This window comes from Rhinolophus ferrumequinum, chromosome 4 (assembly GCF_004115265.2).
Source record: "Rhinolophus ferrumequinum isolate MPI-CBG mRhiFer1 chromosome 4, mRhiFer1_v1.p, whole genome shotgun sequence".
Lineage (NCBI taxonomy): Eukaryota > Metazoa > Chordata > Mammalia > Chiroptera > Rhinolophidae > Rhinolophus > Rhinolophus ferrumequinum.
The window spans coordinates 104,437,830-104,681,622 of record NC_046287.1 but is presented as its reverse complement, the minus strand read 5'-3'; the positions used below and the strand labels follow the sequence as shown (position 1 = coordinate 104,681,622).

Sequence of the window (243,793 nt, the reverse complement as noted above, 5' to 3'; positions counted from 1 at the left end):
CAGGCAACACTCTAGCTACTCACTCAAAGTAGCTCAGCTTCAGCATTAGATCATACCACATTCTCTGTGAAGACACAGATTTTTGCAAAGCTGGATTCTGTGGGTGTTGAGGTAAAAAGCAAGTAAGCACCGTGCGTATTTTCATTTCAAAAGTATTAAGAGTCCATAACCTCCAAGTTCTCTTCTAGTTTTAAAATATTATCTGTGATCCACAATTGGCTTTTTCTTTGCACCAGTGGAGATAGTCAGTAACTATACTTTTGCTTAACGAATATTCCTCGAGAGCCACTAACTTAGGAAAGACACAAAATTTAGTAAAGTTGGCTATAAAACAGACCCCACCAAAAAAAAAATCAGAAAGCACCCAGAAAAAAAAACTTTGTGTCCAAGAAAAAGTACATTACATAGTCAGTCACTTTTGGTGAAGGATGAGTAGGAATAATTTTGAATCCCACGACATTGTTAAATAAAAACCTTCACAGCCCAAAGCTTTTCCCAAAGGAAGCATTTATGGAGCCATGTGCTAGCCTGGGGTGTGCAGTCTAAGCCACCAGCCACAGGGCTGGATGGAAAAGACCCATACGTCTGCAGTCCTGGGCGCTTTTATATATTATGTTTCAGGGAAGAAAAGTGTTAGTTTTGTTGAAAGAATTTACATTGGCTACAGACAAGGAGGGTGGGAATAGGTGAAGGGGCGGGTGGCAGTTGTGGGGACAGAGCCAGGAGTGCAGTTTCCAGGCTCTCGGCCTCACATGGAAAGGTGCTCACTCGGGTAGTAAATGACCATCAACTGTGATTGGATGGCCGTCAGCTGTGGCTAGTTGGCCGTCAGCTGTAACTAGTGAGCCACTGGCCACTAATATAACTGCCGTGGCTGAGCTAGCAGAAAACGAGGGCTAGCAAGAAGATGGGGGCTGAGCCTGCACGCGGCGCAGTGAGGGTTGAGAATTGTGTGGCTCCTGCTTCCTGTGTCTCCAACCCAGCCGCCAGAGAGACTATAGTGGTATGACTCCCCTACCTATGGCTCCGTGGGTGTTCCTTTTTGGCCTCACCATGTCCTGCGTTCTTATGTGGGGAGCGGGACCAGAGACCCCGCAGGACACCCTGCATGACAGCAGTTCTATAATAAGTGGGCAGTCTGAAAGGGAGAAACATTTACTACTTTTGACTGGTTACAGGCAACAGTCCTGCAAGTTCCTGCACAAGCGGGATGAGGTGGCCTGTGGTAGTCTTTAACGGAAGCTCCAGCAGGCATCCAGGAAGTGTGAGCGGCCTATTGTCAATTGGCCCCCAGCTATTAACTGGTTAGTTACTCTTCTCTTTCTCTCACTCTCTGGAGGCAGGCTGTAATTTCATTTAGGACATGTCAGACTTTTTCTCCTGTCAACATCACATGCGTTAAAGGAGGACCCTAAAAGCGTGGCGGGGGCGGGGGGGGGCTGGTATTTTAACCAGGCATCTACCCTCTCCTAGACCATGAACCTTAGTCTCTTCTGCCTTGTGAGAAATTATTGGTATTTGCAAAACTTTCTTCCCTTCTCCTATTTTAGGGTTCTCCTATTTTCCTATTAAAGAGCAGATGTGTAGGCTGGAATAATGCTCCTTACCCCTCCCCAGGAGCGTGTTATTGTTAAATAGTAAATCAAGAAATAACAAGAGTCAGGCATTTGGAGGAGAAGTTAAACTAGTAGGTAAATTCTAGTGTCTTCCAACATTGAGGTTGACAACTTCAAGGTTTGCCCTAAAATTCATGGCTCCGTTATGTTTGATGTCTGTAACCCACTTTATAAAGCATCTAAATTAAAATATACTCTGTGAATTTGAAAGGAAGCATACTCATCCTCACATTTGGTAAAATACTTTTCCTTCTTCCTGTTTCTTAAAGAGTGTCTAGATGCAAAGTTCTTATCTAATTTCACAAAAATGCTTTGGAACACAAGACCCAATCTGAACCATTATAATTCTCAAACATTTAATGTCACAAACTATTCATTTGTCCACACTTTTGCAGCTATATCATTGATTTGCAGTAATTACTCTTTGTGGCAGCTAGAGACATTTTGTCATCTTTTTGCAGATTGCTATACTTAGGCAAATATTTATCGTCAGGCATTCTGTTACTACTTAGTTTCACACAGTTCTTTAAAAAGGCCATTCACTTCATTTTGGCTCACTTTACCCTTTTGTAGTGAAATAAAAGTTATTTCATTTGTTTCTTGAGCAATAAAAAACTTAATTCATTTTCTCAACTTCAAGTTGAGAGATACCAAATGAAATGTGTTTTTCAGTGGAGCTAATAATGTGATTCTGTTGCAGTGACATAAAAAAAATAATAAAACCTCAAAAGTGTGACTTATTTATAACCAGGAAGAGGAAATGAATATAAAGATTTCAACAGAGGAAACTTAAAAACACTGAAATGCATTTGACTTTCTGTTGTTAAGCAAACTCAAAAAGTCTGGGAGCTTTGCTAGAAATAAATGACAAGGATTTATTCAAGGGTCCTAGGGTTTGCAAACCCGGTACACAGCTAGGCAAAAAACCAGAACCGTTTCAAAGAAAAAACTTTTGAGTTCTGATAGTACAAAGTCATTGTTGAGAATTATCTGTCCTGCTTTCTTAGCCCTAGGATTGGTCTAGGATGGTTATCAGTCGGATGTCAGGTGGCCTGGATGATGGGCAACAGGAGGTCCGGTCAGGTCTAGTGGTCTGGATGATGGATGTCAGGTAGGCTGGATATGAGTCCTTCAGGGGAGTAATCAGAGGGTTATCTGGCGGTCTGGTTATGTTCAGGTATTGACACAGGGCGGGAAAGTTCAAAAAGTTTAAGTTCCCAGAATACTTAAGAGCAACAGGGTCTTTCCTCATGCCACAACCTTCATGTTAATGTTGATAATTTTAAGCGTTAAATGATAAAAATGTTAATGATTTTAGCAGCCTGGTTAAAGGGACTCCATTTTATACACTCTCTTCACTTTCCTCACTGTGTGGCCCCAAGGAAACTGAGTAACACCAAAAGGTAGACGTTATAGGAGTGGATGTCGGCTCAAAACGAAACACACCTCTCATCCAAACAAATGTGTCCAGTTAGAGCTGGTGTGAGTACTGTAACGATGCTGTACAGGACCACCTGCCCGAACGGCGAGTTACTAGGTACTCCGGCGAGTTACTAGGTACTCCGACGGCCTTTCAACACGGGCCCATAATGACCAAGCTACACCTCCCAGCCCGCAGCCTTGGGTTCTCGCTGGGTTGGAGAAGCAGGGAGTCAAGGGAAGTCCCTGTTCCCCGGTGTGAGGCAGCCTTGGCAAGAGAACGTGGGCCTTCCCGCTGGGGTCGCAGCGGCCTGCTGTCCCAGTCCACCTGGATACCTCTCGCAGGAAAAGGAGCGCTCCATTCGGAATGCGCTCTTTTGTGGCCAAGAGAGACGGAGGCTGGGACGCAAGACGCAAGCCTTCTGGAAGGGCGATCCGAGGACTCGCTCGCAAGGCTGACCCCCACGCGGGGCGGAGCGTGGATCCGAGAACGGAGAAGTGAGCGCCGGCTTCCAGGCGGGGCCGGAGCACATGGTCACCAACCCCCGAAAACGCCAGGCCGGCAGCACGCAAGTGCTGTCCTCACCGCCAACCCGCCCCACTCCCTCCCGGTCCCGCACCACGCTGCCCAGTGCCCCTCCCCGGCCCCGCCCCCACGCTGCCAACCAGAGCCGCTTGGGAGCGCGTTGGCCTTCCAGGCGCGCTGATTGGTCGGCCGCCGCGCCGCTCCCAGAATGCAGCGCATGGCGCGTCATTGAAGAGAGACCATGATGGCGGCGGCGCTGGGCCCCCCAGAAGTGATCGCTCAGCTGGAGAACGCGGCCAAAGTTCTGATGGTGAGCGCGCCGCGCCCCGCGCCTGCCTCCGCGGCCTCCCGGCCCCGCCGTGCCCACCTCGCCGCCCGCTGGGCCTCCCGGGAGCCGCCGAGGGGAGGTGGCGATGTGGCGCGGGGGTCTCCATCCTGCTCTCTTGCCCCGTACCCTTCCTGAGGCTGCGCCTTCCGTGCTTGTGCGGCTGGGGGAACAGGGTCTCCTGGGCCGCCGTGTCCACCCGCATCTGCCCGCAGCCTGGGTATAGAGCCGGGGGCGGGCGCGGGGCCCTGCGCGTGCCGCTGGACTAGGTGCCCGGAGCGAGGGCCGGCTCGGCCGGAGCTGTGAGCAGCCTTCGGGTCCCCAAGCTCTTTCACCGGCTTCGGGGTAACCGCGGCGGAGGCACGTGGAGGGACGGCAGCCGGAGGGAGGGGAGTCTTTGGGACCAAGGTCATTGGGGCCACACTTTGTCCGGTACTCTCCGTGGTCTCGCGTTCACTTCATTCCTACAGGACGCGTTGAACAGCTCTGAGAGGAGGTTCTTTACGCAGGGAGTTCGGGAAGGACGGAGGATAAAAGGCTTCCTCGCAGGGACTGCCCTCAGGATAGGCTGGACTCAGCTACTTGTGAACTATGTGTATGTTTGCTGGATCGGTTTTGCAGTTTGAATTTACTTCCGTATTTGTAGATTCTTTTTTTTGGGATTTAGAGGCTCATTTGATTCCTTGAATTGATCCAGTCTTCGTAAGAATTGAATGCAGCCAGGTTTGTTACCTTTTTGGACTTTTTTCTTTTCCTTTTGGTTTGAACATCACGCTTGAAAATATTTGAACTAATTCTAGCACAGCTTGTAGTTCATTTATCAGGTGTTGTTTTTACACACAACACCAGACAGGCCATGAATTTAGCTCATGGAATTGACATGTCTAATAAAAAGGATTTAGGGGGATCTGGATGGCTCTGTTAGAGCAGGAGCTCGGAACAACAGGGTTGCCAGTGCGATTACCACATGGGCCAGTGAGCTGCGCCCTCCACAACTAAATTGAAGACAACAAGCTGGATGGCACAGTTGGTTAGAGCGTGAGCTCTCAGCGACAAGGTTTCGGGTTCAATTCCTGAATGGGATGGTGGGCTGCGCCCCCTGCAACTAAGATTGAAACCTGTGATTGGACTTGGGGCTGAACTGGCCCTCCACAACTAGATTGAGGGACAAGGACTTGAAGTTGATGGGTCCTGGAGAAACACAGTTTCCCAATATTCCCCAATTTTTTTTTTTTAAAAGGGGGCATTAAAAAAAAAAAGGATTTACTTGCTTCATTATAACCAAAGTTAAGTGAAACATTTTGTCACAAAACTGAGTAGATAGCATTTTCAGACTCTTGCAAATTGAGTCTACAAAAAACTATGTAGCTAGTATCCCCCTTAATATAAAGTTCTTAAGATCCCTGGCAGGGCATTTCCTGAAATACCTGAAAATTTTCTCGGAGCCCCATTTTCATTAGACTCTGGAAGGAGTATGTGACCCAAACCGCACTGCTTTAGTTATTACGCTGATAAGAGAAAATTAGTGTCTATTATTGGCCTGAATATTACGATTTATGCTAGCCAGTGCCTCCTTCTTCCCTGGGAAAGCTAATTTTATCATCTGTAAGGGAATAGCTGAGAGGAATAGGAGTAATTACTGTTTATTGAGTGCGTACTGCACGCCAGACCTTGTGCTTGGTGCTTTGCATACTTCAGTACTCCTTGCAACAGCTTACAAGTTTGAGAGAGTTTAAATCACCTGAGTGGCTGAATTAGGTCTAGAACTCAGATCTGCCTGGGTTTTTAAAGCTGGATCACTTTCCACTTCGCCTCACCACCGCTCGAATATATTGTGTAGGTATCTGTTTACAACTTTCAAATCTTTCCAGAGGAGAAGAGTATTGGGAAAGATGTGATGTTATTAAACATAGAAAATTCTTTTTTTTTTAGAAATTTCTACTTAATATTTAAAAATGTTTACCAAAAATGTGTAAGAGGAGCAGTTACTGCATCATTTCCCAGTATGAAAGCTGCATTCCAATTTATTAGTGATGATCGCTGACACTGATTAAGTGCTGACTTTGTGAGAGGCACTGTACCTCTCCAATCCTCTGACTAAGGCCTCTATTCTCATTGATAGGCTAAAGGATGGAGAGGCTAAGTAATTACCCGAAATTTTCCAGGAAACTGGTAGAGTGGGGTGTCCAAGTCAGGTCTGTGTGTTACCAGTCTGTCATTCCTAATCTATAGAGTAGGGGACTACGAAGCAGGAAAACGAATTCATTGGGGGTAGCTACGATTGTTAAATCTCCTTTACTTATGAAGCATTAAAACATTTTTTTAAAAATGGGTGATTTTATCATAAATCCATCTGTGGGTCATATGGCTGTCCATCTGATGGAAATTTTGTTTATAGAAACTTGCTATATATTTTAACTGTTAATATGTTTTGGGATTCGGAGTAATTAGTGATGTCGTTCAGAATTATTTTTGCTTATATTTCCATTTGGTAGTCCATATAGTTCATGAAACTAAGCACAAGAGTTTTAGTGTATACAACAATCTCAGACATCTTTTAGTACAGATTTTAGGGAGTCCATGATGGATGTCAGTGGGAAATTGAAAGCAAATTTTGGGGTGCAAACATACATTTTTTGGTAATGGGGCCTATAGCTTTTTATCAGGTTCTCTCAGGAAATAGCCTGAAAAATAAGAACCTAGTCTAAGCATTCTCCCTTCCATTCTACGGATGGGGAAGCTGAAGTTTAGAAAGGTAGAAGTGACTTGCCGAAGGTAGGTCACAGGACAGGTTAGAGATAAGACTGGTCCAGAACCCGGAGCACCAGACTTCCGTTTCTGAATCATGTTGCTTCTCAGAGTCCACATATTATAATACTGTAAGTGTTACATTTTTTACACTGATAGGAAGTTTTGAAATGTGTTTTCGGATGTTGCAGTTGCTTCACTGTGAACATCTATATTTAATGTTATTTAGGTTATTGGATGAGCTGTGAAATAAAGTAGCATGTCAGCCCTTTAGGATATTTATGGGTTTATAGGTCTCCGCATAGTGACCCCCTCCCCCAAGTAGTAAGGGAATATTTTCTGTAGGTGTTTGTAACTACTGCTTCACTTTCTGATTCAAGACAGTGAGGTTACTTGCTAGAAAATAAATTTGAAGGAGAACAGACTAGAATGAAGAAGGACTTTTATAAATTAGTAATGTATGCAGTGAAATGATCTAGTCTGAAAACATTGTGAAAATAGAGCATTTTTAAAATGCAGCCTGAAAATTTTGTTTCCAAAAAGATTCAGTTGTTGGCTTTTGCTTAAGTTACCTCACCCTACATTTTTGAGAGGATGTTACACATACCAGAGTCAGTCAAGCTGGCCGCACATCTGTGCTAACGTTCTCAACAGTGAGACCCTCTGACTGTAAGAACTTAGCAGGTTACATTTACAGACCTGACAATTTGTAGATACATTTTATGCTATTTAAAAAATCATAACAGCGATACTGGAACATGTTATTTTTTTATTTTTATTTTTTAAATTTATTGGGGTGACAATTGTTAGTAAAATTACATAGATTTCAGGTGTACAGTTCTATAATACATCATGTATAAATCCCATTGTGTGTTCACCACCCAGAGTCAGTTCTCCTTCCATCACCATATATTTGATCCCCCTTACCCTCATCTCCCACCCCCCACCCCGGAACACGTTATTTTAAAGCATATCAATAACACACAAATATACAGAATAAAAAGTGAGTCTCCCCTGTCTCCCTTTCCCTTCTTCCTCAGTAATTCATACTGAATTTGAATATACTTCAACCTTTTTTCCTATGCTTTTACAACATACATGATTTCCTTTTTGCATAAATGATATACTATAAATATTATCCTTGATTTAAGAAAAACAATCTTAGAGATTCTTTTCTGAATAGTAAGAAATTTACTGTGCAGAAAGGTGTATAGGGGAATGTAAAAGTTTCCTGAGCTCCGACTCCCTCTTCAGAGGTTACTTTGTTCCGTATCCATATTAAGAATCTCTAAGCATCCATACATGATGTTTTCAGATGTACTTTTTTACATAAATGAGGTTTATGTAAAAGATCCATATCGTCCTGTACTTTTCTTTGCTCACCTTATTGTGGGTGAATTTTGAAGGAAGCTTGTTTTCATTGGCTTTTTTGGGTGACTAGAATGTAGGATGTGTTTTGATTTTAGAGACACCATGATGGCAAAGTTTGGTATTCCTCCAGTATTAATACTGCATCCATTTGAACTATAAACCCAAAAGGTGCTCTATTTCTTTATTGTCTTGAGTTTCCTTGGTTTTGTTTCCCTGGTACCCTTGGGCTGTTCGAGATTGCCCTCAGTGAGTGCTGATAGAAGATAGTGCAGAGCACATATGTTAACTAATACTTTGTAGGCAAGTAACTGCATGTATTGGTTTTAAAACTGGAATGGACTGGTTTTCATGGTTTTTACTGTAGTGGAATTTGGTTAATGTTTTGAAAGCACCTGCAAAGCTGTAGTGCTGTACAAAAATTCTTACCGTGTTTTTTGATTCTCACACCAGTCCTGTGAATTAAGTAGGAGAAATATTCTTAAACTTTGTAAATGAGAAAATCTGAAAGTCAGAGATGGTTAGAGATTTGTGTGTGGTTATGTAGCTGGTTTGGATCTGGAATTCAGTCTTTGGCCATTCCGTCATTCTAGAGCATTTCTTCTGTATGTATATGGGAGGTACAGTGCTGTGTATGCTGAGACAAGAGAAAGACCTTGTTTGCAAGGAAGGAAAAAGGTGAAACTGTATGCAATTGTTAGGTAAAGTTTAGAACAGAAGTATATCTTGGTGTACTGTGAGACTGCAGAGGTTGGACATCTATCTCAGGATGAGGTGGGCAATTAGAAAGGGCTTCTCAAAACAGGTGAGCCTTGAGCTGAGCCAGGAAGGACAAATTGGAGCTTTCTAATTGGATGGGGTATCGTGGCAAAGGGCCCTGTTGGTACGAACACCTAGGAGAGCCAGTGTGTTTGGGAACATTGGAGCATTTACTTAGTAGGTATTTACTGAGCCCCTCTATGTATGAGGTGCAATGCTTTTATTTTTTTGTAATCAGCATTGCACATGTCATAAAATTAAGAGTTTTGATTATAGCATTTACTTATTGGAAAAATGCATTATATTCAGTAAGCATTTTTATTTATTTCAACGTTGTCTTTTAGTCTCTGCTGTAGCACTAGATATTAGAAACCTGGCACTAACAGAATTCTTTTTCTCAAAAAACTAATTAGCGGGAAGTTTCTATTTAAAATTCAATTACATGTGTGTTCTGCAGTTGATCTTGTGTCAAACTCAGCTAATTGGAACATAGCCAGTGGTCCAAAGAAGAAATGTGAAAAGACCTTTGAAATCATCCATAGTTACCTAAAAGGCAGTTCATAAAATTTAATAGCACTTTGTGATTAAAAATTCAATAAACTAGGAAGTGATAAAAATACGAAAAAAACCCTAAAAAACACCAGTTCTTCGAAACCACTAGTAAGTGGTGATATTCTTGAGTAAACAGGAAGTCCTAATGTAAGGATTATTTAACACCTCTGGAGGGCCTAGCTGATAACAGCAAGAAAAGAAAAAGGAGTAAGTGCAAATATTGGAAAGAAAAGTAAAAAAAGATGTTTCTTTTCAGGTGATATTCAGAAAAAAAGTTAAAGGAAATTAACAAAAACTTTTAGAACCAACAGTTGTTTGGTGGCTGGATAAACCATTTGCAAAATTTCCTTTATTCCAATAATGATCAGCTTAAGAATGGAAAAAAATCTCTCAACATTAGGAATAGAATCTGTTAGGAATAAATTATAGGACACTATTGAATAAAGAACATCTTTTTTTTTAAAGAAAACTAGCCAGTTAACAAAGAAAAACAACAAATAAAAAGCAAAAGAGAAAAAAAAAACAACAGTCCAGCTTATTTGAAGAATATAGAAGATCAGAATTAAATGAAGTCCACGTTTCTTTGTCCAAAGATTCAGTCTAGTTAAGATGGCAGTTCCACCCTCGTTAATGTAGAGATTGAATGTGACATCATTCAGAATTCCTCTTACCTTCTCACCCCGTTTTGAGGTGGGAGGAAAAACTTGACTAATTAATTAGAAAATATATCTGGAAGAATAATTGGATGAGAATAACAAAATTGAAAAAGAAAAATGAAGGGTTTGGAGGACTTGGTGTACCAATTATTGAAATGTACTCAAAGGCTACAGTAGTTGAAACATTGTTGTACTGTCATTGGAAAAGAATAGAAAGCTGGAACAGAATAATTCAGAAACTATGATTAAAATGATGTTTCAAACTGTAAAGGTGTGGAGAAACAGACAGTGCTAGTGGAAGTATAAAAAGGTGCAAGTTTTTATTCGGTAGTTTGGCACTAAATTACTAAAGCCTTAAAAATCTCCATGTCTTTGGTCCCATCTGTTTGTTTCACCTCTCGCCATTACTCAACCTCTGGAAATACTTGCACACACTAAAATGTTTACTGTAGTATATATGCCTTGCAGTAGCAAAGAACTGAAACAATGTGAATGTCTAGTTGGAAGAAATTTTTAAATTGTGGTATTATGAAATTTTATGGAACGCTCAAGAAGTGTGGATCAAATATGTAGTAGTTTTTTTTTTTTCTAACAGAAAGATCTGAATGGACATACAAAGATGCTCAAAATAAATGAGGAAGAAGTACAGGATGCACGATCTATTGTTTTCCAAATTAAAACAAAAATCCCTGTATATATTTGTATATGCATAGAAACAAAATTGGAAGATATAGTATACTAAACTTTTAATAATAGCTGTATAGGGATTGGAAGTGGCAAGAGTCATCAGTTTTGAAGTTTTAATATAGTTTGAATTTTCACAATACAAAGCATTGAATCACAAATAACAAAATTTTGATAAAAGTGAATGTTACATATGTTTTTAAAATCTACGGCTACTTTCTTGAATGTGCTATAATTTTTATCTCAAAGAAAATGAAAAGCTGTATTATAGCTCAGGCTGAGTAAAGACTAGATTTGTGGTTTTGCATTTGAGTTAGGTTGTTCTTTTATCTACAAATTGTTTCATCACTGCTAGTTAGGCATAACCTTGCTAGCAAAGAAAGGGAAAAAAATGTCTTTTGAGAAGGAGCTACTATGTTTCCCTGAAAGTAAGACCTAGCTGGACAATTAGCTCTAATGCATCTTTTGGAGCAAAAATTAATATAAGACCTGGTCTTATTTTACTATAAGACCCGGTCTTATATAATATAATATAAGACCGGGTCTTATGTAATATAATATAATATAATACAATATAATATAATATAATACCGGATCTTATGTTAGTTTTTGCTCCAAAAGATGCATTAGAGCTGATTGTCTGGCCAATTCTTATTTTTGGGGAAACAGGGATTAGAAAACCAGTAAACTTTATTCTGAAGAAGAGATGGCCAAGCTTTATTCACTCTTTGGCCAAGCTTTATTCACTTATAATTGTGGGAAAAATTAGGCCCACTATAAAGTGACAAAGAGAGTATTAGAGAGTAGGGGCATAATTGTTCTTGGTGGTTGTTATAACTGCAGACTCCTCTGTCCTAACTAATGGTTCTGATTTACTAGGCCGAGTCTCACCCCATCCCCTCTGACAGCTTTCTGATTTTCTAGGGAGGTTCTGAGAACTCAGCAGAGTTCCTGGCTGCGCCCCAAAGTCCAGCCCGCGGGGTTCTTGTTGCTGTCTCTGTGTCCCAGCCAGGCTGGCCACATAATTTGCAGTGCCCCTTGTTCAAAAAGCAGGAAAAGTGCCATTAGAGGTTTTAAAGTAGAAAGCTTTTTCCTTAAAAATTTCCTTAAAAATATTTTATTACTTACAAAATTAATAGGAGTAATATGCTTTCTAAGTAACAAACTTACCAATTTCAAGAGTAATATTTTGGTATCATAATTTTGTACAACACAAAAATAATGCCTTGTGTGATATCTTGATTGGTCGGAAGATATTTTTGGCTTGCTTTTGTACAAATGCATTAGGCCATGAAAATTTTTACTTGTAGCAAGTTTATTCTCAGTGTAATTGGAAGTGATGTCAGTTGCTCTTGGCAAACGCAAGACTACACATCGTTTTTGGTACTTTTTTATTTGGAGGAGGGTCTTCCTCGGATGCAGCTGTTACTAACTAAAGCAGCTGTATTTTATAGGCTGGGACGATGTTGGGATATATTTCTGATCAATTAGTCACAAGTAGAAATTTTAGTACATTTAGAGCTGATGATTCTTTCAGAACATTTTTTCCTAAAAAGATGTAACTCTTTTATCGGTTTTATATGAGTTTGAATTTAATTTTAGATGTATATTTATTGCTTCTGAGAACTCTTGTTACTTGGAGAGGTCGTACAGGAAACCCAAAGTAGCTTAAATGATTTCCATGTCATTAGAAATGGCTGCTTATGTTGCTGACGTCCTGCCATTGTATCAATTATAGGAAAAAAGGAAAATTGTCTTCCTTGTTAATAAATGGCACATCCAGAGCTTTATATTAAAATAACATTCTTTTTCAGAGAATGTAACGACCTTTCAATTTAATTTCTATTTCTAAGCCTGTAGATATTTGCTTTGCTGTAGCAGTTTTGTAAACCAGAGACTCTAAACTCCTTGAAGAATTCTAACTCCCTGAAACGCTTTATCGCGCTGCCCGGGGTACTTCTTGTTCTTAATTTTCTGACAGAGTTGACTGCTTGAGTTCCTGTCAGGCTGTACTTAAGTCCTTGTTCAGGAACCTCGGAGCGACTGCAGGGGGACACGCCAGCTGCTCCCACTGTGAGTCCTGGCGGCTGCCAGTGCGGCCCCGCTGCCACCTTGGAGGCCAGTGTACCTGCGCCTGGCCACCAGCCTGTCTTCACGGCTTCCACAGGCTCCATTGTTCCATTGGGCTTCACTTACAAATCACAAGTGCAAGGGTAAAATCATTAAGAATTTCAGGGTGGCGACAGCAGAGTGTGAGACCAAGCACGGGCCCTTTTAAGAGCTGGGCCCGACGCAACTGCACAGGCCACACTGATGAACGGCCGGCCGTGGGCTCTGGTCCGTCGCATTTGATCCCCCCTGCAGAACCTTACAGGCAGGGACTCCCGTGGCTCGGAACACACTGCTCCCTGTTTTGCTTAGTTAACATTTAAGTCTTCAGATCACAATGCTGTGGTTCACTTCGTCAAAAAAAAAAAAAAAGCCCGACGACTGTGAACTAGGTGATTCTTTTTCATAGCACCATTGGCTTGGTACCATTCATTACACCTGCACTTTTGTGCTGTTGGTTTGATTCTGTGATTGACTCCTCTGCTGGGTTGTAAGCCCTGAGGGCAGGGCTTCTGTTTGTTTCTGCTTGTTGTTGACTCACTGTGTGTCTGCAGCGGCTAGCACGTGCCGGCACACTAGCATGTGCCGGCACACGGGGAGCCTTTGATAATAATTTGTGGGCCCCAGTGTCTGAGCAGACTGCTGTGGGGGACGCATATAGTGCCGTGGTGGGTTCAGAGACCCATCCCCAGGTCTGAGTCGAAGTTCTGGTACTGCTTCTTGTGGTGAGGCTTTGGATAAGTGTTTATCTTTCCAGTGTGTTAGAACCCTTCTGCGGTCACCTTTTCTCTGCGTCAGCTGCGCGTCTCTCATCCCTTCCCTGTGCTGTCACAGGACCCTGCACGTGCTAGTCCCTCTGCCTGCAATGCCCTTCTTCACGGTCACCTAACCCTCTGGGTCTCCTCACAGGCACAGTCTCAGGGAAGCCCGCACATGTGCCCTGAAAGGTGAAACTCACCTGTCCTGCACTTAGAGGACTATGTGGCTGTCACCTACCACATTTGGAATTTTACGTTTATTTGTGTGATTAATTAATGGGTCCTGGTCTCCCTTGCTAGAGTCTAATGTGTATTAGTTAAGGATCTTGTTTGCACGTAGTAGTTCCTCAGTAATATTTGTTGACTGAAAAAAATGAATAAATGAGGAAGGCAGGAGTATGAGATGAGCCTAGGGAGATAGGCAGGCTGCCTTATCCTAAGGCCTCAGGTGCTGTGATAATCAGCCAGATTCCCCCAGTAGTGGGACTGGTCAGACCGGTGCTTTCCGCGTGTGACAGCAGCAGGGTGAAAATCTGATCCAGGGGAAGCTAGATCAGTTAGGAGGCTCTTGACCTGGTTCAAAAAGAGATAATGAGGTTCTGAACAAAACCAGGGTAGGAGGGCATATCTTAATATTCTCAAACAATTTTTAATGCCAAAGTGACTCTTATAGTAGAGGGAATACATATATGTGGGGAAAGCTGGGGAGTACCCCAAAACAGCTTGTATAAGCTCAGAATTTCTCAACTTTTATCATAAAAAAATAATAGAAATTTCATTCTAATCCATAATGTATCCATGTTTTAATATAAGATTATTTGGCCCCAATCCAAATAAGATTAATAATTTTAGAAAGCTGGTCTGTCTTATTTTGTGGTTTTGGGGGAGGGGTTAGAGAACAAGTCAGTGGAATGACAGTGACCTAATCAGATGTGATACTAGAACACTCACCCTGTTGGCTGTACTAGGAAGCGCACGCACATGGAGAGTGAGTAAATGTCAGGCCTGAAAGGCAGTGCTCCATGGAGGGTCTGGAGCCAGACAGCCTGCGACCGACCGTGTAGCATTTGGCAAGTCATTTAACCTGCGTGTCTGTTTCTTCATCTCTAAAATAGGAAGATACAGTTAATGTGAAGATTAAATGATTTCATTTACGTTGAAAGGGAAGTGTTTAGTATAATGCCTGGCACACAGTAAGTGCTCTATAAATGCTGTTATTTTGTACTTTAATGTATCTGGGAACATTGCATCAAAGCCTATAAATCAAGATAACCTTATAGTAAGCGCTCACCAAATACTTGTTGTGTTAAGCAGATGTCTCCTAGAGGAGTAGCTGACAGAGCTTCTGCGGAGAGGGAGCTTTCTGTGTCTTCACTCTCCATCGTGGCGGCCAGGAGCCACATCTGACTGTGGGGCATTGGGGATGTGGTGTGAGCACTGGAGGAGCTCCCCACTGCAGCCATAGGTGGGGAGTGGCGGCCACACTGGGCAGCACGGCTCAGACTGTGAGTGCCTGTCTCTGCGTTCATCTTTAGGTTTGTAAATAATGATTCCAGATTTCAAGTCATCCTCATAGCTTCTGTCATTATTCTGCTTGGTGCTTTCCCACTGTCAAAATGAAGACTGATCTGAGATAGCAGATGCACTTTTAGGAGCTTCTTGCTTATTGTTCCGATTCCTTTTCTTGCATTAGAATCATCACAAGACAATACTTTTGAAAACATTGATGACACATATATTGATGAAAATAGCCATATTCTTTGCTTCATAATTATGTCGTTTTTATTTTTAGATTTATAAATGCTAAATAGAATGATCAAAACAATGAATTTTTCATCACCTTCATATATACACCTACCTTTAACATTTGTCCACTTATGAACTGTATCATCAAAGTGTTTTACAGACATAAAGGAATACAGAATACTGTCACATGTCCTTTTAGCAAAACAAGTTGGCTCAGGCTCTTGTCACAGAATACAGTAGTACCTCGGTTTTCGAACGTCTCCGTTTTGGTTTACGAAGGCAGTAAATCCGGAAGTAAATGCTTCGGTTTTCGAACACGCCTCGGAAGTCAAACGTGTCACACAGCTCCGGCAGAGTGCAAGATCCTGAGGCTTAGGCTGTTTTCGACTGTTTCAGATCTCCAAAGGTTTTCCGAATGGATTATGTTCGAAAACCGAGGTACCAATGTAGTGGGTAATGAAGTAATTCTTTCCCCCTGCCCCTCCCCTCCCCTCCCCTCCTCCCCTCCCCTCCCCTCCTCCCCTCCCCTCCTCCTCCTCCCTCCCTCCTCCCCTCCCCCCCTCCCCTCCTCCCCCCTCTCCTCCCCTCCCCCCTCTCCCCCCCTCTCCTCCCCTCCCCCACTCTCCCTCCCCCTCCCCTCCCCCTCTCCCCCCTCCCCTCCTCCCCCCTCTCCCCTCCCCCCTCCCCTCCCCTCCCTCCCCCTCTCCCCTCCCCATCCCCTACCCCCTCTCCCCTCCCCCTCCCCTCCCCTCTCCTCCCCCCTATCCCCTCCCCCTCCCCTCCTCCCCTCCCCCCTCCCTCCCTCTCCCCTTCCCTCCCTCCACCCTCCCCCTCCCTACCTCCTCCCCCTCCTCCTCCCCCACCCCTCCCCGTTCCTCTGCCCTCTCCCTCCACTCCCCCTCCACTCCACCCCCTGAACCTCCAGTTCAAGCCGTTGTTTCTCAGTTTGGTTGTGTAGGACCCAGCTCCCTGACTCATGCTGGTATTATGATTATGAGCCTTGCACTCCCCCCTGGCTGAGGCTGTCCGTTGCCTGTCATCTGCTCACAGCAGCACAAGGCATCTCTCCCCAGCTGCCAGCTGTTCATGGCAGCACATCGCAGCCCACAGCAGCCCACAGCAGCCCACGGCAGCTCAGCTCAGAGCTCACACCAACCTCCGGCTGCTCACGGCAGCCCAGCTCCAGGGAGAGCTGTTGTTCACAATCTTAGCTGTAGAGGGCGCAGCTCACTGGCCCATGTGGGAATCGAACCGCGACCTTGGCGTTAGGAGCACGGTGCTCCAAAGACCTGAGCCACCGGGCCGGACCCATGAAGTAATTCTTCTGTAATGATCCCAATCTGTTTTTTTCGTAGTTCACCCTTACACTGAGGGTCCCAGATTTATGTGGAGGGATGTCCTGTTAGAGCCCCACCTTAGGGCCCCAGCTGTATCTCCTGTCTTCTGCACTGTGGGCAGCTGTCACAATGGAGACCCCAGGTCACTCAGAGTTGACACGTGTCTCTAGGGTGTATGCATGTGTGCTTGCTTTCATCTTGGGATCCCTTCTTTTGCTTCCCTTTTAGGTTCTAAGGATTCCTTAATTTCTTGTAAGCTCAGCAATGCATTAACTTTTTTTGAAATAGTCACCATTTTTATTTGGTTTTAGCAGAAAAGTTGTTCAAAGTGTCTAGTCAGCAGTACCACTGGCATTGGAAGGGTCATTCATTTAAAAAGTAACACAGTGCATCCTTCAGCATTTACATTTAGATAGGAGCTCCAAAGGTTTCAGGAGTGGTTATAGACAGAAAACTGAAAATTGAGCAAAATCTTATTATTAACTTAAAATCTTTCATGAATGAATCAGACTATCAGTAAACATGTTTTTGGCTGGTACAAGTTTCCTCATCTGTAAAATGGGTATTATAGAAGTCTCTACCCCATAGGGTTGTTGTGAGGGGTAGTGAGATCCTTTCTTTTCTTTCTATGTATCTGTCTTTTACATTATACCTCATTGTTTATGAAATCTGATGTTTTATAAATGGAATACCATTCTTTGTTATATCAAAATTATGTTCAGAGCTATACTTTATTAAGTGTGTGCATATCAGGATATCCAAAGACAGTTAGCTTTAGGAACTATTTTTTTGTATAAGTAGCATATTAGTTTGCAAAATTCTGCCTGTGTAGTGCTTTTCACTGGTGGTGAGAGGAAAGAATGTGTAAGTCAGAAATTCCTTGGGTAGCCAGGGGCTGATGTTCATTCTCAGCAGTGGTACCTGAGGCAGTGTTTAGTAGCATGTGGTGTGTTCAGGTATAGTCAACAGGTATTTGTGACAAAATATCTTGTAGAAACACAAACGTGAGTTGTTGAATTAGGGGAAATGATGGGAATGAAGAATTTGCATGGAAGGATAAGTATATTTATATTTAGCACAGTTAGCTGTTCACAGTATGTTATTAATAAAGCCTTTATTTAAAAAAAGCATTCAGTAACACAATTCTTTATTGGAAATGTTTGCATTTTTATCTAGAGAGCTGTAGAGGGCGCTCTATCATTAAGAATAGTACTGTGAACTGGCGTTAACTAATTATAAGAATTCCTTTAGGCCAGAGCATCAAAGTTAGTTAATTTCTCTTGGATGCACATCTTTCTTTTGCTATTTTAAAAGAAATTAGAATGACAAATGTTGCATAATTGACATAGTTTATAATGAATATTGATCTAATGTACTAAAACTCAAATGTTTTTCATCTTCTAGATTCTTCAAATATAGTTGAAATTACGATTTTCCTGCTTTATTTTGGTTACAATCACAAAGGTTTATTTTCCTCCCATCTGTCTTCTCTCGCCCCTCCCAAACTGAGAATTTTGCTATTTTGATTGGTAGGCTTTACCAGCAGCCTCTGCTCTTCAGGTAGGTCAAAGACAGCCGAGCCACGTAAGGGGACTGTGTACAAAGGTAGGTCTAGTTCGGAGGCTGTTCTCTCCAGAAGGAAGATCGTTAGAACAGAATGGAATTTAAAAACCTGAGCAGACTTTAGAAGTTGTTTTGTTAAGACATGTCTGGCTTTTTTGGCTGATTATTATTCAGAGAGGAGTTCTGTAAATTCCAGGCTTTACTGTTCACTAAGTTTTCTAGTTTAGTGGTGATTTAAGAAAACTTGAGTAGAATTATCTGATAATACTTCTATCTTAAAAGGACTGCTTTTAGAAATCAATTTTTAGTGACTTTGGATTCACCAGTGCTAAGTAATTTCAAAATTATTTGAACCAGTCAAGTTAGATGGAGTGGTATATTTTAGAATAAAAGGCAGTAAATTAGCTGTGTTTTTTAAAAGTACAAAAAATAGTTAGGGAAGTATCATTTCTAAAATGCAGGCAACTGTAGAGGATTCTGACCCAAACCTTGCCAGGAATTTCTTCCTTTTTCCTGAAACTGTTTTTATATTTGTGATGAAGTTTTATATTATAGTTCCTAAAAAAATGTAAGTAAGAATTTCTCCTGTTGCCCCCCAAAAGTGCCGGTATTTTCTCTTGTGGATAGAAGGATTGCTGCTGTTCATGCTTTCTTATTAAACAAGTGTGCTCTGTTCTTTTGTTTGTTTTGTTTTAACTGTCAAGGCACCACCTTCCATGGTCAACAATGAGCAGCGTCAACACGCAGAGCACATATTCTTATCGTTTAGGAAATCAAAATCGCCATTTGCCGTTTGCAAGCATATTTTGGGTAAGTATTCACTTTACAGACATTTCTGTGTAATCAAACCTAGTTTTTCTGTCTTTAAAGTTAGATATTTTAAATTTCTTTTAAAGTAAGCAGGTTTGTATAGTTATAAGTTTTCATTAATGATCATTCTCCTGAAGTGGCTTTTAAGCTATTCCATATAGCCAGACAGAAAACTTTTCCTTTGGATTTTCCTCCCCTAAATATAGTATCCAATAGCTTGTTTTATTATTAACTGTAACATGAAAGCGGTTAAGAATGGAGAAAAAAAATCTGATGTTTTTACAATTGTTTTCAAGTGTGATATCATTTATTATAGGAAATGTACTGTATCTTATCCCACTATTTTAAAATTAAGATTGTTTTTGGAGATTTCTACATTTTCTTTTTTTTTCCAACTGCTTTTCCCCCCATAGTTTTTCTTTTTTTAACCATACAGTTTGTACTCAACTTGCTCAGTAAATATTCGTTTTATGTAGGTTATCACTGTATATCCTAAAATGAAGCATTGCTTTTTACTCTTGTAAAAAATGTTTTATGAGTACCTTATATGTGACATATGTACAGAAATGATCTCTTTCCAAAGATGGCATTTTCTAAGATACACACATATATATAGTCTCCTACCTCTTAGATATTTTTCAATAATAGCGAGAGAGATTCCATTGGTTATTGTTGTTTTATTATCATCGATTATCATTGGATGTTTTTCTTAATTGGAGCCATTTTTTTGTAACCCTATTTAAGGCTCTGAAAGGCTGAGGTCTCCATGACCACAGAATTGGTTAGTTGAGTGTTAGGAACTAAAATATCTGCCCTTTTATTCTTGTGCTTTTAGTAAGACTTACCCGTTAGCCACCAGTACTTGGTTTGGTCTCCAGGTTGAGATCACCTACAGTGCAGGTTGTCTGTTACAAATGCTCTGTGGGAGGGCTTGTCAGTGAGAGTTCTCAGGTGGAGTGGCAGGAGCTGGTGTAGGGACTGTGACATTGGCTTAGGTGCCTCTTCTCACCTGTGAGGTGCGAATAATGATGCCATTGTCCTTAATGGCTTCAGTTGTTGTGAGGTGCAAATGTAGGAACGAATAAACCACTTTGTAAACAGGTGAATGCCATGACCCCATTACCTCATTTCTCATGGTCTTTTAAAACTATGATAAGCTTCAAATCATGCTGTTTTCTGTTATCAAGAAGCTAGCAGTGGTGCAGGCAGGTCTGCCTCACTCAGGAGTTAGATCTCACCTTTAGAGGAACAGTTTGAATAACCACCTTTTAAATTCTAAATGAGGAATTTAAAAAAATTTTTTTTGAGTGGTCAATTTTTATACTTGGGTGAATTTGTTTCTGGCATTAAGAAAATTTGTTACATTGTGGAAAATACTTAACTTAGCATTAAATTAAGAGAAGCAAAACTAAAACATCAGGAACCTCAGTGTTACGGATTTAGGGAGGCTTGCTTCATCCTTACTGCCTGGAAATTGCTCAGCAAATAGATTTAGAAAACCATTGTGTTAAACTAGTCACCTAGTCTGGTTTTCATGGTGTTTGTAAGTCCATCAGCTAGGGCTCCCGTCCGACTGTCTATTGTAATTCAGTTGTCACCCTGTACTAGTTGGGAAGTAGTTGACCTAAGTTATAAATACTGTATCAGAGTGTATTTGTTTATGCCATTCTTTCCTTTTTTGAGTATATACATTTTATGAAGTACTGTTGCTTTGTTATGATTTGAGCTTGTTTGGAAAACTTGTTTTCTTGATAAAATTTCAAAAACCAGTATTGCTAGTTCCAGCCATGTGTTTGAAATTAGTTGGGTTTCTAAACCCTAACTGTGTAAGAGGTTGAGGGCATGTGTTATGAGCATAATGGTTGATGTACTGCCCAGCCTGTGTTATGCTGATGCTGACTCTGAACTTCACAGACAATCTCTTACCTCCGTGCTCAGTTGCCACCAGCACAGAAGGTTGATTCCTCTAAGAAGACTTCTCATGCAGGTGGCAGTCAATCGCAATTCGGAATTTTCACATTCTTAGCTAGGGATTATATGTCATTTTCTAGAACGTCTGGGTAATGCATTCTAGCAAAGGGGAGACTTTCTCTCTGATGCTTTCCTTTTCTGGTCACTTACATGTCTTCCTCCCTCACTTCTTTCTCTTCTTATCCTTTTGTTTTCCTTCTGGCTTTACTCTTTCCTGTGTGCACTTTGTCACCAGAGCACTTTTGGACCCTTCACTTTGACGTCGTTGGCACTTGCGGAAATTCTCAGTTGGCAGGGTCAGCTGCGTCCCCCTCTTGTTAAGGAGCTGCTGCCCTGCCATGAGGGCCGGTTTGGCTTTCAAAACTAGCTTCATGGCATTCTTTTGCCTTTCTCTCCGGGAGAGACAGGTTTCTTTCACTTCCTGTCTCAGAAGTAGACCACGCAGATGAAACAGGAGCTCCCCTGGAGGTTGGTGTGACTGCAGCCGTCACTCGGCGGCTCTGGGGCTTCTGGTACCTGTGTTTAAGGCAGAGGGGGGATTCCTAGCTCACAGGGGGGCTTGCCTGCGGGGGCTTTGTTTTTCTATTAAAAGTGTTTTCTGATCAGAACGCATTGAGTGCTTTTCCTTTCTTACTTCACTTTAACTCTTGTCTTCATGGCTCTGTGTAGTTTCAGATGGCTGACAAGATAGAAATGAATTTTATTTACATGATTATTAAAGAAGTCGCTGTGGTAGGAAGTGAAAGCATCCTGCTAAAGTGGTCATCTAGACAGTGCCCCAGTCCGTGGAAAATCATCCTGAAAGCATTAGAAATTCTGCATGAGTGGCGTCCTCTGAAGACCTGACCGTTCCTAGCACCCCTACCGCTGAGAGCGAGAGCAAGTCTCACATGTACTGCCAGGCCTGTCTCCTGCTGGCGGGCTGCTCGACTTCCTTCAAGCATCTTTTGCACATTCGTATTATGTGTGCATGCAGTTGAAGGATAAGAGCAGTTTTCGTGAAGCAGTGTAATTTATTAGATTAGGAAAATCCCTTGTTTTAAATTTGGAATTTGGCTTTCTTTTTTCCAGATTCCTCCATTTGTAGAGACAGGTTGTTATGGGAGCAGTAGTATAGACATCTTCATTTGACACCAAACAGAGGAAGAGAGTTACCTTGAAAACTATGGCATGTCATTCACCTTCTGTAATTCCCCTCTTAGCACAGATAGAAGTCAGCGTGTCCCATTGGTCCTGAAAGCCCGAAGGTACTTGTTTGGTCTTCCTGACTTTGCTGGCATATGCACTTGGGGGTAGATCAGTACTTCTCAAGGGGCATAGTCAAGCGACACGGCAGCCATGGGAGCTTGACTTTCCTCTCTTACTCTCTTGCTGCACCAGTTCCTTCAACTGTAAAATGCAGGAATTGAATTACATGATCTTTGGAGTTCTGTTTCTAAAATTCTTTGAGTCCCTAAGATTTTGTTTCCTTGTTAAAAAACCATGGTTAAAGATTTCAGGTTTCTTGTCCTGGAAATTTTTACTGTTATAATAGAATATGAAGATAGGCAAACAGCCATCATTTTCTTTCAAAAAGATTTCTAATAAGAGATTATTTGCATTACCTTTATGATTCAGGACCATATTTCTCCTTAAGTGATCTAAATAGATAAAGCTGGTTTCTGTTTCAAATTCTCTTTGAATAAAACACTTATTTGTTTTTCTCCTGGAACTTTAATTAATAAGTTCACATTTTTGGAAGCTGTTGCTTTATTTACTGGTTATATTTTAAAGTTTCTAAATTTTTGTGAGTTTTGATGATCATCTCAATTAGAATTCATGTTAAGTTAGCATGGAATAATAAAACTTAAGAAAGGTCCAAATTGGTTCCTCTTACTTGTTTTTGGTATTTTCAAAACTCCTAGGTAGCAGTCTAATGTAATAGGAATTTATGTAGGGTGTACCTTTTATGTAGGGTATAGCTAATTGTGTCAGGAGTAAGATTTTTAAATGACCCGAGCTTGATTAGGAGAGAGAATGATGTGCCTGAGTGTCTTCACGCTCTTCTGATAAATTCTTGAAGGTGCCATTCTGTGCCCAGAGTGAGTCTCATGGCTTTCAGATGCCCCAGTCTAGTGATCTTGGCAAATAACCGGCAGTGTGATCATACATTTTTCATGGGTTTCACATGATGGTTATTTTTAGAGCTTCAGAAAATTCCCACTTTTTCTTGACTTCATTTTGACTGTCTCTCCCTTCTGATAATGCTGTTTGGAAACCGATTGGTTTTGGTGAACAAAAGAAAAATAGAAAATTAATATCAAATAGTTTTAGGTATGTTAATTTTCTATTTTTTCCCCCCTCCTGATTCAGTTTTTAGTTTCAGATACTATAACTTGCAAGTTAAGGCCGGATCTTTCTAAGTGTAGTTTTGGGATTTACTCAGTTTAATCAGTACTGCAATCAGAAAATTCACGAGAACTTCTCACCTTGTGTAAATGTGACTCTTTTTTAAAAACATTTTGAGGAAGATAACCTAGATGTGATTGTGTTGATTTCTGAACTTGCTATTGGAGATGGGTCATCCTGTTGAAAGCTTCAGCCCTCGACAGACTGCAGCGTTTTAACAGCACGGCTCATCACACGTAGCAACGTTCCAGCGCAGGTTTAGCAAGGTGTCCTGAGGGCGCCACGTTGTTTTGCACAGGGTGAGGAACTCTCAGACATTTTCTGATTGCTTTATATTTTTATTTTTATTTTTTTTAAAGCTGTGTTATTTTTTAGTTCTTCATGCTTTGGAAGTAACAGTTGAAGAGAGGTGAGGAAAGTTTGTGAAAATTGTGATCGGTGATTAGCTGCCACCTGCCTGAGGTGTCTCCTGAGAGGAACTAACCTTTTTGTGGTGCTAGAGCGAGGTCACTGGATAAAAAGAGCAGGTAACCACCTTCCTCCTTGTCCGCGGAGTTCTGTTTCAAAATTAATAAGTGCGGAGTGCTCAGGGGACGGTGAGCCGCAGTCTAAAGAACGTGTCCCCTTCCGTCCGCAGAGACCAGCAAGGTGGACTACGTCCTGTTCCAGGCAGCCACAGCCATCATGGAGGCCGTGGTGCGTGAGTGGGTCCTCCTGGAGAAGGGCAGCATCGAGTCCCTGCGCACGTTCCTGCTGACCTACGTCCTGCAGAGGCCCAAGTGAGTCCGCTGGCGCCGGGCGCGCGCGTGCCGGGCGCCTCCTGCTGGATGGAGCTTGCTCCTGCCTGCTCCAGTTTTAATGGGCAGCCTTCATGGCCAAGCCCTCTGTGGGCTCGTGTTTGAAAATCCCATACATGCACGATGGCTGGCTTGCTGCTTCGTGAAATGATGCTTTTTATTTGAGCTGGTGGTCTGGGTTTTGTTTCGTTGAAGAGACTGCTAGAGGTTAGGTCTTTTGTCATCGTGGTTTCCTTCCGAGGATTGGGCTTGTAAATAAAAGGTGATCTGGGACTCATTTGAGAGCTTTTCTCCTCGTCCTTCCTTGTGCTTGGTAAGTATCAGGAGACGTTGGTGAATGTCCCAAAAAGCAGTGTGGACAAACCGAGTGTCACAGAAGTGCATGTGAAGTCAGAGGTTATAGAGAAAAAGCACCAAACTGTTCAGCAGGCTCCTCTGGCTTGAAGAGCCAAAGGGTGGGAGTGAAGGTCTTTGTATGTCATACACACTGTGATAGTCAAACATTTTGCAGGTTGTATACATTTATTGCTTTATGATTTTTTTATAAATGTGAGGAAAATTATCAGCCACACAACTTTTGGGAGAGATTCATTTCCTGTTTTTCATTTTTAAGCCCCTCCCTCACCCCCCAAATTCCAGGTGTTCTCCTAGGAGGAGGCAGCACGCATTCCACGTGTTCTGTTTGTCTAGGTGGATACTTTTCACAATTTGTTCCTTTCCACACTCAACGAAGGAAGTGGAGTGAATCTGAAATGCTGGTGCTTAAGAATGGTGGTTCATAAACACGCATAAAGCTTTAAAACGATTTGGAGCATACTGTCATACCTTGTTCCTACTGACTGTTCATCACAGTCTCTGAATTTCTGACATTTAACAATGACCAGCCTGACTCTGGCACTCAGTGAAGTCCAACTGCTTTCCCTTCAGGAAACACTGTAGGTTAGCACAGCAGGGGTGATGGGTAATGAGCTCTAGATGAGTGCGTGTCGTGTGTGAGCAGAGGGAAGTCTCTTTTATTCTGGGTGTAACAGAAGGAGAAAAAATTGCCCCAGTTTCCAACCTTTCTCTTCTCTTCATTCTGATTTTCTTTCTTTCTTTTTTTTATTCAAGTTTATTGGGGTGACAATTGTTAGTAAAGTTACATAGATTTCAGGTGTACAATTCTGTGATACAATACTGGTTTTCTTCCTTTATTTAAACTTTGTTGTTTGACGAGACCTTTGGGTGTGATACTCACTTGCCCTGAGCTGCTCATTTATCACAGGTTCCCCCAAACTGTCCCTGACCCCCATCACGGAAACCACTGTACTCTGGAGATCTTGGTGGACACAAGTGTGTGGCAGATTTTGCCATGCGTGTGCATGTGTGTGTGTGATCACTTGTATTCTCCAAAATACTCTCAACCCTTCCACCCTTAAATGCTTCTTATTTTGAACAAAATATTAGGTTGGTGCAAGAGTAATTGGTTTTTGCAATTATTTTTAACCTTTTAAACCACAATTACTTTTGCACCAACCTAATAAAAAGCTTTCAGCGAGGTTGAAAGAATAGAACAGTCAATACGCACATGACCTTTTCCTGGTAAAGTCTCAGTTAATGTTTGTCACATTCGATTTCCCTCGTGTGTCTGTGTGTCCGTGTGTATGTGTTTGTGTGTGTGTGTGCATGTGCATGTGTTTGTGTGCGTGTGCGTATGTGTGAGTACATGTGTGTGGATGTTTTGTGCGTGTGTGTATGTGTATGTGTGTGCATGTAGATGTGGGTGTGAGTGTGTGTGGTTGTGTTTGTGTGTGCATGTGTGTGCACGTGTGTGTGTGTACGCACGCATGTGCATTTGCCCCCACCACCTGAAAATGTGCAGCGGAGACCATGAGCATGTCTCCTAAAGGTGTAGTCTCAGTACTCCTGATAGACTTGGCCTGTTTATATTACCTAATGTAAGTCTGGTTCCAGTTGTGTGAGTAATGTTGTTTATATCCTTTTCCTCGTAGGTTATTTTTTTGATCCAGGATTTAACCACAGGTTACGCGTTGTATTTAGTTGTCATTCTCTTCGGTCTCCTTAATCTAGAATAGTCTTTTTTGTTTTCACAACACAGACATTTTTATCTTGTAGAATGTCCTACAGTGTGAATTAGAGTAAAGTGACAGTTTTTGGTGTATCGCGTAGGTCAAATGCTACAGTTACATAGTCTAGAACACGCCACATGTAATGTTGTGTACTCCCATTTTGTTTCTTTTCTGAGTTTTCCTCCTAAAGAGGGCAGAATTTGCACACATACTGTTGTAAAGAGGCAGGCCGTATAGCAGCGGGAAACGGACGGTGAGCCCCACCTGTGCCATTACTGTGACCTTGGGCAAATTATTTAACCGCTTTATGAATTAATTTGCTAATTGGTAGAGTGAGTAATATTACTTTACTCCAAAGATTGTTGTGAGGATTAAATGTATTCATTTTTGTGAAGTTAGTTTACGTAAAGTCTTAGGTAGCATAAGCACTCAATAAATGTTTGCCCTTATTATTTATTTTCCTAGTAATTTATAATCCTTGTCAGGAGAGAGATTCAAAACTAGCCTTCTGTACATGCCTGGTGGTAGTGTTCAGCTTTCTATGTGTTTTCTGGTCATCAGTGTGTCCCCAAAGTACAGGAATCCCCTCTGGCCAGCCCCTGCTGCCTGTAGCAGGTCCTCTGTATTTGTTTGCTTAGTGTATGCTTCAGATCTGTGTGGTGAAACAGTGCTTTTCGCTTCAGCTTGACACGGGACATGTGTGCGTTCTGCATAAATGTCTGATAAACGCCTGTTAGGTGGCCTGCAGTGTCCTTGACCTTGGTACTGCTGTGTCGGCCAGTCTGGGAGATAAAGTGTAACCCAGGTGACAGATACCTATGCTCTACCTGTGAGGTGGTGACTAGCTGTGTGTCAGGGGCCGTTCAGGGCCTGCTGTCTGGACAGAGTGGCAGCACAGTCTTGGCAGAGGGCACAGCAGTTCAGGGGCCTGGAAGTGCGTGAGCATTGTGCCAGCAACTGAAGGAAGGTCAGGGTATCTGCAGTTTTGAGTGTACGTGGGAGGGGTGAGGTCAGAGAGGGGGCCTTAGAAGTGGGTCACCATATCATTTATGTCCAGATGTGTCTGGACACTTTTCAGAGTAAAAGAAAGCACTGTTAATAATTATGTTGGACGGCAGTGTCCCAGGAAAGCTGGGATGGGTCCCACTGCTTCTAAGGCATGTGGAGGAATGTGGGTTTTACCCAAGGGCCCGTGCTGGTTGTATCCTTGCAGTATTCTAGAGGCTGGGTTGGAAGTTCAGAGCTCTGTTTTCTAAACCTTCCCTCTGAGAAGTGGTGTGAACAGGTAGTGTGGTCTCTGTGCCCTGTGGTTGAATGGGCTTCGTAGAATGCCTCCGCTTAGGACCACGCTTTTGCCACCGCACTGAGAAACAGAGCTTCAATGCGACATTTTAGACGGATGTTTTAGAATTTGCGTGTTTCCGTAATGTTGTACGTTGGATGGCTCGCATGTTGTCTTTCCACATTAAAGGGAATGGGTTTAAGATTATATTGCTGGCTGGAGGTGGATAGTAGATCAGAATTTTTCTCTCAGTTGATCGAACCTTGGTCTGCTTCATAGTGAGCTAACTTTCATCTACTGAACACTGCCCAGAGCAGCTAACGTTTATACAGCATGTAGTGTGCACTGGGCACAGCTTTAAGAACATTTAATCCTTGTAACAACCCTGCCACCCCATTTCACAGGCAAGAAAACTGAGGTTCTGAGTGTTAACTCTCTCAGAACCTCAGTTTTCTCAGAGCCCAGTACATAACAGGGTGTGGGTTTGCACCCAGCTCTCTCAGCCTTGAGTCTGTGCGTAACCATGGGGCCACACTGCCCTCAGAAGTAAGTGGTGTTATTAGGAGAGGCAGGCATAGTGAGAAATTCAGGAGTGCTTTTATATTAGATTTCTATAAAAATTTTTACTCTGATTTTTGTGTTTTACAGCCTCCAAAAGTATGTCCGGGAACAGATTCTATTAGCAGTAGCAGTAATTGTAAAACGGGGATCACTAGATAAATCGATTGACTGCAAGAGCATATTTCATGAAGTCAGCCAGCTGATCAGCAGTGGCAACCCCGCGGTGGTAAGTGCGCTCACGTTTGTGTTTGTAAGTCCTTCCTGTTGTTCGGTCAGACACAAGGGCCATTGCAGCAGCAGGAATGGGGGTGTACACGAGAGGGAGGGCCGTGTCCTCTCGTCCTTGTCACATGTGCACACACTGTACACGTAGTGTCCTCTGCTTTTCCTGTGCTTCTTGTTTCCCATGTTGCCATGGTGTTCATAATCATCATTTTCAGGGTGTAAAATATTAGGAGCTAATAAGCCGCAATATTCTTAGCCATTTCCCATCTGATGCACATTTTCCTCATTTTCAATAAGCTTTTGACAGCTACTAGTGATGATAGAAATGTGTGGATCAAATATAAAATGCTATTTGACGTAACATATTATTAAATGTTGCTGTGCCAACAGATGTGCTGTGTATAGTACACTGTGACTTCCAGGTGTTCCTGTCACCTGCCCAAATTGGAGAGCCTTGTTCTTGGCTGAATTACTCTGAGGAGCCGATTGTTTTCTCCCCTCTCAGTCTCCCTCCGGGAACTCTTTGTGCCTGCAGAGTGACTGTTGGGTTGTCACGACTCTGTCACAAGCAGGAGGAATGGGAGTTGGTGTCAGTGAGCAGCTGTGAAGCTGGGTTAGAACTGTTGACTTATCAGCTGTGTCTAACTCATGTGGAATTAGGATGGGTAATAATCCCAATGATTGAAATGTGAACCGTTAGAAAGCTGCCTGGGTGAGGCTTGCAGCTCATAGCCCTTTGGTGGTTACTGACGTGGTTAGTCGCCCCACGACTGAGCGAGATTTAGTCGTTGTGCCTGTGGCCTGAGGGAAGTGGCAGTTCCCCCCAGGTGGGCCGCACACTGTCCCTCCCTTCCCAGTGTCCTGGGTCTCTTCTCCCCGCCCCCGACTGTGCCCAGGTGGGGGCTCACCCCTCTGCCCCACCATGTCCTCTGCGGGGTCTTGGCTGAAGGAGGATTGAAGCACGTGTCAGGATAGGGAGCGCCCTGTACACACCGGAGGAATTTGGGTTTTCCTTTGGAGCCCACTAGAGGTCCTGGGTTTGGTGTTTGGAAGTGAAGGCAGGCGTTACTGCACCCATTTGCAGTGTGCGCTTGGCTAAGTTGTGACGCTCATGTGCACCCGTGAACTGCCACCAGTCGGGACTCACAGCACTTGTCCTTGTGTCCTGATTTCTGTGCCATGTGGATGGCATGTTCTCGAGGTGCAGACTCACGTGTCGTGTGTCTGGGCTCCTGTGCGGCCACAGGTGGCTACTGAGCATTTGAGATGTGGCTGGGTGTGCCTGAGGAACTCAGTTTTCAGTTTGAGTTAATCGTAGTTAATTTACATTTAGATGGCCACATGTAGCGAGCTAGTGACAGCCGTATTGAACAGTGTAGTTCTAGAGACTTTGATGATCCAAAGGTCTAATGATATGTCCTCTCGCTTAATCTTAGTATTATAAAATGTATTTGTTTATGTAAAACCAGTAACTTCAAAAATGTGCATGTTTGAATCACTATATTCTGTGAGTCATTTGGCTTATTTTATGTGGTGAGACGCTTTCTTGCGAGTAGTCCCCAGCGAAGGTTCCATTTACTGTTTCTGAGGTAAAAGAACTGGTCATGGCACTGTGGGGGCTTCTCCCGGACGTGGGCCCCACTCTGAGAAGGGCTGTGCTCTGGGTTGCCGCTGCAGTCCCTCAGGGTTGCCCCCTTCGTTGTGTAGCCGGGATCTTGTTACTTGGCGGAGAGCTCGTTCTGATGGCCTGTGTGCAGTCCAGGGGTGGCCATCCCTGAGGGTCTCGGGAAAAACCAGGGATGGAGCTAACTAGCCAGAGCTCCCAGGGGACAGGTTTGGAACTGAGGCTGCTGCTTGGGAATGTTATCCTAGCCGCCCCCCGCTCTGCGTCCTGCACCTCCACGTTGCAGATTCTACTTGAGGACGTGTTGTTTCTTGGGACAGTCACAGTGAAGGAGTCCAGCTAATGGAGACTGACCAGGATTTAAACTTGAGGAGCGTAGCCACTAACCCTGGCGCCCGGATGCTTATGACTATAATGCCTGTCCCTTGTTAGGTTGGCCATCACGTCGGCTGGAATTGCAGTGTGAAGGTTGAATTTCTGTGCCCGTTTTCACCCCCCACATATCTTCTAGGCACCTTGTGTCTCTGCGGAATGAGCACACGCCAGGAGTTGTGCCCCCACTTCCTCTCCCCTGGGGCCGTCTGACCCACCACAGGAAGTCCCAGTGCAGCCAGCAATTGGCCTTTTTTGAGTCCCGGAAATAACCAATCTTCCGAGAAGGATTGGAACACATGTAGCCATTAGGGAAAATTTAGCTGTATTCACAGTGCACATGCTGTGACAATAGTGGATAAATTTAATATCCTCTTGAAATACTCCAAAACAAAGCTTTTTTTTTTTTTTAAAGTTGAATTTCTGCTAACAGAGTTAAGAAATTTTTACAGCAGTGGAAGTCAATGGTGGGAGGTAGAATTTAATCTCAAGATTGCAGGGTGAATTTATTCTGGCGACCACACTGAAAACATTAATTAAGCTTAAAATGTCCTACATTTATGTGCAAGGTCAGTGGCCACCGCAGGGCCGTCCCTGTTGGCCCTTGCCTGGCAGGTCAGAAACATGAGCTTGCAGACCAGTAAAGCATTTCAGTACATCTTCCTTTCTCTCCCTCTCGGACTGTTAAGAGTTTGTGAGAACGGTTTAAGAACTTACTTAAGGATTTCTTAGTCTCAGAGGTGTGATCAGCAGCGGAAGAGAGGTTTAAACTTTGATAAGAAAGTAGAGTGATAAAAGGAGAACATTGGTACAGAGGCTAGCAACTGCCTTTGTAAGGTTGAGTGTAAGAGCTATTTGAAAAGAAGAGATAATTGATGGTTTTCTGTGGATGGAAGAAAGCGTTGACCTCGTAGGTTAAGTTAGGTGACTAAGCTCCATGGGCCGGAGCTGCGTGGAGTCTGGCTTTCCCTCTTCCCTGTCTGTGGTGGCCTTTCCCTTGGTATTAGTCTAATGCCCATGCTTAGATGAATTTCGGGGCAGTAGGATCGTACAGTGCGGGTTTTGGTCGTGGAGTCACACGTAGGGCTGCCTGGCAGAAGACGGCAGCTCTCAGAGCCTTCACTGGGCCTCAGCACATGTCCTGCCCGGCGGGCCCCACCCCTCGTCCAAGCTGGGGCATGAGCGCTTTTAAATCATCCCCTTTTCTATCCAGTAATATTTTAAGTATTGAAAGCAGGAAGGAAGTATTTATGCTATTATCCATGAGTGAAAACTGGTTGTGTATTAAGGAAAAGAAAACAGGAGACTAACATATCAGCTCTCCTTTAAATGCCTTAAAGGCTTATTTTATAGTCCTGGTTCTCTGCAGATGGTCCTTTGGGAAAATGTCTAGTTCATACATATTTCCTAAGGAGATGATGTTTCTTAGACACAGTACAGTTGCCCATGTACTGTAACAGACTCTTAGAGTAGTTAATCTCATACAGTCAACGAATGCTGTGCTGCTTCGTGTCAGTTTTTGTGGGTGGGCTGTTTTCCTCCTGTGGCTACAAAGGTTGCTGATGTAACTTCATCCCAGTTTGCAAGTATCAGAAGTACTGTCTGCTCACTCGGAAGACATAGATATGGAGACATTACCTCCTACAGAGAGCAGCTCCATTTTTCAGATTATAAATTAACGTTTAAGCTCACTTTTTCATCCATGTTTGTTTTACTTCCTCTGGAAGTGGTAGATATACATGAAATTGCTTTTAAAGCTGCTTCGTTTAGCATTTACGCCTTCTTCCTTCCTTTCTGCTGCTTGAGAGAGAGAAGTGGGTGAGAAGTTCGCCGTCCACAGCAGTGCCACGCTGGGCCTGCTGGCCAGCTTAATCTCTCTTCTCACAGGTCTCATTGATGTTTGCTGAGGGGCAGCTGGGCGTCTGCTTTATATACAGCGACCTTTCATAAAGTTTATTCTTGGTAATAAATCTCCCGGGGTAAGAGCCAGGCTATTATGAGACAAGCCTCTCTTTGGACAAGAGTGTTTTATTTTGTCAGCTGGAGTTAGTGCTTCAGTATCTCGTGCTTGTGACAGTGAGCTTGTGAGTAGGGCAGGCTATTTCTGAGGGGTTTTCACTGTCATGAAATCAATGGCTTTTACTAGAAGTGAGAATGCTGCCATAAGACTTGAATGCAAAGACACCAGTTACTTGGTTGTTAGAGGGTTACCTTGTGAATTTTCAATACTTCAGTGAAAGAACAGATTAGATGATTTCATAACCTTGAGGCCTCATTGAATTTCTTCTGCTTGTTTCACACGTTTACGTTTTCTTTTTGAAATTTATCAGCTGTGAAGAACATAGGAAGTGCATTGTGTGTTCATTTTCCACTTGCCCTTGTGTTGCTACAATGTTAGGTGTAGAAGTAACGTTGACCCATTAATCTAGGTAACATTTACCGAGCATCTGCTCTGTACGTTAGTGATGTTTCGCTTCTGGCTTTCTTTTATTAACTGATAACTTACCTTGTGATTTTAATTTGGTGGAATGTAGATAACAATCAAGAACCAGGAAAGCCAAAGTGGGTGGTAAATTTTTGTGATGCTCATGAAAAGTACTGCTGCCACGTTACCTTAGGGGGGCCTGCCACATCTGCAGGGTACTTTACCTGTGTGTTGTAATTGGAACATTCACACAGTCATGGGCACTAGGCAGGGCAAAGGGTGGTAACCCTTTTTGTAGATGAGAAAACTGAGGCCAAGACAGCTGAAAGGATTTGCCCTCCATTACTTGAAGTTGTGAATCTTGGACTGTTAGAACCCAGAATTTTCTGACTTCTTTGTCTAAACAGTGAGATTCTTGTACTGGACTCTGGAAAGAGTCCCATAGTGTTTTTATTTAGAATTTATTTTGGTTACAGTTTTAATACATTTTATTATTTGGTCTCTAACTTGTTGGAAATGAAAATGATGATGACTTTAGAACGGCTCATTAGTACTGGCCACGTAGCCAAGCGGAGTGTGACACCGACCAAGGATGCCTGAGGACAGTTGGAGCAGCTCAGATCAGAGCGCTCAAGGTGTGTCCAGCCCGCGCGCTGCGTGGGGTCCAGGCGCTCACGTCGCACGGCCCACGGCAACTGCTGTAGAAACTTTTCCTGGGGAAACACTTACATAAAGGTAGTTTCATGAAAACTGTCTCCTGTACATGGGCAGGTATTCACTTAGTTCTTCATGACCGTGGACAATGAAGCACTGCTGTGAGTCTCAGACTCAGACTTTACTGATGGTGCTTTACACCAGTCGTCCCTTCCACCAGTGTGGCGGTCCCTCCGTCTCCTGCCTGCAGTCCGTCAGCTTTGATGTGGTTTCACTGAAACTCACCACTGACTTACGCACAGCAGCACTTGTTTCTGACCCTCTCGAATATCAGTCACTACCTCTAGTAGGGAAACGAAACCTGCCCTGACTGTCATAGGCACAGAGTCAGCGCCTGAAGGTACTGGTCGTGAGGGTCAGAGGGCAGCACTTGGGGTGACCATCGAGACCTGAAAGTCTGCAGCAAGCCCCCAGGAGCCTTGTATGGGGTCAGAAAAGCAGGAACTTGAGCTCTCTCAGAGGCAGACCTGGGTCCTCCCCCTGCTCTTCTTCTGTCCCGAGAAGGAGCTGTCCTCTTGTCTCTCAGCATTGCAATTTTGGCTCGCTGCCCAGCTGCCTGCCGTGTAAGCAGGCACTTCCCAGGAGAGGAATCTGATTTTAGTGAGGTTTAATTGATAATTAGATACTGAACATGAGTGAGCACATTGGGAAATGGGGCCTAGATGCATTGCTATGTGTTGAACTCTTTTATGGAGAGAAAGAGAGACTCTAGATATATGCAGAGGTGCTTGTCTCTCTTAATGTACAATCGTTAAATTATTCATTATTCTCCAGGAGTTCTATGAATTTGGCACCTTGGAGCCATCGCAATGTGTGGAGTGTAGTTAATGCTTACGGTGCTCTTCTCAGGTCCGCCGCACACGGCTTCCACCGTAAGGAGCAGCTAAACCAGGTGGCATCTTTTAGTGATGAAAATATCACACTGACTTTGTTCTTTGAGAGCTGGTAATTCTAGGTACGTTAAAACCAGGTTATTTCTGGTACTACCTCTAACCATGCTGCATAATTTATTTTTATGTATCTTTGAAGTCTTTGAGTGCTAAATTTGAAAAGAATACACTTACTTTAAAAAGTTTGTGGTTTTATTTCATGTTAAGTGTAAAGTGGAAAAAGGACAATACAAAGCAGTACCGTGTTTCCCCAAAAATAAGACCTCGCCATACAATCAGCTCTAATGCGTCTTTTGGAGCAAAAATTAATATAAGACCTGGTATTATATCGTATCATATCGTATCATATCATACCATACTATATAAGACCAGGTGTTATTTTACTGTAAGTAAAATAAGACCCGGTCTTTACTTATAGTAAAATAAAACTGGGTCTTATATTAATTTTTGCTCCAAAAGACGCATTAGAGTGATGGTCCGGTGAGGTCAGGTCTTATTTTCGGGGAAACGGTACATTTGGGTTGATGGTAACGGTGTGTAAATAATGACACCTGTGTGCTAACAAATTGGGAAGCTGGGAACAAATGTTACAGTAATAGCCTCTGGATGGTAGGACAATGCAGTTTGATTTCCTTTGTGCTTTTCTGTACCTACTAGTTTTTTTTAAGATAAAGATGTTATTTTTGTAAGAAGAAAACGTTTTTAAAAGCAAGATATTCTTACATTCAAAGAGCTTCATCTATAATGAGAATGTATTCTGTTTCAGTGTCCTGTGCTAGGAATGTACTTTCTTTTCTGGGTGAATTAGCACTTCCTTAGTGTGAAAGGCTGCTGTTCTGCAGGGATGTCTTTACTGCTGCATCTCAAAAGCAATCCCATTCCACTGAGGGCTCCTTGTGTGTCTGATGAAGCTTTGGTGCAAGGAGACACTTCCTGTAAAGTCCTTCCCTTTTCTGGGCAGTCTTAAACTCAGAACAGTTCTTGCTCTCATTGCTCCTGCCTCTTCCCTTCACTCATCTTTTAGGGTCTTGACCACAAACACATGCATGTAATCTTAGGAAATGTTTATTTCACACAAAAGTAAAGGTTTATTGTGAATACTTGTTTCCATCATTAGAATTGTGTTACTAAAAGTTTGAATATGGTCATAGTTTAAAAATCATGCCATTTTGTGGTGAATATAGTTTGGCACTGTTTGTGCAAGTTGTAAATTACTTGTGCAAAACTATAATTTCATTTGTAAGAGTGATACGTTTGTGTTTAATGGGTACTTCTGGGTTCATAATGTTCCATTCAGTGAGGTCTTACTTATAAAGAATAGGAGAAAAGCTAAGGCTAAAAGATGTAAAAATGGAGGATACTGAAAATTGTTTTCAGAATCATAGGATCTTTTGTTAGATCCTTGTGAGTTAACTTTTCCCTTTGAATTTTATTAATTTGAATGTAATGCCTACTTTCCCCACCAAAGCCTAGCTGTATTTAAAAACTATGTTCCTACTTGATCCCAGTGTTACTTAAATAGATTTGTGAAGTTTTGGTTGCTGGCACTTTGACCATAAAAGTAAGCCATTTTTAACTACATTTTTGTTAACTGAGAAAATGAAGGCATTGAACTTGATGAGTTTCCCGGACCCCTTTCAACTGTGAAACGGAGGTAGCTGTGTCCTCCAGAAGAGGCTTGTCTGCGCCTGCATCCTTACACCAGTGTCTTCCTTGGGTCGTGAAAGGCAGTTGAACTTTTACACTTTTCTGGACGATTTGGGGAAGGGGACAGTTTTTTAAAAAAATGTATATTTTGAGTTAGATTGCAAAGTGTGTGTGTATTTAAGCTAGCCCCAGCACAGTCAGAGAACTTTCATCCTTGTTGAAGCAGCTGGTCTGAACCCCAGGTTCCTGTATCCTCTGCTGTTGGGGCTTCTTGTGGAGGGAAAGGCCCAGAAACCGCTCTAATGCACGTTCTTGTGTGCTGGCTATAAATATCAGCTATACAGCATGCTTGCTTTAGTTGAGATGAAGAGGCAAGTAGGAATTTAATTCTTTTTTTATATTTTTTAGAGGAAAATTTCAGACATATGCAAAAATAGACAAATAGCATATTGGTCCCCCATGTGATCAGCATTCAGCTTCAACAAATGCCGACAACTCATGCCAATCTTTAGGAATTTAATTTTATGTATATTGGCTAAGATTTGCCAAGATAAGCATCTGTAAGGTCAAGGTACTGACATCAGAAGCATTTCTGAACAAAGATGTGGCAGTTGGTGGGTGGGATGACTGTTCAGCTGTTGTATAAGCTTGCATAAATAGTATCGTCTTGACTTTAATCTTTGGTTGTGCAGAGGTGGTGAGCAGATTTCTGTTTAACCCCTGGAAAGGGGCCAGAATAATTTGTAACCCTCCATCTTGGCACCTTGACTCTAAATGATCTCTGAATAAAGCAGGGGGTTGGTGTTAGGAGCCTGCTGGCGAGAGCCATTGAAAAGGAAACTTCCTTTTCAATTGAAAAAACTTTTGTGTATTACCTGCATAGTATTTTAGAGACTATAAACTCTTTCACTTTTCTTCTGTTTGGAAATACATTTTACAGTCATCGAAACATAGAGTCGGGCAAACTGGGTTCATCTCTGCTGGCCTTAAGTACTTAAGGTCTCTGACTCTCTCCTCTTTCAGTCAGGTGGGGGTGTGAATTATTAATAAATGAGATGATACATTCAACACTGATTACCTTAAAATATCACTTGCACTCCGCAATCATGTTAGGAGTATATCCTGAGTTCAAGGCTTACACGGATTTGGGTAACTGGAGTGGAGGAAGTGCTATAAGCAATTACTGGGCTGCTTAGAAAGGAGAGCCAATCGTTATTTTGTCATAGTTGAGTTTTTGACTGATAGGTACCAGATCTAAAAACATACTGGAGGATCTAAAGATTGAAACTGTTTCATTATGTTAGAAACAAATGTGGTATTGAAACAAAGCATTGGAAAAAAATAATGCCTCACTATTATTTCTTCTCCAATAATTACAGCAAACTCTGGCCTGTTCTATTCTAACTGCATTATTGAGTGAATTCTCAAGTTCAAGTAAAACTAGCAACATTGGACTGAGTATGGAATTCCATGGTAACTGCAAAAGAGTTTTTCAGGTATTGGCATTTTTGTTCTTAAGTTTTAAGTATTAGATGGTTCACTTTTTATACAATCTGTCCCTAAGGCAATGAGGACATTTAGTTTATCTGGTTGAATGATAGTGCGCCTGAAGATCTATGCTGTGATTTCGTAGGAAATAACAAAGTGACAGGTTTTGTGAACATAGTTGACGATTTAAAATTACTTGTTTAATTCTAGTCTTCAAGCAAAACAAAAAGGAAATACCACTCTAAAGATCCTTAGTTTATTTATTTTGTTCTTACCGTGTTTAGATGTAACACTTCAATTGGTGGGACTCTGCTGTCCTTAAAAATAGGCCTGGCAGCGTGCCCACAAGGGCTGTGTATTTCAGTGTTATTGCAGATGGTGTGGGCTCTTTGTCTTGTATGTATTGTTTGGCTCTGAAGTGAAGTTATGTGAAGGCACTGGCTTAAATCCGAGGGCCCTGCACTAAAGCAACTGAGCCCTCCGGCTCTGCGTAGTCGTCAGTCTTCTCCACGAGTGGCGTTTCTGTGACAGTGAGTGTATCCAAAGCGACGCCTCTCGGAAGCTCCCTGTGATGTCATTATGAGCAGGCCTGAAAATGGAAAACATTCCTGAAGAAATAGTGTTTTCCATTGGAAGTGTTAAGGTGCTTATTGTTTTGTTTTATGGTTCTCAAAGGGAACACATTTTTAATAAGCTTTTGACCCAGAAGTCTCTGTGGTCCACTTCCTGCAGGAGGAAGACCTTCGCCAGATCTTCGTGCTCACGGTCGGGGTCCTGCAGGAGTTCAGCAGGCGGGACAACCTCAGCGCTCATATGTCGTCGGTATTTCAGCGTTACCTCGCGCTTGCCAACCAGGTCCTCAGCTGGAACTTTCTTCCTCCAAATTATATCCTTTGACAACTGAATAGTGTCTGTGGTAATTTTCATAATGACTTAATTATAGCTGAAAGTACTTTATCTCTGAGGTTTGTAAAACACTGTTGAAAGAAAATAAGTCTCTTGGAAATGGCATTTAACTTCTATTATAAGACAGCACCGTAGACTACTTAGAAGATTTAAAATTGTGCAGAACTTTGTAGGGGCGGGCTAGGTGAATGGAAACAGAAAGGGTTGTGGGGTGGGTGGTCCTGGGACTGGCTCACGGAGGAGCAGCCACAATCCTTAGGAAGGAGGAGGACAGGTGGGAAGTGCACTCCCATCCGCTGCTGGATTGCATTCTCCTGGTGGTGGAAATAATTGGATTTCTGGGCTGCTTTTCCTCAAGGCCGCTTTGGCGTCCTCTGACTCTCTTGCTCTTCATGGATGACGATATGTTCAAGTGTCGGTAACTAGGTAGTACGAAATAAAAAAGTATGAAATAAAAATATGAAAATTGCATTTCTAGCAGATTGTTTATTAGTAATACAGAAGAATTTAAATGGATTATACTATAGCTACAAATACCTGCTTTTCTAGCATTGGCTACAGTGCAGAAACTTTGTTTTAGAGAGCAGCTCCTTCAAGTTCCTCATTTACTCTCCTATGCCCTTGGCTGCCTGTAATAGACTGAATGCAGCACCCCGTCTGACGGCCCGTGTGTCACGTTGTGCCCCACTTGTCTGGGTTGGGGTCTCAGGATCCTGGGCACACCACTTCACCTCTCTGGGTTGCACTTTTCCAAATGGAGAATGGGGTGTGGATTGTTACATGGGTTACATAAATGAAACAATAATTCGGAACTCTCAGGAGTTACCTTCTATTTGTTGAGCTCTTACTAGTCTCCTTGAGTAAAGAAATAGATCAGCTAGCTACCTGCGTATGCTCTTGTTCTTGATCTGACATACTCCTCACGGCACAGGAAGTTACAGGGAATTTATCCTCTCCTGGATGTTTTTAATCAGCCCTTCCTTGGGGGTCTGGTGTGGGGGAGTCTATTTAGGTTTAGAAAAAGACAGATGATAAGCAAACAGGAAGTAGCTCTTCAGCCGTCCCAGAGATTTAGGAGGGACTCACCTTTATTCCAGCAGGGCCAAGAGTTGCTGTGTTAGGTGTGTAGAAATGAGTGAATCATTTGTGGCTGGTACAATTGTAGGATTTTAAGGGGCGGCATGTAATGTTTTCTTCTGTCTTCAAGTTAATGCATTCATGTAATAGAAACTTAACTGTAAAATATTGGATCGTTGGTGAGTCTCTTACTCAAACCCCAAGTTCTCTGGTCATGGTGAGCTGCTGCTTTGTGGGGCAAAGCTTTCCGGAGGCCAATCACTCTCTCCTTTTATCCCTATTCTCTAAGCTTTCCTCTAACAATCAGTTCTGTATCATATATATATCTATATGTATATCTGTATATATATATATATAGATATATATATATAGTTGTTAAGAAACGCATATTTTCTTAGGTGTGCTTTAAAAAAAAATTTCCCCTTTAAGTGTTGCAATATAATTTTTGCTCTAGTTTTTGTTAGTTAAAAAAAAATATGTTGAAAAACTTTGAGACAGATTTAAAAAGTAGCAGGCCATATGGAGCTATCAAAATGAATTATATATGTAAAGGAAGTCAAAAGCCACACTGCATATATATTGTAGCCAATTTTAAAGTCTGTTTTAGGGGAAAATGTACTTGGCTGAAGTGACTATTTTGTAAATGGAAGCAGTGCTCTGGGAGTGTGGAAACAAAGTTTGTTTAAAGATACACACTCATAAAATATTTTTACAAAGTATTTAGATAAGCTTTGGAAAACTTGGCATCTCAGAATGATGAGCACGGCTACAATGTTGCCAAAGGAAATAACTGGGTGTTTAAAGAAAAGTAGCTCTTGACCTTGACTTGTGGATATTCTGCTTCATGGCAGACACGTGAGTTCCTGTGTGACTGTAGGGTTGTGTAGGGTTGTATAGCAGCTGTTTATTGGGTCACCAAACTATACTTCCTTAAGTGGAAAGAACATGGCAGTGGAATTAAACTAAGCCTCATTTTCAGGGCCAATTAAGGAAATTACTCTCAAAAATCCCAGTTTTGACATTTCTGATTTTGGCAATTACTTGAGATCTAGTCAATCAGTGGGGAGATAATTGAATAATTATTTAGCTTTATGGCTTGTAAAGGGTCTAATGATGAAATTTAACTTAGTTAAGATATATTAAGGTGATGGCTTTTTAAAAAATGATTTGCCTTTTAGGATAGATGAATAGCAAGTAGACCTTATAAAATGTGTTGTATGTTTCGTATCAATTACATATGTATGTATGTATGCATTTTTTTAAAAAATAAATTTAGTTAAAAAAATTTTTTTATTGGGGATTATTTGGGAACAGTGTGTTTCTCCAGGGCTGGTCAGCTCCAAGTCACTGTCCGTCAGTCTAATGGAGGGTGCAGCTCAGCTCCAAATCCAGTTGCCGTTTTCAGTCTTTAGTTGCAGGGGCGCAGCCCACCATCCCATGCGGGAATTGAACCATCAACTTTATTGTTGAGAGCTTGCGCTCTAACCAACTGAGCCATCCGGCCGCCCCTTGTATCAAATATATTTCATCATTTAGAATGGCATCATGTTAAATTAATATCAATCCTTATTCATAGTTTTTGTAATTTGTTTTATATCTTTTTATTTTGATGTCATTTTAAACACACAGAAATACAAGAGTAGTTCATAGAATTGCCATATACCCTTACCAAGATTCATCAATATTTTACATTTTGTCCCCTTTATTTTTCTTCCCCTATATACGGGCACACACATATGTACATGTGTCATTTGCATACTTGTAAGTATTTAATTGCATTCTTCTTGCTGAACCATTTGAGAGCAGTTGCAGACATTATACCCATTTACTTCCTAATATTTCCCTGTATGTTTTCCTGTGATCAAGAATTTTGAAATGGCGCTGTGGTTCTTATATGAGAATGTCTTACAAAACTATAGTACAGAAATTTAATGTTGACATAGTATTATCTGATCTGTAGTCCGTATTCAAGTGTTGTCAGTTGACCCAATAATAGCCTGTGTAGCTCCTTTCAGTTCGTTGTACTTTGTCGTCCTAAGTCGTCTTTGATCTGGAGCAGCTCCTCAGCTTTTCTTTGTCTTTCATGAATTTGACATATTTGAAGTGTATAAGTTAATACCTTTTAAAATGTTCCCAAATTTGGGTCTGTGTGGTGTTTCCTCATGATTAGATTTACGACTCACGTTTTATAGGAATACCCTAGTGGTGACATGTGCTGTACAACAGGGGGCACATGGTTTCAGCCTGTCCCACGGGGGAGCCTTCACGCTGACCATGCGGTTAAGGTGGGGTCTACTGAGTGTTTCCAGTTAAAGTTGCTGTTTCTTTTTATAATTGTAAGGAATTATACTTTAAGAGCATGGAAATATCCTGATCCTCCTAAAAGTTTCAGCCATTAGTTTAGCATCCCTTGGTGGTTGTTGCTCGAGTCAGTTATTACTATGATAGTTGCAAAGTGGTGACTTTTAATGCAGCGTTTCCTTTTGTTATTTTGCTGCACTCTGCCATAGGAAGAGCTTCTCCCCTTCCGCTCTGTTACTTATTTATTCATTTGTATCAATAGTGGCCAAGGGTCTCTCCTTCTGTTGAATGGATTAGTCTCTGTTGCTTTATTTCCTTTGATGCCCAAATTGTTCCCACTTTGGCTCCTGCCACCTGACTTCCGTGCCCTTTGATTGTCCCACTGTTCTAAGTTTTACCTGAAATAACTTAATTTTAAGTTCTTAGGAATGAGTGATTTTAGATGTTCTATGAAGGATCCATTCCAATTATTTAAAAGTTTTCTTTTAAATATTTAAAAATTGAGCTCCTTAAAGAAAGTTTTCTCTGCGTAAAGCCCTTTCTTTGCACCCTTGCTTGGAGCAGCTTGCACTGCAGGGTGTTGTAACAGTGTTGTTGGGGTGTATTTCACACACTGTCATGCAGACACTATCAATGCAGCGACCGGAGTTGTGCAGCCGTCACTATCACTGATTTTAGAACATTTCCATCACCCAGTAAAGCAGCCCTGTATCTCTCAGCAGTGCTGGACATCTCACGTGGATAGAGCCACGTACTGTGGGGTCATCCTGTGGGGTCGTCTGTGCCCGGCTTCTTTCACGGAGCCTCAGGGATGTGCATGTGGTAGCGCACACCAGCACTTCATCCCTGTCCTGGCCACATAATACTCTGGTAAGGATGCACCACCTCCTGAGGTGTCCATTCATCTCTTGATTGACAGTTGGGTTGTTTCAAGTTTTTGGCTCTTATGACAACACTGCAATGAGCACTCGTGTGTGTTTGTGTGGACTCACATTTTCATTTCTCTTGGGTATACCCAGGAGTGCAGTTGCTGGACCATAAGGAAACTCTGTGTGTAACCTTTCGAGGACCTGCCAGGCTTTTTTCTGGACTGGCTGACCCATTTCACATCCCCCCAGCAGTGCGTGGGGCTCCAGCTCTTCACATCCTGGCCAGCACTTCTGTCTGTCTTTTTGTGTGTGGCCAGCCCATTTCACATGAATTCGTATTGCACTGGTTCTGATTTACATCACCCTCATGTTAACCTAGTAAACCTCTTTTTATGGGGTTATGGGCCATTTGCATATCTTCTTTGGAGAAGTGTCTGTTAAAATGCTTTGCCCATTGAGTTGTTTTTCTTTATAAAATTTTTGCACTGTAAGACTTCTTTATGCATTATAGATATGTGAAGGAAACCCCTGAACAGATACATGACTTTCAAATACTTTTTCCCATCTTGTGGGATGTGTTTTTACTTTCTTGATGATGTCCTTTGAAATAGAAACTTTTAATTTTGATGTCCAATTTGTTTTTTCTTTTATTGCTTGTCGTTTTGAGATATTTAAAATGGCTTCACATAATCCAAGGTCACATTGATTTTTTAAAAAATAGTCTTTATTTTTTAGAGCATTTTTATGTTCCTAGCAATGTTTCAGCGGAAGGTACAGAGATTTCCTAGATGTCCCCTTCGCCGACACACGCACCGTCTCCCCTCATTGTTAACATCCCCAACCCGAAGGTACATTGGTTACAATTGATGAACCTATGTTGACACGTCGTCATCACTGAAAGTCCATAGTTTACACGAGGGTTCACTCTGGGTGTCGTATATTCTGTGGGTTTGGACAAATGTATAATGACGTGTCCACCTTTTCAGTGTCACACAGAGTAGTTTCACTGAAAATCCTGTGCTCTGCCTATTTATCTGGTCCTCTCTCCAAATCGTCAACCACTGATCGTTTTATTGTCTCCATAGTTTTGCGTTTTCCAGAATGTCTAAGAGTTGAAATCAGACAGTATGTAGCCCTTTCAGGTTGGCTTCTTCCACTTAGTCACATGCGTTTAAGGTTCCTCCGTGTCTTTTCATGGCTGATAGCTCATTTCTTTTTCGCACTGAGTAATACTCCACTGTCAGGACGACAGTTTACTTATTCATCACCTACTGAAGGATATCTGGATGCTTCCAAGTTTTGGCAATTATGAAGAAATGTTCATGTGTAGGATTTTGTGTGGATGTAAATGTTCAGTACCTTCAGGTAAATAAATACCAAGGAGCATAGTTGCTGGTAAGAGTATGTTAGTGTTTGAGAAACTGCCAGACTGTCCTCCAGAGTGGCCTGCACACCCACCAGCAGTGACTGAGAGTTCCTGTGGCTCCAGGTCCTCGCCAGCATTTGTTGCTGTTGGTGTTCGGATTGTGATGAGTCTAGTAGGAGTGTACTTATATCTCACTGTTGATTTGATTTGCATTTTCCTGATGATATATGACAAGGAGCATCTTTTCATGTGCTTATTTGCATCTCTGTGTCTTCTTTGGTGAGGTGTATGTTAAGGCCTTTGGCCCATTTTTTAATTGGTTGTTTTCTTATTGTTGAATTTTTTAAGAATTCTTTGCATATTTTGGGTAATAGTCTTTTCTCAGAAATATCTTCTGCTAACATTTTCTCCCAGTCTGTAACTTATCTCATTCTCTTGACACTGTCTTTCACAGAGCAGAAATTTTTCATTTTAATGCAGTTCATCTTACTGATGCTTTCTTTCATGGATCATACCTTTTGTACTATATCTGAAAAGTCGTTGCCAAACAGTGGGACAGCTAGATTTTGTCCTGTGTTATCTTCTAGGAGTTCTGTAGTTTTGAGTTAATTTCTGTTAAGGCTGTGAGGTCTGCGTCTGCGTCATTCTTTTGCATGTGGATGTCCTATTATTGCAGCTCCGTTTGTTGAAAAGACCGTCTTTCCTCCATTGTGTGACCTTTGCTTCTTTGTCAAAGGTCACTTGAATGTGTTTATTTCGGGTCTCTTTCTGGGCTCTCTCTGTTCCATGGGTCTGTGTGTCCTTCCACCAGTGCCACACTTTCTTGGTCACTGAAACTTTGTGGTAAGTTTTGAAATCCGCAAGTGTGAGTCCTCTTACTTTGTACTTTTTAAAGTTATTGTGTTTTCTCTATGTCCTTTGCATTTCCACATGAAATTTAGGATCAGCTTATCTATTTCTGCAAAAAAGGCAGCTGGTATTTGAACAGGGATTGTATTGAGTGTGTAGGTCAACCTGGGGTTGTTGCCATGTTAACCGTGCTGTTTTCCGATCCATGAACATGGGATGTCTTTCCATTATTTAGATGTTTAATTTCTTTGAACACTGTTTTATAGTTTTTGGAGTAGAAGTTTTGAATTTTCTTTGTTAAATTTATTCCTATTCAGTTGTAGGTAGAGTTGATTTTTAAGTTATTTTCATATTATTCATTGCTAGTGTATAGAAATAAAAATAGTTGAATGTTGATCTTGTACTATGTCGCCTTGCCAAACTTGTTTATTAGCTCGAATAGTACTTTTAATAGATTTAAAAGTTTTTCTAGAACAGGATGCCATCTTCAAACCATTTTGTTGAAGATTATTATATGTAGGTTTTATATGTGTAAAAGGTGATTTATGGAAGTGCCCTTCCCTCCAGGCCTGAGTAGTACAAAGTCTGCAGCTCCTAGGATTTCGGGCATGTCGAAAAGCACCCGGTCCAGCAAGCTGAGTCCTCAGCTACGGTGCCCAGTCTCAGAGTCCACCCGCTTTTCATGCTGTTTTCCATCACTGCTGTCCTGAGACAGGGTCCTGGCCGTATAGTCTCTGTTGTCCGGCATCCCCATTTAAACATGGGCTCTGGGATCCTGGGTGGTCTGACCTCTGCCTCCCTCTGAGAACCGTCCTTCGTGCTCTTCTTGTTGGAAGGGCACTGGCAGCCCAGGTTTCTGTGCCCGGGCGCCTTGGTTCCTGGACCGTCTCTGCCGGTCACCACCTGATGGCGCCTCACTGGTACTCTGGACCAGGTTTGTTTCTTTTTGTCATGGTCTCTCATATGCGTGTTACATACAATTTACTCCCACTTGGCTCACTTCTCTGGTAAATTTTCATTTTTAGCTTACGTGAGTAATACCTATTCACCCACTGGTTTGGAAGCTCACGAACGCTTGGGCCATGCTTTTGTTCACCGTGCTGTTAGCACCTGCACTGTCTGGCATGTCATCAGAAGTGCTTAACAAACATGCATTATTTCACTAATGAGGCTCGGAGGCTCGGAAGGATTACTTCAGGTATGGACGTTTGTTTGTGCTACTGATACTGCTTATCCATAGTTCGCCTGGCGTCCATAAATGCCTGCGAGTCTGGCAGAGCTCATCATAAAGGACAGTGTCATTTTGTGATCAGAACATGCGCCAAGTGTGTTTGGCATGCCGCCTTCGTAATGCATCCTTCTTCAGTTGGGTTACACTGCCCTTTATTGTTACTCTGTTTTTGTGGATCTAATTTGGTTTTGGTAAAAAAAAAAAACAAAAATTAACTCAGTCTCTTGAAGAAAGCTAACTGGATCATAAAATAGTAATTGCCTTCACCTAAGTGAAGATTTCCAGTAAAGCCAGCATTACTGTTTGGAGGTAGGGCTTGGGAAGACATCCAGGTAAGGTCAGTTCTCCTTTGTTTCCCAGGACTTCTGCTTACTAAGTGCTATCTGTAAGGCTGGGCTCAGGGCATTTGTGTTACCCTGGAAGAGGCATAGCAGCTTCCCTTGGTTCGGAAACTTTGTTTTTTCTAATGAGGTGGCATAAAAAGAATAGGGGAAGATGGAGAAATTATTTGTTACTTGTGTAAAATGTCCATTGTGGCTATAAGCCTACATTGTAAAGTGCTTCCTATAAGGAGAGGTGATGGAAAATTTCAGACTCTGCATATTTGCTTGAGGATAATTTGTAGCTATTGTGTGGCTCATTTCTGTCTTTTTACTGTCGGTTACCAGCACAGAGTGGTACCCTGACTGAAGGTGTTAGTGGAGGAAGAGGAGCTTGTTGCATATGTAAGAACACCTGTACTTCCAAAGATGATGTTTCCCTTTGTGCGAAGAGTTGTGTACTTGTGATACTATGGTTCGTGTTCCAGACCTCACAACTTGTTTGAGACAGACTTGGTGTGGCTTAGCTGGTGCAGTCAGTAGCAGCCTGCGGCCGAGCCCTGCTCTCCTGGCTCTCAGCCTGGGTGTGTAGTGTCTCAATCTCTCTCTCTCTCTCTCTCTCTCTCTCTCTCTCAGCCTGGTGTGTGTGTGTGTGTGTGTGTGTGTGTGTGTGTGTGTGTGGCTTGTCTTTGGTACAGTGACAGAAAATCGCCATCTGTAATGTTTTTGAATTTGGTGCAAATGTGTGAAGGTAAAGTAAGATTAGATGTGTATGGACGACAAGTTTTGAAATAGACATGGATTATTAAAAGGCAGAAAGCAGCTCTCTATGGCTGTCTTGTTGATTGAGTTTTATTTTATTTGGTTGCAAGTGAATTATTCTGATATAATATATAAATTACCTGAGTTCAGTATTCATTTTAGAAAAATGTAAAGCCATAGCCCAAGAAAATTCTTGATTTAAAATCTGATTTGAATTTTGATAAATGACAGCTATTTAACTAGTTTTGATCTGTTGTGACTCATACGTGTCCTAAAATCTGACAAACATATAATACGTATAATAAATGATTAATTAGTAAGTAATTACTTCACTTTAGACTTCTCTTATTGGTGACATATTTGGATAAAAAAGATAAAATTACAACGTCCAGATATTGTGACATGTGAAAGTAATAATAATGAAACTTTTGAAAACTTTGAAAAAGAAACTATTGTTTTATTTAAAACTTGTTTTTAAAAGAAACTTGGCTTTATTCAAACTCTAAATCATTTTTTAAAATATTGTCTTAAAAATAGAAGTGTTAGATTCCTGAGTTGTAGTGATAGTCTTTTTGTTTTGTTTTTCAAGTATTCTACATTAAGAATGCTCTGGGCGGGTGGGTGTGGGGGGATGCTGAGTGGTATTTTGGGCTCTCTTACACACACACAAATAGTCAATTAATTGGTAACACCACCTGAAAATTTGAATTACCCTAATTCTTTTCGTTATTTTGAATGTATAGCTATGGTCCAGATCTGTATGTGAGTATTCTGTTCACGGTGTGACTTTCTTCTAACTAGTTTTTAACATTGAAAAGTAATACATGCACATTCATAATGACAACATTTCGGTAACAGAAGCCTCTTCCTAGTCTTTTGTTCAAAGGCAACCTCCACAGTCTCGCTGTGTAATCTGCTAACTAGACATGTCTTATTGGAATAGCACTGTTCTTGGTCTGTTCCGTTCATTATTATACTCTTCTTTTTGTTGTTTTTATGTTTAAGTTTTTATTAAAATGCTTTTGGGATATTTACATGTTCTTTTAGTAGAGAGATATTTGTAATCAAGTTATATGGTTGCATCTCATACGAACTAGTGTCTATGTGCATTTTTATTATGAAAAACTGGTATTGGTGGTTCTCATGCTAGGCTGACTGGTAAAGGGAAGGTAAGTCTGCGGAGTTGCAGATGAATTCTTCACAAACAGTCTTCATGAGCTTTCTTGAGAGAAGGCAAACATTGTGTCCAGATGAAAATCCCTTGCAGGTTTCGGTTGGAAATCAAAACCACATGAAGAGGCATGGGGTTCAATCGGGGTATTACGTGGTATCCTGTACGTGAGTGAGGGTTGGGCACTAACAGCCTGAGACCACCGAGGTGCCCAGTGAGAACACAACCACTTCTGGAGCTCACGCACACTGACAACAAAGCTCAGTATTCACCGATTTCTTTCCTCTTTCTACTCCTAAGTTCAGGCTCCCTTTCCTTTGGCCTTAGACTCTTTCCCTGCACCTCCACGAGGGGGCAGACCAGGCCCGGGAAAGGGAAACCTAGGTGAACCTGATCTGAGCCTCACTTTCATTCATCCATCACGTGGACTGGCTTTTCAGAAACCAGCGAGCCCACTTCTCTTCTAAAACAACTGGCAGTGCCTCTCCCTGCTCTTCAGACACAGAATAAAGTTAGATATTTAAAAAGGGGGTTAAGCACCAACCTTTAAACACTGGTTTCCAAAGCAATGTCACAGCCTTTCACTTTCTCTGTTAATGATTTGGCCTTTAATGGAAATACAGCATGTGAACTTAATACTATCTAGGTTTTACAAGCTGTAGTTTTGGATCCTTGTTACTCAGTTTCTCTTGGAGTGAGGGGATGTAGCCTGGCGCTTGGCTGTGTTTCGGCCGGGCTTTTGGTAACCACTGGGAGAGCGCAGTTCCTGTCTGGATGCCCCAGAGCTTCCCCAGTTCATAAAGACCCCAGTTATTATGTCAGTGTTTCTGCGTGATCTGTGCTCTTAATTGCCGGCAAATGTGTGGCAGGGACAGTACCCTGTGAGAAGCGTGTTTGCTGTGGAACACCTGAGCACCACGAAAGTGGACTTTTAGTCTGCGGGAATTTTAAATGAGCACCCATAGACTTTTATGTAAACCGATCATTTCTATGCGTGGAATTGGTCTTTGGTGACTGCTCTGTGGGCGTTTTTCTTTTTTAGTGTGATACACATTTGCTCTTGAATATATATCTTTTGGGAAAATGCCATTTTTTAATTAGACTGTATGAGACTCACGTTTTGTATATGTGGTTTTAGCTGTTGTATAGGGGAGAAATGATGGAATACTCTTGCAGAAACTTGATTTTTCTTTTTTTTTGTACCTGTATATATTTTGGCAATCTGTTTTGCATTAGTGTTTTTCCTTCTGTTGCCAGCGTTAAGATCTCTGATCACCCAGGTTTCTAGAGTCCTGCAGCAAGCCATATCATTGTGATGAAACTGTTATCTTACATTCCTGTAGCATTCTTTTTCTCAGCACTTAATGCCTTTTATTCCTTCGCTTCACGCATGAATTATGTAGCATATGTGAAGAGGCTTAAACTGTTTCCATTCCATTCTTTCGGATGGCTCCTGTTATATTTAGGGTATACTTACACTTTAGCCACAGTAAGAATGTTATTGTTGTTGACCTTGACACCAGATCACTGGGCAGACATTATATAGCCATGTTTGAATCCTCACAAAATGTGCTGCTGAAGCCGACGGAGTCCTGGCGGGAGACCCTTCTGGACAGGAGAGTCATGGAGCTTTTCTTCACAGTGAGTGTCGCCTTCCTCTCTGGTGGGAGGGCCTGGAAGGCCCGGGAAGGGGCGCGTGCTTTCGTGGTTTTCTTAGTAAAAGTGGACAGATGGCCTGTCTTCCTCTAAAGCCTTCTCTTCTGATCAATGTTTGTGCTTAAACAAATTATATAGAAATGTTTTGTTAATTTATAAAAAACATAAAATTATGAAGGACTTAATATCCTAGAGCTGAAGTTCTCCAACTTTGTGTTCTCAGGACCCCTTTACACTCTTAAAAATTATTGGGGACCCCAAGAGCTTTTGTTCATGGGGGTTATGGCTGTTAATATTTGCCATATTAAAAATTCAAACTGAGAACCTAGAAAGTAACTTATTTATTCTTTTAAAAATAGCAGCACCAAACTATGACATATTAACATAACTAACATTATAATGAACAAATAGCTATATTTTTGAAAACAGAAAAAGCAGTGGAGCGAGGAGAGTGGCGTTGTACATTTTGTGGCACTCTAACATCAGGCCTCGTAGCAGGCAGCCAACCTCATGTGCTGCTGCGTTCGGCCAGCTGCGGTACACACATATACACACCCCGTAGCCTTGGGCACCCCTGCACACGTGTGTGACAGTAAGAAGGGAGAAGGCAAAGACTAGCTTAGTGTTATCTGGAAAAGTTTTGCCTCTAGAGACAGCCTGGCCAGGCCCTAGGAACCTTTAGGGACCCCTGGACCACACTTTGAGAACTGCCATTCTCTAGGTAACTGGAACAGGTTATTTTCATCGTCGGGTGTGTACTGTACATAAGGGTTTTTCTGTGGATGTGTCCAGACTGAGCATTACCTTCATTTTTTTCTTCAAATCAGAGAAATGGTGACTAAACACACTGTTTAGTATCAGAGAGGTAATTGTAATGAAATTGAAAAATTCTGTTCTGCCTCATCTGGCCGACATTGTTTTGCTATGTGTCCAAGTTCAGGTGTCTGTGCTACTCACTGGGTGAAAGCAGACCCCGCTCCAGCAGTGTGTGAGAAGGTGGGGAACAAGCCGGTGGTGTTGGAGACAGCTGTCCAGACGGACGAGGCAGCTGCGCCTGTCAGCTGGGACTGCCACATGCAAATAGCTTTGGATTTGAAAGTGAACCCCTTTCACTTTGTTATTTTAACAGTTTTGTGTTTGTGGCCTGTGACTTTCATTGAAGCAGTTTATAAGCAATTTTAAGTTTATTTGTTACAACAATGCCAGTCACTAATCTTATTTCATTCTGTTTATTTGTTAAATTTATTTCCAGTTAAATGAATTTGTTACCTAATGTCCAGCAGTTTTCCACGTGTGGTAACTGTTTCTCCAGATTTGAGTAGATAAGCTTGAGTACACCACTGCGTGGACTGAAGGCTTGAAATATGCTGACACATCTGAACTTAGGAATGCTTCGGGTTGCGTTCTGCCCAGACTTCTCACTGTCTCCCTCTTCCATAAGGAAAAACCAGTCTCATTAGTGTTTCCTCCTACCTGTCGACAGAGTGTTCTTCCTCTCCTTTATGGTCCCTGTTTCTCCACTGTTGGCATAAATAGTCGTGTTCCTGTGTCAGTGCTCAACTGTGCCGAGTGCGTGTGCTTTCCGTGAGCTGTATCGCCACAGAGGAGCGCGGGCGCCGCCCTGCACCGATGGCCCCAGCTCTGTATTCAGCGCGCGCGCTGCTCAGAGCCGCGAGCCTGCAATCCCGGCGCTTACGGGGGTTTCACTGGGAAGGCCGCGGACAGCTCTGATTCAGCATGGCCTAAGAGCCATCACCTCCCTGCTGCCCTCTCCCCTCATCTTCATCCTTGTCCTGCCTCCCCACCTGCCTCCCCAGGTGGCCACCAGGTCGGCCTTTGCCCACCTCTCTGCCTCTTTCCCTATTCAGGGGATCAGTTCAATTTTTAATTTATGTGGTACAATTCACATATGGTCTAACTCCTTTGTAATTCTGACATTGGAAGAAGGGCAGGAATCTACTATACCATAAGAATTAATCATTGATTTATCATGAATTTTATGTGGCTCATATTTCAGAGAACAAATTAAATTTGAACAGTACAGGCAGGCCCAGAGCACAGTTTTTTATTTTTATTTTATTACATAATCAATGTTAGTTACTTAATTGAAAGAATTCTGTCTTTTGATTTATTACTCCTAGACCAGAACCAAACAACCATATGTTTTTGTGGGCAGCGAAGAAACCTTCTGTTGTCCTAGATTGCATCGCTTCCATTGGTAGAATGCATCCATGGGTGGCGTGCTTAAATGCTGATTAAAGGGCACAATGACAAATTTAGTCCTCGTTTTTGGAAAAGGAACTTCAAAATGAGTTGTGTTCAGCAGTTCATGGATTAGACAATGTGGACATAGGAATTTGTGTATTGTCCTTTAAATTTACTACATCTGACTTAAAATATAGTAGAATGTATTTTGCAAACCATTTGTGTGTTAGACCAGGGATTGGCAGGCTGTCTCTGTAAAGGCCAGGCAGTAAACGTTAGGCAGTGCAGTCTCGTCTTCCCCGAGGCTCTCCTTAAGCTCTGCCGTGTACACCCCCTCTGTCGGCCGCTCCCAGTCAGACTTGATCAACTGCTGTAAAAAGGCAGATACTTTTCACATGGCTTGAAACTGTCTTTGATTTTTCCCCCCAGCCATATAAATATGTAAAAACCATTCTGCAGGCCATACAAAACAGACGGGAGGCCTCTGTGGCTCGTGGGCCATGGTTTGCCAACCTGTTCTAGATCAAAGAGGGTGACATATTTTAAGCATGTCAGTAGATCAGTTAACTTGTGACTTTTTTTTTTCCTTTTATTAAAGTTTATTGGGGTGACAACTGTTAGTAAAGTTACACAGATTTCAGCTGTATAATTCTGTATTACATCGTCTCTATATTCCATTATGTGTTCACCACCCAAAGTCAGTTCTCCTTCCATCACCATATATTTGATCCCCCTTTACCCTCATCTACCACCCCTTTCGCCCCTTACCCTCTGGTAGCCACTAAACTATTGTCTGTGTCTATGAAGTTTTGTTTCTCATTTGTTTGTCTTGTTCTAACTTGGTGACTTTTTAGTATTTTAAATTTCTTAGAACGTTAAGAAGTGAAGGGATTGAAGATCAGTGGAATCAGTTGGTGAATAGGATTTATGGGTGTCCGTTCACTGTCTCAGCACTGTAGCAGTGACACCCTAAAAGACACATTCTACCATCAAGTAATTTATTAGTTGTTTGCAGAGTCAAAGTGAACGTAACCTGAAACAAATAGAGAATAAATATTTAAAATTGTGTGACATTCAGAAAGCAGAGAGATTTGTGTAGGAAAAGAAGAGCTAAAGAAGTCAAATGCTTGTGGTAGTAGAAAATGGTCACAGTAAACGCTGTAGAATTATTTAACTAAGATAAATAATTACCTATAATTTTTTTACTATTTCCTCTGGCTGTTTTCATTATGTCAGATCACAGAAATGAAGTCTGTAAAACTCGAGACTCTCAATGACACTGTAAGGCTCGGGGCGGTACTGTGGGGGCACCTCCTTCCTACAGAGCACTGTCAGACAGGTGTTTCCCATCAGTAGTGCACCAGTGAAGTAAAATCTACATGTGGTTTAAAGTGCATTTAAGTACAATTTTTATTTGACAAATGTCAGCATTGATTAATAACAATGTGGGATACGCTGAGACTCAGACAAACCGTAGGCGTCTCAGTTACCGAGAGAGGTGCCTGTACGGTGGTGGGTGAGCGTGGAGGCACTGAGCCCTTCTTGATTTTCTCCATGTGCAACTGTTTCCTTCCAGCAAGGCCGCATCTGCATGCTCCTGAGGGACTCGCCTGCTAACTTTAGCCAGGAGCTGCAGCGAGGCATAGCTAGCATAGTGCGGATGACTGTCGTCGTTGCTGTTTTTAGAAGAGGCAGTATGTCTGACTGGCTGGCATCTGTTTCTCTCTTTGTCATAACATGCTGGAGACAGTTCAGTTTTCAAAATGTAGGTAGTGCTCAGTTAAAAATCAATTGATATGTTTAAAATCATGGCCTACCATGTAAAGTGGACTGAGGGACAATTTTCAAATTTAGTTTAATCCAGGAATTAATTTTCTAGAAACAACCAGTGAATTTTTCCTCTTACCTCATTCGGCATTATAGACACGTGACCCTTACAAAAGGAGAATTTATATTTATGGATTAGTGATTCTTTCTCACAGGTACACCGAAAAATCCGAGAAGATTCGGACATGGCCCAGGACTCGCTGCAGTGCCTCGCCCAGCTGGCTTGTCTGCATGGGCCCGTCTTCCCCGATGAGGGGGCGCAGGTCGACTACCTGGCACACTTCATCGAGGGGCTCCTGAGCACCATTAACGGGTAGGCACTGGAGAGGGCATGTCCAGGTTTTCCTTCCTGTTTAACAATGGAGGGAAAGAAGTGAGTGGGGCTGCTTTCCTTGCCTATATTTTGAAGTGTAATTATATGGGTAACTTGAAACTAAGACGGAGACATGTCTTTGAAAATGAATGAATAGGTTGTCATTTTCGTGTGTTTGGAGATGAGTCATTGTAACTTGTCTTCCACTACCACCTCGTAACACTCGTTACCTGATTTGTAGAATTGAAATAGAAGATTCTGAAGCGGTGGGGATCTCCAGCATTATCAGCAACCTGATAACTGTGTTCCCTCGAACCGTCTTAACCGCCATTCCCAGTGAGCTGTTCTCGTCCTTCGTGAACTGCCTCACACACCTCACTTGTTCCTTCGGGCGGAGTGCTGCGCTGGAGGAAGTGGTGAGTGACTGTTCTGAAGCCAGTGGTGTCCGCAGGTCACCGCGGACCTCTGCCTCGGGCTCTCACGCAGGGAGTAACTTTAAGTGAGTGCTTGCAGTGGTCACACTGCGTTTTTGTTTGTGTGAATTACTTGGCAACCTGTGTTGGGAAACATGGCTTTTAAAAATTTGTGGATTAAAATCACTGTAGTAGATTAAATTTATTGGTCTCAAGTTTTTAATTTCAAGATTAGTACCTAAATGCAGGAAATGGAATGAAACATTTACATTAACAATTATGTTGAAAGCCCATTTTAATGCTTGAAGGGTGCTGCTAACTTTGTGGTGTGGCTGTGATTATGTATAAATATATGTTTTTTGAGATTTTTCTACATTTTGGACTTACCTGGGAATTATGTAAATAAATGTGGTTCAAGTAGTTGTAACCATGCTTATTTTGATTAGACTGTGCTCTTTAAATTTTTTTGGTGCTGTGGTTTAATAGTATATCTCGGTAGAATTTAATCTACATTAAAGTTAAGACCAATAATAGTACTGAAGATATTTTGGCAGATTTTCAGTTTCAAATGTATATTTTCCAAATTTTATATTTAATTTAGGAAGCGTACTGAAAGCCCTTGACAACGCAGCTCTGTTTGTAATAGCTCTGTGAATAACTGCATTAATCATGGGAAGTAATTGGTTACTTTCCTACCAAGTAGTTACTAAATTGTGGAACTAACTTTTCTCTATGAATCAAAATGTGGATCGTTTGCAAAGATTGTAAGGGTAAGAAGAATATAGATATCTGTTAGAATTTCCTGCTAAATCTTCACTGAGTTGTGGTGTTGGGAGCGTGGCCATGTGTTTGTGAGTTTTGCGTGCCCCTTTGGAGGGCTTCCGAGGGCAGCAAGCTCGGGAGTGGCTGTGTGTGTGGACAGGCACTGGAGTGCTTTCACGAGGACGGAGTCAGGTGACGCAGATACGAGTTCGGTGGAAACAATGGAGGTAGTGGAAGAAGGGAAGCTTAAAGGCGTCATATGTGAGAGTTGAATTTCTCCGGGGGAAAAATTATGTTCTAAGCATGGAAATACAGGAAATTTTCAGTATTTAAGCTTTGTTGAAACCCCTTTGAGATGATCACAAATCCTGAGTCCGTCAAGTCTCATGTAACACGATCTCGTTGTACTTGGTTCTCCTTCTGAGTTTGTGTGCTCTCTCTTCTAAGCCGGGTGGATTAAATAGCACGTCAGTCTCCTGTTTAGAAACACAGCTACCTTTTGGTTTCTGTTTGTGGGTTAAAGATGTTCCTAAACATTTTACAGAAGAATTGCTGAAAGATGTATAACATTCTTGGTTCGAAGAGTGTAAGATTAGAGTTTATTTATTTTGACGAGGAGACTGACAGCTTGGCAAACACATTTTCTCTAAAGGGCCGACACAGAAATACAGGAATCCAGAAAGCTGGACCTTGTCAGAGAAGCCTTCTTGTCTCGTGAGGAGGCGTGCTCTGGTCATGGCGTACCCGAAAGGTTTCACTGAAGAAAAGTATTGTTTCTTTCCATTAGTTAATTTCTTTTACTTGATCTATTTACGATATTTAAAAAATGTTTTAACAATAATTGGTTACCTGTTGAACAAGGCAGAGGGAAAAGACTTGTGTAAAGCTTTGCATGACTCGCAGTTGCCAATGGGTGAGGTTTGGTGAAATGGAGGGCTAAGAGGGAGCCTCTGCACCATGAACTGCCACGAGACTGAAGGACACCTTGTCTCCCCCTAGTCATCTCAGCCTCCTGTGGTTTTTACTGGATCTCGGTGTTCTGGGGGTGTGGGGCGGAGGCCTGGGACCTGCAGCCAACCAGAGTACACAGATAGATGGAGCCAAACCTGAGTGGACTCTGGGGCCCAGGGCACGCCATCTGTAGTCCCCGAGTCCTCATGATTGTGGTGCTAACACATAATACACAGTTGTTGAACTGAGGTGGAAAAATATATAAAGAAATTATCTTTGAAGTTAAAATCGAAAAGTTGAGGGCTATAAAAAAGGTCAGCGTAGAACAGAATGATGATGAACTTTGGAGGGAGACAGCATAGTCACAAGCCAAGTAACCCCAACTGCCAGGACCTGGGCAGTCACTAACTTCTGGGAGCGTGTTACCTTGTCGGTGTAGTTAGGAGAGTCATTTCTTCTGATGGATTAACTGTATGCAAGTGCCTGTACAGTGTGCCCAATTAAATGGAGAATAATAATAACTCTGTATTATGTGTACTGTCTTACCAAGTAAGACCAACTCTTGAGTTTTGTTTTGTGCAAACCAATAATTTTAATACTAGTTTTCTTTATCATTCTAATTTTATGAAACATTTACTGTTTTTCTGTTTGTTTGTTTTTTCACTATTGAAGGAGTTTCTTTTCCCAATAGGAAAACAGATTCAGCATGTGCACTTGTTTTATTGTGATACTATTTTTCAGAACTGTATTTAGGAACACATATAGATTGTCTCCCTTTTTAGAAATGCATGTGCTGAGGGTGATTATGTTGCTTTAGCAAGAAAAAAAGGCATCTTGATGGGAAGAGAGCTTCTTGATGCTCATGCGTGTCCATTGAATGTGTCCTGGCTTGGTGGCCCCAACCTGTGTGTGAAGAGACCCTCACCTTGCAGTAAACTTCAAAAGAGTGGTCCCAGCCTGCAGCCATGTTGTTCCTGACTGTTAAAATTCCTTGCTATTACTTATTACTTGAGGCTTGCGAAAGCAAATAATTTTTTCACTGCACCCCAGAAATCAGAGTCTTGTCTGTCGCCGGACTGAAGAGGTGAGAATGATCGTACAAATGAAAATACTGCCTTAAAGTCCTAACAAAGTAATTGTTCCTATTATTATTTCAAGTATATATAAAATGTTTATACTATGAACACATGCATTTGAATTGATTCGGTGAAACTTTAAGAGAATAGGACTTGACAGTGCTTCTTGGTTTCCTTGTCAGTAGAGAATTTTAAGTTCAGCCCACAGTAGCTTCATCAGACAGAAGCCATGTAATGTATTGAGTTAATGGAACAGAGCAGCCACCGCTCAGCTTCAACGTGGAAGTTTGTGCGTGCGTGAGTGTGCCCCGTTGCGCGTGGGTGTGCATGGCTGTGTAAGGGAGGTGGCGGCTGATAAGCTTTATAAAGGAAGAACTTGATATTTAGTTTTATAGTACTTTGTAGCCCAGTCTCAAGACCAGCAGGAGAAGATGGTGAAAAAGAAACTCGATGAAGTTGTTAGAAGTTCATTACTGAGTATAACGCAGGAAAATCATTTTGCAGTTTGGTGGGTGATGGGTCCATTTCAAGTTGAGCGTTCTTAATGGGAAGCCACCCAACGCTCCAGTAGCCGGCAAAGAAGAAATGGGTGGCCCTGGAGAGTAGATGGTGGTCCAGCCCCGCTGTGGGCCTCATTCCCTCACCTTGAAAGGTCAGAGCATTAAGTGAGGTGCACGAGTATTTTTACGCCTCGCACATAAGCATGGACTTCTTTTTCCTGCTAACAGTAGCTTTAGCTTTGGTAGGATATTTGGAAGAAAAGTGCAGAATTTGATCCGTGCCGACTTGTCTACGAGTCGGCTCTGATTTTTCAATCTCCTGTGCCAGTCCTAGCATAGAAGCAGGGCTTATGTTGCCCAGAATTCTGGCACGTGAGACACAGTGTAGTGGAGTCAGAGTAACGCTCACGTACTGTCATAACCCTTGTTCTGTGTGGTATCCTTCATATTGTTTATAAGAACAACCTTAGAAACAACCAGATCTAATGGGCCCGGAGTTCAAACGAAATGCGGGATTTGAGGTGGGGGAAAGGGGTTGCCTTTCTACCTGTGTAAACGGGGCGCGTCCCTGAGATGTCAGCTCCATGGGAGTGCCACTGGATTGATTCACTTCCATAAACACTCACTGAACACCCACTGTGTGTGAGGCACATTCTTCAGTGTTAAGAATTTGGAAATTCATATGCATTTCCAAAAGCAAAAAAGTATGTTAATCTAGGAGTGTACCATTAACAAGTTTCTGTCAATCACACTTGGACTCTCGGTGTTCGGTGGAGTAGGTTTTTGCATGCTCTATCTATAGGACTCGCCTAACAGCTGCCCTGCGTGTGCACTGCGGCAGTTCCTCAGGGGTACTGTCGGCACAGGTACTCTGAAGGGAAGTAAAAGGAACACGAGAATGAATTATTTTATATTGCGCCTGACATTCAAGTCTTCTAAATTCTTACTTTTTTTTAAATGGGGAGTTCATAAAGTTTTATATGTGATATTTCTGTGGTTTTTCTCTATTTATATTTGAATTGATACAGCCCCAGGGAAAGAGTCTGAATGCTTACTGCAGATGAGTGCCAGTGAACACTGAGACAGCTCTTCTGGTCTTGTCGCCTTGTCCTGTCTTGTGAACGTTTTGTGCTGAGCAGGACACGTGTTATTCGATCTGTCATTGGGCTTGGGGGTTGTGCCAGTGCCCGTAAATTATCACCTGGCTGTGAAATGTTTCATTCTTATAAAGTAAAAATGTTACATAAAATTAATAACTGTGTATAACTATCTAGATTAAGAAATAGTATATTGAAGGGTGGCCAGTTAGCTCAGTTGATTAGAGCGTGGTGCTGGTATCACCAAGGTTGCTGGTTTGATCCCCGTATGGGCCACTGTGAGCTGCGACCTCCTTAAAAAAAAAAAAAAAGAAAGAAAGAAAAGAAATAGTATATTGATAGAACCTATTCTTCCCTTACATTCACCTGGAATTTTTCCCCCCTTCTGTTACTGCAAGCACGGTTTTTGTCACATTATTAAAGTTATTTCTGTCATACGGTTTTTTCATCGTGTTTTGCAAATGAACGCTGCGAGTGAACTTTCTACCAGTGTTCTTGGCACTTCTTTTCCAGCCGCTATGATGTGTGATTTGTTTTCATCCCCAAATCCTTGGAAGAGCTGTGCAGTATGTCAGCACAGCTGGAAACATGGAACGAACACAGAGGAGGTCTTGGAATTTCTTAAAGGTTATTCCTTAGAATAAACTTTTCCAAGTGAGAATTAATCACCCACTCCCATCTCACTGCATTTTTTATGTCCATGAATCATAGGCTTTTTAAAAGTAGCTCATGTAACGTATGTTTATATATGAAGATAATACTGATGGTCAAAGAAAGAGTTTTCCAACTTCACGGAAAAATTTGGAGTTGTTGTGTGGTTACTTGCTGTGTGTAGAAGAAACTGCTGTGGTGGGATCCTATACCACACGAGTAGGAATCGAGTGCCGTGGGGAGAGACGGTGGGAGCAAGACTGTGCTGCTGTGCTGCGCGAGCTTTGTGTCTGTGCACCACTTACCTGGTGCCGTCTACAGAATCTGACGTTAGGTACACACACACACACACACACACACACACACAATATTTTTGAGAGCAGTTTGAGATTCACAGCAAAGTGAAATCTTTGAGTGGAAACACAGAGTTCCCTTACATCTGCCCCCCCAGCACACATACACAGCCCCCCACTAGGACCTCCCCCTTCAGATACTATATTTAGTACAATTGATGAACCAGCATCTATATATCCATGTCATTCCGAGTCCATAGGCTACATCAGGTCCGCTCTGGGTGTCGTGCATTCTGTGGGTCTGGACAATGCATAACGACACATATCTCTGTTACAGTGTCACACAGAGTAGCTCGCTGCCCCGACTGTCCTCTGCGCTCCACCCAGTCATGCCTCCCCCGCCCCCCTTACAACCACAGACCTTTTTAGTGTCTCCGTACTTTTGCCTTTTCCAGAAGGTCATACAGTTGGAATCATACAGTAGTGTTAGATTTTAATTTCTGAAGTTTAATTCAGTGTCAAAAAGGGAATTAGATTTCCATAATGAAACTTGTCTTTCCAAAGCTTCCTTTGGCAGCTTCGGCCTGAAATCACCGTGTTTTGCCGTGTGTAATGCCCACCTTTTTGCCCAAATTGGTGAGGGAAAAAGAAGGGTGCGCATTATACATGGGCAGTACTAATTCTGTCTCTGTATAAATGTTTTTAATTCTTCTGTTTATGCTTATGAGTTAACAGTTAACTCTAGCAATCAATAATGATGTCCGTATGCAAAATAATACCTTGGAATACGATAATCAGTTTGCTTGAATTTACGACAAACTTGCAACGACGATGAGTTCTTGACTTTCTGTGATGCATAAATATTGTCAATTTATTACCGGTACATAAAATTCCTTGCACCTTGTATCTGTTCTTGTGTTTTATAATTGTTACGTAAACTTTCTTGTACCATAATATGTTAAAAAAAAAAGTGCTCAAATTCCTTTATAATACATACAAAAAATAAGTACCTAAATGTAAACAAATAAAAATTTGAATTAAAAAATTAAATCAAAAGAGTTTTTTCCCTGAAAGTTTGGGCCAAAAACGTGGGTGCTCATTATACATGGCAAAATAGAGGACCCGCTGTTTTTCGGATCCACATAGTTAACACAGAGGCGGGCTTCTTCCTGTGGCTTATGAGCACATTCACTCCTGCTCCTTCCGAGTTAATTATGGGCGGGTGCTGAGATGTAAGTGTTCTGCTTGCTTCTCACCCTCCAGTGCCCACGCGGAGTAAAGTGGGGTCAAGTAGTCTGACGCGCTCTAAGCCCCTCTGCAAAGCCGTGCTGGCAGCAGGCCTGACCGCACTGGGCGTGAGCACATGCTGCCAGCTCGGCCTCTCCGTCATCGCTGTGCACGTGCTCTGGCTGGGTTCCTGGGCCTTGGCCAGAGCAGCCATGGAGCGGGGCCAAGGTTTCATGAAAAAGCACTCGGTCAGGTTTCAGGCCTCCGCGATGACACTGAAAGATCTAGTTGCCAATTGTCATCAACCAAATCTCTCATACTTTGCCTGATGAGTTACTTGTGTGGGTGTCCAAAAGGAGGCAGAAGGTTCTTGAGGAGTTTTTCGTTCCTATTTTATTTACATCGCCATCCAGTGAATGGGGGCTCTTGCAGTCTTCTGGGATCTGCTGTTTCGTTTAATTTCAGGGCTTTCTAAAGGATTGGTGAACGCTCTGTCGATCATAGAAAGGCTACTGAGAGTTTCACTTTTTTTTTGAACTTTTCCGTGTGTGAATAAGTGAAATCCGACAGTGTTCATTATACACTCGTGGGTACTAAAGAACACGAAGGGGGCCCTGATGAACTGTCCTACAAAGGATGTTTCTCCCAGGTCGCCCCGAGATATGTTGGCAGCCTATTTATTTTGGCAAAATAGACTGTGAAGACTTAACAAATGACATCTGCAGAGCACGTGCTTTGTTAGTATGTAAACAGGCTACAGATGTTTCTATTGGAAGAAACTCTTACTCGTCTCCGTACTGCAGTGCTTAGCTCTTAGCATTCAGTGATGTTTATTTGTTGAAGGAGTAAAACCACCTTCTGCTGCTGCTGCTAATAACAAATTGAGCAGCATGTTTGATGGTTTTATGATGCCTGTAGTGCATCATATTTGATAAGAGACCACCAGTGAAACAGGTGTGCTGCTCTGACACACAGTGAACCCACGACCTGCCATAGCAGTGTCGCCAGTGCTCCCCCCGTTGCTCCCAGTCTCCATCCTCGTGGCTTTTGCCAAACACGTGCTATAAACATGGCTTGAGTGTGCTTTCCCAAGCACGGTGCCTTGACCGTCTTCATATATGTAAGTGCATAACTCCATGGTTAAAACACTTGTGGAATGCTCGTTCCGTCCAGTGCCCATTTTCCTTTCAGGTTATTTTCTTACCGATTGGTAGAAATTATATACTCTGTACAATAATTTTTTATTGGTTATTGGTGTTGCGAATCTATTCTCCCAGTTTTGTGGCTCCTCTTTTCACTTTATGGTCTCTCTCTCTGTCTCTCTCACTATTAATTTGGAATCATTTTAGATCTACAGAAAAGTTCCAAAGATAGTACAGTTTCCATATACCTTTCATCTGGCTTCCTCTAATAGTGTGTTTCCCCAAAAATAAGACCTAGCCGGACAATCAGCTCTAATGCGTCTTTTGGAGCAAAAATTAATATAAGACCCAGTCTTATGTTAGATGAGACCCTATACTGTAGTAAAATAAGACTGGGATAGTAAAATAAGACCCGGTCTTACATTATTTTTTGCTCCAAAAATGCATTAGAGCTGATTGTCCGGCTAGGTCTTATTTTCGGGGAAACACGGTACTACCATGTGATATAACCATGGTGTATTTGTCAAACCTAACAAATGAACAGCTTTACATTATAATGAAGTAAACTGCAGGCCTTATTTGGGCTTCATCAGCTTCCTCCACGTCCTTTTCCAGCCCAGGACCCAGTCCCAGGTACCATACTGCATTTAGACTTTACAGAATCTTGGCATGAATATGTTCTTCATCTTAGTTGGACTTACTGTCATTGCTTTTATGATTTACACTATTAGCTCCTTATTTCAGGTTCCTAGCCTTCCTGTGTTTACTTCTAAATGCTTTCAAAGTTTGCCTTTTATGACTTTGCCACCTTAGAATTTAATTTTGAATATGGTACCAAGATCTAATTTCATTGTTTTACATGTGGCTAACCGATTTTTCCAGCAACATTCATTCATGCATTCATTTACATCTATAATTCCTTTTTTTCTCAGTTATATTGAGAAATAATTGACATACACCATTGTGTAAGTTTAAGGCATAAAGCATGATGGTTTGACTTACATACACGAGTATTGTGAAATGATAACCGCGGTAGGTTTAATTAATATCCATTATCTCATACAGATACAATCAAAGGGAAAAAAAAAATTCTCCTTGTGATGGGAACTCTTAGGATCTACTCTGAACAACTTTCCTACATACCATACAGCAGTGTTAGCTGTAGTCATGTTGTGTGATGTGTGTACAGCCCCCGTCCTTATTATCTTAACTGGAAGTTTGTACCTCTGACCACCTTTTGCCTGTTCTCTCACACCCCTTTGCCTCTGGTGACCACGAATTCAAAAGTCTGATGATCTCTTTTTCTATGAATTTGGTGGTGGTGTTTTTTTTTTAAGATTTCACATGTAAGTGAGATCATATAGTATTTGTCTTTCTCTGATTTATTTCATGTAACATAATGCCTTCAAGATCTGTCCATGATATCGCAAATGGTAGAATTTCCTCATATTTTGATAGCTGAATAATATCCCATTTTGTGTGTGTGTGTGTGTGTGTGTGTGTGTGTGTGTGTGTGTGCTACATCTGCTTTATCCATTCACCTATTGATGGACACTTAGGTTATTTCCATATCTTGGCTGTTGTAAATAATGCTGCAGTGAACATGGGGATGCAGGTATCTTTTCAAGTTGTTTTTGTTTTCTTCAGATCATACCCACAAATGGAATTGCTGGATCATAGGTGGCTCTGTGTTTAATTTTTTGAGGAACCTCCACACTGTGTTACATTCCCACCAACAGTGCACGAGGGGTCCCTTTTCTCCAAGTCCTCACCAACACTTGTTGCTACATTGATGACAGCCATTCTGATAGATGTGAGATGATATCTCATTGTGGTTTTGATTTGTATTTCTCTGATGATTAGTGATGTTGAGCATATTTTCATGTACTTGTTGGCCATCTGTATCCTCTTGGACAAATGTCTGTTCAGGTCCTTTGCCCCTTTTCCTACATTTTAATTGGATTACCTTATTTGCTACTGAGTTGTATGAGTTCTTTATATACTTTGGATATTAACCCCTTGTCTGATGGATGGTTTGCACATGTTTTCTCCCATTCCATAGGTTGTCGTTTCACTTGGCTGCTGCTTTCTTTCGCTGCCAGCAACATTTATTGAATAGCCCTTCATTTCTCAATAATATGCAGGACTCTTGCTGTCATATATCTAGTTTTCACATATAAATGGATCTTTCCTGAACTCTTAATCACTTCCACTGGTCAATATGTCTATTTCTGCACCTATATTTACTTTGTTCTAAAGGGATATCTAGATATGTGATAAGACAAATATCCCCCCCCCGACCCCCCAATTCTTCAGAAGGGTCTTAGATGTATTTGCTTTTTATTCTTCCACATAAACATTCTGTTTGTCAATTTGGATTGTGGTTGGGATCATAGGGAAGCTTTGGTGAAGAATGGACTCACTACTATACCAACTCTATCCATAAATGTGCTATTTCTCTATATTAATTTAGGTCTAATTCATTGTCTTTCAATAAAGGAATAAGTTTAGTACTGTATATTTTTGTTGTTATTGTAAGTAGTATCTTTTTTAAACGTCATTTTTCAGATTGCTGCTGGCATAGAAAAATGTAGTTGGTGTTTGTATGTTGATCTGATACATATTAACCTTTCAAAATTATTATTGATTGTAATAATTTGACTTTAGAATCTTTTTAATCTCCTGTGGATAATTATATCATCTGCGAATAATGGCAATTTTGCTTCTTTTCAGTCTTCACAATTTTTATTTTTCTTATTGTACAGTGTTGAATGCTGATTGTGAAATATTTCATTCATACAACGTAAAATTAATTCAGACAGCACAAAAAGTTAAAATTCTCCAAAAATCCCATTACTTGTCACTTTTTTTGTCATCTCTTTATTCACACATAGAGCTATATAATACCTTTTTCCCCCAACTATGGACATTTTATACTTACTGGTTTTTTTGTTTTGTTTTGTTTTGAAAAAGCAAAAAATTAGCAGTAAACCAAATCACTTGTAGTTTTACCTTCTGAAACCTGTTCCTATTAATGTTTTGATGTATTTTTTTCCCAGATTTTAAGGCATACCAATTAGACTTAAATAAAAGCAAAGCCATTACTTTTTATTTATGTTGTATTTTCTGAAGTCATCAATTGTTGCTAGAAATCAGTTTTTAATGTAAAAGATTAGGGGAATGGTTCAATAAATTATCTGCACTTTTTAAATAATGCTGCAGCAAACATTCTTATAGATAAATCACCATGTGATTCCTGTTAGTAGATATTCTTAAGTTAGTTTCATTTTCAGTTAGCCCTTCGAATGGTGTTTTATTACATGTAAGGCCACTCTTCATAGCTGCTCTTCGTGAACCAGGCAGGTTTTAGAAGTGTGGGCATGTCCTAGAGAGAAAGAGGAAAGGTAATGAGTGTAGCAGTTGAAACTGAAACTGTTTAGGGATTATTTTATTTTTTCATAATCCTCTTTGTTTCATACAAGATTTCTGGTGACTTATAAAAACATTTAAAATGAAATAATTGTTTAAAACTTGGAAAAGAATCAGAATTAAATAAGAGTAGAAAGTCAAAACTAGAGAAAAAGAACAATCTTGGCATGCAAGCTATAAGCTTATCTGTCTAAAAGACTTTGTAAATTCACATTTGAAGGTCTTGGGGTGGGGTGGGAGATGCAGTTCCTTAAGAAGATCTGGTGCAAAAAGAGGGAGCACACCTGCTCCTCAGGAGTTTTTCCTTAGTAAGTAAAAATAAAACCAAAATAGAATGAAATAGAAAAAACAATCTGTTGCAAAGCTTCATGTAGGAGACAGAATGATAGGGAATCCTGACTCCCGTGAGGACAGATGCTGCTTGACCAGATTTCATTTGACTGTTCGTCACAATATTCTTGCCCCTGAGTATACCTCCAGGGGGGCTTGCTTTTGAATTTCTCTTTTGAACAGTTCTGTTTTAAACATTGATTTTTCATGACTTTTATTCTTTCTTGAAGACCTTAGAACAAAAAGAGTATTTACTATCTTGTTACCTGATGGATACATCAGACTCTTCTGTAAGTCTGAAATACATTATGGGCCTTGGAGATCTGATTTCTTCTGTATCTTGAAACGTTTTGCTATTTCATGACCTCATGAGATATTTCTCATCAAATCCCACGTGTAATAATAATTTTTAGAAAGGCTAGAATAATAAGAAAATGGAGGAATGATGGAATCACCTACAAGGATGACATAATAGTGAAATGCATCTTTACAAATAAACAGCTACTATTCATTATTTTTCAGCTTTCATGCACTTTCCAGTAGGGCACGATCTTTTAAGAAGCTATAAAAGAAATCTGGAGATACCATCTTTTAAGTCTTTTTCTTTTTTTTTTTAAGTTTCATTAGATACTGTTTGGAATTCAGAATTTTGCATTTTCTGCCCATAGTAATAAGAGAAGGAAATTGCCAGAATAAGACATTTCACAGTGAGAAAGCAAATTTGAAGGTGACTGTAAAGAGACAGCAGCACTCTACGCTTTAATACTGATGGTGAAATTGATAATATAAGTGAAATTGGAGACTGAGTTGTAGCTGACGATATCCTAGATAAATTTTCTCAAACAATACACAAGCAAACATTGTATTGCCAAAGACAAAGAGAAAATATGGCATTCTCATTGCCCGGGGAAACCTCAGCCAATATTTTGTGACAAGTTTGGACCATCATCACATTCTGCTAACAGATGTTGACAGTGTTCATCTTCTTTGATGTTCGTGCAACAAAGTCTACTTCATGTGGTTTGTAATTGCATTAATGCTGAAAGCAGTGTGTATATAGGTGGTTGGAAGGAAATAAATGATGTAGAAATGAAAAACTTGGTTGATGTGCTCGTTTTCATTGTTATTTATAAAGTAAGTGAGCATATTACTGCATTTATGGAGCCAAGAACATGGCTGTCCTTCAATAAAATCACGAGCCGTCGAAGTTTTCAAAGTGTAGTGAATTTCTGATACACGAGCAGGAAGAGCCGGCGTTAGTGAGTCGGAACCTGTTAGGGACCGATTGGGCAAGTACAGCCAGTGCTCCTCCTTCGCGAATTCCATATTTGCAAGTCCGCCCCTCACTGAAATCTATTTGTAACCCCATTATCAGCACTCGCGGCACATTGAGTCATTCCCGACAGGTGCCTGCAAAGTGTGACAACAATCTGCCTCTCCCTGCATGCTCATTTCCAGCTGAGGTCCAACAAGCAGACACACTGCCTTCGTACTGTAAACAGGCATCCCTTTCCCATCTCCACGGCGACCTTTTCTGCATTTTTGTGAAATGGGATATTCCAAACTTTTGTCACGGAATGCTAAAGTTGTTCTTGTGCAGTGACCGACTGGGTGACGTCGCTGTTTGAAATGCCCCTGAGCGTTGGGCTGCGTGCCTGCTGTCTGGTGGTGCTCCTGCCATGGCAGTGATGTCCCCTGAGGAGCAAATGGCGTGAGTGCTGGTGGCCGTAGGTTCCTCGACGACCAATCACAAATGTACATTGAACAAGGTGTCTGTGAACAAACACGTAAAACACGGTCATGTATTGATGTGGTCATCTGTCCATGGTGACCAAACAAGGAACCTGACCCCACAGTCGTGAATTGGGAAAATAAATACTACACATGACAAGAACTGACTGTTTACAAGATGCCTGTGTCCCAGGCACTTAACCTTTAAATAAAGATCACCCGTTTTCAGTGCACAGCAGGCCCTCCAGTGACATGGTTTCCTTGCAATTGTTGGTGAGATAGTAAGAATGTAACTTGTTTCTATCAATTCACCTTGTTTGTAACACTGGTTTCTTTAAACCTGGTTTGGCTTAAAATTCCAGAATCTACTAATGACATTATGTGAAGACTTACTGTATATACTTTCAAGGCCAGGACAATACGGAATAGAAGTTGGGTTTGCTGTCTTTAAATTCTTATTAAAATTACCTAATGAAGTTCCTTTAAGTTTTCCTTCATTCTCCGTAAGTTTTTCACAAAAGGACTTAAAAATTTTAAAAAGGTCTTGTAAGGTTTGACCCAGAAAGTGACTATTTGCATTCGTATTTCGTGGGTTTATAATAGCTGAAGGAAGGCCTAAGAAAACGAGCCACTGGAAGCAGTCCACGCAGGTACTTAGGTGTCATGAGCTGTGGCCCCGTTGAATCTGGAACACCTGCCATAGCTTTTCCTGTGCCTTTCTTTTATGTTCTTGATAAATTGCTAGAATACCAGTTTGACATGGCACTCTGAGGACAGCCCCCGAGTTCTTCATTTGTAGGTGAGAGCTGTCTGTCTGCCAGTTACAGATTAGACCTGCACACCTTCCTTGTGCCTGGGTCACTGCCTAGTGACTAAGTGTCAGAAACCGTGGGTTGTACCACCACCGTTGTAAGAGTGAAGACATAATTCAGAGACTCTGCTACCTTGTTTGTAACAAAGTATTTATGAGAGATGCGCTAGTTAAAAACCGACCCTGAAGTGTATGTCTATAGCCTTTAGTGTAATTTTTTGTTGGCTTCCCATTCTTCCCCACTGGACTGAGCTCGAAAGTATGAATGGTACATTATTGTGTTTTTGCACTAAGCATAGTGCTTGACACTAAGCATTCTGAGTTCCATTGAATAGTGTAGTGAATTTGTGAATGAAGAAATTGATACACAGATGAAATGATCTGTCCAGGTTACCAATTAATGGCAGAATTAGGATATAGATTCTTATTAGAGGGTGAGAAAGTTAAGTGACATGAGGAACACTTTGAGCCCTTAGCGTGTCCTTTAACCCCTGTGCGGGGCCCTTCCCTTCAGTGGGCAGAATGCTGGGAAGTGAGGTTTGGATGCAGCCTGCATGTGGTAAGACCCATACTGTCCAGACCTGCGCAGCTGGTAGTTTCCTTGTGTTGTTGGCTGGCTCCTGGTATCCTCCTGCTGTCCTCAGACTCCTGTGTAGGCCCTGTTCCTGCTTCTTCAAAACGTGATCAAATGATAAGGAGTGCATTCTTAAATAATGCTGGTCAGGCTAGTCTATTTTCACCATTCTCTCGTCTTTCGAAAGTCATTAAAAGTGTATAGTAAGTACACATTTTTTTCATTCTAACAGTTCTCTTTTTGACTACAGAAAAAAATGTGAATATTGTTTTTATTTGAAAAATACATGTTCCACAAAGCACTGAACAGCTAGTTTTCTTAAAAAATGAACATTAATTCCTGTTTGCCTACGCATTACTTAGATGAAGTTAGAAAGGTTTTAGAAAGTTTAATAAAAAGCCTACCCATTTTTATTGCAATGTTTGAATTGATCAGTTAATTTTACAACAAACTCAGCTCAATTATTGAATAACTGGGGACATTTGTTAATGGAAAAACTTATAAAATGTATGTGTAGCTATGTGACTCTTGTCACGCCCATCTTCTATGTCCATCGCTTTATGAATCTTCCTTTCTCTTAGCTTGATAAAGATGACATGGTGTACATGGAAGCATATGACAAGTTGCTGGAGTCCTGGCTCACTTTGGTCCAAGATGACAAACATTTCCATAAAGGCTTTTTTACCCAGCATGCAGTTCAAGTCTTCAACTCCTACATTCAGTGCCACCTGGCTGCTCCAGATGGCACAAGGAATTTGGTAAGTTTTAAGCCGGATTGTAAGGATGTCTGTCTCGTCATAGACTCTGTCTTGTCTATTTTACCCTGTTGTACATTGTATAATGCTGGAAATTTGGGATGAGCTTCCTGAGAGGATTTGCTGAGAGCATTGGACGGACAGCAGAAGTCGTCCCCTTGTCTAAATGCACCCTATTTGTGGGATGTAACTGGTAGTTGCCTCCTTTCTCTTTCGTTTTCAATTACTACCTGTGTCTTCCTAGTCGTCAAGTGGTATGAGTGACTTCTTGTGCCCAAGGGTCATGGATCTTAACAATGTCAGCTCTTTTCAGTGACAGAAGTTCAGTTGTCCGGGGTGTGTGTGTGTGTGTGTTTAACTGGTTTATCATGTGTGCTGTGGGGTTATATCCTTCACTTCTTTCTCTTCTGTTTTCCCCTTTTCTGGTGCCTCCAGGGCTATTCGGCATAGTTAGAGAGGGGGCCTAGAGAGCTGCCCTGAAGGTTGGCTCTGTCCAGCTCCTTTCTCATGTGGAGTGCCCGGGTTAGTTCACAGTGGAAAGGCTGTGGGACAAAAGAGCACAGCTCCTCACTCTGTCTCTCTCATCTGTAACAGACTGCAAATGGTGTGGCCTCTCGTGAGGAAGAAGAAATTAGTGAGCTTCAAGAGGATGATCGAGACCAGTTTTCAGATCAACTCGCCAGTGTGGGGATGCTGGGAAGAATCGCTGCTGAGCACTGCATGCCTCTTCTGACAAGGTACACACCGCCACAGAGACCACGGAGCAAACACTGTCCACTCTCCCAGGAGAGCACTTATGTGCTAAAGACTTTAAATACCCCCCCCAACCCCCCAGCACACTGGAGCAGACGGACAGACACACTCATGGTTGCATTTCTTGGCTTGTACATTGGAGCCCAGGCACTACAGCATAGATGGCAGACAGATTATGGAAAACATGGCATGACACATGATTTGACCCGTGAAATAAACACTTGGAACAACCAGTTTTCAAATGCCTGTTGTAAGCCTTGATTATTTATAAAGCACTGTTTTATTTCTGTGTCAAACGATAAATGACAGTTCCTGTAGTGCTTTGAGAAGAGTTGTGAACTATAATAAAGACTCGTATTTGTGTGTTCGCTAACATCTTAACTTACGTGGTCTAACACATGGAAGTTATAGGTCGTTCTAGTGTTGCTTACTGAACATTCTGACGCTGTTGCTTTTGTCCTCCTCTAGTTTATTAGAAGAAAGGGTGACAAGGCTCCATGGCCAATTGCAGCGCCATCAGCAGCACCTACTGGCTTCCCCTGGCTCCGGCACCATTGATAACAAAATGCTTGATGATCTGTATGAAGACATTCACTGGCTTATTTTAGTTACAGGTTGGTTGGTTATTTCTTTTTAAAATGTGATTGCCAGCTGAGCAGTTTAAACGTTAAGAGAAGCTTCATGTATCAAAAACAATAGTCCATACCTAGTATTGGAGGAAATATGGAGTCAGCTACAGGAAATATGTATGTTACAGCTACAGATGTGTTCTTTTAAAAATAGTGGCTAACATGTAATCAGTGCCTGTTGCATACGAAGTGTTTTATGTGGAGCTCCTGATAGTCCACGGAGCTAGTACTGTTATTAGGTATTATTGTTGTCATTGTTACTGTCCCATCTTACAAATGGAGAGGCTGAGACTTAGTTGTAAGTAACCAGCCCGTGGTGTCCCATGGTGAGGGGGGACCAGACGTGCATCTCGGCAGTCTGGGTTTAGAGTTTTCTTCTGTAGCCATGCTGCCCGGGGTTTCTGTATTGTAAGTAATCAGGAAAGAAGTACGAAGTTTTGAAAAAGCATTCCCAAATACTGACTTTTCATATAGATAATAATAGAATTCCTACTAACGTTACAGAATATATTACTGAAAATTATTAAAAGGTAGTATATGAAAAAGCCTACATGTCAGTATGAATTATAAAGTTGTTGACTAAAACATTTGTCCTTTGTTCTTTCCTGTTTTTTGAGAGTTAATTATCTAAGAAATAGAACGTCTTCTCATCAAACTTGGAATAAATATATTAAATTTATAATTTACTTCTACATCAATTTGTATGATGTATATAAATCAAGTAAGACTGAAAACATTTATAGTGCAATTTGATAACTGTAGATTTGTTAAGTGTTCGTTTTTAATTTTTTTTAAACTGAAGGCTACCTCTTAGCTGATGATACTCAGGGAGAGACTCCGCTAATACCTCCAGAAATAATGGAATATTCCATTAAGCACTCATCTGAAGTTGACATTAATACAACACTTCAAATTTTGGGATCTCCAGGAGAAAAAGCTTCTTCCATCCCAGGGTACAACAGAACAGATTCTGTGATTAGGTAATATGACCTCTATAGCTGTGCTCTTATAATTTATACTGTTTTATAAATTCTGAGTTGATGGGTAGTTGACTTGAGTGATAGGCACGTTGTCAGTCTCATTCGTGAAAGAAGAGAAAACTTGGAGAAGCCTTGACGTAAACAAGGACGGCCAGGACCCAGTGTATGTAAGCAGCACCTCTCTGGTGAGCCTGACAGCCATGCCAGTCTTGAGGGGGCAGACGTCCGGGATTCTGAACACAGTGAGCCTCTGAGGGAACATCCACCCCAATGGACTGTGCTCTGACCTTCTCCCTCCTCTGTCCGTCAGCAGGCCGTGCTAAGGTGGGCCGGGCACCCTGAGTGCGAGAAACAACATGGGTGGGTCTCAGCCGCCGGACGCATGCTGACAAGCCTGTGGTTCACAAAGCTGAAGCTGTATGTCAGTGTCTTACTTAAGGAAAACTGTGATCCTGTCTTACACAGTGGAAATATTTACCCTGGTGAATATGTGAAACTGAGAGCCTGTCAGTAAAGTTATGAGACTGTGTGCCTCAAATGCGAGAATGCCCTGGATCTTCCTAATGGCAACGGCCACTTTCTTACTAATTCCTAATGGGGACGTGAAGGAGAGGTTAACCCCGACTGAACATCCTCCTAAAAGTAAATTTGAAAACAGTACTTTAAATTTCAGTGCTCTAACTTTAGGTTGCAGGCAGAGATGTCAGTAATGAAATACCACTGGTTGTTGTCAATTGCAAAATTAGTAACTCAAGCAGGGTGGGTGCTGTCCCTGTCACTCTTTTTATTTTAATGCCAAAATACATGAGTGTCATTTAAACCTGTGCAGTAGAAAATACAATTTTCACAACAACTGAACTGTTAAGCTAATAGCAAGGCAATGTTGGGGGATTCATTCCTTTATTGCTGCATTCTCTCGTTTGACATAAAATACCAGTGCTGTTGGAACAGTCTCCTCCCTTCCTTGGGAGACGGTAGCCATTAGATTGAGTGTCTGGAAACTGTCGCTCTGCTTTGCTTTGATTCGTGGTGAATGGTGGTTCTGGGTTTTGTCACATGATGCTGTGTTATAGTTCTTGCTGGGCGGTGTCATCAGCAGTGCTTTCCTTGTATTTTTGGTGTGTTTTCAATTTTTGCCAGTCCCAGGTATGACTGCGGGAGCAAAATATTCTGGTCTGTGGGAACAGAGACTATGGAAGGCTGAGGTGAACACCCACCAAGAACATCGCCCCTTGTTTTTGTTTTGTTTGTTTTAGTCCAAAGAATTAATGTGAAGCTGAATGGGATGTGGGAGAAAAGTTCCTTGTTCGAGCTAAAAGTAGCTCACGTTGCAGCAGTGGTGGTTTAACAGATAGCAATTGAGCACGTCCTATGGAGTGGGCTCTGTCCCAGGATTTGTGATATACCAGTGACACAACAGACCCAAATCGCTCTCCTTTGCAGTTCGTTGTAGGAGAGAGATGCTAAATAAGTTCATTATGTAGCATGTTAGGGGACTGTGTGTGGGAAGAAGGTGAGTGGGGTGTCAGGAGTGTGACTTTACAGGGTGATCAGGTCTGGTGAGCAAAGGCCGGAGGGGAGCGAGGGCCCTGGAGGCCAGGGAATAGCTGTGCCAAGGCCGCTGTGGGTGCAGCAGTGTGAGGCGGGCTGGGTAGGTGGTGGGGATGGCGGGATGTTTGCCGGCTCGCTCCGGTCTTCGTAGTCTCTGCTCTGAATATGTGGGGTGTGAGCTGGGAAGCTTACTCTGATGCATTGAGAGAGAAGTATTGGGCAGAGGGGGGAGCAGGGGCTGGATGCAGTCAACCAGAGAAGATGCTGGCCCAGCCGGAGTGATGGCGAGCCTGTGAGAGTTAGGGGAAGCTGGTGCACTGGACTGAGTGGGGGGCTGTGAAACGCAAGGGGATCCAGGGTTTCCCATAAAGCCAAGATGGGATGTGGGACCCTGACTGCTGTCTAGGATACAGAATACGTTCACATAGCAGCTGAAGAAACTGAATAGGTGTTCATCTTGGGACAGCAACCACTAACACAGTAGTGTGCCGTCGTCATCGCCTCATTCTTCAGCCGCCCGAGGTGCCAGGATCTGAGGGTACTGCAGAAGTGTGGTGAGGGTGCTGGAGAAGCGTCGGGGCATCTTGGCTGTGGCAGGGCTCCTGGAAGAGATGGCAGGAGGCGGAGGGTGCCTGGGCACTGACAGGAGGGTGGGGGAAGGCTTGGGGGGAGTGTCTGATGGGCATGGAGAAGTAGGAGGGGCGCTGTGGAGCTGCTAACCGAGGGGCGAGAAGGGTGAAAGGCTGAGATGGGAGGGAACTGGTCAGATTGCTCTGGGAGGGTGACAGTGTCGAGGATGGATTAGAGGATGACAGACCAGGTAAGTGAGGGAGCGTCCTCCTTAGTGGCAGAGTGAAGGTGGAAGGGCAGATGGCTGTGTGGGGGCAGCTCGAGGACACTGCTGCTTGCGAGTGTGGTGACCAGGACAGGGAGGAGTGAACACAGGCTCCCGGGGAGGGAGCTGCAGGTTTACCTGCCTGAGGGGCTTGTCCTCTTACCTTGCTTCCACTGTACACAGAAGGCCACAGCTCTTCCTCATGCGGAATCTCCCTGTGGTGGCTTGGCGGGTGTGTACAACCTGCAGTGTGCCTACTAAGAGGACAGTTCCCAGTAGGGAGTGGGGAGGGACTGAGGAAGGAGAGCCAGGCACTTTGGAAGTCAGGGGGTTTTCAGTCCTTTGCAGTAAATAACACTGCAGAGGGACCTAATCCTGTTGTCAGCTACCAGGTTATTACAGCTTATTTCTGATGGTAGATCTCTGTGACTTTTGACATATAACTTGGAAGTTCAAATAATTGAGGGACCCTGCTGTTTTAAAAATGCTTTCCACTTAGTTATGTGAGCAAGTTTTCTCGGTGCATATAGTTATCAAAATATGAAAACAGGAGTCAAGTTATATTCAGCTACCTCCTTTTAGCAGTAAGTAATATTTTTTCACAGATACATGAGCTAATTTGGAAAAAATAAAACCTTGCTACATTAATCTCATTCAGAGCTGCATAAAATTTTATACTTATGTTTAATTATTTAAATTTCTTATATTTTGCTCAGTTGTACACTAATATGTATTATAGTGATAGCTGAATCCAGAAGACATTTTAAAAAATCTTATGATCATTGGAAATTTTTAAAAATCATATTTCAGTATCTGGACATTTATTTCAGAGAAGTATGTGGTGTGATCAATAAAATGTGTATAAAAATTTATTACATTAGGATAATATTCTATGGGGGAATGAAATTGAATTAAAAATGTAAGGAAACAAGGTAAACTTTCCAACTTGTTTACTTTTCATATGGATGATGGTGGGTATCACAACACTATGCTAATTATATCCCAGTGCATAAATTTAAATGGTGACTGTAACTATTTATTTCAAATTCTGTTAGGCTGCAAATTGTGTCATTTAAAACTATTCTCATGGTAAAAAATCTGATACATCAACTTAAATGTATTGTGAGGCTGTTAGGGTATTTTTGTTCACATACACCCTAAAATAATTTTTTAAAGTGAGCACTAGTGGTATAGGGAGTATGTATAGTGAAAAAAGGCGTTCGCGAGCAGAACCTTACAAACCACCTGTGTGAAGAGGTCAGAGGAGGAGGAGGAAGATGTCAGACTGGGAGAGAGTGAGAAACAGAGTGGGGACTCGGGAGTACGGTGCCAGGGGCCGTCTCAGAAGGGCAGCGTGGTCAGCAGGCTCTGGCTGTGTGACATGTCCAGGTAGATAAAAGCTGAATCCTGCCCGAGAGATTCCATCCCAAGAAGACCATGTCAATCACCTTGAGGGCAGCAGACCTCAGGGGATGACAGACCCTGTCTTGGGTCTGATACTCACAGTAATCATGTGATAATGGTTCTTTCCAATCAGTCCTTGCTGCTGGGCCTTTTAGCTGGTCAAGTTAAATGTGCCCCACTTCTGCTATGCACTCCCCTACTCCCATCCCAGACCAGAGACTGACTTATCTGTGCATCGTGCTGTTATTAACACCACACAGCCATGAGTTATGCGACTTAGGGCAGGACGTTGTGTGCAAGATTTTTATTTTTAAATTAACCCTTAAGAATCAAGTTTGTTAGGAAATAAATGGGAATATCAGATTTAGAGACAAGACTCCGTATATAGAACATTGTGTGGCGTTCAGTTACCAGAGCCTGCACCTTAAAACCAATCTATGATACAGACAGTGCCAGCCATGGCAGAGGGAGGTAGTGTGGTGGGCTGAGGGCTTTAGTGTTTGCTCTGAACTTTTGATTTTCTGTACTTCTCCGTCTTAAACCTGAAAAATCTCCTAAGATGGTAATGCAGCTACAGCTTCAACAGATGTAAGTCTGGCCATGACTCCTCTCTCTTGCTTTGTTTCATTTCCTACTTCCCAAAGGGTCAGCAATAGTGGGGCATTTGTCTACAACCTTATTGATGAAAATGTCAACTATAGCCTGGCCTGAATCCAGGGAGTTGAGATACAAAAAGGAACTTTTATGAAGACAGTATGGTTAGACAGCCAACAAATAGATCAGAGAATGAATGACTTTTCTTTTATACCTGCAGGCTGTTATCTGCCATTCTGAGAGTTTCAGAAGTTGAGTCTCGGGCAATAAGAGCAGACCTCACTCACCTGCTGAGCCCTCAGATGGGGAAAGACATTGTCTGGTTCCTGAAACGCTGGGCCAAGACTTACCTGCTGGTGGATGAGAAGCTGTATGATCAGGTCAGAATGCGAAGCTGTTGAACTTCGCTTGCATTCGTGATGATGGCAGATGTAGAAATGAGGACATTTTTCTTGGTGATTTTCTCCCCAAAGTGTGACTGAGTTTTGAATGGACATTCTCCCCGTTGAAGAGAGCTGTATGCTACTTTAATAACTCCTCTTAGAGCATATCGTTTGAGCTTATTTTAACCAATTTTCAGTTATACACTGCTATTTGAGAATGGGTCAGTTTATGCTCTTTGTATGTGGTATAAAAACCATGTTAACGTGTTAATAACAGAATGGTTAAAGCTGACAGGAAAATCACGTTGGAAAATGTAAGTGGATCGAGGGTGTCTCTTTTGGACTTAATGGAAATCAATTCATTTCTGAAATTGATGTGAAGTAAGCAGTAGTTCATATTTAGATGCTCATTTTAGTCTGATTTTCCTATGGGTTTTTTTTTTTTCAGTTGATCTTTTTTTCTGGCTTTAAAAAAACTTGTTTTCTCTCTTAAGATAAGTCTGCCATTTAGCACAGCATTCGGAGCAGACACCGAGGGTTCTCAGTGGATTATTGGCTACCTCTTACAGAAAGTCATCAGCAACCTCTCGGTGTGGAGCAGCGAGCAGGACCTCGCAAACGACACCGTGCAGCTGCTTGTCACGCTGGTGGAAAGAAGAGAGAGGTAAGCTGACTGGTTGCAAGAGGCAGCCTCTGTGTGTGTGTGCGTGTGTGTGTGTGTGACTTCAGTTTGCTTTTTTGTGTAGTATTTTCAGGTGGCAAACAATTAGAAGTTCCTAAGGTCCAGGTAGACCCTGCATGTTTGGAGCAGTGTGCTTAACAAACAATGTCATATTGCTACAAATGCAGGTAGGGCCCTCCCCTGTTACAAGTGAGGATGGCCTCAACTGTTCAGGATTTGGCATCAGAGTATCTTATGAGTAACGTATGTTTAGTTTAGTAATTTATTTAGAAATTAAAAGTGTTAAAAGCACTTTAATATAGAATAGTCTCATTTGATTTTTCACGTATCCTAATAGTATTACCGTATTTTAAAGATGAGAAAAACTGATACTTTAATAATTACATTTAATTTAATTTTGCAAAGTAAAATTTTTAGTGGCTTCTTCAGCAAATTCTGGAAATGTTTTTATTTTTCTTACTGCATAGGCATATGATTACTGTTATTACTATTGTCATTGGCTACTGTTTATTAAATTCTTATAATTTACTGGGTTCTGTTCTAAGCATTTCCTGTAGAGTATCTTATTTAATCACGTCAATCTCCGCCATGAGATTTGGGGCTGTCGTTGCTATCGTTATCCCTACTTTACAGATCAGAGAGATTAAGTACATTTTACATTGTCAGATTACCAGCGGGATTTGAGTGCAAGCTATGAGATTCCAAAGTCTATGCCAAGTTTACTGCACTTTAAAAATATTTAAATCTAACCACTCCCATTTTGGTTTACTTAGTCTACGTACAGTGTAAGTAGCGCATCTTATATTTTGTTTCTTCTCACAGGGCCAACTTGGTAATTCAGTGTGAAAACTGGTGGAATTTAGCTAAGCAGTTTGCCAGCCGAAGTCCACCTCTGAATTTCCTATCCAGTCCTGTGCAGAGGTCGCTGATGAAGGCTCTTGTCTTGGGAGGTTTCGCACATATGGACACAGAGACCAAACAGCAGTACTGGACTGAGGTGACAGTCCCTGTTTACGTTGCCCCTTCATGTGTAATTACTTGTTTTGTGTATGTGTTGCCAGAAAATGGTCTGTGGAGACATAACCGTGTTAGTCATGGCTGTTCTGACATTTTTCCCTCCTAATGAGTAGGCTGGAGCTTATTATTTCACAAATATCTTCTTATGACTTGTCCACATCTGCTGATATGATGACATTGACTATTATTAAGTGTTCCGTAGTTTAGGCACATTTTCCCCAACTCAGATGAAAGCCTAAACTAGTGTATTAACTCTTCATCAATCATCAGTGAGATGCAGCTTGTCTTGAACAAGAAGATATGAATTAACCACTGTATTAGTTTGCCAGGCTGCTCTGACAGAATACCGCCAATGCGTGGCTTAAACAACAGAAGTGTGTCGTCTCCCAGGTCTGGAGGCTGGACGTCTGAGGTCCAGGTCTCGGCTGCTGGTTCTCCCTGAGGCTGCGAGGGAGCCTTGCCAGCCTCCGGCCAGCTTCTGGTGGTCTGTGGGCGGCTTCCATGTTCCTTGGCTTGTCATCATCCCATCTCTGCCTTCATCTTGACGGGACATTCTCCACGTCTGCATGTCTGTGTCCAAATGTCCCCTTTGTAAGGACACCAGTCACACTGGATTATGGGCCACCCTAATGACCCCATCTTAATTTAACCAATTACATCTGAAACAACCCTATTTTCACATTAGGGCATGTTCTGAGGTACTAGGCGTTTGGACTTCATATACCAACTTTGGGGTGACCATAATTCAACCCCTGACAACCAGCAGGGGTGTTGTCTCATATAATAAGCTTTAAATTGGGAACCAGCCATTACCAATATATGCAGCTTGCCACCCTTAGTCCTTGCTTGAGAAGGGGCAGACATTAGGCAGGTGTGACCTCGGGAGCAGATGGAAAATCAGGCTGACCATGTATTTCTAGTTTAAATCATTGTAGTATGATAGTACAGCTTCATGAATATGCTTGTTCACTCATACTCAGTGCAGCACTGGTTATCTGAAGTTATGTTCTCTGTAAGAGGAGTTGGAAAGGGAAAAAACTGGCAAAAGCTTATGTTGGGCTTGACCTTGTAGAACAGAGGTTGGCAAACTATAGCCCAAAGACCAAATCCGACCTGCTGTCTGCTTTTATAAATAAAGTTTTATTGAAACCTGTTCACGTTCAATTGTTATATCTTGTCTGTGGCTGCTTTTGCACTACAGTGCAGTCGTAACTGAGTAGTTGGGCCAGAGGTAGTGTGTCCTGCCAAGTCTAAAGTAGGTACCCTCTGGCCCATTACAGAAAATAGTTTGCCAGTCTCTACTGTGGAGGCTTATTTTATTGGAAAGAGATGAGGATAGTGGCAGAATTCTGTGAATGGTGTTGAGGAAGTTGTATTCTGTGATTTGTGGTTTCTTCTCTCTCTCTCTCCCTCTCTCTCTCTCTCAACTAAATTACTTAAGGAAATGAGATAAAAGCATGCACTTGTGCTTTTCCATAAATAATTTTTTAATTGAGATGTAATTGACATGCAGGATAAGGGTTTGACTTACACATATTCTGAAATGATTACTCAATAAGTTATCATCCATCATGTCATGTTGACACAATAAAAATAAAAGGCAAAAAATGAAAAAAATTTTTTTCCTTGTGATGATGACTCTTAGGATTTCCTCTCTTAACTTTTCTATACACCATACAGCAGTATTAGCTGTCATCACCATGTTGTGTAACACATCCCTAGTGTGTGCGTGTTTTATAACTGGAAGTTTGTACCTTTTGACCATCTTTCTCCAATTCCCCCTCTCCCTACTTCCACCTCTGAAACCAAAACTTTTTCTATGAGTTTGTTGTGTTTTTTTTTTAATGGATTCCACATATAAGTGAGGTCATATGGCATTTGTCTTTCTCTGTCTTATTTCACTGAGCACAATATCCTCTAGATCCATCCATGTTGTCTCAACAGCAGGATGTCCTTGTTTTTTTTTTATGGCTGAATTAGTATTTCTGTGTGTGTGTGTGCACGCGCGCCTGCATTTAAAATATATAGACATATACACCACAACTTCTGTCTCCAGTCATCCATCGACGAGCACTCAGGTTGTTTCCATGTCTTGGCCACCATGAATAGCGCTGCTGTGGACACGGGGTGCAGGTATCTTCTAATTAGCGTTTTCATTTCCTCAGAATATATTCCAAGTGGAATTACTGGGTCATAAGGTACTTCTAGTTTTAAATTTTTGAGGAACCGCTTGCTATTCTGTTTTCCATAGAAGCTGCACCCTTTTACCTCCTCACCAGCAGCGCACAAGTTTCCCTTTTCTCCACAGCCTCGCCAGCACGGTTATCTCATTTTTTTGATCATGGCCATTCTGACAGGTGTGAGGTGATATCTCATGGTAGCTTTGATTTTTGAGCATCTTTTTATGTATTTTGTGTTGTTTCTCTTTCTGCCAGAAAGTTTGATGACTCTCAAAATGGGGAATATAATGTATGGTTCAAATATTCTTTGTTTTCTATGCTTTTTCTACCTCCAGCAATTAGAACTATTTTGGAAAGTGACCATCCAAGTTGAGGACGTGAAGTTGAAGAGATCAATGAAGTATGTAAATCGACCTTTTAAGAAAATTCATCTTTCATTTTTGTAGGTTCTTCAGCCACTTCAGCAGCGATTCTTAAGAGTGATAAATCAAGAGAACTTCCAGCAGATGTGTCAGCAGGAGGAAGTCAAGCAGGAAATCACTACGACGCTCGAGGCCCTGTGTGGCATTGCAGAGGCCACCCAGATTGACAACGTAGCAATCCTTTTTAATTTTTTAATGGACTTTCTTACCAACTGCATTGGGCTGATGGAAGTTTACAAAAACACCCCAGAGACTGTCAATCTCATCATAGAAGTTTTTGTTGAAGTTGCTCATAAACAGATATGCTATCTTGGAGAGGTGAGCACTTCCTACTTTATCCTCAGGATGAAGACGCCCTAAAGCTGTAACACAATAGGAAATGCTTTACTTCAGATTTAATGAACATTATCTGAAGTATTTTCACGCTTCCAAAAGATTTTTCAAAAAGACTATTTTCAAAAGAACTCATTATTCAGAGGAAGGCATATTGAATGAATATAAATTCTTGCCCTAAAAATATGTTAATGTCTTTGGGCTAATATGTTATTAAATCAGATTCATCCAAATGAGGAATATTTGATAAAACAAATGGATTATGGTAGAAAATTTTAACCAGTTTCTCTGGTAGAACCCTAAGGCTTAAAATTTCAAATGGCAATTTGTATCTTGTGTTTTGTAAATCAGATGCGTGTTGAGACACACTAACTTCTTCTATATTCAATAAACAAAATGTGTTTTTTGTCCCATTAAGTTATTTAGAAAGCTATTTTAAAACAGTCTTAAAAATATATTTGTATTTATTAGCAGATTAGTGTAAATCTTGTCCCAAATCATTTAATATGGGCTCCTGATTTGTAATTGTTGTTGTCAGGTCAAAAGTGAGGTTATATTTTAATTAGTATATATGTAATCACAGATGCATTACTGAGAGAGCAGGCCAGTTCCATTTATTCTAATGTTTGTGACTCCTGTTTGGTGCTCTGTGCTTTTGAAAGTCATAAGTTTTAAATCTTAAAATTATCAGTGTTATGTAAGAAGTAAAAGCAGTTCTGTTGCTTAAATCTTACTATCTAGTATTACCTTTTTAGTCAAATGAACAAAAACATGGATGTCAAATTTTATTGTTTGAAAATGGCTAGTATTTTAAACATAACTAATCTTCAGTAGATGCTTTTTTGTTTTTGTTTTAGTATAGTTTGAAGCAAGGATCTAGTAGAATTTGGAGTCAATTTACTAGATTATATTTTTAAATGTCTGTAGTGTTTAGATTAGGTCCTACCCAGGAGCATAACCTGTGTGTGCTTTCTTGCAGTCCAAAGCCATGAACCTGTACGAGGCCTGCCTTACTCTGTTACAAGTATACTCTAAGAATAACCTGGGGCGCCAGCGGATAGACGTCACGGCGGAGGAGGAGCAGTACCAAGACCTCCTGCTCATCATGGAGCTGCTCACCAACCTTCTGAGCAAGGAGTTCATAGACTTCAGCGACACGGGTAGGGGGCCTGCCGCGAGGGCAGACCTTGTTGTTTCTACTAAAGCAAAGGAGGATTTTCTTTCCGTGAAATCCTTTGAGAAAGTTCCGTCCGTGTACAGAGCAGATGCAGGTGTCATCTGTGCGGGTAAAGTGAGGCTGGGCCCCCCTCTGATAATAATAGTATCTCTGTTGATTAGGTCTTTCCTAAACGCCAGGCACTGCTCATAGCACCGTGGCGTGAAGTCGGCGCCACTGTCACACGAATTTGACAGATGAGCAGAGGGGCACAGGAGGTTGTCACGTCACTGGCACACAGACACCAGGAAGTTGCAGGGCCCCTGCGCCAATGCCCTGGGAAACCCCGGCGCTCCCAGCGTGCAGCGTGGGGGCCGTTGTCGGGGTGGGACGCACTGGACTCGAGCTCTTATCCCCCCCCCCCCCCCCCCGCAGAGATCTCGCAGGGGCGCCCTGACAGCACAGCTCTGGGCACTTGGCCAGCCTTCCATGCCAGTGCTGTGGGGATGCCTTCCACAGTGCCATCCGTATCAGCTGTGAAGCCTGCCTGGTGCCTGGCTCTGTGGCCAGCAGCCAGCAGGCAAGAGGGGACTGTTGCTTCCAGTGAGGATGTCACCGGTGGTGGAGACCTCGTTTACTTGCAGTGCCCTCACTGCGGTCTCACCCTGCCACCCACCTTGCCTTAACACGAGATGCTGCTTTGTAAGAGAAGAACGAATTCTGTCTGGACTCTCCTGGCACATGTTGTGCAGACATTGGCCGTTGTGGCCACCCCTTCCTTATGAGAGACCTTCCACTTTCCCGTGTCTTCTGGGCTTGACGTGGTTCTTTCTCTGTCTCCTTACTCACTGCACAAGGTCCTTTTCCAGGGTCTGCACTGTGCCAGGCTCTGCGCACTGCAGTCTAGAAGGTTGACTCCTTCGCAGTCAGCTGGGGTGCCCATGTGAAATGGCTTGTCCCACACCCGCAGTGAGTCCTCTCTGTACCAAAGCGCAGCTGCCACTCAGCCAGGCCCATCTCTCACCCAGGTGCCACCCTTGTGTTTCCTGATTCCTTCGGGTTGGTGTTTCTTAATCCAGGAGTTCTTGACCTTTTCTAGGTCAAGTGCCTTCAAAACCTGGAATGGTTACTGAGCCCTTCCCTGGAAAGGTGCGTGTTGCACCAGCCAGCAGTTTCATACCTTGTCAGTTGCCTCTGGGGGTGTAGGCACCCAGGCCAGAGCCGGGCCCCTGAGGGACCTGACTCAGAGTCAAGAGCTAATACTGAAAGGCATTTAGAGGGAGATGCCCCGCAGCCTCCCAGGTTGCACGCCCTGCCCATGTTCTGAGGATAAATGGTAGAGCACATACGGGTGATGGGAGGTGTTCACAATAAAAGAGCAAAAAGATTAAAATCACAATAAAACATTAAGAAAAGAAGTTGGGGCTAAAACACTCAGGATTAAAAGTACGAAATATGGGTAAAAAGAATAAGGGTAGATAGAGTTGAAGTTTAGAAGAAAGAAAAACAAAGACTTAAAATACAAAATGATAAACAGTATTAGCTGATAAAATACATGGTAAAGGGAAGATAATATTTTTAAGTAATTATTTTTAAAATAATAGGTAAGATAAAATATTTCAAATATTGTAAAGTAAAATGAACATCCTAGGCAGCCTATTAATAGGAGAGGGAGCTGGCAGCCAGAGCAGGGTCCCCTAAGAGGGAAAGCGGGTGTTACTGTGGAAATTATCTAACTCACAGTATGGCCAGCATGCAGTGGAGTAGATGCTACTTTTCAAAATACTAATTGAGCATTAGTAGAATAATGTGTAATGTAGAACACAGAATGTCTTCTGTATCGAGTACTCAGAGACCCTAAAAAGTGAAATTCAAAAGGGTGACCCTGGGCCACTTACCAGCTATGTCACCGTGCGCTTTGCGGGTCCCTGTGCTTGGGGGTCGAGTGTATTTCACTACCGTGAGGGCGGAATGTGTCCAGCTTTGTGGACGTTGCACTGCTCCAGCTGTCAGACTGCATGCACTCTTTCTGTCTCACCAGATGAAGTGTTCAGAGGACATGAGCCGGGACAAGCGGCGGGCAGGTCCGTGTCGGCAGCCGACGTGGTTCTGTATGGGGTGAACCTCATCCTGCCCTTGATGTCACAAGACCTCTTGAAGGTAATTGAGGAGGGTGGATGTGACCATTGAAATGCGTGAGCTCCAGGCCCCAGGAGTTTAGACGAAAACGTGCCTCCAATTTAACTGGGTGTCTGCATTCCCGCTTATCTAAGTACATGTGAACGTGGAGCGTCTGCATCCCTGCTCTGTGTCGTTCACACTCGTACCTGCAGCTCAGGACACAGACTCCCACTCAGTCCTGCCCAGAGTCCCGCGTTCATGAGGTACTAGTGAAGGAACAGTGCTTCCTCTCGAGGCTGCGTCCTCACGTCAGCAGTCTCGACTCCCTCAGCGCTTGTTATTAAGCAGATGAAGTAAGTTAGGCATGTAGGTGCACACCTGCCTCTGATCCTTCTGAGCACCATTCTCAGGGTGAGGGATTAAGCAGGGAAGGAATTACAGGTCACTCCATGTGGAAATCGGGTGGTAGGGACTCACGATCACAACAGCTTTTCCTTTCTGTACCTTCTGACTACGTTGTGCCGCAGTCTCACCGCTGAGACTGGTGGTTGAGGGGCTGGTGGTGAGGTGCCCTTTCTTACAAGTCTTCTCGCCAGCTGTCGCAGGATGGTGAGGGTGGGGACAGGGACATGGGTGCGTGCACAGTGATGGGACACAGGCAGGCAGGACGGAGAGACTGAGGTGCACTTGGAAGGTGAGTGTCCGAGTGGGAGGGCTGCAGACTTCCAGCCTGGTGGGCGGTCACCACGTGCTCTCGTGGTAGATGTCTCTGTTGGGAAGGATTCTGGTGACCCATGAGCCACGTTCATACACAGCCTATAGGATGGAGCAGTTTAGTCAGCTTGGGTAGTGATTGGCTTGTAGGGCTTTTTGATTTTTTCAAATAAAGCATTAAACATTTAGACTTGTATTTTCTTAAGTGACGTTAAATTAGATCGCCTACTGTTTACCTCAGTTCTGCAGGTCTGTCTGATCAGAAATTAGATTTGGGGAGTGTGAAGGGCTGACTACTCTGTTCTACGAATACTTGAAACAGTTGGTGTTACCTTCTCATGTTTTCCAACACGTTTGAATGCAGATAAACACATTTGTGGAACAGTTTATTTCCTGGGCGTTTAATAATTTGAGATGTGGCTGCTTTGTTTACTTTTTCCAGGTAAACACATAGAATTATCTGGAATTGGTTGTAGCTTTTATTATTCAGAAGATAATTGTTTCTACTATGCATTATTTTCCTATTAGTTACAAAAATATTCCCTTTAACTTATTTTTACATTTAATTAGGTCTTTGTGTTTTCTATATCTTGTATGTGTTTTAAAGAAATCATTATACTTAGAGGCTTATCTGTTATTACTTTACTTTTTAATGAAAATAGAAAAGATACCATTAAGCATCTAAATATTTACCTTTTGTTTTTCAGTTTCCAACCCTTTGTAATCAATACTACAAATTAATCACATTTATCTGTGAGATTTTTCCTGAAAAAATACCACAGCTTCCTGAAGATCTTTTTAAAAGTCTGATGTACTCCCTAGAACTAGGAATGACGTCATATCCTTTAAATGAACATCATTGTCACTTGTCACTTGAGGGAGAGAGCCTACCTGAAGAAAAGTTTTTAAAATTCGTGTTTTTCTTTTTTCTTCTGTGGTTCAGTTTTAATTCTTTAAAAAGTCGCTATCTCTATAACTGCCCTAATTCTTTGGGGTTTTTTGTTAGTTTGTCTCATCTTGTCCTTTCACAGATCCCAGAGGCATTGGGCCCCTGGTCCCTAAATCACTTTTTTATTGAGTGCCCCAGTTAATAATGTCATACACTGTTGCTGAGCATCTGATCTTAGCTCCCTGACAGAAGGGAATGTCAGGGCTTTTTATCAGTTGTGTGCCTCACGATCAGAAACATGCTGTGAGTCTCCAGCCTCAGACCCCAGATACTCAGGGATCAGCTCCACACCTTGGGGGTCTTCTCTTCTCGCATAGCTCAGTGAAGACATCATACTGATATACTTAATCCCTGTATTCACGTCTGGAAACACAGCCATCTGATAGTAGCTCTAAGTCAGGTGTGTCCGCTCTGGTTTGTTCTTTGACCTTCATGATCAGGATGAGTTCAGAGGTTTGCCAGCTGTGCCTGGAGGCTCTGACACCGCTGGCTGAGCAGTGTGCCAAGGCCCAGGAGACAGACTCCCCACTGTTCCTCGCCACACGGCACTTCCTGAAGGTAAGGCACTTGGGTGGTATGTGGACCACCTGCTTGGATGGCTACGTCAGTGCCCATAAATCTCTCAAATGAGGACGCGCTCACCTTCTCTCGTGGCCAAGGAGATAATTACTCTGACACACAACCCTCCACTTCTGTTCTGTGTTCTTGAAAACAGATGTGAATACCACAGGGAGTTTGATAACTTGATTGTTATATCACAGCGAGTAATTGCATCTGTATCCTCTCCTTGGCTTTAAAACACCATTTTTTCTAATTTTCAGATTTATTTGATAATAAGTATGGAATGGGGAAGGGTCTTACTTAGAGGTCCCCTGTGTCCTTTCAGCTGGCGTTTGATATGCTGGTTCTGCAAAAGCACAACACGGAGATGACGACGGCGGCTGGCGAGGCCTTCTACACGCTGGTGTGCTTGCATCAGGTACCGCTCAGAGGAGCGCTCCCTCGCCGGGCGGCCTGTGGCTCAGGCTGCAGTGCTGGCCCGGGAGGCCCTGCTTCCTCACACCCCGTCTGTAGCCTGCACTGCTGTGAGCCATCCTTTGCATGGTCACAGCCCTAAGTATGTCCTGCCACGGCGGTGCTAGGAACCAGGCATCAACGTCAGGGAATGACGGGGACGTGCTTTCTGTCCCTGAGGAACTCAGTTTTGTTAGGAAAACAAGATGAGTGAGCCTGGGGCCGCAGAGGACACTGCCTTCAAAGAGTCTGGAGAGCACAGTGTGGTACTGCCGATTACAGTGTGGGGAACAGTGTCTTTTCTTTCCTCTTTTTTTTTGAGCTTTTAGAGACTCAAACACTCCCTGATACTGGGTTAAGGTTATCCTGGGTCACTTGTGTCCCTTCCCTGTCCCAGTAGAGTAAGGACCCATCAACTGTACGGGAAGAATCATATTTGGTCATCAGCTGCCTCAGTTTCCCAGAACCCTCCCTGCCTCCCACATGTCCCAGCATGACTAAGTGATTGGCTAGAGAAGCCTTGACATTAGTTTTTAAGTGTAGAGACCATAGCATTTGCTGTGACTGGTGCTCAGGGTTTCATTTTATTTCCCCTTTTAAAAAGATAGGATTTCGGGGTGGTCTTCATACCACTTGAAGACCCCTGCCCAGCGGGCTTTCTGGACCATCTGCCCCAAGCTGCAGGTACTTGGGATTTCAGAGAAAGGGACTCAGGTCCTTTCTCTGTCACTGATTTCCAGTTGCTTCCTAGGAAGAGGGGCTTCTAGTCCCCACATATATAAGCCGTACATTGTGGTTACCTTATAAAAGCTTCACACCTTGTAGGAGAGAGAGCAGGCCTGGGGTGGGTGAGGGCAGTGTCCTGCTGGTCTGGCCCACAGGCTCAGCTGTTTCTGGCCCTTTCTGTTTTCTCGCCCGTGAGCAGGCCTGTCCCTTGGGGGCAGTTAGGGCAGCTGCTCTGGCTCCAGGCTGTGGGTGGGGGTGGGGTGCAGCGCCTTGCTCGTCTCTTTCCCAAATGTAGTTGACATTTGGTTTCACCACAAGAAGCAAATGAAAAATGGTGGCCGACCAGCCTTTTTTCAAGAGAGTTTATCTTGGAAAGCTGTGCTGGTTGAATCTACCTTAGCCCTAGCCCCGCCCTCTGTTTAAGGCTTTATTATGGGGGCACTGAAAACAAAGGCTCCGCGCACAGCCTGTGCCCCAGTGTGGCCCGAGCTACTGCGCCCTCCCAGAGCCACTGGCACAGTGCTGGCTGGCAGCTGCATGCGCAGTCATTCAGGCATTGTCCTTCCACTTGGAGAGCGGAGCGACGTACACCTTCCCGCTCTGCCACCGGCTCCCAATAGCTCCTGCCATATTTGTGTGCAGCCTCTGGGAAATGAAGTCAGGCTGCAGACTTAGGTTCCCTATAAAATGTAAAACACGGGTCATGTGGTTTGAAAACAGGTGGTAACACAACAAAATTGGTGATCACATGGCTTCTGCAGCCAGACAGCCTGGATTCTCACTCAGGGGCCTGACTAATGTTACTGTGTGAGAACTGCCACCTGTGAAAGCAGGAGCGTCCACAGAGCCTGGTACCTCGTAGGGTTGTTTTGACAGGTGAGCAGTCTGTTGTGTGTGGCAAGCTTTCAGTAAGTGCTGACCTGTAGGAAGAGCTGCCGACCTGGCCTCTGAGAGGTGCCCGGGGCATGACGCAGGAGCTACCCGTGTTTGAGGAAGGCTGTTCTTACGTGCTCTTTCTCTCTTCAATAGGCTGAGTATTCTGAATTGGTCGAAACATTACTGTCAAGTCAACAAGACCCCATCATTTACCAGAGACTGGCAGATGCCTTCAACAAGCTCACCGCAAGCAGCACGCCCCCCACGCTGGACCGGAAGCAAAAGATGGCCTTCCTGAAGAGTTTAGAGGAGTTTATGGCAAATGTTGGTGGGCTCCTGTGTGTAAAATAAAGAACAAAACTATGCCTAATTCAGACCCTTTCTGCAAAGTGCCCTGACTTGCTAACAGGTGACTGAGTCTTGTCCTGCCCCCAATTCCTTGGCCACTTGGGATTTCGGAGAGCCTGGCGGTGTGATCGTAATGTGGTGACATGGGAGAGGTCAGCCTCAAGCTAGTGTCGCTGTTAGGGGCCAGCCATCGCTCATACGTGTCTTGTAGGTTTTGAAGGGTGACTTAACATTTTCAAAATGAGATTCCATACATGTGCAGACGGGTGGGCAGCAGGAGAACCCAGTCAGTGCCTCGTGCCTTCGTCAAGTGTTAGGTGGCTAGCCAAAGCCTAGAGCTTCTGCCATGAAGTGTTAGGTGGCCGCATGCTCGGCAGGTTCTCAGACATTGTCCGTGGACCACCCGCGTCACTGGGGAGCTGGGCCAACGGACACCTGCGGAGTCAGAGCTCCCGTTGGCGGGCCCTGGCGGTCTCAGCGGCAAAAGCTCCTCCCGTGCCACCCCACAAGTTTTGAATCGAGGCAGAGGACGTTGAAACTGCAAGAGGTTTTGTGCTTTTGTGCTTTTTCTTCCCTTTGACGGTTCGAAGGAACTGTCAGCAGGTGTCTGTGGTCTCCACAGGGACGCTCGCAACCACTCTTTTGTAACGTCTGCTGGTGTTGCAGGTTTTGTGTTAACAGGTCTCTGAGCATTCTTGGATGCCTGACCTTGAGGAAAATACATGTATATTTTTGTTCCATAAAAAGAACTTTAGGAACTATAGTTATTTCATTGCCTTAATTTTAAGAAGAAAGTACACAAAAAGAGCAGACTTGTTTTAGTAAGAAATCCAGTCTTGCTGCTTCCAAGTTGGTGAGGCTGTGATGCGGTGAACCTGGTGCCCTGTTGATGGTGTGTCCTGTGGGTCTGTGCCACGAGAGGTTTGCGCGTGTGGTCTGACTGAGTGTGTTTCTGCCCAGCCTCGCAGCTCTGCTCTGAACAGCTTGTTGAGCAATAACCACTTTAAAGGATGGAAATGACTGCTTCCTGCCGACTGTTATACATAAAAGCATTAGGGGCAGTAATGATGCCAGGGTGGGTGTTTCCTCACTTCACAGGAGCCATGTAAACTTAATTTAAGAGGTAAACGCATCCTCTAGTTTGCTTTTCTAATCAGGAGTTTTGTACTGTTGCCACGCTCCCCTTGGATTATGGGAATGAAAGCTAGTGTGTAAACTGTAAGCATATGGAACTGCCTGCTGCCACGCGGCACTGCTGGGAGGGCGGGTATCCTGCTGTGTCCTTGGCGCTCACGTGCTCAGCTGGCATGGAGCATGGGGTTGCTGCCTGATGGCAGAGTGTGCTCCTTCATACGTGACGCTGTGCATGTGTGTGTAACTGCCCCTGACAGCTCCAGCTGCCAGAACTGGAGTGTGTGAGCTAGCCCCAACCTGCACGTGTGACGCCAGACATGCGCGGGTGCAAAGCCTGGAACCCTAACTTTGAGGAACATTTCTTTTAATTTGATTACCATTGGGTAACAACTGAGGTAGAGCAAAAACGTCTTAAAAGACAGCTAGGAAACAACTAGTATCATGTCATGAAATACACGTATTTTAAAAACACTTTGAACACTGAGGTTTCTTCTCTTTCCTGTAAAGAACTTGAAGTCATGAGCACCAGGAATCACTTTGATTGGCACTGTCTCGCTGTCTGTGTCCCAGCTCCCGCGGGTAGTGTGAGCCTTGTGTGTCTGTGTGATAAGTGCAACCCCTTTGCCTGCCCTGAAACTGGGCAGGTCCGCTGGCCATGGCAACCGTAACCAGGTTACTGAGGACACAAACGAGTAGGAAAGAAATGCCTTGGTACATGGAAAGGCATCTGTATTTAACAACTTTTATCTAGATGGAAATGTATTTACTAAATTTGCCCAGATGCTATTATAATATTGCAGTTTCATTAGACTGCTTTTAATTAACTGCTTTTAATTAAAACAAGATTTACTTCAGATTGGACCAAACAATACTTAAGATATCACCAGAATGTTGATTAGTGGCAAACTGGAAAACAATGCCACCACCATTTTCAGGTAATGGGGATGCCACTTAATTGCAACAGCTAGACTCCTCAAGTGTTTGTGTGTGTGTGTGTGTGTGTGTGTGTGTGTGTGTGTGTTCCTAATTGGATATTTGTTTACTTTGGGTCTTGTGTTTTATTTTGTCCAGTTTTGTCTTTAGCTATGTTTATTGGCTTTTCAGATTTTTGGATTTTGTTTCAATGCTCTTGGCCCAGTGGGTGTCAAGAATACTGGCTGAATTCTGACAAATTGCTTTTTTTTTTTTTTAAATTAAACTGACTGTTGTCAAAAGAGTTTTAAAAACAAAAACATTATTTGTGCCTCCTTTTTATATATGTATGTTAAAGGGACACTGTCGAGTATTTGATTTTTAAAAAATTTTATGTTATATGAAATTTCTAGTTTTCAGTTCATTTTTTGATTTTATTTTCCTTGGCGCATTTGTTTCCCAAGGCACAATCACAATTTGTATTCATGTTACAGCACCTGTAACTATATTCTTGTAGCCTTGTTAAAAGGATTGGCTTCTTTTTATTGTCCTTCTGGATGGGTGGCTGCCTGGGTAGCTAAATTGCTAGACAGTACTTGACAGTGTCCTTTTCAGCACCATCATGTGGGTCTTTCTGCCTCACTGTCTTTTAATTGATGGAAGGCAGGAGTGACATGTTAACATCACTGCATTGAGTTTTTGTCTGGTATAAAGTGTGACATTTTATGTAAAACAAACAAAAACTGCAGTCTTTCAAACTAATTTTAAGAATTTAGTCTTATTTCATTTTCATTGTAAGCCATGTATCTAATTTGATTACATTATTCTGTTCAGATGAGATGGTCACTACCTTTTTTTCACAATTTTTGTTTCAAAACGCAGCATCTCTAATTCCCCCCTCAATCTGACACTCTCCTTACTGTCTTTGATTGAACTTTCTCTTTTAGCAAAAATGTTGACTCTGTATTTCTAATGTCACCATGTTTCCCATTTCTGTTAATACTTGTGTGAACCCCTCAAGTATTGAAGGGAATGAACTCTTGATTTCAAGGATTTCAAGTCTGAGTACCCTAGTATATAGTGTTGATTGAATCCTTAAAATATGATTTTTGTCTGTTACAGTTTACTTGTTTCTGTTTGCCACCTCTCTCATTACAGGTGGTTGTAATTAGACCTTACTAAGTTAGCTGTCTGTGACAGATAGTTATCATTATTGGTTCCTGAATAAAATATTAAATGTTATGACAGAAGGAACCTCAATACTTCTTAGGGTTTGTTTGTTTGTTTTTTAAACCAGAGAATAAGGAACTGATTTGGATATGAGTTTTTAACATTATAATTTCCTGGAAATGCTTCTACAAGACAACATAGCTGATTTGAGGATATTATAATGTTTAAATTATTTTAAAATGTAAGTGGATATTCTCTGACTTGGTAACTATGTCCTGAAAACACTGCATTTAAGAATTCTTTAAAAATAGATTTCTTAAACTTAAAAATGTCCATGTTAGGTATATTGCTGAGCTCAAATTGAAGTGCCATGGTTCAAGTTGAACTAAAACATTTAATTTAGATGTAGAAATGTAAAGTCATCCTAATGGTTATGATGGGAGCCCATGACATATTTAGTCAAAGAGTAGATTTGGTTCAGGTAAAGATAGGAGCTGAACAACAGGGCATCCCTTCTGTCCTGAGAGGACGGATAGCGTGACCAGTCTCTGCCCCTGGCTCCCAGTCCAAGTCTTTGTGAAGACTGAACCGTCTGAGACGCTTGGGTGCTGATGGGAGGCTGGCCTGCACATCTGCGTCCCAGGGTCTATGCCCTCCTTCCCCACGGGGGTTTGCTCCAACCTGTCCCCAGGCCTTCCCAGCAGTGGAGAGGTTTTTTCCTCCTTTTCTGTCTATATTCTTAGGCCTCAGCTATTAGGAGCTGTCAGGTATGTACTAGTAGCTAACCTTCTGAGCCTGAAATTAAATATTGCACCTGTCCTATGTACCTAACGGATCTCAAGTGTGTTCTGAGTCCAGGCTTCCGGTGTGGTGTCTTCTACCACATAAAATTATGACATTGCAAAGACTGGGGGTGTGGTTTGCTGTCTGCACACTGAAGCTCCATGCAGTGACTTTGGTTTCATCATCACAAAATGTTACCACTGCTACAATTGAGCACATGTAAAATTTTTTAAATTTATAAATATTAAAACTTTAAACTTACACTAAGACTTTTCAGTTTTTTGAAGAGACCCTGGGATAAGTTTACTGTTTTAACTATTTACCTCTATTAACATTACTAATGAAGTTATATAGTTACATTTAATTTTTCAAAAGATGCTACAATACAGTTTTAGGAAATAAATCAAGGTTATGTATTGAGCCAGTTATAAGATGAATATCAAGTTGATAAAATTTTATTTGTATTTTTTAAATCCATAAATGGGAGTTAAAATCTGTTTTTTCACTAAATATTTTTATTACATTTTTGTTTTGACCGTGTGTGATTTGTCCATGGGTATTTAGCTAGACTGTTTTATGAAACTGATTGAAATGGTGCTAGTTCATTTACCATCATAGGATGATTGACACTGGGGTCATTACACAGTCATAAAATAATTAAAAATAAAAAACATGATGACATATCTGTATAGATAAAGACTTGCATTACCTTCTGGGAGAACACCCAACCTTAATAAAATATCCAGGATTCAGAAAGAAAATGTTTTGTTTAATTCTGTAATACTGAGCATATTTATTTTTATCTCAGTCCACAGTCTTAGAAACAATTTTAGAGTTAGTCATTAAATCATTGGATTTGGGGCATATTTGTAGTAAATGTTTTTAGTGGTTTCGGTCATTGTTTTTGGCCTTTCAGGTAAAGTGGAAAATTACATTCTCTGTGTTAGATTGTCCCCCTTTATCTAATCTTAAATCTTGTAAACATATGCAGTGAAAAGTTAATTTGTTAAGAAAAAATATATTTATTTTAAACTTGATTTTGCTTTGAATATTCATTGATTTATAATGGTATTTCTTAGATTACATTGAGATTTGAGTCCACTCCGAGGGTGGATAAAGAAAATTCAGGTTTAAGAGGACAAAGCAGAGTAAGTGTTTGACTTTTTGTTTTCCCTCTTTAATAAGGATGGTACCCTGGGCAAAGGCTAATTATCTGTCATTGGGGAGAGCCATAGGTGATTTTAAAGGTCCCAAATATAGAAATCTGATACTGTTTCTTAAAAGACATCTCTAAAAATACAGTTGATTTATATTGAGTGGTTTATATTGAGTGGTTTATGAATGATGCCTTCTGTATGTTAGATTATGAATTTTTTTTTTTTTTTGAACATGGGATCCCAGATTGGGTCTTTGTAATCTCAAATGGCATTTCAATTTTAGTCTTTTAAAACTAAGTGGAAGTAGGGGGCATATTTGGTGATGTTAATGAGAAAATCTTTTGCTCAGAAACTCCATACAGCACTGATGTCAGCATACTGTCAAAATTCTAGCACATATATCAGAACCCTGCTGAACGCTTTCAATATAAATTACTCTTCCCAAAGAAAAAATTGAAGACACACTGATGGATAAAATATAGTAATAGATGCTCGATAAATTCCATTACATTTAAAGTCTAAGAACACGTTTTGCTCCATTATTAGATAACTGCCCTAACACAAAGTCTAATGCCTGATGGTCATTATTTTTAAATACCGTGATGTCTTCACACCAGTACAGTGTGCCCTTAGAGCCCCAGTCACAAACACCATGATGCTATTGTGATCGAGTTCACTATAGTTACTGTATGTTTTTTAAACAAAATTTATTTGAGCATTTCAGTTTCTGCTGAATATGCTCATTATTCCTACAACAATCAAAATCCTGATTTCCGAAGTGAGTTTCATGCATCACTAATTCTTTATCACTTAGCTGTTACCACATAAATTGGAGAAATAACACAAGTTTCTTTGCTCTGTGAAGTTAAAGGCTTTATCACACTAATGCCCATTGTGAAGATCTTAATTAGATTTTCCTCATCTTACCGTGTTTCCCTGAAAATAAGCCCTAGTTAAGATCATCAGCCAGATGGACGCATTTAATGTTATGACAATGTTCCAGAAGAAGATGACATGACTGTATTCGAATAAATGTAGATTGTTGTACATGAAAAAATAAGACATCCCCTGAAAATAAGCCCTAATGGAGTAAAAATTAATATAAGACCCGGTCTTATTTTGGGGGAAACACGGTATTTGTCTCTTCTCAACGCATATGATGGGACTAGAATTCTAGGGAGCATCCTTTACAACATGCTTAGGTTAATTTGAGTAATTTGATGATAAAACACTTAAAGAAAGGAAGAAAAACACCTTAATCTGTGTTCTCGTAATTATAGATCATTGGTTATTTTTATAAAGAAAAACAGTCTAGCTTCATCTTAAGAGATCTTTCCAGAGTAGTCTCCATTTCTTTTATGCACCGTTTCTGAAGAGTAGCAAGATGAACAAAAATCATTTCTGAGTACACAAAAGGAATAATTCCTGAATTGAAATTGATTTGAAATGTTCATTCAAGTCCAGTTTAACTTGACAAGTACTTTTCCCTTTAGATCAACACCAATCAAATTGCCTTTAATATTTTTAATATTTTATGATTTGTAAACACTATTAAATTACAATGCAAATGTTTCACCAGGAAAATGTTAATTTCATGTATTACTGGCAAGCTGAGCAGTCAGCACTGTTGGTGGAGGTATAACTGTTTGAACTTCCTGACGTCTATGATCACTTCAATTATAAAAATAGTAGTACACATTACATAAAAGATAACTATTGTGTCTCACATGCTATGACAGCAACTGAAACTTTGAAAGCTTAAAAAGATCTGTTGCAAACCAAAAATAATTTGCTTTAACATTAACTTGTTAAGTTTTAAGCCAAGGCAGTCTCTTGTATGTATGAAACACTACCTCTGTAAAAATACACTACCATAAAAGTTGGTTCTTGTTTCTTGGTTCATGTTATTGATTTTAGTTTGTTTTATATATTTTCTTTCCTACTCCTTTGTTGAGTTAGACCTGGTTTTGAAATATTTGGTTTAATAGATTTATCATCGGTTCATAGCCACCCAAGTAAAAATAAAACATGAGTTACTACTATAGACCTAGAAACAGTATTTTAAATAGAAATTATGGTTAACTCCCAAAGTTGTAAACCTTTTTTTATGAACTGTTGAATGATGGTATTTGGCAGCTGAGCCATTCATTCATATCCTCATCTTATGCTAGAAAGGATTTAAAGCAATTCAGCAGAATATGTAGAATTGAGCACGATAATGAAATTGGTAAAGGAAATGAAGGTAGGAACGTAATATAGGTTGACTGCCTTGGGGAATGGAAAATAAATACATCCCTTACGAGTTGGTAACTGCCAGAGTGGAAGGGAACCTTTTTAGTAAGTGCCCGTTTGCTAGATGTTTAATACATGTTTAATACATATTGAAGGATGCACTCAAAAAGTGAAACACTAACAGCTTTGAAGAGTCAGCACAGCAAGCCAGCGCACCAAAAAGTGACCTATATTTGGAATCATTTTAATAAACAATGTTGTTGGCTGACATTATTTGGCAAATCAGTAGCTGGTCTTATTTCAGGCTGACGACGGTTTCACCAACCAGATCTCGCATTCTTCGCAGCCAACCCCGAAATATGAAGTGCGGGTGGCTGGACTTCCAGTAGCCACGTTTAAGTTTGGGAAGGCAAAGTGTACCGACGAGAAATGTGATTATAGTGCAGGGTTTAAAGGGTTCTTTTCTAATCATCATAATTGATGTCCTTATTTAATGTCTTGATTTCTCGATTATAAGAGGACAAATGAAGCCTTGATGGATGTTTGTGAAATGTACATCCCTCAAGTGCAAAATAGGTTTCCTGGAATACATTGAGTTTGAAGGGGATCTAATTAAATCCTTAAGTTTTTGTACTGCCGCCTTTCTCTAAGGCACTAACGAGAAAGGAGCTCGAGTGACCCCCTTCCCAGCCAGAGGCAGCGCCTGCGGGCTGCTACCAGGGCTGTGACGCACGCGCGCCCGGATCGGGCCGGCGGGTTGCGCATGCGCGGCTCAGCGGGCCCCGCCCATACTCCCGGCTGTCCCAGCGCACGCGTGGCGGTGAGTGGACGGGCGGCGCGGCTGTGGGGTGGGCAGGGGGCGGCTTCGTTTCTCACCGCTATCCTGTGTAGTCGGGAAGGACGGTGAACAGTCAATGGTGTCTGGGCGCGGCCAGCGAGCTGTGGGAGCTCAGAGGGGGCCTGGACCTTCCCCGAGATGGTGGGGGTCCGCGTGGCCGCTGGGCCGTCCCGGCGCCAAGGACAGCGGGGACGGGGACGGCGTCTGAGGGTCACGGGAGGGCTTGGGCGGGGACCCCTGCGCCGCAGGGACGTGAAGACCGGCCGGCTTCCTGGACAGGGGTTGTGGTTACACGGGATCCAGAGGACGGGACTGGACGTAACTTGTTACTCGATTTCTTCAAGTTAGTTTAAAAACAACAGCGTACGTCGTGTGGAAAGCGGGGTAGCTGCACACGCGGAGACGAGGACACGGTGACAGGTCATGGCCCTTCCCGGACCGCGGACGAGCGGGAATGCGCGGAGGGCCGGGCCGCTCCCGCCGTCCGTCGCGCGGAGGTTCGCGGAGGAGCCGGGGAGCGCACTGCTGACGCGGGCGGGGGGTCCGGGGAATCGGGGTTAGTGGCGTTAGTGCGATTCCCATGCACCGCACTGCCTTCTCGGAGTACCTGCAGAGAGCGCGCGGTGACCCGTGCGACATGAGGTGGGGGCGGTCTTGTGAAATGGGTACGTGGGAATCCCAGGTTCTGGACGTTCTGTTTAGGTTACGTTAGCTGTACTGAGTTGAGCGCAAAGAAATACAAAGGAACCGCACAGCGCGTTAGGAGTCCACTCTCGCCTGCTGAGGCTGCGCGTTGACGAGCCCACATCTTTGCTCGTGCTGTTCCTCTGTCATCCTCATGCTCCATCCTGCCTTCTCCCTCAAGGCCAACTTAAGCCACCAGCGATTTCACTTAGGTCCTCTACCTGCACGTGCTCTTTAGTGATCTGCAGCAGGAAATGCAGCTCCTGCAGCAGAGGGCTCACCACATGGTCACAATTGTGCCTTTCTGCCTAGAGCAGGGTTCCTCAACGCTAGCACTGCTGACGTTTTGGGTCCCATAGTTCTGTGGTGGAGGGTTGTCCTTGTAAAGTTTACCAGCTTCCCTGGCCTCTACCCACTACGGTAGAGGCCATTAACACCCTCTCCAGTTGTGACAAACAAAAATGCCTCCAGACTTTCCCAGATGATCCCCTAGGGGGGGAGGGAGGGCAAATCTTACCTGGTTCTCCTTTGAGAGCTGTTGTCTACAGTGTTGACCAGGTAATAAGGCTCAACGTCGTAATAACAACACAGCACCTCCCAACTCTTCTGGACTTGAAAATCTCCCACAGCGATTTCACAAACCCACTTAGAAAATTATTAAATAATGACTTATGCAAAACAAAATTAGTATATTAAAACTAAGGTTCATTTAATTTAGTCTTTAGTAATGTCTATTATGTCAGCATTTCACTTTTTCCCACTTAGGTGATGTGCTCCTGAACTCCGCCTTAGTAATGTATGAAAGGCAGGATGCTGAAATCGCAGCCCCGAGACTCCACAGGTGCCTCCATTGATCTTGTCATGTTCAACATACATTTTTATTTCTACTGTTTGTAGCCTATTCCTGCCTAAGCTCCCAGGCGACAGGGACTTTGACTCCCATCACCCAGAATGGTGCTTAGTCCAAAGTAGTGCCTCAGCGAATGATTATCAAGTGAATGCATTTCATCAGCTTTAAAATAAACTTTCTTTAAAATAATTTTTGAAATAAATTTTAAATTAACATTTTTATTTCTTTTAAAATAAAATTCTACCAAAATAGAGATTGAAATTTATTTCTTTTCAGAGCCGTGAGAGTTTTCTTAAACTGCTCTTTAGAATTCTTTGTTTTGTACTTAAAGTCACCTGGTTTGTTTTTATGGTTTTCATGTTTTATTTCTAAATGATTTGCTAACAGGTTTTAAGCTACAATTTGAAGCACTTCTCCCCGGATGCAGCTATGGAAAGTGCTTCGTATTAATAAATAAAAATTCAAATATTCCTGTCTATAGCAAGGATATACGTATGTGAGTTTGGACACACACGCTTTGCTTTGTCCATCAACTCTTCTAGACATGGTCACGCACCTTTGATCAGCACTGGATGTACACTTCACCTCTGCCAAGAGACATGGATTGTAATAGTTGTCCGATTTTTTTCGAGTGAAAGGAACTTTCAATCCTGAATACCCAACCAAAATGGAACCTCCTGGTAGTTTGCAGAGCAGTTTGCTGTGTGTTCTCAGCCGTGCAGCATGCACACACTCATCTTTGGACTTTCTGCCTGGAAACTCGGCCTGATAGCTCCTGGTATGCCTTCCTGAAGATTTATTCTTTGTGCAGTAAACTAAAATGATACTCTGGCGAGGCATCAAGCTGCTGGAAGCCATTTCAGGCACTTTTTACTACAGAATCAAATGCACAGGTCTGCTGATATGTAATAGACTTTTAAGAAATTATGTGTATTCCTCTCCAAGCCTATCTCACTCCCAGAGGGAACCACTGACTTTAATCTTGTGATTTTCTTTCACTTGCTTTCATCTGCGTTTTCCTGAGCTTCATTTAACTGGAATCATCTGCATTTTCCTTCTTTTGTGACTTCGTGACTTACCTGTTCTTGAGATTCCTGAAAGTACACTGGTATGTTAGTAGTTGGTACATTCAAGGTTTTGTTTTTGTTACGAGGTTCTCCGGTGGAATGGCTGGCTCTTTGACTTTGAAAAGGAGAACAAAGCATCTGGGTGCATTTCTCATTCAAGTGGTGACTCCCGGTGTTTTGAACATTACCATTACTGCGGCCTGCAGAACTAGTGTTAGTTTTGCTATTCCAGCTGCCCTTGGTGGCCCTGGCCTGAGGCTAAGGCTTTGGAGCTGATAAACCCACACAGGCCTTGCAGTAGAAAGAGAGCAAGTTCCGAAGCTCTTGAGTAATTTCTGCTTTCAGCACATCACTTGCTGTAAAATTGAGACATATTTCAAAAAGCAAGTATAGTGTTTCCCCAAAAATAAGACCTAGCCGGCCAATCAGCTCTAATATGTCTTTTGGAGCAAAAATTAATCTAAGACCTGGTCTTATAACATTAAGGGTAGGAGCTGTTTTTGTGCTCTTAGATAATGATTTAGAAATGTGTTTGGTTCCTGTGTAGTAAGGAATCGGGCTTCACCCAAGAGAGGTTGACGTTTGACAGGTAACCTGTGAACACTTTCCCAAGTAATAGGAATGTCTGTTATTCATGGAGGATCCTCAGGCCATATCAGCCCTCGTCAGGGACCTAGAGCTAGAGACGGACTTCATCCAGGTGGGTAGTGATGGAGGCAGTCATGCCAATGCCACGGAGGCTCAATACAGACTAGACACTGACGCTCAGCCGAGCCTCCAGCTGGCAGGACTCTATGCATATTGTCACCTGCCAGGAGGGTGATGCTTCCTGAGGCCATGGAAGCTTCCTGTTTGGAACTCTTCTACACTCTGCCCTATGTATCTCTTCCTTGGCTGGTTCTCCTTTGTACCCTTTCCGTGTAACAAATGTGAGTATAATTGCTTTCAGTGAGTCCCATGAGTCTTTCTAGCAAATTATTGAACATAAGGGTGGTTTGGGGAAGCCCCTGAACTTGCAGTTGTCTGGGGTCTTGGGCCGACTTGGCTGAAGGAGGGCTATGCCTTAATCTTGCAGTTTGGCTGACTCTGGTACCCCAAGAAGTAACTGTGCCTGGCCATCAGTTCTACAGAAGCACCTTCCTTTTCTCTCTGTTTTACTTTTTCTCCTTGTCACCCCTTTTATTTTTCACATCTTTAAATGCTCCTCTTTAATCCTTGTTCTTTCAGTAACACCCAGGAGCCTTAGATCACCTGGACAGTGACTGTCAAGTATAAAAAGATCTCTGATTCAGAGACTCTACTGTGAAATTTCTGCATATGGCCATTGGGGTACTAGGAGAAATCAAAATATATTTATGGTGAAAATTTTGTTCAGCAAGGAATCAAAATGAAAATCTTATTTGTGAAAGCTGAGTGCACATGTTAAACCTGACAAGCTCAGGAGACTGAAAAGAACCACATAGGGTGGCGTGAGCATAAAAACTTCCTAACTAAGGTGGGCCATGGTGGCAAGTCACATCCTTGGTCTATAGCTTCCTTGACAAAGATCAGTCAGTACCTTAAGTGAGCCTCTCTGTTGTCTTTTTGCGTCTAAGATAACAGACCCTTGGAATGTCAGAGTAATCCCTTTCCGGACCCCCCTCTACCCCCAGGAGGCACAAACCACCACACCAGAGCAGAAAACTACAAAATCCCTCATTGTTCTCTTGTTCCCCAAATGCCATCTCTATGTGCTGTAAAATGCTATTAACTGTCCTGTACCCACCAATGTAAAAGAAGTGTGTGTCTCTCCAATTTTCTTTTTATTCAATCCTAGAGATTTCCCGCTTTGCTTTCTCCCACCCCCTTAATCTACAACCAATGGATTTCATGTAACCTTCCTCCTTTGAGTCTATTGTATAAAATACTGTGTTTCCCCCAAAATAAGACCTAGCCAGACAATCAGCTCTAATGCGTCTTTTGGAGCAAAAATTAATATAAGACCCGGTATTATACTATGCTATATTATATTAGACCTGGTCTTACAATAAAATAAGATTGGGTCTTATATAAATTTTTGCTCCAAAAGACACATTAGGGCTGATTGTGTCTGGCTAGGTCTTATTTTCGGGGAAACAGGGTAAGTTGCAAAATGGCCATTTGCTGGAGCATTTTCTGAATCCGTTGAGACTGTTTCCCGGCAATTGTCGTCAGTTTGGCTCAAATAATCTTACAAGCTTTCTCTTAGGCTGAATGTATTTTTCGTTCACAAGGAATACTGGAAAACTCTGCATTTGTTAAACTGTAGTTCTGTGGACAACCTCTGTAGATATTTAATCTCATTGAAATATGTATGTTTCCCTTAGAAAACACACCTTCAGTTTAGATCCTTGCTGTGAGATAAAATTGTTTTGTTATTTGATGGGAAGGAAAAAAACTCACAGCTCTTCATCTGCAGGTCACAATTTGTGAGATGAGTGACTCAGACGATGACGACGTCCCCCAGCTTTCTTCCCACACCGTAGCAGCTCTCCAGGAATTTTATGCCGAGCAGAAGCAACACCCTGACCCAAGTGGGGATGACAAATACATCATTGGAGTAATAGAAGAGAACTGGGTATGTGAATGCGTCCGGGTCTCTCAGGAAGCACTGCTGTGGAACCTGTTCCGGAGCCAGTCCAGTGTGTGTCTGTGCCCTGCAAACACCCAAATCTATGTCACCTGTCCTTCGGGACCCGATAACCTATTTGGGGAGCTGAATCAGCAAGCAGTGTGTGAATATTTTAAGACGGCATAAATGCAGACTTGCTGGTTCTGCTCTCAGGCTGGTTGATGATCAGAGGAGGGGACTTTTCAACAGGGGATGGCATGTCATTACGTCCAGTGCAAAGGCGTGCCTCCTTCCTGTGTGCAGCTGCAGGCTGCTGTGCTGTGCAGCCCAGCAGCCCTGTGGGAAGGGAAAATGTGTCCCTGCAGCAGTGGGTCACTGGGCTTCCATACGTGATGAAACATTGATGAAAGGGAGTTTTCCAGAAAGTAGGAATAGCATGATGTGTATTTTAACTATATTTTTAGGTACAATTAAAAATAGAAGTTAAAAGAAAAAAAAAGTGAGTTCAGGGAAACTCCTAACCTGAGCTGGAACACAGAAATTTGAATTTTCAAAGGCAATAGTTGAGAAGTTAGATGAGGCTTGAATTGTCTTGACTGTCCTGAGTGATACTATGTCTTTCTCCATCCCTTTGCAACTGAGAGAAAGCTTTCACGTGCTTGTTGGTTTGCTTTTTCTTACAGTCTTTTACATTCTGTCAAGTCTGGATTTCTTAAGTTATGTAAAATTTTCCTATTTACCATCTGTGTGAAATTGAATATGATAAAAATGTTTCTTTCCATTACTCTCAGTGTTACTCCGACCCAGAAGCCTCTTTCTCACTACTCCCCTTCTTTCTGTTTTTCCAGCTTGACTCTTCTGTAGGTGGTTAATATTAGAAACTTGAAGACCTGCATTATTCTTGAGTAGCCCATCTCTTTCTCTTTTCTTTCTGCTTAATTTTTAAAATACTATGTGCTTTGTTCTGATTCTAAAAGTAATCTGTAGAAAGTATATGAAAATATAAAGTAGCCCTAATCCCATTACTTAGAATTAACTATTTTTATAATTTTGACACTTTTTCAATTAAAAAAATTTTAGGTTTTCAATTACAGTTGATATTCATTATTATATTAGTTTCACGGGTACACCATAGTTATTCAACCTTTATACACCTAAAGCAGTGATCACCGTGGTAAGTCCAGCAACCATCTGACACCGTACCGCGTTGTCACAATATTATTGACTGTATTCCTGTGCTGTATTTTACATCCCTGTGACTTTTTATAACTGCAAATTTGTACTTTTAAAAAGTTGTTTTGAATTTTTATAAGAGTTTACTTGAGCCAAACTGATGACATATGCTGGGAAGCAAGATCTCAAATGCTCTTGTGAATTTGTATTTCTTAATTCTTTCCCCTTTTTTCACCCTGCCCCCCAACCTCCTCCCATCAAAATGTTCTGTGTATGTATGAGTCTGCTCCTGTTTTGTTTGTTCATTTTTTAGATTCCACATATAAGTGACATCATATGGCACTTATCTTTCTGACTCCACTCAACAAATACCCTCTAGTTCTATCCATGTTGTCACAAATGGAAAGATATTCATTTTTTATGGCCGAGTAATTTTCCGTTGTATACAATTTATCCAATTGTCTATCACCGGACATGTAGGTTGCTTCCATATCTTGGCTATTGTAAATAATGCTGCAACATGCATATGTCTTTTCGAATTAATGTAATACATACAGAGTAAGATTTTTATTTTTTAAAACATGAGTAGAGCCAAAACCTGTCCTGTGCCCTGACAGTGTGGCACGCCCAGTGAGGGAGGAGGGCAGCTCGCTAGCCATCAGAAAAGGGCCTCCGCCCAAATCTCGTGAAGCAGAAGCCCCTCCATACTACGTCCCCAGGCTTTACTCTAAGCAGAGAGATGGTATCAGCATGCATCTTTCCTATAGCTGAGAATGGTTAGACAGACATGCAGACATAGGTACAGACAGAGACGTGACTTCATATGTACATATATCAAATTAACATCGGTCTTCAGAAATATTTTTTCCTTGGTATTGTCTAGGGAAACAATCATAACATGCAAATACGAACAGTTTCACTTTTTTTCTTAATGATTTTCTTGTTCTAATGCAGTGGCTAGGTCTTGCAGTAAAGTGTTAAATAAGACGTTGAAAGCAGACATTCTTGCATTGTTCCTAACCTCATGGGGGAAAAGATTAAGTTACTATGATATTGGCTGTCATTCTTTTATTTTTTTTTTTATTTTCTTTTTTTTCAAGATTTTATTGGGGAAGGGGAACACAATTGGGGAACAGTGTGTAATTCCAGGCCTTTTTTCCAAGTCAAGTTGTTGCCCTTTCAGTCTTAGTTGTGGAGGGGGCACCTCAGCTCCAGGTCCAGTTGCCATTGCCGTTGCTAGTTGCTGGGGGCGCAGCCCACCATCCCTTGGAGGGAGTCAAACCCGCAACCTTGTGGTTGAGAGGACGTGCTCCAACCAACTGAGCCATCTGGGAGCTCAGCGGCAGCTCAGCTCAAGGTGCTGTGTTCAATCTTAGTTGCAGGGGGCGCTGCCCACTATCCCTTGTGGGAGTCCAGGAATCGAGCTGGCAACCTTGTGTTTGAGAGCCCACTGGCCCATGTGGGAATCGAACCGGCAGCCTTCGGAGTTAGGAGCATGGAGCTCCAACCGCCTGAGCCACTGGGCCGGCCCGGCTGTCATTCCTTTAGATGCCTGTGATCAGTTTAAAGAAGTTCCCTACTATTCCTAATTTGCTAAGAGTTTGTTTTAAATTATGGAGGGGTGTTGAATTTTATCAAATGCTTTCTTCTTGCATGTATTGAAAAATCATATGGTCTTTTGTAAACATTTAAAACCTGCATTTCTGAGCTGTCAGCACACGACTTGCCTCGGTGCTGCCATCCAAGGGAGAAGTGGGCCTAATGCGTTGCCGAGGAATGCACTTTTTCTATTCAAGTCATCCTTAATGTATAAATGTGAGTGGATAATTAAGGGTAACTAGAAATTTAAAAAGAAATCGTCAGCCAGCATGCATAGAAGGAGCAAGATGAAAACCAAACATGTTACTCCTGAGGGGAAAACAGTAATTCAGGAAGCCTTGGTCAGGTGCAGACAGGAGGCCACCTGAGGGGCATCCTGGGTATGGGCTAACACCTGCTCACAGCCTCTGCGCTTGTAAACCTATTAGTTGGTGGTTCAATCTGGAGCTTAATCAGATTCAGGTTCAGTTTTTTTGGCAGGACTCCTACAAAGGGGAATACACTCTTCATCCGGAAAAGCTGTCGTCTCCTTTGGTGGTGTTAGCAGCCCTTGGTGATCCGTGCATACACGCCATTAATTATTAGGTTGGTGCAAAAGTAATCGCGGTTTTCGCATTTTTTTAACCTTTTAAACCGCAATTACTTTTGCACCAACCTAATAGGGCCTGCTATTAATTTAAGGTAATTAAACAATATACAGTAAAAAAAAAAAATTTAAATACACAGATTCAAAACAATATTTATGCCAATTCTAAAATGATTTCAACTCATCCCTTGTCACAGCAATTGAGCCAGTTTTGGTACAGCCAGGAGACAGCTCTGCGACTTGCCAAGGAAGCTATTGCGGCTGCTGGGGAAGGTGGCAGGTGAGCTGGAAACTCCGTTCCTCTTTTGTCTTAATCTACAGTAATGCTTTCAATGTCCTTCCTAGCCGAAATGGTGGCTAAGCAGTCTGGGCTGTCATCTGCAAACACTGTGGATGGCGGTCTGTGATCACGAGGGGGCAGAGGGCTCCCAGGCAGCGATAGACACCTCAGAATCTGTTCAGTGTGGGGCGTCTCATCTCTGTCCTCTGAGGTTTGCTAGGCTACTGCTTTCTTCACTGCCCCTCGAGTTTGTGTTAAAGGAAAAAATCCTAACGTTTGACCTTTCTGAAGTTTTAACAATGTAGGTTTTCTTTTTTGTTAACTTGTTTAGATGTTACATACGTATTATTTTAAAGTCATGGTCCTAAAAGGCTTGTTCAAAAAACTACCCATTGCTTATGTTCCCCTTGTCCTCCTCCGCGTTTTGTCAGCTCCCTTTCAATATTCTTTGGTATTTACACCTATATTTCTACATAACATGTTTATATTGGCACTTCTGGGTTTGTAACTTGTGACATTGCAGCACAGGGAACAAGTAGCCGCATGTCTCCCTGCCCCCAGGCTAGGTGGCCCCTGCCACCCCACACTGGCACGTCAGGTTTCCCACAAGCTAGGAGCCGGGGCCTGGCCTGGTGATGCGCTTCCGGTGTGTTTGGGCTGTCCCACAGCCTGGGCACCTAGCCCGGACTTGTGACGCTGTAGCTGGTGACAAATGCGTCTCACAGGGTTAAATCTGAGTTTAATTTTTAAAGGAAGTATTCTTTTGGACGGTAACATATATGCATGATAAACACCTAAAAGTTACGGAGGATTGAGAAAAGTCAGTGTCCTTCCGCACTGTCCGGTGGGGTGACCGAGACAGTGCACCTGACGTCCTCTTCTGTTCCAGGAGTGTCCTGGGGCGGGCGGCGCCACAGTACCCCGTGACAGGTGGGCCACAGTCAGCTAATTCTATATTGTAGCTCCTTGTAGCTTTTTTGCAGCCGGTTTTACGAGTGAGCTATTGGAACAGCTGTAGCCCGGCCACCCACTCAGAACCTGCAGCTGCCGCTGTTTCCTTGCGCAGAAAGCAGGAAGTCATCGCAGCTTATCTGCACTGGGACCTAGTTTTAATGTATCTTTTTGGAAAGCTGGAGTTACTGAGGCAGTTATTTGGGGTTCTTTCAAGATGATGAATATTACAAAATAACTTCAAAGTGTTTAGTTTGACTAGAAGTGTTTGAAATGTTAAAGGAATGTGAAAATAATAGGTAATGTGTCTCTAATGTTTACATTGTTTTTGTTGTGAAAAGCACGTTTATCCCTTTCATACCTTAAAATTACGAGGTGCAGATTCTAAATACCAGATTCCTTAAGTGAGGGCATGAAGTTTTCTCGGAAACGTCCCGCGCGCCCCCTGCAGGAAGGCCCGCGCCGGGAGCCGTGCGCCGACGCCCCTCCCTGTGCTTCTCGCACTCTCCTCAGGGTGGCGTGCGTGAGCACCCCCAGCGTTTACCAGAAGCTGAGGGAGCTGCGCAGCGAGCTCGTTTCCGTCTGCTTGTTTGAGTTTGACCGGAGATTCGCCGTGTATGGGGAGGACTTCATCTTCTACGATTACAGCCGCCCCCTGGACTTACCTGGGGACGTCGCTGCGCACAGCTTTGACGTCGTGATAGCAGATCCCCCCTACCTCTCTGCGGACTGTCTCAAGAAAACGGCCGAGACCATCCGGTACCTGACTCGGGGCAAGATTCTGCTGTGCACAGGTGAGTGCGGCTCGTAAGCTCGGTGCCAGGAGCTGTGGGAGACCTTCGGCCTCACACCCTGAGCCTCCCGCTCACTGTGGCCTTCGGGGTTCCCAACTCTCTGCCCAGTTCCCTCGCTGCAAACGGGGACTGACGACACTGCCCGCTGACACACACATGGGCCATGAGCACCGTGAGATTCTGTCACGGTGGCCGTGACAGCCTCTGCACTTGGTGGGGCTTGTGGAGTCGGTGACAGCCAAGGGTCAGCTCAGCAAGAGAGTAGGCTTGTTAAAGCACAAGTGTCCTTCCTGGGGACACTCAGGTAGCGGCTGCTTAAGAAGGATGTGCTGAAATTTGACCTGAGAACTAAAACGGTGACTTGTCCTCTGGTCTGGGCAGCCTGGTGTCAGGGCCTTCGGTGCTGTCCCCTGGTCCCCAGGCTGAGCAGTGGGGCCGTCCCTCCGTTGTAGAATTGTGTGACCCGACTCTAATCGTCTTCATTTACGGTTGTTCTTGGATGGCTGAGCCCAGCTTCTCAGCCGGTACCTGATGACCTCGTGCAGCATACACTTGGTGTTAGGGGTTAGGTTAAAATGTGCAACAAAACACATGGAAGAAATGAATTCCTAATCCTGGTAAGTGATGAAGGAATCAGAACAGCGGGCTGTGCTTCAGCTTCCCCGGCTGCTCTGCACGAGCAGCGTGCGGCGGTGACCTCGGGGCCCCGGGGACCCAGGTGCTGCGCGGAGTTCGGATTTTCTCTTAAAGTGCCCTGCCCCAAAGGGACAGGATCCAGTTCGTCTAAAGCACTATGCTTTAGACAAGGGACTGTGGGCAGACGGGATGGCACAGCGTGTGGAGCTGGAAGTGGGGGGAGGGAAGATGCCCTCCGGACGAGGCTGGAAGCAAATGCGCTGGGCTGTGCACACGGGGAGTGGCAGGGAACGTGTCTGGGTCAGTGTGGGCTTCCCGCCCGTGCGTGGTGTCCAGGGCCACGTCCACAGCAGTAGCTGGGGATGGGCTGAGGGACCTGGGATTGGTCAGCCAAGGGCGGGGGTGAATGTGCCCATGGGTTTGCAAGACCTCACATTACTGGAAAGGGTTCTTGATCTAAGTTGGAAAAGAGCAGTTTTTGGTAATTACTTTTGCTGTCGTCATGTTGCTTTGTGGAATAAAATGTGTTTCGAAAGCTCTACAAGCATCAGCTCTTCAGATGTAGGAAAAATTATTAAATAAAAAGGGTACTCTGCAAGTGTGTGGCAGAGAATAAAGGGGACCAGAGATCAACTCCTGTGTTTGCTGAGTGCGGGATCACTGCCTGGCGCCCCAGCAGGCTGCCCATTTCAGCCCATCTGGTGTGTCCTCAGGTGCTGTCATGGAGGAGGAGGCAGCCAGGCTCCTGGGAGTGACGCCCTGCAGCTTCCTCCCGACACACCGCCGGGTGCTGGCCAATGAGTTCCGCTGTTATGCGAACTATGACTCTGGGCTGGGTCATGATGTCTGAGTGTCGGAAAGGATGCCGCGTCATAGCGCCGAGACCTCCGCGCACAGCAGCTCACAAGGTGAGGGCAGGGGCCTCCCCGGGCTTCCCCGACCGCCTCAGACCTCAGGCTTTGTTCAGCTTGAATCTGTCGGATGTAGTTGGAAGAAATCTCAGACCCATCAGGCTGCTGTCCTCACTTAGCGTTGGTGACAGAAGTGTGGACAGCTTGGTGGCTCGGCCAGCACCTGGATTGGAGAGACCTCGGCCTCTGCCTTGGGCCTTCTGTCCCCAGTGGACTCCTTCTGGCTGCCCGCCACCCTCCCGGAGGACCCAGCACCCCTCGGGGACACACGACTCGCCTGGGGCACTGGTGTCCCAGAGCCTGGGGGACTTTTCCTTGAAGGTAGGACAAAGATGTAGCCAGGTGGCCTCCACTCTCACCTCAGTCACAGCAAAGGCTCTGACTCACCTGAAAACATGTAACCACCTTATGCAAACCCAACGCCAAAGCAGAAGGACGTGGGGCGTATGCTGGACCCCAGTACTGTTCGAAACATCCCCCCTCCACCTCAGCAACCCAGGGACCTGCTTCTGGTACCCGCATGTGGGTGGATGGCGGGGCCCAGACTGCGTTTCCATTTACAGAAGAGCATTGTCAGGCGGAGGACAGGTCAGTGGGCGGCAGAGGCTGGGACAGGCTGGGGGGACTTGGTGGTGCTGGGACCGCTGGGACTCTCGGTGCAGTGGTGACACAAGTCTACGCGTGACAGCCCTGCACACTCGTGTGCGTGGACAGCTGGTGGACTGTGTGCAGCCTTGGACGGTGCCCGCGCCCATCTGTTGTGACGTGGTAGTTATGTGAGGTGGCACTGCTGGGGGAGACGGGGTGAAGGATAAACAGACCTCTGGTATTTTTGCAGTTTTCTGTGACATGAGGTTGAAAATCAGAGACTGGGGGATTGTTTTCACCGCAGCAAAACCCAGCATATCCCAAGGCGCGTGTGCTGGGCCTGTATGCGGCCTATGTGGGGCTAGTCCTGTTCTCTCTCAGACCTCGGTTGTCATGCTGTGGGATAGTGTCAAGTATAAGTGCTCTTTAAAAATAATCCCTAGCATATCATTTCCTTATGAAGCAGTTTCTAAAATTTGCCTAACGCAGTAACACATTTTCCTAACAAATCGTGTAGAAATGTAACTTAGGAATTGTGGGCGAGCAGTAGCCTAGGAATAAGAGATTTTAGTCGTTCTGTAGACCTAGCATTTAGATGAGGAGAGAAACCTTATTTCTCAGGGGGTGGGAGAGGAAGGGCAAAGCCTGACACATAAAACTGAAATTACATTTTGTTTAATAAGCAGTCAATATGTGTTTCACTGCTTTGGACACTCTTCCGTGACTCTGGTTCCAAGCTGCCCATATCTGTCTCCACTCTGCTCTGTGCCCAGCAGCCTCCGGCAGTGAGGACAGGCTGGGGGGACTTGGTCCTGGTCACTCCCTGCCTGTCTCGCCCACGGCAGACACAGTGCACAGGGCCACCAGCTTGGGGACCGAGGAGGCTGGGCCATGCCCTCACGTGGGGCTGCCTGCGTGCCAAAGTTCTCTGCAGGTGACCTTGTCGCACCCCTCACACAGGACCATAAAACCCAAGGTATTGTTGTGTGACAGACACCTTTGTAAGCATAGACCAGGTGTGTGTGTGTGAGCACGCACGCAGAGGGCCGTAACTGCAGTTTGGCCAGCAACTCCAAGGTTTCTGGGAAGTGACACTCAGCTGTGTGCCGGGGCGTTGGACAAGAGCAAACGAAATGCCTGGTGACTCCTGAGCCCCGTTTCGGATGGCCCCGTCCTGGCTCCACCGCATCCTCCTCAGTCAGAGCAGGGACCAGTTTCTGAAACCGACCCCTTTCCCTTTGCTGTGATAGAAGAGATGCAATGCAACCAGAAGTGTGGGCCACTTCTCCCGAACGTGGAATGGCTGGCATGTGCCAATGTCTTTGGACGACTACTCCCAAATGATTCTGGTTTTCCAAAACAAGCATACAATAAAAATACTGTCGGTTTGTTGGAAAAAGTTCTGCAATAACCACAGTCCCAGCATTCCGAGGGTTGCCATGAAACCCTCAAGACAGAATTACTTGAAGGAACAGGCCCCATGGCCCTTTGTGAGAAGGAAGAAGGTACAAATTTAAATAGTGAGCTGCTACTCTGCAAAGCCTGGAAACAGCGCCTGCCTGCCTGCATCAGTGACATGAGCCTGGTAATGTGTGTGTGAACTTTGGCTGGTGTGATTTCTCTGGCTGTAAATTTCCCTATTAGTCTGATAGAACACAACCCCTCCATCTCAAAACCAACCTCTAATTTTAACGAGAACAAAATTCTGTCCAATAAACTCATTATTCATTGACACATTCATTATCTCCCCTTACTGGGTCACTGCCCTCTGCGTTCAGCATATTGCATCCAGTCGCTGCTGCTTAGGGACTTCATTTTAAATTTACCTTTTACAGCAAGAAATGCAGGCACTTGGAAGTGACAAACTGCGGGAGCAATAAACAGACCATGGAGGATGAACAGCTTGCTATTTATTGTCACCGTAGCTCATGGATCACTGGGACAGTGCTGGAGCTGTGCCAGGTGCTTGTGGGTGTGTGGGCGTCACGGTGCCAGAGGAGCAGCAATCTATGCGCCGGGGGCAGCACAGCCAGCTGACAGCCATTGCAGGTCCCATTTCCAGCCGAATGCGACGTGTGGTCAGAGCTGGCTGAGGGCAAGTGCTCAACAGAAGTGATTAAGTGGGTGAGGGCGCCATTCAGAGAAAAAACACAAATAGTGGTACGTCTTAAGAGTTCAGGCCGGTTTCTTCCATTGGGAATGTGCTACCTTTTAAACAAACTAAGTTTAAACTAATAATACATTTAATAAAAGCGACATTTTTCTCCATGCAAACAGTGTGCTCTCCTGATGTTTGCACTATGTATATTTGAGGAGTGGCTAGGAAATGTTACACAATAGTGGTAATTGAAGCCACCACCAAATCACCAGTGTGAAGGACAGTTTTTCTTTGTAATTTACAGATTTGTTGTTGCTGATCTAAACTGCCAACAGAAAGTCGCTCTGACTCTGTTTCTGGGTGAGAATGTATTCCAGATATACCTGCTAGGTATACCTCTTTTTTTAAAGAGCTTGAACAGTTTGGCCAACTTTCCCAAACTGTACACAACTATCCACAGCTATCACCTTCAATGTTAGTTTATCTATTTGGGCAATCCGGATTTGCTCAGCAGTGTGTTTCATGCACAACTTCTGTCAACAGTTAGTACCCTCTTTCCAGGTCACATTAAGGGACAGTAAAGTGGGAGGCCAAAGCTGCATCATGTCTGTGGCAGCTGAAGCTTGGGGTGAAGGATGTAAAGGGCACTTCTCAAGCTTGGTTTGGTGTCACAGGAGCAAAGAGCCAATTCACTTTATGTGACTAGTGGATCTAAGACCAAAGCAAATCTTAAACTTCCACCATGAAATTACGATAATGTGAAGACCTTAATCAACACACACTTCCCCTAACACTCAGTCGGCTCATCAGAGCTGAGCCCAGGGATGCACAAAAGCAGCAGACCTTCACAGTCGTTTTAATGATTTAAAAACAACTCACTTTTACAAATCACCGTGTTCAGGAACAGACTTGGGCCAAAAGAGTCAGGATTCAGCTCACATTGCAATACAGACAAAGTTGGCCCCCTTTCTCCTCGTGGCGATTTCCCAAGTACTTAAAACGAGCCCTGACTTGGGTTCTTCCTAGGTCTAGCAAACACGACACACAACCCACGTCACACGTGGTCTCATTCACAAATTGGCCCCACTGACTTTCAAGTGAAGAAAAAATTGTATAAATCTGTGGCATTGACATACTCGTGAAAACCAAACGAGATTCCTGGGATCTGTGTGGGGTGCTTCCTGCGCTTCCTTTTACGCCGGGAGCAGCTGGTGGAGACTGGGACAGGCTGGGGCAAGTTTAGCCCTGGGCCTCGAGTTGTGCCAGCAGTTGGGGACTGGCTGGCTTCAGGGTCCCAGACAGCAGCGCCAGCTGAAAGACTTTATCTGAGGACTACAAGTGTGCTAAAATCCTAGCAAACGAAGTGAAGACTGAATGTTTACAAAATGTTACAAAATTTTAATGGAATAGCTCAAAATTGCTGATAAAAATAGCTTCTGTCCCGATTGGAAACAAGTAGGTATACATTCTCTTAAATGACTTAAAAAGCATCCGTCTATCACCTCCTCAGGTGTGGAGGCTGTGACCTGCGCATCCCAGCAGCGTGTCCCTCGCGCACAACGCAGTGGGCCTGTCCCCGTGCGCCGGCTTCCGCTAGGAGGAGCCGGGGGCGCGGGCGGGGTCCCGCTGCGGGTCCCGAGGCCGCTCCTTGACGTCGGGGTCGTCGCTGCCGGGCGCGGGCACGCAGGTGCAGCCCACGGGGACGGCCACGTACTCCTCGGCATAGACGGCGCGGCCGCCCGCGCAGCCCGGCGTGCGGCGCAGCACCACGGTGGGCAGCAGCACGGGCGCACTGCGCAGGCGCAGGTCCTCCTCGCCGCGCGGCCCGGTCAGGCAGCCGCGGCACAGGCAGTAGGCCTCCGGCAGCAGGCGCGGGAAGCGGGCGGGGTCGTAGGAGACCCTGCGGGGAGAGGGCGTCAGCGGGAGGGCGGCCGGGGGCGGGCACCCACCAGGTAGGACGGCCCGATCTGCAGGCGAGTCCGACACTGCACATGGCAGGACTGCGCAGCCGTCCCCGGGCCGTTCCCTCCAATGCTTTTCGATCTGCGTTCATGTACACGGCAAAGTCACACCCTCCGCTGTGCCCCCGCAGGTGACCACGCCCGGCAATGTGATGAGACGCCCCTCTGTGCCGAGGCTACACCCGCAGGCCATGCTTGCCAGGGCGCTGCCCACACCGGGCCCCAGGACAGGCGACTGCATGCGGCTAGGTGGCCTGGGTGCCAGACCGTGCACGCACCAGCCACTTGGCCGCTGACAGAGTGAGACACTTGTCCAGGCGGCCACGAGGTGTGCCCTGCTGTCAGGGTCCCTGTACTCTCCTCTGTGAAGGGGCCGAAGCCACACCAGGGGACAGGAGGCCTAACTAGCCTGTGACATTTGAAAAATTAGTCATCTTCCTCCTGTTCTAGGTCTCCCTGTTTGTCAGATGCCAAGAACTACGTGTAAACTCCAAACAGCCTGTGGACACCGTGCGAGGGGTCTGGGCTCACGGGGCCAAACGGCTCCCTGCGGAGAAGAGCAACCTTGGGAAGGCTCTGCCCTCCATCAAAGCAAGGAGGCCATTAACGGGGACCTAAAACTCCTCCCTACTGTCCCCCTACACAGGGAGCGACTGTCCTCATTTCTCATGGGATCGCCATGACTCCCAACTTTTCATTTCCGTTAACCTGCCTGTTTAAAACGTGTATAATCCTCTTACAAATGTTTCTCTTACTCCTGGAGCCGAGTCCTGGGGACCCTAAAACCTCAGAGTCACAGTCCCGCCTTCTCCAACCACTCAAGCAACACACGTGGCAGAGCCAACACGCGCCGCCATCCCGCAAGCCCCGCGGAGCGGTGACACGAGAAAAACGAGATGTCCTATCCCCAGGACTTGAGGGTGTGTGCTGCTCCCCCGACAGGATGGCCACCTAGAAGAGTCTAGAAATGGTGTCTTCACACCACACGTTTCCTCAACGCCAACTGTGTGCCATGTACACAGTGGGAAAGAGCTAAAATGAGAGGAGCTGTGGGTAACATCAGGCGCACATGGAAGGAGAGGGGGCGAGGGAGGCAGGAGCTGGTGGGAATGAAGAGGGTGGGTCACGGCTCAAGTAGGGGACCACGCCCCACTTGCCAAGAAGGACATTTCCAAGTACTTGGTCCCTGTCTAAATGAAGGATGAGGTCAGCAGTGATTCCAAGACTTCTGGTCGGGTGACCAGAAGGATGGGGGCAGTGGAGGGGGTGCTCAGGGAGGCCTCAGGATAGCACTTAGCACGGAGCCCCCATGCCTCACTAAACTACACCACAGGCAGTCAGGTGTGAATGCTGAGAAATCTGCTGTGTGCCAACAGGAGGGCTAACTGGGGGCCATCTGCAAAATCCAACTGTCTGCCACCAACTCCCTTAAATTCACAGACTCCACACATTCCCGTCCCATCCCAACATGTACACAAGTGGCTGAAAACACTAAGCTGCTCACCACTGCTGTCCCCTGGGTTCTGCCACCGGGCTTTTGCAGCACCGAGTTTTAGCCTTGCAAGGACTAACAGAGCTGTCCACCCTCAGCTGTCCCACTTGCGTCTTCTGCAAAGCCTCCTTCCTGTTCCCACAACTGGGCTGTGCCGAGCCACAGGTTCCCCTCCCCCCCGCCCCGCCAAACCCCTCATGCTGTGGCCTCCTGTCAGGAAAAACCCAAACTCCCCTACTTCGCCTTCAGAGGCTCCACGGCATGGTCTTTACCGGGACGATCCCGCATCCCATCACCAGCTTCCCTCAGCATCGCACAGCCATCATCCCGATTGGGCTGCGCCAAGCTTGGCTCAGCGTACCCCCTCCCAAACCAGCAGCAACACAGTGCAGACCCTCCATATTTAAGAGTTGTTGAATTTCGTTGGTCCAATTTCACCTTCTCTTTCCCCATATGCTATAACACTTCTGCCTCTTGGAGGGAAGTGCACGTTTTGTGTGTCTTATCCAGGAAGGAAAAGAAGGGCTGTGTTCTTCTCGTGCCCCAGTAAGCCCTTCCCAGTGCTTTGCTAGAGGAAGAGTTCAGTAGACAGCGCAATGGGGACAGTTTCCTGTCCTTCATAGCTGAAGGTCAACAGAAGACCCTAACTTAACGTTCCAAGGCAAGGGAATTTCTAGTATGTCCAATCACATTTAGTCCACAAATATCTGAGTGGCAGTGACGTTTTAGGTGTGGGGTTCCGATGAAACACACATCTGCTATTCCAGGGTTCACCATGTGGGGATAAATGCTGAGCTGACCCAGTTGTGGCAGCGAGGGGAGGCTTCCTGGCAAAGGTGACTCCCAGGCAGATCAGCCAAATGGACAAAGGAGAACAGGCATTTAGGGCAGAGGACAAAGCCACAGGAGCAACACAGGACAATGACAAGATTGGGCTGGTGCCACCCGTGAAGGCCAGACCACAGAGGGTCTGGATCCATAGCAGGGAACTTGGGTGCACCCCTGAAGGCGACAGGAAGGGTGTTAAAGAGACCAATCAGATGGAATTTTAGTGGATCCTTCAGGCATGGGTAGGAGATGGCCTGGGGCCCAAGAGAGCAGTCTGGCGGAAGGTGGAGACTTTCAAATTATTAGCATATTGTAGAGGGTGGTTAAATAAGACCTTTTAGGGGAGTGTGTGGAGAGATACCAAGTAAAAGGCAGAAAAACCAACTTTTAAGGGAGAAGTCTAACTGTGGAGACTGCCAGAGGCAGGAGTGGCTTCCTGGGGCGGCAGGAAGGGCAGAGGTTTGAGGGGAGGCTGGTGCAAAACCAAACTGGGATGTGACAGCCAGATTACTGGAAATACAGGGGTGGGGAAGGCGCAGTACTGAGGAAAATGTCCAACAACATACAGAATGGGAAACTCAGAGGAGACATTTCACTGCAAGGGGGAAAAGAGGCTGAGGAACCTACACATGAAAGAGTCTTGAGAAAATGTCAGCAAAAGGAAGACAACCTATGCAATGGGATAAAATATTAGCAAATTGTACATCTTGTTAAGGGGCTAATATCCAAACTATATAAAGCGCTCATAACTCAATAGCAAAATACAACGTAATTAAAAAATGGTCAGAAGACCTGAACAGACATTTCTCCAAAGAGGACACACAGATGGGCAGCAGACCTATGAAAAGATGCTCACTGTCACTAACCATCAGAGAAATGCAAAAACCACAATGAGATACCACCTCACTCTTGTCAGAATGGCTATTATCGAAGACAAGAGATAACAAGTGTTGGCAAGGATGTGGAAAAGGAATCCTTGTGCGCTGTTGGTGGGATTGCAAATTGGTGCAGCCACTATGGAAAGCAGTGTGGAGGTGCCTCAAAAAATTTAAAACAGAATGACCTTATGACCCAGCAATTCTACTCCTGGGTATTTATCCCAAGAAATCCAAAACACTAACTTGAAAATATATATGTACCCCTGTCTTTACTGTAGCACTATTCCCACAGCCAAGATATGGAAGTTACATAAGTGTCCACTGATTGGACAAAGAAGAGGTGGTAATATTTATATAATGGAGTATTACCCCCAAAAAAGAATGAAATCTTGCCATCTGCAACAACATGAATGGACCTAGAGAGTATTGTGCTGAGTGACATAAGTCAGACAAAGACAAGCAACGTATGATATACTTGTATGTGAAATCTAAACACACACACATGCACCCAAGCCCATAGATACAGAGAACAGATTGGGGGTAGGGGGCGGGGTGAAATGGGTGAAGGGGGTCAGAAGGTACAAACTTCCAGCTATAAAATAAATGCGTCCTGGGGACGTAATGTACAGCATGGTGACTACAGTTAATGCTGTACTGCACATTTGAAAGTTGCTGAGAGTAGACCTTAAAAGTTCTCATCACAAGGAAAGAAATTGTGTAACTAGGTGAGGTGATGGATGTTAACTAGACTTATTGTGGTCACCATTTCACAATATATACAAACATGGCATCATTACTTTGTACACCTGAAACCACTATGATGCAGGGCAATCACACGTCAGTAATAAAAAGGACCTTGAGCAGAGGGTCAGAACTGGGCATCGCTGCCTGACTTGCTGCAGTTAGGAATCGAGACTCCCAGGCACTTCCATCTGGGTGAAAAATTGTGTGGTTGCTTAAAAACCACATCAGACCAAACCGAAGGACATCCTACAAAGTAACTGACTAGTCTCTTCCAAAGGTCATGGAAGATGAAGAACTGCCATAGACGGAGGGTGACTGAGGGCTCTGGCCCCCAGAGGCTGTGTGTGCGGGGCTGTGTCTGACAGAAAGGGCCTCAGCAGGACACTCAGTAGGGGCCAGAGGTCAGGCGACAGGCCTGTGCCCACTTCCTGACCTTGACAATTTTGCTCAGCTATGATGCTCACCTTTGAACAATCTGGGTAAATGGTACAGGGAATTCCTTGTACTAAATGCACAAGTTTTTTCATTACAGTGGTACCTCGGTTTTCTAATCCGTTCCATAAGTCTGTTCGAGTTCTGAAACGTTTGAAAACCGAGGCATGGTTTCCCCGTAGAAAGTAATGCAAAATGGATTAATCTGTTCCAGCCCTTTAAAACCAACCCCTAAAACTTCAAATTTAGCATGAATTTTACTATCTAATGATACCATAGATCCATAAAATTTATGGCGTTCGTAAACCGAAATATTTGTCAATGGAGACGTTCGAAAACCGAGGTATTACGGTAGTTTGAAAATTCAAAACAAAGAGTTAAATAATAAAACAAAAAAACAAAGCAAAAAAAATTGTAAAGTTTTAAAGAACCACTGATGAGACAGTTGGGAATCTGAACCCGACTAAGTATGTGAAGATGTGCAATATTGCCTTCCGAGTGTGTTAATGGTCTGTGGTCGTTTAGATACACACCAAATGTGTGCGCATGCACGCACACTACCAACAGTGCCGATGCAGGGAAGTGACGAATGCCCTCTGGTCTCACGGGCCATTCACTCAGCAGACTGGCAGCTCCTGAGGTGGGCCCTGGACAGGGGTACGGACTCTGCACAAACGCAGCCAGTGGCTGGAACACACCAGCGCCAAGGGGCACTTGCCAGTGCATGTGGGGTGGCCCCAGGCAAATGCCAGGGAGGTCTGAGGTGATGCCAGAGGACAAGGAGGGCGGAACCTGCAAAGATGGGGTGGGGAGGGCTTGGCAAAGAGGCAGGGAGACTGCCAGGCGTGACTGTAGCTGGTGGGATGTGTGTGCAACGTAACGAGCTGGTGAGGCGTGTGAGCGGCGCACTGGGGCCTGAAGACCAGAGGAAGGCCTGCGTTTCCCTTCACAGGCTGTGCAAAGCCACAGAGGGCTCTCAGCAGTGGCGATGCAATCGTTCTGTGGTGCAGACCCAACTAGAGGACAAATGGGGGGTAGGAAGACCGGTGCAGCCTCTGTAGACTCTGCTTCCTCGTCTGTCACATGGGTTTGACCTATGGGCCAAAGCCCCCAATCTATGCACGTGGGTCCCTCGTCCCCTGTGGTGTGCAGGCACCCACCCACCATCACCTGTTAGCTCTACAGGCACAGCCAGGTGCCTGGATGCTGCCAGTTAGAGGCTCATCTGACTGAAAATATCCACTTGTTCCACCATCACAGTGACACCTCTGGGCTAAGACATCACAACAAAAAGATACCTGCCTGCTCCCGCCTCTGCCTGAGATCTGGGACATAAGAAGAATGCATAAGATTCAGTGGTTTTCAGACTGTGGTTTTATGACCAGGAAGTACTCTTAAAATAGAAAAGTGCTGCCAAGGGCAGGGACACGAGGCACACAGCACACCTGACACCCAGTACGGTGCCACCGGTTCCCACAGAAAACAACACGTGGAAGGACACTGGTTGGGGCGTGGAGAAGAGACCAGGAGAGAAGGTCTGAAGCTTCAGGACAGCCAGGGGACAGACACACGCTAAGGCCCATCAGCCCAGTCTCTGGCCTTGAGATTCTGGGAAAGCGACTGGCTAGGGTGCTTTTTGGTTAAAGAAAGTGGCCACAAAAATGAAACATGAAGAAACTCCAACAGGGGCCCTTCTCTGACCAAACGTGGTGATGGGACCGAGCAGATTCCGGCCCGGCTGTGGCCTCCTCACACGCAATGATTGTTTTGTCCACACATTTTCTGCATGCTGCTCTGTGGAAGCTTGGCACAGGCTGGACTCGAAACACATCAAGTTTCCCCTCTAACGGGATCCCAGAAGTGTCCCTGGGCCCATGTGTGGCGCTTGGCTTGAGTGAGGGACAGCTGGCCAGGCTTAATCCAAGAACAAAGGACAGTCCTCCCGGGATGACTGGAACTGATGGAAACTGAGCGGGGAAAGGAATGTGAGTGACAGCAGTGACAGAAAAAGAGCACGCCCCACCCTGGGCCCTGAACTTGGTAGGAAACAATCCTGAGTGTTCCAGGAGCAGTGCCACTTGGGGAACAATGAGGACACCCGGGCACACGTGTGGCTCCTGTGTGCCCACCTTGTACTCACTTCACGGACTCACGATGTGGCTCACCCTCAAACATCCCCAAAATGAAACGGCAGAGGCTGAGGCTGGCTGTGTCCACAGCAACCCCAGGACCCCAAGCCCAGAATGGGGTTGGGGGGGAGACGCCTCCCCTAACCTGGACTGGAACCCACGAGCACTGAACGTGTAAGTGGGAACAAAGCCACCTCGACAGTCATGGTTCTGAAGGTCGATGAGTTCAACCCACAGACTTTGTCAAAGGGCAGGATGGAGTCACTGAGAACTGAACCTAAAATTCCTGTCCCACTCAGTTACTGACCGGTAACACCAGGCAGTCATTGCCTGGCCTGGTTCTCTGCCAAGTGAAGGGGATGAGGTGATGCCCAGGCTACTTTCCCCAGCTGCTTGGGGGCAGGGCTGATGATGTCACTTTTTTTTTAATCAGTGTTTTCTTCTTAGAAAAGACACCTACAATCCAGAGTGTCCAAGACACTGAAGAGTCCCCCAAACTAATCCATAAACTCAGAGCACATGGAACCAAACCCCAGGAGGTAGCTCTCAGACCCTGGCAAGTGGCCTGTAGGCCCGTAAGCAGAGAAAAGGCCAACAAGTCAAGGCCACTGTGAAGAACGCGGGGCTCGCCCACCAGACACGAAGCTGCTATGGAATTACCGCGAAGGGACATCTGGGAGGCGGAGGGAGCAGGCACCCCTCCCGAGAGGTGAGGGTCCCTGAAAAACGCCTGTCTGGGCGCGGGGTGAGTCACAGACAAGGCCTCCATCATGTGCTTTCCTGCCCCTGCATCGCAGCCATTCTCACTCAGCGAGCCGTCTATCCGACAACTGTCCTCTTGGTTAAACTGGGCACCAGGGGCAGCTGCAGTCACCCCAGACGGGGTGGTCGCTACGAGGTGCGTGGCCCCGCACACTGCAGCTGGTGGGACCCAAAGGGAGGGCTGCATTTTCCCAAACACACCCGACTTCAAGATCCTATCAGCCCAGGACCCTGAGGCCGCGGGGGCTAATTACTGCAGGTCACTGCTCACTCAGCAAGCACCTAGTGTCGCAGGCGAGATGGCCCCGGGGTGTCGGGCCCCTCACTGAGGCACACAAGGGGCCTGCTCCCCGACCCACACGCACGCTCTGGGTGGCCAGGGTGCTGGCACCTCTTAAAAGCTCCCCAGCGATTCTCCGGTAGCACAGGGGCAGGTGGTCGGTGTTAACCGCCGCCTCTCCCCTTGGAACTGGCCCTGCAGGTGGGAAGGGACAGGTCATGAGACCCCCGGAAAAAAAGGGAAGGACGAGATTGGAGCTGCCGGTCAGGGACTCACCGGGGACATGAAGACCACAAACAATTTCCCTCTGTGGCCAGTGTGCCAGCAGCCTGGCCTGACGGGGCCACGGCCTTGGGCACATGCCGCCAGGTGCTCTGGGCCCCACAAAGGGGACATGGACAATCTGTCTGGGAGAGCGGTGAGTGTGACCGGGCACAGCCGCCTGCAGTCAGGCCCCCGCGGGCTCCACTTGGCCCTCTCCGCTGGCCAAGGAGAGTGAGGGGTCAGCCCTACGCCCCTGTGGGGACTAAGGGTGACTTTGCTGTCATCCTGAACTTGGCACCAAGGGTAGCTCTCAGGATCTTGTGCCAATGAGGCCTACTCTGAGCTGCCAGGAGCTGGGAGAGCCCAGGTTGACTGCCTATCCCTGCACTCGGGAGTAAACTGAGGCACTGGGGGGAGGGGCATGTCCAGAGTCTTCCATCAGCTGCTGAACAGCGAGCTGTGCAAACTGGGTATTAGCAGAGGCCCGCTGGTAAAGCCACAGCTGGGAAATGACAGGTTCCACATAAAATCTGGTCACTTGGGAGGTCAGGGGTGAGGAGAGAGACATGACGGCTTGCAAAGCATTTGGAAGAGAATTCAGAGAAGGGCTTTAGAGGGAAAGAGAAGGGCGATGAGGAGAGCCAGAATTCCTCACAGAGCTATGTCCCTTTGTCATGGCAAATGCCATAGTTGCTGTAGCTGGGCACCGTCTCTTCAAAGGAAAAAACAGCAGGGGCTCAGAGCCACCCTCCCTCCATGAGCCTGACCTTGGGACAAGAGGGGACTACCTTGATCCCAGATGAACTAGCCGTGTCGTGCACTCACGAGAAGAGTTAATGCCTGGACTTACCCCAAACCTTATCAGTATTAAGTACACGCATTGTATTCAGGTGAGGACATTTGAAAGAGGCCACGGCGGGATGAAATGTCACCATCCCTGGCTACCACAAGAATGCGAGAGTAAAACCCAGGCAGAGAAACTAACTCTCCAAGTAAAAGGAACGTCCCTACTTTCAGAACGAAGGAGAGGCCCTTACTCCCATGGCAACGCTTGGGACAGTGCTTTTATCTGCGCTCTGTGCGAGTGCTGGCGGCAGGAGAGACTGCTGTATTCTGAGTAGCGGAGGGGAAACAATCTGTGCAGTGCTTTGGCCAATTAAAGGTCACTTACCCATAAAAACATTTTTTGGGGGTAAAGCCCCAACATTTCTTAAACAAGCTGCTTTGGATGGTGAATGTCCTTTCCACCACCACATGTTGTGATGGACAGTCCTGCACTCACCGCATTATAGGCAGTAACTGGGGGTTTCCCTGCCAGGCAGGCGGCCACTGCTGCTGTCTCTCCTCTCTCTTCTTGACCCTGTCCACAACCCTGCCTGTCTTTCGTAACACATCATGAGATGGCACAGACAGGACAGACAGTACCTGTGCCATATGGACACTCCCTGAAGGCACAGCAGCTTTGTTCGTTTATTTTTAAGTCATTAGATTAACCCATAGGTTGGAAGCTGGGACCCAGGAAAACCTAAACTTGCTAAGAAAGGCCTTCCCACCTTCAGAGATGGTCTCTGCGAGCCCGGTCAGGGCGGTGGGTGGCGCAGTGCTGCCTCCTGGGGTCACAGCAGAGGCAGAGTGCAGCCCCTTTCCTGGGAGAGGAGCCACAGGGCCCATCGTGGGGACCTCTGTTCCCGGGGCGCAGACACAAACAGGAAAGTACCCGGGGAATGGGGGGGCACATTTTGAAGAAAGGTAAGTGGGAATATTAAAAGGGGGATCACTGCAGTGGGATGACTTTCTGTAACACCGACCCCAAACTTCTCTAACTTTCTCTAATTAATGTTACAGTCCGTTTACAATTTAAAACAGTATGATGGAGGAACAGTGGTGTCATCTAGGAGAATTGCGTCAGGGTTGGTGCTGGATGGGTGTAACTGTCCCACGTGGTAAACGGAAGAAGTGACAATCGCCTCCAGGGGAAGCAAAATGCTTGTGTTAGAGGAGGGTTAGGCAAAAACAGCCTTTTATTTCAACCACTCCTGATGAAAACCCTTCTCAAATGCACTGTAGCTAAACATCTGCTGAGAGGGACTTACGGGACGGTGAAGGCCAGCATCGGGACTGGGCGCCGCTGGCCTGGGCCAGTGCTGACCTCACCTGACCCGCACGTGGCGGGAAGCTGCTGCTGCGGCCCTGCTTCCACTCACCTGCCCGAAGGTCTGCGCCTAGTGCCCCCACAGGCAGGGATCAGCTTCCTGCTGCCCCTGGCAGGCACTCCCACACCCGGGCAGGTCCGTGTGGCCTCCTGCCGAGACAACCTGGCTGCAGGCACATCTGCTTGGGGACAAGTTGCCCACTGAGGGTCCCACCGCCTCTGCAACTTCCCATTGCCGGTTTTTAAGTCACTCGACCGCCCCCAGCTTGTCCCCCCTCCTCTTCCTGTCCTGTTTCTCTTTTATTCCCCTGCTATTACTGCTATCCGTGGAGTTGTTTACAGCAGAATAAATGGGTGTGGTCTCTTAAATTCTCTGTAGGAAGTTATGTGGAAAAGTAACAGCCTAAAAATAAACGGCTGTGCATGAGAAGAAAGCTTTCTTTAGACTACTCCCCAGAATTGAAACATAGAATTAGGAACTACGTACAGTGCTGGAAGGTGTTTATCTTGGGGGTTTCAACATGAGTGAGTGATGTGTCCTTAAACCCTAACAAACCTCAGTGTTCCCACGATGTATTTCCTACTGTGTCACTGTGGCTTCAAAAAGCTTGTTAAGCAATGACACTGATTTTATTTTTGGCATTTTTGTTTGTAAAGTTCAAGAGAAACAAACAAGATGCCACAAAGTAAATGAGAAAATACTTTTATATCCTGGAAGTTGAATGTCGCTTTTCTAACAGCACACTGGTCTTGTATGGAAGCAGAATCCACCCTTTACTCTCTGTCTCCACCCAGTTCAAGCTCACCAGGCCAGGTCCCTCCCCGCCAACAGCCTGGCAGCCCAGCTCTGGGGTCACAAGGGGCTCTGACACCTCTACCAAGATGCCAGCATGGCCTCTGCTGTCAGCCCTACATCCCCTAAGAGGGCCCGAGCCCTTTGCTTGGTGCTTGTGGGAAATCAGGCCACTGCCAACTGCTGAAGCTTCGTTTCCTTGGCATCCGTTTTGACCTCATGGTTGCTGAAATTCCCTTTCTAATCTCAATTTAAAAGCTAAGATGGTTTTGAAAGGAGTAACACCCGCACAAGGCAGGAAATGCAGACGATACAAGTGTAGGAAGTAAGTCTGCTTCCTGCTCCTGCCCCAGCTTGCCAGGTGCCCTGCAGAGGGACTGGGATAACCGGTTCCAAAGATGCCCTTCAGTGCGTGTGTGTGTGCGTGTGTGCGCACATGTATGATTTAGAACAGCACCCACACACGTCCTACGTGAGCCCTCCTCTCTGAGCGGTGGTGGCAGTGTGCCTGCAGCAAGCATCTTGCTGCATCCCCTGGTGCTGGCGACGGGTTGTGTTCAGCACCTTCACAGCTGCTTCTGGAGCACCGTGACCGCACTAGCCGCATCCCGCTGATGTTCCAATGGCTTCAATCCCCTGCTATGACCACAATGAACACCAGTGGGAAGATGGCAAGTGTGGCGTCCGAGTTACGTCTTTGCTGGGTCAGAGAGCGGATCAATTTAAAATGCTGATGTGCCCAACTGCTCTCCATAAAATTGCACCAATACACAGCCCTCTACTGTACAAGAATGCTTTTCCCTGCATCTTTGCCAAAAAAAAAAAAGGCTTCCCAGTGTAGTTTTAATAAGCTCTTCACTTATTGTCCCTGAAGTCCAACATCTCTTTATGTGCCAGCTGTTTGTCATGTGCCGTCCTGCCTGGGGACTGCCCATGGCCTCTGCTCACCGTTCCATGAGGTCTTTCTCTCACTGGTTTGTAGGAGCTCTTTAGGAAAGGAGCCCTTTGTGACTCAGGCTGCAAGTACTTCTCCCAGTTTGCCCTTGTGTTTCTATTATTTTAAATTTTGCTAAGAAAAAATGGCATATGATGAAGTAACTGAATTGATCAATCTTGTCTTTTATGACTTTGGGGGTCTGTGACCTACTAAGGCCTTTTCCACTCCAAGATTATAAACGGCTGTGTTTGTATCTGTCTTCCAGTTTCATTTTTTACACTTGAATTTATTTGCATATAGGAATGAGATCCAATTGTATTTCTTCCACCTGGTTACTCAGCCATCCCACCACCACCTACCGAGCGCCCCACTGCCTCTGAAGATACGACAAGCCACCTGCCACTCTAGATCTGTATTTTGAAGCGTGTCTTACGCACCGAGAGTGGTCCCTCTGTGCCTTTCAGTATTTCTGACTTGCAGCCCATTTCCATCGTTCTCTGACTTTTGCTTGAAATACACTTTAGATTCCCAGCCTCAGGCCCCCCAGGGGACACCTCCCCACCGGGCACCCCACCTGGCAGAGAGGCAGCCTCCTGGCAGCAAAGAGCAGGACCAGCTTTAGCATCCAGCCACCTGCATCCTGGCCCGGGGCCTGTCCCTAGAAAACTGCCCTTCCTTCAGAGGTGGCAAGCTTCCCAGGGAGCAATTTCATCAATTATCACAAAATAATATAACAATCAACGCAGATGAGACAGTCGGCCGCCTGACACAGATGCAGCCCCCACGCAGCACAGAGGCTCCCCGGCGGGCGGGGCAGCCCAGACTGGGCCACTCAGTGCTGTGTGCTGTTCCTGCCTGGAACGCCCGAGCTGTGCCCGCTAACCCCGCACCCCGCCGCTCTGGGATCGCTCCTGGGGAGGCCCAGGTATCAGTCCCCAGGAAAGGAGGCAAGGGCAGCTCGGTTTAACTTACTATGTGTAGAATTCTAGATAGAATTCTGTGTACCTGTTTGGCACGTGAAACTCAATGGGTCCAGTTCTGAATTCATTTCCTTCCAAAAACGTTGTTCCTTTTTCTATCTCCCCATTGTGCTTAAATACCACCAAAAACCCAAGCCAGAAACAGGGAGACACGGCCAACGGGAGATCTTGAAAAAACTCGGCTTGCTCTCCCTCCTTTTGGCCCCCAGGCCCTCAGCCTAGTCTGGTGGCCATCTGTTTGCCTGGAGAGGTTAGATGTGGTCATAGAAAAATGCAGAAGGGGCAGCTTCTGTCCAGAGAAGCGAAGCTATTGCTCTGAGAGATTTTCCAAGTTTCTATAATGCTGCTGAGCTGATCAAAAGTATAATATGAGGTCGCAGAAAGGATTATCCAACTAACAGTCTACACCTTTGGCCCTGGGATGGTGGGAAGAAGGAAAAGCAAGAGCACGAAGCCACCAGAACGCATGTTTGGACATGGGCATCAGATGAATGACGAGCAGGAGGGCTGGAGGAGGCTGGCCCACAGTGACCTTGGTCCTCTGCAGAGTAGCGGGGAGGAGGGAGGCCCACTGGCCAGGGCACCCAGACTGGCTTGACAAAACTGTTAGGTTTTCTCCGCATAGCTCCACAGCTGTGTGGCCTGAAGCCTTGACCCACCACACATTCTACGTCCCCTCCTCTCCCTCATTCATTCGTATGATCATCGTCCATGAAGTACTGTCACTTCTACCTCTATATACAATCTTTCAAAGGGATCGCGGCCTCACCTCTGTCACTCAGGTCAGGCCCTATGTGCCTTTTGCTAGAAGCACTGCACTGCGTTGGTCCAGGATCTCCCTTCCAACCCGTCCCACATTGGGGATACTTTCCTAAAACACAAAGGGGCTATGTGGCTTCCCTGATCAACAACGTCCAGCAGGATCAATTTCAGGCTTGTCCCGCTCCTGCTTCCTGTGCACTCTCTGCATGCCCTGCGACCACAGACGCTGCTGGGTTCTATGCTGCCAGTCTTCTCCCACCTTCTCCCCTGTGCCAACCGTTGCCCCTTCTCTGTAGGCCACCCCATCCTAGCTCTTTCTCTGGTACCCTTTTAGACACCTGTGGCAGTGTGAGGGCTCCTCCTATGCAGCTAGACTGAGCCCCTCGAGGCGGTGACACTCAGCAGTACAGCACAGGAGGGGACTAAGTGTGTGCTGAGGGCTCTCTAGCTACTGCACACGCCCCATAATGCCCGAGCCTCTCCGTTCTGCATGCTGCTGCTGTTACATAGGACAAGTGTCTCAAGCTATGGGCGGTTCTTACTAAATGCTAATCTTCCTACTGAGTTTCCCTGAAAATAAGAACTAGCCAGACCATCAGGTCTAATGTGTCTTTTGGAGCAAAAATTAATATAAGACTGGGTATTATATTAGATTAGACCTGGTATTGTATATTATATTTTATATATTATACCTGGTATTATATATTTATTATATTACATTATATTACACCCGGTTTTATATTATATTACATAAGACCCAGTCTTCTATTAAAATAAGACTGGGTCTTAGATTAATTTTTGCTCCAAAAGATGCATTAGAGCTGATGGTCCGGTAGGTCTTATTTTCGGGGAAACATACAGTAAATGTTAAAATATAGCACAGCATTTTGCAGCCACAGCTCTAACCAGATGAGCTTGATCAGGAACCCAACCCAGTAACATTAGCCAGGTTCAAAGAAGAAATCAACATGTAATGAACCAAATAGTGTATATAAGCAATGGCTAAGCCTCCCTTCCAGGACACAGAACTTCGGATGTGAATCCCACATCCTCTGTTTGCTGCAGGTAAATAAAATTACCTAACGCCAGTCAGACCTTGTTCTTGAATAGAACTTTCCAAGCGGCAAACCCCGAGTTCAGTAACACCCCTTCCTTCTGAGGTGAGGTCTTTATCAATATTGGAATTACGCTCACTCTCCAAAGTGCATTTCGAGTGCCATTTTGATCCTCCAAAAGCCTCTTCCACCTGCCACTTTAAACTATCACATGGTCACCCTTTCATGTCAAATTGTGTTCTGTCTTGTATTAAGCTGGATTTCCCAGTTAACCCTCCACTCCGCCCTTGCACTGTAAGCTGAAGGGCTCAGAGGGCTTCTGGGGTCCCAGGCACCCGCACCATCACAGGCACTGAAGCAATGTCTGCCGATTCCCACAGTACCCTGTACAAAGGGCGTGGTCCGTTGTGGAACTAGGCTCTGTGCTTGGCAGAGAACAGGTGCTCATGAAACAGCTGTTGCCTATGAAATAACGGGAAGGTAAATACAGTCATGTGTCATTTAATGTCGGGGGACACGTCCTGAGAAGCGTGTCCTTTGGCGATTCCGTCGTGTGAACATCACAGAGGCACTTGCACACACAGCCCACTGCATACCTGGGCTGTGTGGTACAGCCTGGTGCTCCTGGGCTGCCAGCCTGCACAGCCTGTCACTACAAAACACCACGAGATTAAATTAAGAGATGGGTAAACACCACATGTCTGACAGGTCCGAAGCTGCTGCCCGCGTGACACGCATGACACGGCGCACTGGTCTACAGCAAACTCTTCTATGTAAGTAGAAAGTGTACATTCTAAAATAGTGATAAAAAGTATAATCCAGTGAGTAATAAATAGGTAACGTGGTTGTTTATTATCCAGTACCATGCACTGTACGTAACTGTACATGCTGTACTTTTACACAACCAACAGCAAAGTGGGTCCATTTACACCAGCATCACCACAGTGAGGAATGGGTCGAGCTACAGCATTAGAACAGCTGTGATGTCACTAGGCAATAGGACATTTGTAGGCAATACCTCCACTGTCATCTTATAGAACCACCGTCCTACACACAAGGTCCCACCCCGTGGGTCCCACCCAGACGTCATGTGCCACATGGCTGTAAAGGGCTGCAGGCTTCCCTCAAGGGAGGTGATGGGCCGCTGTGGAATTGAACTGCTCCCAACCCCGTCGCCTCCCTTCCCACCTGCCCGAACGCTTCCGTCCTCCCTCCTCCCCCCCATCTCGCTCCGGCGCCCCAGGCGCCCCGCCCCCGCCCCCGCCCCCAACCCCAACCCCCTGCCCGCGCCCTCGTGCCCGGCTCACCTGTAGGCCCAGGGCGACACACTGCGCAGCGGGGTGGGCGGCCGGAAGCGGCGGTCGGGCCGGCCCCCCGGGCAGCTGGCGTTGCGCGCCTGCTCGCGCGGGCCGGGCTGCAGCGTGTGCTGGAAGGCGCCGAGCACGCCGGCCGCCAGCCGCCCGTACAGCTGCTCCAGGAGCTCCTCGGGCCGGTCCGCGCAGCCCCGCGGCCGCGCCGGCCGCCTGCTGGTCCTCGGGGCGCCCGCCCGGCCCGGCGCCAGCGCCAGCGCCAGCAGCACGCCGGCCGCCAGCGCCCAGACCTGCGGAGCCGAACGGAGGATGGGCGCCGACCACGCGGGCCCCCGCGCGCCGCCCCCGCGCGCCCCGCGCCCGCGCCCCGCGCCGCCCCCGCGCGCCCCGCAGCCCGCCCGCGCCGAGGGCCGCGCCAAGCCCGCGTGCGGCGTGCGCGTGCGAGTGTGCGTGTGCCGGCCAGGCTGCTGCGCCGCGGGCTGCGAGTGCCTGTGACGCCCCGCGCGGCCCGGGCCCCGCTCGGCCGACCTGCGGCGCCCGCCGCGGGGGCCCAGGGACGAGCCGGGGCAGGGGAGCTCGCCGCCCACGGCGTGTACTCACGAGTGACCGCATGTCCCCGGAGACGCCGTCCCGTCCGCCACGCAGAGCCGCGCGCCGAGGGCTGGGCCGGGGGCTGGCCGGGCGGAGGAGGGGCCTCGGCCCTGGGCTGGCGCCGCCCCCACCTCCGGGGGCCGCCGGGGCCGGCCGAGTGCCGCCCGCCCTGCCTAGTGAGGGGACAGTGGGCTCAAGGCGAGACTCTTCTTGCAGCGGAAGCTCTGCGACGGCACAACGGGCCACCTGGAGAAAGTGGACTCACCACCTGAAGGGACTGGCTTCTGCAGGACCACTTCCCGTCTGCGATGCCGCGGTTCAAAGCAGCACATCAGATTCTGGTTCAAAGCTCTCCAGCAGGTGACAGGACGCCGCTCTCCTTCCCCTAACGCCCAGAAAATCATCGCGCGTCACTATCGACTCAGAAATCAAAGTGCGAACCCCCAACCGTACTTGCACGGCTGTGCGTGCGCATCGCTTGGTCTATCCTGATGTTGGGTGTCCCTCCATTGTAAATGCAGTCATGTTAAAGAAGCCTGAGCGCCTGTGAACAAATTAGACGAAATATACTTAAATAAAGGAACTATGCGTGTTATACTTCAAGAACACAAGACAACTCGCTCGTTTGTTCATTCTGCAAATTAAGCTCAATTGCCTTTTAGCTGGTAGGCTCATGAATATGGTCATTTTACAGCAGTCATACTTAAAAAAATAAAATCAAAAGATTGATACCCGCTGAAGGGTTTTCGAAAGCGTAGAAAACACCTGCTAAGGCTCCCCGAATGGTCTGCAGCTTTGGTGTTTGATTACTTTGAAAACCATTGGTTAAGCTACCTTTGTTATGGTGAGCAGAAAAGCACACTTTTATACTCCTTAAATATCCTACAGCTGAAGGATTTGGGGTTTATGTTATTTACTGCTGAAAACCGCACTTTAAATCTCCAATTTAAGAGAGTTACAGCTCTTGGTGAGTGAACATTTCTACTAGTCCTTTTTCTGACTAGTAGATAAATTGTTAATGTTCTTTGTTTCCTTTCTGGTGAAATGGAAATAAAGATATCAATACTCAATTCTGCTTACTTTTTATTCGATTAAAAAAAAAGTGTGGGAGCCCTTTAGGAAAGACTGCCATCACGTTTCATAGGAACACTCATAAGTGTCATTACAGCACCCTTTCATGTGTAAGGTGACATAGTGCCTGGCTCTTAATTCTGCATATTATTCAACAAAATGCCTTCCACTGTCTGATGACTTGGTGACTTCTCTCTTCTCCCTTCATGACCTTGAAAGTGGAAAATATTTACTTTCCGATAGTTTTTATTGTAATAAAATCACTACTGAAAATGCTCACCTATTTGATAGAATATAAAATTCATCTTTGTGAGTCTGAACAGAGTTGAGAAAGTGTCTTATACGTAGGTGCCAAGTGTTTTAGTCGTCCAATTCAGTTACCCTCAAATATGAATGTACTTACGAACATGTGAAATCAACATAAAATAATTAAATCCAAATTTGAAATATACAAGTGAGAAAAAGGCAACAAAACACTCAAAACCAAGCTTGTCATTTTCCCTTGGAAACGAATGCCTGTCTAGTGTTCTCAACTGAAGACGTCATCATCCTCGTAGTCACATAAATTTGATTTAAGTCGCCTTCAGTCCCTCCCTCTCACCCTCTGGTCACTCAGCCACCGGAACAGCAGACGCGGCAGTGGAGCATCTGCAAGTCTTAGGAATTTGTTGGGGCGCTTGATGCGCACATCTGCCCACCCTCCCCAGGCCTTTACAGGACTGTCCGATTTCCCCACCGTACTTCCTGTTATTGATGTTACCTTCTTGGTTGACACCTTGGCCGACCACCACTGCTGCCAGCCGTCCTAGCACCTTTACACCCACACTGGCCGCTGAATGACTAGCCGAGCTCCACTTGTCTTTTCTCGCGTCACCTCTCAGCTGTCAGATCATAGGCTCAGACCTCAGACCCCGATCTCCAGAAACCGCAGCACATCCAAACACAGCTTCAGACCTCCCGCTCCGAGTCACTTAGCCTTCATACTCTCTCCCTATCACATCACTCCATTTTATTTTCTTAACTGCACTGAGCAATCCCTAAAGCCCTTGAAAAATGCACTTACTGTCTGCTTCCCACCAGACTTTCAGCGCCTTAAGGACGGGGCCTTGCTCTGTGGCCCCAGAATCTTGCGCATACTGGATGTGAGTGCATTTGTCGACTGCCGACTGCCGACTGCCTCCCCCTGGGCTCCTCACTGCTCCCGGGACCAGGGAAGGTGATCTGATTCTGGTTTTCCGTCTCCTGCACCAAAGCGCGCACGCTGGACAATGTCAGATAAGACGGAGGGGCCGTCCTCCCTAACGAAGCGTTCATGATGAGCCACTTCTGACCGCCCGTCACTGCGATTCCTCTAGTGTCCACCAGCCGGACACAGCGCTAAGAAGAAACGCATTTGGTCCTGGCCCCGTCCCACACCCTAAGTCACATGTGGGAAACGCAGTCTTAGAGTTATCACTGCTCAGTGCTATCGGTACATGCCGCTGGGCTAACCGTAGGAAGGAGCAACAGAAAAGAGCAATGGGGGCATGGTGTCATAGTTTCTCTTACTATATACTTTGTACTGCCTCTAAAACGTGCCATTTTAATATAAATATTATAATCCACTTTAGGCAAAACTTCCAGAGACTTAAAGATTCCAGACTTGAAGTAATTTAACTTGAATAAAGATTCATCAGTGATGTGTCCTAGCATAGTATTTTCTAAGCTGCAAACCATGAAATCAACCTAATGTTCTCATAACACTTTTAAAAATGAAATTATAGAAAATATCAGTACACACTGCGGAAATAGGGGTACATTTTTGTGAATACGCACATGTACTTATACGTACATGTGTGGGTACTAGGTCATGCGACAAAACTTAGTTCTTACTGGGGGACAATGTTTTCAAAGGGTAAGGATGTCACTGGCCTAAAGTATTACTTTCACGTGGTTTTATTCCATTAAAAACAAAACGAAATTTAAACCCATACTCAGAGAATAGAATACACTTATTTAAAGCTTTCACAGTGTACAAAATTAAAGTTTGTACATTTAACCCAAAGTTTAACATGAATATTAACTGTAGGGCAATTCCTTCCCTTTAACACATAACATATAATGTCCATGTTATTCTGGAAGCAAATAATCTCCTAAGTCTTCATCAGCAAAATCCTCCTCCTCGGCTCTTTTTTTGGCCGCAGTTTTTGGTCTTTCTGTTTGGGGGCCAAGTGGGTCCACATAGTAGGCATCTAGGTTTCAAAAGAGATTGTTGTGTTAGAGTAATATAACAAGCAAACCAAACGTGACACCAATTAGTCTTGTAAACAAAACTGAACCACTCAGAGTGAACAGAAATGCTCTCCCAAGTCATCCAAGACGTAGTCCGTCCACACGAAATTCTTATGCCAAGTACACAGTTCTGCCATCTCACCAGTCTTCTTCAGACCTGCTGTGCCTGTGGGGACTGGGTGGGGGCATCGGCACTTGCCTATTTCTTTGTTACTGCTACTTTCATAAGGTTCATTTGTCCCAGGTAAAGCTCTGAGTTTGGCACTTAGTCGTTCACCTTTACTACTGGCACTACAGTTCTGGCCACTATCTGAAAACACAAAAATAAAAATGCATTTGTTTAACACGTTGTGAAAACATAACACTATGTTACGAAGCTAAAGCACACTTATTTGCCAAGAAACAGGTAGGTTGTTTCCTTTGCAAGCCAACTTCCGAGGGATGTAATTCCTGTTTTCTGAAATGTAGAAGAAATATGCTAGGAAACACCACTTAAGAGTAGTGTGTATATGTATTCTTTTTTTGTATGTGCTGGTTACAGCCTTCAGTTTTGTAAGCTCAATTGTGAGAAGAGGCCACTCTGATGAGTATAATGTAGCAAAGAATGAAGAGCCAGTGGAGAAAGAACAAACAGGAAGTGAGAGGGTCAGTCCGAGTGTATCAGCAGCCTCAGGTCAAGGCTGCTGAGCAGCCCTAAAAGCCCAGAGAAGAGGCTGTGTCAGCTCAGCCCAGCTAGGAGGACCCAGGTCACATGATCAGCTTTCTTCAGACAGTAGAAGGATGTCCATGTGGAAGAGGATGAGAGTTGCCCTGGATAGTACAGTGGATTTGGGCTCAGTAAAAAGACAAACTTGAAAAGGACTACAGTGTCCGACATGGAATGGCTGCCGTGGGAAATAATACAGCCCACATCACTGAAAATTTTCACAGAGAGCTGAACACTCACATTAGTAGGAAATATAAGCGGTACTTTTAACCCTAAATTTCTATTATATTTTCTAAAAGAACCACTCCTCTACCCCCCCGTTTTCATTTCTCCCCCTTAAGATTCCTATAATGTTATTTTTTTCTATTATGAAAGCTTCACTTTAATGAGAGTAGTTGGCTGAAATGCACTGATCATTTCTGAGTACACTTTATATTTTAGCTTATTGATAATATCTCTGGGAATAAATAAAAACAAGATGGTTTTTAAAATCCCCACATTTGAAGGTTGGCCAACTGATTCAAAATTAGAAGTACTCTCTAGATTATTATAAAAAAAAATTACTATTTACCCCCATTGTTGATATTATTGCAAATAAAATGCCTTAGTTTAATGCATTTGCATTAAATGTGTCTAAACATTTTGTTATGTTTTTTGTGTTAATTTGTTCCTCTCTAATTTTTTGGTACAATTAAGTCAAATTTTTTCTGTCTAAAAGTATAAATGGGTGCCCGAGTGAGCTCAGGTCAAGAAAGTTTGAAAACTATTGCTCTAGGCAACATTTCTTTACTTCTCTGTTCACAAAGATATAAGTTACCACATGAATGTAACAAAACCCTGACAATCTCCCTCAGCACCCAAGGCCATTCTGAAATCTTCATGTGTAATTCCCAGGCTGAAGGATTCCAGTGCTGTGGGAAAAGCAAACCTTTAAAAAATGAAAACTGCCTCCTCAGAAAACTTCAATAGCCCAATTGAAAAGACATGAATACAATTTTTAACCATTTTCTATTATAAAGACTACTGAGGGTATATTGTGAACAGCCTTGTTTCCTCATTTTCAATCAACTAACACTGCCACACGGGCAGGTGCAAAGGGATCAGTAAGCATTTGTAAGCCTGGGAGGGTTTTATGCCTAAATAATAAAACAAGTTATTATAACCTTTTCATTTTAGCACAAACAACAATTACTATTTTCTAGAAGAAAGTTAAATAACAAATAGGTTCAGAAAATAGAATCGGGAGATCAATTTATCTGAATTATCAACCAATTAACACTTAAACTTCCAAGCGATACTTTTATTTTGTAAGAGAAAAATCTTAAACTCAGAGACTTTAAAGTAAAAAGGAATCTTGAAACTTACCTATAACAGAAAAAAAGAATACCCCTGTAAAATGGACAATGTACACAAAGACATAATTCCCAAAGTAAACATTACGAATGGACAATACACATATAAAAATGATTAATCTTACTTAACCCTAGAAACATATTAAGTGAAAAAAAGCAAGCCAGAACACTATATACGGAATGATACCATTTTTAGAAAGCTTAAACACAACCAAACTTAAATTTATTGTTTGCATACATGATAAAATTGTATATGAAAAGGCAAGAAACTGAAAAATGTAAACCTAAATATATGTAAAATCAGAGTGGTTATGTGTGGGGGAGGCAGGAGACAGAACGGGAAAAGGCACACAGGTAGGTAAGCATAACGGTAATGTTCTGGTTCTCATGCTTTGTGATGGATTCATTCATTTTAATTTATTAATATGCTTCATAACAGCGCTAAATAGATGCTTTTGTAGGTATCAAATATTACATAATTTAAAATTCACATAATTCTAAATGTAAGATTCCACATCACCTATTAAAATGGCCAAGATTTTAACAATATCAGATTAGCAAGTGAATGAACAAATTTTCTGAGATTAATTTGGTAAATATGTCAAAAGACCTAAAATTTTGCAGTCAGCAAGATAGCAGAATAGGAAGCCCCAGACCTTGTTCCCTTACAAAGATACTAACTTAACAACGTGTGGTCCAAAAAGCCTTTATGAGAACTCCAGAAAGCAGTCAGGAAGTAGCAGTCCCCCAGGCAAGCTCAAAGCCAGAACTTCATTGAAAAGGTGAGAGAAGCCATTTCATTTCAACTGTGTTAACCCCTATCCCCAAGCCGGCGTACCTACAATTTGGGAGGAAAAGTCCAACTTGCAGGTTCTCCCGTGGGAGGGAAAGAGAAGAGCTTCACATACATCCAGCGTTTAGGTTTCTCAGAGAACTGCCTGAGAGGCTGGTTTCTGTCTTGCCTGACCTGGAGTGCTCAGAGATACCTGAGAGCTGCTAGGAACAGAAGATGGCTCTGTGGCTGTGGCAGCACCAGAGTACCTCCCACGGCACACAGAAGCCGGTACAGCCTGCTGTGATCAGGAGAATGTGTCCAGCCTGTGGCTTCTTCCTCAGTAGGGAATGATCAGAGTGGAATGTACATCCTACATGCCAGCTTTTTTGGGGGGCTGCCTGAGGGTCTGGTTTCTGTCTCAGAAACCAGCAGGCTCAGAGCACTAATGGGGAATTGCATATCTTGGAAGCCTGGGGGCTGCAGAGAACAAAACAGAGCTCAGTAGCTTGTTGCCAGAGATACTCAGTTCTACCGTGTTTCCCCAAAAATAAGACCTAGCCGGACAATCAGCTCTCATGTGTCTTTTGGGGCAAAAATTAATATAAGACCTCGTCTTATTTTACTATAAAATAAGACTGGGTCTTTAATAATATATAATATAATATAATACAATACAATATAATATAATATAATATATAATACAATACAATATAATATAACATATAATACCAGGTCTTATGTTAATTTTTGCTTCAAAGGACGCATTAGAGCTGATTGTCTGGCTAGGTCTTATTTTCGGGGAAACACAGTAGTATAGACACCAGAGGAACAAAAGATTACAAATCCTGAAAAAGAAACCATCAAACCTCTCTAACCGGGAAGTTACATACATGTAGAAACAGAGAGAAGATGCATTCCATAAAAATTTTGAGAAACTCCCGTAATCTCTAGTGGGGCCGACTGGGTAAGGTCTTGCCCTTATATAGAGCCAGTACAGAAAGACTGGGACAAGTGGCTGTTTTTTCAAATGAAGAAAACACAACAAAAAGTAACAAGACATACAAAGAAACAGAAACATGGCCCAAAGTAACAAGATAAATCTCCATAATTTGACCCTAAAGAAATGGAGATCTATGGCTTACCTGACAAAAAATTCAACATAATTGTCTTAAATGAGCTCAGTGTTCTACAAGAGAACATAGGCAATAAACGAAATCAGAAAAATGAAGCATAAAGAAAATGAGACTATCAACAAAAAACTGTAAAAAATAACCAAATAGAAATTCTGGAGCTGAAGATTACAGTAATACAATAACTGAACTGAAAAATTCACTAGAAGGGTTCAAAAACAGATGTGATCAAACATAATAAAGAATCTATGAACTCAAAAATAGGTCATTTGAAATTACAGAATCAGAGGAACAAAAAGAAAACAAAATGAAGAAAAGTGAAGAAAGCCTGAGACTTATAGGACACTATAAACAGATCACTACAGGTATAATGGGAGTCCCAGAAGAAGAGGTAGGGCAGAGAGATTAATTGAAGAAATAGTGAACAAAAACTTCCCAAATATGAGAAAGGGAATAAACACCCAAGTTTAATAAGCTCAAAGGATTCCAACTAGGACAGACCCAAAAAGACCCACACTGAGACAAATTATAACCAAACTGAAAAGTCGAAGACAGAGAGAATCTTAAAACCAGCAAGAGAAAAGTGACTAATCATGTACAAGGGAACTGGTATGTGACTGTCAGCAGATTCTTAGCAGAAACATTACAAGGCCAGAAGGCAGTGGGGTAATATATTCAAAGTGATGAAAGAAAAAGTTGCCAATCAAGAATACTATATCTGGCAAAACTTTCTTTAAAAAATGAAGAAGTAAAGACCTTCCCAGATAAACAAAAGCTGAGGGAGTTTATCACTGGTCTTGCAAAAACTGCCAAAGACAGTCTTTCAAATTGAAATAAAAGGACACTAAACAGCAACACAAATACGAAAATACGCTCCCTGGTAAAGGTAAACAGACAAGTGCAGCATCCTGTAACACTGTTATGGTGTTGCATAAATCACTTTTAATTCAAGTATAGAATATAAACAATAAAAAACATAAAACTAACTACAAAACCATGTCAATGAATAAAGAATATAAAAAGATGTAATTTGAAACACTGGTAATATAAAGTGGGGAAGAGAGATGGAAAAAGTAGAGATTTTGTATTCAATTGAAGTTGTTATTAGTTTAAAATATATTGTTATGGGGTAGCCAGTTGGCTCAGTTGGTGCTCTTAACAACAAGGTTGCCGGTTGGATCCCCACATGGGCCACTGTGAGCTGCGCCCTCCACAACTAGATTGAAACAACTACTTGACTTGGAGCTGACGGGTCCTGGAAAAACACACTTAAAAAAAAAAGATTGTTACAACTATAGGATGTTTATGTAATCCCCATGGTAACCACAAAGAAAATATCAAAGAAGATGCACAAAAGAAAATGAGAAAGGAAGCAAAGCATGTCACTACAGAAAAAAAAATATAACACAAAGGCAGACAGCAAGAGAGGAACAGGACAAAATAACTATAAGACATACAAAAAAATAACAAAATGGCAATAGTAAGTACTACTCTAGCTGTAATTATTTTAAATGTAAATGGATTAAACTCCCCAATCAAAAGACATAGAGCAGCTGAAAGGTGTTTTAAAAAATATCCAACATTATACTGTAGTTTTCTGACTCCTGCTTTAAACCATCAATTGTTTCTAATTTCAATTATATTTTTCATTTTTCATAAGTTCAATTTGCTTCTTTTCCTAGTCTGCCTAGTAATTTTTATGTTCTTTTACATAAAAGAATACATAAGTATTCCCCACTGTCTGAATCTGATTCCTGAGTTTGCATAGTGAGAATCTGGACTGTGAGAGACACTGTTATCTGACTCCTAAATTTCAGATAGCAAGTGCTCAGATAGCAGAGGGTAACAACCCTGTCTCAAAAAGGTATCTGAATCTATGCAGCTCTAGAGTTCAGAGAACAAGGGATATCTGTAGTCCTGCTTTTAAAATCTAGACTTTATATGATCACAATATTTGTAGTCTTTGAAGATTAGATTCTATAGCTTCTGTTGCAGGAGGCTTATTTCCTCATGCACTCAGGCTTTCTTCAGAGTTGTAGGTTCTTGCTTTTAGGAACTTTATCTGAAGGAATTCTTTGAGACTTATACTCTCAGGGAGAATGAAGCATGTTTCTTCTAGGCCCCTGGGAGCACCACCAACTCAATTCCACTCTAGACCAAATTTCCAGCTTTGGGTTCTTCAAGCCACACAGATAAATCACATGTTCTCGCTCTAAAACCATGTTACTGAGGGCTGATGGTCAGGCATTTTCAAGGGTGCTTTTCCTGCTCATTCCAACAGAGCCAAAGCGGGTGAATCCTTGAGGGTGAATTCTTTTCTAGTTGACCCACTGAGGGGTCCTGGCTTTATGAAGGGGATTCTTTGATCTGACCTCTGACCTTTTGTGGGCTCCCGGCTTTATCTCTCAGTCCCCATGAGAAGACTATAAACCCAGGTTCTAGGCCACTAGGAATTAGGGCTCCTGCTCTTACTTACGTCTTTGCATTTAAATTTTCTGCTCACTTTTGGTCTGCAGAGAATTCCTTCTTTTTCTTTTTCTTTTTTTTTTTTTTAACCACCTCAGCTGTGCATTTAAGAAGTGTTTTTCATTTTCTCGTTTTCTTGTTTTTAATACTCAGCCCTCTGTTTGGGAGTGCTCTACGAAGGGGAGAGTGCTGCATTCAGTCCACCTTACTGCTGGAAACAGAAGTCTGCAATAATTTCACCGTCGGCAGAAACACAAAAACATCACTAAAAAGGCTAAGTCGAACCTCTTTCAGATGAGAAAGCAGGCCTAGGAAGCTGAAGTCACTTGCTTAAGAGTTCAGTGCATGGCAAGGCCGACACCCAAATCCAGGTTTCCTGACTGCCAGCTTGGTTCTTGCCGCTTGTATAATCATGCTTCTTTTGGCAAAGGACCCATGGAAAGGGCGGCACTTTTCATAGAGATGTGGAAAGTTTACATGAATAGTGTGGCCTTCCCACACTCATATTCCTGCCACATGGCTGTCTGAATAACGACAGTAAAACATCCAGACAAGGAAACTCACCATCGCTTTTGCAGTCCTGCACTGGACCCTCCTGCTGTCCCCAGAGCAACCCCGACCCACTTCTGTCTCATGAATCAAGTCTGCAGTCCTGAGACAGGGGGGAGCCAAGGGGAGCCTGCATCCTGCCAGTGCTTTTACAAGGCAACTCATACTCAGAAGGCAACCTATTTGTAACTTTAGAATGTTGCAGTTCTTAAATAGGAGTTCTTTTTTTGTGTGTGAGAAAGTAAGTTTTATAATATAGCCTCTATTCATGGAACAAATTAGGTAAAGAGGCTGACTACACAAACTTCCACCTCATGTTCTCTTCATATAAAAATAAAGTCACTTTCCATGGGAAGACAGTCTTAACTTGTTTACAAAGAATATGGTTTACAGCATGAAAATTATTTATAGTTGTAGATAAACTGAAAGCAGAAAAAAGCTGTAAAGAGGAAATGGAAAGCAATGTACTGTATTTTGCCGTGTATAATGCACAGTTTTTTGCCCAAATTTGTGAGGGAAAAATAAGGAGGCACATTATACATGGGCAGTACTTAGTATCTATATAAATGTTTTTAATTCTTTTATTTATGCTTGTGAGTTAAAAGTGTAACTCTAGAAATCAATAATGATATCTGTATGCAAAATAATACCCTGGAATACGATCATCGGTTTTGTTGCACTTACAACAACCAGTTCTTGGCCTTCTCTGATGTGTAAATACCGTACATTTGTTACCAATACATAAAATTTCTTGTACCTTGTATCTTGTGTTTTGTGATTGTTATATAAAATTTCTTATACCATATGTTAAAAAACAAATGCTAAAACTCCTTTATAGTACAAAAAAAACCAACAAGTACCTAAATGTAAAAAAATAAAATTTGAATTAAAAAATTAAAACGAGATTTTTTCCCCCCCGAAAGTTTGGGCCAAAAGCGTGGGTACGAATTATACACGGCAAAATACAGTACTTCATTTTCTTAATTCTGTAATGGCCAAGATTTTATCAGATTTAAATTCAATGATGTTACTAAACTGAGTACATAATCCATTTACACTAGCAATGAAAATAAGAAAAACGCATAGATTTCTTTATCCTTAATACCATCAATGATGTTTTAAAATTCTGATGAGCACTGATTGTGATCCCATTTGGTACACATGGCCGAGGGAAGGAGACACAGCCACCACCCCCAGCCCTCTACAGTCGATGGGTGACTTTTACCTGAAACATTGACTATGAATAATTTCCACGATGCCATACTTATACCACATTTTAAAAATCCAACAAAAACATGATTTTCCTGTTTGTTTCTCATTTTTTTCATTTCAGTACGCTTTTAAGTGAACATTATTTTGTTTACAGAAAAGCGAGACGGAACCACACTGGATGATTACCATGTTTTCCCGAAAATAAGACCTACCCCCAAAATAAGACCCAGTTAAGATCTCAGCCAGATGGACGCATTTAGTACGTTATGACGATGTTCCAGAAGAAGATGACACGACTGTATTTGAATAAATGTAGATTGTTGTACATGAAAAAATAAGACATCCCCTGAAAATAAGCCCTAATGGAGCAAAAATTAATATAAGACCTGGTCTTATTTTTGGGGAAACATGGTACAATCTGTCACTGCATTCTGGCTGCAAATGAGACTGCTTTTTGGGAGCTGCATCACCTCCTCAGGCTGGGAAGCAGGATGTAGGTCCCAGGCAAGAGATGAGTCTGCAGTACCTGTCCGGGTGACACAACTGTACAGAACACAACTAATCCTGGAATTATTTCCTGCTGGACACTGAGTTTTTTCTGTGTTTTCTGTCATAAAAGTGTGACCAACACGTGTGTGTATAATTGCCAGCCTGAGTCTAAGGTGCGGGCCTTTTAAAGGTCGTGATGAGCATCACCGAGGTACACTTGGTGCACGAAAGGTACACTCGCAGCAGCATTCATTTATAGGGAAAGCCCACCGCGCCTCCTCCCTATGTCCTGGACTGTCCTTCAAAACTCCACCGCCAACATTATAGGTTAACTGCATTTCCTTGATTATTGGTGAGGCTGCATAGTCACAGCCACACCTGACAGAAGAGTTTATCCCCTCCGCCACCTTCCTGCATTCCACGTACCCCTCACGTCATGGAAGTCGGGTTTTTGCCTCCAACCATGTGCTGAGGATGCTACCGTGAGGCTTCCAGCACTGTCTTAGTGGAGAATCCAATAGCCCCCGTTTTAGTCTTCAAGGCTGTTAATCAACACGTCTGATAATTCTTCAACCTCCCCCCATCACTTCCCTAAGTTAGGAAGCCTGTCAACTGTGCCCTATCAATTTCTTAGTTTTTGAAAGTGCTATCCATAATGAAACCTTCTAAAAAACTCTTCTTGGTCCTCTGAGTGTTACCAACACAGCACCCTTAGTCTTTCAACTCTCTTCTTAAATGATTCTCTTTTGGTGAACTATAACCTCTGATCTATCCATTACACATTCAAAGTTGTTTTGGTCTCTCTCTCTCTCTCTGTCTGTCTGTCTCTCTCTCTCTTCCATCCCCAAGATGGTACTCAATTCAGCACCCACTAAGATGCAGTCACTAAGGACACTACCCTCATTCCGTAGGTGAGAGGAAGTTTCGTTTGTAGCTAGAAATACTGGAGACCTTCCTCCTGAACCGACTGTCCAGCTTCCTTCTGAGTACTTTGCAGTCCGACTTGCAGATAGCCTGCCCTTTTGTTATGAGCGAGCTTTTATTCCTTTGCCCCACCCCTTTCGCAAGTTCAGGAGCAGCGAACTTGCACCCCCACCCCCACCATCTATGTAAGAAAGTCCCCACATCCACACAGATGACACGACACTCACATCATCTCACAAGGCGCACTGCTATGGCAGGACCCTGTTCATTTCCATGCTGTCCCAGCTGCCATTCTCGGTCGAATGTCGCTGCTCATGCCATCCCCCCATCTAATTGTGTCATTACCCAGCAGGACAGCTAGTGGGTACGCAGAAGATGCAGGAGGTGGCTCTGACAGCTACTGTGAGGGACCCTGGAGGAGGCGGGGGTGGGGGGGCGGGGGGGTGGGGAGCCTGTGGAGGGACAGTGAGGATGCAAGCACAGCAGGTCGTGAATTACTCCAGTTTAATCATACTTTGCATCTTAAATGCTTAACTCTGTACTTGGCATAGAAAAAGGATATGGGAGGAGGAACTGGAAGGAAATCGGTATTTACTGAGTACCCATGATTGTCAGGAACATGATGAATGCTTATTTGTTGATAAAAAGGCAGGAAAAGGAAGGGAAAGAACAATTGTGTGTATAAAACCTGCACGTGTGTATATGTTTTATAGATATATGTGACATACATATTTTACATATTTTATGAGATTTAAATACATGTATTACACATATCTGTAAAATCTTCAGACTGGATTTCTTGTCCTTTTTGTAGTTAGCCTCTGATGGAAGTTCCAGGAGGAGTTTGACGAATGTATCGATTAACAGCAGCATTCCTGGAATAAATATCCTGCTTTCCAAATAAGTAAACTTCAAAAACCAACACTCATTTGTAGATGTCATTTCTAGTACTCTTGTTAAAACCATCTTTTATAAATAATAAGACAGGGGTCCATTTGCGGACTTTTATCTTCACGCCTAGGTACCCGTGAGCCCGCAAAGTCAGGAAAAACAAAACACGGAGAACAACAAACGCGAAGGTCATGGGTCAAGCAGAGGCAGCTTGTGGCCCCTCGATACAGCCAGATGTGGACACTGGGACCCCGGGCTGGCTCCAAGGGCTGCTGCGCATGGACCCGGCTCTCCCTCTCAACAACCCCTCAGGTGGGTCGCAGGCTCACTCCCATTTGATGGATAAGGAAACTGTGACAAAGCAATTAGGGAACTTGCCCAAGGTTACATATGATGAGGTGACTTGAAAAAGGGGGCCCACGGATGCTGAATGAACACCGGGACCAAGGAACCGATGACAGAGACCTCAAATGCATTTGTAAGAGCTCGTTCTGTAGACACAAAGTCTCAGCACTCTGACAGACGAACTTGGGGTGGCTGAGCTAAAAGGCAGAGACTGTCAAGAGGCAAAGCTCAGTGACAGAGAGTCCCCTGGGCTAGGAAGCTGTAACCAGTGCTCTGACCAAAAGGACATCCCCGGGACCCCCGTCATAACCAAGACCATTCATGGAGACTCTGGTACAGGGCGGGCCCTCCCTGTTTTTGTGCAGCGACTGAGTCAAGAATGGCTCAGACATGTTTAAATGGCTGGGGAAAGCAAAAGAATAATTTTGCGATCCATGAAGTCATAGGACATTTGAACTTCAGTGTCCCCAGATGCAGTGCCACGTGCACGCTGTCCTTGCAGGGGCCTCAAGCCTACACCGTCCACTGTCTGGGCTTGCATGGAAAAAGGAGTCAACACCCGGCTCGTGACTGTGCCAGGGCACAGGTAACAAGCTGCGGATTGACCAGCAGGGCGGCCTGATGCGACTCATTTCTTCAGGACCCACATGCACCACAGATGCTGCCGTCTTCTAACGTTTGTCACTAATAAAGCCCCAGCTATGGGCCTCCTGGCCTCACAGAGCACAGATCCGTGTCCAGCGGCTCCTCTTTAGGTGTCTGGGGGGAAGGGGCTGGTCCTGGGGCCGGAGCGAACTGCACGACACCCAGAACTGAGCCGCCTCGGTCCTGCCGGCTTCTGAAGGCTTCTTCCAGCCGCACAGATTCACTCTCCTTCTCCCAGGAGATCAGCGATCTTCTGCTGATTTGGTTCTTTGAATTTGGCCATATCTACATAGATTTCTATCTACGCTCCTTGGACGGTGATGTTTTGTCTCTGTATATGTGGTGGGCACTAAGCATGAGCTGTCCCCTCTTTGCTGTGACACCACTGGGGCCCCACAGAGCTGTGCAGAGGTATTTTAGTCAAGGAACTTGCTTACCCTGGGACTATAATCTTAAAATAAACCTTCAAATTCTTAAAATTAAAAAAACATATGGTTACAATGTACTTTATAAAAGACATGTTCCTCAGAAAGTGGACCTTAAAGCGAATTTCTGTTCACTGAGTCAGTCATGCTACCCTCTGATTTTCATTATAAAATTTTCAGTGCAAAATTAAGAGATACGTTTTCGTAGGAAAAGTTCACACCAAGACATAAAAAGTATACTAAAAAATGCAGGAGGCCACTAAATATCATATAAACAAAACATAACCTTAAAATGGAACCAGTACTCAAACAACACCTACTCCAAATAAGGCTCGAGTGCCACCATCATTCTAAAGGGAACATGCCACATAGGACAGATGCACGTGCCAAGCAGTGGTATTCTTCGTCTCCTGGCCTTTTAAATGCAGCCTGCGGTCACTTCTAGTTTATCCACATGGGCAAGACTCTGAACTCCCATGATACAGCTATACTGTCCTGTGAGGGACTTAATTTTTCTTTTGAGCTGATAGATGTTTTGGCACTGAGCTGCTAAAACCTTAACACCAAATTTTGCATTTAAAAGAGAAAGACATTTTTACATGGAGTAGTTAAAACAAATTCATTTCAATTCTGTATAAGCAAACGAAGGTACCGAAAAGCTGGGCATGGATATTGGAAATTCCCCAGTTGAAAACACAACTGCTTTTCAATGCAATTCATATCAAGTAATGAGAGTAACAGCCACCAGGCCCTCAGCACCCAGGTGGCCCTCCCGGGGGCTGTGCGCATGACACTCATATCGCCTGTGTGTGACAGCAGGATGGGAGGCCGGAGGCTGGGTGACTACACACGCCACATACTGTGGATTTGAAGTTGGTGGCAATGGTAGCAGTGACCTTCTTACACACCCTGTGTCGCATTTAATCCTGTACTCTTTCACTTGAGATACAGCAGTTCTCCAAGTGTGGCCCCAGGACAAGCTCCATCCGCTGGGACCTTGACAGAAAGGTGCATGCCCCGCCGTCACAACAGACTGGCTCAGGGCACCTTGGCGGTGTGTCACAGGCCTTCCAGGTGATTCTGGTAACACCTGAGAACTGCTGACAAGGGAAGGAGCTGAGGTTCATGAAAAATTAACAGCAAAAATAAGGCTGCGTGAGACTAGTCGGGCCCACAAAAAAAGAACAATTTCCAGAAGCCTTGAGCTTGTCAGAAATAGAATTTATGTAAACTAATGATCTGGAACTCCCCTGGGGTGCTGGCTCCTAGGCAAGCCCTCCAAACCAGCGTGTGGGCACAGCACTCAGACTAGCGGAAAGCTGGCCTCATTTAGATTCATGTAAAGAGGCGTTCCTTTCTCCTAGCCGAACCGTGGATCTAATCTAGACACAAGGGCCGAGTATTTCCATGCTAGAGCACAAAAGTGCATGAGGAGGCTTTACGAGTCAGGGGGGGAATGGGGTGCTGGGAGCGACCTTTACACAGGGCTCGTACTGGGCATTGCCCAACGGGCTATGACGGTGGGTGGGCGGCTGGCCAGGTGACTGCCATGCAGGGTGACCAGTGCTGGTGAAGATAGGGGTGCACCCAGTGTGTGCCCCAGGGTGCGTTGGGGGGCCTCACAAGGCAAAAGGATGGAGGCAGAGAGAGAGGGGTCCACAGCGTGGCTTATGCAGACTTCAAAGCCAGGGACAGCTGTGCCCTGTGGTCTGGGCCAAGTAGAGATAGGAGGCATCAAACACAGCCCTGCCATCCAAAGGGACACCCCAACTGGGGCTGCAGGATGAAGTGAAGAAACAAGGGACAAAAAGGCAAAAGGCAGGGAAAGCTGGCAAGTCCCTGGGAGGAGCTGTTGAGTGCTTTAAACTGCGCCAAGAGAAGCAGGAACATGAGCCTGGCTTGTGAAAACACCTCAGTAACCCCGTTTCTACTCCCAAATGCCCTCGTGTGAGAAGAAAGCGCATTTATGCACTAGAACTATTTGTGCTGGACTGAGATGGACTGGATCAGAGAAACGTATTAAAGAAAAGAAAAAGCAGTAGCCGGAAGGCGGGGACGGGAGGCGGAAGTCTTACAGAAAGGCGCTGTCCTTGCACAGGTGCCAGGTCCGTCAGTGACCTCACCTGAGGCAGGAGGCCCAGCCGTGCTGTTCTGGGCACAGTTCCTGGACTGGGGAAGGTCACCTAGAGAGGCTGAGCAGTTCTTTGCATCAGAGCACCTGGTAGCTGGGGGCCTGAGGCACACCTTGACCCTCTTGGAGTTGGAGTCCTCCTGGAGTTCCTGTGGAGCACTAACCTGGGGCCTGCGCCCAGTCCTGGGGCCTGCCTCAGCATCTCTAGGGGGCCTGGTGTTTCTGAAGCCAATTTCCAGTGAAGCTATCTGGGTCTCTCAGGGGTTAACAGTGGGACGTGTTACATACAGGCTGTCAGCACTTCCTGGAAGCTGGCTGCAGTTGTTTTGCGAGCTGAACTTACGGTGCTTAGAGGACGTGTGGGATCCCTGGAAGCGGTGAGTCCGGTGTGGAGCTGTAGTCAATGACTGGTAGTTCCCTAGGGGCTGCACACGACAGTCACCCCTGGGTGGGACGCAGTTTACATAGGCTTGTACCCGGAGACCCTGGCTGCCAGCCTGCCGACCTGCAGAGTTTGTCTCGCCCTTGTGGGCGCCTTGTCATCCGCCTCCTTGGCCCGTAAGGACGTTTCCGGACCACGCAGGCCCACGACCCCTCCCCTGCCGTTCCAAACCCCAAAGATGTCTGAAAGCCAAGTGTTCAGGCGGCAGTATATAAACTTCTTGGGCTTAAACCTGACTTGCCATGAAGCTGTTGTTAGCCGTTATTTATCTGGAGTGTGACTATTCATGTTTCATGGAATTAATACTTCATTCCATGAAGAGATGCTCCCCATGGGGATTACATGCCATGTGGCTCATGCACCATATTACTTCTCCAGAAAATGCTGACTTCTACAGCACACTTGGCCCCAGAGGCTTGGATAGGGGCAGTGGGCCCGGCTCACATCTCAAACCCAGACCCAGGACGCAGCTCCAGCCAACTCCGGGCAGTCAGCCAATGCATTAGAACAGCAGCTGGGGCAGGGGTGGAAGAAGTAAGGGCCAGCCAAGGGCTGGCAACAGCACTGAGACATCAGTGTCCTTTGTGACCAGGAGGCTGATGAGACAGGAGACGCTGCTCCTTGAGGTGGGAGCCCACCTTTGGCACTCCAGGGACACAGGCTCAGTGCTGCTCCTACGAATCTGTCAGGCTCTGGGCAATGCCTCCCTGACCAGAGGGTCCACGGGTCAGGGCTGTGAGGTTCAGTGGGAGGAGCTGGACCTGTCCTTGGAGAATCGGGCTCAGGCTGTGTCACCAGAACTAGAAGCACAGGTGACTGTCACTGCATCACATGTTGGCAAAGCAGAGCTCTGACTTCTGGAAGAGCCCTTGTCCCAGCTGCAGTTTCTAGCTGCGTGATTCAGCCTTTCCAGTTAGATACTCCTTTCCCGACGTGACACAGGGGCCATGTCCTACTCGTTCCGATGTCCTGAGCACTTAGCATGTGTCTGACACCGAGTATGGTGTCATGGCAGCCAATGACGGTAAGGAATGGATGAGAGAAAGGCCGGCCTAGGCTAAAGGCCATGTCTTCCTTGGTCCAGACTCCTGAACACAGACATGACAGAACACAGCCGGGGTGACATGGACCACATCACATGTGTGAGACAGTGCTAAGTATAGATGGGGGAGAATGGAGCTATGTTTATAGGTTTCCACTCAGCATTTATTTTTCCAATTAATTTCTTTATAACCACCATATTTCTACTAAGTTTAACTTCTACTATCCCCCAAGTCAGAGGAAGAAGGTAGATTTTGTTGATGGGGGGAAAGGGAAGGAAGGCTTAACGGACCTAATTAAGTAATGATGTCATAAGCAGTCACAGAGCCAAGGAATTTAAAGGTGCAGAGAACCTCGGAAACCACCTAGATCCTCCAGCATTTACATGGTTGCTCCAAAGACATGGCTGTCTTGATCAAGACTGGGATGGGAACTGTGCCCCCACCCCTGTTCCCAGACTGGCGCTGCTTCTATACTAATGTGAAACTAAAGGTTGGGTCTGCCACATGCTGTAAGACCATCTTACTTCTCATGGTACTTCCTGAAATTGTGAATGTTACAGTGTAATACTGTAAAAGGTCATTAGTATGGACATCTATGATAACTTATCCAACCTGAACTTGTTTGTAAATCAATTAACAGAAAAGAGTATGTTTATTGAAGAACTAAAATCCGCCAACATTACAAACACTCAATTACATGTCAGACTGACCCCTACAAAATTAATTAGAATGAGTGATGTTTTACTGTGCATAAAAGAAACAAACAAACAGATCGAGGACGTGTCTGGGCTGTTTCAAACTGTTTCCAGAAGCCCATGTATTAACCCAGAATCCTGAGGTGACAGGAAACACTCACCATAGCCAGCGCTCCCCTCTCTCTTGCTGCGGGAACCCCCACTGCCATCTCTGCCAGACTTTATGCGCTGGAACAAGAAGAAGAGGAATTTAAAAGAATGCCTGCTATTCCTTCAAAGTTGAATATAACTTGATTTTTAAGTGAATGTTACTATGTGACGTTGAGGACTTACTGCCCCTACTTTCCTAAACACTGGGTTAGAGTTGGTTCTACAGGAAGGAAGACTGAGCTGTTAGTTCAAAGCCGGGCTCAAGACAAGTGCACCTCATTGCAGCTGCACTCACAATGCACAGTGCAGTGCGACCTCTGCATACGGCCATCCTAAAAACCAAATACTTTTTCAGGCCTACAACAAAGCAGATGTGAAGCTCAGGCCTTCAACGAAGCAGTGTAAGGAGAAGCAGGGAGTGTACAAAGGGCTGTCCTACTCTGTGATGGCTGGACCTGAACTGTTTCGGGGGAGGGGGGCGATGCAAACTGGCTTTTGATTCAGCTTCTCCAATCAAGGCACTATAAAAACCTCACAAAGCACCCAGTCTGCTCAAAGTGTACTTTCTTCAATACAAACTCACCCTTAAAACACAAGAAGTATCTCCAAACTGTGACATTAGTAGGTTTCCTTTTCCATTTTGTTGTTATTTAGTGTTTTGCCTAAGTGTTAAAACTTTTGTATTAACACTGAAACTGCCTCCAGTCACGCATTCTCATACGTAAATGGCAGTTAATGATAAAATGTAGTTAGTGAAGAGATACAGACTGCTTTTGGTAAATATTTACTGTATAAATGAATTGAAACTTCTCAACATAAGTTGATATGTTATTTAGATCTTCAATAATATAAACATAATTTCATAGTTAATTCAAAAGACAAATTATTTACTCCCTCAACCTTGACAACTCCCCAAATATTTATAAATCAATAACCCGGATGAGGTTATTGACATTGTGGTCTGATAGAAAAAAGAAAAATTTCTCTTCAATAATTCAAGGCTCATTTTTATAAAATGAAACACTCTCCTAAAATGTAGGACTTTCAAATATAGGTAAACATGCTCAAAGTTTTTTCTGTTAAAAAGAAACCTCCCTTGAAACCCCATCTCTCCCCTTGTCTTCATAAATGAAGAAAATCTAAAAATTAAGAACAAAACAAAAACTTAAACATCTATAATCAGATTTTATTTCAAAACCTGGTTTCCACCTGTCCAGATTAATCATCACCAGCGTATTGAAAAAACTGCCAAAATACTGACGCTCTTAAACACAAGTGCCCTTACAGGTGGACATTTTTCTGACCCAATGTGAGTACACACTGCTTAAGGAACCAGTTAGGATAAAGCAATGTCGAAAGGCGCACATTCGTGACCACTGCGCTCTTGACCCGGCCCACCTGTTCCTTGCCCTCATCCAGAACATTCCAACATCTTGGGTTTCATCCATCTCCCCCATTAATCCCTCTGAGTCCTTAATTCTTCCAGCCTGGAACCACCCTCCCACTCTGAGTTCACCCACATCAGAACCCCCAAGGCCCTGGCTTGGCTTCCTGTCTTTCTGCTGCACTTGCCAAGAGAAACCTAAAGCCTGGTTGATTCAATGACTTCCCTTCTCCCTCTTGCTCACCCAGGACGCTGTGCCCTCCTGGAGACAAGTCACATCAGCATGTGATGGTGTCACCTCTCAGCTGCTGCCCACAGCTGGCTCGGGGTCCCCTAGCCCCGGCCCCATGCGAGCCAGCCTCACTTCAAGCGCCCGACCGACTCAGACGCCTGCCTGTCCCCAAGCAGGTATGCTGGCCCTCCCTCCAGAAGCTCCCTGCATCTCCTCTCCCAGCGGGGCGCTCCCCACACTGGTGTCCTCGTCCCTCACCCTCTCCTGTGCGCAAAGAAGGTGGTTTTCCATTGTTGTCCCACTGAACACTGTTTGCCTCTGAAAGGCAGTGAATTCCAGCACAATGGGCCTTGTGTAGCGACAGCTACAGGAGCTGTGGCAGGGGTCTCCTGGGGAGCTTACAGAGACAGCCATGCCAAAAGTAAACCCAAAACATTCATTAAAAACATTACTTTAGAAGACTCCTAGTTCAAAGAAGCATGAACTGTCAAGGGTTCAGTTCACTTTCACCCCTCACACCATCTGCACAGTTGAGTTTCTTCCACGGCAGACGCAAAGGCAGACACTAGAGGCGCTGGGGTGCTGGGGCATGGGGCTGGCAGCAGCCTGGGAGCAGGCCTGCCCTGCAGGCCAGTGGTGGGACCTAAGGCAGGCTGAGGTGGGGCCGCTAGGACTAAGGAGACCAGGTGAGAGACGAGCACAGAGCTGCTACTAGGTCAGCAAAGGGAACACGACAGGGCCGTCAATCAAGGAGGCAGCTCAGCCTCATAGAGGGGTTTGAGCTCCACGCATGGAGAGGCAGTGCTGGACTGATGACAAGCGTGCCTGGAGGTGAGGGAAAAGCCAAGAGGTAAGCCAGTGCAGACCTTTAGCAGGGAGGAAAGAGAATGACGGCAGTGGAGTGGACCCCAGATTTTGCAGGGCCCGAGCTTAGTCTGAGAAAGAACATAAAACTATGGAAATAAAACAGGCAAAACAATAAAAAATATTTATAGGGGCCAGTACAAACGGGGGCCTGAAGCTTAAGCTCCACCCTCTACAGTCTGTGCACTGCATGGTGGCTGGTGTCGTCCCCAGGTACGCAGGGCAGACGGCTTGCTGTGGCTCTCCAGTCACTGGACCCCAGGCTCCTGGAGGACCCTGCCTCACATGACACACCTGATACAGGTCCCGCTTCAGACCTAGCACATTCCAGGCATGTTAACTGTTTGTTACACAGTCACACTGCCGTTGTCATGTGGTGGGTGCGGGTGTCAAACAGGAGGGATGCTCATTCATCTTCTCAGAGTCTTAACACTTCATAAAGTTCACGGGAATTCACGCTCATTTTGGAGCGCAGTGCAGCAAGGCCTGAGGGCAGGCGAGACAGACCACACTGATGTAATAAATGACAAAAATGGTTCTCATCACAACTAGACTAAAATGTGAGGGCAGCAGCCACACACGGAACACAGAACAAAAAGTGACAGAGATAGAAAGCTCTCCATGTTATTTTGTTAAATGCGGGGGGAAAGCCGGTTATAAGACAGTACTTTTGTAAAAATTCAATTTTTGAAACAAAGTCCCATTGAAAAATATACGTATCGGTCTACGCTTGTAGATCTTTGAAACGCCTGGGAAGATACATCCAAAACATTGACAGTGACTTCAGAGTATTAGGATGAGAGATTCCACTTCTTTCTTTATACATTTTTGAGTTAAAATATTACTTATGAAAATAATCTATCTGAATTTTTAAAAGAACATTTATTTTTTTAATAATATGGGAAAAAGATGGCATTCCTATTCTGAAAAAAATGATACCATTCCATTTTGAAAAAAAAATGAGAGAGGATACAGAGAGGAGCAAAGTAGGTACAAAGAAAATAATGGGACAAATGAGATAAACAAGTGTTGGTAGCAAGAAACATTTTCCCTTTATACCAGCATCCATGTGAACACATGCCCACAAGTGGTCTGCACTCCTCTACTGTTGGTGTCTCCTCATCCATCACGTAGAGCAGGACCACTCAGTGTGGGCCCAAAACATACGAGCCCACGCACCGTCACCAGCCCTGCCCCAGGGTGAGGGTTGACAGAGCTCTCGCTTTCCAAGTACATGATCATTTTCCTAGTGATGTCAATGACAGATCAGGACAAAAGTTAATGTCACCACAGACAGTTTGAGAAGTACTCATCTAAACACTACCTCCACTTTACAGCTAATGAGAACAAGGCCCACAAAGGATAAATGTCCCTTCCGGGTCACAGAGTGGGGCAGTGATCAAGCTGCTCAAGCTGGGAGAGAAGGCCAGGGTCCCGCCCACCATACTTGCTTTTATTTTGTAAGACAGAGTTTTGTCCAAGAGAATTGGGAGCAGTTACTTGTTATCTAGTTATGGATTCTTAAAAAGATTGGCCCTGACTTCAAATTCAAGAGAAAACAGAATTTAAGACGCTTCTTTGTGACTCCAACTCCAGAGTCCAGGGACATGGCTACAGCTTCCTGCCCGCAGACTTCTAAGCACACCTCTCCCCGCCGTTTCCGTACCAAACTGCGAACGCCAGCGCCTCTGCATTACCTGAGCCCTCGCAGGCCACACGCTGCTGAGCTGCGTGACAGAGATGCTGGTGTTTACCTCAGGCTCCTGTGCTACCAGCCCCGTGAGCACGGGGCCAACTCACAAGTCAGCGTATTCCTTCCACAGCGCACAGCAGACAGTTGTAATGCTTCCTGACAGCAGGAGTGAGGGCTGGTACAAGGCAGTGCAGAATGCAGGACGTCCATGGCCTTGGACAAAGGAAGTGCCTGGGACTCTTACCCTGGGACGTGCACCCAATGCCCAAATCACCATGAATTTCATATTGACAATATATATTTTCTGCAGCATTTTTGTTAAACTTTGTAAATGTGATAGTGCATACAATGTGCAAGACATTCTTGCAACTTTCATTACATACATGAACTTGTAAAATTTTGCATTTTTTCTGTAAGTCAGTTTTAAAGTTATGCCTTTATGCGATCTTATTACTGAATCTTTTCCTTTTAAGAAATACAACCAAAAGGGTTTCTGCTCTAATAGACTGTATACTTATTGTCACTTTTTTTTTTGTAATAACTCGAAGTTTGAGGATAAATACCAACTACACTTTATATTAGTTTTGAATGTCACATATTTTGTGAAATTTGGACAAAAGAAAGCATTTCTTGAAATTGGTTGCTGATTTCTTTTGGGGGGAGAATAGCAAATATAGGACAGAATTTATCTATTTGAATATTTTAGAAATTTGATTTAAAAAATGAATCATTAATATCCTTCCATTGTTGGACTAGCAATTAAAACTTCCTGTATTTTGTAAATTATTTCCTTACCAATTTTTTCCCCCCTAATACTTTTCTTTTGTTCTCTAATCCTCTTTGGAATCTTGGCTGATATTTTTCTCTTTTCATATTTACCATACTCAGTCTTCAATTCCTGCTCTTCTCATTTTGCTCTTCTGCAGACGGTCAAGTTTGACAGAAAGGCAAAACATCTCTTAAAAGCAGCACTGCCCCAGGTCTCCCAGTGTCCACAGTGACTCTTGCCTGGAGTGGCTTCATGCAGCACTGGTGCACACGTACGTGTAGGCTTGCTTGCTTCTCACTCGGAATGTGGTCCCCAAATGTGAAGGAGAGAAGAGTCTTCTGTTCCATCAGAGCTCCAGAAGATGACAGGTTTCCCTGAGAAATCACTCCATATGAACTAACTTGTAGCTTCAACACCTTAAAACAGGGGCTAGACGCAGGGGTGTCCCAATTGCCCCGCGGGCCAACTGCGGCCCATGATCCATTGTTAACTGGCCTGCAGCAAATTCCAAAAATATATTAAGTTTACTTACATAAACCAGGTAAGGCAATACGTACTTCACCTCAAGTGAGTGGCCCGGCTGTTTGTGTATTTTACCGCATTATGGGCTTGGTGAAAAACGTTGAAAAAAGTTTGGACACCCCTGGGTTAGAGGCTCAGAGAGACACATTATCCTGAATCACATTAACCTAAATCAATCTTTCTTTCTTAGGTCTACATAAATCCTTTTCCATTTTTAAACTTTTTTTTTGAAATCCATGGCCTGATTTATTTTATGTCGACTTTCCCCCTAATATCAGATTCCACATCCTGAGCTGGTATTTCTTCATTTGTAAGGTGACACTACGGAACCATTGTGCATTAGCACTTCTCAGACTTGAGTGAATATGAAAATTACCCAGAGAACTCGTTTAAAAAACTCATACACAAGTTCTTGGACTCCACACCCAGAAGTTTAATTCTGGGACAGGGCTTGGGTGGGTCCGGGGTGGGGCCCAAGCGTCTATAATTCTAAGACGTGCCAGGTGATTGTGAAGCTCTGCTGGCCCACAGGCCACACCTGATAGCACTGTTTTGAGACCCTAACTCCTAACCAAATTATGGTGAGCTGATGACAAGGTGCATTTTCACCTAATTCATGGTACGAGTTACCAGCTTGCTGAAATGATTACTCGCACTGCCCTCTGCCTCTACTGCTATTCCTGAGTGTTAGAAGCCTGGGCTTGAATCCAAGTCTGCCCCCACGGGCTGTGTGACCTGCAGAGTTTCTTTGCCACGATGGGGTTCAGTCTTCTCACCTGTAAAAACCAGTACTAACCCCACCACACCACAGCAGAGGACTCCTGCGATAATCACCATGTTTACACACATGAAGTGCTCAGAACAGTGCCTGCACTTACACGCAAGCAGTAATGTCAGCCGTTGTCAGTCACGTCTAGTTAAGCAGGTGCACTAAAGTGGAATTAAAGGGAAAACTAGCCAGAAATATGAAGACTGCTGACCGCATTCCGGAGGTTATCAGGCTCTTTCCTTCTGTCCCTTCCTGCTGCCAAAGTGCTGCCACTGTCAGCACCTTCCAGAGGGAAGAAAGGGGTAACAATGGGGAGTCAACCCTGCGTCCTCTTAGCAGCTCCAGGTAAAGGCTCACTGTGATTACCTGCGACAACCCTGGTTTCACTCACGTGACTGTTTCACAAGACTTCTCATTCAGCCACACGAAAGAGCTCCCCCACAAATAATCACAGAGGCCAGCAGTGCTTCAGCAAGAGACACCCCAAAATTTGATGTATAAAGTTACCAACTATAGAAAAGACACTTGATTGTCTAACAAAGTGGAAATATTTGAAGAAATAAAAATACATCGGTACAGCAAGGATCATGCAAGCATTACCAGTGATTTATGAAGAAATTCTAATTACATAGGAAAAATGTTAAGTCTGTATTGGGACAGATTCTAAACAAGAAACAGCGAAAAGTAACAAGAAATTTGAAGTTCAAATTTAGATAAGGAGAGCATCTTAATTCAGAAGTTCCTTTATTATATCTTGTGTCGTAAATAGCAGAGTTTTCTGCGCCCCACAAGCCAGGAGAGAGTGCCCTGCCTCATGGGCTCACAATCTAAGGAGACAAACGGACAAGGACGTGACAATTACTGAGAACTTGGCTCTCAGATTTATGAGATTCTTTCTCTTTACCCTCTTTTCTTCTTCCTAGGGCCTTTCTTCTCCACTACCTTTCTCCCTCCATTTTGTGTTTATAAGCAAAACATAAGAGATAAAACATCAGGAAAACGTTTCAATGACATAAGATGTAATGAGAAGGACTGAAGAATAATACGAAAATTGATTTCAAGGAAATTGAAAAGACGGTGCTTTGTGGACAAGGACTGTGACTCTAATGCTAAAGATTAAGGAATAACAATGTTGGAAGGAAAGATATTAAGGAGAAGCTACGACGAAAGAAGACACCTAAATGACATCGGGTTTACACAGATTCCAATGAGACCAGTGGTAACATGCCACCCAGAGGCACTGCTCACGCACAGGAGACATTACGAACTCGGGTGAATAGGTAAGATAAACACTGCATAATCTGAATGTGTCAGTTCTTAAGCCATTGGGGAATTATTTGCCTAAGTACAATATAAGGATTAGAGGTCAGGTCTATGAGAGAAATAGGCAAAAGTTGACAATATTCAATGAATATATCAATATTTTGATGGAAGAGGAACCAAGTGGCTGAGTAGTAATTAGAAAGGAAAAGCAGTTTCAATGCCATTCATAGATCCATTTATAATAGTAAATTCAGTAGTCCATATGAATATTAGTCCACAGTAGTCAGTCAGATGAAAAAAAAGAATTTAACACCATAGACAGAAAGCAATAAAGGAAAGTGGAAAGGGGCAGAGGAAGCAAATGTAAAGGTGAGGTCTTGTAATGATCAAAGAGACAGGATGGTATCAATAATAGCCCAACCTAAGACACCACTCTGTAAATGGGAAAATTAAGTGGTAAACTACAAGAAAACTGTGTGTGAGTCATTCTGAATCTCTGTAAAGGGGGAATATTATGGCCTTTGCTGTTCAAGTTCATTTCCCAGGAGTCCCTGGGAAAGCTTGAATTCAGATCCCTGTGAACCAGCTGTGAGGAAATCTCCAAGGATTATTCAGAAAGATCAACAGTGGACGTCTACTAAAGCAGAGGGGGCGATGCTCGTACCAATTTTTCTGTTTACGATTATAAGTCACAATAAGTGTATTACATATAATTCACAATTTCTATTAGTTTTGTGTTCACTGTTGAATAATTTGCTTAGAGTACTGATGCTTAAACTTATGAAGTCTTAAAGAATTTAACTCTTTCCATAGAATCCATGATTCTATACTAGGTAACTTCACATACACATAACAACTAATCTTGAGTTCTAAAGGATGTTTTACATATATATAATACATATATATTACGTTGGTGCAAAAGTAATTGCAGTTTAAAAGGTTAAAAATAATTGCAAAAACCACAACTACTTTGCACCAACCTAATATTTATATATAAATAATACCGTGAGTGCCAAAAAAATGTATACAAGTGGACACTTTAGTCAACATTGCTCAAGCAGTAGTTCGCTGTAATCAGAAGTGTCTGGACACTCATGGTAATCACTTTGAGCACCTCTTGTAATTGCAGAAGTCAAATGTGACTTGTATTCATCTTTTGTTATCAGTATACATTGAGTATTACAATTTTAATACAATTTTTCTTTCTTAAAATGTGTATACATTTTTTTGGCACCCTCTGTATATACTACCTTTCGATTCTTCTTAATGAAACAAAGTTAATAGTGATTATGATAACAATTATGATAATTTGAACTTCCATTTATACCTGTTTACATTTTAAAAGCTTTCTCATGGGTTACATAATTTAATTAGCAATTGGTATATAATATTAAATTGGTCTTAATAGCAGGTTTTAACTATATACCCTAGCATGGCATTTCAATACCAACTTGATAATTAAAGGATTTTTAAGGTAAAAAATCTATGTCATGATACTTTAAAAAAGACTAAACAATTAGGTCACATCTTCAAATCAAAAACAAGATAACCACATTTTGAAAGCAAATATGGAATTTAAATTTAATTACCCAAGATAATTAAATTCTTCAAATAGTCTAAGCTAAAAGAACATATTTTCTATGAAAGGCAGACACTGAAACATAATGCTAAACGTTTAAATATTCTAGGCTCACACTTAGAAGAAATTATTCTTTTAAAGAAATAAAAATAAGAACACTATTATTCCACATACTGTATGGAACACAGAAATAAACTTAAAATGCTTCCATGTATATTAATATGATTCTCAGAGCCATGCTCTACTATAGAATAAAAAAGTACTATGTTGTATACAAGTGATTGCCTTTTAGTTTTCATGGGCCACAGGACTCTCCAATTAAAATTAAGTCTATAAGTTAACCTATTCATTAAGTCTAAAAGTTAAAACTATAACATAATAAATTATTTTGTATTGTGGAAAATTACAATTATTTGTCTATTAGTACTATCCACTAAAGGCTACCCTGAATCTATTGCACTTTCTCCTATTGTTAACTTGCTTTTGACAGAATTTTATCCTAAAACTAGGATGTTGGTTATTCTTTTTCCTTTTATGCCAGATCAGAAAAAGCTTTTCACTTCATTTTACTGACAGAAGTCCTGACATCTCTCAGCTGAGCTACAGGAGGCTGACATTTTGGAAATTAACAGATAGTACGTTTGACCCATATGCGATACCTGTTCCCTTATTTCTTTCATTTTTTCCAATCTCTTGAGTTTTGTTGCATACTCTTGAACTTCTTTTAACCCAATATCTGTGCAGAGACGAACCAAGAAACGCAGACCTAAAGTGTGAAGAATATATTCAGAAAAGTATTTGTGCATAATGTTTCAAGTACAACAAATCAATAATCTCTCTCTTCAGGGACAAAGGTAGGAACGACGCTCACTGATCACTGATAGCGTTTGTTTCTCTCCTGAAAACGACTACGGCTTTTACTCTCCTGCCCAGGGAGGACGGACACCCTAGTAGGCGTTTCAAGGGACTCATCTACTGCCCAGCCCACAGGACAGACCATACCACCTGTAATCAGAGCCCTTCCCATATTCTTTATCTCCGTGTCTGCTTTTCCTCTGACATAGTCAGTATTTGTGTGTTGGGGTTGAATAAGGATTTTCATCTGTTTTGTTTTCTGCTGCATCCAAAGTGCTAAAACAGTGCTGTGTAACAATACAGTAGTCACACCATACAAATTTGTAAATAAATGACCTATTCATGACCATTAAGGTATTGCAAAGTAACAGTAGTAAAATAACTTCAAATGTCACACATTAGCATATAAATTGCCTATGTATACATTAATAATTTATAATAAGAAGGTAACTATAATTTCTACAAACAATACACAACTATTCCTCTTACCTACCCATCTTCAGAAAGAGTGGCTTAGGAATATTTAACGTAAAATAAAAATCATTGTCTTTGCTAGATGTCCTCTGAAATTTAGTATGTCATCTGTAACTCAACAAAGCAGGTCAAGTTTTGATAAATGAAGAATATTTTTAAGACTAAATTCTTCTGTTGGGTTCACCAGAAAAACACCCTGCTAAAAACAAGCCCTTCCATGGGTGCCAATATTTTTCCTAAGACTATAGTGAAGGACTACTGATGACGTTTGTTTAGAAAGGATCCAGGCCAGAGTCATCTTGGACAGTCCCTGTGGCACAGTAATAGTTCATTTCATTTTTAGAATGAATCTTAAACTCTTTAGAAACAAAGAAATTTAGCCTTGCTTGGGTGAGCTACAGCAGCAGTTCTCCCAACAGCAATTCTGCCCCGGGTACACCTGGCAGCGCCTGGGACGTTTCTGTTCTTCAGAACGTAGGATGCTGCTAACACACCTGTAGCCCACAGGCCGGCCTCCTACCGCCGCATGGCCCAGTCCCAGCGTCGGTGGGGCGGGCTTTTGCCTCGCTGACTTTTGGGTTGCTCCATTTTCCCAAAAAGATGTCATTGCTTTATCTCATTTATCTCATTTAATCTCTAAAGCACCAGTTCCCTCATGTGACTGACATTAAGAATCAAATAAAAAGCTTTCAAAGAAGAAATAGGAAAAATTAGATATCTGGGTCTACTGCGAACCTAATGAGAACCTCTGTAGGAAGGGCTAGAAATCTGTGATTTAAAAGGTTGACAGGCTCCCCAAGGAGCCTGTTTCCTGACTGGCACTGGGACACTCCCTGCTCCTAAGCCACCAGCAAGGCCTGGCTCCGAGCCACCTGCTGTGGAGCTTTTACAGAGGAAACAGCCAAGGAGGGAACACGAAGCACCTCCTGCGATGGGCTGGGCCCCTGGGAACTTGGCTCTGGAAAAATCATCTTTGTGGAGCTGCAACGTGCTGCGTTGGGTTCACTGTCACCAAAGGACACCCTACACACAGTTTCTTCACACGTTGTTTTACTTGCTGTAGGGATGCTGTTAAGCAAGCAGCTGCTGCACCTTCCGGTGACCTTCCCTACCACCTCAGCATCGCAACGTGAATGACTCCAAAGCTGAAAAAAATGTTTCGTCTTCTGAAGGCACTGCTTTCATGTCCTCATAAACAGTCAAAACTACACAGCAGACTTTATTTTCTCTTTGCTTTAGCCGCACGGTTATTCAGGGCCAAATATTCTGTTTAGTAGGAATACGTGGCATATGAATATGGCTATGTTGTGTTTCTCTTGATCTTGATTTGTCGTCATTGTTGTAGCATTTCACATTACTACTTTAAGCTGCATCAAATCCACCGTGAGATAGGGAATACAGACTGTTTTCCACTGAATACAGAAGAGAATTCAATAGTATCCTTAAATGCATCAATAGTTAAATTCTATAAAAATTTGACTTGTATAGTCAAATTCTCTGATCCTATAAACTCATATTTAAACACATGTCCCACAAATTACAGGCTGTCATCTATGTATACAATCATTGTAGCAAATGTAATTATTATATATTAGCCATAAAATGTGAGAACCTATACTTTTAAAGTTACAAAGCATAATCTTACTTACATTCGACATTTTCTGGAAATTTTCTGTGAATGTCTTTATAAATATCTAATGCTTTTTGGTAGTTACCTACAAATAAAAGAGAGGGGAAAAAACACACTAGCAGATTATAGCAATTAATAGGATTCAGCAAAATATTAATTTTAATCCAATATACTGGCACCATTTAATTGGTTTAGCAGGAAGATTTTCACGTTTGCCACAAGGATACAACAATTCTTAATTAACTTCTGGAAGAAAATGTAGAGATAAAATAAATCTGAAAAGAGTTAGACTGGAAGGAAATGGTTGGTGGTTAAGATTTAGTTTTCCTTCTTAAATATGTTAGTGGCAAAAAAATTAAGATCCGTCAATAATAATTTTAATGTCATTCACTTAATTGGAAAAGATGAAAAATAACTTTTTTGTAGGTTTTTGAAACATTAAAATGTTTATACAAAATATTTTGTTTTGTAATAAAATAATTTAGTTTCATGCAGCAGCAAAGAATAGGAAAAAAGAATTTGGGGTCAATGAGCTTGGCTAAAATCTCAGTGAACAAGTTATGAATCTGTTGGGGCCTCACTAGGTGTGGCTATGCTAACCTCAGAGTCGCTGTGAGAATTAAGAAATGGAGATAAGAAGCAGCTAGCACACAGCAGGTTCTCCATAGATGTTAGCTTCTCTTCCAACCCAATCTTCAATAACTCAAAACGGTTTATGTGTTTAAATTATTCAGAACACCTCGTACATGTTCACTCTACATGTGACTGACACTAAATGAACAGGCAATTCAGAACTCAGCTAAGAGAAATAATGTATACAGTATAGCTATAGGACATACAGTCACACTAAAGATCACCCCTCTCGATGATTTCAGGACAACACTGAGTGTGTATTCTGACACCATTCTGAGGGGGCTCACAGAGGTCAAGAAAGAACCGCCACTGGGAACACAATTAACACTTTCACATCTGTGCTGCCTTAGATTGAAGAATTGCTTTTCATGTATCTATCATTTGTATGCTCTACAAAAGGGATAACACATTTGTTAACAGTTATCTCCCTGCTTACTCTCTAGTATTTTAACAGCGTTCACTTCCGTTAGACCAAAACTATTAACGACACTACCCTTCAGGACGGGTGTCAGCAGTGCAGGACGTAAGAAAAGCGGTTGCTGAAAACACAAACGAACATGTCTAGTGACAATTAGGTATCAAAACAGCCCCAGCTGTTCCAGTCCTGGACTTTCCTCAGGTTTCACAGGTTGTGACAGGCTCATTAATGTGGCAGAACACACAAGGACATTTAGAATGAGGTGATAGAAAACAGAAATATAAATTGATGTGTACAGGATGCCTATTTTGTGTGGCTAACTTTAAAAATGATTACATGTTAACTTTGAGAAATAATAAATCCGTTTTTAACCGTGGTGTGAGAATACATGACTAAGATTTGCTTTCTAAGCATAACTTTTCCTGTTGTAGTAATTATTATGTTTTTCATATATACTTCAAATATGTATGCATAGTTATCAAGTTAATGTTTTAATAAACAAATACATGAAATTGAAACACATTCTATGCACAATTACCTAAAAGACAGAAAGAAGCGAAATATATTAAAAATTAATAAAATGAAAGTACTTACCACTTCTTCTAAAACAACTAGCTACCATCAGCTGCCATTTCACCTGTGTGGGCCTATAAAAGAAATAAATGACATGAAATTAGAGATTAGACAAATGATCCGTGACAGTGGGTTTCATAAAGTTACAGATCTATACTATCTTCCAACTACTTTTTACCTTTGATTAGGTCATCTGCATTATTGAAAATAGCATTTGTACAATTTCCTTCATTACTACGGTATCTGTCATATTTAGATTAGGAAATTTAAATTTAAAAGTCCTTCAATCCAGTGCATGCCTTCATTGAGATATTTTTATGAGACCACTTAAACTGTTTGTTAAGATGACTGCATCCCATTTTAAACAGCACCATCACCGTAGCCACAATCTTACACGTAGGCTTAGAACCTAAGGCTAGCACTTATCTCCCAGGCGTAGGCTTGCAAATTCAGCTCCCAATTTTTGACCTCGTATTTGAACAACTAGGCTTCAACTAAAGACAGGGTAAAAATAATTCTCTTCATCCTTTTTTTCCCCCTTAAAAATGAATTTATTTTCTAAAATAAATAACCATCCGGCAGGATTTCTAAAGACTGCTATTAAAAATATCTAAGAGGGGCATCCGGATGGCTCAGTTGGTTAGAGCGCAAGCTCTCAACAGCAAGGTTGCCGGTTCAATTCCTGCATGGGATGGTGGGCTGCGTCCCCAGCAAGTAAAGATTGAAAACGGCGACTGGATTTGGAGCTGAGCTGCGCCCTCCACAACTAGATTGAAGGACAATGACTTGGAGCTGATGGGCCCTGGAGAAACACACTTCCCCTAAAATTAAAAAAATATATATATGTAAGAAAAACAATATCTGAAGAAATAAAAGAGTAGGGAATAATTTAATGCTCTTCTCACATCTTTCTAGAATCTCCCATCTATTTACTTGATGGCTTCAAAGACAGGAGTCTTGGTTCCTACTCAGTTTGATGCCAAACTTACCAGCTTCAGAATCTGATAGCTCTGGGTTTAAATCAGAGCCCTGCAACTTGGGCAAGTTACTTAAGCACAAGTGCACTGCCTACCCAGCCATGCGCTGTGACCTACATAACATACGTATTATTTCCCTCCTTAAAAGCCGTCACCTGCCCTCCCACTGCATGACCATCCCAATGCAGCTCATTCACTTTTGGTGGTTTTCTGCCTCTCCCACATGTCTTCCACCATGCCCTGCCTGAAAGTTCCTGCCACCGCAAATACAGACAGGAGCACGGTCCCCCACACGCTGCACATCTAGACCCCAATCTGTACCCGCCACCACCTCCCGTGCAGATGGGCCTATCCATGGGCTGGACGAGCATGGCAGTGTCTCCAGCACTGCACTCTCCATACTGCAGTGTTACTTAGGTTTCTCATGAAACCGTGAATTCCTGAGCAGCACCATCTTTGCACCTGGGCCTGGCGTGATGCCTGGTACACATTGGGTGACCATCACTCACTGACTACCTCTCCTGTGCATATTCAACACATATCGTCATTATTTCCTTCCTTCAGTTTAGGAGTGCGATTTTCAGTTTGGAAATCTATTAATTCTGTGAATGTGAAAGTTATCAAAACTTATGCCTCTATTTCCTCATCTATAAAATGGGGATGATAGTACCTATTCAGAGGGTTGTTGTATGGGTTAATAAACACAATATAGGTAAACAATAAACATCAGTTACTATTATAACCACTTCGTTTTTCTTCTTCCAGAAAGCCTCAATTCATGAATGCCACCTACTGGGAAATTCAGATACTAGCCACTGGAACAGCTGTCAAGTAGTGTGTGCATGTATGTTCACGCAGCCTCCTGGGGAAAACGGATTAATCTTTGTGTCCACTACAGTGGCCCAGTGAATTGATGGTAATAAAAGACTGGGTGACATTCTGGATTATGAATCCCATTGCTCATAAGTACGGATGACCCGTGACACTGCTTACTTCCATTGGCACTGATGTGACCTGTGCCATCATCAACTATTGTATGCGCTAGAACAGCTGATAAGCTTCCATGTCTAATAAAGGTAACACAGGAACAACTGAGGGCACGAGGTAATTGTATTTTATTAATCTTCACAATTAAATTCCTGTGCCTTCTGCTACCCTCAGGAACTGGGGAGAGCTCAGAACAGGAGCGTTCTGCATAAAAGCAGAAAAAAGGCTAACTGTTCTAGCTTGTCTCTTTTATTTTGGGTTTACCATCAGAACCTGGTTTAGAAATAACAAACCAAATTTATTTCTTGGATGAATGCCTACTTTCTCCTCAATCCTCACAGCAAAGGAAAAGACCACTGTTTTACAGATAGCATATGTAAGACATATGATCTAATATAATGCACCGAAACAATCCCAGCCAATTGGTTAGAAGGTGCCGAGCACAGTCTAATGAATATAGAGCTGTACTAAAGGCTTTAAGGGTTTTAAATCCGCAGTGACTTGGATTTAAGTTAGAGAACAATAGAATTTTAGAAACAGACGTGGCCTCAGGTAGCATTTCATTCCACCCATTCACATTAAACGAAAAGGAAACTGAGACCAGGAAAGGTTAAGAGCTATGTCTCTGGTTACTCCCCCATAGAATGTACCAGTACCAGACCCTGTAGAAATCCTTTATTTTACACTTCCACAAAGCAATGAGGATGCAGTTTGAAAACTCTCCCCGGGAAGAATTATCTCTGTATTTGGAATAAGCACCTGAAAGACAAGCAAGCTTGGTTTCAGGATGGCAGAGTCAAGACCTTTTACCTACAATGTCTTTTCTGGAAATGAACCCCCAAAAACAAGGAGGAGAAGAAAAGCAAAATCAAACTCCATCTCAGATGAAACACGAACCGTACAAAACCACATACAAATGACAGGTGATGGAGGAAGCAGATGTGAGCTGCCTTCAGTCAGGCAGGGCAGGTAAGCCTCCAGGGCTCCAGAGGGTATACTGAGGGGCAGCACACCTGTCCCTGAAAATAACCAGGAATGCTCGGGAACTGGAGTCACCAGGGGTGAGGCGGCTTGGCAACAGGACGGCAGACTGGGACCTGAGAAGCAGCTGTGCCCTCGCCCCCAGAGGTCGCCCAGGAGTCCAAGGGGTAAAATGAAACTGCAGGATGAAGTGAGGAGTGGCTTCTGGAACAATTAGGTCCTCACCGCGGCCTGTTCCAGCTACCTGAATGGCATCAGCCAGGCTGGCACTCTTCGCTAAACAGCCTGAGAAAGGACTGCAGAGTTTTCAGATGACATCTCAGTGACAAAACCATACTATTAACATGTTCTAATACAGTGTTTGGTGAAAGGTGCTACCGGCATTTTGGGTGACACCGGTCACTGTGCAAGTCCTTGACACATTACTGAATGTTCCATCCTGGGTGGCTGCCGCCCGGTACCCACAGCGCATTCCTATCCATCGTAACAACCATAAAATGCCCCTGCTCCCACATTTCCAAATGGCTCCCTGGGGCGGGGGGGAGCACTGCCTTTCTTTGCTCATATTGCCTTTTTTCTTTGACTTTGAAATCTTTAATTGTGAAGTATAACACATGGAGAAGTACACAAAACAAAGCTACACAGCTCCATAAATTCTCATGAAGTGAATACTCGGTCACCGCCCTGCAGTCCCAGAAAGGGGACGCCGCCAACCCCAGACGCCTCCTATACACCCCTCGCACCGCTCCCGGCTCACCTGTGGAGGAGACCACCCTCCTCACTATTACCTGTCCACCGAGCCTGTTTCTGAACTGGACATGAGCACAGAGCATGTATCATTTGATAGCATCTTTTGAGATATAATTCATGTAACATAATTCACCCGTTAAAGTATGTGATTCAAAAGTTTATGGGACATGACATTAATAATTTTAAAATCATGATCAAAGTAGGTAGAATAAGAAGTCTTCCACATTAACCACTTCCAGGTATACGAGTCAGTGGCATTAATTCCATCCGTAAAGTTGTATAACCATTGCTACCACCTGTTTCAGAACCTGCTCACGAAGCCAGATGGAGCAAACAACCACCCATAACCCCCACGGAGCTCACACCTCCATCGCGTACGGCTTACACGACAAGCAGAAGTCTTAGCACAGAAAAGAAGAGGAAAGTAGACATTAGGATGTATCGCACAGAAAATAAATGCTCCGGAAGTGAACAGGTAACTGACCCGTACTCAATGTCTCCGTCATTCGGACAGAAGGTGGCAAAGCCAGGTTCATGTGAAAGCAATTTACAAAAAAGCAAGGGCAGGGAGATGTTACAGGAGGTCCTAGAAAAGGCTCCGTCTCCTGGGAAACTGGAGTGAAAAACTGAGGGGATCTGTGAGGGAAATAGAGGAGGTTATCTAGAAATGCTTCAGACTGATGATAAGAGTTCACACAACACACTCATGTCTGTCTCAGACCATCTGCTCACGTCATTTACGCCCAAGGGATCTTCCCAGGCTGAGTACAGGAGCCCAAGGAAGGGTTGGATTAACCCATGACATTTTGGGGGACGGATGGGGCAGCAAAGCAAGAGAAAAAAAAAAAAGCAACCAAGGATGTTGGCAAGAAAGAGCACAGCTGTGATCGATTAAGGAGCCTGAAAGGGACAGGCTCAAAACCAACGCCAGGAGAGACTGCGAGAGAAAAGAAGGTCAAGAGACTGGAGTCTCAGTCTTACGAAAGAGAGGCACACTGCAGAGGAGGGGTGTGGAAGAGGGAAGGTTAGGTTCAGACTGCTGGATGTTACACTGGAAGATTTTACTGGTAAAAATGTGCTGGTGGTAATCAGGGTCAGGTGAGATTTGGGGGCTAACCTGCAGAGGACACAAAAGTCAGTAAAGTTGAGGTGTTCAAGACTTGTGCGGCTAGACTACTGGTGGCACAGAGAGAAAGGGCACCAACTAGACCACACTGCATGTGACATCACACGTAGGAGTTACATTTGGAACAAGCAGATGGCGCCTCAAAGGAGGAAGGGTCTACCTGAGCTAACGGCTAGGCTTAGCATTAGTACCAAGTGTAACAGAAAAGTTCCAGTGTGTTACCTATGTAGCTTTAGTCTCAAGCACATAATTAAACTAAAAACCATCCCCCTATGCTTGTTAGTTTTATAATTCTCAATATATTTATGTGAAGCAACTGTCATAAAAATTAATTGCCTAATACAAATTCTACACAGAGGTCACTCAAATTATTAAGCATTCCTTTACCATTCAAATGACTCAAAGTCATATTTAATGTTAAAATTAAATCTGGCCAAATACAAAACAGAATAGGTTATATTCCAATTATTTTTGAATCATACATGCACAAACCATTCTGATAGGAAATTAAAGACACCTTTAAAAAATTTAATTTTTAATATACAGTGTATATCAATTATAAATTGAAACTTATTTCAGAAATAAAACTTTGTCCTAGGACTGAGATCGTCATTTTCTGATTCATAAAGAAATAATACTTTTTTGCTGAGATGTGAGTAAGAAAAAAAAAAGTACCTTAAAAAAGGTATTTTAAAAACTTTTGAAATGATAAACGTCTAAGTATTACTTTGTCTTGTGCACCTGAAACTAATAAAAAAAATGGAAAAAAACTTTTGCATAAAAAGGAAACATATTTGTCACAATAAGGATCAAGGAAAAAGGAATATAATACAAGAAAATGGAATGTTCACGAATATTTGCTCACAAACATGTGTCTGTCAGATTCTAACAGTATGGATCATAAACCCCGCCAGGACACGTTTAGTTTGACACAGCCCTAACAGCCACTTACTGTATGAGAGAAGCTCTTTCGAAGTACTGAATGGCCTTCTCACAAAACTGGGTGTCAATGTAGTATGCTCCAAGCCACTCAATGACGTCGATGTTAGAAGGGAAATACCTGTACGACTGCAAAACACAGAACGCGACAGTACAATTTCAGTGGCAACGTGTAGTGTACTCCCTGAACATATTACCCATTGAATAGATAAGTTTATCCGATGTGAACTTTCTTAATAAAGAGGCATGAGCTGTCATAAGCACTTTACAAGATTTTTAAACTACACAAGATTTAGAAAACATTAGATTTGACACATTTTTCAACTCCTATAATTATCTTTTGGATGCAGTCTGAATCAAATTAAATATGTAACAGAATCAAAAAGGGATGAAAATCATGCTTCAAGATAAAAATGAGTTTGTACTTTTTATTTCATTTTTATTAAAATTAGTCAAAAATGAACTTTATATTCCACAAATGCTTTACTTTAAATCAATACTTGTTTAAAAGCTCATAAGCATTTCTAAATTTTATAAATTAGAAGGTCTGCTGCCTTTTTTATAACAATTCATAAAAGCTAGAAAGTAGAAGGGAAGTGAGATTGCACACCCACCTCGTAGTAATATTGAAAGGCCTGGGACTTGTCCCCCTCGCTGTCATACAGTTCTCCTAGCTTAGACAGAGCTCGAGAGTCCGTGGGAACAACGCTGATCAGCTGCATTAACCACTCAATAGCTTGATTGGGATCTTCCATTAATTCATATCTTGGACAATTTCAGTTAAGGGTAACACAATTTTTCTGAATTCATTGATCAATAAGCAAACCTAATAAAAACATTCCTTAGCCTATAGTAGTGAGCTATTTAATACTACCTACTCCAGTCTCCCCAGGCTGACGACGAGCAGTACTGTGAACAACTCTCTTGTTCCGTACGTACACTCAGCCTTTCCTTTCACTGCATTACTGTCCACCACGATCAACTTCCAGATTTCCAGTAGGATTATCAGTCTGCCGTTTTGTTCAGAGCACTGTCCAAAATGTGTCCTCAATAAAAGTGACTGAATGTTGTATTCATTATCCTCCCTTCTTAACATGCTCAACATATTCAGGGAATAGTTTGATGTATTTTCCTGTGAGTTTTCCCTAATTCGATTATAAGCCCCAAATAGGGAGTTCTTTTTTTTTTTTTTTTTTTACAGCTTTTGTGCCTTGTAGGTCTTCTGCATACACTCAGAAAACTTGTTCACACCAATACTTATTGACCATTTACTATTTATTTTTATGTTAGATGTCTCAATAAAATAAAAAAATATTCCAATCCAAAGTTTTACTGAAAAAGAATTATGTTTTTATTGGTGAAAAATGATATCATACTAAAAACATAAAAATAAGGAAATGTATTAAATACACTTAAACATATTATTTACTTCACCAGATCCAAACCCATCATGAACTGGGCACTATCATATCAAGACACTGGCAATTTCAGAGAAATTAAATGGACAAAACAAAAAGGCTAACAGGAATAACTATGAAGCCACCTGCTCTAAAACTAAAAATTTTTATAGAAAACTTTTTATCTACTCTACTAAAAGTACCACAGTTAGGACTTAAAAATATTAATGGGACACTTCATAATATCCTTTTGTCCAAACATATTTGTATAAAATATTTATCAAGATAACTTAAAAACCTACATAAGATTTTAATTCCTCCCAATGTTGTCAAAGCTTATTATTTTTAAAATAAGGAGAAAAATTAAAGCATTTTTCAACTAGTGTCAAAGGCATTAAAAACATGAACAGATTTTTGCTCTTCCAACCAAGGGGGTGGGGAAACAACTAAAGAAAACTAAGAGCTGAAGAAGACATGACACAAAAGCAACGCTTTATATCTCAGCAGTCCCCAGAGTCCTAAGCAAAATACAGTCTATGAGCGGCTACTGAGGGGACAGAATGCATGAGTGAGTTCACACAAACTACTGCACAACTACGGAGGGGAAAGGCCTTCGGAGAGTTCTATCCCCTAAATCTGAATGTTAACTGCAACAAATAAAACAAATCATCCAAATTCAATCAGTAGTACTAATCACTAATAAACAATATCTTCCTTTTAATTAATAAGTAACTGCTTCAAAAATACCCTACAAGACTCAGAGTTAATACATTCGAAAGCAACTAATTTACGTTCAATGAATAGCTTATGTGGACCCAACATGTCATACTCAATTACTTCCATGATTATTCCCAAAAATTCATAAGTAGTTTTTACCTTTAAACAATTCCTCTTACAATGCAAATGATCTTTTAAAACAGGATCACTCATCAGCTGTAAAAAAGAATGGAATCTCACCATCTGTGACCACATGGATGGATCTGGAGGGGATTGTGCTGAGTGGAGTATGTCAGACAGAGAAAGACACATGCTATGTGAGTTTGCTTATAGGTGGAATCTAAAGAACAGAATAAGCAAACAAACAAAACAGAAACAAACTCATAGATACAGAGAACAAAGTGATGGTTGCCAGAGGGGACGGGGGTTTGGGGGCTGGGTGAGAAAGTGGAAGGGATTAAGAAGTACAATTGGTAGTTAACAAAATAGTTATGAGGATGTAAAGTACAGCATAGGGAATTATTGTAATACTATGTATGGTGCCAGGTAGGTCCTAGACTTATTAAGGGAATCACTTCCTAAATTATATAAATATCTAACCACTACGCTGTATACCTGAAACTAATATAAAATAATACGGAAAGTCAACTGTAATTGAAAATAAATAATTTTTTTAAAAAAGAAGGAAAACAGGATCACTCAAATATTTTCATCACACGGTAATTAATCTGATAGTTGGGTTTTAAAATGTTAGCCTCATCAATTACTTCATTGGTTAAGCTCACTTAATAATGGCACTCGGCCACCAACTGAGTGAATTAGCAGTGGCCCAAACTTGGCACATAAGATACATGTTGGCTATCTGGTACAGAACTTGGGCACTGTTCCTCAGGATTGCATGGAGCTTTAGGAAGCAGTCCAAAGCATCATCGAGCCGGTTTAGCTTCTTATAGGTAAGGCCTTGAAAAGGAGAGGAAAAAAGAAAAGGAATAAGTATTTTCTTAAAGTAACAGAGTGAACTTTTAAAAGGACATAAATATTCACCCAGAAGAGAAAACAAAGATGAACAGAATTTCTTAAAAGAACAACGAGGTGGGGGCAGGGATGTTCCACTAATATTTGGCAGGCACCAAAATATGCTATAAATATAAAACTTCAGTGATTTTTGAGCATAGTGGGGAGGTGAACAGACAAACAGATTAATATAACAGAATAAACAGTATCAAAATTGACTCAAAGAATTTAGTTAATGGGCATTGGAAATCAGTAAGGACTAAGGGTCTAGTAGTAAATGGTGCTAGGACAACTGTCTATGCATAAACAAAAATGTAGGGGTGGCCTATGGCTCAGTTGGTTAGAGCGCGAGCTCTGAACAACAAGGTTGCCGGTTCAATTCCCACATGGGATGGTGGGCTGTGCCCCCTGCAGCTAAACATTGAAAACGGCGACTGGACTTGGAGCTGAGCTGTGCCCTCCACAACTAGATTGAAGGACAACGACTTGGAGCTGATGGGCCCTGGAGAAATACACTGTCACCCCAATATTCCGCAATTAAAGGAAAGAAAAAAATGTAGATTCCTATTTTGAATTTATTGCTGTTTTGAATAAATTCAAAATTTATTTTAAAACTAAATAAACAAAAAGCTGTAAAACTATGAAAAAATATAGGAAAAATCATGGGTTAGGGAAGGGCTTCATAAAGCAATAAACAAATGAAGCCACAAATTTTCAAAAAGCCAAATTTGATTATATAAAAAATTGAAAAATTCTGTTTGACAAAAGAAATTATAAAGTCAAAAGTCAGGCAATGGACTAGGACAAGTATTTAAAACACATAAAGAGGATAAAGACGTATCTAGGCACCTCCTGCATGAAGGCCTTTTCTGTCCAGTTCTCTCTGTCAGTCATGCTCTTTTCCCAGACACCCAAATGGTCCTGCCCTCCCACCCTTCCACTATGGCGGTAAGGAGGTCCTCAGTGAGGCCCTCCTTGACTGTACCTAAAATCGCTAATCTGTCACCTCTTCTCCCCCGGCCCAGCCAGAGCTTCCTTTTTCCTGCTGGTAGGAGAGGAGAGGTATACCTGCCTGACGGGCAGTTCTCCCAAAGGACAGATCAGATGGCCCTGCGGCCGGGTGCCCGTCCATCAGCCTCACCCATGCATCGGAACCCCAACGCAGCGTTAGCTGCACACTCCTGGATATGAGGACACAACTGGACCACAGATATCAGAGGAAAGGTCATAACACAAAAGAGAATAAAATAAACATGCAAACCAAAATGCAGGGAGAAGAAAACTGGAAAACGAACTTCATTAATAATCCAAGACGAGACACTGCATTGCATCAAGCTGTGTTTGGAACATGGCAAATTCAGGGACAAGGAGGAAAGGCAACATTTCAGGTGGCCTCTGAGAGGCAGGGAAGGCAAAGGGGTACTGAGCCTTCAGGTCTTATGACATTTTGTTTATTAAAACCAATCTGAAGTAAATATGACAAAATGTTAAAATGTGTTAAATATGGGTAGTAGATACACAGGTGTTTATTTTTTCTGTGTGCTTTTTTATGTTTGAAATTGTTCATAATTAAAAAGGAAGAAAATGAGTTTTTCTCCACCCATCAGTTTGGCAAAAGTTCAATTACAATATCCAAATCAGTCAGTCTCACACACACACCATGGCGGAAACAGAAATTGGAAAAGTCTCTTTAGAAGGCAAAACGACAACATCTGTGCAAATTTTACACAGATTAAAAAGTTTAAAAATAATCTATAATCCAAGTCTTCCTTTCCACTTTTCATTACAAGGAAGTCAACTCCTCTTCCTAAGAAGTTAGAGCTCTATAAATCAATTTTTCCCGTTTTACTTACCAATATTATAAAGTGCTTCGGTACAAGAAGAATCATTTCTTAGAGCCTCTTTATAGAATTCAGCTGCCTTCTCATAGTCACCATTTGCAAACACTGTATTCCCTTTGTTAGTGAGAGCTGATGGGTTATATCTATCAGAGTTCACAGCTAAATCTGCATAGCTGCTGGCTTGTGCAAATTCATTTTCCTAAATAAAGTACAAAATATATACATATTCTTTAAAGTTCATCAAATATTTTTTCTGACTGTTCTGAGATTACAGATATGAAAAGCAGAAACAAATATTTCACATATCTTAGTCTTGATTGGCTTATTCTACAAAAGACTTGTACTCATCAAGCGCTTTCAGCAACCCAAGTTTCCTATGACTGACCTCGAGTCTCATAGTTTGTGTCACTACTTACATGTAGGCGGCTCCATTCCGAACGCCCAGACTCCATGTCATTACTTACTGAACACGGTGCTCCCCATGCCCCAGGCACTGAAGTAGCTGCAAAGGCATCACTCTCTGACTATCCCATCAGACTGGCTGCAGCACCCATGATGCCTTGCATTTCCAGCTACCGGTCATCTTTGCCCCGTCTCGCTGCCATCATTCACGTGCAACACACGGACCTCTCCAGTCTCAGGTAGCGGGTCCGCCTGTGCCTTGTCAGCTTGGTTAGGCCAGGACCCGCATTCCCTGTGTGGCTGTCAGAGCCAGTGGAAGGGACGTTATGGGACGTACGGAATGCAGATGTGAAGCAGCGGCCTTGCTTTCCACAGGCCTCGCTGGCCATCAGATGCAGGCCTGATGCAAAATCCCGGGGTCCCAGGCTGTTTTCGCTCACGTCACTCCATACCCGGCTCGTCCTCAGATTGCCCCTGGCCAGGTGCCTGCGACCTGGCGGTGGACCCACAGAGGAGGCAGCTGCTGCGTGAAGTCCCCCTTCTAGTGGCCACAGGACATGCCTGCCACCCAGTCACTGAGTGCTGAGCGCTGCAAAGGTCCTTGAGCCCTGGCACCTTCCCGCCAGCTCCTCTATCACTGTGCACGTGTTATCCCTACACCCTGTCCCATAACACTCAGTGACTGCCTCCGGGCCGAACTTCTAAACCACAGATAAACTTACATATCATGGAACTGACCCTTCAAAAGTGTACTATTTGGTGGCATTTAATGCCTTTCGTCTCCAGTTTCTCTCGGTGGCAAAGAATTCTCAAAGTAAGAAATGGCTGCAGGGTGGGAGTCAAATCAGGGTGTGGCTGGGGCACACTGGAGCCTCTCCTCAGGTGGGAATTTAGCAACAGAAAAATACCATAGTATCAACTCTTACTTGTAAAAAAATAAAACTTACCAAATAATACAGGAATGACAGGTTGGTTGCAGCTGCACTTTTCACTCTACTGTCCTTTTTTTCAAACATTTTTAAGGTCTCTACAGCCTAGAAATAAAACATCTGAAAGTTGTCACCATTGTAATATGACAGTATTCAGGCTTAGCCTGGGAAAAAACTCAGTATCTGAGTGTAAGATGGGGGAGGGCACAAGACAGGTGGATAAATATGTTTAAGAAAACAGATGACAAGGTGAGACTTTCACTTGAGAATTAACAAATTCCTAAAAAGAATAAAATGACACTAAAAGTATAATAACTGACGACCACAGTAGGTGGGCTTAACGGCAGATCAGACACAGCTGAAGAGAGCCTGTCAGCCCTGTGACACGGCATGCTGTTTCCCTGCACAATGGCTGGGCAGTGAGGTTTTACCTCAAAGACAGGATCCAATTTGCCTTTTACAAAGTAATTCTAGAATTTCTGCTTCTGGCAATTAGAGACCAGCCTATAGAAAGAAGACCATTTTCCTACAGAGAACAACCAGAAAAGTCAGGTCAAGCACTAGAAATATATTTTAAAGGTCAAACACTGGAGAGCTACTGAGGAAACCAGGATTTGAAGGTCAAGGTCCTAGGCAATGTTGACTAAATAAGTGTAGCAAAAGAAAAGGTGAAAAGAACGTTCTTCGGAAAGAACATAAGAGACACACGGGAGCATGGTGAGAAGGTCTCACATAAACACAACCAGAATCCCAGAAAGGGAAGAAAGACTCGAGGCTGAGAATTTTCCAAAATCGATGACGGAAAGAAAATAGTCCTGGGAGTATTATAAACATGGTCTGATTATATAATTACATTTTCAAGTCATGAGAAACCAAAGTACGTTTTAGCCACCTGGAGGGCTGAGATAATCCTAACCAAACAGGACATCTGCAGTGGTCAGCCAGCTTGCCTGAAAGGTGAATGAGTACTCAGCCTGGAAATTACTGAGAAATTTCAGGGAAAAAAAAAAAGTACAGAAAGACTGGCTTGCTTTCCTTCCTTTGAAATACATTTACTGAAGAAACTGCTTGGCCTCGTGATGCCTCCTGCTCCTGGAGAAAACCCTACTTCAGCTCTTCCAGTAGTGGCCGTGAGCTGTCGCAGTCGGAAATAGCTGATGAAGTCAAACCTGAGTGCTGTGCTGTGTCTGGCCGAACGGGAAGCACCATTGAACGTGTGGACTCACTTTTTTTTTTTTTTTTTTTTGGACTCACTTTGTTTTAATGGCAGGAGATCCATAAAGTTTGGTGATAATATGAGTAAATAATTACTTTTTCACAGGGTTTTTGAAGAAAACTTTAAAGAAAACTGTTGGGATTTTCTAGGTCAGCAATTTATAATTCCACAAAGTAAACTCTGGAAGAAAAAACCCGAACATTTGAGATTCTCTTTCCCACTTATGTTCTTGGAAGGGTCTTCTCTAAAACTGCCAAAGAAGCTCCTAACTGTGACCTGGGAAGTAACTGTGGCTTGTCCTGCTCACCCTGGGCCAGGGACCTCAATGGCTCCCTGAGCGTCTGCACCACTCACAGAAAAGCCACAGTGAGTATCTACCTCTATCAGCTGCCTTTCACTTTGAATAAGAATTGAGATGTTTCCACCTTCACTTTTGAATGGTGTCTCAAATGTATGTGCTAGTTTAAAACACAAGGCACATGAACAGGAATAACTCACACATCCATTAACCTCTCTGGTGCCAAGTGACACGAAACAAAGCTGCTCTCTAGTATTTATGACAGCCATCAAGCAGAGCACCAAGCAAGCTAACAGACAACACTTTAAAAAGCTCAACAGTAGTCTCTATCATTCCCCTTAGAAACAGCTATTCATATTAGAGTCAAGGAAATGTGTTGGGTTTTATAATTCTGATATTTGCTAATTTGTGGCTCATTAGTAACAACACATTAAGACTGCATTTAACACCAAGTTATTCCCCCAAAAGGTTACTATGAAAAGCAATGCAATACAAAGCTATTACTTAAAAGAAGTACCAAAAGTATTCTGAATTTAAACCATCCATGTAAGAACATCTGACAGAATAAAAACATAGTTCATATTTTAAGTTTCTAAACTATAAACTATTTTTTAAAGTCTATTTAATTATTTTAATAAAAGGAATATTCTCAGCTATTTTTGACTGTGAAATGGGCTATTTTCATAACTGTTTTTTATAAGTTCAATTAATGAGTCTCCAACATTTGTCTCATGTACAAATGAAGCTGATAAAAGTCCACTTAACAAAGTTAAATTTCGTTGTAAATGGCAAAACAAATAATCAAAATAAACATTGTTGGTTTGGGTTGTTGTTTTCAAAACCCATGAGGAAAATAGATAGATCTTCGTGTCGTTTTTCTTTCCTGGCAGATGCCAGCCATCCAGCCACTGCTTCAGCATGCCACCACGTCTGCCCCCACACTACCAGTGACCTTCAGACCACACTGGTACTTCATCCCCCACCTCTGGCTTTTTAGCAAACGTCTTTCTCATTGTAAAGATGACTACACAATAGCTCTATCATCACAAAGAATCCCGCTCTGAGACTTCAGCATCTTTCCTTAAAAAAAGTGTTTAGAGTTAACTATAGAGTTATATCCTTATGTCAGAAAGCATACATTTTTCTCTTTTACTTTGAATTGTAAATAGTCTTTATTAAATGATCATTATGAGTTATGTCAGCCCAATATTTTTTAACCTAATAGTGTTCCTTTCCAACTAAGATTCTATCATACCCATCTCATCATACATACAATATACAAACAAAAGAAAGCAGCAATGTTGAAAAGAAAATAGAAATTACATTTTTAAAACATAGGTAAACTAATTGGTATCAAACTCTTGAAAATGCAAATAAAAAAAGCTATTTTCAATGAGGCTAGCTAGGAAAGCAACAAACAATAAAATGTGGGTTAAAAATGAGATTTAATATGGAAAAATTTGAGTTTATTCCTTAATGGATATAGTTTTAAACATGAACTATAGTAATACAGTGTTACATCTTTCTAAAAAGACCATTTAAAAATAAAGTATCAAGAGAAAATTGGCAAACAGTTTTCCCTGTTTTGTCACCTATAACAATATTTCTTGCACCCACACATTATTTTTTGTTCCACAGGTGACTTCAGAAGGATAACAAGGACCAATTTATCCCACTTACCTGTCACCGAAAAAGCCTGACAGCAGCATCAGAGAGCTGTCAGTGGCACTTTTAATGAGCAAGGGTTTGATGATCAAATGACCGAACAGATATAAACACTCTTTGAAAATTCTTTTTAGTGCTTTACGGATGCTGAGACAATTTTAAGCATCAAAATTCTCTACACAACAGAACCAGACCAGAGGGCTGCACTGCGGCAATAACACAGTCACAGCACGGACACCGGGGCAGCCTTGCCCTACTGTCATGTCTTGGAGTAGAGGCATCTGTCATTTCTAGTGTCCCCTAGACAACAGGCAGGTCCTTCACTGGAAGAAAGGCTGAAAACGCAGACTTGGGATAGGACATTGGAAAGACACAGTGGCTTTCTCTGGCCCTTGCTCTCTGGGTCTAAACCTGGAGGAGCTGAGTTTTCTAGTGGCCAGTACATGTGACACTAACCAATGGTTTTATAAACTAGGATACCTAATTTCATTCTGTTTATTCTCTTTTGTCGCCCCTCCCCTTTATTCTTCTGGTTTTGTCACAACTATGTCTCATCTGTCCCACCTCCACCTGAGGTAACAGGTAGCAAGGCAGCAGTGAGAACTCCTGGCCGGTTCTGAAACTGTGATTGGCAATGGGACCCTTTTACGCCCAGTGGGTGTCAGTGAGTAAACCAAACAGACCAAAGAGACAACAGGACAGCTGCCCTGGTGGAAACGGTGGGTGGAAGCCTCGGGCTGTTATTCAAGCTCCTGGCCTTCCCTCTCCTTTACATCTACCTGATTCTGAAACACTTTAGAGCTTCAGCGAACAGCTAGAAAGCCTCTAAGAGAAAGCTGACCTCTGGACTAGACTATGCTGTAGAAATGTAGCAACCAACCATGCTTTACATGGAAATCATTTATACTTTTAAAGAAACTGGACAAGCAGGTTAAAATTCAAAGTAATACCACACTAATGGAATTAGGTTAAATCACTCAACTTCAGAATAACCAGGTAACATTATTCTAGAGAGGAGTTTCCCATATTATTGCTTTGACCAATTACCATGAAAATTCATCTAATTTTTTAAAACTTACCTCGTTAAAGTCCTTCTGTCTCAGGTACGTAATTGCTTTGTTTATCTCCAGGTCATTTGCTAGCTCTACGTACTGGGAGGCTTTCACAACTTCAACACACCTATAATATAAAGTGGGAAAAAAAAGGTTACTCTGTTTTAGCATACTTATGCTGTTGGTGGTGGTCTTAAATGTGACTTTTCAAAAAAAATTTTAAGTGCCCCTCGTGTTAATGTAAGGCTAAGCATTTGATTTCTTCCAATATAGGCATTAAGTTACTGAATTCTTCTGCTCTAAACTAATTTTCTCATCCAATTTTTCATTAGCCTGATGTCACTTCTAATTATTTATGGTATTTTTAATAAAACTGGATTGATATCTATATTCTGATTTTGGGATTTATTAAAACAATTTCAATTCCTAACAGGTAAAATTGTTTCTATATTTTTTCATCTTAAATGCTCTGATGGTGAGAAAAACCATAGAACTTGTAGAATGTATTTAATTTTTTTGTGTCCAGACTTGAGCAGATTATAATAGATCTGTTCCCCAAAGCACAAAGAATATCTGTTTTTAACTGTATGTCAGGCCCTGGGCCATTTCCTTTATAGTCATGACCACATTTAATCCTTACCACAACCCGAAAGAAAGACAGGCAGTGTGTCTACTTTACAGATAGGAAAATGGAGGACCTGAGATAACACAGGTAGAAAACTGCCAAGTAAGACTCAGAACCCCCGTCATTCTGGTGGCTCAGGCAGTTGGAGCGCCTTACTCCGAACTCCAAAGGTCACTGGTTTGTTTCCCACATGGGCCAGTGAGCTGCGCCCTCTACAGCTAAGATTGTGAACAACAGCTCTTCCTGGAGCTGGGCTGCTATGAGTGGCCAGAGGTGCCATGGCCTGCCGTGCGCTGCTGCGGGCTGCTGTGTGCCGCCAAGGGTGGTCAGCGGCTAGCGTGAGTGAGTGACAGCCGAGGAGAGGTGCTGTGAGTGGCCGTGAGAGGCCCACCTACGACTGGCGACCGACTGCCTGGGGAGGGGGGCAGCCCAAGGCTCCTAACACCAGCATGGGCCTGGGAGCTGTGTCCTACACACCTAGACTGAGAAACAACTGGCTTGGACTGGGGGGGGGGGGGGGCAGGCAGAAGAAAGGGGGAGAAAGAATCAGAACCCAATTTCTGTTGATACCAAAACCCATTGCACCAAGACTAATGTTCTTAAAATTGAGGTCAATTCAAATCAATTTAGGATTAACTGGATTAACAGGATTAATTTTAAATAAGGAGCATGAGCCTTATTTTAAAAAAACAATAGAAAAAAATATCAATGGGCATTGTACACAATAAGGACAAGCACTGTTTTATGACACTTGTTTCAGTAAACAGTGTAAAACACATTTCTTACTGAGGGTCGGGTTAAAAAATGTTTCAAAGCTACTGGCCTAGACCAATAATGTAAGACTATTAAAACTGAAGATCCCTTTCTTCAAGCAGAATCCTTTTTTAACCACGACTTCTAAAAGAGACCCTCTGCTTGCCATGGGAGAGAGGACTCCAAGCCCTGACTGCTCAGTGCCCCTTCAGTGAGCCTCTGTCGACCCCACCAGCAAAGAAGCCTGTAGACACAGTAATGGAACGTCAAGGCTCCAAGAAAAGAATGTGGAAACACTGATTCGGTAATGCATCTAGCAAACGTTCACTGAATGTCTGCAGTATGTCAGACGTTATGTGTGGGAAGGGGCTGTAAGGATAAACGAGATATCGTCCGTGCCCTTGTGGGGGAAGCAGGCTGTGTACTGAGTTCTGTGTGTGAACTGTTAGAAAGGAATGCAAGAATACAAGGGCGGAGACCCTAAAGAGTTCCAGAGATATCTGAGCTCAGTTTGAAGAATGAGAACTGACCTGACACAAAGGGAAATGGCACTCCAGGAAGAGGGACCGCATGTGCACAAATGTGGGGGGCCGGGGAGGCAGAAGCTGGTCAGGAAACGCATCCCTCCACCACAGTGCCGTTAACAAACCAAGGGCTCGAAGACAAATGCACCCTGCTCTCCTCCTGCCTTTCTCAGATGGAGTTCTGAAAGGAATGCAGCCCTACAGAAAAGGATTTGCATCCCTTTCCTCAGTGTTCTTAAGGACAGAACCTTGCACCCACCATTCTAGATGCACAGGACGTCTTAGAACCTCAGGGCTTAATCATCTTGAGGAATCTCTATGAGAAGGGCTGCCAGTACTTGGACCCTTGAGAACTCTACTTAGTTCTCAAGGACTCTCGCTACTTAGAATGGCACCCTCCCCACCTTATCATTACTACTCCTTTACTTTTGGCAAGTTCCACGTACCTCTTGGACATTTGAATGTATTACCCCAGGCCCCCAGGGCACCCAAGCACCAGGCTGGCCCCCACATCCCCGACTAAAGGCCAGCTCCATGGACCTAGGCTCCTGGTGCACCTAAGTGCTATAACGACCCCTGCAGACCCAAAGTCCAAGCCAGCCTGTGAGGCCCCAGACCACAGGCCAGACTCCAGGCTTGCTCCAGTGCCAGGCTGGCTCCCATGGCCCTAAACTCCAGCAAAACCAGGTTCCTGGTCTGTCCCAGTACCACACCAGCCTCTGGGGACCTAGATGTTGAGCCCACCCCAGTAGCCCCCAGTGCCTGATTGGCCCTGAGGACTCAGAATCCTGGTCTGTCCACACAGACTGTGGTCCCAGCCCCATCACCACAGATGCAAACACAGGGCCCACCCCAGGGGACTCAGGCTCCATACTGATCCCTGTGTACCCAGCATTAGGCCTGCCCACATGCTGACCCAGGCACCAGACCTACCCACACAAGTACTCCAGTAGCAAGCCTGCCCATGGACAACACCAGATGGTCCACCCAGAATCTCTGGACAGGCTGACTGGTGAGGGGCTTTGCCCAACAAGCCAGTCTGTAAAGACTGGAAGAGATGCATACTTCCTTAAATGCGCAGACACCAACACAAGGACCAATGATCATATATAATCCATGAAATACATCACCACCAAAAGAAACTAAGGAACCCCAATGCCTAATGCTAAAAAATGGAAATCTTTGAACTAACAAAGAATCCAGAATAATCCTCTTAAAGAAATCCAGTGAGCTATAAGAAAACAGATAGACAACTAAATGAAATTAGGAATACATGAATAAAGAGAGAAATTTAAAAAAGAAATAGAAACCATTAAAAAAACCCCCAGAAATCCTAGAGTTGAAGAATAAATGACTGAACTAAAGAATTCATGCTCTTGCCAGGCATCCTCATGAAAGTGACATCATTTTAACACCCTGCATGGCAATCCCAGACACACCACTGTGATGCCCAGGGAAGACAGGGCAAACTGGAAGTCCAACTACTTCCTTAAGATCACCCAACTTCTGGATGATTATCCAAAATGCTTCCCCGGGGGAGCAGACATGGTAGGGTTCCAAGCAGATGCAGCAGATCCACACATTCCTGCATGGGAAGGCGGTAGTGCTGATGGGTGATGCACAAGGCCATCTGAGGGCATCTGGAAAACAACCCAGCCCTGGATAAACTGTTGCCTCATATCTGGAGAAATGTGGAGTTCACCAAGGAGGACCTCACTGAGGTCAGGGACATGCTGCTGGCCAATATGGTGCCAGCTGCTGCCCACGCTGGTCCCTTGTTCCTTGTGAAGTCACTGTGCCATCCCAGAACACTGGTCTGGGGCCCAAGAAGACCTCCTTCTTCCAGGCTTTAGGCATCACCACTAAAATCTCCAGGGGCACCATTGAAATCCTGAGTGATGTGCAGCTGAGTGATGTGCAGCTGATTAAGACTGGAGACAAAGTTGGAGACAGTGAAGTCACAGTGCTGAACATACTGTACATCTCCCCCTTCTCCTTTGGGCTGATCATCCAGCTGGTGTTTGACCATGACAGCATCTACAACCCAGAAGTGCTTGACATCACAGAGGAAACTGCATTCCCGTTTCCTGGAGGGTGTCCACAATGTTACCAGCGTATGTCTGCAGATTGCTTATCCAACTCTTGCATCAGTACCCCACTCTATCATCAATGGGTGTAAGTGGGTATTGGCTTTGTCTGTGGAGACTGATTGCACCTTCCTACTTGCTGAAAAGGTCAAGGCCTTCTTGGCTAATGGCTCTGCATTTGTGGCTGCTGTCCCTGTGGCCGTTATCACCACTGCTGCTCCTGCTGCTGCTGCTGCAGCCCCAGCCAAGGTTGAAGCAAAGGAAGACTTGGAGGAGTCAGACAAGGATATGGGACTTGGTCTCTTTGACTAATTCCCCAAAAGCAACCAGCACAGCCAACTTTATTTGTGAAACAAGGAAAATGAAGACTTACTTCTCTTAAAAAATAAAAGAATTCATAAAAAGCTTCAACAGAAAACTTGCAGAAAAAGAATTAGTGAACTAGAAGACAGGTCATTTAAATCATCAAATCAGAAGTGCAAAAGAATGAAAAAGTGTAAAGAAAAAGCCTACGTGACTTATGGGATACCATTAAAAGAAACAATCTATGTATTAGTGAAGCCTCGGGAGGAGAAGAGCAGAAAGCTTATCTGAAAAATAATGGTAAGACCTTGCCAAAACTGGGAAGAGATTTGGACATCCAAGTTCATGATGCTAATAGGTAACTCCCAAATTCCAAACCCAAAAAATCTTCTCCAAGACATATAATAAAACTATCTAAAATCAAAGACAAAGAGAGAATTTTAAAATCAGCAAGGGAGAAATATAAGGAAACCATCATAAGGCTATCAGCAAATAACAGAAACCTTGCAGGCCAAGAGACAGTGAAATGATATATCCAAAGTGCTGAAATAAAAAAGATTCCAAACCAAAATACTTTAGCTCGCAAAGTTTTCTTTCAGAAATGAGATAAACTTACACAAATGAACACAAGCTGAGGGAACTCATCACAACTAGACCTGCTTTACAAGAAATGCTGAAAGAAATTCTTCAAGATGAAATAAAAGGATGCTAAGTAATAAAATGAAAACATGAAAATACAAAACGTACTGGAAAAGGTAACTACATAGCTAAATTCAGAATACTCTAATATTGTAAAATGGTGGTGTGTTAATCACTTAACTCTAGAATAAAGATCAAAAGACAAAAGTATTAAAAATAACTATAGCTACAATAATTTATTAATGGATACACAGTATAAAAAGAGGTAAATTGTGACATCAAAAAAAATTTATGAGGGTACAGTTTTTATATCGATCCAAATTGTTATTAGCTTAAAATAGACTGTTATATAGGATCTCTTACATAAGCAAAAACCTACCAAAAAAATACACAAAAAAACAGAAAGGAAGCAAACAATACCACTATGGAAAATTATCAATTCACAAAGAAAGAAGGTAAAAGAGAATGGAGGAAGAAAGAACAAGGCAATTATAAAACAGCCAGAATACAATATGATATATCGCTCAAAAATTACTAATTAATAATTATGCATCAATATCCTTACCTATCAAAAATTACTATAAGTGTAAATGGATTAAATTCTCCAAATAAAAAGCAAATTGTCTAAATGGATTCAAAACCAAGTGCCCAGTATATTTTGCCTGCAAGAGACTCATTTCAGCTTTAAGGACACATGTAGGCTCAAGGTGGAGGGAAAAAAATACTGCATGTAATAGAAAAACCAAAGGAGAGCCAGAATAGCTATACTTGTATCAGGCAAACAGACTTTAAGTCAAAAACAGTAACAGAAAACAAAGGTCAATATAGAACAATAAAAAGGTCTAGTCATCGAAGAAGATATAACAATCATAAGCATACATACATGTATTCAACATCACAATACCAAAATATGTTAAGAAAATTTGAAGACATAGACAACAATACAATAATGGTAGGAAATTTCAATACCCCATTTTCAACAATGGATAGATTATCCAAAGAAAATCAGTAAGGAAACACTGGACTTCAACTATGCCATAGGCCAAATTGACCTAACAGAGATATACAAAACATTCCCTCCAACAACAACAGAACACACATTCTTCTCAAGTGCACACAAAACATTCTCCAGAAAATATCGTATGTTAGGTCATAAAACAAACCTTAGCAAATGTAAGAAGACTCAAATCATATCAAGTACCTTTTCTGACCATAATGGTATGAAACTACTGTGTTTCCCCGAAAATAAGATCTAACCAGAAAACAAGACCTAGCATGATTTTTAATAAGACATCCCCTGAAAATAAGCCCCAAGGCATTTTCTGGAGCAAAACTTAATATAAGACCCAGTCTTATTTTTGGGGAAACACGGTATAAATCAGTAACAAGAGGAAAACTGGCAAATTCATAAATACATAAAATCACACCCCTGAATAATCAGTGAGTAAAAGAAGAAGTCAAAAGGGAAATTAAAAAATATCTTGAAACAAATAAAATGAAAACAAAACATACCAAAACTTATGGGATGCAGTAAAAACAGTTCCAAGAGGTAAGTTTATAGCAATAAATGCCTACATTTAAAAAAAAATTATCTATAAGAGGAGCAACGTCATAGGACTGGCAGCAGCGAGGTTGTCTTCTTGAGTTCTCCTCCGAAACACACCACAAATTGAACATCTATAACCCATCAAAGGACTCTCTGCTTATCACACAGAACAGCTAAGAGAGTCATATGAGGATTACTTGAAGGTGGGCAAACTGGGCGAGCAGGGGAAGAGGGAAGGGAGCGGAGTGGAGACGCGGTCCACATCTGTGTGTGCGGACACTCAGGGTGTTCCAGTACAGAACAGAGACCACAAGAGCCAGGAGGTGGGCTCTTTCCATGCGTCCCACAGCTGATCTCTCCTGTTGAGAGAGCAGCATATCCAGTGTTTAAGGCAGTAATCTCAGCTGAGACCTCCAGCTGGGTGCTAGGTCGGACAAAGGACGTAAACTCCACACCTGGGCCCCTCCCCACACTCTCCCAATCCTACCCTTGCCCTTCCAGAGGCTCAAGCTGGCCCCTGAACTGAGGAGTAGTGTCAGATTACAGAGGAGCAGTAGCGCTCAGGATCTGGGAAGACCTGGTTTACAGCTGCTGTGACCCAGGGAAGAGGCTGGGAAGAGTGTGACACTGCTGGACAGGGAGAGAAAAGACTCCTGCATCCCCAGCCCCCATCCTTTCTGGCCAGCCTAGGGCAGGGAAATCACAATTGCAGAGATACACCCAGGGGTCAGCAGCAGGTGGCAGAGGCAGCTCTGGGCTTTCAGCAGCTCACAAATCTCATGCCCTACACACACACACACACACACACACACACACACACACACACACACACACACACACACTGAAGAAGTGCCCTACGACTCAGGAGACCTGGGCACAGGGCTGGCTGTGTTACTCTCAGTGCCCATATGTGCAGGCAAGAGCAGAAACTGCACTGACTTTGTGAAAACTACCATCCAGACCTCATAGCCCCATTCATCTAGAACTGCAGTCCCAGGGTCACTCTGGGCACTGGGTGGCCGGCTCTGCCTGCACAAGACACAGAAGACTCTTTGGTACAGCAGAGGACAACCTGGAGATTACTTGGTGGGCTTAAGCCAAAACTGGCGCTGCTTTTTTTGTTTTGTTTTGCTTTTGTATTTTTGATATTTTTGCCTGTGATGCGTGTGGGTCATGGGTTGTTTTAACATGAGTGTATTTGGTTTTTCCTTTGTTGTTGTTGCTGTTGTTGTGCTTGGTGATTTACTTTGTTCTGAAATTGCCCTACACCAGGGCCTAGCCCAAGAAGCACAAAATTCAATACACCCAGAGGCCAACTCCAGACCAAACCAGAATATTACCGGGTTTGACCTACAAGTGACACACCCAGAGGGAATTCTCTACAAACAAGAGAATGAGGGGCCAAGCCTCATTTAAGCGGTCAACCCTCACACAGCAGATCATCCACTGTGGGCAGAGCCAAGTCTCACAACTAGTCAGCCTAGGACTCAATCCCACCTACTAACAAGCCAAAAGCAATTGAAGCTCAACTTTAACAGGACAATATACACGACACAAGAGTCACCTTTGGAGCACACGCAGAGAATACGGAAGTGGTGCAAGTCAAATACAAAGGACACATACTACATAAGACAACCAGCAAAAACTAAAAACCCTAGGGGATCTACCTAATACATCGAAGCAAACACAGAGAGTCAGCCAGAATGGGGAAACAAAGAAACATATCCCACCAAAAGAACAGAAGAAACCTCCAGAATTGGAACCAAATGAAACAGAGATAACCAACCTATCAGAGACAGAGTTCGGAACACTGATGATAAGAATGTTTAAGGATCTTAGTGACGACATAAAGAAGGATAGAGAAATCATAATGAACAACCAGTTAGAACTAAAGAACACAATAACTGAAATAAAGAACACACTTGAAGGAATTACCAGCAGGTTAGATGAAGCAGAGGATCGAATCAGCGACTTAGAAGACAAGTTAGCAGAGATCACCCAAACAGAACAACAGAAAGAAAAAAGAATAAAAAACAATGAAGATGGTTTAAGAGACCTCTGGGATAACATCAAGCAAAACAACATGCGTATCATAGGAATACCAGAAGGTGAAGAGAGGAAGCAAGGGATTGAGAACATATTTGAAGTAACAATGGCTGAAAACTTCCTTAACCTGGTGCAGGAAACTGACATACAAGCCCAGGGAGTGCAGAGTTCCAACCAGGATAAACCCAAACACCCAGGTCTACACCAAGACACATTATAGTTAAAATGGCAAAGGTTAAAGACAAAGAGAGAATCCTAAAAGCAGCAAGAGAAAGACAGCGGGTTACAAGGGAATTCCTGTAAGACCATCAAATGACTTTTCTACAGAAACTTTGCAGGCCAGGAGGGAGTGGCAGGAAGTACTCAAAGTGATGAAAAACAAAGGCCTACAACCTAGACTGCTTTATCCAGCAAGGCTATCATTTAAAATTGAAGGAGAGATAAAGTGCTCCCCAGAGGAGAATAAGATAAAGGAATTTATTACCACCAAGCCAGCATTGCAGGAAATATTAAAAGGGTTTCTGTAAGAAGAAGAAAGATGAAAACAATCTAACTACAAATTTAAAAATGGCAATAACTATGTACCTATCAATAATCACTTTAAATGTAAATGGATTAAATGCTCCAATCAAAAGACATAGAGTGACTGAGTGGATAAGAAAGCAGGACCCTTGCATATGATGTATACAAGAGGCTCACCTCAGATCAAAAGACACACACAGGCTGAAAGTGAAGGGTTGGAGTAAGATATTTCATGCAAATGAAAATGAGAAAAAATCTGGAGTTGCAATACTTATATCTGACAAAATAGACTTTAAAATGAAGAATATATTAAAAGACAAAGATGGGCACTATATAATAATAAAGGGATCGATCCAACAAGAGGACATAACCCTAGTAAACATCTATGAACCGAACATAGGAGCACCTAAATATAAAAAACAGATACTAACTGACATAAAGACAGAGATCAACAGTAACACTATCATAGTAGGGGCCTTCAACACATTCTGACAACAAGGGACAGGTCTTCCAGACAGAAAATCAATATGGAAACAATGTGCTTAAATGACACATTGGACCACTTGGATTTAATCGATATTCTCAGAGCATTTCACCCCAAAGCTGCAGAATACACCTTCTTCTCAAGCACACATGGAACATATTCCAACATGGACCACATGTTAGGCCACAAAACAAGTCTTGATAAATTTAAGAAAATTGAAATCATACCAATTGTCTTCTCATAGACCACAGTGCTATGAAATTAGAAATCAACTACAGGAAGAAAACTGGAAGATACACAAATACATGGAGGCTGAATAACATGTTACTAAATAATGAGTGGGTCAACAATGAGATTAAGGAAGAAATCAAAGGATATTTCGAGACAAACGAAAATGTAAACATGACAACCCAAATGCTATGGGATGCAGCAAAAGCTGTCCCAAGAAGGAAATTCATAGCAATGCAGGCCTACGTAAAGAAACAAGAAAAATCACTAAACAACAGTTTATCTTACATGTAAGGGATCTGGAAAAACAGATTTTTCACTACCCAAAGGGAGTACAAGGAAGGAGATAATAAAGATCAGAGCAGATATAAATGAAATAGTGACCAAAAAAACAATACAAAAGATCGATGAATCCAAGAGCTGGTTTTTAGAGAATATAAACAAAATAGACGAACCTTTAGCCAGACTCATCAAAAAAAAGAGAGAGAGGACCCAAATCAATAAAATCAGTAACGAAAGAGGAGAAATGATAACAGACTCCACAGAAATACAAAAAATTTTCAGAAATTACTATAAGCAACCATATACTAACAAATTAGATGCATACAACCCTCCAAGGCTAACTCAAGAAGAAACGGAAAACCTGAATAGACTGATTACCACCAGGGAAATTGAATCACCAATGAACCAGCTCCCAACAAACAAAAGCCCTGGACCAGATGGCTTTACAGGTGAATTTTACAAAACATTCAAAAAAGAATTATCACCTATTCTCCTCAAACTATTCCAAAAAATCCAGATGGAGGGAAGACTTCCAAACACTTTTTATGAGGCCACTATCACCCTGATCCAAAAATCAGACACAGACATCACAAAAAAAGAAAACTACAGGCCGATATCCCTAATGAACATAGATGCAAAAATCCTCAACAGCATACTAGTGAACAGAATTCAGCAATACATTAAAAAGATCATACACCATGATCAAGTGGGATTCATTCCTGGTATGCAAGGGTGGTTCAACATCTGCAAATCAATTAATGTGATACACCACATTAAAAAAATGAAAAATAAAAATCATACGATCATATCAATAGATGCAGAAAAAGCATTTGACAAAATGCAGCAGCCATTTATGATAAAAACTCTTAAGAAAGTGGGAATAGAGGGACCATATATTCAACATAATAAAGGTCATATATGATAAACCCACAACTAACATCATACTCAATGGGGAAAAACTAAAACCATTCCCCTTAAGATCAGGAACAATACATTCTCCACTTCTATTCAGCATAGTGCTGGAAGTTCAGCCACAGCAATCAGACAAGAAAAAGAAAAACAAAGCATCCAAATTGGTTAAGAAGGAAGTTCATTATATGCAGATGACATGATACCATATATATAGAATACTAAAGACTCCACCAAAAACCTATTAGAACTGATAAATGAATTCAGTAAAGTAGCAGGATGCAAAATTAATATTCAGAAATCAGTTGCATTTGTATATACCAATAATAAAATATCAGAAGGAGAAATTAAGAACACAATCCCATTTACAATTGCTTCAAAGACTATAAAATACCTAGGAATAAATTTAACCAAAGAAATAAAAGATCTGTACTTAGAAAATTATAAGACACTGAAGAGAGAAATTAAAGAAGATACAAATAGATGGAAACACATACCATGCTCATGGATAGGAAGAATTAATATCGTTTAAATGCCCATACTGCCTAAGGCAATGTACAGATTCAAGTCAACTCCTATGAAACTACCAAAGACATTTTTCACAGAAATAGAACATATAATCCTAAAATTTATATGGAACCATGAAAGACCCTGGATAGCCTCGGCAATCTTGAGAAATAAGAACAAAGAGGGAGGGACAACAATAGCTGACATCAAATTATACTACAAGGCTACAGTAATCAAAACAGCATGGTACTGGCATAAGAACAGACACATAGATCAATGGAACAGAAGAGAGAGCCCAGAAATAAAGCCAGGCCAATATGGTCATTTAATCTATGACAAAGGAAGAAAGAATTTACAGTGGGGTAAAGAAGGTTTATTCAATAAATGGTGAGGACAGACACATGCAAAAAAATGAAGCTGAACCACCTCCTTATACCATATACAAGAATAAATGCAAAATGGATTAAAGACTTAAATGTAAGATCTGAAATCATAAAACTCTTAGAAGAAAACATAGGAAGAAAGTTTACAGACATTACCCGGCGTAAGATTTTTACTGATATACCCGTCGGGCAAGGGAAGTAAGAGAAAAAATAAACATGTGGATTACATCAAACTAAAAAGTTTTTTCACAGCAAAGGAAACCATCAATAAAAGTAAAAGGGATCCTACTGAATGGGAGAATATATTTGTCAATGAAATATCGGATAAGGGGTTAATATCCCAAATTTATAAAAAACTCACTCAACTCAACTCCAAAAATACAAACAACCCAATTAAAAAATGGGCAGAGGACATGAAGAGACATTTTTATAAAGAGGATATACAGATGGCAGACATATGAAAAAATGTTCAACCTCACTAATCATTAGATAAATGCAAATAAAAACCACAATGAGATACCACCTCACCCCAGTCAAAATGGCTATCATCAATATATCAACAAACAACAAGTGCTGGCGAGGATGTGGAGAAAAGGGAACCCTTGTGCACTGTTGGTGGGATCGCAGATTGGTGCAGCCACTGTGGAAAACAGTATGGAGGTATCTCAAAAATCTGAAAATGGAACTACTCTATGACCCAGCAATTCCGCTCCTAGGTGTCTATTTGGAGAAATCCAAAACTCTAATTCAAAAAAATGTATGCACCCCTATGTTTGTTGCAGCACTATATACAATAGCCAAGACATGGAAACAACCGAAATGTCCATCGGTAGACGACTGGATTAAGAAACTGTGGTCCATTTATATAATGGAGTATTACGCAGCCATAAAGAAGAAAGAAATCTTACCATTTGCAACAACATGGATGGACTTAGAGAACATTATGTTAAGTGAAATAAGTCAGACAGAGAAAGACAAATACCATATGATTTCACTTATATGTGGAATCCAAAGTAAAGAATGAAAGAATGAACTAATCAAAAACAGTCTCAGAGACATAGAGGAGAAACTGAGGGTTGCTAGATGGAAGGAAGGTGGGGATAAGGTGAGGGGATTAGAAAGCACAGTCGATAACCACAAGATTGCCACAGAGATAAGAAAGTCAATTTATGGAATATAATCAATAATGTTGTAAAGATTTTGTATGGTATCCCATGGACACTTGTGCCATTAGGTATACCACCTCAGGGATGATGTAGATGCCTGATCACTGCACTGTACACCTGAAGCCGAAGCTGAACAATAGTGAATGTCAACTACAAGTTTTTATATATATACATATATATGTGTAACTATATATATATACATATGTATATATATATAGCTACAAGAAGGGGAGTACAGCATTAGGAATAGAGACAGTGGAAATGTAATGACTGTATGTGATGTCAGAGGGGTAGTAGATTGGGGAGGGGATTATCACTGTGTGTGGGATATAAATGATAAATGTCTATTACATTGTTTTGTACACCTGAAACTAAGAAAAAAAAATTATAAGAAAACACCTAACTTTTAACCTCAAGGAACTAAACAAACCAAAACACTAACCCAAAGTTAGCAGAAAGAAAAAAAAAGACCAGAGCAGAATTAAATGAAACAGCCAAGATATCCTAAGTGTCCATTGACAGGTAAATGGATAAAAAATGTGGATAAAAAAAATGTAGGTGTGTGTATATATATATATATATATATATATATATATATATATATATATATACCATACCATTTAAAAAATAACACACACACACACACACACACATATATATATACACACACACACACATATATATGTACACACACGCACGCAATGGAATACTATTGAATGAATACTATTCAGCTATAAGTAAGAAGGAAACCCTGCCATTTGTGACAACATGGATGAACCTTGAGGGCATTATGCTGTGTGCAATAAGTCATACAGAAAGACAAACACTGTATATTCTCACTCATATGTGAAATCTAAAGTGGAAACAGAGAATCTTGGTAGCTAGGTGCTGAGAGGTGAGGGAAAAAGGGAGATTTTGATCAATCAAAGGGCACACATTTCTAGCTATAAGATGAGTAAGTTTGGGATCTAATGTACAGCATGGTGACTATAATTAACAATACTGTATTATATATTTTAAAATTGTTAAGAGAGTAAATCTTAAATTTTAGCACACACAAAAAAGGTAATTATGTGAGGGGATTGAGGTGCTAACTAACCTTATTGTGGTAACCATTTTGCAACAAATACATGTATCAAATCATCACATTGGATACCATAAACTTACATATATTATATGCTGGTAATATCTCAATTAACCTGGAAAAAAAATAAATAAAGGGGAAAATGTTGGGCTGGGGTAAAACAATATGTGAGGGTAAATCTGGAACCTCAGTGAAAGAGTGGGTCTCCTACTTAGATTCCTTCTTTCATTTTATCAGCATCCATATAAAAATATCTCCTGAAATCTATTTTTTTAAATAAATGCTAATATGTCAATTTTCATATTTCATGGTGGGTGTTTGTCAACATTTCTTAAGTGACCCTATCATTTTTTTTATGCAATAAAAACATATTCAAGTGAAAACACATGCTTAGGAAAAAAGTGAATGATACATGAGTAGAAACATCTACTCTGGCCTGATCTTAAGTCTAACATGACAAAAGCAATTAATTTTGGTAAGTTAAAATGTTAATTTAGTGAAAGGTGTCAATTAACCTGGTTGGCATTTTGATAAGTGCTCAAAATTTTACTTATATGCCAACTGCTAGGTAGCAATGGCAAGTATAATCATATTTTTAAAAGGTAAAAACATTAAAAAGTTAAGTATGCATGCCATACCAAACATTAAACGGAGCCGGGTTTGAGTCAGTAATAGCAGAACAGATGATACACGCTTTCCAGCGTGACCAAAGACGAGCAGAACTCACGTACTGCGAGGTGCCCTTCCTCACAGCCAAGCAGGTCTGGGGTACAGGCACAGCGTGGTAGCCACAAAACGGGACACAGTGATCCCGGTGTGCTAGGCCTTGCTCAGACCCACGTGGGTACTATGTGCAGACACGGGAACATTAGAAGGGGCTCGTTTATAAATCAGGCAGGCAACCAGTCAGGTAGAAAACACACTGCATCTGAAATGGGTGAAGAAACTGGAATTTTATGTGAAAAGAAAAAACACTTAGAAGGAAGCCATTACATCACTATTACCAATGATTGGCAAAACTTCAGATTCAAAACAGTAGCAGCCATGTGCATTTTTCTCCCATTTCCACCTCCATGAGCAAATACAATTTCCAGAAGAATGAAAGAGTGCTGGCATGTAGAGCAGAGAAAAGGAAGGTACACTGAGAAAGCTGCCACCAAGGAGAGGATTTACTGCCCACAGAACCCAGATGACACCGAGCACTCAGAGATGCAGTGTGAGGGTGGAGGTGTGACGTTGACTGGGTCTGCTACGGGACCACTGGCGGCTCCATGTCTGTGTGCTGTGTAGCCTGCAGGCCTATCCTCACCCCCAACCATGACCAAGGAACCACCAGAGAAAATGACAGTGCACTTGGAAACACAAAGTTACAACGCAAAAATACAATAATTAAGTGGAGGGGTTGGAAGAGAAAGTCTCGAGAAAGCAAAGCAAAACCTGAGATGGAAACTCTAAGAGGAAGATAAGTGACAAAAAAGTCTAAATCCACTGATAAAATTTAAAACTAGAGAAGAAGGAAGTAAATCATCAAACAATAATATAATAATCTTTCCCCAAATTGAAAGGAAACATAAGACTACAAATTGAGAGGCCTAGTGAGTGTACAGGAGGAATATAGAAAAAAGGACAAACTTAAAACACTTCTACATGAAACATCACAATAACAAAACTACAAAGAAAAGCATAAAAATTATCAGAAAGAAAATGCAGATCACCTACAGATAAGGATGAGACTAGCAGTAGGCTTCTAATCAGCAACAATGCTAGTTAACAATAAGGAAATGTTTTTAAAGTTCTAAAAGAAAATAAGTTACAACTTGGAATTTTATACCTGATGAAATAAATGATCAAGAATGAGGATAGAATTAGACATTTACAGATATTCACAGACAAATCTTAGGGAGTTAATTCAGGATGAAATCAAGGGAAAAATAAAGCGTTAAATAAGAAAGAGGATGGAAACTGGGAAAGAAATGAAGGTAAGCCCCAAGATGACATTTAACAGCAGACCAAGACTGTGATCAATTTACAGAAATTAGAGGAGAGAGAGAAATTCTGGGAGGAAAAACTCCAAGAAAAATCTGATTCGATAGTTGAAGCAAAGAATGCAAAAAAAGAAAGATAAGCAACCAGTAAAACCAAAACGTCATGGACCAAGTATGACGCCTCCAGTAAAAATTAAAACCAGAGACACAATGGATCCCAAGGAATAGAGAGAATGCGTAAGACACTGAAGGGTAATAATAATATGGTAAAGAAGGCGTAAGTGACTTCTACCAAGAACAAACATGAAAAGTAATTAGAAAACTGGGAAGAAAAAAAAAACCAACCCCATGCACACAGGTACAGAGAATAGATTGGTGGTTGCCAGAGGTGGGAAGTAGGGGGTGGGGGAAATGGATAAAGTGAGTCAAAAGGTACAAACTTGCAGTTACCGTGTTTCCCTGAAAATAAGACCCAGCCGGACAATCAGCTCTAATGCGTCTTGTGGAGCAAAAATTAAGACCCAGTATTATATTATACATATTACATTATATTATATCATATCATACCTGGTCTTATAGTAAAATAAAACCGGGTCTTATATTAATTTTTGCTCCAAAAGACGCATTAGAGCTGATGGTCCGGCTAGGTCTTATTTTCAGGGAAACATGGTATAAAATAAGTAATTCATGGGGATGCAATGTACAGTATTGTGACCATATAGTTAATGCTGTTTTGCACATTTGAAAGTTGCTGAGAGATCTTAAAAGTTGTCATCACAAGAAAAAGTTTGTAACTACGTATGGTGATGGATGTTAACTAGACTTATCATGATCCTTTTGCAATATATACAAATATCAAATCATTATGTTGTATACCTGAAACAAATACAATATTTAAATTTTATCTCAATAAGAAGGGAGGGAGGGAAAGAGGGAGGGAAGAAAACTAAGGCTGTAATTCTTCTGTACTTACTTGATTTTCTAACCATGAACATGTGTCTTGGGTTTTTAAAATTCTGGTGAGGTACATATAGAAGAGGTCATAGACTCACTCTATGTTTGCTCAAAAGAGCATAGAAAAGTTTCATGAGGGGCAAATTTGGATTCAATATAAAGAATAATTTTCTAACCCTACAGATATTTCGAAGTAAAGCAAATGAATTGAACACCAGAAGAATCCAAGTAGAGACTGAATGACCGCCCAGATGGGATGCTATAAAAGGGATTCTTGTACTGAGTGGAAGTAAGAAACAAATTCAACTATTCATTCAACAAATGAGCTAAGGGGTTTCCAACTTTGATACACCTCTTTACTCCCACGTAGGATCCATTCCATTAGCAGACAATAGTCTCTTTAGGTGTGAGAGATATTACTCACAATAGAAAGTTTAGTACTGGTGACAAACTTAAGGTAGAAAAAGAAGAAAATGAGAAAAGATAAAGTGAAATGAAAGAGGGCAAGGGTTGGAATTTATACAGTGGGAGCGATTATGTATCCTCACGTCAAATGGCCTCAGTACTTAACTGACGTGGCGTAAGCAACAAGAAAAGTATATTGGAATGGCCTATGATAGTTATACTTTAAAATATTCAAATATTTCAGAATGGCCTATATTAATCTTACTTTATACTATTATTTGCTTGGTAAGTAGAAATCAATATTCACAATTAGAATATTTAAAATTTCTAATAGAATTTTAAATCCGTAAAAGTACAAACTATGAAAGAAGAGCAGTGTGCCCACCCAGCTACACTGGATTCCTCTCTTACCAGTCATAACCTACAGCAAAGGACGACTCAATCACAGGAGCAATGAGTTTTGCAGCTGTCATGATGTATTTTTCTGCCATGGCTTTCCTATACCAAACAAACAAAAGAATTATTTAGGGACATGGCATAACATTCTTTTTCTTAAGATTTAAGTGTGAACATTTTCTATCAAATGAAAGCTTACGGCATGGTGGACAGCTCTACTAGAAATCTATTATAAAGTTAGGTTCAAAGCCATGACTGCCATCCAGATCAATGGTTCATTTTCTCCCTACCTTATGATGCATGCTGGCAAACTAAAGATAGAGACACTGGAGAGAAAAAGGCTCTGCAGCTGACGTTACATATGTGCACTGTCTGTGGATGTGAAAGGGAAGGCTGAGAACGGCCACACAAGAAACAGTGTGTGGTAAGTAAAACCGAATACCACATGACTATAGATTCACTTCATTCATTTCATACAAACGGAACCACAGAATACGTATGTGGTCTTTGTGTCTGGCTTTCATTTATCATAATGTTTTCATAGTTAATGTGTATTGTAGCATTGTGTGTCACTACTTCATTCCTTTTCATGGCTAATAAGTATTCCATCAAATAGACCATATATTGCTTATCTATTCATCGGTTGTGGACATTTGGATTGTTTCCACTTTTTGGATATTATAATGCTGTTATGGACATTCGTGTTTAAGTTATTGTGTAGCCATATGCTCTAATTTCTTTTGGATGTATACCTAGGAGAGAAGTTGCTAGGTTATATGGTTAGCCTATGTTGAACCTTCTGACAGACTCCTAGACAGTTTTCCAAAGTGGCTGTACCACTTCACATTCCCACCATCAGCATAAGACTTCAATTTCTCCACACGCTCGCCAACACACTACTACATCTGTCATTTTGACTAGTCACACCAGTGCTGTGAGAAAGGTCCAACTTTACTCTTTTCCCTGAGGATACCCATTGTCCTGGCATTGTTGAAAAGACTGTCCTTTCCCCAGTGAATCATCCTGGCATATTTATTGACTATAAATGTAAGAGTTTATTCTGGACTTTCAATTCCATCCCAATATAGGTTTCAAGATTGTCTTGTCTATTCTGGGTCCTTTACATTTCCATATGAACTTTAGGATCAACTTATCACTTTCCTGCTGGGATTTACATTGGGATTTACAAAAACACTGCTGGGATTTACACTGAATCTATAAAGGGATTACATTGACTCTAAAAAGTAATTTGGGGAGCACTGCCATCTTAACAATATTAAGTGTCTATCCATAAATGTGATGTTTTATAGTTTTCAGAGTATAAGTTTTGCATTTCATTTAAATTTATTCCTGTTTTTATGCCATTGTAAATGTAATTGTTAATTTCATTTTGTATAGTTCATTGTATAGTATATTTCTATAGTATACACATTGACCTCTTACTCTGCAGCCTTGCTGTAATTTTTTAGATTCTAAAATATTATATATGATATTCTACATTCAAGATCATGTGTTCTGTAAACAGGTCGTTTTACTTCTTCCTATCCAGTCTGGGACTCCTACTCCCTTTCTTGATTAATTTTCATAGCTAGAACTTCCAGCACATGGTGAATAGACCTGGTGAGAGTAGATACCCTTATGTTGTTCTCAATCTAAGGGGAAAAGCATTCAGTCTTCCACCATTGAGTGTGATGTCAAACTGTGGGTTTTCATAGATGTCCTACACCAGACTGAGGCACCTCCTTTCTACGCCTAGCTTGTTAAGGTTTTTTGGTTTGTTTAGCATGAAAGCATATTGAATTTTGTACCAATAAAAGTATGTTTGGGTTTATACCAAATGATCATGTTGTTTTTGTCATCATTCTATTGACACCCTGTGTTATATTGATTTTTAGATGGCAAACCAATGTTGCACTCCTAGGAAAATCCCACTTGGTCATAGTGCATAATCCTTTTTATTTTGACAGTACTTCGGTTTGCTAATCTTTTCTTAAGGATTTTGCATCTATATCCATAAAATGTTGATCTATAGTCCCTCCTCCCCTTTTTTTGTACTGTCTTTGTCTTATTTTGGTATTAGTGTAATACTACAGTGTTTCCCCAAAAATAAGACCTAGCAGGACAATCAGCTCTAATGCGTCTTTTGGAGCAAAAATTAATATAAGATCCGGTATTACATTATTTATATTATATTATATTATATCATATTATATTAAAGACCCAGTCTTATAGTATAGTAAAATAAGACAGGGTCTTACATTAATTTTTGCTCCAAAAGATGCATTAGAGCTGATTGTTCAGCTAGGTCTTATTTTCGGGGAAACACAGTAGCGTCATAAAATGAACTATTTTCTGGAAGAGATTGTGTAGAAATGATGTTAATTCTTCTTTAAACATTTACTAGAATTCTCTAGTAAAACCACACGGGCCTAGAGATATCTTTTTTGGGAGTTTTTAAGTTATAAATCCAATTTCTCTAATATTTGTAGGGTTCTTCAAATGAGCTATTTCGCATTAGGTGAGTTGTGGTAGCTTGTTTTCAAAAAAATGGTCTATTTAGTCAAAATTGTCAAATTTATGTGTATAGGGATGTTTGCAGTATTCCCCATTATTCTTGTGATGTCTGCAGGGTCAGCCATGAGAGCCTCTGCATTGTTCCTGAGGTTGGTAATTGTGTCTTCTCTCTTTTTTCTTTGCTAGTTTTATTAGAAGTATTTCACTTATGTTCTCTATTGTTTCTCTCTTCAGTATGAATGATTTCTATTCTTTTCTTTATTATTTCTTCTGCTTCCTTTGGGTTGATTTTGCTCTTCTTTTTCTAGGTTCTTGAGCTGGGAGCCTAGGTTACTGATTTAAAACTTTTCCATTTTCATGCTAATTGCTTTCCCTGTATGTGCTGTTTTTCTCTGCCTCATTTCAAAGCTTTGTCTTTAATTTTCAGAGTTTAATCATCGTATATCTTTACTTGGATTTCCTCGGATTTGTCCTTTTTGGGATTCCCTTAGTTTCTAGTATTGTAGGTTTATTTTTCTTGCCAAATTTGGGGCATAATTAGCCATTCTTCCATTAGCCTAATCTCTTTCTCCTCTCCTTACCAGACAATGATGACACAAATGTTAGATCTTTTGTTAGAGTCCCAGAAGTCCCTGAGGCTCTGTTCATTTTTGTTTTTTCGTCTATTTTCCCTCTGTTGGGTAATTTCCATTTCCTACCTTCCACCTCACTGAACCTTTCCTCTGTCCCCTTCATTCTTCTGTTGAGTCTGTCCATTGAACTTTTTATTTCAGTTATTGTATTTTTCAGTTCTAAAATTTCCATTTGGCCTTTATATCTTCTATTTCTTTGCTGAAACTATTTCTTTTCTGAGGGTTCTTATTTTTTAATTTGTTTTAAGCATGTTCTTAATTGCTTGTTGAAGTCTTTTTATCACAGTTGCTTTCACATTTACCAGATAATTCTAACATGTCTATCATCTCAATGTTGGCATCTATTGATGGTCTTTTTTCATTCATTTGAGATCTTCCTGGTTCTTGGTATGATGAGGGATTTTTGATAAAAACTTGGACATTTCTGCATTATGACACTGAATTTTATTTAGGTCTTCTGTTTTGGCTGGATTTCTTGATATTAATCCAGCAGGGGAAGAAGAGATATTAATCCAGCAGGGGAAGAATTATTGTTAGATAAAAGAAGTCTGTTTCTCCACATGGTCTCCTTTGACACCCAAGGTGGGAGGGTTCCTCATTTCTGCTGGGTGGGGTAGGAGTTCCTGCTTCTGCCACAGTTCCATGGTGGGGTTAACGTTGATGATTCCTAACTCTCTCCAGGAGACAAGGGGAGAAGTGCCTCATTACTGCTGGGTGGGGTGCAATTCAAGGCTCCCCATATGCTGTCACTGACACCACAAGACAGGTGGGACTCATTAAGGGCTTTTGGGGATTAAACGCCTGGCTCCCTATTTGGCCTTTTGGGGTATTGGATGTCTCCTAGCCTTGTGAGGGCGGAAGTCTAGGCTCCCACCTGGCATTTGCTGGCATGCATAGGGGTAGGGCCAGGTTTTTGTTTTTTTTCTGTGTGGTATTTTTCTAAAAGTTTTCTGTCTTGCTAGCTGACCCCTTTCCTTGTCCTTTGGCTATAGAAAACATGCTTTTTGTTAGTTTGTTTGTTTAATGTACCCACCAGAATTTTCTGATAGCCAGCTCTGTCAGCTCCAAGTCTGGAACAAGAGAGGAAATCACTGCCATGTTAATCGTCAGATCCTGAGGTCCCTCGCTGATCTGCCCTCTTCTCTCCACCTTTTTTCTTATATATATTTGTTTTATATACAATTTCCAGGGTTTCTATTTGTACTCACTGGGAAGAACAGCAAAAAGTACATCTACTCCCAGAAATACACGTCTCTTTACTTTATTTTTAATGTTAAACTTATTCCTAAAGACTGAGGGCCACCCACACATATGATGGAACATTATTCAGCCTTAAAAAGGAAGGAACTCCTGTCACGTGTTGTAACATGGAAGAACCTTGAGGACATTGTGCTAAAGGCAGTAAGCCAGTCACTGAAGAACAAACACTGTGATTCCACATATATGAGGCCCAGAGCAGTGAAATGCAGAGAGACAGAAAGGAGAATGGCAGTTGCCAGGGCCTAGGGGAGGGGGCTGGGGAGCTGTTGTTCAGTGGGCACAGAGTTCCGGAGACTGGTTACAAGTCAAGGTGATGTACCTAACACTACCGACCATGAAGAATGATGCACTGTGGCTAAGATGGAAAATTTTATGTTATGTGTATTTTACCACAACTGAAAAGAAATTAAGGGCCCTCTATCACATGATATATTCCTAATATACCTGTTGCATATTCAATAAATATTAGACCTTTTAAAACATACTTGGCAGAGACTAGATACCATACTGGAGAAAGAAAGAAATGAACTAAATAGAAAGAATTTTGTCTTTGGGAGTTAAAATTTAATTAGGAGGCTGGACAAAACTACATAAAGATACACTTTTTTAAAATAAAAGTACCGTGTTTCCCCAAAAATAAGACCTAGCTGGACCATCAACTCTAATGCATCCTTTGGAGCAAAAATTAATGTAAGACCCAGTCTTATTTTACTATAATATAAGGCCAGGTCTTTATCATATCATATCATATCATATCATATCACATATCATATCATATCATATCATATCATATACCAGGTCTTATATTAATTTTTCCTCCAAAAGACGCATTAGAGCGGATAGTTCGGCTAGGTCTTATTTTTGGGGAAACACGGTAATATAAACAAAATTACAACACTGCACTAAATGCAGAGGGAAAGTGAATTACAAAGAAATAGTAAGAGTAACTGAGTATGAATCACTAGGATCAACATGAGGACTGAGATTATTTTGAAGGAGAAAAAGAGAATCCAGTATAGAAATGATGAAACAATAGGACTATTCAAGAAATATACTGCATATAGGAAGTGTCGAAAGAAATAATCAGACAGCACATTCAACTGTTTTTGTAAAAATTTAACCTACATTTAGTTTTAAGTGCCCAAAATATTACCTTTCACGTTCCATTTGCCTTAGATGATCATTTTTTATAGCTTCAATTACTAGATTAGTATGTGTATCATCCTAGGAAAATAAAATTGGGGGAAAAACACGAATAATTCAGAAATAAACACCAAGAACATAGATTTCTAATCGACCTCACAACTAACTAGTTGTACAAACTGAAGAGTAAATTAATCTTTCTATACTATTTTCCCTTAAGTAAAGTAGAACTTTTTCTTATTTCTGATTATCTATCACATTGCCCAGGGAACTGCATAGATTCTGGGCAGCTAATAAAAGGGCAGGCTGGAAAGAATAGGACCAAGTACACAGAAGCTGTGTGATATAAATTCTAAACTCAAATATAAATGCTTTAATGATCATAAGTTACTTGGTCTGAGACATAGCTCTATTTCCTATTAAAAACACAGATGATTTTTTCACAAAATATATTCTTTTTTCTCACTATGACAGTAATACATAACAGTTAATGTTTACCCAGTGCTAACCATATTCCAGGTACTGTTTTAAGCATTTTGCAAGCATTACCTCATTTAGTCCTCACAATCCTGGAAAGTAGGTTACTATAATTAGTCCTATTTTACTTATCAGGGAACGAAGACACAAGGAGAGTGAGTACTAAGTAGTGGAGCCAACCACTGAACTGCAATACCCTGACAGTTTATTTAAAACATCTGTTAAATTCAACTTACGAAATTGAAATTATCGTAACATTTTGATCTATAAATACAGGCAATTTCACATGGTTTGACTTTATATGAAATAATATAGTAGTCTACCAGTAATTTATGTGTAAAAATCTGAAAAGTATTTTAAAAGCATTAAGAATATTAATCTCATTGTCCAGAAACCACTGTTTCTATTTTGGTGTATTTCCTTCCAGTTTATGCTCATGTATGAATGGATATCTGTATTTTTTCACTTAATATTGTATAATATTTCCTCGTGTCTTTGAAAATATGATTTTTGTATTATGCTGCACTCTATTATTAAGGATGAGGAATTACTTCTTTTCATTCTTGATGTAGTTAGTACATATGGTTTTAATTTCCTCTGCTCAACAATGACTAAAGAAAAAAACCTTTGGGGTTCCTTGGTCAAGATACTACTCTTAAAGAATGGCATGTAATCTTATTTTTCCTAAGATTCTCCATTTTTTTCCTCACTAAAATTGTATAGTCAGTCTATACTATAATCTCTGTCAGTTTTAACTATAACCGCTAGCCCTATTTTAATGGCATCCTATTCTCAACCTAATAAATAAATAACAAATGAAAATGATGAAACACATTAATTACATTTATTTAATTAAAACACGTTAATACAAGGCTGGGAGAAATCTAAGTCATCCATTCCAACCTTTTCATTTCTGGAAACAGAAAAGCATAGATCACGAAGAGCTGGCTACATAAGTCTTCCTCATACTCACACTTGGTGAAATATATTTATCATCGTCATCGATTTCTAATGGAACAGCAATCAATTTCTGGAATGCCTTCTTCATTTTTTCTCGATCTCCAACAGCAAAGTAGCTGAGAATGAGGTTGAAGCCTGCCTTCAGATTTGGTGCCATACTCATTATGTGCTCAAATGAATTAATCGCATCAGAATACTGGCCAGTTTTAATAAATGCAACTCCAATATTCTGCATGATTTTAATCCTGAAGAGAGAGAAACATGGATTTGCTTCAAAAGTTTGAACTCTTCAGTATGGCAGTCAAGGAGTTCCACAAATAATTTCCTTCTTTTCTTTCCCACTTTACTTTTTATTTGTTTGGTTTTGTTAAAGCTTTACTGAGGCTTAATTCACATATCATAAAGTGCTCGTTTTATTCAGTCTCTGGCTCCATGGTTATTGCTATATTCGCAGAGCTGTGGAACTGTAACCACGTTCTTACTTTAAGTCATTTCCGTCACCCGAAAAAGAGAACCTGTGCTCATCAGCAGTCACTCCCCACCCCCACCTCCAGTCCCGGGCAACACTGATCTCCGTGCTGTCTGCTTGTGCCTTTTCTAGACACTGCACACAAATGGAGTCATACAATACGTGATGTCTTGTGTGTGCTTATCTCAACCAGCACAATCTTTTGAAGGCTCCCCCACGTTGTAGCACTCCATTCCTTTTATATTGCCAAATAGTATTCCACAGTCTGGATATGCCACACTTTATTCAATCAAACGCCTACATGATGGACATTGTTTCCACTTTTGGCGATTATGAATAATGCTGCTATGTACACTCACATACAATCCTTTGTAACAACATGTTTTCATTTACGTTGGGTATATACCTGGGAATGGAACTGCTGGTCAGATGGTAAGTCTGTTTCACTTTTGAAGAAACTGTCTAAGTAAATAATTCCAAAGTTGTCTGCACCATTTTACATTCCCAGTGTACAAGGGTTCTGACCTCTCTACATCCTCTTCAATACTTGCTATTGTCTGGCTTTCGATTATAGACATTCTAAAGGTTGTGATCCCATCTTATTTTTAACCACTCCTCAACATAATCCCGCAGTTTCAACTAAATGTGTTTCTTCATAATTCTCTGATCAGATCGTGAACACCGATTTGCCTGACTCTTTTCACGGTATCCCCTTCTTTCCTCCTCACTTCAGTAACCCATCTCAAGTACACCTCTTTCATAAAGGCTTTCTTGACCATTCTTGTTCTCAATAATTATTCCTTTGATTACTATAGCACCTATTGTTGATTATCAAGCACTTAACATACACTGTCTAATATTATTAATTTTTCCTAAAATGCTCAAAAATTCTTGGCCTCACCACAGTTAAAAGTACCTCCAGGGCACTGTGTTCTATAAGCCAGATATTTACTGACGATAATAAGATATTGTGCATAATTGAAAAACAAAAGATCACTGAAGGTGGTATTTATAAATAAATTAACTTTCACACAGAAATTGTACTGTATCTAGGGAAAATTATGACCAGTAAATATCCTGGAAACCTTCTGTGTTCCCAAGGTTATTACCTGACCATAAGGTAATTTACTGTGTCTGCTCTTGAAATATTGTAGGAATAGAAAATATCCCAGCTCCTTTCCTTTCCTCCCTTTTCTGAGATTCAGAAGCAATCACTTCTTCTCATGATTTCACTCTCAATTGATAGCAAGAATGTCAGAGGGTCTGAATTTCTATCCTTGCATTCTGGGGTCTGGTATGTTCTAAAGGACTGTTGTTTTGACTTTGTGTTTGCAGTAAGCTGTATTTACTGGTTATTCCCTATATTAGACAATTAGTTTAGTTTTATTTCAACTGATCATACATTATGCCTTTAACCTTTAACTTGTCATTGTATAAATGTGTGCAAGTAGCCGTAAGAGTACAGAACAAAATACAACAGACATCACATAAATCTAACACCTTTCATGTACAAACACCTCAAAATGTTCAGTCTACTGACAACAAGTCAGAAGAGTTATCTTGTTCCTGAAAAACAACACTTACATTTTACAAAGTTATAATTACGTAAACTCACCTCATTTCTTTATGGACACTTGGAATTTGATCTAATGCCATCCGGTAGAATTTAATGGCTTGGAATAATTTCTTTGCTTTAAATAAATATTTCCCATATTCACTTTCAATCTTCCTAATTAAAAAAAAAAGAATGAATGTATAATATTCTATGCTTTTCACTTTTTCTATATTTTAAATCACTTTAATTCACATTATTTGAAGCTTTTCTCAAGTTATGAAGGCTCATACACTACCAAAAATTCTCCCTTTAAAATAATTATATGATTTTCATGTATCCACACACCAGTTCTATGAGGAAATGGAACTTAAGACAGATGGATTTCCAAAAATACCACTAGAAAACATTTATTTACATTATAAAACTGGAGCTGTGTTCTTCTAAGAAAAATACAGGATTTAAAAATTAGACTCCATAATGCCACACTCATTTTAATATGATATTAAAAGAAAATAATATTGATAAACTTTACTATTGCTGCCAAAAAATTACACACTATAAATGCTAGATATAAACTATAGTCTCTTGGTGGTAAATTCTACAAGGGGAAACATGTTCAATGGGGTTGCTATGCGCCATTCTACTTGGATGACAGAGTATCTTTTTGGTTTACCATTAGGTAATATACCTCATACCAACTGTATGTCCTCATCTGTACTTGTGTGGGTTTTCAAATAAATAGTATCTTTAAGCAGGACACCTCTATATAAATACAAATTTATTTAGAACATAAATAATGTCATTGTAAGAAACCAGGAAGTAAGGAAATGTAAATGAACACTACAAAAGAACTACACTTATTACAAAAACAGGTTATATACACCTACCTGCATTGCTAAATATCTTATTTTTCACTATAACTTGATATGTGTTTAGTGCTTCAGCATACATGTCATTAGCTGAATACTGACTGGCCAGGTTGAAAAGAACCTAAAGAAAAAAATATTGCAAAAAGACATGTAATGACCATTTTAGGCCCCTTTTGCCTGAAAGCTTTCTAGAGATTAAAATCCTATAACAAAGTTAGCTGCTTATATCAAGACACCCAACCAATTAGAAAATGAAGTAGACAGAAAATCTCACATTCCAAATGAAGCAGAACATTGAGACAGGTAAGGCTGTCCTCTGAATTTCACCTTAACTTTCTATGTATTCTTTCTGATTTAGATAGCTTTTGCCATCCATTAGTCTCAGGCAGACCCACAAAGAATAAATGTATATTGTTAATGTTGCTGGTGATAAAAGAAATAAGAATGATATTGGGGATATTCTCTCATAAATACCGGGGTGCCAAAAAAATGTATACAAGTGGACACTTAGGTCAATGCTACTCAAACAGTAGTTGCCGTAATCAGAAGTGTCTGGATGCTGATGGTAACCACTCTGAAGTCAAATGTCATCGGTATATAGTGAGTATTACAATTTTAATATAGTTTTCCTTTCTTAAAATGTGTATATATTTTTTTGGCACCCTCTGTATAAATTAAACATGTGGAAATATCTTAAACCTTTATTTGAATAGTATTTCTCCATATGCAAAATTATAATTTAAGTCATTAAGTTATAGCAAATTATATTCCTAGAGGTAAAAAAATTGTCATTATAAATTATTCCCTATTCTAAAGATGCCATAGAACTTAAAAATATTAGCTGTAAGTAGTAAGTATCTAAACATTCTTCTTATTCAAAGTTTCAGAGATCCTTTTTTCCCATCTGTTTGGCATATGAAGTCTTTTCCCACTGACAATGCACCCTTTTATTTTTTTTATTTTTATTTATTTTTTAAAATTTTTTTTATAAATTGTTTAGAAAGTACAGTTTTTTTTTTTTTTGTTTTTTTTTATTGGGGAAGGGTAACAGGACTTTATTGGGGAACAGTGTGTACTTCCAGGACTTTTTTTTTTTCCCCAAGTCAAGTTGTTGTCCTTTCAATCTTAGTTGTGGAAGGTACGCAGCTCCAGGTCCAGTTGCCATTGCTAGTTGTAGGGGGCACAGCCTACCATCCCTTGCGGGAGTTGAACCGGCAACCCTTTGGTTGAGAGGACGCTCTCCAACCAACTGAGCCATCCAGGAGCTCAGCGGCAGCTCAGCTGAAGGTGCCGTGTTCAATCTTAGTTGCAGGGAGCACTGCCCACCATCCCTTGCGGGACTCGAGGAATTGAACTGGCAACCTTGTGGTTGAGAGCCCACTGGCCCATGTGGGAATTGAACCGGCAGCCTTCGGAGTTAGGAGCATGGAGCTCTAACTGCCTAAGCCACTGGGCCGGCCCCGACAATACACCCTTTTAAACAGCAATATAAACATCAAGGAACTGTCTTTTCAGAATTAAAGACATTTTGCTAGAAATTAGCATTGTTTTTACTACCCTTACAGGACATTGTCTTATTAGTCTAGTTTGAAGTCCTCGAAAATCACACACCAAAAAATCCACATTAGAATCTCATCAAAGTAACCGCACTGAATAGAGCATAAATATTAGCAATCTTCAAGAAACAGTCACTGGCTGGTGGGTTTGTGAGTTCTTATTAAGTTATTAAAAATAACTAATTAACTAACTAAATTTAAAAAAGATCTTTGCAAAGACCAAAGATGAGATTGTCTCATAAACTAAATTTAATTCTGGGAATCTGAGTTATTTTAAAAGTAAGAAAAAACAAGAAAGAAAAAAGATAAGAGACTTCTGGAATCTATAAATCCCAGCAAAAATAACTTTGTTCATGTCACACTTACTGAGTAAGTTAAATCCAGGTTGATGTTTTCTGGAGTTGTCACTTGCTCTCGCTGCCTCACCAGCACTCTCTCCTTTCTTCCTGCATCTTTCGCCTTTTCTAAGGCCTGAAATCAAGTTTACACTCTGAGCATTTGTTACAAGCATCTGTGCATTTGGGAAACACCCAAGGGCAGCTGGGCCGGGGCCCAGTGGCACACTGCCACACACTCCCCTTGCAAACAGAAGAACCCAGATAATAACACAGACTGTCTGTTTAAACTGGAGATCACCATCAGAAAAATGTCATGTGCTTTCTCTGGGAAAGAAGAGGAAGTCTGAGGGATAAAATGGAGAGTAGATTTGCCCAAATCGAGTGTCTTTATCACTGCACCTTCCTCCACCACTTTTAGGTTTGACCATGCCAATTATTTCTTTTTCCTCCAACTCCTGAATCTTTGGGTATTTTAGTTCCATCTTGTGAGATAGGGATTTAGGTGGATTTGTTTGGTTTCTGGGCTGCTCAAAATACCAACAAGTCAAAGGATAACTGCACTCAGTATTACGACATGCTTAGCTTGGCTTTATATCTTACTCAGTTTGCCAGGAAACTTCTGTCGATTTCCACTGAGAGAATGACCATAGACGGATTAATTCAACATGAGATTTTTTTCAGAACTAGATAAAAAAGCACCAGTTTTATGAGCAATAAAAATAGTTTTTCATACTGAACAATTCTTTCTAATGGTATTCATTAACTCTATAACTAAGTCACAGAAATTGTATTTATATGGTATAACAATCAAAGAAATGTGAACGAAAGCAAATTAAGAGAAAATACTTAATCACTAAAAAAAAGCAGATGGGATTCCCAAAAAGCAAATCGTGACCTAGTAGTTTCCTTAGGAAGCAACATCCCAGGGTAGCGAGGCTGAAGTCAGAACCCACTGTATGTGGACCATGGTCACTGTGCTGTGCCCTCCAACAGGCTGAGTCAAACCCCACAGCCCACCAGGCCACAGAATTTAATCAATCGATGCCTTGGAACTTTTCTCCCCACCAAAATGACCAGTGTCAGAAACTACAAAATCAACCAAGCTCTGATGTTTTGACATCAGCTTATGAAGCAGAGTTACAATTACAGGATCTCCAAATAATTGCTTCCATGAAAACTCCAAGGTCAGTCAAGAGCAAAACAAAAGTCTTTACTATACATATGCTTGTCTGCATGCATATGTAAAACCAGGTGCACACACACACTTCACAATCCTGAATCCTATTAGTTTATGAACTTACCAACTTTAAGTCTCCACAGCTGTTGGCAATACAGCTTTCTTCTACCAACTCATTTACTTTCTTCTCTAATTGTCTAATCTTTTCTTCTGGACTATTAAAAAAAGAGTAGGTGTACTTTGAGTCAATCAGTCACTAATAATGTATCCTAAAATTTAATTTACTTTTAACATTTCCGTTATAAGTGCTTTTGAAGTTTAAGAATAGGTCATAGGTAAGACACATGAATAAATGGCATTAAAGAGCAAATGTACTACTTTCTTAATAATCACATTATATAATTATTCATAAGAATAGTGAAAATAGCTAACACTTATTTCACACGAGTATAATTTCACATTGTGCTACATGCTTTACCTAATTATGTCATTTATTCCTCATGATAACATTTGATACAAGCACTATCATTCTTTTTACTGGTAGGGAAACTGAGGTTTAGAGACTTCAGTGTTACACCCAAGATCACACAGCTAGTAAGGTAGTATGTCAGGATTTAACCTGGAAGGTAACTCCCTCCAGGACCCACACTATTATATTATCAACCCCAAAAGAAAGCAGATTCTTTTTTCAGATATTATGGCAAATGAAAACTTTATCTTATGGTTGGGAAAACTGAAGCCCCACATGGGGACAGAGCCAGGAGTACAGTTTCCAGGTTCTCGGCCTCACGTGGAAAGGTGCTGGCTCAGGTAGTAAATAGCCATCAACTGTGATTGGATGGCCAGCAGCTGTGGCTAGTTGGCCATCAGCTGTAACCAGTGAGCCATTCGCCACTAATATAACTGCTGTGGCTATGCTGGCAGAAAATGGGGGCTAGCAAGAAGATGGTGGTTGAGCTAGCAAGCGTGGATTGCGAGAGGTGGATGCCGCCAGTGAGAATATAGTGGTATGACTCCCCCATCTATGGCTCCGTGGGTGTTCCTTTTTGGCCTCACCATATCCTGTGTTCTTATGTGGGGAGCGGGAGCTGAGACCCCGCAGGCCGCCCTGCATGACACCCCATAAAAGAGATAATTGTTATTATTTACTACCAGATGGATAGTGAAGAGAAGGTTTCTAACAAGGTGAGAAGTTTAAACCCTGACTCCAATAGTAACAAACATAACACCCTCAAATCAGTCTGTGGGGACAGAGCCAGGAAAGCAGTTTCCAGGCTCTCAGCCTCATGTGAAAAGGTGCTGGCTCGGGCAGTAGATGGCCGTCAGCTGTGACTAGTTGGCCATCAGCTGTAACGGTTAGCCATTGGCCACTGATATAACTAACATGGCTACGCTGGCAAGAGAGAGGTGCGTTGGCAGAGAAGCGGATGGTGGATTGCGGCTAGCAAGTGCGATTAGCAAGTGGACTGTGGATTGCGGATCGTGATGATCCTACTTCCTGTGTCTTGCCCGGCCGCCAGCAAGACTGGGGTGTAGGAAGACCCATTGTTGGGGTACTGGCAGATGTTTGCTATTGTGTCTCAAACAGCCGCCATCGAGAATATAGTGGTATGATTCCTCTATCTATGGCTCCTTTGTTGTTCCTTTGGGGACTCACCATATTCTGTGTCCACCCGCCGAGAGCGGAACCAGAGTTCCTGCATGACACAGTCAGCTTTCAAAAATGGCATTACCGTCACTTTGCTACCATTTTCTTCCAGCAAAATACCACAACACTCTGAACACACATCAGTGCCTAAATAAAATTTTACTACAAGTATTTGGAATTCATCGCAGTTCTCTTAATCCTCCACAAGAGGGACGTTAAAAAAGAACAGACGAATAAATTTAACAGTATAGCTTTGTCTATGGAATCATATTCTTCAGTGGAACCTGACTACAAATTTAGTCAGGTGGGATACAAATTTTATTAGTTTACAAAGATCTACAAAATTCTAACTGAGAAATGGTCATAACAGAGGGTGGTTTTATAAAGGTTACAATGAAATACAGAATTCTATTTCCTAGTTGTCTGAAATACTCTAATAAATTAACAATCCTACACCTGCCTTTGCTCCAGACTTCCTATTTTGTAAGAGAATAAACGTTCTTCTTGTGTGTGTTTCTGATGTGTCTTCTGTTAGTAGCTGAAAGGATCCAGAATGACATAATATTTAAATAAAACAGCACACTTTTATTGGCAGACATGCTGTCATTAACTAGGATACAAAGTAAACTGATCTTCTATAGAGGTTCCTTGTTAGTCAAAAAGGGAAATTATGTAATTTATACTCATACGATAGCCCAAACACTGGCTTCAAAATTACAAATTAAAAACAGCTATTTTATAGAAGCAAAAGAGTATAGTGGTTAATAGCACGAGCTCTGGAAACAGACAGCCTGGGTTCAGATCTCTGTCCTGCCACTTATTAGTGCCACCAAGTCAAGACCTCTGTGCTTTACCTTCTCTCTCCAAGAACTAGTGATACTGACAGCTCAGTCTTCTCCTAGCACAGTGCCTGGTACACGCAGTATGCAGTAATGTTGGCTTCTAAAACTATGTGTGAAGTATACGCTTCAGTGGTACCCAGATAGCAGTAAATGTATACAGCTGAATTTATACCACAGCTTTTTGACTACTCTCTAGCCACTACCACAAAACTGTTATCAATAATTCAATAAAAATCAAATTTCTCAATATTGATATAAAAACTAACTTCTCACATGTTCTCTTAATTTTTTTCTTTGAAATATCCTTTTTGAATAAGCATATCTTATTACCTTTCAGTGCCATTTGGCCTTCAAGACAATCAACACTGGCACGCATAAAAATTAGACATATCTTAAAGTCAAATAATGTTACAATGAAACTGCGCAGAACACACATGGCTATTTTTCTATCTCGAGTCTTTTGCTAGTTCCAAGAACTGGGGATGATGTTTTGATTACAATTCTGCTGACATGAACTTTTAAAATATCTAAGAATTATGTATTTGGAAAATTAAAATTAAAATATGCAGTAAGAACAAAACAACAGGAAAGGACTTACGTACCTATCTTCATTTTTGGTTTCCAAAGGTGGAGCAGGGCCCCTTGACTGACCCAGCGGGTCAAATGCAGAGCCTGAGACACAATGCAAGAGGTCAGATTAGTTTGGACCAGCGTAAGTGAAGAAAATGGGAAACCTTGCATGTTATTTAGTTATTTCTTAAATCGCTTAGATTACCTATTTATTAAGTAGGCAGGACATTTATTATAGCTACATGAACATTTTCTATATTGAGAAACTGGTGGAATTTTTTATATAAAACTATGTAAATAAAATTTGTGTATTAACATATAAAAACAAAAACAAGATACTCTCTCAGTAATCGATGCCTATTATGAACTCTAATCAATCATGTAATAACCTGGTATTGGCTTCTTAATTGTCCATATTGGTAAAATATACATTAATTTTTGTCAAATAATTTTATTTTTAAATTATTTGTTATTATATATTTAAATACTATTTTACCTTTAGTTTTTTAAATTGAGCTCTAACTTATATAAAATAAGATGCACAAATTTTTAATGTACAAGTCAGTATATCCTGACAAATTACATGCCAGTGTAACTACCACCCCAATTGAGATGCAGAATATTTTCATTACCCCTTTTCTTTCTTAATGGTACCTAAAATAATGGCACACTTTATAATCAATGGCATGTTAGATTTTATTTTAAATGATAATATTTGCAAACACAAAAACAGTAAGAAATATTAACAGATCTGAAAACAATAATAGAGATATATGACAAACCTCTGAAAGCTGCTTTGGTGAATCCAGCTGCTCTCACTGCTGTCATGGGTCTAGTAACTCCATCCTTAAAAGAATAAGGATCACTTATAAGTATTCTTAAATCTGATCTAGCTCTTACTTACAGTTCCGCACGCACATGACATATCTCACTGTAGCCCACTTTTAATACTGATTTTTAATCACTATCTGCTTATTCTGTATTTGTGCTTCCTCTGTGTCAAGTCCTGTCTCTACTTCCCCTTTTCCCCTGTACAATTTCAATTCCTTGATATAACTCGGCTTATTCTCAGTTTGTAAAGAAAACAAGTCACGGATTTTTACACAGTGCCTTATACAGCTTATATAGCTGGCTGGCTGGCTACTCCCCTACTTCTGCCTGGTCTCTTCTGTACCCATGAGAGAAACCACAGAAACTGCTGTAAACGACAGCACGGGAAGAATGAGTCCCAGAGGGCACTGAGCAAGCAGTCAGTCCTTGTGTCCACTGCCCAGCGGGCTTTCATCTGAGACCTCAGTGAGTAAATCCAAAGGCTTCAAACAGGCCCACCTTCAGCCACAATGTAAGAATCAGGTCTCCATATCAGTAACATCTTTAACATTTTAGTATAATAAATACAAGAAAACTCAGGTGATAACATTCTAAGTCACAAGAGAGGCCCCAAATGAACAGCCACATGACAGAGATACCTGGATGGCTCCTGTCATTGGTCTTCCCATCGATGATGCCAGGGATGTCTTGGACTAGTAAAGAGAAAACTAAGTTTCAATAACTCCCCCAAAAATCTACATTTAATTTTTATAAACCAAGCTGTAGAAGTTTTTTTCATAACTTTTTTTTCATTTGTTTTCCATTTATCACCTGAGGATATAGGATTAAACAATAAAACTCTAAAGCAGGTGTCAACAAACTATATAGGTTGGTGCAAAAGTAATTGTGGTTTTTGCGATTGTTTTTAACCTTTTAAACTGCAATTACTTTTGCACCAACCTAATTGAAATCTCAGCCTTTGTAAATAAAGTTTTATTGGAACACAGGCATGCCACTTTCTATGATGCTCCTGTGCTACAAACGCAGAGCTGGGTGCCTGCAACAGAGTGTCTGACCCGGGAATCCTAAACTGTCTGGCCCTTCACAGAAAATGTTTGCTGTCTCCTGCTCTGAAACATCACCAAAAACCACATTTATGAGTAATACATGTATAGGCTGATTAATAAAAGCATGTTTCATATGACACACAGTTATATTACGTATAAGGTTACTTTCTTCATTCACATAAAGGGACAGCTCGAAGGCAAGTGCCATGGACTTCTAGGTTCTGAAACCGTCCTTCTGACCCCTAACAAGTATGTTAGAAGGACAAGGAAACACCACCTCATTCTCGCATTTTTCTCCCACTCCTCTATTATTTCACGTAAGCTAAAACATCCAAATTTGGACAAGATTTTCCTGTATGGATTTTTATATGGCACTTTTCCTCCAAAGATCTCAAATCAAAGCAAGATCTAAATATATGCCTTTGAAATTTTTCTTACATTTTACTTTTCCATGTATTAATTAGTACATTTTTTAAAATTATAAACATCATTACATTTATATAACATCTAATTTCACATAAAATGTATGAATGGAATACACATGAGACTTGGTGATGTTATATAGAAAAGGAAATGAAGTCAATCAACAAACACAAGGTTTATGAATAGAAAAAAGTAAGAAAATGTTTTCTGATATATTCACAATCAAAATGACTAGACTATTCAAAGCTATTAATCAAATGAGACTTAATAATGTTCATAACTATCCATAATGGAAAGTATATCTGGCTCATGGATGGAAAGCTAGCCAAAATTATTTAGAACTGCCTACAGTGAACTTATGTATGAGAAATAGCATCTTAATAGTTTCAGCTTAAGAAAACCTACCCCATATCCAGTAGCTACAGGTCTAGTAACTGCTGTGCTTGGTATTTTAGCAGTTATCTTGGAGAGGAAAAAAAAACATAGTTAATAGAATTCAGATTAAGATATGTAATAGAAAACTGGAAAAGAAGTGGAAAATATAGACTCATCAATAGAGAAATGTTTATAAAGTACTTAGAATAACTTCTTTTAAATTGTCCTAAATATTGAGGAGCTTGGGTATTTTAAGTATCGAAAAGGAGACCTATTCTGGAATTCACTTTAAAGGAAAAAAGGGACTTTAGATCTGAGGTACAAACAGGAAAGGTCAGTTTGCACGGCTGCTTCTATCGTTCATCACACTTATTACTGCCAGCCACTAGGTCTAACAATAGATACAGGATCTGAAGTCAGAGAATCTGGGTTTGAATCTCAGCTCTCCCTCCGCTAGCTGAGTTTATTTAATCTCTCTGAACCTAAAGTTTCTCACCTTTGAAATAATGATGCAAGGGATGCCGAATACAAAATTGTAGCTGGACTCAAACAAGACCATGCAGGTAAAACCGACTTAAGTATGTCAGTCAGTCAGCATATTCGTTTGAAATGTTTGGTGAAAACATCATTAGAGACTTCTACTTCTGGCTATGATGGGTTACTGTTTTAAACAACTTTGCCACTAAGAACTAAAAAGCTGGGGACAAAAATATGTTTGAAAAAATCAGTTTGAATACACTAAAGAACAAAGGCTGAAGAATTACAGGTTCTCCAGATAAGGAAAAGGGGAGGCTAGAGAGGTGAGCCTGCAAGCGGCCTGCTTCTCTCCCAGAAGCATCTGTTCATTGCAAAGGCATGGCCGAGAAGCTGAACACGGCATCTGTTCATTGCAAAGGCATGGCCAAGAAGCTGAACACGGCCTTTTGCAGACTCACAGATCTGAGGAGATCCACATTGGAGCTGGGGGCCTGTGGCTACCCTGATAATTTCAAATGTCTGTTGAGCATTTGAAATGTGGCTGATGCAACAAAGACCTGAATTTTAAATATTATTTAATTTTAAATAATTTTAAATAAATAAATGTAAATAGATACATGTGACATACAGAAGGCAAGACTATCTAACCAAAAGCCAAGAGAATGAAAAGAAATCCAGAAGGGATAAATAAAATGAAAATGTCAGACACAGACTTTCACATAACTGTGTTTAGTATGTTCAATTAATTAAAAGACAAGATATGACCATTTCAGCAGAGAAGAGGAAACTATTTAAAAAAAAAAGAATAAATGGAAATTCTGCAACTGAAAATAATGTAAAATTCTAGCATTGTCCAGGAAGTAGAAAATTCTAATACATTCTAGATTTTAATAAGCTAAAGATGAGTATTGTAATCTTTAGGAAAACATGCAAAGAAACTCCCAAGATAACAGAGAGGAGAAATGGAATAATATAAAATAATCAAACAAAAGAATTCAAAAAAGAAAATGAAACATAAAAGAGGCTGGAAAAACAAAAAGCAAATAGACAATAAATTTAAACCAAATCAGTAATTTCATTACATGTAAATAAACCAAATACTTCACTAAAAGAATAGGATAATCAGACTGTATTGAAAAAGTAAAACTCAATTGCTAATGTTGCTAATAAGAAATACATCTTAAATAGATGGATATGGAAAAGTTGGAAGTAAAAAGATGGCAAAAACATATCATGCAAACACTAGCCAAAATAGAGCTGGTATAGCCATATCAATACACTAGTATCTGACAAAAGAGACAAATAGCATTATTAGAGATATAGTAGAAGGACATTTCATAACAACCAAAAGCTCAATTTACCATGAAAATATAACATTTCTAAGTATTTTTGCTCAAAATATATAAAACAAAATACTAAAAAACAAAGAAAGAAATCCACAATCACAGTGTAAAATTGACTATATCTTTCTCATTAATAGTAGAAATAGTAGCCTCCCCCCACCAAATCATTACAAATACAGAACATTTAAAAAAAAATTAACAAACTTGACCTAATTGACAGATAACAGGTCTTAGAAAAACCTGAAAAAGGACACTTTTTCCATGAATACAAACTGAAGGAAAGAAACCATTATTCTTTTTAACTACTTACAATGACTAAATCTGTTTTGTATTGTTTTTTTTTAGCATTGGACAGATCTCTTAGACAAATTGGATTCTACACCATCTCTTCCCTTATTCACCTTACACCCTCACCTATCATACCTTTCCTCCCATATCTCACGGTCAGTCTTAACTGTACATACCCTTTCACATTCAACTGTAAATTTGTGTCCTAAGCAGCCTCTTCTGGTTGTCCCAGCTAGTGATAAATACCCTTTCTTTATGGTCCCCTAACTACTCTTTCCCCACTTATTACATTATGCTTTGTAATATCTGAGCCCATTGTATTTCCCCTCTGAAGATGGTCCTCAGGAGCTAGCATGTTATCTCTCTTAAGTGAGTCCAGTACCTTTCGTATGAAAGTGACACGATTTTCCCATTTAATGTAATAAGCAGGCCATGATGACAGTACTATTCAGCAGGGGTCAGGAGACCGAAGCTCTCCCCAGTTACAGACAGCTGTGAGACCTCTGGCTCTCAGGGCTTCAGTCTCCTCAGCTATAAAATGAGGGTCTCTGAGGTCAAGGTCACGTCCGAAGATTGCTGAAAGGCCAGCCTGGTGAAATTGTCACCTGACATCTGATGCCTGAAACCACTAACCTGAAGACACTGTTCGCTTACGTATGCTAAGTCATGCAATATGATCTATGAAGCACCTCCATATGCAAAGGAAAGACCAATGACTACGGCAGTCTGCCTCTGCAAAAATCTGAGTCTAGTGCTTAGACTAGAGGAAGAACTCACCCTGTGGTCTCTCTGCGTAATGAAGGTAACTCAGAATTAAAGTACAGGTTGTGGAATGTGTAGTCAAGCACTAGCTTTACCCAGAGGCCTGGCTCTGCCCTGTCACTGGGAGGTGATCTCTGGGTCTCCGAAAGTCCTGGGGCTTCGCCCACCAGCCAGTCTGCATGTGATTTGCAATAGCAGCTCTGGGACACACTATCCCAGCTCCAGCTTCCAGAGGCATTCGCCTTAACCGCCAGGAGGGCTGGAAGCTAACAGTCAGCCACGCAGATGCAGACAGTGTGCCATGGGGCCCCACTCAGATCTCCGGATACCAGGGTCGTGGGTGGGCTTCCCTGGTTGGCAATCCATAAATCCTGTCACCACATGCAGTGGCTGGGAGCAGCTAATGCCACCCCGCGTCCACAGGGAAAGGCCATCAGAAGTTCCAGGTTTGAACCCCAAACTCTGCCCTGTGTCTCTCCCCTTGGTGGAGTTTAACCTGCAAACTTCCCCTGTCTAAACCATAAGTGTAATTTTATAGCTTTCAGTGAGTTCTGTTAGCCCTTTCAGAGAATCACGGAAGCAAGGGTGATATGGGGAAGCCCGGCACCTGCCACTGGTGGCAGAAGTGAGAACTGTCGTGGAGGAATTGTCCTCCAGCTGCAGGCACCACACTAAATTCACTTACACAAAGGATATAGGCAAGCGACTCCAAGATCCTCCGTGTCTTACGCGCTTTAACACTGCTCGTTTAGATTTGCTAATACGTGTGACAGAGAGGAAAGGGAGAAGGTGACAAAGTGAGGGACATGGAAGCAGGAGGACACTTCCTGGGAAACACAGGAGTTGCTGTATATCAGTTTCTTAACTTTGGCACCATCGACCTTTTGCCAGATAATTCTTTATGGAGGGTAGGGCTGCCCTGTGCCTGTTTGGTGTTTAGCAGATTCTCTGCCTGCAACCCCGAGATGCCAGTGGCACCTACCCAAGTTGTGACAACTAGAATACCTCCAGGCCAAATGTCCCCGGGGGCAGGTGTAGGGGACTGAGAACCATTGCTGCATAGTAGAGGGCACATGGGAAGAAGCGGTTTAAAAGGAATGTTAGGAACAGAACTGTCTGTACTCTACTGCTGCATTTAGTGCCAATCTTGTTTATTTTCAGCCATGAAAGAATCTTGGCAGAGTCCATGCGCTGTGCAAGTCAGATGTGTGTACAAAAATTCTAATAATACTGAAAAATCACTCCCGCAATTTATGTACTGGTGGAAGATTAATTAATGGAGGGTCATTTATCCAAGGGAGGAGTAATTTGTAAATAAAGCCCCAACGTTTTAAAGTATTTATGTAACTTTAAAAATTAGAAAGGCAGGCGGCAGGATGGCTCAGTTGGTTAGAGCACGAGCTCTCAACAACAAGGCTGCCGGTTCAATTCCCCCATGGGATGGTTGGTAGGCTGCGCCCCCTGCAACTAAGATTGAAAACTGGCGACTGGACTTGGAGCTGTGCTGCGCCCTCCACAACTAGATTGAAGGACAACTACTTCGACCTGATGGGCCCTGGAGAAGTACACTATTCCCCAATATTCCCTAATACAAAAATAAAATAAAAAATTAGTACAGTGGTACCTCAGTTTTCAAACGTCTCCTTTGACGAACATTTTGGAAGGCAGCTATGCTCACCACTATACCACCAACGCTACACTCCTTTGACAAACATTTTGGTTTACGAATGCTGTAAATCTTATGGATTTATGGTATCATTAGATAGTAAAATTCATGCTAAATTTGAAGTTTTAGGGGTTGATTTTAAAGGTCTGGAATGGATTAATCCATTTTGCATACTTTTTATGGGGAAACAGTGCCTCGGTTTTTTAACGTTTCAGATCTCAAACGGTCTTCGGGAACGGATTACTTTTGAAAATCAAGGTACCACTGTAAATGAAAAGATATCCATGTTCAGGGATTGAAAAACTGAATATGACAAGATGTCTATACAACCCAAAGCAATCTATAGATTCAATGCAATCCCTATTAAAATCCCAATGATAGTTTTTGAAGAATTAGAAAAATTCATCCTAAAATTCATTTGGAATTTCAAGGGACCCTGAAAAGCAAAACAATTTTTAAAAAGAAGAGCAAAGTTGGGGAACTTGCACTTTCTGATTTCAAAGCAGGTTACAAAGCTATGGTAATGAAAACTTGTTACTGGCACAAAGACAGAAAAATAGGCCAATGGAACAGAATAAAGAGCCCAGAAATAAACCCTGATATATATGGACAAATGATCTTCAACAAGAGTGCCAATGGGGAAAGGACAATGTTTTGAACAAATGATGTTGGGAAAACTGGATATCCAGATGCAAAAGAATGAAGTTAGACCCTTATCTTACACCATACACAAAAGTTAACTCAAAATGGATTAAAGATCTAAAACTATAAAACTCTTACTAGAAGAAAACACAAGGGAAAAGTTTCATGATATCGGACTTAGCAATGATTTCTTGCATATGACACCAAAAGCTCAGGCAACAGAAAGTAGACAAATGGGATTACATCAAACTTTAAAACTTTTGTGCATCACGAGACACAATCAACAGAGTAAAAAGGCAACCTCCAGAATGGGAAAATACATTTACAAATCATATATCTGATAAGAGGTTAATATCCAGAATATATAAAAAACTCCTAGAATTCAACAATAAAAAATCAAGTAAAACAGTTAAAAAAATGCGCAAAGAACTTGAATAGATATTTCTTCAAAGATAATATACAAACAGCCACCAAGCACATGAAAATATATCACTAATCATCAGAGAAATGCAAATCAAAACCACAATGAGAATCACCTCATATCCATTAAAATTGTTACTTTCAAAAAAAATAGAAAATAATAAGTGTTAGCGAGGATGTGGAGAAATTTGGAACTTCTGTGCACTGCTAGTGGGAGTGTCTCGTGGAGCAGCCACTATGGAAAACAGTATGGAGGTTCCTCAAAAATTTAAAAATAGAATCACCATAGGATGCAGCAATCCCACTTCTGGGCAGGTAAGTGTCCAAAGGATTGAAAACAGGGTCTCGAGATATTTACACCTGTATGTTCATAGCAGCATGGTTCACATAGCAGCATAGCCAAGAGGTGGCAGCAACCCAAGTATCCACAGAACAAACTGTGGTCTATCCAGACAATGGAATATTACTTAGCCTTAAAAAGGAAGGAAATCCTGTCACATGCTACATCATATGTAAACCTTGAGGACATTGTGCTCCGTGAGATAAGCCAGTCACAGGAGGGCAAACACTATGTGATTTCACTCATATGAGGCATAGAAAGTTGTCAAATTCATAGAGACAGAAAGTAGAAAGGGGTCTCCAGGGGCTGGGGGAGAGACTGGGGAGTTGCTGAATGGCTACAGTTTCAGTTTGGGAAGATGAAGAAGTTCTGGAGATCGGTTTCACAACAATGACAAGGATTATATTTAACATTAACTGATCTGTACAGTTAAAAATGGTTAAGATGGTAAATTTTATTTTAAGTATTTTTTACCACAATTAAGAAAAATTCACTTACTGGAGGTCTTCTGCCATGACTAGTTCTCACAGCTTGCTGAAAAGCTGTGTCATTCTCCAATTCCTAAAATGAAAAGACAAATTTAACATTCAACTTGAAGTGAGAATTAAAAAGAAAATGTTGAACCTCTTCTGTTTGCTATTCATGATCCTCTATAATTCATCTTACCCCATCTGCTGACATCTGGTAGGGGCTCAAGGGCCCCTGTCCTCAAATCTCCGCCCTTCACTGCCCAAAACATCAAGGCTCCTTCTTTCCCCAGGAAGAGGAGCACGATAATGTTGTTCAATCCTAAGGACATTTTACTGGCCACTGTTTGAATGGGCGACATCATTGCGCCTGGTTAAAAGAACAGGAACACCAGGGTGCAGCCTTTCCTCCAAGGAGCTAGACAGGAAAAACAGAATCACGTCGTTTTCTCCCTCCTCACACACCTCATCTTCATCCACAGGGTGTGACCATCACTACCAGCCCTGCCTGAGAAAGCCTTGGGATACAAAAGCCATATTCTCTACAAGCAATGGGGCAAACACTTCCTCTTGTTCCATTTCCGTTTGTTTAAGTGAAGATAACTTTTCATCTCCCTGGAGAGGTGATGTCTGAGATTCACACTAGAGTGAACGGGGGCAAACAGAGGGCTCCAAGGCGTCCAGGCTGCAAAGCCACTGGGAATCAAGCCTCAGTTGAAATACACGTAAAATGTTATTATGCTCCGCTGATTCCTGTACTCATATTCACCCACAGGAAATTTGAGAAAAGGAACGTAAGTCAAGGACAAGATAAAAGTGTTCCTGGGTTTCCTGGACAAAATGCCATTTTCAGGCTCTCAAAAGCACCCTGTCTTACCAACTGCCAATTTCTAACCAGCCTGTACTTCCTACTCCTTCACCAACACACACTCTGGCTCTAACCCTCATACACATCTTGTGCACAATTCCCACACTAGCCTCTGATTTATTTCAATATATAGTCCCCCCTTTTCCGAGGTTTTGCTTTCCTCGGTTTCAGTTACGGGAGGTCAACTGTAGTCGGAAAATATGAATCTCCCCTTCGTCCCACATCTTCACGCTATATATGCTCCCTGACGCTAGTCGCTCAGGAGCTGTCTCGGTTATCAGACAGGTTATCAGACTGACTGTTGGGGTATCTAAGTACATGTGTTCAGGTAACACTTATTTTACTTAATAATGTCTCACTCACCTCCCTTCCTCTCATCTCATAGACAATTATCCTCTCACATCATCACAAGAAGGGTGAGCATAGGACAATAAGAGATTTTGAGAGGCCACATTCACATAACTTTTCCTAGAGTATAATGTTAAAATTGTTCTATTTTATTATTAATTGTTAATCTCTTACTGTGCCTAATGTAAAACTTTATCATAGGTGTATATGTATAGGAAAAAACGTATTTATAGGGTTCAGTACTATCCCAGTTTCATGCATCCACTGGGGGTCTGGGAAAATATCCTCCATGGATGGGGGGACTACTGTACTTCCCACAAAAATATACTTGATTATTAAAAAATAAATATAAATAATACATAAAAAGAGTCAATATCAATTAACTTTTTAAAACTCTGCAGACAATTAAAGTAAAATGTTTATATAACCAGGAGATAATACAGCACACTTTAAACATTTTATTATGTGCAAGCATTCTTTTTTAATTTTTACTTTAAATAATCTTTATAACCTTCTATATCAACTACATAAAATTAAATAAATATATAATTCTCGGTAGAAGAATTGCCATAGAAACCAGGCAACTTTCTCATGAAGTATTAAACAAAAGGCAACCTTCAGCATACATAATTAATTATACTACTTCAGCAGATTTTTTAGGACAAGGAAGTCTTCTAATATTCCTAAACTATTAGTAAAATTTGATTAATCAGCTCAACAAATTCTAACTGACAAACTAAAAATTGTCAACAAATTCTCTAATTACAAATATCAACTAACTCAACTTTTGTAATTTTTTCTTTGTTCATTATTTGATTAACCATTTCTATAATCTAGGAACCATCTTAGCAACTGTTTCAAGTAATTCAGTTATATATTAAACTTGTTATTATTCCAATTAATTAAGATACAAGGAAACCATGGGTAAACCAAATGTCATTTTTATTTTACCGTATGATTTATTTTTGTGTCTGATAGTCTAAATATTCACTTGAAATGAAATAAGCCAGACTGTGATGACCTAATGAGTTAGGAAGTTTTCTCCGGTGCTTTAAAAACAATCATATTCATGATTTAATTCCATCTCTGAGACTCTATCCAAGAAAATGTTTGATCAAAATACACAAAGTTATTTATGCATAAAACTGTTCACTGCATTGTTGTCATTTACAACAACAGAAAACTCAAAATAAATATCCTATGATCAGAAAATAGTTGCAATCAACTGTATATATTATGTAGCCATGAAAATCATATTTATTTCAATTTTTAGTGTGAACCTTTGCTTATAAGGTAGCTGAATGTAAAAAAGCAAATAGAAAAATAAATGCTAGTTCAATTCAAATCTCTTAAAACTATTAGTATGCATGAAGAAAAGACAAAGCAATAAAACATTGATAGTAGTTAGTTCTGAGTGATTGAATTATGGGTAATTTTGTTTTCCAACAATGAGCATGTATATTTTTTATACATTTAACTTTTATAACTGGGAGAAATGGGGATGTATGAATGGTTTTCATAATTTATACTAACTTAGGAAAATGCCTAGGCTTTCATACAAATTTTTTTTCCTTCCCCTTTCTTCTGCTCATACAAATTTTTAGAAGAGTTTATACAATCCTACCTATGTGAGTGTGAGTGTGAGTGTGAGTGTGTGTGTGTGTGTGTGTGTGTGTGTGTGTGTGTATGCAGGTAGAGAAACACCTGCGTAATAAAATACAAGAGAATACAACTATATATCTAATGCAGGTAATCTCTAGGTGAAAGGATTTAGGTCATTTTATTTTTTTCTCCAATCTTCTGTATTTTTCAAATTTTCGACAATGATCAGTATCTCCTAGATTTTTATTTCATATAGAGTAAGTGAATGGTTTCCATGTACTTTCCCCGTTTTCTTTCTCGGTCTTAAATTTACAGACCACTATTTTTCTCCAGAGGAAAAATAATTTTAAAATGACTAAAAGCTATATGAAAAACTCTAGAATAGAATGAGATTTCCTAAATTAAATGTTAATATTTGATGTTTATATCCTAGCAAGTAAATTAACTCCCACATCCCTCATTCTCTTTTTTTCATACACTAATTCAAGATGAGTTTATAAAGAGGATTTTTTGTTTTTGCTTATGTACAATTTGGAAACTATAACTCTCACAACAATGTAAAAAGATTTAACATATTCAAATATTTGTCTTAGTAACAATTTTATCTTTTAAATTACTATACCAGTAAATATTAAGCAAATATAGATTTGTTAACATAAATGGATATTAATAAAAGAGAAAAAGCAGGTTACAAACCAGAACATGATACAGTACGACACCATTTTATCCCAAACTATATAGAGATATATATGTATTTGCATAGGGAAATGTTTGGCTAGATAAGCACTGTAAGTTAGCTAATGGTTATCTCTTGGTGTTAACAGTTTCTATGATATTAATTTTTCTTTATATCTATTTCTATCTCCTAATTTTCCTATAATATACTTGTGTAATTTAATTAAAAGAAATAAAATAACCCTACATGACATTTCAAATTTAGAGCCTTAAAAAAACCAACTGATTTTAGGTACTCTGAGTGACCGACATTTTCTAACTTACACGCTCAGATGCCAGTGCTGAAGAATACAAGTGGTGACTGATCCAGTTTTGTCCCCATAACCTTCCTCATAATTTTTTCCTTCTGCTGCTATTATTATAATTGGTGTAAGTTAACAGAGTCTTCAATAATAGCACTTTTCTAGGCTTTTAATCAGCTTACTTAAAGCATAATAAAGCATAACCCTCAAATCCAAGCTTTTCATGAACCAGCTGCAATGTAAAAAGCAACCAGATTTCATTTACCTCGGTGTCATAGGTCGGGTTGTAGTCATTATAACCAGAATAGAGATCGTCTTCATCTGTCTCTGGGGCCAGGTGTACATTTTCCATCATCCGTACCTGTGAAAAATCGGCAGTGTAAATATGTTCTTGGGATGAGAAATAATTCTTAATTGAAATAAAGTATTTAACAACCCCTCTGGTCAAATTTACCTCAACACATTTTTACGGCTTCAATTTTTTTTCACGTCAAATTCTCAAAACTAGGTGTCAAAACGTTCATTTGTTGCCCTCGTTCCACATTTATTCCAAACCTAGTATGAAAGGACAGTGCCAGGCACTAGAGAGGGGTACAGTTTATGGTCCTGGTTTTCAAGGAGCTTAGTGTCAAGTGCAGAAAAAAAGCTATGTAACAGTCAATTACAGTGCAAGGCAGAAACCACTGCACACAGACCAGAATGGCTAAATTAAAAAGTCCCCAAACACAAAACATCAGCAAAGATAGCAAGCAACTGGAATACTCATTTATTGTTGGTGGGAGTGTAAAATGGTACAATTTTGGAAAAAAGTCTGGCAGTTTCATAAAAATAACATATATCTCTTATGACCCCGCAATTTTATTCCAAAGTATTTACCCAAGAGAAATGAAAACATGTGCCTACAAAGAGATTTGTAGAAGAATGTTCATAGGAGCTTTACTCATAATAGCCCCAAATGAGAAACAGACCAGTTGCCCATCAACACAATGGATAAGCAAAATGTGGCATATTTACAAGTGGATACTATTCAGCAATAAAAAGTAATGCATTCAGATGCCACGTAGAGTAATATAGCAGAATCTCACTTATGCTGAGTGAAAGAAGCCTCACGCAAAGCAGTACACTATGTGTTGTTTCACTGATCTGAAGTTCTGGAACATGCATAACTAAGGTAGAAAACACAACAGTGGTTGTTTTTTAGGTAGGGGTGGGATGGAATGGGGCATGATATAATTTTTTGGGATGGTAAATGTTCTACATCTTGACTGGGGTTTGGGTTATACAGGTGTATACATTTGCTTGCGATATCTGCTTTTCATTGTTTGTAAATTCTTTCTTGAAAGAAAAAAACTAACAAAAATGAACCATAATTAATATGCATACTTAAATATTTAAAGGAAAGCAGAATATCTATAATTGAGTTTGAAATGCATAAAAATAATATAGATAAATGAACAGATATGTGAGAAAGCAAGTATAGAAAAATGTTAATGGTAGAATCTATGTAGCAAGCGTGAAGTTCACTGTAAAATTCTTTAAACTCTGCTGTACATTTGAAATTTTTCACAGTAAAATGTTGGGCAAAAATGCAAGACAGAATAAAACAGATGTCGAAGCAAAGTAAAATAGAAGCATGGGAAATATGTAATTATTGTGTGTATACACTGTAAATGTAAAAATTGCTAGAGAATCTGGGGAGACTTTCTAGGAGAAATCATTCAAGTTCAGTCAATATTTTAGGTAATTTGGGGACGGGGAGAGGCTAGCTACCCAGGAAATGTAGCATTGAGCTATGCTGTCCATGTTAAAATACGTATTTTCTTGAAAGATTGTACAATTTTAAGTGCACTAGTAAATTCCTACAAAAATTTTAGCTTAATCTGATTGCTCAGTATAAAGCCATATATATGTGGTTACTCATAACCTTTTAAAAATTATGTTTATGTGAAGTAATAAATTGTTAATTTTTGAGATATAATCCCAATACCATAAAATTTACCCATTTCTGATATACAACCCAGTGATTTTTAGCATATTCACAAGGTTGTGTAATAATCACTACTGTTTCATTTCAGAACTTTTTCATCACCTCATAAAGAAATCTGGGACCCTTTAGCATTCACTCCCCAGTCCGCCCACCGAATCTGCTTCTTTCTCTATGGATTTGCGTGTTCTGGACATTTCACGCAGATGGAATCATACAACACGTTCCCTTTCTCTCACTGAGCATCATTTTTCAAGGTCCATCCATGTTGCAGCCCGTGTCAGAGCTTCATTCCCTTTTATGGGTGAATAACATTGCATCATATGGATAAGCAACATCTTATCTATTCATTAATTAATGGACATTTGGATTGATTGCACTTTGTAGCTATTATGAATAGCTCTGCTATGAACATTCCCGTACAAGTTTTAGCGTGGACATACGTTTTCAATTATACGAGTATATACCTGGGAATGGAACTGCTGGGTCATATGGCAACTCTATGTTTAACTTTTGGAGAAGGTGCTAGACTTTTCCAAAGTGGCTGCACCATATTACATCCCACCAGAATGTATGAAGGCTCCAGTTTCTCCATGTCCTAGCCAACATGTTATTGTCCCTCTTTTTGATTATCCCCATTCCAGTTCCTGTGAAATGGTATTTCATGGTGGTTGATTTGCATCTCCCTGATGACTAGTGATGTAGCACATTTTTTCACGTGTTTATTGACCATTGTAGGTCTCTAAGAAAATGTTTATTCAGATGCTTTGCCCATTTAAAAAAATTAGGTTATCTGTCTTACCTGACTTATAAGAATTCTTTATTTATTCTGGATACTAGATGTTATCAGATATATGATTTGCAAATATTTTTCCCCATTCTTGATAGCATCCTCTGAAGCACAAAAGTTTTTAATTTTGATGATGACAATTTATCCATTTTTCCTTTGGTTTGTTACACTTTGGACATCACATCTAAGAAACTACTGCCTAATCCAAGGTCAAGAAGATTTACACTTCTGTTTTCTTCTAAAACAACTTTAAGAGTTTTATTGTTTTACCTCTTACATTTAGGTCTTTTGAGTTAATTTCTCATTATTTTTTGGAGATGAAAATTCACCACTATGAGTGCAATGTCAATGAAATAGAAACATTCACTCCAAAATACCTCCATAAGGTGTTAAAAGTCACTGACAGAAGATATACAAACTGTTGTAACTTACAAGCTTTAGCTCAGGGAATGCTAAAACAGCAGTTCGCAAACTTGAGCTTGCCTCAGAAACCTAAGGGCTTCTGATACAGATCGCTGCAATGCACATGGCTACTCCCCCAGCACCAGAGCTTCTGGCTCAGAGAGTCGTGGGTGGGAGTCATCCCCACGCCTCCAGCCCCTAGAACGAGTATCTCTAACAATTCCCAAGCACTCATGCTGCTGTCTGGGGACTGACACAAGAACTGCCTGATCACCAGCCCTCTTTAAGTCAGCTTGACTTACAGGGATGCCATAAAAACAAGCAACTTTTACAACTAGAGATCCTTTCCACTGGGTTGCTGCCAGATTGAAAATAGTTTGTATGGGGTGAACATAAGAACTTTAAAGGTGTGGCAAGATAGGTGGGAAAAGGTGAATGCAGTACCCACGCTAATAGCTCGGGTGGCAGAGCAAAGGTAACAACTCAGGTTTGCTGCAGTTTCCAAGCCATGCCAAATGTAGTTTCTGCACATCATGAGCCTGTCATGTTGAAATAATCTGGGGATGATGCCCCCTGAATATCAATGAAATGCCAGTAAAACCTTTCTTGAAACATGAGTTATTTGCTTTTATCATACTCTTCTACTGCCTGTGCTGGACAGCCTCCATCCAAGACGCCTATTGTATGTAGGTCCTCTAATGCTCACAACCAGGATAACCACCGGGTAAAAGAAAAAGTGGAATTTGAGGCCCAGGAGGAATGTCGGCCTGTTTCCGTCCTTGGGAGCGACAGCACACGCTGTCTGCTCTCTGCTGTGTGCTGGCACAGCTCAGGGACTCAACCTGTCAGGAGACAACTCCAAACGCTTTACGTGACACAAACATTAAAGGTCTGCTGTGAAAGGTCTAACTGGGTGCCGACCTTCCTGGTTCCTGAACCGCACGGTCAGCGGAGGCGGGGGGAGGGCCGTGCGCCCGGGCAGGCAGAGGCCCCTCACCGACTTCAAAGCCAGGCCCGAGTCCCCGAGGACAGCGGCGAGCTCGCGCCGGCCCCGAGGCGCCGCCGCCCCCGGGCCCTTCTCCTACCTCGCGGTGAGGGGAGCTGGGCGACCGCGAGTCAAGCCCGGGGCGACCCGGCGTTGTGGAGAATCTAACACCCTGCGAAGGCCGAGAGGCACCAGGCCGTTGCCACACGCGGATCCAAGGAAGCCGCTCCCACAGTGCTCTGCGCCAGGGGCGGGGCCTGGAGGGCGGGGCCAAAAAGGAGGGAGCAGGGCGGGGCTGCGGTGGATGCGGACCGCCGGAGGGTCTTGGCCGGCGTCCTTTATGCGGAGCGGGAAGGAAAGGAAGTCAGGGTCTTATAAATCCTAATAAAATCAGCCAAAAAGCAGATGAACAAAGAATGACACCAGATTACTTTGAACCACCACCCGTAGCCAGTACACTGATCTGTGAGCCTTTCCCCGTTTTCCGTGCAATCACCCACTCCCTTTAAGGTTACTCTCCTGAGAGACCAGTTCCGGAGCCTCAGCTCCTCTTCCCTCTCTTCCCCGCCCGCATTACCCGTTCCCACAGCACCCTGTGCACACCTTTATCAGAGCGCTTCAGGTGTTCTTGTCTGGTAAGTGCCTTAGAGGGCAGGGACTGAAACTTTGTGCCCGAAGCACCTAGAACCAGCTTCATGGTAAAACTTAAGAAATACAATATGGGGGCGGCACGTTGGCTCAGTTGGTTAGAGCCCGGTGCTCTCAATAAGGTTCCCAGTTCCATCCCCACATGGGCCACTGTGAGCTGCGCTCTCCACAACTAGCTTGAAACAACTACTTGGCTTGGAACTGATGGGTCCTGGGAAGAAACACTTAAATAAATAAAAGTTTTAAAAAATGCAATATGGATGAGGAATTAAATTCATAACTGTTTAATAAAGTTTGAATATTTAAAGATAAGTGAACGGGTAGGGGGGTTACGGGGAGTCTAAAGACAGCAGTAATGAATGAGTTTGAGACAATTCTCCATGAATCTCGCTTTTGTTCTGAACTACCGTGTTTCCCCGAAAATAAGACCTAGCTGGACAACCAGCTCAAATGCGTCTTTTGGAGCAAAAATTAATATAAGACCCGGTCTTATTTTAATATGATATAAGACCGGGTCTTATAATATAACACAATATAATATAATACTGGGTATAATATAATATAATATAATACAAGGTCTTATATTAATTTTTGCTCTAAAAGACGCATTGGATTGATGGTCTGGCTAGGTCTTAATTTCAGGGAAACATGAAGTTATGGTGGTTAATTTAATGTGTCAACTGGACTAGCTCATGGTACCTGGTTTTCTGTCAAACACCAGTCTGGATGTTGCTGTAAAGACATTTTTAAAGCTGTGATTAGCAGTTAAAACAGTCAACTCTGAGTAAAGCAGATTACCCTCCATAATGTGGGTGGGCCTCATTCAATCAGTTGAAGGACTTCAGAGCAAAGACTGATGTCCCCCAAGGGGGAGGGCATGCTACTGCTACCTGCAGACTTGAGCTGCAACATCAGCTCTTTCCTGGCCTGCCGTGTCCATTTTGGACTTGCAGCCCCCACAACTGCATGAGCCAATTCCTTAAAATGAATCTCTCTCTCTCTCTCTCTCTCTCTCTCTCTCTCTCTCTCTCTCTCTCTCTATATATATATATATATATATATATATATATATATATATATATACATATATGCATCCTTTAGGTTCTGTATGGAGAACCCTGGCTACTATAACTATTTTTTCAGCGATGTTTGTACAGGAACCAGATCTGGAAGACTGAGATATTGTCTCCTTCCAGTGCGGAAGGCAGGTTTGTGGCTGTCCAGTAGATTAAAGCTAGTCTCTCTCCAGGACAAAGGCTGAGCACTATGGCTTGCCACCCACTATAAAAGATTGAGGTTTTCTAAGTTTATGGTTCCTCAGCTGTGACACAAACCCATTGCATGTGCAGCAGCCCAATGGCACTTGGGAGGCAAGAACTGAAGGGAATATGATACTCATACTGCTGGCTGTGAATAATAAAGTCCTTTGTCTCTGACCCAGTACTTTCTACCATCGTCCATGAAACTGTGTTAGCTTGTTAGCTTGGAAATAGGGTAAAATCATACACAATCCTTGATAGTATCTAGCTACGGTGTCTAGCTCAAAGCAGGTGTTCACTACATATTTGTTGAATTAATTAGTGAACACTGTAGAGTCCTTCCTTCATGTTACTGCACTTCAATATAGATAGACAATTTTCATTATCTCTTTAGGTATTCAGGCTATAAATTGCCAGCTTCCTCAAAAAAATTTTTTTTATTGGAAATAAATTCAATTTCCTTTATGCTTGGTTGTTGTTTAAGCATGATCCACATAATTCCTTGGCCAGGGAGTGATCATCTATCTCCTTCATTTTAAGTATTGTACCCCAGCTGTTATTTATTGAGCCCACTTATATTGCCTGACAAAATGTTAGGGCCACATAGCTTGTATCACTAAAATATAAGTTCCACAGGGAACACAGATTTTTGTCTCTTTCGTTCTAGACTATGTCCCCAGTGCCTAGAAGAGAGCTTGAAATAGTTGGCTCTTGATAATTATTTATTGAATAAATTGTCATGGCTTGTAATGCATCACGTATAAAGGTGGGGGTGAAAAAAAGCAAGGAAGAAGCATGAACTCCAGTTTGGCATAAGCAGTGGGATGAAAGCTAGTGCCATTTATGAGCATAGAGAACACTAGTGGAGAAGCAAGTTGGGGAGAGAAAATTAGTTTAATTTTAAATATGTTGCATTTCAGGGGCCTGTAAAATATGTAAATAGAGATGCCGAGTAGGCAAATGTGTAGAAAGATGTGAAGCTGAGAGAAGCGGTTCCATCTGGAGACAGACACTTGCGGTTCACTGGCTCCTAAAATCAATGGCCTTGAAAGGGGAGGAAGAGGTAAAAGAACCAGAAGAGGCAGCTCAGAACTGAACCTCAGGAGGCCAGGGGTCTTGGGAAGGGTGGGACCAGGGCAGGGCTGCTGACCGAATGATGTGCTCTCTGGGCGGTGGTGACCAAGGAGACAGGGACGTGAGAGGGTGTGGATTCAGACCTGACAGCCTCTGGGATTTGGGCACCTAGTTCTAACAGAATTCTGCTATAGCAGGAGGAGGGACTCAGTGGCTCTGGTAAGAGACACAGTATTTCCTTTCTTCGTGGTCAGCTGTCAGTAGCAGCGGCAGGTAACCGCAGGGGCTGGCAGCCAGGAGCCAGTGCGCACCAGCCTTATGGACATTTATTCTGTGGAAGGTGGTGGAGGGCATGCCCCGTCTGGTTTCCTGCATTGGGATGATGCTCTCATGGTCTCGGGGTCAGTGCTCTTGAAGGTCCCAGGTGTCTATCGTTCATCAGTAATTCCATCAGCCTCTCTCCATCCCCCACCACTCAGAGCATCTAAGCAGCCATCTTCTCCTGCCTGTCTGGTTATCACACTTTCCTAACTTTTCTCACTGCTTCCTCTCTTCGCCTCCATCGTCCATTCCATTTGTTCTCCACACTGTAGCCAAAGTGATCATCCTTAAATGAAAACGTGATGCTTCATTCTCTGCTTAGTCTTTTGTGCCCTCTCTCCCTATTCTGCCTTGACCTCTGGACAGTCTAAACTCTGAAATGTATCTTAGTATCCTTCGCGGTCTCAGTACTCAGCACTTTGTTGCAGCCAAGAAAAACCAAATTCTTGCTAACTTAAGCATAAAAGGAACTTTTTTTGAAAGCTGTCTGGTAACTGAGAATTGTCAGAGAAGCTAAGAAACAAGGCTTGGAGAAACAGATGGTCAGAGCCAAAATCATCCCACAGGAACTATCTGCTTAATGTGTGGGGGCCCACCTTCCCAATTTGCTTGGGACTCAGGGAGTTCCTAGGATGTGGGATGCACTTGTAAAACCAGGACACTCCTGGGTGAACCAGGACAAGTTTGTCACTCTACTTAGCCTGCTGCTGCAGGCACCTGCCATCTTGATACCTTGATGCCTACCATCCACTTGATTGATGCCTGCCATCTTGCCATTGGACACTTTTGTCATACAACAAGTTGTGTGTGGCATTTTCTGCTTTACCACTAGACACTGGGTTCCATCATAGCCACTGTGAACCATTTTCACCATCCTGCCTCCTGAGTCTCCGTCCCAGATGGAAGCATGAGCCAGCTGGGTTTAAGTCAAATGCCATGTTCCGGCTTCAGGGAGCTCGGAGTCGGTGTCTGCTCCCCTAAGCTTCCTCTCACTTCTTTTTTATCCTCCTAAAATGCAAAGGGTGTTCAGATGTTGGGCAGCCAGAAACATTTGTCAATGTCTGGGACCCCTCCCCTCCTTCGCCCTCCTCAGCTGCACCTTCTGCTCCAGCCACACTTCTTTCAAGTTGCTGGAAGGTGTCAGGACCTCGCTCACCCCTCAGCTTTCACATACACTGTTCTCCTTTCCTGAAATGGCCTTTCCTTCGGTTCTCTTACTCCAGCCAGTCTTTTCTCCAGAAGGTCTTCCCTAATTCCTGGTATGTTCGTTTACTAGGGCTGCTGTAACAGACTGGGGGGCTTATACAGCCTCAATTCTAGAGGCTGCGAGTCTGAGATCCGGTGTCGGCGGGTTTGGTTTCTTCTGAGGCTTCTCCCCTTGGCTTGCAGGTAGCAGCTCTCTTGCTGCCTCTTCACATGATCCATCCTCTGTATGTGACACCCCTGGTATCTCTCTGTGTCCTAATCTCTTCTTATAAGGTCACCGGTGAGATTAGGTTGATGCCCACCCTAATAGCCTCATTTTGCCTTACTCACCTCTTTAAAGACTCCACCTCCAAATCCAGTCACATTCTGAGGTTCTGGGGGTTAACCCTAGAACATGTGGGTCTGGGGGGACATGATACAGTCCATAACACCTGGTGTATGTGAGGTCCTGCGTTTATGTTAGGTACAGCATGTGGATCTTCCACTATCAGAGCGCAGCACAGTTTTATGGTTAGTAGCTACACACACGTTTGCCCAAGTAGACCACACGTGGCTGCTCACCTCTGGGTTCCCACTACAGCAGGGCAAAACTTGGCTTATCTATCATCAGGCACTGTGAAAACGTTTCACTTATTCTGCCCAGAAAAATACCACAAAATGCAGTGATTGCCTCGTAAATCTTTAAAATTATCAAGACATTTTGTTACCCTAAACGTTAAAAGCGAACAAGCCTGAAAATGCTGAGTGAAAATATTTTTTCCTTCTCTTTCAAATAACCAAGACCAGTTTTATCCTGGGACTAATGACACGATGGTAAAACTTATCATTTTTTAAAATACTAATTAGGAAGATAATCCCACTCAATGTCGTGAAAACACAATCACTGAAGTTCCAGACCCCTTTTTCCTGTTACTGTTCATGTGACACGGCAGCAACCTGTCATCTTAGCTGAATGTTTAATCAGTGGCTCTCTGTGTGGAAATGTGCAAGAAAAAGAATGAGGCCAATTTTGCATATTCCGAATCAGATGTATGGGACTCTCTCCCTTCACTCATCTGACTGAGATTCAGATTTCTTAACATGAAATGTGCAGCTTTTCCAACTGGCACAAATCAAGTGCAGAGAAACCATCCTCATGGCCGTTGCCGGGGATCCTTATGTCCTGAATTGTGGGTACACGGGGCACTCACAGTTTAACCAAAGTCTCACACTTTGTGGTCAGGCTGGCAAGATTTCTTACTTGCGAGTTACAGATTAACTTTAGCCTGCCAATAATTTCAATCTGTGCTAAAATAAATGGACATTGAACTGTAAATTACCCTAATGCAAGGGTCCTATGTCCATTCACACCACAAAGACCAGTCATTAACAAGTTGAGATTAATATGTAATACAAGAGGAGGCCTGAGGCTCTTCAGGTTGTGCCCACACCACCACCTGCCCCCATGGTAGCATATGAAATAAACAAAGCACAGTTCAACCCGAGGAATTCTAATTTATAACTAGGGAGTACATACTAAAATCCAACCATTAATATAACATACTGTTTGCCAAAAAAGAATTAGCCAAAACACGTGAAGACTAAGCATTATCATTACTTTTAAAGGATGAAAAAGGCAAGCTCTTGGCCTTAAAGTAACCTAACTCAAAGGTAAATATAAAAATAAAATCAACATTATTGGCTACAAAACCACTCTGGGTGCTGGTCACACAGTCAGTACAAAGCGTGCAGTTGCTTTTGCTTCTTCTTTGTCTTTTGGTTCTTTTTTTGTCCTGCATCATTCTCTCCACTTTACACCTAGTTCTAAAATACCACAGTCATCCTCCTAACTTCATTATTACCAAAAATTCTTAATATGTACAACAAGAAGCATCTGATAATTGAATCAATTTGTGTAAATGTCTAGAATTACCTATATGTTTATCACAATTCTTCAATTTTCTTTTTAATATCCATCCCCAAATGATAGTTTTTCAGTAAAAACAAAGAAAAGCCTCAATTAACTGGGGATTTCAGAGGGGTTTCTAATAATTGTGTTGCATTTACCACTTTCCAAGTATAAGGAAAACTTCATTTTCTATTCCTATCACAATGTCCATGACTTTGCAGACATTTAAGCAGCCCGCTTTCAAAGCTGTCTACATGCTGGCTCTTGCCTGCCTTTCAAACTTCATTTTCTGGTAAGGAGAAATAAAGACTCGGGGAACAAAGATAAAGTTCTGAGCAAAGATTCATGCTCAAGCAAGGACCCTGATCCAATCAGGGATGAGACCCTGGGGATCAGGTCCCCGTTGGGAAAGCAGTTCTGGAGCCGCTGGGACTAAGGGGCTGCGTGTCGTGTAAGCATGTTTCTGTGTTTTGTCAGAAGGCAGTGTTTACTATGAAAGGTCGTGCTCATTTCAGGGTAATGGTGCTTTCTCCCAGCTGTGCTTCCTGACTTGGGATCATGGAACCCCAGTGATCCTTTTAGAGGGGAAGCAAGTCTGCGCTGCCTCCGCCTCTCAGGGGACATGGTCATCATCACCACCATCATCGCTAATACCATCACTGTGAGACTCTGGACGTGGGACCATGACTTATATTTTTTGCCATCCTTGATGGATGTGCAGAATACATTTTTTTTTCTTGCCTTTGCTTTTTCAACTATAAAAATAAAATTGGAACTTTTAAAAAATACTCAAATAAAAAATTTTACTTGCAAAGGATTGCAGACACCTTCAACAAAATGTTTGGATCTGCACATTCTTTTGTCCAACTCATAAAGCTTATTTATCTGAGTCCAAACTACATTTAATAACTCAGCTTCACTTATATTGAGTATAAGAGTTAGCTTTAATAATATAACATTAGTGATTAACAATTATATGTAAGAATATGTGATTTATCATTAACAATTAATATCATGTAATTCTTATGATAATAACCAATTTAACTTAATAATTAAAGCATATCTATTCTTAGTTCAAATTATGTTTTTAAGATTTTTATTAAAATATAGCTAACATACAATATTATATTAGTTTCAGGTATACACAATAGTTATTCAACATTTATATGCTTAAAGAAGTGATCACCATGATAAGTCCAGCAACCATCTGACACTGTACCACGCTATCACAATATTATTGACTGTATTCCCCTTGCTGTACATTACATCCCCATGACTTATTTGTTTTATACCTAAATTTGAACCCCTTATTCCCCTTCACCTTCCCCCACTTTTTAATTTTTCAATCACAGTTGACATTATATATTTTATATTAATTTCAGGTGTATAGCGTAGTAGTTAGACATTTATATTATTTAAGAAGTGATCCCCCTGACTAGTCTAGTACCCATCTAGCACACTATACGTAGTTATTACCATATTATTGACTATAATCCCTATCCTCTACTTTATATACCCATGACTATTTTGTAACTACCGATTTGTACTTCTTTTTTTTTTTAATTTATTGGGGTGACAATTGTTAGTAAAATGACATAGATTTCAGGTGTACAATTCTGTATTACATCATCTATACATCCCATTGTGTGTTCACCACCCAGAGTCACTTCTCCTTCCATCACCATATATTTGATCCCCCTTACCCTCATCTCCCACCACCCACCCCTCTTACCCTCTGGTAACCACTAAACTCATAGTCTGTGTCTATGAGTTCTTGTTTCTCATTTGTTTGTCTTGTTCTTTCGTTGTTTTTGGTTCACATACCACATATCAGTGAAATCATATGGTTCTCTGCTTTTTCTGTCTGACTTATTTCGCTTAGCATTATACTCTCAAGATCCATCCATGTTGTCACAAATGTTCCTATATCATCTTTTCTTACTGCCGAATAATATTCCATTGTGTATGTATACCACAACTTCTTATCCATTCATCTATCGAAGGACATTTTGGTTGTTTCCATGTCTTGGCCACCGTGAACAAAGCTGCAATGAACATTGGAGCACACGTGTCTTTATGTGTAGATGTTTTTAGATTTTTTGGGTAGATACCCAGGAGAGGGATTGCTGGGTCATATGGTAATTCTATTCGTAATTTTTTGAGGAACCTCCACAGTGCCTTCCTTAACAGCTGCACCAGCCTGCATTCCCACCAACAGTGTATGAAGGTTCCTTTTTCTCCACAGCCTCTCCAACACTTGTCACTATTTGTCTTGTTGATGATAGCCATTCTGACTGGGGTGAGGTGATATCTCATTGTGGTTTTTATTTGCATTTCTCTGATGATTAGTGATGCTGAGCATTTTTTCATATGTCTATTTGCCATTTGTATGTCCTTTTTGGAGAAATGTCTCTTCAGGTCTTCTGCCCATTTTTCAATTGGGTTGTTTCTTTTTTTGTTGCTGAGTTTCATGAGTTCCTTGTATATTTTGGATATTAGCCCCTTATTGGAGGCACTGTTTGCAAAAATCTTCTCCCATTCAGTTGGTTGCCTCTTTATTTTGTCGATGGTTTCTTTTGCTGTGCAGAAGCTTTTAAGTTTCATATAGTCCCATTCGTTTATTTTAGCTTTTACTTCCATTGCCTTTGGAGTCAAATTCATAAAATGCTCTTTGAATCCAAGGTCCGTAAGTTTAGTACCTATGTTTTCTTCTGTGCAGTTTATTGTGTCAGGTCTTATGTTTAAGTCTTTGATCTATTTTGAATTAATTGTGGTACATGGTGACAGATAGCAGTCCAGTTTCATTCTTTTGCACGTGGCTTTCCAATTCTCCCAGCACCATTTATTGAAGAGGCTGTCTTTCCTCCATTGTATGTTTTTTAGCTTCTTTGTCAAAAATTATCTGTCCATATTTATGTGGTTTTATTTCTGGGTTCTCAATTCTATTCCATTGGTCTATGTGTCTGTTTTTCTGCCAATACCATGCTGTTTTGATTATTGTAGCCCTGTAGTACAAGCTAAAGTCAGGGAGTGTGATACCTCCAGTGTTGTTCTTTTTTCTTAAAATTGCTTTGGCTATTCGGGGTCTTTTGTGGTTCCAAACAAATCTGATGATTTTTTGTTCTATTTCTTTAAAAAATGCCATTGGGATTTTGATGGGGATTGCATTAAATCTGTATATTGCTTTGGGTAATATGGCCATTTTAACTATGTTGATTCTTCCAATCCATGAGCACGGAATGTCTTTCCATTTCTTTGTGTCTTCTTCAATTTCTTTCAAAAATGTCTTATAGTTTTCAGCATATAGATCCTTTACATCCTTGGTTAAGTTTATTCCTAGGTATTTTATTCTTTTGTCTGCAATTGCAAAAGGAATTGTTTTTTGTATTTCTTTTTCTGAGATTTCATTGTTAGTATATAGGAATGCAATGGACTTTTGTACGTTGATTTTGTAGCTGGAAACTTTACTGTATTCGTTGATTGTTTCTAATAGCTTTTTGGTGGAGTCCTTAGGGTTTTCTATATATAGCATCATGTCATCTGCAAAGAGTGATAATTTAACTTCTTCATTCCCAATGTGGATGCCTTTTATTTCTTTCTCTTGCCTGATTGCTCTGGCAAGGACTTCCAACACTATGTTGAAAAGCAGAGGTGATAGGGGACAGCCCTGTCGTGTTCCTGAATGTAGAGCAAAGGGCTTCAGTTTTTCACCATTAATTATGAGATTAGCTGAGGGATTGTCACATATGGCCTTTATTATGTTAAGGTATTTTCCTTCTATACCTATTTTATTAAGTGTTTTAATCATAAATGGATGTTGTATCTTGTTAAATGCTTTTTCTGCATCAATTGATATAATCATATGATTTTTGTCCTTTATTTTGTTTATGTGATGTATCACATTGATGGATTTGCAGATGTTGAACCATCCTTGTGTCCCGGGGATGAACCCCACTTGGTCGTGATGAATACTCTTTTTAATGCATTGTTGCATTCGATTTGCTAGAATTTTGTTTAGGATTTTTGCATCTGTATTCATCAGAGATATTGGTCTGTAGTTTTCTTTTTTTGTGTTGTCCTTACCAGGTTTTGGTATCAGGGTAATGTTGGCCTCATAAAATGAGTTAGGGAGTACTGTCTCTTCTTTAATTTTTTGGAAGTGTTTGAGCAGGATTGGTATTAGATCCTCTTTGAAGGTTTGGTAGAATTTACTAGTGAAGCCATCTGGTCCCGGACTTCTGCTTTTGGGAAGGTTTTGGATGACTGATTCAATTTCATTACTGGTGATTGGTCTGTTTAGATTTTCCAGTTCTTCATGGTTCAGCCTTGGAAGGCTATATGTTTCTAAGAACTTGTCCATTTCTTCTAGGTTATTGAATTTGGTGGCATATAGTCCTTCATAGTATTCTTGGATGATCCTTTGTATTTCTGTGGTATCCGTGATAACTTCCCCTTTTTCATTTCTGATTTTGTTAATTAGTGTCTTCTCTCTTTTTATCTTTGTGAGTCTAGCCAACCGTTTGTCAATTTTGTTACTCTTTTCAAAGAACCAGCTCTTTGTCACATTCATTTTTTCTATTGTCTCTTTGTTCTCTATTTCATTTAGTTCTGCTCTGATTTTTGTTATTTCCTTTCTTCTGCTGACCTTGGGTTTCACTTGTTCTTCTTTTTCTAATTCTTTAAGGTGTCACATGAGGTTATTTATTTGGGATTTTTCTTGTTTCTTGAGATAGGCCTGTAATGATATAAATTTCCCTCTTAAAACTGCTTTCGCTGCATCCCCAAAATTTTGGTAGGATGTATTTTCATTGTCATTTGTTTCTATGTATCTTTTGAGCTCTCCTCTAATTTCTTCTTTGACCCAGTCATTCTTTAAAAGTATGTTGTTTAATCTCCATGTATTTGTGTTTTTTTCCTGCTTTCTTTTTGCAGTTGATACCCAATTTCAAAGCCTTGTGATCAGAGAATATGCTTGGTATGATTTCAATCTTCTTAAATTTGCTGAGGCTGATTTTATCTCCCAATATATGGTCTATCCTTGAGAATGTTCCATGTACACCAGAAAAGAATGTATATTCTGATGTTTTAGGATGAAGTGGTCTATATATGTCAATTATTTCCATTCATCTAATGTGTCATTTAGGGCTGCTATTTCGTTATTTATTTTCTGTTTGGATTATCTATCCATAGCTGTCAGTGATGTATTTAGGTCCCCTAGTATAATTGTGTTTTGGTCAATTTCTCCCTTTAGTTCTGTTAGTAGTTGCTTGGTATATTTCGGTGCTCCCTGATTGGGGGCATAAATATTGATGACTGTTATGTCTTCTTGTTGTATAGTCCCCTTTGCCATTATGAAATGTCCATCTTTGTCTCTTGTTATCTTTTTCACCCTGAAGTCTATTTCATCTGATATCATTATGGCTACACCTGATTTTCTCTGGTTACCATTTGCTTGGAGTGTCAATTTCCACCCTTTCACTTTGAGTCTATGCTTGTCCTTGTAGCTGAGATGTGTCTCTTGGAGACAGCATATGGTTGGGTTTAGTTTTTTGATCCAGTCTGCTACTCTGTGCCTTTTTATTGGTGAGTTCAGTCCATTTACATTTAAGGTGATTATTGATATGTGAGGATTTCCTGTCATTCTATCTTTAGTTTTCTGGTAAGGCTGTGTCTCCATTGTTTCTTTGCCTTTTTGTTGTTGTCTATTATTTCTGTGTGGTGGTATTCTACGATGTTTCCCTCTGTTTCTTCTTTTATTACAGTATATATTTCAGTTCTGGATTTTTCT

The 243,793-nt window shown here is 42.1% G+C and overlaps 4 protein-coding genes and 1 pseudogene across 11 annotated transcripts; 3 read left to right on the top strand and 2 right to left on the bottom strand.

The window, feature by feature from the left end:
• The first annotated feature begins 3,766 nt into the window (after window positions 1-3,766).
• Window positions 3,767-89,719, top strand: XPO4 (exportin 4). 2 transcript variants are annotated; one of them, XM_033104662.1, is made up of 24 exons: window positions 3,837-3,871; window positions 18,871-18,976; window positions 23,711-23,862; window positions 23,973-24,114; window positions 28,132-28,270; window positions 37,321-37,437; window positions 38,162-38,315; window positions 49,810-49,922; window positions 54,125-54,282; window positions 54,524-54,698; window positions 69,851-70,027; window positions 70,619-70,761; window positions 71,246-71,391; window positions 72,209-72,386; window positions 76,991-77,150; window positions 77,648-77,817; window positions 78,658-78,832; window positions 81,479-81,772; window positions 82,767-82,947; window positions 84,985-85,103; window positions 86,486-86,616; window positions 87,168-87,285; window positions 87,614-87,706; window positions 89,497-89,694. In XM_033104662.1, the coding sequence occupies exons 4-24, from the start codon at window positions 24,020-24,022 to the stop codon at window positions 89,692-89,694; spliced, it is 3,234 nt and encodes a 1,077-aa protein (XP_032960553.1). In that variant the 5' UTR covers window positions 3,837-3,871; window positions 18,871-18,976; window positions 23,711-23,862; window positions 23,973-24,019. The 2 variants fall into 2 exon arrangements, with proteins under 2 accessions (XP_032960552.1, XP_032960553.1); XM_033104661.1 differs by lacking the exon at window positions 23,711-23,862 and having other exon boundaries at window positions 3,767-3,871; window positions 89,497-89,719.
• A 143-nt stretch (window positions 89,720-89,862) lies between these two features.
• On the top strand, window positions 89,863-112,900 carry EEF1AKMT1 (EEF1A lysine methyltransferase 1). Of its 7 annotated transcripts, XR_004422866.1 has the most exons (6): window positions 89,863-91,760; window positions 102,956-103,114; window positions 106,664-106,746; window positions 108,211-108,491; window positions 109,841-110,035; window positions 110,158-112,900. XR_004422866.1 is itself a non-coding variant. In XM_033104663.1 (5 exons), the coding sequence occupies exons 2-5, from the start codon at window positions 102,971-102,973 to the stop codon at window positions 109,975-109,977; spliced, it is 645 nt and encodes a 214-aa protein (XP_032960554.1). In that variant the 5' UTR covers window positions 89,863-91,760; window positions 102,956-102,970; the 3' UTR covers window positions 109,978-112,900. The 7 variants fall into 7 exon arrangements, 6 of the variants coding, with proteins under 6 accessions (XP_032960554.1, XP_032960555.1, XP_032960559.1 ...); XM_033104663.1 differs by having other exon boundaries at window positions 109,841-112,900; XM_033104664.1 differs by lacking the exon at window positions 89,863-91,760 and adding an exon at window positions 97,849-97,899 and having other exon boundaries at window positions 109,841-112,900.
• IL17D (interleukin 17D) lies at window positions 112,517-131,478 on the bottom strand. Its single transcript, XM_033104052.1, has 3 exons — window positions 131,340-131,478; window positions 130,481-131,078; window positions 112,517-114,624 (listed from the first exon to the last, which is right to left on the bottom strand). Exons 1-3 carry the CDS (start codon window positions 131,476-131,478, stop codon window positions 114,318-114,320), a joined length of 1,044 nt encoding a protein of 347 aa, XP_032959943.1. The 3' UTR covers window positions 112,517-114,317.
• Window positions 131,479-133,908: 2,430 nt separating this feature from the next.
• Window positions 133,909-231,834, bottom strand: IFT88 (intraflagellar transport 88). The gene is given in 27 exon segments (XM_033104738.1): window positions 133,909-134,376; window positions 134,616-134,726; window positions 150,798-150,864; window positions 160,521-160,627; window positions 162,840-162,905; window positions 164,466-164,518; window positions 170,218-170,333; window positions 170,819-170,969; window positions 173,170-173,278; window positions 175,186-175,372; window positions 176,523-176,609; window positions 180,763-180,862; window positions 198,579-198,665; window positions 204,123-204,193; window positions 205,563-205,794; window positions 207,634-207,691; window positions 207,694-207,747; window positions 208,461-208,563; window positions 210,365-210,469; window positions 211,638-211,728; window positions 214,606-214,675; window positions 215,356-215,419; window positions 216,043-216,096; window positions 217,279-217,335; window positions 223,685-223,747; window positions 227,714-227,809; window positions 231,710-231,834. Coding segments are annotated over 26 exon segments (2,475 nt in total). The 5' UTR covers window positions 227,804-227,809; window positions 231,710-231,834; the 3' UTR covers window positions 133,909-134,254.
• On the top strand, window positions 184,084-185,036 carry LOC117021517 (60S acidic ribosomal protein P0-like; annotated as a pseudogene).
• Window positions 231,835-243,793: the final 11,959 nt, after the last annotated feature.

Coding starts and splice junctions, on each gene's coding strand:
- XPO4 (XM_033104661.1), top strand. CDS start 3,803: ATGATGGCGGCGGCGCTGGGCCCCCCAGAAGTGATCGCTCAGCTGGAG. Junction 37,438..38,161: donor ACTGCAAAAGAGTTTTTCAG/GTATTGGCATTT, acceptor CACTTCCTGCAG/GAGGAAGACCTTCGCCAGAT. Junction 54,699..69,850: donor GTGCTGCGCTGGAGGAAGTG/GTGAGTGACTGT, acceptor CCTTTCTCTTAG/CTTGATAAAGATGACATGGT.
- EEF1AKMT1 (XM_033104663.1), top strand. CDS start 102,971: ATGAGTGACTCAGACGATGACGACGTCCCCCAGCTTTCTTCCCACACC. Junction 103,115..106,663: donor GAGTAATAGAAGAGAACTGG/GTATGTGAATGC, acceptor CCCTTGTCACAG/CAATTGAGCCAGTTTTGGTA. Junction 108,492..109,840: donor CAAGATTCTGCTGTGCACAG/GTGAGTGCGGCT, acceptor GTGTGTCCTCAG/GTGCTGTCATGGAGGAGGAG.
- IL17D (XM_033104052.1), bottom strand. CDS start 131,478: ATGATTTTCTGGGCGTTAGGGGAAGGAGAGCGGCGTCCTGTCACCTGC. Junction 131,079..131,339: donor GAAGCCAGTCCCTTCAGGTG/GTGAGTCCACTT, acceptor GTCACTCGTGAG/TACACGCCGTGGGCGGCGAG. Junction 114,625..130,480: donor GTGTCGCCCTGGGCCTACAG/GTGAGCCGGGCA, acceptor CTCTCCCCGCAG/GGTCTCCTACGACCCCGCCC.